Below are 228,734 nucleotides of genomic sequence, written 5' to 3' on the forward strand. Positions count from 1 at the left end.
TTGTGAGCGCCGCCTTCTGAGCGGGGTGGAAAGGTTTTAAGTGTTGCCCGTCCTATAAAATAAAAACTTCATATTTAATATTCTAGGGATAAGAATATTGTATCATATGAATGTTAGATCATCCCCCACCCCAAGAAAAAAAAATAGATTCGCGCATCATTACAAAGAAACGTTTTTCAGGATAGGAATTGGATATTTTCGATAGAGATTGTGCCAAAATTAGTTTTGTTACTTTGTATGTTACCAACCATTGATCAAAATTGATTCTGGGAGATGTTCTGTCATAGCATGATGGTGACCAGCAAATCGTGAGGCGCCCATTTCACCGATCCAGTCGTTGAGTAAAATGGTATGTTCCGGCAAATCATGATCATAGAGGGCAGAATGATAGTCACGTGATTTTGGCTGACGAATAACAAGAGCGCTAAACACGCCGTCTGCTCTTTGTAAACCAGCATGGGCGTGCCAAAAATGGGTACCCGGAGTCTCGGCTAAAAACCTAAAAAAAAATGTAAATGTCAAGCAATAGGAAAACATGTGTAACTACAAGTAAATGATATAAAAGACATACGTGTACATGCATGTCTACAATACAATTGTCATCTTTTTTGTTGTAAACGTTTTCATAAAAATAGGGAATCTTGTTCTCTCTGTGATTTAACTGACATGGTACTTAAAAGAAAGCTTTTTTAAGCGTAATATAGTTGATGTACGTACATTTCCGACTTTTGTTTTAAGTCATATTTAATCTATAATCGCTATTTCAGACGACGTATTTACATGTTAAGTTTATTTCTATCAAAACATTACACAACACTGTTAAATAACAACAAACCAATCAACCCAATAATGAAATATTGATATTAATAAAGATTATTATCAGACGAAGCATCAAATTAAGAACGCATTATCATGTGGAGATTCAAAAAGAAATGTTTATCTCTAAGATTTTTCAGATTTCAATGAATTTGACTGATGCCGGTCATTTGAGTTCCACAGCAGATTTCCTGTTTTGAAAAGCGAACATTTTTATACAATCTTTCCATCACAATTTATTTTAGAATACTAAAATCTCCAGATTTCGGAGAAGGATTAAAACAGGCTTTGAAGAAACCTTTTTATATATGTATGACTGCGTGCACCAACAGAAAGTGATCTTTCGATTGCGCCTTTTTCTTATTTTACGCGAGTACTTAACTCCGCGGTTTTGTTTCAAATTGCAATAATATTAAATTACGACTATCGAGGTTTTGTCATAGTTGCATGATTAAGCAACCGTCAGGAAAATGGATCTGCGATGGGTGCATCGTCTCAAAGCGCGGCCAATATAACAAGTACGATCCTCTTAGTTTCTGAATGGCTTCAATCTTAAATTCCTATTGTTTTGACGGTCGGGCGCCTCACTTACTTGTATTGGAATGTTTGGTGTCTGTTGATGGGACACTGAGTCAGCATCGCCACCCCGTCCATGTAGGGCGTCTTACTCTGAAGAATCCCGTGCCAGTGAATCGCAGTTCCCTCCCCTCCCTCCAGCTTGTTTTTGACATTTACAATGATTGTATCGCCTTCACACACCTGTCATCAAAGCAATGATAATCAGTTGAATACCGCAAATTAACAACAAATAACACTGGTGTAAATCTTTATACAATATTTAGTGAATTCGTACTTGTCAAAATCAGTCATCAAAACTTTTATTGCTACATGTAATTTCTCATCTTAGGTATGTGCATGACCTTTCAACATGTTAAATATTAAGGGAACTGGTACAGTATAGGAAATACATAATCATAATTATCGCAATTTCGCACTGTAGATGATATTAGATGTGGACGCCTTGCTGTTTTGATGATTGTAGTATCTAGGCAGATTCTTGAACCCACTCTGCCCTGACTAAAACGTTCAGCACAAACAAGATAAGTAGTGACTGTACTTTAATAACTAAGAGAGAGAGAGAGAGAGAGAGAGAGAGAGAGAGAGAGAGAGAGACTTTACAGTTTACTATTCTAATTATTACATGTTTCCAAAAAATATGTATTAACATATAATTATGCAGCCATACAGATATTTCTGCATATACTCTTCTCCTCACTTACACGTATCGCGGGGCCAGGCATCATTCTATTGACGGTCATTATCCCCCTTGACACCCCGTCAGCCGCCACGCAGTGAGGCCGGAAGCAGTCGGTGGTGTTATAGGGGCAGCCATAGCACGCCTGGGTCAGGGTGTAGTAGTATTCTAGGGTGAAGTCGTACTGGCAGGTCAAAGGGGCACCGTCCTCCTCGCACTCACGGGCGCATGCGTGGTCCCGGTAATCTAGAAATGCCAGATGTTAAATAATCTAAATCAAATATTGCTGCAACTATCTTGTTCGTTTTATTCCAAACCGGAAGAGACGAATGCGTCACTTTGGTTTCTATACTGACTTTTCATGATAGGTCAATAAACTTTATTTCTTTCTTTATTAAAATATTGACTTATTTATACATTTACAATTCTTGATTGATTGGCTCCTAAGTATTAAACGGAAATTAATTATATTTTATTAATGTTGTTTATTCTCATTCTTTGGTAAATCAAACACCGCAGTGTATTGTTTACGCTAGCGTCACAACTGTTTCTTATCGCGCACATTGTACATGTATAAAGTTCACCAACTATTTGTATTCTTTCTTTACAATAATATAGATTTCTGCAAATGGTACATGTACTTTGAATAATCATACAGTTTATTTCAAATTTATTGCTGACTCAACAATTTAAAAAACAATGTATTATATAGAATATTGTTTTACTTTGAATGTTGGGAGAAAAAATTATTAGAAATAACAACAACTTCGCTCCAAACAACATTAATTAAGAAATATAGCTGTTACAGTAGTAAAAATATGATTTCCCAAAACTTTTTAATATCCTGAATTACATGTATACTGAGAAACATGTAGATATGTTCATAAATCAAAGACCCGTTCACAATGAGATGATTCTTATCTATTAATACAATAACTGCTATCAGATGATAATAGTAATGTGATTTATTATAATAAAGCTCATATTGTATCAAATCACAATGAGACGACAATTGAAAGTGGGTTCATTACCCGACAAGTACTCGTGTACCAATCTTATGCGTGTTCATCAATTTCTGTTTACAAGTTATATACATGTAACTTTTAAATTCATTTTTTTTTTTTGCAAAAAATCAAAATAGCTAGAGACCAACAACTTTTAGAATTCCCAAAACTGCGCAATATGGATAAACTTATGTTTAAACATCAAGATAACATAATTTATTAATTTTTCGCTCATTTAAAAAAAAACGTTTTTGGTCTTGCGTGGCATTGGAAGATATTAATAATAGCGTTAAGTTTCTAATACAAGGTCAGGCCAATCAAATTCTCTTGAAAAATAATCTAAGCGATTCTCGTTAAAAAAAAAAATGTTTATTTTTTAATTCAATCTCAAACTCGATAAAGATGCATTTTTTCAACAGCGCATTTTAAGCATGATAACATATAATTTGCGTTTAAAAATAGTTTTAAGAATTACTACAGTACTCCGAAAAAAAACCAGCTGGATGAACTTAAAATTGTTCCTTGTTTTTTTTTTGTTTTTTTTTTTTTGTTTTTTTTTTTTTTTCTTTTGGTTTTGATCTTATGTCTAAAATTTTCCGGTAAAATCAAGACAAGTAATTGGCGGACTTACCCGGGAGACGGGACTTGAAGGAGGAGTCGGACAGGGCCACTCGGGAGACTAGATTCAGGACGGACAGAGCCAGGCTCCAGATGTGAGTTGGAACGATCATTTTACTCAACAACTGAAAATAAAAAAAACACGAATATTATCTACCATTCCATTAATATATACTCACTGAAAAACAGAACGAGAGTGTGCATATCATACGTACGTTGTAATACGCGTGTAGATAGTCTATAAGGCTGAACAATAGATATTAGTTAGGTCCCAAAGTATCAACATAATATAGAAACTCGCGTGTTTTTTCTTTAGAGTGCGGATGCAAGCAAACTCTGTTTACAGATGAAGGTCAAGGTCCTGCTCTAGTTACAACCACTGTTTTGGCTTAATTCACCGAACATGAATTAAAAAGAACAGCAATTATAGTATCTATTTGTACACAAAAACATATTGTGCTTATTATAGGTTATTGCTACTGTATGATGAATATGGATTAGGAGAGAGAGAGAGAGAGAGAGAGAGAGAGAGAGAGAGAGAGAGAGAGAGAGGGGGGGGGGGGAGGTGGTTGTTTGTAAATACTACATACATGTATCTAAATACTAGTATAGACGTTATGAAACATCTATAATTTTTCTCTTCAATTTTCAGAGAGATATATTGAATTTGAAAATCAATCAGTTGTTTGTTCTTAACTTGTTTCTAATTACTTGAAACAAGGAAGTTTATCGTATATTACGGCATTACAAACAATTAAGACTTACATTGTAGTAATATTTACGGTCAATGAATAAATATAATCGTTAGTTAACAGGTAAAACTCAAATGTTATTTATCAAGTAAGAAATAGCTAAATTTCATTTCTTTGCTTTACCGTGATTTACTCGACAACTTATTGAGTATAACAATTTCTTGATATATATGAGCTGAATAGAAGAAATGACTAATCGATAGTGGGCAAATGACGTCAAATGACCACGTGACTTGCATGCACATCAATATCTAAAAACCCATTGACAATATGTGATTGTAATGATTGATTTATCACTCTTTTTGGTCTAGAGCTAAAGAAAGAACCAAATCTGACCGGATATTCAACTCATGCCGGAATTATAGTGAAGTTATTGGTCCAAATGGAAGTCTCAATTACTTACTATATTATCAATGATATCCGTAAATTTTGTTTGCGGAAGGATAAATTATATGTGTTGAAAATGTTTTGCTCTTCTCAAAAGGAGGAAAATTTTCATTGTATTTACAACAGTGAAAAAAATGAACTATTTTATTACACGTACAATAAAAGAATTTGACTACTGGTAATTTATTTGTACGTTGAATACGATGTTTAGACTTACAAGAAACCCTGTAATTTATAACGCTTCTCGGTGCACCCGTTCCATGCCTACACTTAAGAACATATTTTGACATGTTTTGTTTTTTAAATTTCGTTCTTGAAGAAGTTTAAAAATACTTCCAAAATATAATTATCAAAAAAAATTGAAAGTTGTTATAACAAATTGTCTGACCTAAACGAAACTTACAAACAAAAAGGGTAAAAAAACCCAGGTAATTTTTGAATCGGTGTACAAAAGATTCAGCTAACAAGGAAATGAGTGCGTGATATATGTGTATACAAATAAACAACACTAAAATAGTTCGCGGTCAAGTCCTGTCCACAATGCGTGTCAATAAACAAAGGCTTCTGAGGACAAAATAGAAACAGTTCAGAGTCGACGCAGCGGGTTGCTTCCTGATTTAAACAAACGGAGTTCATGGGGGTATGAACCTTACCGTCACCGGCTTCTAATTGAAGTAGCTGACAGACGGTAAATTGTTGAGAGCAAAGGTGAAAACGCAAGCATCTGTCAAACAGCATAACTTGCAAGGACATTTATTTGGCGTACCAGTAAATTATTAATAAGTCATGCTTATGCAAGCCAACATGCAGAAAACCAATAAATTTCAGACAGAAGAGGACACATTTCATACAGTTTTATTCAGTGGATATTTGAAGCGGATTCATGCAAACCTATTAAGAAAGTCAGAATTACATTACTAAAAACTAAACAGTCTACTTAAAACGTAAAAATATACGTGTAAATCTATTGAAATGGGAGGAATACAGTTTTCCAACCATTCTTCAATATTTAACATTTAATAAAAAAAAAATTGTAAATATTTTGAATAGGACGTGTAGTATCAATTCGCGATGCGCTTTATGTCACAATGACATTGATCAACGATACAGGGGACTATCATGAACGGACAGTTCGCGACATCCACAAAAAAATTAGGAGCGATGCCTCGGCCTCTGTGCAACAAATCATACGACATACCTTACTTCATTTTTTTCCTGTTTATAAACTCCAAAATTCAAACAAATGGTGTCCGAACTGCCTTGTACGGAAAATCGGAGTGCATGTAAGTTAGAGCATGACTATGTAGCTCTCCCCGACACTGCATGTCATGCGCGTGCTCGCTGATAGATAAGTCTGCACTGCACCTCTAACGAGGAGCAAAAACACAAAACTATTACGTTCGGTACGTATGCATGTATAACAAGCTGTTGATTAACCAAATAAATGATCAACACAGCTGAATTATTTAAATGAGTACAATATTATATTTGTTTGCTGACAGAGTTTGCAAAATTGTTTTACAATTTGAACACTGCTTCGTTTAAGGATACTGCCAGCTAGGTGATAAGTTCATCTTACCTGCCTACTTCACAATAGCCTGGGGTCCCGCCCGTGCATTGCTTGCTGCCCAATATAACTGGGCTTTACTATGTCTCAGACAGTGACATTTTTAAAATTAGGAATTTACAAAAAAAACATTGGTTACACAATGCAGGAAATGTAAAACACGGACTGCTTTGACTTTTTGTCTTATATTTTAGGTGCATAACTCAAAAGAAGCACTATTTTCACAAAAAGGTTCGGGCATCTCGTTCGAGCACGGTGTTTTGAAAGTAAAAAAGTGCATTCTCCACCCTATAACCTCCCAGCGTCAAACAAGAATGGTCTGTTTGGACAATGTCAGGCTTGAAAACCTGTGTTTGAAGATGTTAATACACGCATGTGTTTGGTTAATTAGGAAAACTTTGCGGATGGTATTTCTTAACTGCATTTTAATGATGGAAGAGTTCGTCCTTCACGATCTGCGGCCGTGGTATATATTTAGAACTTCGTCTATTGTTTTATTCTATTAATATTTGCCCAGACGGTACACGACCTTGTCTTTAATTATGGCAAGAGGTCTTGTTGCTTTCGTAACGTCACTGGCGGTTACGCCTTCAAGACATTTTTACGTCTTAAAGAAATAAACTTGCGTTTTTTAGGTAAAGTAGAAATTTTTCTGTAACATTTTAGTTATCTCACTCCTCTGTGTGGTTATATCAAGTATTTCTCATTGGGAAGTGTATCACTAAAATCTGTAGACAAAACATACTTCAAATATCTATATACAAATTTTAAAATAGAGGTAGAGGGGTCAGTCAGTGTTTATCCATCTGAGCAAGGGCGCATTTAATTTGACCGTTTTGCACTTAAAAAAAGCTGCATTTTTAACTTAGCGAAACAATTACATCACAGATTGTTTTGAATTTTGCACAATGATTTAATATGATGATCAAGAAAAAAAGTTCAATATAGACCTGCATAAATTTTGGTGACCTGCACTTTGAAGAGGCAATTTCTTTCAACATCAACAATTTGATTTGAAATAAAATGTATTTGAGTATCGAGATATTAATGTCTGTGTCTTCAGAATTTCATTAATTAATACATTAATTAATATATGTATAATGAAACTTAAAGGTCAGTGATTTATAAATGGAGGGCTTTAAAATAAAAACTTTTGAATTATGGCTGAAAAAAATCCCGGCTCATCCTATTTTGCATGCTTTTACGCTAAAAGTCGATCAAACTTTTTAAATTGATTTCTTAATGTGAGACAGAGTCTACATATTATGTTCCAAGTATATCACAAGTTAAAAGTATGCATGCTTAAAACAGTTAGATTTTTAAATGTATAGTTTATATAAATTTTCTAAAATTGCATGACATATATATCATTTTTCTCTAGAAATTCTTCCGCATGAAATACAGATAACTTAAGTTTTCTGTTTATTAATTTAAAATGAATTTTCAATATAAGGTCGTCTAATAATGATATAATAATCTTCCATTGCTAAATAAATTGATACATTTATACGAATTTTAAGATATTGATCCTGTGCGCAATGAACTTAAACCGTGACGGGTAAAATAAATAATGCATACATTGCACTATTGAATCTAATTAACTTTGTTGTTTCTTTACATGTAATGAGAGAGAGAGAGAGAGAGAGAGAGAGAGAGAGAGAGAGAGAGAGAGAGAGAAATTCTACCAATTGGTACAACGATTTTTTTTACTTGGTAACTGATTGTAATGGACGATTTGGTATATCCAGAAAGTATTGACGGTCAGTATGTTAATATATATATTTTAGACTCTATACCACTCTCACAGTAGAACATTAAATATCTACAGATATAGGTACATATATAATCTACTTACACAGTATACAGACAACTTGCTGTTACTGTTACATATAAATCACCTTACTTGGCATTCAAACCAGAACGACCTACATTTCGTCCATTAGTTGTAACAACCCGCTATATCCTGATGCACTGGGCTGTCTTGTATTAGGTTTATTACACATTGTATCTGATGTTTGTCTACACGGGTTTTATAAGTTTTAAACAAGTACAGCTAAAACACAAAGCAAAAATAAAAAGCATTTTCACATGCATTATTTTCTACGCATTTATAGAAGACTTGGACTGAATGACCAACTGAAACAATTTAGTTGCATAACTGAAGTCAATGCTTTGTTGCAAGCAGTTTTCATATAATTTAGCATTTCACAGTTAAATTGTCAGGAAACCTTTAAAACAACATATTCTTTACAAAATTCTTACCAGTCTTTTTGAAAATCATATTCCCAATCTTTTTGCTATCGAGAATAAAAGCACAGGAGTTGAACTGTTTTGTTTTTGGAGGAAAAAAACTCAGAAAAAACATACGAAGAGATAAATCGGGCGCCTAGGGCCTGGTAAGGTTCAAATCTTACATCTATGCTAATCGAAAAATTAAAATAACAGGACACCAATATGTACTTGTCTGCATGGAAATCGGTTCATTAAAACGTCTATTTTTGATGCATTTTTTTCAACCAGATTTCGGAAAAAATTTCCGGGGCATGATACTATTGAAACATTTATTTTTTTTTCTAAGCCGATCGATATCGGCAAATTACATGTATATGTACTTAGCCTGGAGATAAAAGATTTGCAATTGCACTTACACTTTAAGACCTATTGTCCCACCTTATTATCCAGTTTGACGACATCGTCATCGGAGGTGTTGCACACAACCATTGCCCGTCCATAATAAAGAGAAATGTACTCATTGGGCTTACAGTCTAACGATTGGAAAAGAAACCCATCGAAAACACTACAGAACGTCACCAGAAACGCTAAGAAAGTCAACGTCCAGGGCATAGCTCTAACCTCTACCAAGAAAGAACTGTCTTCGCACAGCAGAAAATGGTCTGGCTGGGAAAAAGCTATAACGTGTTTGTACAATATACAAACAAGATAGACAATAAAGAAATTAACAAGGTCACTAAGAAGCGCGGACTTCAGGACACTTTGTGGGATGACCGACGCAGTCGACCTGTTGATTGCAATCTATATTTAGTAGCATAAGGTGCAATGCTTAGTATTAGTGTGCAATTGTCCGTAAACATACGTGGTGGCGGTGGTGGCTTGTGCAATAAAAAAGATGTTTAAAGGGGGAGAAGAATGTAGAAGAGAAAAGGTAAAATACGAACCAAACAATGGACAATTACCAGATTCTCGTCTATAGTTGTGACGTATCGTTAAACTCACGGAATAGAGATTTACCTATAGAATGCAACAACTAGCAATTAAAGTTATTGTGGCAATATGCATCCTCTTATCTACAATGTCAAGGTGTTCTATTCACAGTATTTAAACGTTGCATTGCTTTGCTGGCCGACTTATTGAAATCACACGTTGCTAAAGTGTAACAAAATAGATTTCGCACTTTCTTCTTGCAATCAAAATTTCGGAAAATTTAGAGTCCAGACACTCGACATCATGGTTCAAATAAAGTGGTATCATGTTAATTAAATTAATTAAGCATGACGTTGGTGACGTAATCCGTAACGTCGACTAGGGGGGGGGGGGTACATGCACTATAGTTTTAGTGCGTAACAACCAAGCTGCAAAGACTTTTCAGGAATAAAATGCAACTAATCGTACTTTCTATATGGGAAAAAAAAATGTAAACTGTAAGATATCTAGATTAGAACAAATTACACGTCTAGAATACTTGAGAAAGTAAAATTAATGCACCAGGAAGAAAATGTATGAATTCAAAACAAACTACGATTTATATGAATATTTTATGTACTGTATAGATAATAGACGCGTGTAACTTGTTCGATTCTCCAGCATCCTTTTGTTAAATTTTAAAAAAAAAGATCGAATGAGATACTTTACATGCATAGTTGCTCAATGAGGGAAACTACAAGACAATGGATATCTGATCGGGACAAGCACAAAACATTATTATCAATTTCGAATTGATCAACTCGGGCATATAGAATTTTTCAGCATTATCTATTCTGCACGACACTTACATATATCATAGTTTAGTTTAAGAAATATTTTATTCAAAAATATACATATAAGTATATAAATGAATCAGGATTGAACAGCAGGCAAAAATAGCCTATACATATATCATATATTTCTTATCAAGATAAAGCGAGTGTACAACTTTCAGCTCGAAAGAAAGTTTCTTAAATAACATAACTCGAAATAAAGTTTCTTATATAACATCACTTGAAGTTGGGTTTCTTAAATAACATGACTCGAAATTAAGTTTCTTATATAACATTCCTTGAAATAGGGTTTCTTAAATAACATGACTCGAAATAAAGTTTCTTAAATAACATCATCGAAATAAAAAATATAAAGTTTCTTTAACAACATCACTTGAAATAGAGTTTCTTAAAAATAACATTGAAATAAAGTTTCTTAAATAACATCACTTAAAATAGAGTCCTTAGATAATACCACTCGAAATAGAGTTGCTTGAACATCGCCTGAAATGAAGTTTTTTCAAGCAACAAGACAAGCGGGAGGAAACAATCCACAATAAAAAAAAAAATATCTTCAATTGATGCTCGTCAATCTTTTGACAAACGCGGTCGATGAGACAATTGCAATCGAATCTCCCGTGAAATATAGAAGAATTCAGATTTTTTGATTGATACTTAAAAAGCTTACCGTTAAATATTAGGTAAAGTTCCACTTTGCATTACATGTCCATATGACAACTGAAACACATTCAGTGTATATTTTATATTATTTGAGATAAACCTATAAATGTGGAAAATCCGGATATGACCTTTTCGTAATATTTTGTACTTTTTAATATTTTTAAGTATGTTAAAGTCGTTTTTATATCGTGTTCCTTTAATTTATTTTTTTTTTTTTTACGTTTTTTTGGTTGGATCAAAGACCGGCATTAATCGGCGAATCGGATCATCTTTTGATTAAGGGATTTATACTTTTCTTCAGATGACGTGCTTGTAAATATTCATTTGATTTCAACAGTTTGCCTGCATTGGTTCTTATATCTACATGTTTCGCAAAAAGATCATTGTTATTCGTCACTCAGGCAAGCACTTCCTACAGTATAAACAATATGTGTGACATTATGATCAGATTATTTACCTTATTAAGTGGGGCAAAATAATGGTAGAAAAATATTTAACACACTTTTCCTATTTTCCATGTGTGCTAGACAACGTGTCGCAAGACGCAAAAAAAATACCTTCTGAATTTTCAATTACACAACAACAAGGTTTGGTGGATTTTTTGGTTTTTGTTTTTGCCAATTGTGCCAATTTTAGTCCTGAAATTGTTATTTGAAGTCTGTTCTAGCATCAATATTTTTTTATGTCTATTTTAAGAATTGTTTCTACTTAAATTCAGATTTTTTCAACAAGTCATCATTTCTATATGGAATAGAAAATTAGAACATCTGATTAAGAAGTTGGTGATTTGCATAAACGTTTTGACATTATTTTTGTCTGTTCGTTACATAATTAAAAATCCCTCGGTTAATCAAATGCACCTATCTGCATTTTATGACAAAAATTAATTGTACGGTCTTTGAAGTTTGTTAAAAATAGAAAGAAAGAAAAAACGTTTCTAGTTTGTCCCTTAGTTGGATGCTTATTTTGCAATTTGATTTAATATACAGTAAAATCAAGAGTTGCCTTAGTCAAAACTGGCTATAATTGGATATACTACATAAATATTCATTTTATTTAATTTTCCAATGCGATAGTGTTCATTCATGTGCAGACTTTGGAGGCACTTGGGACTATAACAGCTATAAAAGTTGTAATTACTTGAGGCGTGATCAATCTTTTTCTAATTATGACAAAAATGTAAGAACTAAACCACAATACAAATAATCGCGCAATGTTAGCTGCCAACAAAATTGGCGGCAGTCAAGAGAAATAGATTACGTTTGCTTTGAAAAATCAAAACTGAACAAATATAAACATTTTAAAATGATATTAACATCGTAAATTACGATGATTTATATTCTTACAAATTTTATCACTTAAGAAAAGTACTTGAAAGACTTTTTTTATGAAGAGAGAAATACCGTTTTGAGAGTTTTTTTTACGTTTATTATTTGCCAATAATTCACATGTATAATAGATACATGTACATCTGGCTCTCCCGACCAACATTTGATTGAGACAGTCTAGTACCAGACGTCATCAGCGTGCCTGATCGGACCAGACATTTAAGATCAGCAAGACCATCGGGGCCAGCGGCCATTGGTTTAATGAATCGTTTATATCAGACACAATCTGGAGTGTATGGGATGGGGTCGGGGGCCCAGTCTAGATGTTGTACTTAGATCCTAACTCTACATCACATTTTTTGAAAAAGAACATTTAAAAAAAGGAAAAATCTGCGCGCTTAACTGTTACACTGCGCACATGTACCATACCGGCATAAGACCGTCCACGAGTCCATTGAAGCACCCTTAAACGATGTCGTCTGTTCTGTGTAGGGGACATCTCCATATTGGGACTCAATTTCTTTATAAACTAGCAATACATGTACATATAGAATTAACTATAACTCTTTATGATTTTTTATTTCATTTTAGATTTTGATGTCTAATATCGTAGAGTTTGAGCTTCATGATCAGCTACTGATCTGCAAGTTAAGAGTTCGAAACCCTTTGGGGATTTTATATAATCTACTGTCATGTTGTAAATTTTGAATTTACTTGGTGGGTGGAAATACAAAAATTACACCAGGACACTTAAAATGCAATTTTTAGTAAAATATTGTTTGAAATCTCAGAACGGCGATTACATCTTGAATATGATGTACTAACATCCAAATCGATGTCGCAAGGTGTGTCATACAACCTTAATCGTGAATTACAGAAAAAAGTTAAATGATTGTTACCGGCATTATTAAAATTTACCTACATGTCTATTAAGCTTTGAGGTGATTGATTAAATCAGCCTTCAATATTTTCTGCTGACAGGTTCCAGTAGACTAAGATCAAAAGGGGATGCGTAAAAAACTCTCGTACACTATATGTCACGTTCTTAATCAGAATTCAATGCTTAGAATAGAAATCAAATGATTAGAATAAATCATTCTTGAAGTGGTTAAAAGTCATTATTGATTGACGATGTATGGAGCTAATTCATACGTGAATGTGGATAGTTTAATTGGATTATAAGTAATAAATGTAAATATTACAATCATGAGCTGATTGATTTAAAACTGGGCGTGTAATATAAGATTGTCGGAGTTTAACGTTTTAAATATGTATATTTCGTAAATCCTTAAAAAATTACAGCATTCTCTCTCTCTCTCTCTCTCTCTCTCTCTCTCTCTCTCTCTCTCTCTCTCTCTCTCTCTCTCTCTCTCTCTCTCTACCAAAGTCAATAGAAGAACATCAAAAAGAAGAATTTTTTATAGAAATTTTGAAACACCTTAATATCATATCCAATTTTAAATATAAAATAATTTTTGGGTTTTTTAAAGGATTAAAGGCATATTGCAATTAAGTCAGTCAGAAATCCATGACTTACGCATTCATTTATGACACTTTATCAATTTTTGGGGCAAGTCCAGTTTTTAAGAATATCTTCTGTATAACTTATGATATAATTAACATGCAGAAATTAACTTAAGTACAGTCATTATTACTTACTCTTATTTTGCAAGAACGTTGCTAAAACGACAATCCAAAAATCAAAGTATATAAGCTTTCAGGATAAACCTTCCAAAACACATATCCCTTCTAATCACCGGAATGAACTGCGATTAAGTGACCAATAAATTTCAGGAATAATTTATGGCACTTGGTGATGAGACGATGGTAATGAGCATGCGCAGTGCTAACTTCCGTTGGTAGATCCGAAAGTACTGTCAGTAGTGAATGAGAGGAAAATCAATGATGCGGAACATGTGGAATTATTAGGAGCTATAAACGTTCGTTACAGTGATAGATATATTGTTCATAACGCACCGCGGGGCAGAGATTTGAGGGAGATAGAGTTTTTTAAGTGTTCCGCGACGGGTTGTGTCGGAAGGTGATGATTAGAACTTAACCGGTGATAACTGATGGTCACGGTTGGCCAATAACTTTATAATGGACGAATGATGACCGTTTTGTATGTACGGAACCTGGAAAACAATATACCTGTTTCGCAATCATAAAGAGTCAATTATTTAAACATGCATCACGTCAGCTGTCAAGTTTTGATAAAACCTGTCAATCAAATTTTAAATATTAATTTCCAAGCAGTGAATTGCATTAATCAAGAGACGTATCTTGTTCATGTGTTAGCCACTGCATTAAAAAACAAGATGTGAAAAATGTCATTGTCTTTATGTTCTCTAGTCGACTTAAAAGTAAAATCCGTGCTCAGATCCAAACATCACGTCCGCAGCGCAAACGTTAAAGGGGCGTGCGACGTTGATTTATGAAACAGACGATGTCGTCATAATCTCACTGCTCTAATTGATTGTCTTCCTAATTTAGAAAGATCCTAATTCTTTTTTTTCATATTAATTGCGACTTGAATTATAATTAATCGAAAACTTCATGCTTGTTATGCAAGTTTTTGAAGAGCGTTATACAGTCCTCATTCATGTTATCATATGTTAATGCTTTTATATCATCGTTTTTTTGACACTGACGAGCCTGTTTGCTTCTTTTTACGGAGACAGACAACAGTTTTTTTTAAGCGCTAGGCGCTTATTCTTATTTTGTAACTACTTAAACTAATGGTAAACTGTTATGTACATTTTTTACTTTTAAAAGGTAACAACTCCATCAGTTTACTTTTCATTTTCTCATACTGGGCCGACATCCAAAATGCTTATAAAAAATATCAGCTTCAAAGCAAGTATACGTGGTTTGATTTATCATATAAGCACGCATGAGTTAATTTCTTTTTGTTCATTGTTGATTTAGTTTATAAACCCCTTAACGGTCTTCTTAAATTAAATACCGAGTGTTTTTTTAAAAATAGCATTGATTTTGAAAAAAAAAACCAAAACGAGGTAAAATTTGATTGTGCATTTGCTATTGCACATTACAGAAAATCCACTTAACCCTCATCATTCTTGCAAAATAATTAAATTTATTATTACTTATGTTGAAATATATATAAAGACCGTAGATTTTTTTTTATATTTCTTTATTCAATGTAATTTTAAGTTTAGAACCATTTTCACAGGAGCTTGGACTCTGGGTAGTTGCGTCAAACAGAATTGTGCCGTTGGCCTGTCTATTTCATTTCTGGCCACTCAGCCATGGCTCTTTGAAATCAGCAAGATTTGTCTGGCATTTGAGCGAAGACTACGCAATCGGTGTATATTTCACTTGAAACCATCGTCATAATTAACTTGTTTTGACTCAAGAAAATAATAGCCAAATCCTACTGAAAGTCCAAGGTCTTGTTAAAATGGTTCTATTAGTCAATGTACAGGCTACATTTACATTTACTTGTTATACGCAGTACGGTATTGGTCATTTCTAAAATCTTTTTACGTATGCATGAAAATGCATAAATATAAACGTATTTTGGATTATTAAATACGTGTTATCTGTTAAACTGATGACGATATTATATTGAATTCATATTGCCTTCATGGCAAACAAGACCAAGAAATCAAAGGGAGGCGTTTCCTCGACCGCCAAGTTTCTAACAGTTTTAAATTAGCCGTGCGATGTCTATTCTAAGAAATGAATTATAATTATATAATGTGTACATTTGCATCTTGAAACGAAAACAAAATTATAAAATTCTCTGGAGACTCTTGCACTAACTTAACGCACCAGTATTTATAGAAGCGCTGCAGTTGTTTCATTAACCCATTTAACACTTATGAACATTTTATCACGATCTCCGGACTATAAAAGTAAAAAACATCAAAGAACTGTTAAATCGGCCTGGACTACATAGAACGGAATGGCACGACTTTTCTAATTAGAATTTAAGAGAGGAGACAGTTAAAAATTATCAAGAGTCTAATAGGACCGGACGCCCTTTTTTCTCCCCGAAAATTCCATGGTACTTTCAGAAATTTGGGCTATTATGGAAACTTATTACGCTGTGGTGAATTAGGGGACAACACATCGGTGGTTTCGTGTCGGTCAGGGTTTGAGATACAAGTTATTCCTCACTAGTACAGCCACGAACACGACAGAGGGGGCGACCTCAGACATCGACATAGAATTTTTTGTGTTCTGCAATGTCAGAGTTCAGATGTTGACGATCTATTCTTAGCTTTACAAACGCAATTACTGTAAAGTTTTAGAGAGAATTCAAGCGAATCACAAGAACGAAAAGTGACATTTCATAAAGCAGACTTTGTATAAAGTATATTGTTAAAAGACAAAAAAACACGATGTATCGTTTAAACGTTTATCATTTGCAAGTTACCAAGCCAGAATTATTTGATTATATGTTTTTAATATGCAAGTTGCCACTAAGACATTATATCACTTATTTTTGCATGGATTTGTTTTTTCGTAAATAACACAAAATCTGCAACAAAACAATTCAATTTTTGTATGTTGAATTCCTTTAATGAAATACTTTCAATGTCTGTTATGGTGTTTTTAGGGAACTGACAAGTACCGAAGGAGAGTTGGCGATTCACTGCCAAAAAAAAACCCAAAGAAACAAAAAAAAAAAAAAATACAAACAAACGAAAAAAACCAAACCCCATCCTCCCCCCCCCCAAATAAAACCCCAAAACAAAAACAAAAACCCAACAACCTGAGTTTGGAGAAAAGTTGGAAAATTAGACGTAAATTAGATTTCCGGTGCATCATTCATAACAAATACATGAACAAAGGCTTTAGCACCAATTGTACTTTGTTAATATATGTCAGAAATACATCTTGTGCTAATCTAGAGGGAGAAGAATCTGGTAGGTCCAGAACCCCCCCCCCCCCGGAAAAAAATCATTTTTTTCAAATTTACATAGTAAAACTACCAAAAATGCGCCTCGGACCCCGTGGCAATCTTTGATATCCCTCGGGGCCACCTACCCCCCCCCTGGATTTTTTTTTAATCCGCGCAAGGATATCACGTTTGTTGTAAAGAGTAGTACCTGGAGGCTTGTAATTGCTCGTTACGATTGATTAACTATAAAATTTATTTGAATATTGAATTTCGAATCTCCATTGATCCTCCTGGGAGGGCTTTTTTACAAACGACCTCAACACGGATCATCGCTGTCCTTCTTTATTGGCCTTCCTGTTCATGATAACCAAAGGGTTTCCGCAATAGATCACATCTTGTCACATTTGATACCAAATTAAAGCTCAATTTTATGCACGTACATCATGTGTTAGTATATATCTGAAGAATAATTGAATTAGGGCTGTCATGTTCCCATGTGTGACTTATGTCTCATTAAAGTTCAGCTTTTATTTATGTCCTTTGATTTCAATCATTTCACGTATGCATTTTATAGGGAGACTTTAGCCATTTGATTACGTCAAAGGAAAATACAATTGATGTAGCAGCACGACCATTGTGTCAATATGACATGTCACCTAAAAGAGCATTTATAATTTACATTCCGAATTCGAAGGAGACCATTTGTAATAATATGGTACATGTACATGTATAAATTTGTCCCTCTTCGTGAAACAAAGTAAGTTTAACATACAGAGTATTCAATTTCTCATTCGCAACTTCTCGTGCCTTTGAAAAGAGGTTTGGTTGAAAAATAACACGATAGTGCAAAGAAACTGAATTAAAAAAATAACAATTCTGTGAAGTTTGCTTGGTTTTTATTTCGAAAATACAATATTTTTCGAATAGTTTCCGATCGTCTGTGCATTGTATCCTGTTTAAATGATGTTAAGAAATGTTTATCCCTTTGACGTGATATGTTCTTTAAAAAATTTGGAAGATTTATTAATAATACTTTATATTTTAATGGGTTTTTTTGGTCATATATACAATATGCTTTATATCATTAATGTTAAAATTTCATTTAATTTCTGTTTATTATTAATTCAAACACTTTGCAAATAATATCTATGGAATTTAGTCTTTATTCGAACTTTAAAAATTGAAAATGGGACAATATTTTATCATTTGAGATGGAAGTTAGATAATTCCTAGGTCTGTTTGGGAGGATAACACCTGAAATTGACACCCCTAGAAAACCATTTTCAAACGACGCAAAGCGGAGGTTGACAATGGTTTTCTTGGGGTATCAATTTCAAATCTTTATTTTATTATACTGAATGTCTCTCTTTTAAAGAAACTTTACTGCTTTTATATAGGAATGACGTGAATTCTACGGCGAACCATTTAAACAATAAAATGTTTTCTTTGGGGATTCTATCGGGATATGAAGGTAAAGACATTGCAGAAAAAATTATACACCCGCTAACGCGGGTCATATAATTTTTTTCTGCAATGATCGCTACCCTCATGAATCATCAAAGAAAGCATTTTATTGTTTATATTAACATTTTTCTTTTAACTAATTAATGAATATATTATGAAAAGTTAGTAATATTCACTAAATTATTGTTAACGTACATAAGTACATAAGCTAAAAGAAAAGGCCAAATCGTCTCATGTGAGACTTTGAGTCTGACGTCATCATGGTTTTTTCGTTCAGTCCGTGATTTTTCTTAGGTCGCTGTAGGCTTCGACCAATCGATTAACACGGCGTGTCAATTTCAGTCCTGTCAGTTTCAGCCTCTGTAGATTCCGACCAATCGATAAACGGGGCATGTATATTTCAGTCTGGCTGTTTCTATAGTGCTAATATGTATAGACTATAATTTTCCGTAAGAAGTAGAGGGAATCATATTTGGTAGATGTAAATATATAGGATTGACATGAATTCTTCGGCGAACCATACACGCATAATTTACGCGCATGTAGCAATTCCTTGTGTTACCAGTTGCCAAGTGAGTTACTAAGGCTTAGGGCAATAGAACGGATTTAAACTGCGTCTAAACCAATCAGATTTCAGTATCATGAAAGTATTTTAAAATAATGTATAATTTTCTTGTTTGAAAGCCAAAAAATTGATTGGTAAAATTTTTATTTATCATAAGACACAATTTCCAAAATATTATCATAAACTTAAGAAATGGCAACGCATTATTGCTTCTTTAATTCTAAACTTATCATCTTTTGATCATCTTTTGTTATACATGTACTTGCAAATGAATTCCAGAAAATCAAATTAATGTCTGAATTACCGGTAACTGAAATTGTCATATAAATTCATAATTACAGAAAAGAGAGTTAACTCATGTCAAATTATCTCCCTTACAAGGCAAGAAAACGACCATTAATTTGAACGATATCGTGGAAGCCACCTAACCATCGATGTATTTAAAAACTGGACAATATCTGCAACATCCTGATGCTCTTTAAACTTAACTTTTCATGCAATTCTTAGCAAAAAAGCTTTTTTATAAAAAAAAAAAATATTAAAAATCAGCAATCTTCCTCAGATTGATTCGGTTAAATGAACACAATCACGCTATCAATGAATGAACATGTCAAGCTGGTCGAGTGCAGGCCGACAGGAGAGACGAACCAAAGGTACATGTATACAGAGTGGTCTTGACGGTACATCAAAGTTTGACGGGTTTAACACGATTTCTATGGACTACCGATCAGGATTGTCCATTTTGGAAGAAAAAATCCCTAACAATTTATTACTTTTTGTACTACATGTATTTCTCTATAGAGAGAGCCTCTGGTTTTGATATATTTTGATATATTCCACTTATAGTCTTATCATTCCGAAGAAATTTGAATTACGAGATATACCGTTCCTCTTTTACCACTGTCAATTTATCAGTATGAAAATTGTGACCTGTAGAGGAAGAGGGGAGGGGGGGGGGGGGTGAAAAGAAAAGAGAGGTTAAGGGAGATTCACTTATGAAGAGTTATATAACTTTGGTTTCAGTACATTTAGTTTTTAAAATCTTAGCTTGTGATAAGATATATATCTCAATGTCCTATTTTTGAATAATGATCAATTCAAGAAAAGGGGAAAATTCTCATATTTCGTGTTCACCAAGGCTTAATAAGGCTAACGATAGCTATCCCGCAGAAGACAAGAAAATGTGATATATAGCTATGGGTCTGAGAAATAAATAAATGAAATTAATGGAAAAAGAGAAAAAAAAAGTTTTCATACGTGACAAAAACAAGAATTGGATTTTTTTCAGGGAGACCGTTTATATCTATGATAATCAAATGATCTTGAATGTTTCTTGACACTAAGTTTATTTCAAATTATGAAGGTAAACATAATAAAATACACCTGGCTTCAAATTATCATAAGGGATTTAAAATCGGGAAAGAACAAAACATTTTGTGCACGGAAACGAAAATTCCAAATCGATCTTGTTATTTACTGTAGGTCAGAAATAAAACAGGGATTCTCTAAAATAAGTAAATGTCAGGAAATCGCCGACCGCGGCCGTAATAAGCGAATGAGACAGTAGAGTCTTAGACAAGGGGGTCACTAAGCCGTCCGGCAAAGATTCCAAGATCTAGGGCATACAGTCATCACAAGATTGATATTTATCTAGTATATGGATCCGTATGATTGTACAATTTATTTGTACGACGTCTATATAGTCTGTCATCGGGCATTATTTGGCCAGGTGTGATATTTCTATGAATAGATAGGTGAGGGAGTCTAATAACCTATTACCTGATGATCAGGTGATGACCATTTACATATAAATTATACATGTATACGAATATTATAATTTATATGTAGTCCAGAGACGTTCAATTTTTATATATAAGATTGTCTTTAAGGATTTTAGGATGACATTTCCTGAATTAATGAAATTAGATATATTCTATATTTCATATGTATTTTCTAATTTTGGTGTATTATTTATTCAACTGATTGGCGTTTTATGTCTGAATAACAGTAACTCGCCTGTATTGTGAAGGCGTAAAACAGTCGATTTATGATTTATTGCAATATTCCACACCAAATATTGTTTTTGTTAATACATGTATAAATGGGTTCGTCATACATTTATATGTACAGACATTTTTTGCTGACAAACAAATAGAAAATTAACATTATTATAAGATATTTAAAGTAACTTCTTGTAAAATCCTAACTTTAAAAGTTAAACGAAGAACTATATTTGATATTGACTTTTGATTAGTTTGCCATATTCATCAATATGTATCTCTTGTTGTTATTGATACTACTATGAATGAAATAAAAAAGAAATACATCAGCACTTCTGAAATTCTAAACTTACCGTTGAAAAAATATAGAGAGACGTGTTAAAAGAACCATTTTAAGAAAAGCTTGGACTTTGGATAGTTGTGTTAAACAGCAATGTGGCGTACGTAGGCGTGTCTATTTTATTGCTGGCAAATCAGCAATGGCTATATAAAATCTTAGCATCTATGCATATTTCACTCAAAAACAGCGTATTTTTAACTTGTTTTGATGCAAGAAATAGAAAGAAAAGTCCTACCGGAAGTCCAAGGTCTTGTTAAAATGGTTCTACCTTATCCAGGCGCTCAACCGGCGCACGGCCATATGGCAATGAGTGTTCTATAAAATTACAGATACCACTGTTTTACTGGACATTGATTGTTTTTGTCACAAAATACTCAGAACCATTTTAACAAGTCCTTGGACTTTCAGTGGGACGTTACTATCTATTTCTTGCGTCAAAACAAGTTAAAAATGACGCTGGTTTCGAGTGAAATATACATCGATTGCGTAGTCTTAGCTCAAAAGACAGACAATTCTTGTTGATTTCAAAGCAATGGCTGAGTGGCCTACAATGAAATAGACAGGCCTACGTCACATTGCTGTTTGACACCAACTACCCAAAGTCCAAGCTCTTGTTAAACTGCTTCTATTTTAAGTGTTGACGAGAAAAGAAGTTACAACCTGGCCCCGGGACCATAAAAGTTACACGAGCTCACATTTGATCCCAGTCTCACTTTTACAAAAGGAATATATAATGCAAAAGTGAGATAACTTTTATGGCCTCAGGGTCTGAATACATAAATTTTAGCTCTGTTGCAACCGGAGATCGAACCAATGACCTTCGACGCGCAGCTGACTATAGTACTAGGATATTTACTGATCAAGTATCGTCACTAAACCGGTCACTACCGGTACATTTACATGTACATTGAACATATTGTACCGAATTTATTCTGTCGATGACTTAATAAATTATTATCATGTTTTCCTACAGATTTAGATACTGTGCAGCAACTAACTGAATTTTTTTTTATATGAAATCATTTTAATACTGAGAAAATATTGATGGATAAACGTCAAATATGCCATGATGGCGTGCATTGGTTGATTGACTTAATTAATACTCAGTAAGTGAACGAATAGTCGAATAATCCAGTATTCGTGGAGACTATTGGATTGTTCGTCCTATTGACCGATGTTTTAACTACTGTGTGTACATTCGAATAGCAAAAGCGATATCTCGGCATGGCGAGAAAACTAACGGAAAAGAAACATTATTTATTGCACATGTATGAAGGAATTCAAATTGAATTTCCTCAACTCTCTCTCTCTCTCTCTCTCTCTCTCTCTCTCTCTCTCTCTCTCTCTCTCTCTCATCATATTTCAGTTCGGTCTTAAATCTGCATCCTACAAAAAGAGTTCTCGCAGGACGTTCAGAAAACCCTTAATTGGATAAAATATCACTTTAATTTAATTCGGGCAGATAGGTTTCTGGTAGGAGATTTAATTTCCTCACAGGATTTTAAAATCATTCAGAACTGTACAAGGTTACAAACGTTGGTAAAATTGTTTTAAAAGTTTTATATACGAAATATTGTGTAATTTTTTCCCACTGTAGGAATCTTTATAGGTTAAAACAATGTATGTTACGGACACACTTTTTAAACTATGATTTTTTTCCAATATAAGATTGAACAACTGTCTTCTGATAAAACACTTTGGAATGCATGTATCAAAGTGAAATTCTACTGTTTTTGTTTCCCTTTCATTCATTACGTCACTCTCTACCATCAGCTCATTCACTGGGAATAACAAAAGACAACTCTGCATTGGAGACTAGCAGTGCGTATTATCAGGTCCAGGTACGGTTTCCGTTTACTAATCGTACGACGCATCCTCATTAGATCTTGTTTTAGCAACATGTGACGTCATTACAGTTTACAGGGTCTGGGGCGGTTTCCGTTTATTAATCGTACGACTCATCTTCATTGGATCTGGGGTGTTGTTGGGTTGGTTTTTTTTGGCACCACCTGATGTCATTTCAGTTTTCAGGTTCTGTTGCTATTTTCGGCTACGACGCAGGTCTGCAATCACGTAATAGGAGAAGAAGCATTATTTCATAACTTAATTTAACTTAATCTATTATAAAGAATCCCATTGGTTGTTATTTTGATGACGTGATCAATGCGTCATTTTATAGTCTCGTTTGATTACGCATGTTTTGGAAATGGTACACATTAAATCCAGTGTGTCGGATGTTAGAGTCCTATTCATTTCTTACGTTATTCACATCGATTTCATTTGACAGATACCTACCAACGCAGGTAAAAAACCAGATGATCATGCCGACACTTTCATAAGGCATTATACACATGCATACGATGTGGTCAACAACCATATATTGACGGTGTCCTACGGAATTATGTCTCACCTGACCATAGGATTCCAGAACACCGACGAGTTTAATAATAACCTTCCCATCAGGAAATGACCTGAAAATTAATTACAGGTAAAAAATAATGATAGATTAACTTACACGTCAATGTAGAAGTTCATGGTTAAATCTTCTTCTTTTTTCTTTGTTTCACAGTATATTAAAGGATATCGAAGATAATTTACACAATGACTGATGGTAGAAGATTACAGAACATTTCTGGTGCCTTTGTTTGGTTTTAAAAACCGGTCTTTGAATATGTATATATCTGATTAAAAACACCTACGATTTAAAAATGGAAACAAAGAAAAGAAATTTTTTGAAATATTGATTAAATCATGTTACGTTTTCATCTATTGAAATGCAAAACTGAATAACTTCAAATGCGACATCAAGTTTTTGTTTTTTGTTTTTTTTTGGGGGGGGGGGGGTTACAAATACAAATTCGGTAATGTCCTCCCCCAATAAGCCATACCACCCTCATCCCCACAAAAAAACCCCATAAATAATCACATGGTTACGATATTACAGTTATTTAGCGATATACGTACATGGAATTCCAACGAATTCCGTTTAGTTGACCACTCCTCCCGGCCCTTTCTCCCTAGCTGTTGACGGCGGTCCCCTGACCCAGTTTTTTTTTTTATCTCCACCGATATCGACTGAATGTCAAAAGTGATCGATTTTGGCGCATATTTTTTTTTTATTCGATGTACTTTTTTGATATATTGCCTATCAATTTATCAGTATGTATTTATGCCGAATGGTGCGATAAAAACCCGCATTCATTTACGATGGGCAATATTCTTTCTTTTTTCCACACAATTTTTGCCCAATATGGTTATGCAGCAGAAGATGCATACAGAATTTAGTGCTATAAGGTTAATACATTTTTGGTGATGTAGCAAAATGGTTATCATTGAAATATATTTTATTTTATTTTTCATCACTTGGATTTATTTGAAAATCCTTGTTGATTACAATAGGAATTTAGTTTTGAGAAAAAATTGCCATATTTCAAAGTAAGCGATAAGACAAAATAGAAATTAAGTACTTAATTTATGATGCAGTTTGCGAAAAATGATAGAAAAATGGAGCAAAAATCTAAAAAAAAAAAAAAAAAAAAAAAAAGTTTGTCAATTAAACTTGACCATGTTTGAAAAAAAAAAAACACAACGTTGAAATACCCCATTAAAGGTCGAAATTCCTCGTCATATCATAAAGGGGAATAATCGATTTTTGAAGAGTTTTATTATTGCCAATTGCTATAACAATATTTTTGGATATTTAAAAAGATTAAAACATTATAAACATTTAAACATTATGAAATATCTTAAAATGTATGTTAGATATTAAATACGGATGTGAAACGGTGATTTTGTAAAAAAATGATGATGATGATGACAATGAAATATTAACACCAACCAGTGCTCAGCATGTTCATTTGAACATACCGGTATGTTGTGTATGTTGCATGAAGATTGGTGCATTTGTTGAATTTGTTTGGATTTGTCCAAAATTTGTGTGCTTACTGGTATCCCACAAAGTACTATGCCACGGCCAATGTTCGTCAAATAAAAGTAAAACCAAACAGCTTGTTCCCTTAATTTATAAAACAGGCACATAGCATCGTTTTTGAAAGTGGAGAGCCAGACTTATCCCAAAAAAATCTTGACAAGCACGTTTAACCCCCCCCCCCCCCCCATAAACAAGGGTGGGGGAACAAGTACACTTTTAACTTCAATTCAGCTGGGTTTTTTTTTATTACTTTCAATTCAATTTTTTTACATGGTCCCATAAAAGTGGGGGGGGGGGGGGGGGCAACTCCATGTTAATTTAATTTTTTGTATTTAAAATTAAGAACAATCTTTGCTGCGGAAAAATGGGGGGGGGGGGCAGGTCCCCTGCCCTTCCCCCCCCCCCCCCCCCGACGTGCCTGAAATAATAACACCAACCAGGATTGGGTTCAAGATCGTAGCTGCTACGTAGGGCTACGTAGTTGAACGGTATGCTAGCCTAGCTGCTAGGTAGATATTCGTAGCCTAAATATTTTATGCTAAGCATCGAATTCAAGATGGCCACCTTAGTTACTTGTTTGTAACAAACATGAAATTATTTTATTCTTCCTTTAAGTGAAAATGAATTTTAATATGTATATTTCCGCTTGAAATTAACAAATTATGTCGATGTAATTAGTCTTTAGTTGAATATTTCCAACTTCAAATCAGACACCTAGCGGCTAACCTAGCGGTCCGTTTATCTACGACCTAGCGGCTAGGCTAGCTGCTACGATCTTGAACGCAGCCCAGTGCTTTGCATTTGATAGTTATTCTCATGAGTAAGCATTTAATTCACTTTTTCAAAACTAGATTAATATGAGCATAGCATAGATAGAATGATGGACTTTAAATCCTCATATATCATGAATACTTATCAACATGTAGATATGTATAATATGGACAGGGTTATTGCTATAAATAGACGGGAAATTTACCTTCATAATTTAACTTGTGTACGTTAACATGTAGAAGGATTTATCAATGGACATGGTATAGTTAAATATCTAGGATGTCTCAACAGATGATTGCAATAATAACCGTTCTCCTGATTTGTCAAATCACACACCATGTGCATGGGGACAACAAACGACCCAGCAGTGATATATCCGGGGGTACGCAACAAAACCCCATCCCACGGAATGACACCCAGGAAACAAGACAACAGGTGCCCCCAAAGTCCGCCCCGACACTTCAAGTGCCTTACAATCTGATTGGATACATTCCTCTGATATTATTTGTGGTTCTAGGAGTGGCAGTTTGGGTGTGGCTGTGTCCTACTTATGGAAAGGAATACGTTCGATTTAAACACAGCGAGGTCTAAGCCGTTACGTATGTATGCGAAGCAGACCCCTTGCACGTACATGTACAAATGTAACTATGTACATACATGTATATGTGTAACACGGAAGTGTCATTTAGTCAATATAACACTGGTGCTAAGTTATTATTGTGATATCAATCATAATTTTTTGCACTTAAGCTTGGATTCAAATCCATGAGATTTTAACAATTGCAATTTTTCTTCATTGCTCCGAAAAAAGTGAAACACGAACATGTGTATATAGATGTGTGCAAGTGCTACAGTTTGAGGGTTTCAAAGATGAACATAGAACATGTGAGGATGAATTTCCGCTCTGAAATGTTTTTATGCCTAAGCACGTATACTTCAAGGTCGTTTTATGATACACATCAGACAGTATATTTTCATTTCTGTATACATGTACATGTATAAATTGTTTAAATGTTTTTATTGAAAGTAAATACTACTTATCACAATTAGAATAATTGTGTGAATTTCAAGGCATATAACGATATACCCGGCTCTTTGTAATATTTTTTTGTAAGTGAATATGTACATGTACTAAGTACTTTTGAAGTATATATATAAGAATAAGTCGTTTTATGTAATTTATCCCGGATAAACTACAAATTATATATATAATAGCATGATGTCAACAAACGTACGTGTACTTCGGTGTATTTCGGTGCAAGGGTTGTCGAACATTGCTAAGGAGCCAGTAAAACTTAAAATACATTAAATTAGTACTCGTCATCAGACACAATAAATAAATAAATAAATAAATAAATAAATAAAATTTCTATCAATTTTGATCCGGTCTTACTTAAAATAAACAATATTTTATTTAAGCATTTTCATTGCAATTTTTTAGAATCAAAATATGATTCACAGAACACGCAAACCTTCACGGTCTAAATACTCTTCTGATACATTCTAAAAGATATTTAAATCATATACACAGTGTTTAATAGCTAATATTTACACCAACCAAGCATGATTCCCTCTATTTCTCAGTGAAATTAATTGTAACTCATTATAGCAGAAACTGAAAGAACTGAAATTTACACGCCCCGTTTATCGATTGGTTGAAACCGTCAACAGCCTAGGAAATATCACGGACTGCATGAAATAATCACGCTGATGTCGAATTCCCATAGGAGACAATTTGACTATTTCTTTTATCTATCATACTTATGTACGTTAACAATAATTCATTTAATTTGTCTTACTTTTTAGGCACGTAGCAGACTCATCCCCCCCTCTCAGCCACCCCTGATGCTACGTGCCTGCTTTTTACAATCAATTTATTTATTTGTTAAAAGAAAGATGTAAGTATAAAGATTTAAATACTTTCTTTGATGATTCATGCGATATGAAGGTAATGATCTTAGCAGAAAATATTTACCTAACCCTCTAACGAGGGTTATTTATTTTTTCTGCAATGTTGCTACCTTCATATCCTGCATGAAAGAAAGCATTTCATTTATGAATTTAATAAAGCCCCGATATTGCTTAACTACAGCAACAGAATAATTATTCATCTAAAAACGCTAAAAATAATGTCATTCAAATTTCAAGTGATTTTTATTTTAATTGATATGTTATTTGAAACATTTAAATTTTGAAAAATGTTTAAGTGCAATGAGGCATTGCGACATTTAAGTCACTTTACATGTAATTGATGCCAAAATTAAATCAAGGAAATTAGCCCACTCAAAAGCAGTAGTACTGACTTCCGAACAGTTTTCTACATCTCTCGACACATTCATTGTCTGTGATGAGTGCCTATCATTACGCAAGTCTAAAAAAGTAATCTAAAGAGTTGGGGTTTTGTAAGAAAAGAATTAGGGTTTGTAATACATACATGTGAGGAGGCAAAGTCATGTACAAGATACAAGATATCATATTGGCCAATGATGGGCCCCGAAAGGCATTTTAACATATTTAAAATTTTAAAATATACAGTTTTAACATTATTTTACAATATAAGTTGTTTCAATTTTTTATATACGGTTATATGAAGAACTTTTTTAAAATTGTTAATTGTACATAGACAATACCAGTGTCAATTTTAGTGTCAAAATGAATGTCAATTATCATAAGATAATACAGATACAGGTAGGTTATGCGATAACATTTTCATACATGTACCTGTATTAATACATTTGAATGGCCTTTTCAACAATGTGATATACATTGCACATAATTTTGAAAAAGTATGCATTACATTTATACAATGGCAGACATATCTATACGTTGGTTCTTTTACCAAGTAAGCATAAACTTCTTTTTTTTTTTTTTTTTAATTAACATTTATTCATTGTATTTTCATAAACACTTTTAAGATATATACAGGTTTAACAATGAATTTTTTTTTCCTTTCACCACCCATTCATACATGCACACACATTCACATAAGTAAAGTAATATGCTTTAAAATTTACACAGGTAAATGAAATAAATTAATCAATTACTGCTCTTGATACTAAAAAAAATATATATAAAATATAACACAACTAGTTTTGTTCAAAAATATTTTTCCAGAGCAACCACTGGTTATCAAAAATTAATAATTTTGAATTGTGTATTGCTACACACCTTTCAATGTAATATTTCATTCTTAAATGACTAAGAAGGCCACACATATTTGGAATTCTACTTTGCAACAAGCATGAAAAAATATACTGTTTGCAACATAATATAATAAAATTTATTACTTTGTTATTTACATTTAATGGAGTCTCACCTAAAATAATATTAGTAATATTAAAACCGACTCTATTAGAGGTTGTTGTGTATATATGCATGCTAAAATTTCTCCACAGAGGTAATATTTTTTCACACATAACAAACATATGCAATATAGTTTCTATTTCATTGCCACAAAATCTACAACAGTCATCGGTTTTAATTTTGATTTTTTTAAGGTAGTAACATACAGGAAGAATCCTATGAAGGATTCTGTATTGTAACCATTGTAATGAGGAATCCATAGTAATTTTAAAACAAATTTTAAACACATCTTGTATACATATATTTTCAAGTCCATGTGGAGACAACTCTTCATTCCATTTGTATATTGAAGTGGGAACAATATTGTTCTTGTTTATACAATTATAAATCACCTTTGTACATTTCTCATTTAGTAAAATATTTTCAAAATAAAAAGGTAGATATGGACCATATCTACTTTCAACAACATTTTTGTTCAATGACATACATTTTAAAAAACTGGAAATAGCAGTAATAATACTATTGTATTGCATTATACATATTCTTGAGATATTGAACTTTTGCTGAAACATGTTTTTCGTTAAAAAATTACCTTCGTTTGATAAAAAATCACCAACATTTTTAACACCATTTTGATACCATTTTTTGTAGAAAACACTGTTGTTATTAATCCTTATATTGGAATTAAACCATACTGGAACATTTAAAAAATTGTTTTTTGCATACATTTCATTTTCAGTATTCTTCATGACATATAGCCATGAGGTAAAAACATCATTCCAAAAATCATTATTTTTAGGTATCAAAATATCTGAGATAAATGCATCACCAAAATCAAATAATTCATTTACAATGTCTCTACCATTAATTGTTAAGAATATATCTAACCATGGCTTGTTGTTTTTGGTTAATTTCTTAATCCAAGAACATTTTAATGACTTGATGAAAAAGTCTACATTAACCATTTTTAAGCCCCCAGATAAGTAATCTTGAGATACAACAACTCTTTTTACTTTATCACATTTTGATTTCCATATAAATTCAAATAAATCTTTACAAAGTAAAGTTATTTTTTCACATTTTGGTGAGGGAAGAGAAATAAATAAATGATTGAGTTTTGGCAAAATAAGAGTTTTAACAATTGTTACTCGGCCAATTGGCGTGAGTATTCGTCTATTCCATTGTTGTATCAGTGATTTAATTTTTGGTAAAGTAATATTATAATTTAATTCAGTGATGTTTTCTAAATCAACTGAAAAATGAATTCCAAGCAAAACAAAAGTTGTTGAACCCCAGTCTAGTTTCCATCTAGTATGATGGAAGACCTCTTTTGAGAATTTTTTAGAGCCAATCCAAATAATTTTAGTTTTTGAACAATTTACCTTTAAACCAGAAAATTTTGAGAAAAAATCTAGGTTATCAAGAGCAGCAAATAAAGAAGTTGGTGAGCCATCAAGAGTTAGCAAAGTATCATCTGCATATTGTGAAATTTTATGTTCTTTGTCATTAACAATAATGCCTTTAATATTATTGTTTTGTTTAATTAGAATAGATAGAATTTCTGCGCAGAGCAGGAAAAGATATGGGGCAATAGGATCACCCTGTCTACAACCTCTTTGTATATTGATTTGTTCAGACAGATGTCCGCATTGTAAAACAGATGCTTTAAATTTTGTATTTAAAATCTTAATCCAGTCTATATAGTTTTTCCCAAAACCAAAGTAATTTAAAACCTTGTATATAAAGGACCAAGAAATTGAATCAAAAGCTTTCTCAAAGTCGATTAAAACTAATAACCCAGGTATATGTTCTGATTCCGTGTATGCCATTAAGTCATAAACAAATCTTGTGTTTTCACCAATATATCTACCTTTCATGAATCCCGACTGTGTGTCAGAGATAATTAAATCAAGTATAGGTTTTAATCTATGACTCAAACAGCCAGATATAAGCTTATAGAAAACATTTAATAATGTAATTGGCCTCCAATTTTTTAGAAACTGCCTAGGTTTATCCCCTTTGGGTAAACAAGATATTATACCAAGTCTTTGGGTAATAGGTAATTGTTTTTTTGTAAAAATACAGTTGATTGCTTGTAAAATAAAACACTTTAAGTCATTCCAAAAAAATTTGAAAAACTCAGCAGTAAATCCGTCGCTTCCGGGAGACTTATTATTTTTCATGTTTTTTAACACATCGAGAATTTCACTTTCTGATATTTTTTTTTCAAGTAGTTTAGAAGTATGGTCATCTAATTTCTTTACATAAGTATTATCTATAATATCATTTAAGTCAATATCAATCAGATCTGTATCATAGTCAGTGTACAAAGTCTCATAGAAGGATTTTATTTGCTTGAGTATTTCAAATTGATCATATATAATCATATCGTTCCCGACATCAACCCTTTTTATTGTTTTATTAATAAAATTACGTGATTCTAGGTTACAAAAGTATTTAGTGGGTTTCTCCCCTTCTTCCACCCATCTTGTACGTGACCTTATTATGTGACCTTGCATTTTTGTTTTTCTTATTTTCTCTAAAGATAACCTTTTTTCCTCAAGCGTAGATGTATTTAAAGGCTGTTCCGATTCCAACTGTTCTATTTCTTCATATAATAATTTTTCTTCTTTTTCCCTTTCCTTTTTTTTGTAAGATGCATAAGAGATAGTTATTCCCCTTATTTCCATGAGAAGAACTTCAAGGAATGTGCTATCATCAATGGTATCAAAGTAATAAAGATTATCAGCATAATTTGTTGGATTTTTAAGAAAAGTTTCCTTTACTAGTTGTATAGTTTGTTTTACTTTTTCTACATATACTTCATCATGTAGTAAACTATTATTAAACTTCCAAAGACCATGCCCTTTAGTAAACGAATTAAATTTTATTTCCATAATCACAGCTGAGTGATCTGATCTATAACCTGGCTTTATAGAAATGTTGTTAATAACATTTGATAAACTTTCAGAAATTAGTATGTAGTCAAGGCGAGCTAGTCTCACTGGATTTTTTTTCTTCCAAGTATAAATTTTATTTTCTGGGTACAAGATTCTGTAGTAGTCAACCATTTGTAAATCTTCCATAATTTCTAGCACTTTGTCCCTTGCTTTGGGATTGTTAACATGTAAATAGTTGTACGTATCCATTGAAGCATTAAGTGCAATGTTCAAATCACCACAGAGAACAAAGTAATCATTATCAAATTCAAGAAAAGTCTCTCGGACTTTTTCATAAAAACCAGGAGTATCTGTGTTCGGTCCATAGACATTAATGAGAGTTATTTTATTTTCCTCAATAACAAGATCCAAAGCCAACATGTTTCCATCATTATCTTTTTTTTCTCTGAGAATCTTAAATTCAAAATTATTATTAAAAAGAATGCATACTCCTCTTGAATTTGAAGTAAAGGAATTAAAAACACACTTGTAACCCCATTGTGCTTCAACATATGGTTCAGTATCTAAAACAAAATGTGTATCTTGCAGACAGAGTATAGAATAATTTTTTGTTTTGTAAAAATTAAGGACATCTTGTCGTTTTGAAAGAGTTGCTAACCCTTGACAGTTCACCGTTGCGATTTTAATACCATCAGCCATCACCTGTGCTTTGTAAGTAAACTAAATATTTACATCCATACAGTTCTTTCATACACACACACATACTAACAAAATAAAGTGTAACTAAAAAGTTTTTAGACTTCATGACAGTCTGTGTTGGTCTTACCACAGTTTATGGGCAGGGATGGGAGTCCATGGGGATGGTTTACATGCTGCCTCTAAACCGGAAGTTTGATTGATCACAGTAAACATAGAACTTAAATGGAAGATATTTTTCCGGAGAACATTGTACGGTTTATCGCGCTGCTTTTTTCACTTTATTATCAATATCATCAGTGATGTCAAACTTCATTCTCTTGTCTCCGACTTTTCCGTAGACCGAACCATTAAAATACCAGGCACTTTCGATATTTTGGTGCTCTGAGAGACGCTTAATCAGACTCACGTTTGCTTTTGTGACATCGTCCACCAGTCGGAATCCGTTATCTTTGACCGCGGACCTTTTTCTCATTACCCTGGACTTGACATCGGTGTTGATCACTTTAACCAAGATCGGTCTACCTTTTCCTTTTTCCCCTGGAATTCTATGCGCTGCTACGATTTCTTGGTCGTTTAGAGCGACTCCCGCGTTTTCCTTTATAAACGTTTTCACCTTTTCCCTTGTGTTTTCCTTCTCTGTTTCCTTTAGATTCATAATTTTAAAATTGTATTTCCTTGAATACTGTTCATTATGGTTAGATCTCCGAAGGGCCTCGACTGCCGCTTCTTGAGTTTCAGTTAAATTTTCTTTGTATTCTCTTAATTCTTTTTTGCATTCCAGTAATTTTTCAGTTAAGGTTTCAGCTTTCTTCTCCAAAATATCTATGTTTCGAGTCATATTATCTAGTTTCTTCTCGTATTTCTCTTCAATTTGTTTACATCTTTTCTCTACCTTTTCGTCAATCAGTTTTCCGAGTTCTTTGTTGTTTTGTTGCAAGATTTTTTTGATAATCGATGTTACTAAGTTTTCTAAAGTATCCTCTTTTACAGTTTTTTTCAGTTCATCTTTTATTTCTAATAAATCTGCACGTAAATCATCAAGACTTACTTCAGTTGTCTGTTTTCCAGGTGACGCTACCTGAGGTTTCCTCGATCTACTCACATAAGCCATTTCTCGTGCTAGTAGTGAACACTGTTGACTCGCTTCGAAACAGGATCCAATACACAATTTAAACTCCAAACTCGTTTTTGAAAAAAACACTTACTCACGTAGAGACTCACGTAGAGACTTTCCTTAATTATTACTATTTTTGAAGGAAAGAGGGTTAAATATCAATGATACAATCAGAAAACTGCACACCCTGCCCCGAGACCACTCAAACACGTCCACTGTGGTCAACCGCCATTTTTAAAGTCGCATAAACTTCTTTATTTTCATTATTCAAAATTCATATCATTTTCTCAGCAGGTGTCAAAAAGAGAAATTTAGGCAAATTTTTGAAACCGTTTCTATTAATTGCAACCTTTCATTGTTTTTTTTTTTGGACAAATAATTAAAAATAATGCTATTAATCTTTAACCTCCAGCATAATACATTGACATATTCTAACTTTAGGGGAAGTCGTGTATATATCTTTCCCTTTCAATATTCAATTGATGAGCTGAAATACAGAGCTTAGTTATACTTTCATAAATGTACATGTATAATTTGTTTGATACAGTCATATAATTCCAAGCCATGGACAGTTGGATAAAGGGATGGAGGGAGGGATGGATGGATGGAAAAATGGAGGGGTGGAGGGAAGGAGGGAGAAATAAATGGATGGATGGATGGATAGATGGATAAATGAAGTGATGGAGGGAAGTAGGGAGAAATGGATGGATGGATGGATGAATAGATGGATGGATGGATAAATGGATGGATGGGGAAGTAGGGAGGATGGGACGGATGGACGGATAGAGGAGGAAGGGAGATAAGAAGGGAGGAGAAAATAATAAGCACATAAAATGATCTGTGATTAGTTATTGAAAGATCCTTGCATTTATTTCGTAAAACAATTGAGGGTAATACGTTTATCAAACGTATGCCAAGTAAGACTAACATTATAAAAATGACAAAGGTAAAACTTCTAAAAATTCTTTTGTAGATATAAATATTTATGCTTCTTAGCTCTCATAGATTCATTTTGTACATGTATTCCAGTATGTACAAAAATCTTTTTTTATACAAGGCAATCAAATAGTAAACTTTCATCGGTTCACTTATATGTTCATACCTGTGTAAGTACAATCATGTATGTCTATCACAATATAGTAAATGTGCATTGCTTTCAAGAACATTCAGCGTAGATTTTCCTAGTCAAGAGAAGAAACTTATGTAAAAAGTTTGTGAATACCTAGAATTAAATAGATGTTATGTCCCCATACTTATTGGTCCACTCAAATTTTGCAATTAAAGTTTAAGATAACGGCCAATAAATCCTGGAGTTTATTTTTTTCCTGGCTTTATCATTATTTCCTGCTGTTGTTCTGATTCCGGGAAATCCCCGTCAATTTCCACCAATTGGCGCCCAGAACTCGTCTCAATGTACTCAGTCAACATTCGTGATCAGCTTAAATTTCTACTCAGGCGGAAGTTACTGCGGAGGACCGCACTGACCTGGCTTCCAGTCTCACGACACCCCTCCCCACCCCACCCACCCCCCCCCCCCATCCCCAGCGACGTCCATGCTTCCGAATTAGTACATTTACATGCTCTAATAATAGAAAAGCGCGTGTTTTTTTGAAAATGGCACTTCTATAAGAAATCTATACAAAAACAAAAATAAAACACCCCCCAAAAAAACTCTTTTTGTGAGTCTGATAATCAGTTATTAATTACTGATCATCATCTCACATGACCATTGAAATCTTATAAATTTGTTTTCATAGTTGTATCAAAATCAAGATACCAGAGAATTTGTACACTTTGATTCTTAAAAAGAATGACGTGTAAATGGTGCCCCTTTTTAATAATAGGATTTTAATGTAACTTTTTATTTTCAGTTGAAAGTTTTGTCAAAGCTTTTCCGAAGATATTATAAAGTTCAACAAAGAGATAACAAAATTGCAAAATCATTCAAAGATATCGACTGGTCAGGAAAATTATAGGTAAATAAATTCGCTCGAGTTAGATTTTGATGCAGACTTTTTTCTATCTATTACATTTGCCAAGAAAATTATCAGTTGATTATTATTTAACTGGAATTAGATTCTTGCGCAAACTCTCTGCTAGATTTCAGAGAAAATTTCAATATTTTATGGTATTAGATACGAAAGATGAATTATGTTTTCAGATCATTCAATTTTGTCGTTCAGTTTAGGTAGTCTATTCACCATTGGACAATTACAGAATAAAAGTATACGAGTTCTCTCTCTCTCTCTCTCTCTCTCTCTCTCTCTCTCTCTCTCTCTCTCTCTCTCTCTCTCTCTCTCTCTCTCTCTCTCTCTCTCTCTACAGTTGATATATTTCAATACATGTTCAACGAAAAAAAGTACTTTGTTTAATGTCAAAAATAATGATTGTCCGTGCAGTTGTCGTGGGGCACAAAAAAACCCCGGTACGATTGCTTTGCAAGGGACATACGACTTAAATGGTTTTACTGCTGTTCTCAAGGCAAACATACGACTGGTGCACGATAATCGTAAAAGGAAGTACGGTTCATACAGCCATCGCAAGATGTGGACAACCCGTCTTTAAACAAAACTGTACGTTTCATCTACTACTTATGGTGGCATATCTCTGCCCCTTGTGTGCAAGTTATTTTTCTATCAATTGAAATATGGCGACATGCGAGATAAATATGTTGACATGCAACTTATAAGTTAAATGTCAGCATAACTAATTTGCGTGTCAACATAAATATGTTGCATGTCAACATATCTATCTTGCATGTTAACATAAAGAAGTTGCATGTCGACATAGAGAAGTTGCATGTTAACATAAAGACGTTGCATGTTGACATCATTAGGTATAGCGTATCTAGCATCTTGGATGTCACATATTTGCAATATTTGAGATTTTTTAACTCTTATTTGATTGCAATTTTCCTGCATGTCAACATAGTTATGTTGCATGTTGACATAACTATCTTGCATGTCAACATCTTTATCTTGCATGTCGACATAATTAATAGAAAAATAAATTGCACACAAGGGGCAGAGATATGCCACCATAACTACTTGTATGTCAACGTCTGTTTGTCGTACGATGCACTGTTAAAATGCACTTTGAAAAATTACGAACTTTGAAAAAACAATTCAAGATGCGTTGATTTTGTCCCAAATTTAACGCACTTTAAAAAAACGCTACGTTCAGCCATGGGAGCCAAAACTCGTGCACACTCAGGATAACCAAATACGTACGACCAGTTATGACTAACGCTTTAGCTGTTCTATGTGTATTTATATGTAATCAAAATTGTTATAACTTCAATAATTTTATCAACCAATTAAGGGCCCTAGGGCTTAACTTGACGTACATGTGATTGACTTATTCCTATTTGCTTATTTGGGAGAATACGACCAGTTTTTCAGGGGTTTTTTCAGTTTATTTTTTCACTCAACACCATATAATGGTACAAGAGGTACATAAAGAAGACCAAATATATTTACATAAATACATTATAGTTGTAAGGGTCAAGAAAGTAGGTGGGGTGAACAAGCAGTTTGATTAATTTTTGAAATAAAGAATCACAATTTTCTTTATGTAATATAGTCAATTGAAGACATGAATTCATAGAACTTTTTAGTGTTAGGAAAAGAACAGTAATATATGTATGTATCTAAAAACTTACTTCGTTATTTATTTAATGCCTTGCATTCTAATATACATGTAACATGAAATGCATCACCAATTACGTTTACTTCTTTCAAAAAGTACCCCACCTTCCTTTTTCAACAGGAAGATGATGATCTGTAAGTTCTATACTTAACTAATATTTTTCTTAATATACTGGGTAACAAGAGTAAGTAGCGTTCACATTCAAAATTTGTTTAAAAATTCTATATATAACACCCTTAGTTGATTCCTGAATATCCTTATGCCATTTTTGTAAAAATTGATCTCGTAACCTTTGGTTAATAGTTGTCTTAATCCAACTGGAGTTATAATGGTATGATTTATGATCACACCATACATTTGAAAGCCCGCATTTATCTAGCCACGGATTTTATATCTGTCCCTTATCAAAAAGCATACGTACATACAGACATGTATATGTAATTTGACTTAACTTATTTTCACTGCTAATGATAATGTTGGCCCAAAATGAAATCATTCTAGTAAAAATAGTTCTATACAGAGGAAATCGTCAAGTTTTACCTTGTACCATGTAAGAAGGTGTACAACTTCTCAGAACTGGTACAACATCCGCAACCACTCTTCTCCATGTGACGATGAGGAAAAGTAAAGGTTTTTAATTTCCTTATGCGGATCCGGAGTTATCGGAGTTATCGGAGTTATATATATGTCATTATCAGTTCTTCATAAACTGATGCGACGGCTCTTCGTGAGGACAAAAAAGTTGTGTTGTTTTTAAGGTAAGAATTGCAACTTGCGCTGATTTTCAAAATCTTTAATTTTTCATTTATCAATATTTGTGTCTTCATGTACAATAAAGCTAATGTTGTCCGAATCCCGGTCAACGACTGATTTGTTTTCTACATATGCAATATTAATTTGAAGTAATGATTTTTAAACCAAATTTTACTTCACGGAACACAATGGACTAAAATTTGATTTTAAAATGTTGATGTTTTGTAAAGCCTATTGACACAAAAACTTCAAGTTTATGTTGTTTGTACGCTTCTGTCTCTTTACTTGTATACGCCTGTTGCTGGAATTAAAAAAAGGAAATTATAGCACTCAAAGTATGTCGAGTACGGATTTCCGACCATTTGCCTACATCTTTTGATGCATTCTTTTTGGTGATATCTGCGTATTATTTCCCACGAAGCAAGACATTTTCGAAGAGTGCTTATTGTAATTTTAATTTGTAATTTTATACGTGAGGAAGCTTAAAACATACGTGCATGTGTATACTATGACAGATTAAATATGAGAAATGATTATTTTCGCTGTAGAGAAAAAGAAGAACGGGTCCACGTTCACATATTTCATTGTGTACAAAATATATTGACCTACTTGAAAACCTGGCTTGGCTTGGCCTCATTGGCTGAGCCTGACCTCGCATTTGGAATCAAATTTGACCTGACCCTAACTTTTGGGTTTGGCCTCAGAAAATGGACTGATATCAAAGTCGGCATCTACAAAAATTTTAAGCTTTAGCTTTTAATTTTTTCTTCATATTTTTATGACTTTAAATGATCTTTCACTGTGTGCTCCGCGAAGCACTAAACAAGAAAATAATACATGTAAGTAGTGCACATATGTTTTTGTTTTTACTGTAAATTAATAATTCAATGAAAAAAATATATACAAAATGTAACCTTACTTATTCGGAATAAAATTCGGAATAAATACTTATTTAGGGGTGGGTGGGTGTCCGGACCACCTCTTGAAAATGAAATATTTAAAAGTAGTACATGAAATAGTCTCTAGACACTCACCCCCAATACACAGTTCCTTATATATCACTGGGAGTTACTGGATCCGCATGTGTACAGTGCAAGCACATAGCATCGGGGGGGGGGGGGGGCTGCCCCTCCCCCAATTTTTTGCGCAGCAAAGATTTTAATTCATAATATTTACATACAAAAAATTTAAGTTCAATGTAAATTTCCTGCTCCCCTCCCTCCCCCACGGATTAGGATTTTCAGGATTTAGGAAAATAACCCTTTTTCCTTTTTTTTTTTGGCTCGTCAAGATATTTTTCGGATGATCCTGACCCCCCCCCCCCCCCAAAAAAAAAATGATGCTACGTGCCTGCAGTGCATCGTGCAGTTTAATGTCCATGGTCAGCTCTTTTGACATTTGCAAACATATATTTAACACTGTACATTTTTTTTTAATGTTGATAAATAATTGATGTACATGTATATGTATTCAAATGACAAAATTAAAACAAATAAATATAAAGGAAAAAAATCAACACAATTTATTAATTAAAACAAGAGGCCCATGGGCCACATCGCTCACCTGAGGAGCAATAGGTATGATAAAATCAGCCTAATGGAATCATAATACAAACTATCTGGACAATGTTGTATAATTCATGTAGATCCTTTATGAATGAAAGTCCCCGTTCTTCCCCTTGGATATTCTTATTTTTATTATTATTAGTCCCTTTTTTAACAGGATAATTTCATAGTCATAACATATGTTGAGCGTTGAAGTTCTCAAAAAGTTCCTAAAAACAATTGTTTATGTATATGGGAAATAAACCTACATCAAAATCTGAATCCCTTGTGACGCCCAAAAATTGTCCAGGGGCCAAAGTCTACACACTTTTAAAGAATCACGTGCACCCGGCTGATAGGTTTCTGAGAAGAAGATTTTTAAAGATTAACTCTATATAATCCAATGTAAAAATTCGGCCCCCCATTGTGGCTCCACCCTACCCCCAGGGGTCATGATTTTCACAATTTTTAATCTAAACATTACCTGAAAATGCTTCCACACAAGTTTCAGCTTTCCTGGCGAATTAGTTTCTGAGAAGAAAATTTTTAAAGATTTACTCTATATATTCCTGTGTAAAAATTTACCCCCCCCCCCCCCATTGTGGCCCCACCCTACGTCCAGGGGTCATACTACTTTATATCTACACTACTGGAGCATGATCCCACACAAGTTTCAGCTTTCCTGGCAAATTAGTTTCTGAGTAGAAGATTTATGTAATATTTACTCTATATATTCCTATGTAAAAAATTTGACCCCCCCCCTAATCGGGCTCCACCCTACCCCCGGGGGTCATGATTTTCACAACATTGAATCTACACTACCTGAGAATGCTTCCACACAAGTTTCAGATTTCCTGGCTAATTATTTTCTAAGAAGAAAAATTAATTCTATATATTCTAATATTATTACACATATATATATCCTATTATCCTATAGGAAAAGTACATGTCTGAATCAAATTCCTACAGGAAATACCATTCTCCTATAGGAAATATAATTCCTATAGGACTTTTTAAAAATCCTATAGGATTGTCAATATTTCCTGTAGGAGAATCAATTCTCCTATGGGAATTATCATTTTCCGATGGGATATTAATTTTTAAAGGTAAATTTTTCACCTATCAGGTGAAACACACTAAGAACAAAAGTGGTTATATACTCTCTAGACGAGGGTCTATCATTTGGTATATATGGATTTTTCCGAAACTGCATCTTAAGCGGGTGCAAAAATGCCACCTTGGCACTGGCATTATTATCCGGCACAGTGTTTTTTTGACCTTGGGCAACATCTGTGTCTTCTGGTCCAAAAAATCATATGTTTCCTGAATCCCAGTCAACAACTTTTAAGTTGAACTCTTCACTACATATGCAAATATATTTTCAAGTAGTAACCAGCTCTTCGGCTATTTCCGTTCCACCGATTTTGGAAGAATATTGATTAGCGGTGATGTCCTTGTAACGGTCAGCCAATTTTATGTTGGACTGGTAGATCGGTCAATATTTGTTAGATTGATTGCATTAAAATTAGTTTTGATAAACGTTTTTGTTAAGAATCGTGTAGAAGAATATTCACAAGGGTAGAATGAAGGAGAGGATTAATAACTGTATAGCATTATATAAATACTGCCTGTTTGGGCGGGTAATAGTCGAAATTGACACCTCCTAGAAAACCATTGTCAACCTCCCCATAATTTTGTCAAATTAGAATGATTATCTGCTACTGTAAACCAAAGATTAAAAGACCAATTTATGCAAATATGGTTCAATGATATAAATTGTTCTTCCAGAGGTCATGTGTATTAACTTTTAAAACCATATTTTGGCTTTGAGAAGTATTTTGATATTTTACCTGTAAAACTAAGAAAAAATTCATTACGAAAGCCGAGAAGGATCATTCGAGATTCGAGATTCGAAATACGAGATTCGAAATACGAGATTCGAGATTCGAAATTCGAGATTCAATATCTAAATTAACCAATCAAATCATGGATCTGAAACCTGTATCCTAGCAACATCAAACTGTTCTAAATAAAGATCATTCGTACATGCTCTTTCCTACAAATAAATGTCTTAATAGCTCTTATATAGTGGTTATAAAATGGTTAAATTAACATTGATGAATTAACCCCACACAGTATAAACAATTAAATTAGAAATAACACTGTTGGCTTTGCGAATCTAAGTGGTTTTGTTTGCCCTGTATGTATTTCCCCCCGAACAATTTTAACCCGAAGTGTATTCGCCCCAACTGTGTAAAAATCGGCTCGCGAAGAAAGATCTGTTTAATCTAAATGTTTTAGCTATGAAACGAAACTCAATGAAATAATCGACATGTCAAAATATAGGTTATGATAAAGTTTTAAACCATAGAAGATATAATGATTTACAACCTCAAAGACAAAAATCCAGATAAGAATAGTGTATTGTAGGGTATGGCAATGCCATTGTCGATATGAGAGAGAGAGAGAGAGAAAGAGAGAGAGAGAGAGAGAGAGACAGACAGACAGACAGACAGACAAACAGACAGAGAGTTTTGTAGTGTCAAATTCACTTTGATTTAGAATTTGAAATTGATTTGATTTGTTACAAGCATATATCGACAATAATTAAGCCTCTAAAACGAGAAAAGAGAGGAGGTAGCTAGGGTAGGGCAGACCAACTAGCAAGCTTTAATTTTAACGGTGTTAGCGCACCTGTGATTTACATCGACACTCTCTCTCTCTCTCTCTCTCTCTCTCTCTCTCTCTCTCTCTCTCTCTCTCTCTCTCTCTCTCTCTCTCTCCCATCACCTAGCATTTCCTTTTCCGTGAGGGGGTTTGGGGTATTTGTGATGTCTTACATTAGCTAGCGAAAATGATAAAAAACATGAAATTTTCTTTAAATTGTGTGCGGATGTTGTACGCCAATAATCTGTTTTCAGTATATACATTTCAAGAGGGGGGGGGGGGGCTATATAGTCCTAATTAATTTGTCAGTTATTCTGTCCCCACTTTGTTTTCTCTTCGTTTTCCAGGTTTTTTTTATTTGGCTCGGCAAATTAATATAAAACTTTCTGTGTAGCTCCATAACGATGCACTGTAGATAAATTATGAGTAGTTTTACTTTTGATAAACAGGTACATATCCGTACTTGATTTTTAATTTGACTCTTATAATCGGATTTAATATTCCAATAATTATAGGGTAGGAAAGAGTAGACGGGACTTTTTTGCGCTTATCCTACTGTACCATTTATTCAACACAGGTATTAGCACTCATCGAGTTCGACTTGCTTTCCTTTTCTTTCATCCACTGGATTTAAAGCTATTAATTTTTGAAAATATTTTGAATTTATGGCCTGATTATATATAAATTAGAGCTGCGCTGGTGCATATATTTACCCAAATGGACCAAAATATAACCAAATGAATCTAAAAATTTTGACAAAATAAGTTTTAAACGTACGACTCTTTTTCAATTCTAATCGGGTATGTCCTTTAGAAAAATCTTGAACCACACACATTTTAGCAAATAAAACGGCATTTTTTTAAGGGGAGGGAGGTGGTGCCGGTAAAGGACATGTATTGCTTGTGGCAGTTGTGCTATACTCTCATTTGTTATAATAGGTAATACTACATATTGATATAAAATGAAAGTTTCCAATTACACTGTACATAGCTTCTATCACGCATTTTGACCCGTGCGATAGTTTAAAACAATTTTCAAAGCATTTAATGTAATTCAACCGATCATTTTTTAAATTTAATTTTCTGGATCCCCGCCTGATACGTCCGCCTTCTTGTATATTAGAATTACATGTACGTTGACCATATGTACACATTAACTTAATCGGCTTTGTTATGGGACGATAACATTTTTTATCAATGTTTTTGCAGGATATGTAACAAATAACAGCCTATTTGTGGGTTTTTGCACTGATTATTTGAGATAATTTGCTGCCATCTTTTATGCATTCCACACACCACTCACAGTTTCTTTATTTGGTGTTCTGTGTGTATGGCGACAAATTGGTAAATTTGCACCACTCACCCCTTGTAGCTTCATCCTGATTACATTTTATCTGGCTAAGTGTAATGTAGTAGTATATTAAATACACACATCTTTGTTTGCAGTGCTTATTTACATCTTTAGAGATTTACTTACAAAAAAAGTAAACATTTGTATGACTTATATGTAATTATTGTCAATTTTGGTGGGGTGGGGGGTAGGGGGTAGGAAACTACAGAGAAACTTAACTTGGCTGTGAAACATATGCTTTAATTCTTTCTTGTTGATATATCAATGAATGAATTATAACAAAATATATGTACAACAATTAATTTTGAAATATTCATGCACAATCAAATAAAAGGTTTTACTGTTCTCTGCACAAGAAATCGGCAATGTGAACAAATTGGCACCCTATCATCCCTACCTTTAATTGTAGAGAGTAGGTATCCTTCTATATTGAAAACAATTCCAAAAGTAAGACTCATAATAAGTTGTTTACTGAGGAAAAGGAAAAAAAATTGTATTTATTAATAATTCCGTATGATGTAATAATATCTCAATGATTTGTTTATAATCATAGTACTAGTGTATCACTGTATGCATATATAAAAACGATAAGTAATGCTTATATTTATTAGTGAAACAGGACAAATTATTTATATTTAGAACTAATCTTCATGCGGGGATCTAGAAAGGAGGGGGTCAGGGGATCTGGACCCCCTCCTCGGGAAAATTGGAGCTTATTAAATTTACATAGTAAAATTTTTTAAAATTGGCCTAGGACCCCCTACAGAAAAAATTAGCTACGCTTATGAAGTTCTCTACCATAACCGCATTTTTACACAAAAGGGGTGAATAAACCCGGGTTTTAAACTATTACTGGTGGTGAAATACCTTAGGGTTCAAACGCATCAGGTGGAAATGCACCAGGGCAAACAAAATCACTTAGATCCGCGAAGCACACTGCATTATTACTAGTCTACTTAGATATTCTGTGTAAAAGTAAATACAAATAATTATTTAGTTAGGTAGGGAGAAGTGAACATAGCATTTACATGTATTTGTATATTAGAGCATGTACGTATGATTTTTATTTAGAACAGTTTGATGTCGCTAGGATACATATTTTCAGATCCTTGATTTGATTGGTTAATTTAGATATTGAATCTCGAATTTCGAATCTCGAATCTCGTATTTCGAATCTCGTATTTCGAATCTCGAATCTCGAATGATCCTTCTCGGCTTTCGTACATTGGTGATGAATTTCATTATATTTAGAGAATGTTCGGCCCTAGAAGAAATAAGGAAAATATACCTAAACACAAAACATTTGAAAAGACCAAATTTTTTTAAGGTCTCAGAACTCATGACTATTTGCAATTGTAAATCGCTAAGAAAATTGTACAATGTATGTATTTATTTCAAATATTTTGGATGCTGTCTGCTCCTCTTAGTTGTTTTCCTATCTTGATCCTTTATACCAAAATCTTACATAAGAAGTGTTTCTATAGTCTGTCCTTTTTTATTTATATTTTTTCCCTGTATGAAAATGTACCTGTTTGTATGTACCTCTGACGATTTGTATTAATGTGTATTATATATATGTTCCTCTTGTACCAGATAATTTGGTTTGAGCGAATAAATTGAAATTGAACTTGACATTGGTATCTCGAAGTGTCAGTTTCAACTGTTACCATCCGCAACAGGTACTATTTATTCTAATAAACTGAATATCCTAATTATAACATAATTAACGCGCATGTAGCAATTTGTTGTTATCCTTTGCCAAATGTGTTGCTAACGCTGATGGTAAAAGAAAAACCGAGTGGCATCCTACCGGGCTAACTTCACGGATAAAAATCTTTGTACCAAATAAAAATTTATATGATAAAGAAAATTAAAGAAGAAAAAACCACCTTTTATTTGCCAATATGGCTGTGGCCGATCACAAAACATCCAGCAAACACTGTTTGATCTAGTTCGAAATATCTGACGTTTTTCTGGCTTTTTTAACGATATTGATATTTACTTGCCAGCAAATTTTCTGGCAAGTAAATATCAAAATCGTTAAAAAAAGCCAGAAAAACGTCAGATATTTCGGACTATGTTTGATCCAAAAAAAATTTTCAGATCATATAAACAAAAAGGAATTACCGTATTATGAGATTTATTTTGTTTAAATATCAGGGTGAATTTTTTCTAACATGTACATTTGTAAAACTATTTCCTTATATCTCGACAGCGATCAGAAGATCTTACAGTTAAATTTCCGTAATAAGTTCTTTATAGACGGACATTCACCAAAATAGGAAAAATAACATTTGTGTAAATTATATGAAAAATATATATTAGGCGTGATGACTTTTTTTTTCTTTTGCGTACAGACATGGGTTAAATACACCACGTATTACTTTAACATTTTTCAAAGCGTTATTCGGATCATGCAAAGATATTCTCTTTTGTACATATACGATATGTATTAATTGAAATCGAAAGAAACTTGCCTATTATATTTTGGCATTTTACATAATTTCATTGAATGTTCACGCAGTTTCGTTGTAATGTAAAATTAATGTTCACGTATGGAATGAGGGCATATAAAAATACAAGTACATTTTCTTTCAAACCAGTTACTTGAAATTATTGTACAGTTGCAAACATGTATTTAACCCTCTTCAAAATTTCAACGAAATAATGAACAATTAAAGTATATGTATCAAAACAAAGTTATACCCCGAGAAAACAACAAAGGTATACTTTAATTGTTCATTATTTCGTTGTAATTTTGAAGAGGGTTAAATACATGTTGACAAAACTTTTAAATGACAAAATTAATACAAATTATTATAAAGGAATAAAGATCAACACAAAATGTTAGATGACAAAGCATGCGATATCCTCTTTATTGTGACAATGCTTAAACACCTGAATCATTGCGTATGACGTCACAAGTAGACACTTCAAAATGTGTTTCCTGCGATTCATATGACAATCTTTTTGGTAAGAACTATGTAGAAGAATATTCATAAGAGTATAATAAAGAAGAATATTAATAACAGTATAACATTATATAAATTCTGCCTGTTTACGAGGGTTACGGTTGAAATTGACACCCCCGAGAAAACCATTGTCAACCTCCCCTTTGACATTGGTATCTCGGGGGTTTCAGTTTCAACTGTTACCCTCCCAAACAGGCTCTATTTACTTTAATTTACTGAATACCCTAATTACAGCATAATTAACGCGCATGTAGCAATTTGTTGTTATCCTTTGCCAAATACGTTGCTAACGCTGAGGGTAATAGAAAAACCGAGTGGCATCCTACCGGGCTAACCGCAACTTCACGGGTTAAAATCTTTGTACTAATTGAAAATAATATGATAAACAAGATTAAAGAAGAAAAATCCCACTTTTTATTTGCCAGTTTTGAGGCAATATGGCTATGGCCGATCACAAGACATCCAGCAAACACTGTTTGATCACAAATTACTTTTTGCAATAACAGCCCATGATTCTGACAAATGATACCATATGACAACCATTCAACCATATATTCCGACATAAACTGACAACGATCAGTTGATCTTACAGTTAAATTTCCGTAATCAGCTCATTATAGACCGATGTATAAACATTCACCAAAACAAAAGGAAATTCAACATTTGTCTAATTATATGAAAAATATATAAAGCGTATCGCATTTGATGAATATTTTTTTCTGTGTACAGACATGGGGTATATAAAGCACGCATTTATTTAGTTAAACATTTTTCAAAGCGTTATTCGAATCATATATGGATGCATGCGAAGATATTCTCTTTTGTTCGTATAATGAATGTTCACCCAGTTTTCGTTGTATTGTAAATGTTCACGCATGGAATGAGGGACATATTCAAATACAAGTACATTTTCTTTCAAACCAGTTAATTACTGTACAGTACTGTACGTACTTAGCCCTCTTCAAAACTTCAACGAAATAATGTTGAAGAGCAATAGAAGTATATGTATTAAAATGATAGAATTAATACAAATTGTTATATAGGAATAAAAATCAACACAAATTTATTAGATGATAAAGCAGACATTATCCTCTTTGCGATGGTCAACACTTGACTCATCGCGTATATTGCGTAACTGAATGAAACAATTTTGCACACAAGCCCCTGTGATTGGCGTTTTAAGTACCTGAAGTATCCTGTTTTAAAAATAGTAAAGTAGGAATTTTTTGGTCTATATTTAGGATTTTATATATTAAACTATTCATACTTAAGATAACGTGTAATATATTGACAATTGTTTTAGATGAAGATGGATGTCGGAAAACTGTTCTTGCTTGTTGTAACACTTTTTGCTTGGTGCAACCTGTATGTTGATGCGGGGATTCCTTGTAAAAACTTTGATTCGGCCGTCAAATTGATCCAGGACTGTGATCAGCCAAATAGTACTCTACAAAACAGTACTTCACCAGCAAATGAGTCTACTACAGAGGCAAATAGTGCTACGCTATCCAGTACGCCATATTCTGTTGAGGAGCCTGACCGGGTGTCGCCGACTTCCCCTGGGTCACATGCCGACCCTCCCACCAATGGACTGACCCCACGACGTTGCAGTATCGGTACCATTCTGGCGGTACTGGGAGTGTCGATCTGTCTTCGACAGGCATGTAGTTTATGACCGAGGAAAGTAAACAAATTATTTTCAATACGGGTTGGGTGTAAAAATTAATCGACGATTTAAATTTTTTCTCAGTATCTTATTCAGTTTTAATTTACATTTTTAATGAGAACAAGTAGAGTATGGATAGCAATATGGTTATCACAATCAATCATTATAATATGGTACATGTATGTAATGTCATCCATTTTATAAAGAAACCAACATTTCTTGAAAAATTTTAAGCACATTACAAAAGGAGCTACTAGTATACATCTTTATATTTTCTATTTATTTTTTTCCAGGTTTGAACTCCTTCACCACCAACATTTTACAAAATAATGAAACTTATCACCAAGTAATTCAAGAAGCAGATGTTGTGCATGATCTTGGTTTTTACGTTTAGACACTTATGATCAGTAAAATACACTTTTAAAAGATTATACTGTTGTTTTAAAAACACAGAATTAATTGCCTTAATTGGTTTTTTTTTCAACTGTTTATTACTATATATATGTATATTAACTTAAGTTATGAAGTATTCTATTTACATGGTTTTTGCGTTTCTTGCAATTGTATTTACTAAAATGTTTTTGGTAAAGTTGCATTTATCATGTATTTAATTTTTGTTGGGTTTTTTCTTCGCTTAATTTATAAGTATACAGCATAAAGTAGTAGGTATTACAGATATTGTATGATCTATTTGTTTAAAGAATGAGTTTGTTTTGGATTTTTGTTTTGTTTGGGATATATATACATATGGGGAGTAGTTTGTGATAATGACATTAGCATGATTTGAATAATTCAAAAGTACATAATCAAATGCATACAAAATTGCAATGCTCTCCTAGATCCTTATCATGATTAATGACAAATATTACGATACTGTCCAAGAGATTATTAAAAAGTGCTTGAAATGTCTTATTTTAGACTTGTTATTGAATTAAGAAATCGGACATATCAAAACCCAACCAGACTCCTGATGATTAAGGTGGTATGGGACACCTCCATATTGTGACGTACTTCCGATATATATTTTTTGCAGCATTGGCATAACAATTATGGTGGCATATCTCTGCCCCATGTGTGCAAGTAACATAACTAAGTTGCATGTCGACATAAATAAGTTGCATGTCGACATAAATAAGTTTCATATCGATATAAAGAAGTTGCATGTTAAGATGTCACATGTTGGCGATATTTGAGATTTTTTATAACTCTTTTTTGATTGCAGTTTTCTTGCATGTCAACATAGTTATGTTGCATGTTGACATAACTATCTTGCATGTCAATATATTTATCTTGCATGTCGACATAATTAATAGAAAAATAACTTGCACACAAGGGGCAGAGATATGCCACCATAATAAACAGACGTATGCTAGTACAAATGAGAGGTAGTTCACAATACATGTGTAAGCTAGCCTACATGTAGACTCAACGACTATTATTAGATGAAAAGTTGCGTTTCTTTCACCTTCCAGTTTTACTTCCTTGATTGTTCAAGACAAAGGGCCTAGCCCATCTTGAACTTAATTTCAATGTGCATGTATAACCACGCATGACCTTTCATATTTATGATTCAATTCAAATTAAGGTCAAAACGGGCTTGGCTTGTGATCCAAGGGTTATATTTATGTATACCTTCATAGCTGACGTAACTGATCTACAGTATGCGCGGATTGAGGAGGGGTGTCAGGGGTCCGTACCCTTGAAAATTATTTTGTTTGTATATACATGTACCAAAATAGTCGTTGTAAATCTCTTAGTCATTTCCTGGATCTGCATATACATGTATGTACAAGTAAACATAGCAGAACTTAAATTGTACGCTCCTGTAGGTGTTTTATCGCGTGTTTCCACTTCACTATTGTTTTTGTTTTTTGTCCACAGAGGCAATACAATGACTAAACGGAAAAGGCGCTTGAAAAGTTTCCTTTACTGTCTGTAAGTATGACGTTTTCTGTCTGAACGTCGTGAAGTTTGTTTCCTTCACTGCCATTTTTTTTAATCATATATCTACACGTGTATTATCCTCATCTTTACAAAACATTTACTGATAATCAAGTTTTTGTGTGTTCGTGATATTTGTCATTTTCAATTTTGATTTACAAGAAGCTAGTACGTTTTTGTCATCGACACTGGGCAACCACAATCAACGGAATCTTGAACTCCTTGATATGTTATCCGATAGATAAATTTTGAAAAATGAAGTGAATGTCTGTGACTGGTAACAAAACCCTTTCACCAGAGGCAGTGGAGCATTATCATAATATTTATAATTTTAAAGGATGTTTGATTCTTTTAATCAATTAATGTAAATTGCAGTTCTCTTTTTGTCTCTATCTTCTGATAGACGAATGTCATGTTTAAAAGTTTTGAATTTAATGGATGGGTGTAAATACAAAATTTACAACATGACAACTTGTAAATACAAAATTTACAACATGACAACTTGTCATGTTGTAAATTTTGTATTTACACCCACCCAGTAAATTCAACACTTTTAAAGCTACTTGCATACAATTTTCACTGTTCATTTTATATCAAGTAATGTATTTCAAACATTTTATAAGTATTAGTATTTATTAGTAGTAGTACTTAGCAAGTAGTATACCTTTTCTTTTATAGAATTTGAGCTCGGTATAAAATGTTTAAAAAACATTACTTGATATAAAATGAACAGTTAAAATTGTATGCAAGTATGAGCATTTTGATTTCAATATTTTAGAATCAAAATATGATTCACAGAACACGCAAACCTTCACGATCTAAATACTCTTCTGATACATTCTAAAAGATATTTATATCATATACACAGTGTTTAATAGCTAATATTTAAATTAACTAAGTATGATTCCCTTTATTTCTTTGTGAATTAATTGTAACTCATTATAGCTCTGCAGAAACTGAAAGAACTGACATTTACACGCCCTGTTTCTCGATTGGTTGATACCTTTAGCAGCCTGGGAAATATCACGGACTGCACATAATAATTATGCTGATGTCGAATTCCCATAGGAGACAATTTGACTATTTCTTTTATCTATCATACTTATGTACGTTAACAATAATTCATTGAATTTGTCTTACTTTTCAGGCACGTTACATCGTTTTTTAAGCCCCCCCCCCCCCACCCGGCCACCACTGATGCTACGTGCCTGCTTTTTACAATCAATTTTTATTTATTTGTTAAAAGAAAGATGTAAGTATAAAGAATAAAACACTTTATTTGATAATTCATGCGACATGAAGGTAATGGTCTTTGCAGAAAAGATTTTCCTAACCCTAACCTTTTCTGCAATGTTGCTACCTACCTTCATATCCTGCATGAATCACCAAAGAAAGCATGTTATTTATGAATTTAATAAACCCCCGATATTGCTTAACATCTACAGCAACAGAATAATTATTCATTAAAAAAAAGCTAAAAATAATGCCATTCAAATTTCAAGTGATGCTTCTTTTTTAAATTGATATGTTATTTACATTTTGAAAAATGTTAAAGTGATATATATATATAATGAGGCATTGCGACATTTAAGTCACTTTACATGTAATTGATGCCAAAATTAAATCAAGGAAATTAGCCCACTCAAAAGCAGAAGTACGGGCTTCCGAGCAGTTGTCTACATCTTTTGACACATTTTTCGTCAATGATTTGTGCCTATTATTAAGTAAGTCTAAAAAAAGTAATCTAAAGAGTTGGGGTTTTGTAAGAAAAGAATAAGGGTTTGTAATACATACACGTGAGGAGGCAAAGTCATACAAGATACAAGATATTAATTTTTATTGGCCAATGATGGGCCCCGAAAGGCATTTCAATATACGTAGTATACGATTTGAACATTATTTTACAATATGAATTGTTTTAATTTTTTGATATACGGTTATATGAAGAACTTTGTATTGAGTGTCAATGATCATAAGACAATACAGAACTATATGTTATACGATAACTTTTTCATACATGTACCGGTATTAATACATCTGAATGGCTTTTTTCAACAATGTGATATACTTTGAGAAAGTATGCATTACATTAATACAATAACAGACATATCTATACATTGATTCATAATCCATATCAATTTTTCAGCAGGTAAAAAAAAGAAATGTAGATTAATTTTGAAATTGTTCCTATTAATTGCAACCTATTGTTATATTTTGGACAAATAATTAAAAAATGCTTCTCATCCTCAACCTCCTGTTTTGCATATTACATTTTACATATCACACTTTAAATTCAGGGGGAAGTACTGTATGTCTTCCCCTTTCAGTATTCAATTTATGTGCAGAATTGCGGAGTTTAGAAAACTTTATATTTTGCTACATTTTTAACATGCAGCAAAAGTAAGTCCTGCTCGATCAAATACTTTTCCATTGCCACAGAATAGTTATTCATTAAAAACAATTAAAACAATATTATTCAAATTCCAAGTAATAAGTTTTTTTTAATGAGGCGTTAGTTAAAACATTTACAATATGAAAATGTTGGGGTGTTTAACAGCATTGTTACACGTAGATCGACCTCAAGATCACTTTCGTATTGCACGCTTACGTCACTGTAACTAAAATTAAAACAAGTAAATTACTCACCCAGAGGACTTCCGAGAAGTATTGTCTACTTCCCTCAACACATTCTTTGTCAGTGATTTGTGCCTATCATTACGCAAGTCTAAAGAAATATCCTAAAGAGTGCGAATTTTGAAAGAAAAAAAATTGTTTTGTAATTTATATATGTGAGTAAGCTGAATTATACATTACATTGATTAATTTTAAGCGGTGGATGGATGGATGGATGGATGGATGGATATATTAACTGGTGGATGGATAAATGGATATATTAACTGGTGGATGGATGGATGGATGGATCGGTAGGTGGGTGGGTGGGTGGATTATGAATGGGTTGGTGGGTGGGTGGATGGAGGGATAGATTGACTGGTGAATGGGTGAATGGATGGATTGACTTTTGGATGGATGGGTGGATAGACGAATGGATAGGTGGAAAAATGAATAGGTAGATAGATTAACTTGTGGATGGATGAATGAATGGAATTGCTTTTGGATGGATGGATAGATTGACTGGTGAATTGATGGATAGATGTGTGGATTGATAAATAGATAGGTTTATAGATGGATGGATGGATTGACTTTTAGATGGACGAATTGTTGGGTTGATGGATTGACTGATGGATGCATGGAGAGATAGGTTGTTAGATGGATGGGTGGATGGATGGATGGATGGATGGATGGATGGGTGGATGGATGGATGGGTGGATGGATTTACTTTTGGATGAATGGATGGAAAGATGGATAGATGTATGGGTGGATGCATGGGTGGATTGACTGGTGGGTGGATAGATGAGTGGATGGGTACTGAGGACTGGATGGGAGGAGAGAGATAAGCACAAAAAACCGCCATAGCATAATGAAATAAGGATGATGCAGGATATTACTTACAAAATTTCGAGATAATAGCTGTGAAAACATTTTTATTATGTAATCTTTTGATCTTTTGGCTTTAATACACATTTAAATATTATAATTTTAAAAACAATCCAATTAATTATCTTTAGATATCCATTCTTAAAATATTGATAGAAAACTGTCCGTTTTTAAAAATAATGGACAAAGACAGATAAGACTTTTGATTTACTGGACGGCTACAGGCAAGCTAGAAACAAAAATAAAGACATCACATTTAAAATGAAGAAACAGATTTAATGTTTAACACCTTGGGATCGACACAACGGAGAAACACTAAAAACTACTATGTAATTTTTTCAGAATCACGAATCAAAATTAATCCACTTTATCATATTATTTCAATTTATTACTTGAAACCAAAAATCACATCAAATATGATTAAAACGTAGATTTAGAAAAAATTCACTGCACTGTTACAACGCCCTTTGAAAAATTACGCACTTTGAAAAAAATTTCAAAGTGGGTTAACTTGGTCCCAAAATTGCACTTTGAAATTTTTTTTCAAAGTGCGTTGATTTGGTCCAGAATTTAACGCACTTTGAAAAAAAAAATTTCAAGAATGCGTAATGTTTTCAAAGTGTATTGTCACACTGCACTACTAGTACATGTATATGAAAATCACATGCTTCACATATCCAAAAGTTAATTTTCAATCATCAGGACTACATCCTCCCTGGAATAATTTAAAATTCAAACTTGACCCTCAACCTCCTCCACACCCGTGGAAAATTTCTGCATCTGACTCTGTCGATGCCTTCTTTGTTTTAGTTGACATAATCTTTTTTAATGATTTTGTAAGTTATATCAACAGTTGGCACAGCATACCCACCATCTGTACCCTGAATACCATCCCTTCGTACCTCGGTCAGTTCTTTCTCTCACAGAATGGACAGTTTGAGGCTTTTATCATTTTCTTTAACCCAGTTTTCAAAAATAATATGAGTTTTAAGTGACCACCTCCATAAGGATGCACCACCACATAGAAAAAAGTGCTATCTTTATAAAATAAAGCACCATTTTCACTAGTAAAGCACCATCTTCACCTGGAATAACCACAGCATTATATAATAAAACACCATTCTTTCATGAAATAACCACCTGAGACATTTATGGCGTTTCATACAATCGATTTTCTTAAGAAATAGAGAAGAAAACACTCAGCGGATGTAAATATATAATTGTATATGTATCAAGCTGCATTGATTAAACAGTTAGTGTAGATGTTCCTAATCAAGAGAGTTAACTTGTGTAGAAATTGCATTTGGTAAGTTTGTGATATGCTTAGAATTGAAAACGTAAAATATCTTTAAATTTTACTTATCGACCCATCTTAAATTTTGTCGTAAAATTAAAATATTGGCAATGAAAGCCTTTAGTCTAGTCTTGACTCTTATTGCTTTTTTCCCCGTAAATCCCCGTCAATTTCCAGCCATTGGCGCTCATAACATGTCTCCACTAACGCACGAACGCAGCACTAGCTAACACTCGTGATCAGCTGACTACTCGGAGACAGAACTTCCGTCCTAGAGTCCCATGCACCACCTCTTATCGTATGCCCTGAGCAAAAAGGCAAACGTAATTTTTTTTCATGTGTGTGTTCATTTCTAAAGTCATTATAAATATACATGTAGCTATTAAAAATTGTTTGATTATAAAAAAAAGTGATAAATACAACGAAAGCGATTTGATTAAAGCGTGAGCTTGCTGGAAAAACCCAAACAAGCTCCAACTGTTTCCCATCGCATCGGGCGACATAAGTAAACCCACTTCATGGCTTTCCTGTCACATCGGGGGCAATTACCCTGCAATGTATGCAAAGCCATATAATATTAAATAAGTATAATATTTACATCAAATTAGTATTTTTCCGTTAGTTCTCATCGAATGTAATTTATACAGATCATGACAGAAATGACTGAAATCTAATGAGATCCAGTGAAACCTGTCGACGTAAATCTAAGATTATATATACGCATTCCTTCGACTTTTAAAAATTGCTGTTTTAGAGGCAATCTTAAGCTACTTAATTGCCAACTTTAATTCCAGTAGTCTGGTACCCGCCTCCGCCACTGCTTTTTTACTTCGTTTTAAAACGCAGTGAAAACGCAGTGGCGGGGGCGAGTACCAGACTATAAATCAAGTAGCTATGATAGTTATTTCTAACGTCGTTCATTGATGTCATCTCTGAGTTTTTGTTATTGACTCTTGTGTGAATTGTTTTTGGTGAATCAAAGTTAGAGATGCATACATCCTTACAACGTCGGGGGTCCTCAGTCAGCGAGTGGACCCCCGGCCTTGTCAGGATGAGATGCAATAGGAGCACGGACATTCACAAGCTGGCCTCAGACTTCCAAATAATTGTATAGATCAGTGTGACCTTCACATGCAAGGAGTATTGACTGGTCCTTCACTCATATCTGAATACATAAAATATTTCCACGGTGTGGGGGGGGGGGGGGGAGAACAATCTTTCCAAGTCAAGGGTTTCTTATCCGCTCCGCTTCAATCAAAGTAAATAGCGGTAAAAATCAGAAACCATTGACTTTGGAAGATGGACGGAGGGGGGGGGGGGGGGGTAGTCAGAGAATAATTTTGTTTGCTGGGGGAATAACTCTTCATATTCCCTGAACATTAAAATTGTTTGATTTCCTCTGTTATTGTCTCACTTTTCTTTCATAATTTCGAATCATAGATAGTTAAGTTGGTTTTGTGATATATAGAGAATCATAATGATTTGATATTTTTGAGTTAATCATACTTGTCTACATCATATGCTCCTATCGGCCTTTTCATTTCTATGAAATCGCCCTGTCGCGTGACTTTTTAGACCAATCAGATATAATAGAATAATCATATTGAGGTGTAATAATAAATGCTGCTGCATCTCTGTTTCTTCTTGGGCGTCATGTTCTCTCGCTTTCAACTATGTCTACTGAAGAGCGTCGGAAATGGGCGGTATATATACCCCCTCTGACTCGTACCATGGAACGCATGATCGCACGTCCAATCGCATTGGCGCACGTTCAATCGTCCGATCACCTGGTCTCTCGCGCGATCCAATCGCATTATCTTTCAACAGTCGCTTTCATTGTACAACAGTCGCATATATACGCAAGATATATCGCAAGATTTAATGCGTTTATATCGCACAACGCTCGCTTAGATCGTGCGAATTTCGTACGAATACTTTTTTCAAATGCGATTATTTCGGCAACAGTTTACGATTCATATCTAATTTTATCGGTCGCACGAATATTCAGTCGCTTCTGCTCGTGCGCCAATTGTGAAATTGGCTTAAACAGTAAAATGCTTTGTTTGTGATTAAATTAAATTTATTCTTTGATGTCTACATGTTTTCTATATAAGTATTTGCATTAAACAAAATTTCACTGCTGGAGATAGGGAAGTTTTTTTTAAGTGTACATCAATCGGGTAACGATCGGAAAGAATAAGGATTAATAAGGAAAAATTGAGAAGATTTCCGTTGAATGATGGTTTATTTCCTTATATCGTAGATCTGACACACTGAATTTGAAACTTCGACGTCATTCTCAATTTTTCATCAATGGACGGTTAGACTCTTCAGAAGGATAGAGAAATTGCGTTCTAATTTTAAGGTAAGGTCTGCGACTTGCGTTGAATTTTTTTTTCAGTTTTAGAAATCTTAGAAATTACACCATTAACCGTTATGCTGCTGTTGACTGGGCATGAGGCCAAAATGATTTGTTGAACCAAATAATTTCTTTCGGTGTTTGACCTTGGGCAACATTTGTGTCTTCTGGTCCAACAAATCGTACGTTTCCTGAATCCCAGTCAACAACTTTCCAGTTAAACTCTTCACTGCGTATGCAAATATAATTTCAAGTAGCAACCAACTCTTCAGCTATTTCCGCTCCGCCGAATTTGGACGATTATTAATTAGCTGTGATGTCTTTGTGACGGTCAACCAATTTTATGTTGGACTGGCAGACCGTTCAGTTTTTGATTTGTTAGGTTGATTGCATAAAAGTAAGTTTTGATAAACTTTTTTGGGTAGACTTAAGTAAAAGAATATTAATAAGGGTATTACAAAGAAGAACATTAATAGTATTACATAAATACTGCCTGTTTGGGAAGGTAATAGTTGAAATTTGCACCCCCGAGAAAACCATTGTCAACCTCCGCATTGACACTGGTATCTCGGGGGTGTCAGTTTCAATTGTTACCCTCCCAAACAGGCGGTATTTATTTTAATATACTGAGTATCCTGATTATAACATAATTAACGCGCATGTAGCAATTTATTGTTACCCGTTGCCAAATGTGTTGCTAACGCTGAGGGTAATAGAAAAGCCGAGTGGCATCCTACCGGGCTAAATCTTTGTACTAATTGAAAATTAAAGATATACAAAATTAGAGAAGAAAAAAATCCACTTTTTTGCCAATTTTGAGGCAATATGGCTGCGGCCGATCACAAGACATCCAGCAAACACTGTTTGATCACAAATTACTTTTTGCAACAACAGCCCATGTTTCTGACAAATGATACCATATGACAAACATTCACTGAAAATGAAAACTTACATGTCAAAATTTTGGACCGAGACAAATTCAGCAACAAAAACGAGAACACTTCTTTTTTTTTTTTTTTTAGATCATATAAATAAATAGGAAGTATCAAGAGATTTTTTTGTTTTAATATCAGGGTGAATTTTATCTAACATGCACAACTATTTCCTTATATCCAGACATTAACTGACCGCGATCAGAAGATCTTACAGTTAAATTTCCGTAATCAGTTCTTTATAGACTGATGTATAAACATTCACCAAATAGGAAACATAACATTCGTTTAATTTATATGAAAAATATATAATCGTATCGCATTTGATTAATATTTTTTATACGTGATACGACGTATTAGTTAAACATTTTTCAAAGCGTTATTCGGATCATGCAAAGAAATTTTCACGCAGTTTTGTTGTAATGTAAATGTTCACGTACATGTCTGGAATGAGGGACATATTCAAATACAAATACATTTTCTTTCAAACCAGTTAATTTCTATACAGTTGCAAACATGTATACTGTGGAATCATTAGAATTCGTGGTGGCTCAATTTTCGTGGTATTCGGGGGTAGCCCTCTCCCACGAATTTACATCGTCAACGAAAACTAATTATTAAAGATTTAGTTTACATACTGAAAACCGACGCATCCACGAAATTACATCCCCACGAATCAGCAAAAAACCCACAATCCACGAAAATTGGCCCCCATGAAATTAAATGATTCCACAGTATAGCCCTCTTCAAAATTTCAACGAAAAAATGTTGAAGGACAATTGAAGTATTTGTATTAAAATGACAAAACTAATACAAATTGTTATATAGGAATAAAAATCAACATTAATTTTTAGATGTCAAAGCAGGCATAATTTTTTAACTGTGACGATGGTCAACACTTGACTCATCGCGTATATTGCGTATTAAACTATGATGAAATTGCCTGCAAACAAGCCCTTGTGACTGATTGCCGTCATAAGTAGACAGTATCCTGCCATTCATAAATATTGTTTAGAAATAGTTAAGTGGGAATTTTCTGGTCTATATTTAGGATTTTATATATTGAAATATTTATACTTAAGATAACGTGTATAAATTGCCAATTTAATCAACGTTGTTTTAGATGAAAATGGATGTCGGGAAACTGTTCTTGCTTGTTGTAACACTTTTTGCTAGGTGCAACCTGTATGTTGATGCGGGGATTCTTTGTAAAAATTCTGATTCGGCCGTCAAATTCATCCAGGACTGTATTCAACCAATTAGTACTCTAGAAAATAGTACTTCACCAGCAACTGAGTCTACAACTACAGAGGGAAATAGTGCTACGCTATCCAGTACGCCATTTTCTGTTGAGGAGCCTGACCGGGTGTCGCCGACTTCCCCTGGGTCACATGCCGACCCTTCCACCAATGGACTGACCCCACGACGTTGCAGTATCGGTACCATTCTTGCGGTCCTGGGAGTATGGATATATCTTCGACAGGCGTGTAGTTTATGACCGAGGAAAGTAAACAGCTTATTTTCAATACGGGTAGGGTGTAAAAATTAATCGACGATTTAAAATTTTTCTCAGTATCTTATTTAGTTTTATTTTTTTTCATTTTTAATGAGAACAAGTAGAGTATGGAAAGCAATATGGTTATCACAATCAATCATTATAATATGGTACATGTATATAATGTCATCCATTTTATAAAGAAACCAACATTTCTCGAAACATTTTAAGCACATTTTTTTTTTCAGGTTTGATCTCCATCACCAACATTTTACAAAAAAATGAAAACTTATCACCAAGTAATTCAAGAAGCAGATGTTGTGCATGATCTTGGTTTTTACGTATAGACACTTATAATCAGTAAAATACACTTTTAAAAGATTATACTGTTGTTTTAAAAACACAGAATTAATTGCCTTAATTGTTTTTTTATGAAATGTTTATTACTATATATATGTATATTAACTTAAGTTATGACGTATTCTATTTACATGGCTTTGCGTTTCTTGCAATTGTATTTACTGAAATGTTTTTGGTGAAGTTGCATTTATCATGCATTTATCATGCATTTAATTTTTGTTGTTTTTTCTTCGCTTAATTTATAAGTATACAGCATAAAGTAGTATGCATTACTGATATTGTATGATCTATTTATTTAAAGAACGAGTTTGTTTTAAATTTTTTAGTTTGAGAAGAGGAGTAGTTTGTGATAATGACATTAGCATGATTTAAGTATTTCAAAAGTACATAATAAAATGCATACAAAATTGCAATGCTCTCCTAGATCATTATCATGATTAATGACAAATATTACGATACTGTCCAAGAGATTATTAAAAAAAGCTTGAAATGTCTTTTTTTAAGACTTGTTATTGAATCAAGAAATCGGACATCAGAAACTCAACCAGACTCCTGATAATTAAGGTGGTATGGGACATCTCCATATTGTGACTTCCGATTTTATTTCTTTTCCGATGCGGATCTTGGGGATCTTGTTCTTAGACTAGTGTGCTGGGGGAGGAGCTACGAAGTCTATTTTGGTATATACAATAACAAAATAATTTTCAAGGGTACGGACCCCTAACACATATCAAACCCAACCAGACTTCTGATGATTAAGGTGGTATGGAACACCTCCGTATTGTGACGTACTTCCGATATCTATTTTTGCAGCATTGGCATATAAACAGACGTATGCTAGTACAAATGAGAGGTTGTTCACAATACATGTGTAAGCTAGCCTACATGTAGGCTCAACGACTATTATTAGATAGAAAGTTGCGTTTCATTCATCTTCCGGTTTTATTTCCTTGATTGTTCAAGACAAAGGGCCTAGCCCATCTTGAACTTAATTTCAATGTGTATGTATAACCACGCATGACCTTTGATATTTATGATTTAATTGAAATTAAGGTCAAAACGGGCTTGGCTTGTGATCCAAGGGTTATATTTATGTATACCTTCATAGCTGACATAACTGATCTACAGTATGCACGGATTGAGGAGGGGTGTCAGGGGTGACCGTACCCTTGAAAATTATTTTGTTTGACTGTATATACCAAAATAGTCTTTGTAATTTCCTGGATCTGCATATAAATGTTTGTACAAGTAAACATAGCAGAACTTAAATTGTACTCTCCTGTAGGTGTTTATCGCGTGTTTCCACTTCACTATTGTTTTTGTTTTTTGTCCACAGAGGCAATACAATGACTAAACGGAAAAGGAGCTTGAAAAGTTTCCTTTATAATACTGTCTGTAAGTATGACGTTTTCTGTCTGAACGTCGTGAAGTACGTTTCCTTCAGTGCCATTTTTTTAATCATATATTTACACGTGTATTATCCTCATCTTTACAAAACATTTACTGATAATCAAGTTTTTGTGTGTTCATGATATTTGTCATTTTCAATTTTGATTTACAAGAAGCTAGTACGTTTTTGTCATCGACACTGGGCAACCACAATCAACGGAATCTTGAACTCCTTGATATTTTATCCGATAGATAAATTTTGAAAAATGAAGTGAATGTCTGTGACTGATAACAAAACCCTTTCACCAGAGGCAGTGGCACATTATCATTTTAATTTTAAAGGATTTTGATTCTTTTAATCAATTAATGTAAAGTGCAGTTCTCTTTTTGTCACTATCTTCTGATAGACGAATGCCATGTTTAAAAGTTTTGAATATGTTAAAACTTGTCATGTTGTAAATTTTGTATTTACACCCACCCAGTAAATGCTACTTGCATACAATTTTCACTGTTCATTTTATATAAAGTAATGTATTTCAAACATTTTATTAGTATTAGTATTTATTAGTAGTAGTACTTAGCAAGTAGTATACCTTTTCTTTTATAGAATTTGAGCTCGGTATAAAATGTTTAAAATATGCAAGTAGCTTAAAAAGTCACGAATACCAGGTATATACACACACTTTGTACAATTTTACATGTACATAAATGATGTAAGGAGAACTGATTAAACGGTTATAAAAACCAATTCGGAAATTATGCAAACTCTATTTATAGGCTGTAATCTATTTATTTCGATGAGTAATATTTTAGCAGCGAACATTCTAATCAACAATCGCGTGTCATGAGAGAAAACTTTTGCTTTTAATTTAGTATTTGTAGTTTTTGGAGTTGTCTTACTTGCATACATCATTACATGTACGCCTAAGCACGTATACATCAAGGTCATTTTATGATACACATCAGACAGTATATTTTCATTTCTGTATACATGTACATGTATAAATTATTTGAATGTTTTTATTGAAAGTGAATACTACTTATCACAATTAGAATAACTGTGTGAATTTCAAGGTATATAACGATATCGTCGGATCTTTGTAATATTTTTTGCAAGTGAATATGTACATGAACTACGTACTTTTGAAGTATATATATAGAGATAAGTCGTTTTATGGAATTTATTCGATATAAACTACAAATTATCTATACAATAGAACGATGTCAACATTTCGGTGTATTTCGGTGTAAGGGTTGTCGATCATTGCTAAGGAGCCAGTAAAACTTAAAGTTCTCGTCATCATATTCAGACACAATAAATAAACAAATTAATTAAATTTCCATCAATTTTGATCCGGTCTTACTTAAAATAAACAATATTTTCTTTGAGCATTTTCATTTCAATATTTTAGAATCAATATATGATTCACAGAACAGGCAAACCTTCACGATCTAAATACTCTTCTGATACATTCTAAAAGATATTTATATCATATACACAGTGTTTAATAGCTAATATTTAAATTAACTAAGTATGATTCCCTTTATTTCTTTGTGAATTAATTGTAACTCATTATAGCTCTGCAGAAACTGAAAGAACCGACATTTACACGCCCCGTTTATCGATTGGTTGATACCTTCAGCAGCCTAGGAAATATCACGGACTGCACGAAATAATCCTGCTGATGTCGAATTCCCATAGGAGACAATTTGACTATTTCTTTTATCTATCATACTTATGTACGTTAACAATTGTCTTACTTTTCAGGCACGTAGCATCGTTTTTTAAGGCGGGGGGGGGGGGGGGTAAACATCCAAAAAATCTAAAAAAAAAAATAAAAATAAAATAAATGGTGGGGGGGGGGGCAACTCCTCCATGATAATTCAATTTTTTATATGTAAATTTAAGAAAATTAGTCGCTGCGAGAAAAAGTGCCCCCCCCCCCCGGCCACCACTGTTGCTACGTGCCTGCTTTTTACAATCAATTTTTATTTATTTGTTAAAAGAAAGATGTACGTATAAAGAATAAAATACTTTATTTGATAATTCGTGCGATATGAAGGTAATGATCTTTGCAGAAAAGATTTACCTAACCCTCTAACGAGGGTTATATATTTTTTCTGCAATGTTGCTACCTACCTTCATATCCTGCATGAATCACCAAAGAAAGCATGTTATTTATGAATTTAATAAAGCCCCGATATTGCTTAACAACTACAGCAACCTAATGATTATTCATTTAAAAAAGGCTAAAAATAATGTCATTCAAATTTTAAGTGATGTTTCTTTTTTTAATTGATATGTTATTTGAAACATTTACATTTTGAAAAATGTTAAAGTGCTATGAGGCATTGCGACATTTAAGTCACTTTACATGTAATTGATGCCAAAATTAAATCAAGGAAATTAGCCCACTCAAAAGCAGTAGTACTGACTTCCGAACAGTTTTCTACATCTCTCGACACATTCATTGTCTGTGATGAGTGCCTATCATTACGCAAGTCTAAAAAAGTAATCTAAAGAGTTGGGGTTTTGTAAGAAAAGAATTAGGGTTTGTAATACATACATGTGATGAGGCAAAGTCATACAAGATACAAGATATCATATTGGCCAATGATGGGCCCCGAAAGGCATTTCAATATACGCAGTATACGATTTGAACATTATTTTACAATATGAGTTGTTTTAATACTTTAACATACGGTTATATGAAGAACTTTGTATTGAGTGTCAATGATCATAAGACAATACAGATCTATATGTTATGCGATAACTTTTTCATACATGTACCGGTATTAATACATTTGAATGGCTTTTTCAACAATGTGATATACTTTGAAAAAGTATGCATTACATAAATACAATAACAGACATATCTATACATTGATTCAAAATCCATATCAATTTTTCAGCAGGTATAAAAAAGAGAAATGTAGAATAATTTTGTTATCGTTTCTATTAATTGCAACCTTTTATTGTAATATTTTGGACAAGTAATTAAAAAATGCTTTTCATCCTCAACCTCCTGTTTTGCATATTACATTTAACATATTACACTTTAAATTAAAGGGGGAGTACTGTATATCTTCTCCTTTCAATATTCAATTTATGTGCAGAAATGCAAAGTTTAGTTTTTTTAACATGCAGCAAAAGTAAGTCCTGCTCGATCAAATACTTTTCCATTGCCACAGAATAGTTATTTATTAAAAACAATTAAAACAATATTATTCAAAATCCAAGTAATATTTTTTTTTAATGAGGCGTTAATTAAAACATTTACATTATGAAAATGTTGGGGTGTTTTACAGCATTGCCACACGTAGATCGACCTCAAGATCACTTTTGTATTGCACGCTTACGTCACTGTAACTAAAATTAAAACAAGTAAATTACTCACCCAGAGGACTTCCGAAGAGTATTGTCTACTTCTCTCAACACATTCTTTGTCAGTGATTTGTGCCTATCATTACGCAAGTCTAAAGAAATATCCTAAAGAGTGCGAATTTTGAAAGAACAAAAATTATTTTGTAATTTATATATGTGAGTAAGCTGAATTATACATTACATTGATTAATTTTAAGCGGTGGATGGATGGGTGGATGGATGGATATATTAACTGGTGGATGGATAAATGGATATATTAACTGATGGATGGATGGATGGATGGATGGATGGATGGATGGATGGATGGATGGATGGATCGGTGGAAGGGTGGATTATGAATGGGTTGGAGGGTGGGTGGATGGATGGATAGATTGACTGGTGAATGGGTGAATTGATGGATTGACTTTTGGATGGATGGGTGGATAGACGAATGGATGGGTGGAAAAATGAATAGGAAGATTAACTTGTGGATGGATGGATGAATGGAATTACTTTTGGATGGATGGATGGATAGATTGACTGGTGAATTGATGGATAGATGTGTGGATTGATAGATATGTTTATATATGGATGGATGGATTGACTTTTAGCGTGAATTCTACAGCGAACCGTACGTGCATACTTTTCGCGCATGTAACAATTTGTATTGTTATACTTTCATGTTAAATACTGAAATCTGATTGGTTAAGACGCAGTTAATAATATTTACTATTACCCTCAGCGTTAGCAACGCACTTGGCAACGGGTAACATTAAAAAATATTACATGCGCGAAAATTATGCGCGTACGGTTCGCTGTAGAATTCACGTTATTCCTATATAAAAGCAGTAAAATTTTCTTTAAAATTTTAAAAAAGACATTCAGTATAACAAAATAAATAGTGCCTGTTTGGGAGGATAACAGTTGAAATTGACACCCCTCGAAAACCATTGTCAACCTCCGCTTCGCGTCGGTTGACAATGGTTTTCTCGGGGTGTCAATTTCAACTGTTACCCTCCCAAACAGGCACTATTTATATAATGTTACCCGTTGCTAAGTGCGTTGCTAACGCTGAGGTAATAAATATATACTTGTAAATGTATCAATTTGCATTGCTTGAGAAGTTAGCGTAGATGTTCCTAATCAAGAGAGGTAACTTGCGTGGAAATTGCATTTGGTAAGTTTGTGACATGCTTAGAATTAAAAACGTAAAATATCTTTCAATTTTACTTATCGATCCATCTTAAATTTTGTCATAAAATTAAAATATTGGCAATGAAAGCCTTTAGTTTAGTCTTGACTCGTATTGCTTTTTCCCCCGTAAATCCCCGTCAATTACCAGCCATTGGCGCTCATTACATGTCTCCACTAACGCACGAACGCAGCACTAGCTAACACTCGTGATCAGCTGACTATTCGGAGACAGAATTTACTTCCTAGAGTCCCATGCACCACCTCTTATCGTATGCCCTGAGCAAAAATGCAAACTTAATTTTTTTTCATGTTTGTTCATTTCTAAAGTCATTATAAAGATACATGTAGCTATTAAAAAAATTGTATGATTATATAAAAAAAAGTATTAAATACAACGAAAGCGATTTAATTAAAGCGTGAGCTTGCCGGAAAAATCCAAACAAGCTCTAACTGTTTCCCATCGCATCGGGCGACATAAGTAAACCCACTTCAGGGCTTTCCTGTCACATCGAGGGCAATAACCCTGCTATGTCTGCAAAGCCATTTAGCATTAAATAAGTATAATATTTACATCAAATTAGTATTTTTCCGTTAGTTCTCATCGAATGTAATTCATACAGATCATGACAGACATGACTGAAATCTAATGAGATCCAGTGAAACCTGTCGACGTAAATGTAAGAATATACACATTCCTTCGACTTTTAAAAATTGCTGTTTTAGAGGCAATCTTAAGCTACTTAATTGCCAACTTTAATTCCAGTAGTCTGGTACCCGCCTCCGCCACTGCTTTTTTACTTCGTTTTAAAACGAAGTGAAAACGCAGTGGCGGGGGCGGGTATATATCAAATAGCTGTAAATGTAAATATAAATCAAATAGCTATGATAGTTATTTCTAACGTCGTTCATTGATGTCATCTTGATCTTTGTGTTTTTGTTATTGACTCTTGCGTGAATTGTCTTTTGATGAGCCAAAATTAGAGATGCATATATCCTCACAACGTCGGGGGTCCTGAGTCAGCGAGTGGACCCCCGGCCTTGTGAGGATGAAATGAATTAGGAGCACGGACATTCACAAGCTGGCCTCAGACTTCCTAGTAATTGTATAAACCATTGTGACCTCCACATGCAAGGAGTATTGACTGGTCCTTCACTCATATCTGAATACATAAAATATTTCCACGGGGTGGGGGTGGTGGAGAGAACAATCTTTCCAAGTCAAGTGTTTCTTATCCGCTCCGCTTCAATCTAAGTAAATAGCGGAAAAAATTAGAAACCATTGACTTTGGAAGATGGACGGGGGGGGGGGGGGCGCAGGGGGGGGGGGGGGGGTAGTCAGAGAATTATTTTGTTTGCCGGGGTAGGGGGAGTGGTCATATGCATATTTTCGGAATTATAACTATGTGAATTTAATGATATTGTCCCCGAATTTAATAACTTAATAATTTTCTTCCTTCCTTCTGCGTTCGCACATGTTCACTGTACGGTTTTTTTATTATTAAAATCGATAATGATGAAACATGTAATCAACGTAAATTAAGCAACTTGTTATGGATAAAAGTTAAAATGATTCAGAAGTAGATGTACATATAAAGCCCCTCTCACAATTGGCGCACGAGCACTTTACAACACCGGACCGGAATTTTTAGATTCGAACAAGTTCTCTCATACGTTGCACCAGCTCTCGCATACGTTGCACGAGCTCTCGCATTCGTTGCATCCGTTTTAGTGCTCGCATCAAGTCTCCTCAAAATAGTGGACATGCACACTATTCAGACGCGCCCAAATGCGATCAAAATCATCGCAGTGCAACGCACGAACATTAGTACGAACGTTTACAACGTTTTGTGTACTCGCAAGAGTGATGCACGATTTTTAAAGGTCGTAAGATGAATCGCAGTTGTTAATGCGCGTATTGTGCGACCATGAGACTGTTGCTCAACAAGTCTCATGTTATTTGGCAACGTTTCACTATCATTGCACGACTTATCAGTAATATGCCATGCTTTGCCACTTGTATAATTATATACCCTGTATAAGCATCTCTGTTTCAGACCACAATTCAACATTATACATTTATTGCATGAAGGTGAGTGAGGGAAATATGAAGATTTCTCCAAGAAAAAATCATATTTCCCAAGGGCATCGCCCGAGGGAAATTGGAATAAATCTTCATATTCCCTGAACATTAAAAGTTGTTTGACTTCCTCTGTTACTGTCTCACTTTTCTTTCATAATTTCGAATCATAGATAGTGAAGTTGGTTTTGTGATATATAGAGAATCATAATGATTTGATATTTTTGATTTAATCATACTTGTCTACATCATATGCTCATACCGGTTTTTTTCATTTTTATGAAATCATCCTGTCGCGTGACTTTCTAGACCAATCAAATATAAAAGAATAATCATATTGGGGTGAAATGATAAATGCTGCTGCATCTCTGTTTCTTCTTGGACGGCATGTTCTCTCGCTTTCAACTATGTCTACTGAAGAGCGTCGGAAATGGGCGGTATATATACCCCCTCTGACTCGTACCATGAAACACATGATCGCACGTCCAATCGCATTGGCGCACGTTCAATCGTCCGATCACCTGGTCTCTCGCGCGATCCTATCGCATTATCTTTCAACAGTCGCTTTCATTGTACAACAGTCGCATATATACGCAAGATATATCGCAAGATTTAATGCGTTTACATCGCACAACGCTCGCTTAGATCGTGCGAATTTCGTACGAATACTTTTTTCAAATGCGATTATTTCGGCAACAGTCTAATTTTATCGGTCGCACGAATATTCAGTCGCTTTTGCTCGTGCACCAATTGTGAAAGGGCCTTAAACAGTGAAATGCTTTGTTTGTGATTAAATTTAATTTATTCTTTGAAGTTTACATGTTTTTCTATATAAGTATTTGCATTAAACAAAATTTCACTGCTGGAGATAATGGAATTTTTTAAGTGTACATCAATCGTGTAACGATCGGAAAGAATAAGGAACAATAAGGAAAAATTGAGAGGTTTTCCGTTGGATGATGGTTTATTTCCTTATGTCGTAGATCCGTACACACTGTATTTGAAACTTCGTCATTCTCAAATCTTCATCAATGGACGGTTAGACTCTTCGCAAGGATAGAGGAATTGCGTTCTAATTTTAAGGTAAGGTCTGCGACTCGCGTTGATTTTTTCTTCAGTTTTAGAAATCTTAGAAATTACACCATTTACAGGTATGCTGCTGTTGACTGGGCATGAGGCCAACATGATTTGTTGAACCAAATAATTTCTTTCGGTGTTTGACCTTGGGCAACATTTGCGTCTTCTGGTCCAACAAATCGTACGTTTCCTGAATCCCAGTCAACAACTTTCCAGTTAAACTCTTCACTGCGTATGCAAATATGATTTCAAGTAGCAACCAGCTCTTCGGCTATTTCCGCTCCGCCGAATTTGGACGATTATTAATTAGCTGTGATGTCTGTGACGGTCAACCAATTTTATGTTGGAATGGCAGACCGTTCAGTATTTGATTTGTGATATTGTTTGCATAAAAATTAATTTTGATAAACCTTTTTGGTAAGAATTATGAAAAAGAATATTAATAGCATTATATAAATACTGCTCTTTGGGAGGGTAATAGTTGAAATTGGCACCCCCGAGAAAACAATTGTCAACCTCCGCATTGACATTGGTATCTCTGGGGTGTCAGTTTCAATTGTTACCCTCCCAAACAGGCAGTATTTATTCTAATATACTGAGTATCGTGATTATAACATAATTAACGCGCATGTAGCAATTTGTTGTTACCCGTTGCCAAATGTGTTGCTAACGCTGAGGGTAATAGAAAAGCCAAGTGGCATCCTACCGGGCTAACTTCACGGATAAAAATCTTTGTACTAATTGAAAATCAATATGATAAAAAAAAAATTAAAGAAGAAAAAACCCACTTTTTATTTGCCAGTTTTGAGGCAATATGGCTGTGGCCGATCACAAGACATCCAGTAAACACTGTTTGATCACAAATTACTTTTTGCAATAACAGTCCATGATTCTGACAAATGATACCATATGACAACCATTCACGGAAAATCAAAACTTGTAAAAGACTTGTCAAAATTTGGGACCGAGACAAATTCAGTAACAAAAACGAGAACACTTCTATTTCTTTCAGATCATATAAACAAATAGGAAGTATTAAGAGATTTTTTTTTCTTTTTCATATATATCAGGGTGAATTTTATCTAACATGTACACCCATTTCCATATATTCAGACATTATCTGACAACGATCAGTTGATCTTACAGTTAAATTTCCGTAATCAGCTCATTATAGACCGATGTATAAACATTCACCAAAACAAAAGGAAATTCAACATTTGTCTAATTATATAAAAAATATATAAAGCGTATCGCATTTGATGAATATTTTTTTCTGTGTACAGACATGGGGTATATAAACCACGTATTTATTTAGTTAAACATTTTTCAAAGCGTTATTCGAATCATATATGGATGCATGCGAAGATATTCTCTTTTGTTCGTACAATGAATGTTCACCCAGTTTTCGTTGTATTGTAAATGTTCACGCATGGAATGAGGGACATATTCAAATACAAGTACATTTCCATTCAAACCAGTTAATTACTGTACAGTACTGTACGTACTTAGCCCTCTTCAAAATTTCAACGAAATAATGTTGAAGAGCAATAGAAGTATATGTATTGAAATGACAGAATTAATACAAATTGTTATATAGGAATAAAAATCAACACAAATTTATTTGATGATAAAGCAGACATTATCCTCTTTGCGATGGTCAACACTTGACTCATCGCGTATATTGCGTAACTGAATGAAACAATTTTGGACACAAGCCCCTGTGATTGGCGTTTTAAATACCTGAAGTATCCTGTTTTAAAATTAGTAAAGTAGGAATTTTTTGGTCTATATTTAGGATTTTATATATTAAAATATTCATACTTAAGATAACGTGTATATATTGACAATTGTTTTAGATGAAGATGGATGTCGGGAAACTGTTCTTGCTTGTTGTAACACTTTTTACTTGGTGCAACCTGTATGTTGATGCGGGGATTCCTTGTAAAAACTTTGATTCGGCCGTCAAATTGATCCAGGACTGTGATCAGCCAAATAGTACTCTACAAAACAGTACTTCACCAGCAAATGAGTCTACTACAGAGGCAAATAGTGCTACGCTATCCAGTACGCCTTATTCTGTTGAGGAGCCTGACCGGGTGTCGCCGACTTCCCCTGGGTCACATGCCGACCCTACCACCAATGGACTGACCCCACGACGTTGCAGTATCGGTACCATTCTGGCGGTACTGGGAGTGTGGATCTGTCTTCGACAGGCGTGTAGTTTATGACCGAGGAAAGTAAACAGCTTATTTTCAATACGGGTAGGGTGTAAAAATTAATCGACGATTTAAATTTTTTCTCAGTATCTTATTCAATTTTATTTTACATTTTTAATGAGAACAGGTAGAGTATTGAAAGCAATATGGTTATCACAATCAATCATTATGATATGGTACATGTATATAATGTCATCCATTTTATAAAGAAACCAACATTTCTTGAAAATTTTAAGCACATTACAAAAGGAGCTACTAGTATACATGAATATATTTTCTATTTATTTTTTTCCAGGTTTGAACTCCTTCACCACCAACATTTTACAAAATGATGAAACTTATAACCAACTTATTCAAGAAGCAGATGTTGTGCATGATCTTGGTTTTTACGTTTAGACACTTATGATCAGTAAAATACACTTTTAAAAGATTATACTGTTGTTTTAAAAACACAGAATTAATTGCCTTAATTGTTTTTTTAACTGTTAATTACTATATATGTATATTAACTTAAGTTACGAAGTATTCTATTTACATGGTTTTTGCGTTTCTTGCAATTGTATTTCCTAAAATGTTTTTGGTAAAGTTGCATTTATCATGTATTTATCATGTATTTAATTTTTGTTGGGTTTTTTTTCTTCGCTTAATTTATAAGTATACAGCATAAAGTAGTATGTATTACAGATATTGTATGATCTATTTGTTTAAAGAATGAGTTTGTTTTGGATTTTTGTTTTGTTTGAGATATATATACATATGGGGAGTAGTTTGTGATAATGACATTAGCATGATTTGAATAATTCAAAAGTACATAATAAAATGCATACAAAATTGCAATGCTCTCCTAGATCCTTATCATGATTAATGACAAATATTACGATACTGTCCAAGAGATTATTAAAAAGTGCTTGAAATGTCTTTTTTAGACTTGTTATTGAATTAAGAAATCGGACATATCAAAACCCAACCAGACTCTTGATGATTAAGGTGGTATGGGACACCTCCATATTGTGACGTACTTCCGATATATATTTTTTGCAGCATTGGCATAAAAATTATGGTGGCATATCTCTGCCCCATGTGTGCAAGTAACATAACTAAGTTGCATGTCGACATAAATAAGTTGCATGTCGACATGAATAAGTTTCATGTCGATATAAAGAAGTTGCATGTTAAGATGTCACATGTTGGCGATATTTGAAATTTTTTATAACTCTTTTTTGATTGCAGTTTTCTTGCATGTCAACATAGTTATGTTGCATGTTGACATAACTATCTTGCATGTCAACATATTTATCTTGCATGTCGACATAATTAATAAAAAAATAACTTGCACAAAAGGGGCAGAGATATGCCACCATAATAAACAGACGTATGCTAGTACAAATGAGAGGTAGTTCACAATACATGTGTAAGCTAGCCTACATGTAGACTCAACGACTATCATTAGATAGAAAGTTGCGTTTCCTTCACCTTCCAGTTTTACTTCCTTGATTGTTCAAGACAAAGGGCCTAGCCCATCTTGAACTTAATTCAATGTGCATGTATAACCACGCATGACCTTTCATATTTATGATTCAATTCAAATTAAGGTCAAAACGGGCTTGGCTTGTGATCCAAGGGTTATATTTATGTATACCTTCATAGCTGACGCAACTGATCTACAGTATGCGCGGATTGAGGAGGGGTGTCAGGGGTCCGTACCCTTGAAAATTATTTTGTTTGTATATACCAAAATAGTCGTTGTAAATCTCTTAGTAATTTCCTGGATCTGCATATACATGTATGTACAAGTAAACATAGCAGAACTTAAATTGTACGCTCCTGTAGGTGTTTTATCGCGTGTTTCCACTTCACTATTGTTTTTGTTTTTTGTCCACAGAGGCAATACAATGACTAAACGGAAAAGGCGCTTGAAAAGTTTCCTTTATTGTCTGTAAGTATGACGTTTTCTGTCTGAACGTCGTGAAGTTTGTTTCCTTCACTGCCATTTTTTTTAATCATATATCTACACGTGTATTATCCTCATCTTTACAAAACATTTACTGATAATCAAGTTTTTGTGTGTTCGTGATATTTGTCATTTTCAATTTTGATTTACAAGAGGCTAGTACGTTTTTGTCATCGACACTGGGCAACCACACTCACGGAATCTTGAACTCCTTGATATTTTATCCGATAGATAAATTTTGAAAAATGAAGTGAATGTCTGTGACTGGTAACAAAACCCTTTCACCAGAGGCAGTGGAGCATTATCATAATATTTATAATTTTAAAGGATGTTTGATTCTTTTAATCAATTAATGTAAATTGCAGTTCTCTTTTTGTCTCTATCTTCTGATAGACGAATGTCATGTTTAAAAGTTTTGAATTTACTGGATGGGTGTAAATACAAAATTTACAGCACGACAACTTGTAAATACAAAATTTACAACATGACAACTTGTCATGTTTAAATTTGTATTTACACTCATCCAGTAAATTCAAAACTTTTAAAGCTACTTGCATACAATTTTCACTGTTCCTTTTATATCAAGTAATGTATTTCAAACATTATATTAGTATTAGTATCTATTAGTAGTAGTACTTAGCAAGAAGTATACCTTTTCTTTTATAGAATTTGAGCTCGGTATAAAATGTTTAAAATACATTACTTGATATAAAATGAACAGTTAAAATTGTATGCAAGTATGAGCATTTTAATTTCAATATTTTAGAATCAAAATATGATTCACAGAACACGCAAACCTTCACGATCTAAATACTCTTCTGATACATTCTAAAAGATATTTATATCATATACACAGTGTTTAATAGCTAATATTAAAATTAACTAAGTATGATTCCCTTTACTTCTTTGTGAATTAATTGTAACTCATTATAGCTCTGCAGAAACTGAAAGAACTGACATTTACACGCCCCGTTTATCGATTGGTTGATACCTTTAGCAGCCTAGGAAATATCACGGACTGCACATAATAATCATGCTGATGTCGAATTCCCATAGGAGACAATTTGACTATTTCTTTTATCTATCATACTTATGTACGTTAACAATAATTCATTTAATTTGTCTTACTTTTCAGGCACGTAACATCGTTTTTTAAGCCCCCCCCACCCCACCCGGCCACCACTGATGCTATGTGCCTGCTTTTTACAATCAATTTTTATTTATTGGTTAAAAGAAAGATGTAAGTATAAAGAATAAAACACTTTATTTGATAATTCATGCGACATGAAGGTAATGGTCTTTGCAAAAAAGATTTTCCTAACCCTAACCTTTTCTGCAATGTTGCTACCTACCTTCATATCCTGCATGAATCACCAAAGAAAGCACGTTATTTATGAATTTAATAAACCCCCGATAGTGCTTAACATCTACAGCAACAGAATAATTATTCGCAAAAAAAAAAGCTAAAAATAATGCCATTCAAATTTCAAGTGATGCTTCTTTTTTAAATTGATATGTTATTTACATTTTGAAAAATGTTAAAGTGCTATGAGGCATTGCGACATTTAAGTCACTTTACATGTAATTGATGCCAAAATTGAATCAAGGAAATTAGCCCACTGAAAAGCAGTAGTACTGACTTCCGAACAGTTTTCTACATCTCTCGACACATTCATTGTCTGTGATGAGTGCCTATCATTACGCGAGTCTAAAAAAGTAATCTAAAGAGTTGGGGTTTTGTAAGAAAAGAATTAGGGTTTGTAATACATACATGTGAGGAGGCAAAGTCATACAAGATACAAGATATCATATTGGCCAATGATGGGCCCCGAAAGGCATTTCAATATACGCAGTATACGATTTGAACATTATTTTACAATATGAGTTGTTTTAATACTTTAACATACGGTTATATGAAGAACTTTGTATTGAGTGTCAATGATCATAAGACAATACAGATCTATATGTTATGCGATAACTTTTTCATACATGTACCGGTATTAATACATTTGAATGGCTTTTTCAACAATGTGATATACTTTGAAAAAGTATGCATTACATAAATACAATAGCAGACATATCTATACATTGATTCAAAATCCATATCAATTTTTCAGCAGGTATAAAAAAGAGAAATGTAGATTAATTTTGTTATCGTTTCTATTAATTGCAACCTTTTATTGTAATATTTTGGACAAGTAATTAAAAAATGCTTTTCATCCTCAACCTCCTGTTTTGCATATTACATTTAACATATTACACTTTAAATTAAAGGGGGGGTACTGTATATCTTCTCCTTTCAATATTCAATTTATGTGCAGAAATGCGAAGTTTAGTTTTGTTAACATGCAGCAAAAGTAAGTCCTGCTCGATCAAATACTTTTCCATTGCCACAGAATAGTTATTTATTAAAAACAATTAAAACAATATTATTCAAAATCCAAGTAATATTTTTTTTAATGAGACGTTAATTAAATCATTTACATTATGAAAATGTTGGGGTGTTTTACAGCATTGCCACACGTAGATCGACCTCAAGATCACTTTTGTATTGCACGCTTACGTCACTGCAACTAAAATCAAAACAAGTAAATTACTCACCCAGAGGACTTCCGAAGAGTATTGTCTACTTCTCTCAACACATTCTTTCTCAGTGATTTGTGCCTATCATTATGCAAGTCTAAAGAAATATCCTAAAGAGTGCGAATTTTGAAAGAACAAAAATTATTTTGTAATTTATATATGTGAGTAAGCTGAATTATACATTACATTGATTAATTTTAAGCGGTGGATGGATGGATGGATGGATGGATATATTAACTGATGGATGGATGGATGGATGGATGGATGGATGGATGGATGGATGGATGGAAGGGTGGATTATGAATGGGTTGGAGGGTGGGTGGATGGATGGATAGATTGACTGGTGAATGGGTGAATGGATGGATTGACTTTTGGATGGATGGGTGGATATACGAATGGATGGGTGGAAAAATGAATAGGAAGATAGATTAACTTGTGGATGGATGGATGAATGGAATTACTTTTGGATGGATGGATGGATAGATTGACTGGTGAATTGATGGATAGATGTGTGGATTGATAGATATGTTTATATATGGATGGATGGATTGACTTTTAGCGTGAATTCTACGGCGAACCGTACGTGCATACTTTTCGCGCATGTAACAATTTGTAATGTTACCCGTTGCTAAGTGCGTTGCTAACGCTGAGGTAATAAATATATACTTGTAAATGTATCAATTTGCATTGCTTGAGAAGTTAGCGTAGATGTTCCTAATCAAGAGAGGTAACTTGCGTGGAAATTGCATTTGGTAAGTTTGTGACATGCTTAGAATTGAAAACGTAAATTATCTTTCAATTTTACTTATCGATCCATCTTAAATTTTGTCATAAAATTAAAATATTGGCAATGAAAGCCTTTAGTTTAGTCTTGACTCGTATTGCTTTTCCCCCCGTAAATCCCCGTCAATTTCCAGCCATTGGCGCTCATTACATGTCTCCACTAACGCACGAACGCAGCACTAGCTAACACTCGTGATCAGCTGACTATTCGGAGACAGAATTTACTTCCTAGAGTCCCATGCACCACCTCTTATCGTATGCCCTGAGCAAAAATGCAAACTTAATTTTTTTTCATGTTTGTTCATTTCTAAAGTCATTATAAAGATACATGTAGCTATTAAAAAAATTGTTTGATTATATAAAAAAAAGTATTAAATACAACGAAAGCGATTTAATTGCCGGAAAAATCCAAACAAGCTCCAACTGTTTCCCATCGCATCGGGCGACATAAGTAAACCCACTTCAGGGCTTTCCTGTCACATCGAGGGCAATAACCCTGCTATGTCTGCAAAGCCATTTAGCATTAAATAAGTATTTACATCAAATTAGTATTTTTCCGTTAGTTCTCATCGAATGTAATTCATACAGATCATGACAGACATGACTGAAATCTAATGAGATCCAGTGAAACCTGTCGACGTAAATGTAAGAATATACACATTCCTTCGACTTTTAAAAATTGCTGTTTTAGAGGCAATCTTAAGCTACTAAATTGCCAACTTTAATTCCAGTAGTCTGGTACCCGCCTCCACCACTGTTTTTTTTACTTCGTTTTAAAACGAAGTGAAAACGCAGTGGCGGGGGCGGGTACCAGACTTTAAATCAAATAGCTATGATAGTTATTTCTAACGTCGTTCATTGATGTCATCTTGATCTTTGTGTTTTTGTTATTGACCCTTGCGTGAATTGTTTTTTGATGAGCCAAAATTAGAGATGCATATATCCTCACAACGTCGGGGGTCCTGAGTCAGCGAGTGGACCCCCGGCCTTGTGAGGATGAAATGAATTAGGAGCACGGACATTCACAAGCTGGCCTCAGACTTCCTAGTAGTTGTATAAACCATTGTGACCTCCACATGCAAGGAGTATTGACTGGTCCTTCACTCATATCTGAATACATAAAATATTTCCACGGGGTGGGGGTGGTGGAGAGAACAATCTTTCCAAGTCAAGTGTTTCTTATCCGCTCCGCTTCAATCAAAGTAAATAGCGGAAAAAATTAGAAACCATTGACTTTGGAAGATGGACGGGGGGGGGGGCCGCAGGGGGGGGGGAGGTAGTCAGAGAATTATTTTGTTTGCCGGGGTAGGGGGGGTGGTCATATGCATATTTTCGGAATTATAACTATGTGAATTTAATGATATTGTCCCCGAATTTAATAACTTAATAATTTTCTTCCTTCCTTCTGCGTTCGCACATGTTCACTGTACGGTTTTTTTATTATTAAAATCGATAATGATGAAACATGTAATCAACGTAAATTAAGCAACTTGTTATGGATAAAAGTTAAAATGATTCAGAAGTAGATGTACATATAAAGCCCCTCTCACAATTGGCGCACGAGCACTTTACAACACCGGACCGGAATTTTTTAGATTCGAACAAGTTCTCTCATACGTTGCACCAGCTCTCGCATACGTTGCACGAGCTCTCACATTCGTTGCATCCGTTTTAGTGCTCGCATCAAGTCTCCTCAAAATAGTGAACATGCACACTATTCAGACGCGCCCAAATGCGATCAAAATCATCGCAGTGCAACGCACGAACATTAGCACGAACGTTTACAACGTTTTGTGTACTCGCAAGAGTGATGCACGATTTTTAAAGGTCGTAAGATGAATCGCAGTTGTTAATGCGCGTATTGTGCGACCATGAGACTGTTGCTCAACAAGTCTCATGTTATTTGGCAACGTTTCACTATCATTGCACGACTTATCAGTAATATGCCATGCTTTGCCACTTGTATATATACCCTGTATAAGCATCTCTGTTTCAGACCACAATTCAACATTATACATTTATTGCATGAAGGTGAGTGAGGGAAATATGAAGATTTCTCCAAGAAAAAATCATATTTCCCAAGGGCATCGCCCGAGGGAAATTGGAATAAATCTTCATATTCCCTGAACATTAAAAGTTGTTTGACTTCCTCTGTTACTGTCTCACTTTTCTTTCATAATTTCGAATCATAGATAGTGAAGTTGGTTTTGTGATATATAGAGAATCATAATGATTTGATATTTTTGATTTAATCATACTTGTCTACATCATATGCTCATACCGGTTTTTTCATTTTTATGAAATCATCCTGTCGCGTGACTTTCTAGACCAATCAAATATAATAGAATAATCATATTGGGATGAAATGATAAATGCTGCTGCATCTCTGTTTCTTCTTGGACGGCATGTTCTCTCGCTTCAACTATGTCTACTGAAGAGCGTCGGAAATGGGCGGTATATATACCCCCTCTGACTCGTGGAACACATGATCGCACGTCCAATCGCATTGGCGCACGTTCAATCGTCCGATCACCTGGTCTCTCGCGCGATCCTATCGCATTATCTTTCAACAGTCGCTTTCATTGTACAACAGTCGCATATATACGCAAGATATATCGCAAGATTTAATGCGTTTACATCGCACAACGCTCGCTTAAATCGTGCGAATTTCGTACGAATACTTTTTTCAAATGCGATTATTTCGGCAACAGTTTACGATTCATATCTAATTTTATCGGTCGCACGAATATTCAGTCGCGTTTGCTCGTGCACCAATTGTGAAAGAGCCTTAAACAGTGAAATGCTTTGTTTGTGATTAAATTTAATTTATTCTTTGAAGTCTACATGTTTTTCTATATAAGTATTTGCATTAAACAAAATTTCACTGCTGGAGATAATGGAATTTTTTAAGTGTACATCAATCGTGTAACGATCGGAAAGAATAAGGAACAATAAGGAAAAATTGAGAGGTTTTCCGTTGGATGATGGTTTATTTCCTTATGTCGTAGATCCGTATTTGAAACTTCGTCATTCTCAATTCTTCATCAATGGACGGTTAGACTCTTCGCAAGGATAGAGGAATTGCGTTCTAATTTTAAGGTAAGGTCTGCGACTCGCGTCGATTTTTTTTTCAGTTTTAGAAATCTTAGAAATTACACCATTTACAGGTATGCTGCTGTTGACTGGGCATGAGGCCAACATGATTTGTTGAACCAAATAATTTCTTTCGGTGTTTGACCTTGGGCAACATTTGCGTCTTCTGGTCCAACAAATCGTACGTTTCCTGAATCCCAGTCAACAACTTTCCAGTTAAACTCTTCACTGCGTATGCAAATATAATTTCAAGTAGCAACCAGCTCTTCGGCTATTTCCGCTCCGCCGAATTTGGACGATTATTAATTAGCTGTGATGTCTGTGACGGTCAACCAATTTTATGTTGGAATGGCAGACCGTTCAGTATTTGATTTGTGATATTGTTTGCATAAAAATTAATTTTGATAAACCTTTTTGGTAAGAATTATGAAAAAGAATATTAATAGCATTATATAAATACTGCTCTTTGGGAGGGTAATAGTTGAAATTGGCACCCCCGAGAAAACAATTGTCAACCTCCGCATTGACATTGGTATCTCTGGGGTGTCAGTTTCAATTGTTACCCTCCCAAACAGGCAGTATTTATTCTAATATACTGAGTATCGTGATTATAACATAATTAACGCGCATGTAGCAATTTGTTGTTACCCGTTGCCAAATGTGTTGCTAACGCTGAGGGTAATAGAAAAGCCAAGTGGCATCCTACCGGGCTAACTTCACGGATAAAAATCTTTGTACTAATTGAAAATCAATATGATAAAAAAAAAATTAAAGAAGAAAAAACCCACTTTTTATTTGCCAGTTTTGAGGCAATATGGCTGTGGCCGATCACAAGACATCCAGTAAACACTGTTTGATCACAAATTACTTTTTGCAATAACAGTCCATGATTCTGACAAATGATACCATATGACAACCATTCACGGAAAATCAAAACTTGTAAAAGACTTGTCAAAATTTGGGACCGAGACAAATTCAGTAACAAAAACGAGAACACTTCTATTTCTTTCAGATCATATAAACAAATAGGAAGTATTAAGAGATTTTTTTTTCTTTTTCATATATATCAGGGTGAATTTTATCTAACATGTACACCCATTTCCATATATTCAGACATTATCTGACAACGATCAGTTGATCTTACAGTTAAATTTCCGTAATCAGCTCATTATAGACCGATGTATAAACATTCACCAAAACAAAAGGAAATTCAACATTTGTCTAATTATATAAAAAATATATAAAGCGTATCGCATTTGATGAATATTTTTTTCTGTGTACAGACATGGGGTATATAAACCACGTATTTATTTAGTTAAACATTTTTCAAAGCGTTATTCGAATCATATATGGATGCATGCGAAGATATTCTCTTTTGTTCGTACAATGAATGTTCACCCAGTTTTCGTTGTATTGTAAATGTTCACGCATGGAATGAGGGACATATTCAAATACAAGTACATTTCCATTCAAACCAGTTAATTACTGTACAGTACTGTACGTACTTAGCCCTCTTCAAAATTTCAACGAAATAATGTTGAAGAGCAATAGAAGTATATGTATTGAAATGACAGAATTAATACAAATTGTTATATAGGAATAAAAATCAACACAAATTTATTTGATGATAAAGCAGACATTATCCTCTTTGCGATGGTCAACACTTGACTCATCGCGTATATTGCGTAACTGAATGAAACAATTTTGGACACAAGCCCCTGTGATTGGCGTTTTAAGTACCTGAAGTATCCTGTTTTAAAATTAGTAAAGTAGGAATTTTTTGGTCTATATTTAGGATTTTATATATTAAAATATTCATACTTAAGATAACGTGTATATATTGACAATTGTTTTAGATGAAGATGGATGTCGGGAAACTGTTCTTGCTTGTTGTAACACTTTTTACTTGGTGCAACCTGTATGTTGATGCGGGGATTCCTTGTAAAAACTTTGATTCGGCCGTCAAATTGATCCAGGACTGTGATCAGCCAAATAGTACTCTACAAAACAGTACTTCACCAGCAAATGAGTCTACTACAGAGGCAAATAGTGCTACGCTATCCAGTACGCCTTATTCTGTTGAGGAGCCTGACCGGGTGTCGCCGACTTCCCCTGGGTCACATGCCGACCCTACCACCAATGGACTGACCCCACGACGTTGCAGTATCGGTACCATTCTGGCGGTACTGGGAGTGTGGATCTGTCTTCGACAGGCGTGTAGTTTATGACCGAGGAAAGTAAACAGCTTATTTTCAATACGGGTAGGGTGTAAAAATTAATCGACGATTTAAATTTTTTCTCAGTATCTTATTCAATTTTATTTTACATTTTTAATGAGAACAAGTAGAGTATTGAAAGCAATATGGTTATCACAATCAATCATTATGATATGGTACATGTATATAATGTCATCCATTTTATAAAGAAACCACCATTTCTTGAAAATTTTAAGCACATTACAAAAGGAGCTACTAGTATACATGAATATATTTTCTATTTATTTTTTTCCAGGTTTGAACTCCTTCACCACCAACACTTTACAAAATGATGAAACTTATAACCAACTTATTCAAGAAGCAGATGTTGTGCATGATCTTGGTTTTTACGTTTAGACACTTATGATCAGTAAAATACACTTTTAAAAGATTATACTGTTGTTTTAAAAACACAGAATTAATTGCCTTAATTGTTTTTTTAACTGTTTATTACTATATATGTATATTAACTTAAGTTACGAAGTATTCTATTTACATGGTTTTTGCGTTTCTTGCAATTGTATTTACTAAAATGTTTTTGGTAAAGTTGCATTTATCATGTATTTATCATGTATTTAATTTTTGTTGGGTTTTTTTTCTTCGCTTAATTTATAAGTATACAGCATAAAGTAGTATGTATTACAGATATTGTATGATCTATTTGTTTAAAGAATGAGTTTGTTTTGGATTTTTGTTTTGTTTGAGATATATATACATATGGGGAGTAGTTTGTGATAATGACATTAGCATGATTTGAATAATTCAAAAGTACATAATAAAATGCATACAAAATTGCAATGCTCTCCTAGATCCTTATCATGATTAATGACAAATATTACGATACTGTCCAAGAGATTATTAAAAAGTGCTTGAAATGTCTTTTTTTAGACTTGTTATTGAATTAAGAAATCGGACATATCAAAACCCAACCAGACTCCTGATGATTAAGGTGGTATGGGACACCTCCATATTGTGACGTACTTCCGATATATATTTTTTGCAGCATTGGCATAAAAATTATGGTGGCATATCTCTGCCCCATGTGTGCAAGTAACATAACTAAGTTGCATGTCGACATAAATAAGTTGCTTGTCGACATAAATAAGTTTCATGTCGATATAAAGAAGTTGCATGTTAACATAAATAAGTTGCATGTTGACATCAATAGGTAGCGTATCTAGAATCTTGGATGTCACATGTTGGCGATATTTGAAATTTTTTATAACTCTTTGTTGATTGCAGTTTTCTTGCATGTCAACATAGTTATGTTGCATGTTGACATAACTATCTTGCATGTCAACATATTTATCTTGCATGTCGACATAATTAATAGAAAAATAACTTGCACACAAGGGGCAGAGATATGCCACCATAATAAACAGACTATGCTAGTACAAATGAGAGGTAGTTCACAATACATGTGTAAGCTAGCCTACATGTAGACTCAACGACTATCATTAGATGGAAAGTTGCGTTTCCTTCACCTTCCAGTTTTACTTCCTTGATTGTTCAAGACAAAGGGCCTAGCCCATCTTGAACTTAATTTCAATGTGTATGTATAACCACACATGACCTTTGATATTTATGATTTAATTGAAATTAAGGTCAAAACGGGCTTGGCTTGTGATCCAAGGGTTATGTTTATGTATACCTTAATAGCTGACGTAACTAATCTACAGTATGCACGGATTGAGGAGGGGTGTCAGGGGTCCGTACCCTTGAAAATTATTTTGTTTGTATGTACCAAATTAGTCGTTGTAAATCTCTTAGTAATTTCCTGGATCTGCATATACATGTATGTACAAGTAAACATAACAGAACTTAAATTGTATCATAATCCTGTAAGTGTTTATCGAGTAGTTCCACTTCACTATTGGTTTTTTAGTATGTTCACAGAGGAAATACAATGACTAAAACGGAAAAAGGCGCTTGAAACGTTTCCTTTATACTGTCTGTAGGTATGAAGTTTTCTGTCTGAACGTTGTGATGTTCGTTTCCTTCACTGCCATTTGTTGAATCATTTATCTACATGTGTATTTATATCCTCATCTTTACAAAACATTTACTCTCTTGATAATCAAGTTTTTGTGTGTTCTAATTATTTTTCATTTTCAATTTTGATTTACAAGACGCTAGTACGTTTTTGTCATCGACACTGGGCAACCACAATCAACGGAATCTTGAACTCCTTGATATGTTATCCGATAGATACATTTTGAAAAATGAAGTGAATGTATGTGACTGATAACAAAACCCTTTCACTAAAGGCAGTGGCACATTATCATTTAAATTTTAATTGATGTATGATTCTTTTAATCAGTCAATGTAAACTGCAGTTCTATTTTTGTCGCTATCTTCTGATAGAGGTATATACACAAACACTTTGTAAAATTTTACATGTACATAAATAAAGCGAGGAGAACTGATTAAATAGTTATCAAATTATGCAAACTCTATTTATAGGCTGTAATCTATTTATTTAGATGAGCAATATTTTAGCAGCGAACTTTCTACTCAATAATAGCGTGTCATGAGAGAAAACTTTTGTTTTGATTTTAGTAGTTGTAGTTTTTGGAGTTGTCTTACTTGCATGCATCATTTGATTACATGTACACCATAACAGTTTATGGAGCACATCTACAGTTGTACCGAAGCATTTATAGCACACATCATACTAGGGTATCCATTGCTACATTTACATGTGCATTGTGGTTATTTAAGGAGGACAGATGGACATCAAATCTAACTCAAATTTACTTATATAGAAGATTTAGCTAAAATAAACTATTATTTTGTGAAGAAAAATCTATATACTTTAGCTTTAACCATCGAACAATTTGCTCTTCTTTTTTTTTTTTTACATATAGAGCTCTTTTTATCAAGGAGATCAATACAGTCTTTAACAATGGCCACCTTCACCCAGCCAACTTTATATTATTTCTGAGGATAATTTCCTGTTTCCTTTAATTTGCTTTTGTATATTTAAGAAATATTATTATTCTACTATTAACCAATTGGTAGTTAATCATTGATTTGAATCGAACATGAAATGATATACATGTACATGTAGCTGTCACCGAGAGAGCTGTTTGATAAAGTTATGAAAAAAATAGTTCAAAAACCCCAATGTTTTCATTATCCCACTTAATTGAGTTAACGCTTCGGTTTGAGAAACATTAAGATTGCTGAGTGGTCGTGGCCAATTTTAGACTAAAACAATCTCCTTGAGGTAAAAGAGTTATCTGCACATGAATAAAAAAAGGAAAATATTCAAATTTTTGATTTTTTTGCACTAAATAATAGGTTATCGCTATTAAAATAAATTAAATCTTCGAAGGTTGGTTCAATGGGCAATTTGATGACCATCCAGTCCCCTTATGCCATAAACAGATTGGTTTTATATGGAATATCAAAAGAAAAACAGTATAAAAAATCAGGACATTTTATTAACATGTTGTATGAGTTAAGTTCTCGTTATTCGGACGAAGGACCGTTTGTTTCCTATCTGAATCCACATGGTAAACATTCAAAGTTCTCAGAAACATGATTCTTATACATCGCCCTGCATTCATTGCCATCACTTTCAAAACAATATACAACAGTATGCATACAAGATAATTCCTATATTATTTATGTTTCAAATAAGCAATAATTAAATTTAGATACCTATTACCTTGTAATATGGTGTCTGTAGATGAATTTGGCGTTCTAAATCCGATCATATAAATATTATTTTGCCTAAAAGGTGGATAAATGCCATTTCCGTTGATAATGTCGATCCGCATTCCTAATTCACCTTACTTATCACAATAGCACATATTTCAGCTTGTCTGTAAATATGTGCCGTTATCAAAGCAAGTTTTATTTACAATCCTAAAATTTACCTAGTACTTAAATATAATTAACTTTCCCAAAATCTATTTTTGTAATATTCAGAGCATTGTTGACTTTCCGGAAATATATTTTGTTTACGGTTGATAATCCGTTTTTACATGGTCCCTTCCTTTTCTATTTTGATCAGCTTCTGTGAGGTCGGTAAAAGTTGACGAAGTTGGGGTCGAGCCAGTTGTTCGGCAGTCCCACTGTTGTATATATGTTGCAATATTATGAGAACCACTGTAGCCAAATTACGCCATCACTTAATAAAATTTCAGTCCATTCTTACTTGTATATTGTACTTTATGTTATTTAGCAATTTCAGTAGTCTTGTGATAATGGTTCTCAATATATTGCCTTAGGAAAATTATTTCCTCGGCGTAAAGGATTACTCACCAAAGATTCCAAAACTCAAGAGAAGATTGAGTTCAAACCTTACACGATTATATCTGATAATCATTAAGTAATCCGTTGATTTAAAGGTTTTAAAAAATGGTTTTTCGATCGCCGATAAAACATGTTTTAGAAAAAGGATGTTCGTGAAAAAAGATTTGTTTTTATAAGGCCCAGCTCCATTTTGCAATTAACAATTGCTTCCTTCTGGGCATTTTAAGATAATAACGAGTAGATGAATGCAGATATCAGTCTTGCCGTGTTTTTTAACGCAGTACTAGTGCACGAAGGAGCATAAAAACTAAAGACTACTAGGCACTTTCCGGTGTGATGTGGAATTTGTTGCCATTTAGAAACATAGGTTTCGAAAACTTTTTTTTCATCCTTTTGGAATGGGGTGCAATTTGTTTTAAAACAGCGAGCGAGCAGTCGGAATGAAAAAAAAAATTACATAACCATATTAATAATATGCACTCGTTAACAAATAAAAATAACTCGCATATAGATATCCTCCATTCTCAAAAACATATTGAGTACACGATTTTAACAACGAAATATGGGGTTCATAAACACAACCAGTTGAAATACAATAAAAAAAACAATTTATACAAATATCACAGTTTGGCATCAAACGCGTTTTTGACGTCATTTTCGTTCATCACATGAACGATGATGTCATCGGTGGAGTAGTTTTCATCATCCAGCGACTGTTGACGTGATAACCGTGGTGACGTATTAGTGTCCTGACTATCTGAGCGAACTCTGACCTTCAGACGCCTGTCCTCTCTCTGTGACGTCGCTTCCTCTTCCGGAATGTCCTCCAAATACTGATTCCTGGACATTGATAATTGCTGCAAGAGTTCGTCCTCCAACGATGGTTCGTCTAATGAAGAATAAGCACTTTCTGTCAACAGAGGAGCTGCAGGGCCTGTATCATCCTCACTTTTATCTCTGCTTCTATGAACGTCATTAGCATGCCCGCCATTTTGATAAACGTCTGCGGTGTTTGTTTGACCTAGTTTATTAAGGAGCACAGTTTGTTGATGAATCAGGTGAGTCATTTTCTGCTCCATCTTGTTTATCTTTTCTCGACAATCTTGACTCTCGTCTTCTCGAGATTGTAAATGATTGAGGATCTCATAACGGAAGCTAGAAATATCTTGTTTGACTTCATCAAAGTCTGAAAAAACACATCGATAATAAAGGTTATACATGTATAATGGTTTCTATTACTGAGGTACAAGTTCATGTTCAATTTAAAACGTTTGTAGGCATTCCATTTTTAGTTTACAGACGATACATGAAATATAAGGCATAATTGCATTGTCATCATCTCGCAGGGAAATAGTATAAAAAATCGCTATACTCTATCCTTGTTTCTTTTTCTCTAACTTTCAAAGTTTTTGCTTAACATTTCGATAATCATATAATAATACATTTGCTAGATTCATTCACTAAAATCGAAAAATGTTGTATGTACACATTATCTGTTCATCTTCCAAAGGGGGGGGGGGGGGGGGGGGTAATTGGAAGTTGCATGTACTTTGTATATACTAATGTACTAAATATAAAAGAATTAAATTATTTATTTTCTAAACCACTTACCATCGTTGCTATCGTTTTCTCTCTGCATGTCAAATATGTATCGTTTAACAATTCTTTTCATTACTCTCTGTAATAAATGAAACGAAAAAAAAATTATTTTTTGGATACCTCAACGAATACTATTTTCCTTTATAATGATAGCAACCAGTATTCACTATACAAATACTGCCTGTTTGGGAGGGTAACAGTTGAAATTGACACTCCCAGACCTAGAAAACCATCGTCAACCGACGCGAAACAGAGGTAGACAAAAGTCTTCGAGGGGTGTCAATATTTTGTTTGATTCTCCCACACAGGCACTATTTATTATATTTTACTGAATGTTTTGATTTTAAAGAAAACTTAACTGACTTCTTTTGGAATGACGTGAATTCTACATCGAACAGTACGCGCACAATTTACGCGCATTTAACAATTCGTTGTGTTCCCCGAGGTGAGTTCAACAAAACGAGCGCTCGAGGTCGCTCGCCATTTGTGTTACGGGTATAGGGAATTTGCGCTCACCATGTTGAACTCGCCTCCGTTGTCAAGTATTTTGCTAAGCTGAGAGCAATAGAACGGATTATAAACTGCGTCTAAACCAATCAGAATTCATTATTTAACATGAAAGTATCATAAATACATGCATCTGGATCAAGATGAAATGAAAAATATAATGCTTCTAGCTAAAGCATGCATTGTGGAAGAAAAAAATATGCACTAAGTAACTCGTTGAAAAAAGTGATGTAAACACTATTGGTAGTCCTAAGCTTCATTGTTAATACAAAAACATTTAAATTATATTAAAATTAACTAAACTTAAAATTAAATGGAATTAAGAATGTGGTAAGGCCTGTCAGCCATCTAGAATGATGGATCAATATTATTAAGAAAAAAATATCAACAACAAAAATTTCAGGGCTTCAAACAGTTAAAGCATTATGAGCAGCATTTTTCATGTTGAATTTTTTTTTTTTTTACTAAAATGACAAAAATATCATGGTTTTTAAATTGCCATATTTTTGTGGAAAAGGCCGTTAAGAAGCCTTATTTGGAGCAAAATTGAATTATTGTCGTCCTGTACAAAAATGGATTTGCTATATATTCCTTAGAAGAGAAATATTTCCTTTGACAAAAATTAATGATTTTTTCAAACCTTATTTATCATAAAAGTTTAAGTTATATGTAGACTTATAAAATTTGCAGGTTTTTGCAGCAAAATAAAATTCTAAAAAATACAACCCATATTGCTTTAAAATACCATTTTATTTATAGGTGTGTTAATTCTGGGCAGGATTAATGCTTGAAAGTCTGGATCGAATCCTCAGTGTATTTACAAAAGGAAACGTGAGAAGCATTTACTTTATATGTTAATTTTTCTTCAAACAGATTGGGCTCGGAATCACTCCTGACAAAGCCATTTGTCGTCTGCATTCTCTCTCGGAATCTCTTGATGCCGTTTGCCTGATGTGCGGAGCGTCCATCATCCCACCCTGAATTCTAAACAAATAAGACAAAACCTTTACCAAAACTCAAAGAAAATAGGACCTTATTCTATAACTTTAACGTGTAACGAATGACAACGTATTTTTACTCAAGAACGCTACTTTTATCAATAAGTTTTAAAAATTGCACAAAACAAAATTGGCCAAAAACTAAAATAAACGGGTTTAATATTATTTCAAAACTGGACGAATTAATTTTAAAAAATTCAAAAAGTTTTTCATATTTTGTAAAATAAAATAAAATACACCTTAAAAATTCTGACCAACAGTGTGTGCTGTGCTTTTGTGATTCTTCTTTCGATAACATAGCTCAATGTTTGATAAAATGACCTAAAATTCTTTACATATCAGATATAGAAAATAGCGACCCCTATCGACTCCTGTGTGCTAGCCCTCTCTTACCGTTGTTGTGGGACTAGTGGCGTACAGCTCCACATCCTTAATCCTCCCGGGGTGGGGCCTCATCTCTCCTGCTTCCCCCTTACAAAAACATCGACTGAATTTTGAGCACAGCTTCCAGACTGACTTTGGAGTGGGAATCATGTTGAACGGAATGGGTAGGGTTGCTCCTGATTTAATGTAGTCCATGTATAACTTACTCCGAGCGAATTTCCACTCGGTGTCCGAGTCTTCCTGCGGACAGAAGTTCAAACATGTTCATTGTCATACAATAGGACCAAATAGATTTTTTTTCGCAATTTTACTATCAGCCAGGAGATAACGCCCTTTCAAATTTGTATACTTGTATACGTCCACAACCAACTCTTAAGAACTTTTTTTATTTTACAAAATATCGTGATAAGATTAGAATTTACCTTTAATGCCATAATATTTTTAAAACCAAAACAAAAGTCAAATCACCTGAATGAGTTCGAATGACCTGGACATCATGGCAATGAGCATGTTGAGTAGAACAATGACACTGCACCAGTTGTAGGCACCAAAGATCCAGTACCCCACGTACTGGGTGAAGATGTGTTCAAACTCGTCTAACTCTACTATAGTGGCATCCCCGCGCCCGAACAGTGACCAGAATACAGTCCGAACGGTCTTGTCTGGTCTGGAATAGAGGGATGTCAATGTAATCACATCACAATATTTGTTATTTGGTCCCTCTATCACCAACCTCTGTAATCTAATTCCCCAGCCTCAAACCAGAGGTTTTACCTCATATCTATGCTTTTTTTCTTATAAGAATTTGAGTTAAGAACAGCGTTAAGTTAAGTATAATTTCAAAATATTAGTGACGTCAGTCCTCTGTAATTTGCATTTTACTAAAAATGTGGCATTAGAAAAGCTTTAGTAAGACTACTTCTTATCATACGATTATTTCACCAAAATTAAAATGTTTTCATTGTTTTACGACTCAAAAAATTTCCGGATGAAATATTAATCAAAAGTTTCCCCTACATTCCAAAAGCTTCCTCCGCCCTGACTGTGATGTTGTTTTTCATGAATTCTACTTTTTCCCGGACTTGCTTAGGGTAGTACCAGTACAGATTGTGTAAACCGACCATAAAGGCGACCAGGATCACCAGAAAAATCGCTAAGAACTTGATGATGTCCTGCAAATTAATCAACAATTACCTTTATCAATGTGTACCAAAATATTTCTGTGCCATTAAGTCTAAGCGCCATACATGTATTTACACTTTGCACCGATATCAAATACATCAAATTCAACCAATATTTACATTAATATTTTTCATCCTTTTATTTTTGAAAATTTAGAAAATGGCATTGCCAAATCGAGAAATAAACATTAACGCCTCATAAAAAGTTGAGCAAGCAGTTTAGGATTTTATTTTATATAAGAAGTACTTAAAGCAAAAAGTTTTTCGTGTTATGATGCTGAGTCAAACCAATACATTTCAAACACCTTACCGTCATCATCCGGGCTATTGAGATTTGCATAGGACCGAACATTTCATTGGCTGGTAGGATGTAGGAGACCCTGGTGAAGCTGATGACATTGGCAATAGCAAACAGACCCTCGGCTATGTTGTGGGGGTCGAGTGAGTCCCAGTAAAACCTGTCTAAAGGGCATTAATTTTGATTTGTTGATTAAATACACATAAGACGTTCTTGGACTAAAATATTCAAAATGAGATATATCACTGCATTACATGTAATTTGTTTGATATTGACTGATATTTTATCATGCCCTTTAATATATTTTACCTGCGATTATCCAGTACATTTGCTTTGCTGCTGTCTGGTCACTAACAAGTAATTTCTCCCAGGGTTCTCGAGCCTCAAAATATCGTAATGCAACGTTTACCTATAATTCATACGGTAGCCATTTTATTTCAAGATTGTAAACGAAACATTTAAAATCGAATTTAAATACAAATGTACTTGTTAGCGGAAAAAATCATATGGAATTTTACATGATAAACTCTGTTACAATCTATACATGATAACATACATGTATTTATATAAAAAAAAAACGTATAAACTTATTGTTTATCCATAGCTTTGACATTGAAGCCTTTTTGCCCATTTTGCACTTTTTCATGTAATCGGATGAATTACATTGCTAGGTCGAAAGCAAAGAATTGATATTATGGTCTCTGTGTTATTCAATATTAAGCTTTTTTCCTATAGAAGCTGTTTTACCTTCCAGATGCAGACGTACTTTAAGGTGAATGAGGACAGGTATAAGGTGAGAACGGCCACGTCCAGGTAATTATACAGGGAGTCAAAGTAGTCGTACAGACCCTCGCTGAATACCTGCTTAATCTCCTGCCAGAGCATGCCTACAAAAAAGGGTCGGGCATTGAATTGCAATTGCGGCTACATGTAAGATGGAGGGACATCCCAGGATGCGATCATAAACACGAAGAAATGTAAAAATGTCATTAATAAGGACTCAAAGCGCCGAAAAGCTCTATTTAGGAACAAGAAATTCGCATACATGTACTAGCAACTAAATGAAAATGACTAGGTATCATTAATATACTGACTATTTCAATGGTTCCCGCTTAAAAAAAAAGTACATAAGGATAAAAAGCAATTTAGATACTTTTTTTAACTTTAACATCTTCCTAAGAAATTTATTAATTTTACAATTACCAAATAATTTATGGATGAAGGGGGATAAGGTCAAAGGGAAGAAAGTGGTGCTTGGACTAAAACTTTTCCCAGAAACAAATGACGTGAAATTTTGGTTTAACGTCACCGTCCGCGGCTACCTTTAGTTTAAGGGTGTACGTCTTGTTTTAAAGTCTGAGTTAGATTTGACCAAGAAAGATGAACATGTAGTAGTTTTGTCATGGATATTTTTCACAAGAGGTCTGCTATGACTTTGAAACCAACACAATTCTTTGGGTTTAATCAAGTCTTAGCAACATTGAGCAAATGAGGAGAGAGATGTGGCTCTAGGTGGATTTCAAAAAGATCTAATATGACCTTCACCTTGGCAATATATGATCTACGATCTATATTAAATGTATCTCCGTATTCTTTGTCAATCAATAATGAATAATAACCATGCTCCAACTTCTTAATCAATATGACATCTTGGATTGCTCTAACATCATTTTACTTGACCATGCATCGTAAATCATTGATCAAAATTGACACAAATAAGCTGTAGACTTGCCCATCTCATATTGCACCCATCAAAATTTGATACCATTAGACAGTTGTCTGGAGATCTCTAGACCTACTAACCAGATTGACCGGAGGGTCCCGCACATTTCTATTCATGACATCAACGATGCAAACAGCCAAGGGAATCGGAATTTTATTCAGAATTAGAGGCTCCGATTCAGAGATTACCGGCCATTAATAATAGGCTGTTTTGGTCCAACTCTGCAGAGAGTTACTATGGGTTCAAAGGAACTCGATGGAACATAAAAGATGTAAGAGTTTTTGACACGGAGTCATGAATTCAAACGCTACGGCTCTGGAATTAATCAGTGTCAACTCTGATCTAGCTTTCTAATAAATCTTATTAATTATATCGGAATGGTACATTATATCACTGGTAAATGCTAGTTAATAAAGACAAGACAAACTGATTGATCTTGCCATACATCGGAAGGAAATTACATACCAAATAAACAAAATTTAAAAATCTCAGGATCTTAAGGACGAACGCAGACGACAGAAGCTAGTCATTACCAATAATCCACAAGCTGAGTCCGATTTGTATAACTTCCGGTCGGCACGTTCGAACCACGAAGTCCTCAGGTAGCGTCAGTCTGCTATGGTTTTTGTACCAGAGGTAGTGTCTGTAAGGTCCCGGAAATGACGACATCCGACTGAGGTCCGTGGTGCCCTCCGCACTGGAGATCAGAATCATGATCAGGAAGGTCACAAAAGACATGGCGTGACCGATGAACTTGATACAGGGGTACTGGAGAAAGCGCCCGACCTACGAATGCAAACCGAAATACAAGTATGCTCTTTATATCAATGCTAAACAGAAGGATTCATTTTTTAGAACACATTTCCAAGCAGGAAGGGTTGGGGGACTATTGTTTATTAAGTTAACGTTTTAAAGGGCTAGGTACTTTTAAATCCTCGCCAAAATAACATATTTGATCAATGACATAGCAGTAAATTGCTATTCCTGCTGTCCTATTGATGAAGATATGAACTAATGAATTAACAAATAAAATAGAGATTTACGAAATTATAAATATTGGTGTACTGTATTTCTATAACCAAGCAATAATTATACAACGACCAACTGTATGATAAATAAAACTATATCATTATATATTTCATTCTTTTTTATAGCATTCTATAAGATTTTTTTATGTTTAAGCTAGATGTGTAAATTCTAACAAAAGATTGAGGACTCAAAAAAATTACCAGGTTCTTCCATTAGTTTCTAAACAAATAAATGAACATGTATTGAAAGGTGTATAGAGACTTATAGACCGCAAAACGCGGCGTAATAAAGCTTCATTAATGCTAGTCTAGCCATCAAGAAATTTCTGCATAAATACATGTTAAGATGGCCCTGAAAAGACAATAATTGATATGCAAAGAATATCTTAACTGTGTCATATGATATTGTTTTCTATCGGATTATTTACGTTCGCGAGTCTCATCTAATGAATATACCATGTAGCGAGCTATGATATCTTATTATAATACCAAAACGCAAAACAAAAATACAGCATGCGCATGGAAAAAGCAACACTTGTTTTGAAAGGCGTAAATGAAAAGTACACGTGAACCTGCTGCTTTTGAGGACCCAAAACAAAACAATCACAAGCTTGTTGTAAACTTGATTTTATTTTTATAAGAAATTGATACAAAGTACTACATGTACGTGCCAGTATTAGACTGTTTAAAAATCCATACAATTAACACTTAAAATACAGGTAATATGCGGGAATTTAACATTAACCCCCCCTCCCCCCTCTCCCCACAACATGAATCGTATACAGAGTCCAATTTCTTCTATTATGTTTGGTCAGTTTCCTCTCTAATTATGTTTATTTGTGAATGCTGCGCAAACATTGGACGAAAGCAAGAATCATTTCAACCTCTTATCTGAGTTTGATGTTTTTAACAGCAATATCCTTAAACTAGTTCAGTACTTTCTCTAAAATGTCAAGAAGTACGAGCTATTTTAAAACAAACTTATATTTTTACGCCCATTTTTTCGTTTAATGATTTCATTGTCTCAAACATTATACTGAGATCACACGGCGTTCTAAACACTTATCCCCAGGAAGATTGAATGAAATGAAAACTCAGTCGTGTTCGGTTCAAGTGTTAAATATTTGGAACAGAAATTGACCCTACCGCAAGAACAAAAAAATCTTTCTTGTGTAAAGATTTAGAACTCGGTAAACACCTGAACTTTCCTGGCTCAAAATATTGTCTATTTCCTGTCTAGAAAAGATTTACATCTTTGCGTCCTTGCTGAAGTGCTTCTAAATGGTTATTTATTTTTGTAATCGTTCGATAGAGCCGTGAACTACTTCTTACCGATATATCAGAGAGTTTTTCGAGTGTCTACAAATAAAATTGATTAACACAGTTCCTTCAAGGCATTCTTCTATAAGGAATAAGACGGTTTTTAGTGAGTGTAATTGAGAAGAACGGTTGCATAATATGTCCCCCGAGATTGCCAAAAATATGAAATAAAAAAAGCAGGAACGAGAAAAAGCAGTAACACTTCTATTGACATTTCCCAATTACTGATACAGAGATGTGCATTCTAACAAATGCTAATCTGACCACAAAATGAATAATAAACACTCCAGAACTGAATAAGCAGAGACTGTCCAACCTTGGGGGTCGATACTGAGTGAACTCAAGCTTACCTTAGAATGAGGGGCAAATATGTATAGAATGGCTAACAAGGGATAGACGGAGGTTACTCCAAACACCATCAGGGACCGGAAAAACCAGTTGGAACGCTCCATGGCCCTCAAATCGTTATACCATATACTGACCAGCTTTTGTTGGCAACTAGCGTGGGCCACAAACTGCAACATGCAACGAGTTAAGAGCACAGTTATTATACGGAATATTTTTATTCTTTATTATTAACTTTCTTTAAATGAACAAAAATTAATTGTCTATATCGGAAAAGACGAAGAAAAACTAGAAGAAAAATTTAATATATTTTCTATTATTTTCAGAGAGCTTTCTTCAAGTTTGTAATAAGTCTTAAAGGTCACACTTTTGGTCAAATTCTATTTTTTTTATTATTTACAATGCTTTTAATGGTAAAATAAAATTTGAGAGTCATTTGTAGAGTTATAAGTAAGATACAGGGCTCACAATTCTTTGTTATGTAAACAAGGCTCGTGCCCTGTGTTTACATAGGTTCAATATACCAGTAAAAAATCCTTTTCGAGCTTATTTGTCTATCTTTTTATTTCTTTTAAGCATAGGTAAACAGTTCCTAACGTTTAAACATTCGTTCTAGGATTAAAACTGAAATTTTTACTTCAACGTTCAAAATGTAAACAAACGCTTTGTTTACATAGCGAAGTATTTCAAGCTCTATAACTCACTTATAACTCAACAAATGACGATCAAATTTCGGCTGCCTATTAAAAATGCCTTTCTGAAGCATTGTAAAATTAATATCAAAATCGGAAAAATAATTTTTGACCAAAATCGTGACCATGCTCCTTTAAAATGAGATCAAATTATCATTTTTCATAACCTGACCCAGATTTAATTTCACAAAATTTAAACTTCTACCCAAGCTGAGAGAATGAAAGAAAAGTGAGCAAGTTCACATACCCTATGGTCCCATTACTTGAGAATGGTTCATATACGGAATGGCATAGTATGCATTAAATTCACATTAAAAAAAAACTCTACCTAAAAAAAATCACATCAAAACTTCCTGCACTTACAATTATTCACATCTATACATTTTTGTCTTTAACAAAACAAAAATCGAAATTCAAATGTGCCAAAATTCGCAAAAAAAATGAATTCGGAATTTCCTGGTAATATGCATCATCTACACGTTATGGCTTAAATACCTAGTACCTACCTAGTTTCTCAAACTTCAGTTTTCGCTTACAAACAGTTAACTATTATCAATTCATGGCCGAAATTCATATGGGCCAAAATTTCCAGAAAAGTAATGGAATCTAAATAATTTTATTCAAACCTACACATTGTGTAAATGCATGTACCTAAACAATTTTAAGAAATTCTCTGCGGCGGTTTAAGTTGTGCTTACAAAAGAACTCAGGACTGACAGACTGACTGGCTGACCAACGAACAGGTAAAAGAAACATTATATAATAATTAAATTCCAATCATTATAGTATAATAATATCATATTTTCTGATATGGTGGCTTCGTATCTTAGTCAGTGAGCTCCCAACTCTGCAATATCTTTTTACACCCCTTAGCAATGAAAATTTTCGGCAGAATAAACTGACAGGGGAATGCTAAATTCTTGGCTGGATAAGAGAGGAAGAGACGTTTGACCACAATCACTCACTTTTTTCTCACTGTAGTGGATTGCCAACTTCAGTCGAGACAGTTGTTCATACGTTTCGTCATCGGGTTCACGTTTCTTTTTGTTGAGAAGTTTTTCCAGTTCATCATGACCTCTAACCTTGTCCAATAACCGAACTACGTACTCACTTAATTGATCTGCTAATGCTAAATAATCACTCTGAAAAAATAAACAGATATACCATTATAACCGTAGAAATATTGAGTTCAGCCATAAATACGCTCATCATTTCTACGTTTGACGTCAATAGCTATGTGTTGTCATTCTATCCAATTTCCCTCAAACGAAAAATCAAACATTGTACTGACAAGCAAAACATTATATTCTCCTGCAAGATTGATGCGACTGATAACAATCTTAATGACTTTGTATTTTTGTTAGGGTTTCTTGTATATATCTCACCTTGTAATATTTTTCCACTTTTGCAACACATCTTAGTTCCCTAGCTAGTTCAAACGCAGTCAAAATAGGATCGTTACTGGATAAGGATATATAGGCGCTACTAGCTAGGCCTCTGTAGGCATTCAGCCTCGTTTTGGCTAATCGTAGCTGGTCAAAGACCAGTTTGTTGCTACACTCCTGACAATTACAGTAATAATGGTGAGGCTTCCTGATTGTCTCCCCACGTAATAACAAAAGCTGGACGATTTCAAATTGGTTCCTCTCAGCGGCCAGAATCAGAGGAGTAATGTCAGAGGAAAACGGTGAATCTTCGCTTGTTGTATTGAAAAAATAATCCGTCTCCCCGAAGCGTTTATTTTCACGTTTGACATCTTTATACTTTGGGTGTTTAAGTATGGTTTCTGCGATTTGTTCATGTCCAGCACTAATGGCTTGCAGAAGAGCTTCGTGAATACTGGCAGCATTAGAACGATCCAGCAGCAATTCAACAACCTACAAATGTCATCCAATTTCTCATATCACTATCATTACGCTTGTATACTACGAATGAAAGGAAAATACATGCATGTCTTATAAAATCAATGCAGCTGATTTCCGATCTTTTTCGTTATTATCAATAAAATATGTTCAAACCATCAATGCAGTTACATGTAGTATTCCATTCATGTACACAAATCGTGATCAGAAATCCTTTTATTCATATAATTCGTATAAACAACAGACCTGGAGGCCTTGACGGTCACCCGAGTACCAAAGCCACAAGACTGACCCGTCAGAGGGTGTCATTTTTTTCATTTAAGATACATTTTGGAATCTAACCCCTAATCCAAAGCTTCTCTGACTGGTATCCCTGCTATTTATTATCGTTTTCATTTTACATTATATTATATAATATTCATAAAGGGGAGGGGGTAGTAAGAGTAAGAAAATAAAGAATTATCTACATCCTTTCTCCAGAGGCCAAAAATTATAAACTTTTGGTAGGAGAGACCTGCAATCCTTTAAAGATCGTTCTTTTTTTTAATATTAAATTTACAGTTTCATTTTAAATGCACACAAGCACGCAATACACAAAAGATTAAAGAATATTTTCTAAAATAAAACACAAATTTAATTTAATAAGGCCAAGTGAATTTATCTTAAAATTATCAAGTTAAAAATGTAAAATTGTTCACAGAGAACGTTAGGCAAACGGCAAATGGTTGCTAAAATTTCTCAAGAAACGTAAAATTACATGTTCACAATATACCCATATTTGTCGCACACACCCCTTTCCAAAAAAAAATGAATTTTACAATTTATGAGCAGGCTTCATAACCATGCATTTAGTTTTTCTAAATATACATGTATGTCAGAGTAAAGATGACAATTTTTGAAGGTTAAATACTTTTTTACTTTATTGCGATACTGGCCCCGCCATAGGTCCTGAACCTCTGACCCAGGGCCCATGAATTTCACAATTTTGGCAGAGGGCTTCATGGACATTATCAATACATTTAGTTTTTTCAATTATATACAGAAGCAGAGAGAAAGATTTTTAAGATTTGATACATTTTTATTGTTTGGGTAAATTGGTCTTACCCTAATGCCTGAACCCCTGATCAAGGGGCTATGAAATTCAAAAATTTATAACAGGGCTTCGTGGACTTTATAACCATGCATTTAGTTTCTCTTAAATATATATGGAGTATACTAGTATATAGGAAATATTTTTTTTGATTCAATATATTTACGGAGGGGGGGGGGGGGGGGAGGACAGGAATTTCAAAGATTCCTTTTATCACAGAGATGCTTCTAACCAAAAATGGTAACAATTGGCCTTGTTGTTTCCTACAAAAAGAATCTAAATTCTTATTCTATTTATTAAAAAAATCATCGGTATTTGCCAAATTAAAGGTCTTTTTATTGTCAATTTACTGGTATATAAACGTTTGCCCATATTGTTGATGCCAACTCTGAACCCATTAATTCGTTTACATCTTTGTGTGTGATACTGAACAGATGATGAGCGCCTCTCAATTGGAGTAAATTACCTCCAAGTGTTCGTTGCCCACAGCCAAACGTAGAGGAGTGCGCCCAAGAATGTCGTTAAAATCAACGTTAAAGTTAGGGTGTTCTTCCAGCAGCCGTTTTACGGTCGGAATGTCCCCGAACTCCGCGGCAAAAATGAATTCCTCCTCAAGGTCTGAAAGCTAATAAGAACACGTTTTTTTTTTAAATACATAGTGAATGTGACATAATTTTCTTTGATCACATAACACATTTAGAATTTGTTTCAGTCTGACAAAAATAAAAAAATATGGGATTTGTCTTTTAGAAAACTTTTGAATTCGTGTACAATTGTTTCCGTTTCTCCCGAATCAGCCTTCATAAACACAAGATAAACTGATGAGTTACTGTAGGTAAATAAGGTACAATTGCAAAGGAAATGGTGCATTTAGTTCGAAACTGATTCACACCAGGTATATATATATAGAGAAGGCTTTTTTGTACTCCATCAAATTTGTCTGTCTAGCTCGCAATCAGGATAAGTCGATTTGCCTAGAATAATTATCAGTTCCTTTCAAATATGTACTTTACCCAACATAATTAAGTAAATTTCCTTGGAAAGTTATCACAGGTGCTTTACAATTGCCTCATACATCAAAAAAATTCGTAGAAATCTAACACTAGTTATTTTTTTTTTCCAAGCATTACAAACGCATATATACTGTATAAACGAAGCAAACAAATCCTGATGCTTTTATGCCAATCATCATTCAAAGGAGAACACAACTGCTTTTCAAATCGTAATTATCGGAGCACTCAGAGATTTATGGTTTGAGCCTCACTAACGCTCCAAAAATCTATTGTAATTGTGAAAAAAAACGTGTGCAGAAAACACGCCCGTGGCAATTTCCTCGGTCATAGATTACACTATATGACTTTTGACGTATGAATTTTTTGTATGTTTAACAAAGCAGTTAAAATTGATACAAGAGGATATTTCTAATTTTAAACTTTAAATACCCAGCATATTGCTTTGTCATTTTATTTATGGAAACTCCCAGAGCCATGCGTTATAAGAATACATATGTACTCACTTTGATAAAAAAAATTCCAATTTGCCAAATGGGATTCAATAAAATTCATAACTTTTATTCTATAAATTTTTAATCAAAACAATGTTCACTGTTATTGAATAAACGAAACATATTGTAATTGAACTTAAATATATTGACTTCTAAAAACTTGAATAACGTAATTTTGATGGGGATGGAGTTTTTGGGTACTTACAGGTCCTTTGCTGTTGCTAGACTTTTCACTGGACAACGTCAGCCGAGATAGCGACTTTTTATTCTGATGAGATTTGTACGGCATTCCGTCGTTCACTTCATTGTTTCGGGAGGCTAGAAATAAAACCAGTCACTCATTAAATATCTACGAAGTAACACAGTCTGGTGCAGCGGAATCCCAGAGTACCCATGACGTCACAAAGAAATGACAATGTTCAAGAATGCCTTCAACTTTTTGAAAACACACATTGTTCAACAAGTAAGCGTGTTATGACTTTCAGCCACAAAGCACGTGTGGGTAATGCTCAATTATCCCCTTGTTACTATGGAGACCAGGTAAAATAATGCGATTTGATTTGTCCACAGCGACAATTACAACGAATTACAATAAATAATGTTCCCAGCTGTTTTTCTTTCGTATTTGGTCAAATCACATATTCTACATGTATTTATCACGTGTGATTCCATACTCCCTCCTACTATTCCCAAGTGTAGGGTACCTTACATTAAGGATGTATCGTTGCACTTTCTTACACCTCATACATCTTGTTCCTTCGGGAAGTTCCCAGAATTCTGCGAGGTGGAAAAATTTGCTTATAAAAAAAAAATACGAGCTGATCTCCAGATAGCATCACCCAGAATCGTGTTTTCTGTCTTGCAAAACACAACCAACGGGGTCTGTCTGGTTAAATCTTACTTGTACTGGTACCAATTCCATTTACTTCAGGGTTTTTTTTAATGAAAAAGAAGATAAGTTTATCTTTAAAATCAACAGGTTCAAAATCGAGAATTGATGGTTGTGATTAAATGGAAGCAGGTGCTACATGCAACAGGTGGGACCATTTAAAGAACCCTGGAGCTAGAATAATTTATTTTGAACACAATACACGTCTACAGTATACATAGATTATTATTCATAATTTTGAAAATTAATATGGAATTTTGAAAATCATTATCAAACATTTTCATTTGGCTTGGGATCAAGATGCACAATCTGAAGATTTGAAGCAATTTTCACAACGTTTTTAAAACGCTAGTTATAGCTGCAGTGCTTTTTTTGTCGCCAGATTTCTAAACCTACTTTCATTTGTTTTCGCGTTTCCGAAACACTGCCACCTACTGGCAAAAAAAAAAATAGAGAAGAAGTCGTAACCTGCCGAACTCATAACCATGCAATAGAGAGAACTTTATATCTTCAAGTTATTCTGCATACAGATACATTTTTTAGCAGTATGAAATTGGCTTTTAGTGTCATTTTATGAATATCATTATTATATATTTATTATATTAATTTATAAATCGGACACGAGTGCTTCAAAAGATATCATGATGATTTCTTTCAAATTTGAATTTTAAAAAAGTGTGTCATGCACTGAGTTGTGTTTTAGATGTTATTTAACAATTGGAATGATTCTAATTATTTTATAGGTTTTGAGTGTCATTAAACAGTGTAGTCTTATAATTCCTGGCCCGCCGTCCAGTCCCCAAATGTTTCAAGTTCAAATAAACTTTTATTAGTGCCTCTTCTATATATCCGGACGGAAAAATTTAAGTGTCAGTAGACACTTAATTGCTTTCATTATCTTACCAAGTGTTAATTATTGTTAAAACTTCTAGCCTAGGCCCTTTCAAACAATGCAATCACCTGTTACTTGGTAATGATGATTTGATTTAAATTCATCATCGACATTGGGCACGAGACCCTCGTTTACCCATAATAGGTAGAGCTAATGTGTTACATCAACACCATGTTCTATATAAAAATGCAGACTCTTTTATACAAAATGTTTTGATAAACATCTTTTCCATGATGATTTGTGCTGCTTTACAATGTATATTGACCTAATTTTTAGGCATCGTTCTTGTATGAAAAATTTTCTTTCAATTTGCGTAGGTTGGTAATTTGATAATATTCCAAAACCAATTATTTGAATATAAATGTAATTTATAAAACTTATAACTGTCACGTTACTTGAAATGCTGCAGCAAATATATGTGCCATAACGTGATGCCTCGTTTAAAATCGCTTAGACGACATTTCGTGGTGTGCTAATATAATTTTATTAATTACTAGTATTTGATTTATCTGCTGCGGGCGAAACGCCCCAGATTTAAAGGAGAATTCGGAAATTATTGTGCCTCAGCTAATGCATGTTTTGACGCTTTCTCGAATTCCAAAAATTTAATTATGATCTTTTTAAACATACAGGCAGAACATTACGAGATGTTTAAGTTATTTAATCTCCGAGTTCATGGCTGCGCCGGGTACCCCGACCACCGACTTGTTTATCTATCGTCGTAAACAAAATATTAGATATTCTTTTAATATCACTCGTTTTATTTTTTGTTGGCGTAACTTCTGTGTCTATGCCAATTTTTACCAAAATTCGTCAATTAGGAAAGAAAATATTCGAGTTGTCTCAATAATTTCCGAACAACCCTCGTATATTGTAAAATGGAAATTTTGACTTTATAGTCAAATGGATAAAACAGTCTATGCTTAAAAAACAAAGATGCATATATATATATATATATATATATATATATATATATATATATATATATATATATATATATATATATATATATATATATATATATATATATATATATATATATATGTTGTTGAATGCTGTAATTGTGATACTTTTTTTGAAAAGTTCCCAGCATTTTGATTTCTCTGTAACATGACAGAATGCGTTAATCAATTAAAAGATTTAAGTATTCCATAACTAAGGCATAATTATCCAAAAACTACTTCATTTTAGATTTCTGAGTAAGTGCATTTCTACAAAACCGAACAAATTCTGATTCCAATATGATTCTTTACATACATATTCTTAACATTCAGTATATTTTTAACACTTTATTTAATAGTTTCTTCCAGGCTTAGCGATTTTCAGTACTTTAAGTACTTTGATTCATTGTTGGCTGCTTGCTGTGCAGTGGTCGTAGGAACGAGAAATGATTCTGTGAGGTCAAAGAGATATCTGATCAGATCAATGTGTGAAGCAATAAATTTTGCAGTCTGCTCTTTTATGTGAAACCTGAAGGTCAAGAGAAATGTGGAGAAATGGCCAATCTTTACGAAAGTAATAAAGTTATTCAGAATGCACAACAGCAAGTAATAAAAATTACACTTTTTATTACTTAATTTATATCAATTTATACTTGAACATTTGATTTGTTACGTTGTTTCCAGCTACACATGTATCTTATCTATTTAACTGACTGATGTGTGTGATTGTGACCTTTTGTGAACTATTCAATTGAATTCTGAAGTAATAGGTAAACTCTTTCAAAATACAGTACAACACGCTTATAACGAACTCCCAGGGACGGGCGATTTTACTTCATTATAAGCGTAATTCGTTATATCCGTCAAGTTTACAACATGTAATAAAGTCATGGGGAATGAAAATCACTTCGCTGTAAGCGTCAATTCATTATAAGCGTGTTCAATATAACCGTGTTTTACTGTACATGCAATGTTTCTAAGTCGGTTTTACTGAAATATATAAGAACTTAACAATTTGTAATCAGATAAGTTCAAACCACTTTAAAATACTTCTGATATTCATTAACGATGTGGATATCCTATAGAGATGTTAAACATGTGATAAAATCAATAAAATAAAATCGTTTTATCTATTTAAAGTTTCGTTAATTAATAGGAAATGCATCAAACGTAAATGATTTCTAATTCATGATTCATAGCGACAATGTCCAATGCTTATGTCAAACTTTTGCTTGTTACTAATTGAAGGAAATCAAAATAAACGCTTCAGTTCTGGTAGAATCGGGGTCTTTCGGAGGTAAAAAGACACCATCGAAATTAACAAAGGTTCTTTATTGCTATTATATTTGTGAAAACCATATCTAAAAGCAACTTTTTCTTGTTGTCTTGGGAGATCTAAACATGCAGTTCAGACGGTACAAAATGACCAAATGATATGAAATCCACACGCACGAGAGCATACTAGGATTGGCTTCCTGAATAAAGGCACTAGGACACAGGAATCTTCTCACAAAATCAGACAGCATTGTAGCATAAGCATTTTTTTCTTAAATACGATTCAATAGATTAAATTGCTTTCAGAAAACTGTTCTTTGGCAGAAAATTAATAAATAGAAACTTATAGACGTCAAAAACACAACGACTTTTTCATTAAAATGATAATATGGATAGTACGGGGTTTTTTTTCGCTCTCAAAGCAGGAACTCCTTGAATTGTAACCATGGTGAATTTAAAAAGATTTATTTGCGACCTTGACGAAAAGTATCAAGTATCCGTTCTGCATGTATATGACATTGGTATGAAAATATGGTTACAACTTGAGACAGAGAGACGGATTTACAACGTAGGATAAAGAGAGATGAACCATTGACTTTTATTACGAGTTACGAACAGATATGTCAAACTAAATAATATATTTTTTGATATACACACACCTTAAATGTCACTATGGTAAACTAAGTATATTGTTGAATAACCCCTTTTGATTCTCATTTTACAAAGTGACTAAAAGATCATTTAAAAAAATCATATGTGTAATGCATAAACTATTTTAAACCAGAAGAAGGTGAGAAAAAATAAACAGACAAGCAAAGATCATCGATGATCAGCTTAAGAGGGATATTTATTAAAATAGTTGAAAAGTCTTGACAATTTATAAGAATGCTTTACATACGAGCCAAATATTAACGTTTTTGCAGAGAGAGAGAGAGAGAGAGAGAGAGAGAGAGAGAGAGAGAGAGAGAGAGAGAGAGAGAGACTGTCCGAACATTACAGAAACGCTCTTTGGGTTTAACTTCAATTTTCCCAACATAATAAAGATCTGAGATATACATAAAGACAAATTCGTGTTTCAAAAATGTCAAAAATCCGTTTATGGCGGTGTTTCAATTGCTTACATATAAAAGAATGTACACGTGCTATAATTACACAATTATAAGAACTACCAGAACTTGTACCTTTCTACAACTGAATAAGGAAGTACTTACTTAAGGGGAAAGATGAGCAGCGCTTCAGGGCGCAGTACTTGTATTGTCGCCAGTCAGAATGCATTCTGCTCCTCAGTAGTTATTCAGAAATATAATGATTCGGCCTTATTTCAAAAAATGAAATATCACATGCAGAAGTATTCTTTCAGCAAAACGAAGTTAATCGAAGAAAAATCGTGACGCCAGGCATTAAGACCTCGACAGTTTTGCAAAAACTAGTCGAAAAGTCCGTTCTTGCAATTTTCCTCCCAGAAACCCGAACATCCCAGAGCACAAACTTATTTTAATATGTAACATAATAACTGATGTACAACTAGAGCTATAAGCTGTGTAACAAGGCGTAAGGAATGATCATAATCGATGGAGGAATTTTGTTCATTTACCAAGGGCTTAGTCACAGTCGTGGGCACTTGAAGCCAAAGACAATGACAGTGGTTCGGCGATGATTAACCTTAGTTTGACACCATGCTTGAAGAACAAAAAGAAGAAGCATAGAAACCAAGGAAAGAACAGATCTAGTCTTGTTTTCGTAGACATCATGCGCGGATCTAGAAGGAGGAGGTTAGGGGTTGTAAAATTCAGATTTCTTTCAATTACATTATAAAATTACTAAAAATCTGCCTCGGAACCCCCACCCCACCCCTGGCAAACTCAAATAACCGTCGGACCCCCCCCCCCCCCCCCCCCACGGAAAATTTTTCTGAGGCCGTGCATGGAGATTAATGGATATAGAGCATTTGTAAAGACATAGATGTACATATAGTTCACACTTGGCTACTTTTTAAAATGTTCATTTTTTATTCGTTTGCACGGCTTAATACAATTGTGTTAATAACAGACGCAATTATCTGAAAACATTAGCGCAAGGTTCCGAATTAAATGGGGGAAATCAAGAATGTTACATCTGGATAAACAACAAAAATCGACATCATGAAACCAAAGTTTACAGTTTTGTTTGACAAATCGATCATTGCTTTCTAATGTATGTCCCGCATTTACTTACCTAAACGTCAAAGATAATTACATGTACTTTGAAGCTTGAAAGGGGCAACACAAACTTATATAGCCGAACAAACAGAGATCATTTATCTTTACCGCTTTGGATGAATTCAGATTTAGAGAACAGAAGGGCAGCGATCTGGTAGCTTTGTTGGTCTCATTTTTCACCAATGCTCGTGCCAAAATGAATATCGCAAACTTCCGAAATCAAGCGATCGGGCGTTATTTTTTGCACACTGCATGTATGAGACGAAGAAGAAATATTGATTAATGGTATGATGGAATGGAATATTTTGAAAAAAAATGTAAAATATTTTGACAAAAAATTTCAAAATCATATTTGTGCCATGAATATTTATGTTAGCCAAGTAACATAGCGGGAAAATAAAAATACACAATTAAATTTTGTTTTTCTTTTTAATGACAATAAAATCAAAAGCGAGATATACACGATTAAATATAATGAGTAAGACTGTATTAAAGACCAAAGGTTTCAATGCTAGTACATGTGTATGTGGGATCTCAATCGTAAAGGTCTATATCAGATCTCAGTGCCTTATCTTTATCGGCATCTAACAAATTTATGTTCAAACTAAACTGGGTTTAGAGCTCAGTGTTTATTAGGAACAACTGAAACTAAGTACACATTTTACAAAAAAAAAGAAAACACTACTTCATGATTCAATCAACTCGGACATTAACCCCCTTGCCATCATTAGCTGGTCAGAGACTGGTGGGATGACATGTGATAAATGCTTCTACGCGTTTCGTACATGCACGATTATCGGCATATTAACCTTCAGTATTTATAGAAACAAAGCAAGGCCGATGCACTTACTCTTCCTATATAGAAAATACATGGTATATCCTTTGTCCTTTGGGGTCATAAATCTGCAACTATGTGAACTATTGAAGGAACAAAACGTACTTTTGATTAAGAGAAGGGGATAATGAAGGGCAATTGTTCTCAATTAAGTTGCTTAATAACAAAAATAACAGCAACAAATATAAGTGGTGGGGTTTGTGAGGGGTCGGTTGTACAATGCAGTTAATATTTCGTTTTAAGTTTGAACTGACATTCTACTCTAACTATTGACGCCGTTATGTCCATAGTATGAGGTCGACATTTAGTTGCGTGGAAATTGAAGTCAGAGCTTGTTTAACAGCAATCTATAGAGCAGTCATCAAGCCACCCCATCCTATTGGTCAATAACTCGCTTGCTCTAACAGAACATCGACTGTCTGATCCATCGGCTCTTGACAGTGCCGACTGAAGCGCTATGCGTATGTTAACTGACCTATTGATCATTAATTGTAGTTTATCATCTTGCGAAGGTAAAGGAAATATTTACCTCCGATCCCTTTTTAAAAAAAGATACATGTATATCCATAGAAAACGAAACAAAAATACGTCAAAGAGTTCAGACTTAAAGAAAACAACATTTACAGCATTTGATTCCAGACATTTACATATCAGAAAAAACGTTTTAGACGATGCAAATTGGTAACGAATTTCTCATCAATGTGGAATGTAATGAATTCCTGTTTTTAGCGAGAATAATGAAGTCTCTTATCACACCGGCCAATCGTTTAAAATTTTTGGCAATCGAAGGTCAACGTCGACAAATAAAATTAGCGAATGTTAAAAAAGGTTGGAGAGAGAGAGAGAGATGGTTTGCATGAACTATTAAGGGGGTTCGATAGTCATATCTATTATTACACTGTATTGGTCTCCTTTTGTAGAAGAGCTACATAAAAATACAGTATTGGAATATATCCTTAAGATTAAAAAAACATATTGTAGATATATATCTGATTGTTACTTGAGTGTTCTGATAATCGTGTATACGGTCATTTAATCTGCTAAAATCAATAGTGTAATTTGGAGAACAATGGTGAAAACAATATAATCATATTCAATATCTTCTCCTTCCTCATATATTGAAATTCATATCTTGGTAGAAACTGGATATCTTATTTTCATTTATCACTTAAAAGGAGTGTGCTGTAATTTCTTAGCAACTTAACCCACGTGGAATCTTGTAATTGAGTAACGAATCATCGGTTTTGACTTTCTCCGTGGGTACTTTTATTAGGAAGAAACGTCCAGGAGGACTTTGAATTCATGCGTAATCCTCAAAAAAAATCCATTACAAAACATATATTTTCTGATTGATTAAACGTTTTAAAATTTAAAAGTCAACTAGCTTTTCAGCGGGGAATTAACAAAGAAACCGATTTCATATTGTAAATCTCTTTCTGTCGTGTTTTCTCGGAAAAGCGGAATATTTATCTTTTGAAAGGCACCACGGGGATTTGTTAATAGTTATTTGTGATCTACATACGCAAATATTTCTTCCATTGTTGCGTAGATCAATATAACAGTATTCATGAAAAAAGATTAAATCTGTATAAAAAAAATCGATCGTTACTGCAATTTAAAAAAAAAAAAAGGAAATTGCCTATTTCTTTAAAATGAAATTAATAGAACCATTTTAACAAGAGCTTGGACTTTGGGTACTTGAGTCAAACGGCACTGTGACGTAGGCCTGTCTATTTTATTGTAGGCCACTCAGCTATGGCTTTTTGAAATTAACAGGATTTGTCTGGATTTTGAGCGAATACTACGCAATCGGTGTACATTTCGCTTGAAACCAGCGTCATTTTAATTTGTTTTGACGCAAGAAATAGATCGTAACACCCTACTTAAAGTCCAAGGTCTTATTAAAATTGTTCTAAAGTGTTAAACTAAACGGATCAAGAAAGTTGACAAAACGTGTTTCTCATCATTTGTAAAATTAAAATTTCTTATATAAGAGAAAATATGTAATCAATTCAGATAACACTGTATGTTGTATCTGACGAACAGTAACATATGATGAGTTATGGCTAAAGAAAAAAAAAAAGAAGAAGAAAAATCCCGAACAAAACAAAAAAAAAGCCAAAAATATATCCTCAAATGCCCCTTTGTTTGCCATAATGAATATTATTTCAGATCTTTTTTTTCTGAAGTTGCTCTTCGAAATCCCTCCATTAACACCAAGAATATCTGAATTCGGAACGATGTAAAATATCTGTGAATCAAAACAGTCATAGAAATCTCCTAGTCATCTGTTCAAACAGAAGATAGGGCAAGTGTGTACACTCCATAGAAAACGGCGCAAGCTGACAACGTGGAAATATCGGTATGAAAATCAATCCAACCTGAGAGAAACAACACGTGGTGCCATCAGCCACTCCAAAGATTTAAAGCAAAGCACAATCCTATTCTTTTCTCTTTTTTTGCACCCCCCCCCCCCTTCACCAACCCAGACAGTGCACCAACCAGATAACCTCAATCTAAAACTAATATCTAAAATCATATCATTTTTATTTTGGTACATTTTATTATCATTAAATCCGCCAATTGTACCAAAAAACGGAAATTGGTCGGGCAACAGAGCTTTTTATAGTAGCGGATTCCAAAATAGTTATTTGACAATCATGCTGTTTTAATAATTAATTTTCCACCAGTTAGTTTCATGGGATTTTCTTAGTGCATATTTCAATTGAGTAAATAGTGCAGTGAATTCTGGCGTTAATCAAAACAGTTTCATACATCAAACAATTTTTTTCTTGTTTTGTTTTTGGGTTGTGAATTCTAATACCTTAGTTGATTATATATATAATAATTAAATCAATCTGGCCATAAATTAATTAGTGTCTACAAAAATTGTTCTTGACATTTCACAAACGCTCCAAGCAGGAAAAAAAAATTGCCCACTTTATACTTCAAGTGAAACTGAAGTAGTGGTTCTTGAGAATGCATTTCGAATATACATGTATACTAATAAACAAGGAACAGCGTCCTTATATACGGAATTTTAACAGAAGTCTGTAATGTGGGAATTCCGTATACATGTATTAAAAACCAATATATATATATATTATTATAAAGGATTAAATATCATCAAATTTTAAATTTTTAAATGAATGTTTTCAATTCCTCTGGACACTTCAGTTATTGATCTTATCTAATTCAAAACAACCACGACAGATATGAAGTTGGTTTGAGAAAATAAAAATATCATCATCTAATTGATTTTTACTCCATACATCAGAAACCAGAAGCACAATTTTTTTTATTAAAATTGATTAGTTTTAGTTGAGAATTAAATGACTTTGGTTTGAAAATGTGACAAGTCTTGAATTTTTCTAAAGTGGTCATAAAAAGGGTTCAATCATTTTAAAGGTGGGTGGGGGCGAAGAAGAAAATTGAATTCATTCAAATGTTGAGCTATCATAGACCTACGTCGTAATATGTAGCACCCAATAAGGAGGTGTGAAATACTTACCCGATAAACGGTTGGCAATGATAAACCCTTTCCCTGCCCTATAGAAGTTTCTTGAACGCATTTTTGAATCCATCACCATTTCATTATAGCACCAAAATTATGTCAAATGTTCCCATTAACGCAAAAGACGTGAATTATTTGTTCCTTCCGGAAAAGGAACAAAAAGTTCCACTCGGAACAGTATGGAAAATCATCGCTGGTAAAAAATAAAATCCCGTGTGTAATCGGATTGTGTCACACAATTACGCAAAGATCATGCGGTGGCACGCGCGCTATTTTAGACCCTGATTTGAGACAGAGTTGGATATCAGAAGGTATTTCCCGTGCTAATGCTACTCACTACCCAGTAGTCTGAACAATTCACGTGTAGCAACCCGACCTTCTCAGTATGGCGGCTTGATATCCAATTCAACCCGTCAAGTCGTTTTAAATTAATTGAACTAAGTGAAGTATAGATTTTTGTATCATATTGACCAACATCACTGACACTGGCAACCTCAGAAGAGACAGCGCATATAGACGTACTGTTTATAATGCCGCGTTAACGCCCTATAGCAAAGACAAGCCTAAAATAATAAGCTGTGGAAAAATCTGCTGGAATCATACTCAGCTCTGTAAACCACGGCGGTAGTAGTGAGGTGTAAATGTTCATGACAGAGAATTCGTACAAATCAAAAATTAGGTTTCAAACACCTCAATGCAATACGGAATACGAATCATATTAAAGAAACAGTGAAATAATTCTATATCATCTATGCACTATGCACGTAGTTTCTACGGGTCAGCGTAGTATATGTCAACTTTGGCTGGATTATTTCTAATACTTAAATAGTACTATGCCCGTTTTTTTCAAAAGGAATTATATTTTCGTTGACATATTTTGCGAAAATCAATTCATAAAATGATATTGTACAGTAATGTAGTGAATCTCATTCATTCATTTAAATCTCTCTCTCTCTCTCTCTCTCTCTCCAGGCTTCTGAGCAATAATCACTGAGAGCACTTATTGGCTTCGTGCAAGTTTGTTCCCATTTTTTGCAATAAAGGGCAATCAAAATCAAAATTAAATCATGCATTTTCTATGTAGGTTCCTATCTACGCTGCGCTCCAATTTCAGGGAAATTTTGGGTAGTTAGAGTCAAATTTCATTTGATTTAAAACAGAAAAAAATGCATTATACATTATATGTCCTAATTTGTCATCAATTTAAGTATTCTGAACATTTGTCGGTTAGAGTAGCCGGAGAAAAAGTAATTAAAAGCTTGATTTGACTACTGTTTTTCCAGCTTAATTAACAGGACTGTATGTTTTCGTACATTAGTACGTTTTTAATTTTTTTCCTGAATTAAAATGGCATAATGCCAATTGACATTTATAACCTAAACATAAGTATAATATGCTATATAATTTCTCTCCGTTTTATACTCTAAAAAAATCTTGTTAATGAGTATATAAAAGTTCCTTATTTTTTAGACATTATCTATAAGATTTATAATTAGAACCATTTTAACAAAACCTTGGGCTTTCAGTAGGACGTACATGTAGCTATCTAATTCTTGCGTCAAAACAAGTTAAAAAGACGCGGTTTCAAGCGAAATATGCACCGATTGCGTAGTCTTAGCTCAAAAGCCAGACAAATCTTGTTGATTTCAGAGAGCCATGGCCGAGTGGCCAGCAATGAAATAGACAGGCCTACGTCACATTACTGTTTGACACAACTACCCAAAGTCCAAGCTCTTGTTAAAATGGTTCTATATCTATATACAATTTAAGTGTACTGTGGGTACCAATATATTTCAATTACATGTAGTTGATTCATTGGGTTCAAATATTGGGGAAAGGGCGGTTTATGAATTTGTGCCCGAATTCAGTAGTATATTGATAAAATTATGTACAAATCATACATGTAGTCTAATAGGCGGTCAAAATTGGTTAGTTTGTCACCCAACTAAAAGTAATTCATACATGTATGTAATAATTGTTTATACAGATGAAAAGGTAAATCTCTAACATATTCATAGCATTTAAATATACACATAACACGAAAAATGTCTAGTACGCATTTCACAAACACTTGTCGAGTTCTGTTTTTTCGACAATAAGGTTATTAGGAAATCGTTTTTTAAAATGCATCTCTCATCTACTTTAAGAATATTACGCTTATTTGTTTTACTTGGGTACAGTCTAAAATTGAGATTGAGCTAAATAGAATCAGAATATAAGACCTACAGAATTAATCATTCCTTTCTATGCTGTGTGAACATCGCAGATCGGTTAAGACCAAAAATAAAACCCCACAAAGTATTAATCCAAGTACCATTTGATACTCATTCTCCATAATTACTTTGTATATTCCATTCTACTGCTTTATCAGTTTAGGGAATGGAAAGAATAGAGAAAAAGAATTAAAGAGTCATCTCAGTTAGTAATTTATATCAATATTTTTCCTTGATAGAATAAAACATTTTTTTTATAAATGGAACTTCTCTCTTTCCCGACCCCACATTAAATAATTTACAATTCTCTTTCGTCCTTGTTTTCAAAAAAAAAAACGTTGATGTTCCGATCCTAATTCAAAAGCAACCGACCTATTTTTGAAATCTGGAAAAATCACAAAGGGATAACGAGTTTTATCTTGTCTTTAGCATTTACCTCTTTATTTGAATACCATTGGCTACATCAATAAATTTTTTTTGATAAGGAGGCTGGGTGGTTAACACATTACCCGTCAGACCTGCATTTAACTTTTAAAATGATATTTTGGCCATAAAATTAAATTTTTTAAAAACGAAAAAAAATCTAAATATTTTTGCTTTAAAATTTGGCCTTTTTTCTCTATCTTTAAATAGTGCTCTTCGTCTAAAAGATGTAGAACCATTTTAACAAGAGCTTGGACTTCGGATTGTTGTGTCAAACAGCAATGTGACATAGACATGTCGAATTCCTCAGCAATGGCTCTTTTAAGCAAAAAAAAATTGCTGGGCTTTTCAGCTAAGACTACGCAATCTATGCATATTTTACTCGAAACCAGCGTCATTTTTAACTTGTGCTGATGCAAGAAAATACATGGTAACGTCCTATCGAAAGTCCAAAGTCTTGTTAAAATGGATCTGAATAAGCTTAGAAATGACCATGACCATTAAGCCCACATAACAGAGACTCTTGTACTCGTTGTCACTGTTTGTTGACCCCACTGCAAAATAATATCATCTGATAAAAGACATCACAATGTCGGGGCATATTGTATCTTATTGTGCTCATGATTTATACATTCTGTGTTATTGGCATAACTTTTGTGCTCAATTCGAAATACGACCTCCAACTTCCAATAAATTCCCAATGTTTATATAACCAAAACAAAGGATTGGGCTAAAATCAAACAAGATTGTGGTTGTAATATCAGTTTTGTTGTTTTGGATAGGATCGTCTCATGTAGTTAGCAGCTGCGTTCGGATTATATTATTAACCTACACTTCGGTAACTTGGATAAAATCAAAGTACTGAAATCACTGAAAGCCATGTTTTTTTCAATGTATACGGTATTTATGTTTTCCATTTCCAATGTCCTTATTCGTGGTAAAATAATTAAACTAAATTTCGCTGTATGGTTCAATAAATCGATAATTGACACCTGATTCGAAATGACAGCATGACGTTATCAAATAGTTTTTTCGCACCGCTTTGTAATATATACATGTAGTTTTCAAGATAATAAAAATGTTTCATTATCATTATCATGACTAAATTCGTATATTGTATAATCGAGGATTGCATAGTAATATACAATGAAATGAAGTAAATAAATTCTATATTCACACAAAACTCGAAGAAATATCATTAAACAAGTGTGCATATTTTGTTCGATAAAGACAAGGTTATAGGTAAAGTAATGTAGGGGGTTTGATCCATTTGGCTGATGAATGAAGTTATGAGGAGATAATCTTTCTAGAGTTTGCTTGAATATAATAACTTTACCTTGAATTGAACATCTATACATAAATCTTTCCCCACAACTTGCACATGCAAAAATGTGGACGTGAAAAGCAGTCCTCCAAAAAGGAGTATCTAGACTCACATTTCATGCAACAGTGGCGTCGGAAGCAAGTATACCAATGCCTCTATCTTCTCATTAATCCCATCTTTTCAAGGTAAATTTATGAATAATTATCTTTGCTGCGAGAAAAAGTGTGTGTGTGGGGGGGGGGGGGGGGGGGGCTGAACCCTCTTTGATGCTATGTGCCTAATGGTAAGGTCTAACTTTGCAAAAAAAAGTGGGGGTGCTAATCCTCCCATAGCCCCCCCCCCCCGGTTCCGACGCCTATGAGCAAGCACAAGCATTTATTTACATTGTTGATAATATTAACTAATATCAATGTTTTATTACTAAATGCACTGATAAATGGTCTAGGTCTACATTGAATTGAATTTCATTTTTGAAAATGAGAAACATTATTAGATAGAGCATCAGACCCTTTTATTTGAACATTATTAAAACAGACCCTTTATTTGAACATTATGAAACCAAACAAGATAATTTGGTTTCAACACGGTCCAACATGCAATGTAGAATCATTTTAAAAAGACCATGAACTTTCTGTAGGGCGTAACTATCTATTTCTTGCGTCAAAACAAGTTAAATACGAGTATTACGATGGTTTCAAGCGAAATATACCCAGCTTGTGTTGTCTTAGCCCTAAAGCCAGACAAATCTTGTTGATTTCAAGGAACCATGGCTGAGTGACTAGCAATGAAATAGACAGGCCTGCGTCACATTGCCGTTTGACATACATGTAACTTCAATAAGTCATGGCCCTTGACAAAATGGTTCTTTAAATGATCGCGGGTCGATTTAATTTTTGTCAAATGCAATGCCAATCCCATGCAAGTTGTAGCATGAGTTCAAAGTACCAATAGCCTGGAAGACACGACCTCTGTAATTATAGAATGATCTTCATTTATCAAATAAGCTTCTGTCGCTCAACGACTGAAACAAATTATTAAGAGTGTAAATGAATACAAAATCACAAGACATGCTGTGATGTGTTATCATATGAGAAATTACAAAAAGACAAGGGAAGTCAGTATCTCAACATTTTTTGTGTGCTCATTCTATTTCAATCTATTTTCAATCAAACTTTCAGAAAACCGTGTATCGTAATAAAAAGAAGACTGCTAATAAGTTAACTCTTAAATAACCAGCGAAAATTCAAAGGCTTTAGAGAAAAGTTTATCTATATAGAACACATGCGCAAAATCAATGTGAAAAAAATTGGTATCTGTCATGAATAGGAAAATTGAGATATAAGTAATTGAGAAATTTATCTTCATGGATGAATTCAATCTACAATAAAAAAAAACCTAATGCCAGATTGTAACATTCATAAAAATGAGTTTTCATGAGTTATAGTTTTTGAATATATAACTTTTAAAATATTGTAGTTTAATTCTTAAATTCGTTTAGACGGCCAGATTATCTTTCATAGTGTTGATCAGTCTCTTTTGCTCTCAAGTCTAAATGAAGCAGCAGTAATCTTTCTATTGTTTTTTGATTTCGTTTTTTTTTATATAATACTTTGTATTTGAAAGAGTTGTCTGCAAAGATTTGAATTATATACACGTTATACATGTGTGAGGTACGACCAAATCCTTTTATTGTTCTATGTTTAATATTAACATCTCATGAACCATATGTAGTGAGCTACTAAAATGGGAAAAAAGAACCCAATACATTAGATAGAACCATTTTAACAAGAGCTTGGACTTTCAGTAGGACGTAATTACATGTATCTATTTCTCGCGTCAAAACAAGTTAAAAATGACGCTGGTTCAAGATTTACACCGACTGCGTAGTCATAGCTCAAAAGCCAGACAAATCTTCTTGATTTCAAAAGGCCATATCTGAGTAGCCAGCGATGATATAGACAGACCTACGTCTTTTTGCTGCTAACACAACTATCCAAAGTCTAAGCTCTTGTTAAAATGATTCTAATGTACATGTAGTCACTCTATAGATATATGTATAGCGGAAGCTTCAAATTTTAACTCTGGTCGTTTTGGGGGTTTCCCCCCAAAGCTCAGTGGTAGAACACAATAACTCGCTAGATAAAAATGAAATCCCATCCCAAAACATGAGATATCCTAATACTTAAGTATGTAATTTCATCCAGCGTAAGTTTCGTATAAACTAGCAAAATCGACACACACGGGGACACATAGTTTCGACATTACAAAAATCAAAAAATTTGCCTTTGTGGTCAGCAACTCCAAAACATTCATACAAGTATATGTGTCCACCAGGTTAAGATAAAATTCTGATGTTATTTACTATTTCGTTTTTATAAGCTTTATAAGCTTTCATTATAATTTACTTGATCATACAAACAATATAAAAATTATCTAGAGGTAAGACAAAGCACTGAAGATGACATACAAAATCCGGTTTCTTTGTGTCGTAAAACTCATGTGGACGCAGACTATAAATGTTCACATCTGTTCGATATAGGTACTAGGAAACTGATATAAAAATTAGAATAAGAGAGAAACGTTTACAAGAAAATGAAACCTCAACAGTTGTGTAGGTGTGTCATAGATGAATATCTTAGCACTAAAAAAATCGAGAATCAAATAGAAAAGCACGAGAGTCAAAAGGTTCAGCATTGAAAACGGGGGGCAGTTTCAAACTAATCAAGTATACGATCCTAAAAACCGAAATTCAATAACATAACATTAAGATTTTGTGATTTGGAAATATTATTTTAGCTTAGTTCGACGTTTCCAAGAAATACATGTAAATATAGGATATACCACACTCGGGTCACATTCGGATACAGGTATGTCTTGTTTGTTTGTTTGTTTAGTGTACTAATATCAGATAATTAGAATAACATTATTTCTCTCTGAAATTTCGACAGGGGCCCAGAAAGTAAACAACCATTAAACCCTGACTTTGGGTCTATTAAGTAAAGATTCAGACACGGTAATTCCTATAAACTACGAAAACAACGCAATGTTTGCTCTTTTTACAAAAGACAGGGAGAAACCGTTATGTGATTCATATTACAGTCTGTATTTACTGACGGTCACTGTCCATTTATTCTCATTGTTTACAACTGATTCTCTTTGACTTCTGTATGCCGCCATCATTATCATCGGTATCTCAACCAATTATGGCGGCGATTTATGAAAGCTCGGGACCCTAAAACTGTGTGGAACTAGGTTCAAAGAGAAGCAAGCATTTCATAATCCTTTCTATTACCCTCAGCATTAGCAACGCACTTAGCAACGGGTAACATAAAAAAATGTTACATGCGCGAAAATTATGCGCGTACGGTTCGCTGTAGAATTCACGTTATTCCTATATAAAAGCAGTAAAATTTTCTTAAAAATTAAGACATTCAGTATAACAAAATAAATAGTGCCTGTTTGAGACGATAACAGTTGAAATTGACACCCCTCGAAAACCATTGTCAACCCCCCCTTCCGTCGGTTGACAATGGTTTTCGAGGGGTGTCAATTTCAACTGTTACCCTCCCAAACAGGCACTATTTATATAATGTTACCCGTTGCTAAGTGTGTTGCTAACGCTGAGGGTAATAGAACGGATTATGAACTGCGTCTTAACCAATCAGAATTCAGTATTTAACATGAAAGTATAACAATGCAAAATGTTATTTTAGCAGATTACTTGTAGCAGTTCTTAAGACATAACACTCTGTCTCTTTGAAATCGCTTATAGAGTCCGAAAAGTGTCAATCACTAATTTGTACGAAATAAACTGGGAGAAAATATTACAAAACAGATGTTGAATTTTTAAAGTCCAAAATAAAGTTATAATTCAACAGTGAATTCTCCACGGTGATATTTTCCCACCGTTGCGGAGAAAACACGTCCTCGTGTTTTGAATGAACTATCACATTTCTTCCTCTGTTATTTGATTTTCTTGAGACATAACACTCTGTCTCTTTGAAATCACATATACATTTATAGAGTCCGAAAAGTGTCAATCACTAATAAAATAAGTAACTTTGTACGAAATAACATGGGAAAAAATATTACAAAACAGATGTTGAATTTTAAAAGTCCAAAATAAAGTTATAATTGAACAGTGAATTCTCCACGGTGATATTTTCCCACCGTTGCGGAGAAAACACGTCCTCGTGTTTTGAATGAACTATCACATTTCTTCATCTGTTATTTGATTTTCTTGAGACATAACACTCTGTCTCTAGAGTCCGAAAAGTGTCAATCACTAATTAAATAAGTAATTTTGTACGAAATAAACTGTGAGAAAATATTACAAAACAGATGTTGAAATTTAAAAGTTATAGAGTTATAATTGAACAGAGAAATTTGCACGGTGATATATAGTTGAGGCCTTCATTTTTTGATATCGCATGTATAATCAATACCTTTACATGATGTAAAGATTTCCCCATCGTGTTAAGGTAAAGGAGACTAGAAGGTCGACAAATTCCTTTTATTATATATTTTAGTTATGATTTGTTTTAGCAATCATTTTGTCCATATATTTCAGGTTTGAAATTTGAATATCATATAAAGCTCTACTTCTTATAGAAATTAATATAGTCTAAAAAAAAATGGCAACGACCATTCAGCCCTCTTGATATTCATATTCATTTACTAAACAAAGAGTTACTGCTCCTTGGCAAATGTACTCCTAAATAACGGGTCCAATGCTACGGTGATATCGAGGACATCGGAGAATCAGATGAATTATAAATAACACTGTCGAAATACTAATTGTTAAATGTAATTCTTAACTTCAACAAATCACATCTGTAATAAAGCATAGCGTTGGCAACTGTTCCTGCAGAAAGAGGCTACACTGGTATTTTTTAACAAAATCAGCCTAATAGCAAAGAGAGAGAGAGAGAGAGAGAGAGAGAGAGAGAGAGAGAGAGAGAGAGAGAGAGAGAGAGAGAGAGAGAGAGAGAGAGAGAGAGAGAGAGAGAGAGAGAGAGAGAGCGCTAAGACACGATTTTGCAATATTAAATGTACGATTCTCCGTTCATACGTACTGGCAGTGAAATTGTCTGGTTTTGTCAAATAACTATGACAACACGGATTATCGGGGTTGTTAGATTAATTTGAACATAAAAACTTCTCTCTGGTCTAAATGGCTATAGGTTTTATATATTGACAGTTTCGTTGATATAAACATAACTTTTTTCGGTTAACCGAATTATTAGCAATAAATCACGATGTCTTGCGTCATATTGCAATATCAAAGTCATATATAGTAAATTGATTTTTTTTTTACCTTACTTTCTTTTTTTTCATTTGATGATAATTTTGATGATGAATTTGATGATTCATTTTACATGATGAATGTACTGTTGTGGAAAACAATAAAAGGAATAAAGTATTAATTAATGAAAAAGTACTTGCCAAGTGTCTTTATCCCAAAAAATACTTATTGGGCGGATTGGTTTCTTAATAATTAATGTAATTTTTGAATTGTTCTGCTAGTCATAACAGCATAAAAAAAACACATAACTTTTATTGGAAATATTTAACATTTTTTTTATTTTCATCCAATTACAGTCAAAACAATACTAGTAAAAAATGTCATCGTAATACTGCCGATGCTGTTTTCCGTTTGCCAATACGGCCTGAGAACGCGTGGTCCCTTAAACTGGGGCATCCATACTTTGAAACCAGGAAGGAGGAAATCCGATCTCGATCGAAAACAGCGAAATTTGCATAAATGAACCCGATGCAATTAATACCTTTCAAATACACCCAACGTTACTCTCATTAACACTTAAACGCGATACTACATGGTCTATGTCCTCTAAATCATTTGCGATGGGGTCGTTACAAAGAACTATAATATCTTCAGCAATATTAATGGGATAATAATAAGACTGAATCCATGCGAGTTAATTCTGACTTTCGCAGCACTACGTATAATTTATTCCTTTTAACATAGTTACAATCAGCATTTTCCCATGCAGAACCAGTTAACCTGACACACCAATCAGATATGAATGAATCAGTATAGGCGAGGGACAAACAGATTGATCTTTAATTGCCGTTTGTTTAATCTCGTGATGCTTCAGCGTAACTAGTCTGTTAAGGAAGGACTTACTGTCAATTATTCATCCATTGTTAATAAGCCATCAGTCAAATTCTAAACTGATTAAAAATGATGAATGTGAATAACATTATTGCTGATGATAAATGAAACATTTCAAGATAATTATGAAAAAAATGTATCCTAGCGCTGGTAGTGTTGGATCTTTTTCATTAATATAATTTCTTTTAAGTGTAAATATACCCTTTAGTTTAATTTCATTATCTTTAAGTTACATGTATTAGGATATCTCATGATTCGACCTACTTCTTCGTAACGTTTTTTGACAGACATCAAGACATTAACAACACAACGTACACGTACTTTGAAAGATTTTAAATGGTTTCTAATAAAAGTTTTTTTTTATTTAATCTTCACTTCAATATAATTTATTTTACAATTCATTAGTTTAATCATAGGTAAACCTTTGCAAATGTAATAATGTAATTGTTTTTCTTTTCTCTTCTATCAACCGTTTTTTGAACGAGCTTAACAAACAGGCAGATGTGTTTTTCTCTAATTTCTACATTGGTCATTGTTGACTGTGGCATTCTAGTTGGCCCAGCCCCAAAGTCTAAAAGCCTGACCCAGAGACCATGAATTTTGCAATTTTGGTAGATGGCTTCATGAACATCACACCACCGTGATAAAAAAACACCATGCATTTAGTTTTCCTCAAATGTATATGAGAATGTAGCTTTAGAAGATTAATTTACACAGAATAATAACACATTTTCCCTATATGACCAACCTGGCCCAGCACTAGGTCCAGAACCCCTGACTCAGGGATCATTTTATATCGAATCACATGCACAGAACCAAAATCGGACTAGTTCAATTCTTAGAATATCTAATGACACCATAATGATATTAAAGAGCTTTCAACATCAAAATGTCATTAAAGTTGTCAATGTATTAGGAAAACAAGTTGATCTAGGATTTCGTTTCCAAAAGTTTCCATTTGTTACAATTTAAACAAGTAGACTAAAGGATAAAAAATCAGAGGAAATCACAAAAACATCACCAAAAATATATCATTAATAATAATCACGTGACCGCCAGAAAGATTGTACTCACGGCTTGGAAACTCGTATTCGTAAGGTCTGTATCTCTCCGCCCCTCCTCGGGATTTCTTGAATGTCGGAATCTCACCAAACGAAAACATGGCGCACTGTTGTCAAACAACAGTGGCTACCCCTGTAAAGAAACGAAGTATATGATGAAGCATTCAGTCCAACGTCTTCCATTTTTTTTTATGAGCCAAGAGACAGATATCGGTATTGATATCACTTTATTTATAGATCTTTTTTTCTTCTTCAACAATTAATCTCAGTATTAACGAAACAAGACATGATACGCATGCTTGTATGAATTATTTCATATCAAGTTCAAAAACATGAAAGAAGACCCATTTGTAGAGGGGAAAGGAGATTGGCAGCGAGAGCCTCAGAATCTGTTTCTAGAGGTCAAATGAAGATAACGTCTTCCGACAACAATCCAGATAATGCATAGACATGTAAACAAAACCAGTGGGAAAAAATGATTTCTAATTAATTGCAAACAAATCACTAGCTTGGAGGACAGTTTTTATCAAAAAACAATTTAATTAGAATTGTGTTGCGCCATGTGTTTTATCTTTAGTTCATCCTTACGTCTCAAGGACGACAACTGTCTTGCAACAAGGAAATATGATCCTTTATTTTTCGCATTCTGTTCTTGGTGTATTATGTAAATGTCCCATTACTAATCGAGCCATTATTACAAAAATAAAAACCATTAGGCGTATAAAAAAGCATAGGGTTACGAGATAATGTCTGAAATGATCTCATATATTCCGTAAAAAACAACACAGACAATACTTAAATGATGATATCTCTTCAGTAGTTGATATTATTCAAATAAAGTGAGTAAAAGTACACCATCATATTATTGATTAACGGCAATATTTGTACATGTTCATATGCATATACGAGAGAACAAGAGTTTATAGTATACTCTTTATTCTCTTTTTTTCTTTTTTCTTTTTTTTTTTTGGGGGGGGGGGCTATCTAAAGTCATCCTGCAACGCAACAATAGTTCACAAAAGGTTATTAAAATCTCAGAAGTTAATTAAAATGACATAATTTAATGGATGAAATTACTATAGATTTTAGTGGGTTTTTTTAAATAAACGTTGCACGATAACACGATGATAGGAATTATTTTTAGCATGTGGATTGTTATATTATAATTAAGTATTTACTGAAAAAAGGACAACGAATGAACATTTCCTAACGCCGTCCTTGTAGTGGCTTCATAAAGATACAAATTTAACAGCAGTGTAATATTAATATTACATGTATATGAAAAATTAGGTTTTGTTTAGAAATATAAGAGGATAAATTGTACTATTTACTGCATCAAAATATTTGGGTATACTGGTAGCAAACATAGGAGAACCAGCGTCTATGCGTTATTTACTTACCGGTAAAGCAAAGCGTATTATAATAACAATCAACGGTTTTTCGAACACTAACATGTGAGTAAATAGACGAATGGGCCAGTTCATACTTTTGAACTTTAACTCTTTTTAATTTTTCATTATTTAATGCAGTTGCCCATTGATATTAATCACTTGTTACTTGTTCTTTTAAGGTTACCCTTAAGCCTGTTTTAATATTAATTTCCATGTAACCATTGAAAATAAGGTCAAAATTGAAATTAAGGTGTCTCTCTCTCTCTCTCTCTCTCTCTCTCTCTCTCTCTCTCTCTCTCTCTCAAACAACGTACAAAAAAGTACAAAAGCACTAACTAGTATAGTCGGTATTTTGTGCTTTTTTTAACATAAAGAGGTTAAGCGCATTATAAAGAGCGCCATCGAATACGATTATATTCTACTCACAGGTGTCACACGTGACTATAATCCGATTAATAAAAATAAAATCCAGAAACCGCCGCTTGGAAAACACCTATATAGTAACAATGCTTATTTTTTTTAATATACCTTACCATTTCCCTCACTAGACACATCAACGTCTCTTTTTTATTACTTTTTTAAAACTTCTTTTTTATTATCGTTGCTGAATTTCTTTCCAAAGTTTCACCTGGTAAAGAATCATTTGGGGCAAATTGCATCAGCATTATATGCAAGCCTCTATTTCACTGTAGTTTTTCTTTTAAATCCTTGATTATCAAATTATCGGAAATCTACGACAAGAGAAAACAAGAGGCCCATGGGCCACATCGCTCACCTGAGGAACAATAGGTATGATAAAGTCAGCTTAATGGAGTCATAATACAAACAATCTGGACAATGTACAATAATACATGTAGATCCTGTATAAATAAAATCCATTTTTCCCCCTTGGAACTCGGATAGCCCTGATTGCTGCCAATATTTACAAGAGCAGACTTTAATCACCGCTCCTGCACATATATAGGGACTCAATGTTACGCAGGGAGGGATGACCGCACACCTACGCTACTCAACAGGTTCCAACGTTAACGCAAGCAGGGATGACCGCACACTTGCGCCAACAGCTCAACCTAACGCAAGCAGGGAGTGCCACACACTTGTGCTAGAAAGGCCTGAACACCAGCAGGGATGACCATACAAAGCACCACCGCCGCAACCACCACCAATACAAGCAGGTATGACTGCACACTTGTATTAATGCGATACAGGGCAGGAATGACCGCACACTCTGTATCGAACATTAGATAGAGCAGGGATGTCCACACACTCAATCTATTAGTACCTGTTCAAATTTAACCCCAAACAGTCGCGCATCATAATGCTATAGACACTGTCCCTATATATGTGCCGGCCTTAAATAATTCATAGTATCTAAAAATTGGAAATCAAAAATAAACAAACTAATCCGGCCTAACCCAAAACTTCTTATGCAGAACAACTTATATACATTAAAGGTTTATTATTGTATAAAAATAATCATCACAATAATTGGTTAACAGTGGATGCATTAATTAAAATAATCAAGAATCAATAAATCAAGGGCAATAACTCACTACAGTAATACAAAAAGATTCTAATGAAAAAATAGCTGCCTGCTTCAATTTTATAGTCATATCAAATGTTGAGTATTGCAGTTCTCAAAAAGATCCTTTACAATTGTTTATATATGAGATATTTAGCTACATCAAACTCTGAACCTTCTTGTGAGACCGAAGAATTGTCCTGGAGCCAAAGTCTTAACAATTATAAAGAATCATCTTGCTGATTAGTTTCTGAGAAGAAGATTTTTAAAGATTTACTCTATATATTTCTATGTAAAACTTTAACACCCCCCCCCCATGTGGCCTCACCCTACCCCCAGGGATCATGATTTTCACAACTTTGAATCTACACTACCTGAGGATACTTCCACATAAGTTTCAGCTTTCCTGGCTGATTAGTTTCTGAGAAGAAGATTTTTAAATATTTACTCTATATATTCCTATGTAAAACTTCGATCCCCCCCCCCATTGTGCCCCACCCTACCCCCAGGGATCATGATTTTCACAAATTTGAATCTACACTGCCTGAGGATGCTTCCACACAAGTTTCAGCTTTCCTGGCTGATTAGTTTCTGAGAAGAAGATTTTTAAAGATTTACTCTATATATTTCTATGTAAAATTTTAACACCCCCCCCCCTCCAATGTGGCCTCACCCTACCCCCAGGGATCATGATTTTCACAACTTTGAATCTACACTACCTGACGATGCTTCCACACAAGTTTCAGCTTTCCTGGCTGATTAGTTTCTGAGAAGAAGATTTTTAAAGATTTACTCTATATATTCCTATGTAAAATTTCGACCCCCCCATTGTGGCCCCACCCTACCCCCGGGGGTCATGATTTTCACAACTTTAAATCTACACTACCTGAGGATGCTTCCACACAAGTTTCAGCTTTCCTGGCTTTTTAGTTTCTGAGAAGAAGATTTTTAAAGATTTACTCTATATATTCCTATGTAAAATTTCGACCCCCCCCCATTGTGGCCCCACCCTACCCCCGGGGGTCATGATTTTCACAACTTTGAATCTACACTACCTGAGGATGCTTCCACACAAGTTTCAGCTTACCTGGCTGTTTAGTTTCTGAGAAGAAGATTTTTAAAGATTTACTCTTTATATTCCTATGTAAAACTTCAACCCCCCATTGTGGCCCCACCCTACCCCCGGGGGTCATGAATTTCACAACTTTGAATCTACACTACCTGAGGATGCTTCCACACAAGTTTCAGCTTTCCTGGCTCTCTGGTTCTTGAGAAGAAGATTTTTTAATATGTCTCGAAATTTTTCATTAATTTCTAATTATCTCCCCTTGAAACCGGGTGTGGTCCTTAATTTCCACAACTTTGAATCCCCTTTGCCTAAGGATGATTTGTGCCAAGTTTGGTTGAAATTGGCCTAGTAGTTCTTGAGAAGATGTTGAAAATGTGAAAAGTTTACGGACGGACAGACGGACGGACAGACGGACGACAGACAAAATGTGATCAGAATAGCTCACTTGAGCTTTCAGCTCAGGTGAGCTAAAAAGCATTACCATCGAGTAATATCTATTTGTAGGCATGGATTTCCCTAAAGCATCACGTACAATGTAACTAGACACGGCCTTTGCATGGTGTTATTGTTTCTGTATGACGAAGTGACTGAGGAACACCAGAAAAGTCAGTGGGCAGTGCACTCTTACGAATGCACTAACCCAAACAGTTCTGAGTTTCCGTGTTTTGTTTTGTTTTTCTTTTTATAATATATAACCCGACAGCATTTTCTTAGGGAGGTTGGATGATCAAACAATTTTATTTACATCTACATGTATATATTTGTTAGAAAAATCTCAGTATCTTAGGTTAAAAATTTGAATATTTTCCTACGTCTTTACACATAGTTCTTCATTTTAAGGAGATAAATACAGTCTACAAATGGCCACGACCATCCAGCTCTCCTTATAATGACAAGATGTGTTCGCTCTCCTTAATTATTTTATGAAACTGACTGAGAGTCTCTAAGTGATTTTCGGTCAGGAAAAATGGAAAGCAGCCGATCAAAGGTTTGGAAATGAAGAAAACTTTCATATTATTTTATAATTAAAGACTGTCTTGGCCTTTTCTATGTTTATGTGTCCAAAAAACACGAGGGACTTACAATAGGTTGAGGCTGTTTCCACCTGACTTATAACAGTCAATTCCTCTCCAAATCAACAGAGTTACAAAGCCAGCAAATTTAATGCAAAATAAAACTGCATGGTAAACAAATGGAGGTAGAAGACCGCGGTTGTTGTTTTTTTAGCATTATTATCACTATGAATGTTTCAGATATCATTTGTCATGAATATTCAGGTCGTCCTAACGTAATTTGAAACAAAGAAAATGTCTATATTTATAAAGGAGGCCACTAATTTGTATGATTGGACAATTAATGATGTCAAGTTGTACTGATAATCCAGAGACTCCTAATATCTAAGATTGATGAAGCGTAAAATCAATTTAGTGGCAGAAAGATCATATAGCATGAAAATTAATGTATTAATCCCCGAGCCATACATTGTCAATTGTTAATTGATATTTTATACATGTATGTGAAATTTCATCAATTGTAGAAAGAAATTGAATTGTTCCGGGGATTATGTCAAAGTAACATTATGTCAATGTCCCTCTTTTTACAGAATTTATTTGTACAAAAAACGGTTAAGATTGTTAATACATGTGTATGATATTTATTTTGATCCACTGTCGCTGATTTTGGGGTAAAAAGTCCACTGTCTCGAAAATGCAACCAAATCATACTTAGTTTTTCAGCTTCATGCACTTTTTATGCATACAACTACATGAAAACCAAAAACCTCTGCAAAGTCATGCGCACTCTAATCATGCTTGGCCAAAGTTGTAAAATAAAAAATAGATTTTGTAACAAAGGTGAATGATATTTTTTCCTAATAGAGAGGTTCACTATTTACTTTGGGTTGTTCAAAGTCCAAAGAAGGCAAGGAAAAAAAACCTTGAAAACTAGGTTTTCGTTTTGTCGAGAACGAAATCTATTGTCTGTAAATAAGAAAAAAATATACATGCATACATGTATATAGGCTCTGAATTAAAGAAACCCGTTCCGGCCAAATTGTTGTCGTCATTGGTCTACAAAAATATAAGACAAAAACTCAACTTTCTAGTCTGATAAAAAACAACAAAAAAGCCGAAAACAAGTGTACAGTGCAAGATGACAAACTTCGAATCAATTAAGACGCGAACTAATGTAAATTGCCAGAATTTATACGCATGCGTATTTACACCACAAAAAATCAATCGCAACTTCTCGGGCCTTTCCGGCAGGCTCGGAAAAACGTGTTTTTCCGAGCCTGCCGGAAAGGCCCGAGAAGTTGCGATTGCACAAAAAATGAGGATGAAACCAAATCGCAACTTCTCGGGCCTTTTTCAGAGCCTGCCGGAAAGGCCAGAGAAGTTGCGATTGGATGAAACCGGAATACAACAAAGATGCTAACGCTTGGGGGTGTTAGAAACAACACAGTTTGGTGCTTTGTTTATTAAATGTATCTCCTTCCAACTGTTCTAAATACAAAACACGTTGATAATGTTGTTTTATTGTGGTTTTGGAATAACTGGGTGTGTGGTACATGTAATGATATGAACTAAATACATTCTCCTGTAAAACTTCGTATAAATTGCATGCACAGTCACACACACCTTTGAATTCAAAAATCGGAATGTGACAATGATGTTTTTATTTGTATTTTTAATTGATCCACATTCATTTACTACTTCACTTGAAATAACAAGGACGTTACCTGAATACACATTTATTTCACATTGTTAAATTCTTAACACATAAATATATATGCCTGAAAGCTCAGTTCCATAGTTCATGAAAACAGATTTGAATCGATTTTTCGATGTTTTGTCATGAATCTGCTTAACCTTACTTACTATGTACTAATAATATTATTACCTTCGTATGCCCTCGCTGTGTATCGTATAAAAAGATACGTTTACTCAAAGAAACTGATTTGTTAATGAAATTCGTGCGTTATGGTTGGGGGAGGGGGTCTTAATTTTTCTAGTTTGTTTATCGATTTGCTAAAATCGAGGGTGGGGGTTCAACTTATTAAGTATTCAGATCAACCTAATTTTTAGATGTCTTTATACCGAACTTTACTTTCAAGGAAGATTAAAAGGGTCTTTTAACAAACCAATGACAATCGAGCCTTTTTTAGAGGAAAAAGTGAGTTAAGTAATGAACAATCAGCAATTTAGATAACTTAATAAGATAATGGGGTTAATGAATCAGTAATTTCGATACAATCGGCCAGTAAGTCATAATGAAAAAATAAAACCTTTGGTCGATCGATTTCTGAACTATAATAATAACTTTTCATTAGATAAAAAGCGACGAGATAGAGTGTTGCTCCGGGTTTGGCTGTGATTTGACTTTTGTTATTGGAAGTGAACAAAGAAATCAAATCATACTCACGTGTCTCCCAATGCGAAGACAAATCAAAGACGTCACTCCGGTATATATTTATCTTAATAAACAATCCGCACTGAGAAATGACATGATAGTCGAGGCTTCTGTTATTAGTTTACCGTCATGATAAATGAAACAAGGTGGTGAATACCTTTATATTACTACATTTTGTTATATCAATTAAGTATGGGGCATGCAATAGAGGAAAAAGTGTTTTGTTCTCCATTTGGTTAAGCTTGTTAACACATAGCACCCATAATATACAAAGCAGCTCCATTTTGTTTTTACTTTAATATTTTTCTTTTGTATTTTGGTTAAAGTTAACACATTGTAGATATAAATATACAATGTTGCATCGCTGTTTTAACTTCAAGCATTGGCAAGTTACAAATAAATACACACTTACCTTGCTACAGCAAGATATGATACTTATATTTTTCAAATTCCAAATTCACAGGAATTAAGTCACCCTTGAATATCTATTATTTGATGACTGAAATGTCACACTTGGAGAAATAGAAATCAACAGCCCGCCAATTGCAAGTAATCTAAGTACACGAGCCGAGCGGAAACTGCAGTACTATGTCACAATAAAACCCAGCTAGCCAGCGGTCTATTTTAAGAGCCTACTTTCCGTATCGATGTCTTTGGCACAGGTATTTCATCTCTTCACAATTCACACACATGCTAGATTGCGTAAACATCGTAGTTTCCCATTCAGACACATGATGAGATGGATCAATGATCTAACCCTCGTGGGGACACACTCATGGTTACCTACATGTATATAAGCGATTTAATTTTGATGCTGGGGTTTGATCTGTCAAAATTTTTATTAATTGATATCTTCATTACTAGCTCGATCCCAAGAGTCACTGTGACTTACTCGTCTGCGCAGTACCCATATTCACGGTTAAATTTTGATGCTGTGGTTTGATCTATCAAAATTTTCATTTATTGATATCTTCATTACTAGCTCCCGAGAGATGTCGTGACTTACTCTTCTGCAGATTACCATATACATGTATATACACGATTTAATTTCTTGATGTTTATGATTTAATCTATCTGAATTTTCTTTGATACTTTTATTGTTGGCTCCCAAGAGTCGCAGTGGCATACTTTTTTGTGGATTGTGTTTTAAACTTACGACGAGCTTTCTCGTCATCCTTTTGTGAATTTGAATACATAATATTATTTCAAAATGTTATTTACGATTTATTTAAAGTAAACATCAGACCAATGTCAACCCCGAACAAATGTACCCAAATTATGATCTTTTAAAGCATTAATTTTTCAAAACTAAATGGAATGGTCACTGAATAGTCCCAAGTTGCCCAGTGCTCTTAGCTACGTAGCTACTCATAAAACTGCTTTTGACGTCATCAGTTTCGGGGTCATAAATTTTTATGTGACCTGGGAGTTGTTCATTATTTACTATCCCTCCATCACTTTGTGAATGACAAACCCTGGATTAGATATCGTAGATTAAAAAATTATTTAGCGATGGGTTTGTTTATGCAACAATAAGTTATACAATAGCAATTACGATTTCATCTTTAACAAAAAATGTAGTTAAAAATTTGGTAGAGTTAACAATTGGTGTTGAAAGAAAACCTTAATTAACGAATTTCGTGTTTGTACTATTGTATCATAAAATAATGGTGTTATTAATGAAATAGCAATAATCTTTTATAGTATTTTTGAAATACTTTAAAATACCCGAGAGTTTCATTCCCTCCCACGTTGCACTGAGAATATATAGTGCAAGGAATGTTCTAATCCAGACAATCAAAATCATTTCATTGATTACCTAATTCAATAGAATGAACAAGAAACAACCATCATAATAAACAATCTTGATGTATTTCGATAAAATTAGTTATGATGCCGGCATTTTTAATCTCTTTATTGCAAAATTCGGTACATGTAAGCTGTAATTGCAATCATTTGGGAATCAAACCTCACTTAAATTAACTGTGTCCCAATCCACAATAATCATTTAACATAGTCTGGACAGGATTTGTTTTTAGGAGATATGGGAGACCTGTCAGTATTAACATGGATAAAATTACATTAGAATCGAAATACTTTCATTGTTTTAGATTTTTTCAAATTTTACAATATTGGACCAGAAATATGTTTTAAAATTTAATTTTTTACGAAAGGTACAAAGCCCAGCGGGATTCGAAGCCATGACTTATAGATTCGAAGTTAACGCTCCAACCCATTGCTCTACGCTGTTAGGTACCAATTTTGGTAAAGAAAAAATATAAAAATTATACTTGATTTTATGGTATATTTTTATAGGAATTACGTCACAAAATGGAGGTGTCCCATTCTACTATGGGACACCTATCGATATGAATGTTGATAAAAATATATCATAATCAATTTGAAAATACTTTCACCGATTTAGAATTTTCAAATTTTACAATATTAGGCCAAAAAATTAGATTAAAAAAATTTTGGTAAGGTCAAAATAATTAAAGCCTCAGCGGGATTCGGACTTACAGATTCGTAGTTTACCAGTTTTGATTTTTTTAATAATAAAATTATACATGTACTTATTTTATTGTTTCTCTCGATATGTACGAGTAGTATGTCCCATACCACTTACTGTAATTAAAGGGGCATGGTCACGATTTTGGTCTAAAATTATTTTTTCGATTTTAATGTTTACAATGCTTCAGTAAGGCATTTTTAATAGGCAACCAAAATTTGAGTGTTATTTGATGAGTTATAAGCGTGTTACAAAGCTTATAATTCTTCGCTATGTAAACAAAGCGTTTGTTTACATTTTGAATGTTGAAGTGAAAATTCCAGTTTTAGACCTAAAATAAATGTATTAATCGTTAGGAACTGTTTATTTATGCTTTAAATGAATAATAAGATAGACAAACCAGCTTTAAAAAGATTTTTACTGGTATATTGAAGCTATGTATACAAAAACAGGGCACGAGCCTTGTTTACATGACGAAGAATTGTGAGTCCTGTATCTTGCTTAAAACTCAATGACTGGCACCCAAATTTCATTCGATCATTAGAAATGCTTTCCTAAAGCATTGCAAATAATAAAAACAGAAAAATAAAATTTGACCAAAATCGTGACCATGCCCCTTTAAAATTAAAAAATCGGGTTGGGGGGGGGGGGGTGGGGGGTTGGGGGGGGTGGTGGGGGGGGGGGGGGTGGGGGGGTGGTGTGTTAATTAAGAACTACAAGAAGTTTTCACTTTAAAAAAATTCTAATACCAGTATCATTATTTTTAAAAATGTTTGAATTTCACTATATTTACAAAGAGTTTCCTCGACATCCCTTCGTGGCTTTGGACAAAATATATCGTGTTTTGTTGAAAGAAATTGAAACCCACTGGTTTTAGTAACAGAAATTTAATGTGATAGTATAGACCATATCAATCCATTTATTTTTCTTTATTACCTCTCTAATCCTCTAATAAGATTATCTTTCAAATTAAAGCCTTTTACCAATATCGAGAATCGAAATGTTCAACATTAACCTTTCGATTCGTGAAGTGTTTCCTAACAACTAGACTTGTATTCCGAAGAGCAAACTATGCTTGCTTAAATTTCCTTATCCCTATATTACAAAATATTTACGTTCATGAGTGCTTGAGAGCGCCTGAGAAGCTGAAAAGACCCCAGGAATATTTGAAGCGCCGAGAGTCATGTGAACAAAGACGAAGGCGATGACTTCTTAATCTTGATAATCCTTTAACCAGGGAAAACCATTAGATCGATGAAAAAAGTATTTAAACCTACACTGCATTACAAGACTAGAAGTTTTGTAATGTTGTCCTTTTCACATCATAAGATATCAAGTTTATAGAACATTTCATCGGTGCAATAACAAAAGGGTCAGAGCGTAAAAGATAAACTTTCAGGAGCAATGGAATAATTCAAATGGTTTCGAATTTTCTTTGTGCTCAATAAATAAAGTCAAATTATTTTACATATAATAAAGGAAGCCGATTTTGTTGATTACATAATCTTATAAAATATGTAATGATGCCATTTAAGTTAAACATGATATTTGATGATCAATGATATTACCGTATTTAAAATGCCAAATTGGGATATTTTTCCTTAGAATGACAACTAAAAAAGATCTGATTGCATGTTGTAAGTTATTAAAAGTTAAGCTTGATTTTTTTTAAACAATGATACATGATCAATTTCGTTCCTTTCGTTTGTATTATAAATTTGAGGTAAACCAGAATGTCTACTTAGTATTACCCACATGTATATTTGTCGGTTGAGAAGTTCCATAGGAAGAAGCATGTTTGCAATGTTATATCTTCATTCTGATGGCCAATGCCATTTAAGGCTAGATGCCATGCATTTAAGGCTATATTTTTCTTCTTCGGTAGAATGGCTCCGTATAGAAAAAATATCGGGAACATATTCAAATTATAAAACCAGGCTGAAGCTAGCAGCCACTAACAGCAGCCACTAAGCACGTAGAAGCTACATATAGCAGCCAATAAGGAAATTCATCAATGTACAGAGAGTACTCGAACATAAATTTATACTTTACTTTATTGTTTTTTGTAAAAAAAAAAAACTTAAATATTAAATAATATCATATCTTTTTTAATGTAATCTGATGATTTGTGGACCACACAGCCTCCTTAAATAACGCCATGTAGATAAACAAAGAAATCATAGTTTACGTCAAACATTTTTTTCAAAGTAGATTTTCCATTTGATAATGCTGTATAAAATACAGAGTACTTGTACTACAAAATATTTCCTTCTTCAGCTCAAATCAAATTATGAAAATATATTAAAATACCTTTCTCTGAATTTGTAATATTAATATAATATTTGAATAGTCACATCATAGTATACATGTGTACATCATATTTTATAAGCATACCAGTAAACGCTTATATTTGATTTCTAAAAGAAAAATATTAAGATACCAAAAGGTAGCCAATTTTCCTTTTAAGGTATAATATTCCTAAAAACAATTTCCAGAGTTTCATTTCAATTGCACATATCTATGTTACTTGTTCTTTTATACCAAATCTACCTCTACATAGCTTCAGCTATCATTATCACGCATACACAATGGTGTTCATGTACCGAGCATATGAAAAAAAAGCGTCATTTAAAAACAAATTCTCTTCTTTAATCCTTAGAAATTTTATCTATTATTTGTTGGGTGAGTTTAATTCGATAATTGAATGAATTTTTAAATATGTAGTTCTAAGAACGCTGTACTAGACTATGATGCGCAAAAATAATGCGCATTGAAACCCAAGTCGGCCATCTGAAACTTTGAAGCACCATTATGCCACTAGATCTTTAAACGGGCATGGTCACAATTTTGGTCAAAAATTATTTTTTTTTAGCCCTTTATCTTGCTTAAAACTCATCGACTGGCACCCAAATTTCATTTGATCATTAGAAATGAAATCCTAAAACATTGTAAATAATAAAAACAGAAAAATAAAACTTGACTTTGACCAAAATCGTAACCATGCCCCTTTAAACGACGAGATAACAATTCATTAATAAAAGAATTTTATACATTAAAAATTCGAGACAAGGTTAGCACTTATCATCTATATGAAATATCTATATATAGTATGTTTCAATCTTAAATAGGTCCATATCCTTTAACGTAGCAATACTATTATCCAAATCGAGTTTTCTTATTAAAATCGAATGCTCATTAATTAAAACTTCTCACCTTACTGTAACGCTTGGGTTCGGTCAGCCCTAGTTGAATGTATACTAGTCAAGCCAGATTGATCTCGCAAACAATCGGTGCAGAAGAAAACCCTTCTGTTTTCCCCTTTGCGTTGTTGTTTGCTAATTTGTCTGATAATGTCTCTTTGTCCTCTTTATTGGTCCTCTATCTAATAAATCTACTGTCCTCTAAAATAGGTCTAGTTAAAGCAGGGAACTCTGTGGATGTTGTGGATTGATATTTCCGTTAAGATTGGCCTTTCCAAAGCATCCCCATTGGAACTTCTACAAAGAGAAATACTGTACATTCTTGACCTTTGATTTAATTAATATGTTTATAGTCTCGGCATGCCAAGGAATATCTAATTTAACCAAGAAAATTGACGTCTCAAGTTCCGTTTAGATATTTGGTCAGCTACATTATTTCTCAAATTCCAGTAGATCTTTTGACAAAAACGACGAATTCACTTTGGAGTTTAATAAATCATCGTAGAAAAAGTATTTCATGAACGGCAGAAAAATCTCTTAAAAATAATAATATACCAAACAGTTAGAGTTAATATAATTGAGGTTTTTTTAAGTCATGTGTTTATTTGAACTAATCCTAGGCTTTTTCGTTTTCACGATGACAATATAAGATTCTGACGTTCATCTCAGAATATATAAATCAATATTTATAAGTTGAGTTAGAGTGAAAAAGCTATGGAATCATATTATTTTCAATATATGGATTCATATCATATCATTTTCCATATAATTCCTTTCCGGCAGTTTCCGCAATTATTTTTCAATTCAGATACACTCTAAAGGCATGTGCAAATATTTGCGACGAAATGTTGCAATTAGCATTAGTGATTTCTGCATGGTTAACGATAATCGGAATAAATTTCTCTTTTCCAACTGTAGTCTGTACATAATATACATAAAATTCATTAACAGTCCATAATATCCTCCACATTGATGATTTTTTTTTTGTTAGTAAATGTTTATTACTGGCAATTTATAGTTGATAAATCTAGGGACAATTGCTAGTCTCAGGGCAACGTATTTAATCTCCATCTATCATGCATGGACAGAATCGATACAACAGCTTTGCAAGATTTAACCCTTTTTTGTTCATTCCAATGACTGTCCCTGGTGGGTGTTCTTCAATGTCCGTGTACTTTTAATCACAATGAAATACAAATTTATATAGAAGAATCGAGAATAGGGGGAAACTAGTAAGTTAATTGAACCCCATACTAGGCCAGTTTTTATGAGAGAGGCTTTCAAAGTTGAAGAGTACCAATAAGCATGTACATGTATTTCAGTGGCGTCTGCATGTCTTTGATTCAAAATACGCATCAAATGATTCCATATGACTGACATGGATAGGTTCCATTCAAAAAAATGTCGAGATTTTTTTAATTAACGCGCGACACGTTTTCCTGCGAAAAATTGACCACGGTCATTTTCTGACGGAAATTATTAGTTATTGTTTCAATGTTCATCGAAAAATCCTTTTTACGCTCGACTCTGAGACCCCAGTCCTGAAATAAGCCACGGCATTAAGATGACGTCACAGACATGGAGTCGCGGACTGTAACATCAGCTGCTTCCGGTTCAAATGTCATTCATTACTTTTACTGTAATGTCGTTGATAAATAAATACCTAATGATGATTTAACAATATCACTTGCGAGCAATGACTTCTAATTCAGTTTCCTGTCAAAGAGTGTATAATATTAAACCAAAGAAAGCATAGGTTAAAAACAATCATTTTCATTGTTGTCTCTGGTCATATTAACGCATTATAGATCGAAGACATCACATCACATAAACCCTCCTCTAGCAATAAGCAATTAAAATCTATATGCTTTGTTAACAAGAGACCTCGTGACCTTGACGGTCACCTGGGTATCATAGCCCGTAGATTGGACTGTCCGGGAGTCTGCATTTTAAGCTTCATTTTGGAATTTAAATCTTAATCCGAGACTCTTCTTACTGTTACCTTTGCTTTCATTATTTGATGTTTGCAAACATCAATTCATAGATTAAGGGATGGGGGTTAAAAGTCCAAGGAATCTCGGATTATCTATACCCTAGCTCCATGGACCATAAATTGTAAACTTCGATAAAAAGAGACCTCTAGACCTTTAATGGTCACTTGTCAATGAGTAAAGTGAAAGATTGTACCAGAGAATGTAGTGCAACTAAATAGGTTTTACGCACCAATTGTGACTAATGTTTCACTTTCTAATCCTCTTCAGCTGTCAACGTATTTTATAGGCTAAGAAATTTAATTCACTTACTATAAGCCACCGTTGCAAAAATCACAATTTATGTACAGGACATTATGGGCATACATGTAATAACAAAGCATATAGTTTATCTCTCAGGATTATAAAAGTACAGGAGAATATATTATAGGATTTCATACATGTTAAATATATAGCCGCATTAGACCTACCTAAGGGCCTAAACTCATGAAATATGGATCATGGACTTTACAATCAATTTAAGTAGAGGGCTTCATGGACATCATGTGGTGCCCATTTGTTGATAATTATCTTTCATCAACATCGCCATTTTGAATAGATATTAGCCACTTTTCAAAACACAACTTTCGGTAATATGACATGACCTATTCGAATAAGTGATATCATCCTTTTGCTCTGAATTGGTGATACATGTATCACCTATTCAAGTAGATGATTTCAATCTAATAATGAATTATCTCTAGTTCAAACTTATAAATAATTAACTGTATACATGTACATGTAGTCTGTCAAAACAAAGAATGTTGTTTTAAATACCTGGTATTCAACAAACAATTTTTCCTTTTTAGCAGATTTTTCAAAGTGATGGTATAGATTGTCACACTTTTGTCACTTTTAATTTCATAAAGGTTCACTGAACTTGTTTTAGCTATATATTATTCTAGCATTATCACACATGTTGAGAAATGTGTACAATTTAATGTATAATGATATGAAAACATTTTATAATCGGCGTCTATTGAGAATAAGGTTATGGTTAGTTTTGCACAAACTTTATTAAAGGGTTTCAAAAGCACTATAAGGTCTTTTTATGTATTTATGCAAGGTAATTAAAAATCATCAAGATTAATTGTCTTTAACTAAAGCTTAATATGTAATAACAATAATTATCTCATTTGCGTTTTCTTGCAATCCATTATGAGACAAGATGAAACTCTGGTCTAACTTAGCCAGAAAGTAAAACCGTTATGTAAAACATACATGTACATGTATACAACTCAAACTTGCAAAGCGCAGAAATAAATATATGCAAAATTTTCTCTGCATAAAATAATACTTATATACATGTACATATATAGACAAATTATACTTAATCCTTAATGACACTATATATAAGACAGTTTTAAAAATGTTTAAATTGATTTTCCAGACTTTTTATGTAACATGAGTAAATTGTTACCTTAGGTCTGCTGCGCGGGTTGTTGACTGGTTTATGTGGTCTCACAATGAAATCGCTAATAACAAAACTTGAACTGTGATTATTGCATGAAATGCCATGATAATTATGTCTCATATATTTCATATTTACATTAATGTCTACCGCAATATTAAAAGATCAGGAAATGCAAATCTGGATGGCAGTCACATATTACATGTAGTATTAAATGTATTAAATAATCTAAAGATGTTTCTGCAGTATATACAGCTGTTGCCGATGTCGATACGATGTCCTTGTACTCTATATAACAAATTGTGATTATGATCACAGCCTCTGGAGCGGACGTCTACGCCAAATCCTTGTTACATACACGCTTAAACGGTTTTATTGACTCGATCGAAACAGTAAATACAACATGTTCAGCATAAAATGTGCATTGTCAATTTCAATATATTGGCTTTAATGTAGATACTGATGTCAAAGACACTGTGGATCATCTTTAGTACATGTACAGCAACAAGCTTTTGTCTTGATTCAATGATGTTTTGCACCATTTACTTATTGAAAAACTAGTATTTATTTAAGACTCTTGAATAAATCCTAGTTTTCGATAAGTATTGGTGCAAGTCTACAATACATCTATAGGTTTTAAATGAAGATCAATAGCAAAGCAAAGCATTCATATTTTGCTATTAAGGTAACTCCGTACCTATAAAATCATGGGTTTAAAGTTAAAAACTTAACTTTTTTTTAACTTATTGGACTTGAATTTCATCAAAAAATAAATAAAATATATATGTATCCATACTATTTAAGATGTAAGGTAATAAAAACCAAAGGCTAAAATTATCATCTGAAAATCCCGCTTTTATTGTTTAAAAATTAAATATAAGTGGATGGATACTTGTTTGTCTATTTAAATCTTATTGCTTACTTTGTTAGAAAACTAAAATTAATTAAAAAAAAGAAAAAAATTGTTTACATTTGAAAAATTATAGCATTTAGATATATCACTTAGAGAAATGTAGAAAAGAGTTATTTCCCTTTGTCATTATTGAATTATGTCGAATATAAGGATGAAAAACGCTTATTAAATATCTCCAAGTAAACAATGATTTGAGTTTTTGATGTGCACCTATGATAACATAGAAATTACAAATCTACTTGCAAGAATTTTATTGAATTCATGGTTTATGTAAAATGTATGACGTCACAGGAGGGTGGATTTACTTTAAATATTGAATCAATATTTATAAATATTGAATATTTTAACAAACGATAAGAAAAAAAATAAATTCTAAAGTTTTGGTAGGATCGAACCCACAACCTTAAAACCCTAGCTCTATAATGTTACCTCATGTCTGGTGCTCTAACCACTGATTTTCAGTCACAACAAACATATGGGACTTCAACCACGAATTTACGGACTTTTATTATTTTTCTAAAACGTTCAATTGTTGCGATACAAAATGACATTTTTAAAGTATAGTGTGTCATCTCTCCATGTTTTCGTTGATTGAAATTGGTTTTATTAGTAGGCTAGTGCCTACAGCATTGCAACTTATCAGCCAAAATGCCTTGTCCATGAAAAGACCATACTGGTTTTCTTACCCGATTTTTTAATAACCATTAACGAATAGAGTAATTTTTCAGGTAGGGCCAGTTCGCCAAAAAAAATCAAAGTACTGAAGTACTGAAAGCTGGGCTCTTTTGGTGTGTCTTTATGCATATTGTGTAGTAAAGACTGAACATCTCTCTCTCTCTCTCTCTCTCTCTCTCTCTCTCTCTCTCTCTCTCTCTCTCTCTCTCTCTCTTATGCTTTTAATGTCGACAAAGCATCAGAGAGCGACCAAATTTTGTAAGCGGCTATAAACAAAAAATATGTCTGTCCAGTAGAATTAAAAAGTTCAACAGTTGCTGCCTTGAATTTTCAACAAGCATTATATATTCAATCCCCGTTTCTTCATCGCGCAGCAAAGTAGTTCGTGGAAATTCATGCGCATTGTATGTGTCCAAAATGCATAGTAATGTTTTAAAAACACGTTATTAATAAGAAAACTAAAAAGGATAGACAATTTATTCGAAATTTAAAAAAAAGAAACAAAATGCAAACACTTTTGACAAAACGTGGCTCTTTGTGTAACTATTTGGTATAGCGGAAGCTTTACTTTGACGCTGTTTGGTTTTTTGTTTATTTGTGCTATTTATAGTAACATTGGCGATTTGCCTGCCTATAGCCAGGACTCTGCTTTAGCAGAGCCCGGCCAAAAATACAAACTTTCACTATATTACCTCAAAATTAGTGTTTTTGTCAATGATATAAGTGTTCTCTTCTTTTCTTCTTTGTCATCCAATAAGTGGGTCGTGCAAGTGAAAAGGGAACTGTAAATTAAACTTAAAGGTTAAAAAATCTCAGCAAATGTACTCAGCTGTCAACTGATCCTTGTGTCCGACAGGTATTGAAGGACTTGGATCATGTGGATGACGGTGCTTTGAATTTACGGCATGCGTGGAACCAGATCCCCTTCCCTGGAAAATTTAAACTTATTAAATTCACATATATGTACTTTAGTTGCCTAAAACGGGAAAACAATTCTGGATCAGCAAGTACAGATGTGTTTACAATAGATGGTTTACCAAGTTTGATCGATGTCTGTTTAGAAGTCAAACATTGTGATGGAATAGAAGTACAGACAATTTCAGCAAAATATTGAAGTAACGGTTTCTCTCGCTCAGCTGTGGCACGTTCATAGTTTTTAATGAAACAAACATCACGATCAATAAAAAAAAAAGCAGTGCCGCCATGCAGATGAATGATATTAGATTCTTAAATTTGAACAAAACACCACAAAAATAGCATCGTTGGAAAACCCAAGGCAAATAAAGCGCCAATATACCAAAAGCATTGATTTTTGTGGGATAGCGTTGTTGTAAAAATAACTTTCGCGCTTCTTATATACAGAAATGGCAGCTAAAAAAGTATGGAACATGGCGGGAAGAACTAATACTCAGTCTGAATATAAATTCCTTGTGGGTTACAGTCATTTCTATCACTAAATAATAAGTAAACGGGCAAATGTCATGCTGGGATCAACGTACATTGTTTCGCAGAAGTGATATTAAACCATAGAAACATAAATTGTTAGAAACGATGTACATGTAAGTTGCCAATGTTGTTTTTTATTTTAATTACCGCTTCTACCTTTTAAGAGTTTAATACATGAAATATGTAATTTTTGTTATTTCTTTATTCTTTCTGGAAAAGATTGACCAATCCGAATCTCATCAAAAAGGTGTGTATAAGTTGATTTTAAAATAAAAGAGCGTTAACATTTTACTTTTAAATTGTAAATATGTTTCCTGAACAAAGAGAAATGTTACAAGTTTATTTGTATTTATATTTTCCAGTGTCTTTGTCCGTGATAACACTGTGAATCGGTTTCAGTTATAATTATATAGTCCATTTCTATTTCTATATTAAATTGTATTGAATAAAATTATATAGATACATCATTTCGTGAATGTTATGAGGTGATTAAATACGGTTGGGCGTGATAAAATCAATGGATTTTTAACCCGACCGTATATTTGATCACCTCATAATATTCAAAGAATGATTCTTTGTTACTAATATTTTTTTTAAAATTCAAGTCCTCTTCTTTAATATACTTTAGATGGCGTCAATGAATATTCGAAGGTGAATTTACATGTATATAGTTACAGAATAACTTATTTATTATATTAAAAATTTATTTTAATAACACCATAATTATGGGTGCTTCGTTTGAGGGGCAACGCTTTCAAGTTATACTTTGTATCATTCATGGTCCCTTGGGTCTCAGTTTTAAAGTCGTCGTTCTGGTTTAGTCCCGTACGTGTCCTGTTGGATCTTTTTGGTAGTCTTTGTTCATTTATAAGTCCTGTGGTCCTCTGCCGGTCCTTTTTTTTTTTTATATTTCCTTTGGTCCATTTTGTATTCTTGGTTAGTTTTAAATAGACCTGTCATTGAAAATGTTGTTTCCTTTGAACAGAGACATAATGATAATATTAATGTCCCTGCTTTGAAGTTCTTTTTTCTTTCATGTTTCTCAGTGGAAAATTGAACCTTCTCTGACCTTTGCGACAGAGCCCGAAAACATTTCTTGCTTGGCTGAAAGGCCCGAAAATTAGTCTACTTCTAGGTCATTTTCGGTAAACTGACGAACCCAGACAAAAACATCGGGCTCGGGATACACTAACCAAATTATGATTATTTGAAAAGTACTGTCAGATTTAATTAACTAATCATGTTAACATGGTGAACTAACAATGGATATAATTTCATTTCTGTTTTTAATCACATATTTCACTGAATCTAACCTTTAATTGTAAAGCAAATCGCTCCATTGCACTATAGATTAACACATTAACGCATTTTCGGGTGATTAGTTCATCCCAACTTGTCTGCGTGGAGAGACACTTTGGAACTCGGTTTTAGTTTAATCACTGAAGGTAAATATGCGACTGGGCTTTTATTTACGTTTATATGATAAGTAGGTAGTCCCTCAAAACATTCTTTAGATGTTTATTCCCCTCTATTTTAAGTGATGTGGCCATATTGTATGAAAATTTAACGTGTTATCGTTTTGAATATTTACAGAAAAATTAGATGACATGGCAGACGTGAAACAAGCAATAGACGACTGGGTTTTAGAATATTCAGTGAAGAACCGCCTAAATACAGTTACTGAGGGTACTGTATCACTTGTTTAACTCTAACCTAACTTCATCTATTCAAGTTATTATTATCAGCTGTTACTGCATTTTTGTTGGTTCGAACATTGATGTAAATAAAAAATGGCTGCAGAAGATACAGAAGTACGCTCATGTCTTCAAGATATAGTGAAACTTGACTTAGAAATTAAAGCTCTCATCCAAGACATTCGTGAATGTGCTCTGACAGAGGACATTTTGGAAGATTTAAATAAAGATGCCAGGCTCAAAATTGGAAAACTGCAGAAGAAAATTGAAGAGTTGGAGGTTTTTGGAATTGAAGCAGACTTAGAAGAGGACAGACAAGTTATTATGAGAGATGTTGATAATCATAAAGATAGGCTGTCTAACATTGTGACGTCACTCAGGCAGTCCAACTTAAAAGCAAAATTTGCGATGGAGAAAGCAAATACGGAAAAGTTGCTCACATCTAGAAATTCAGGCATGCGGCAACGGGCAAGAAATAAAGATGGTTTAGCCAAGCAAGCTTCAGCCATTACTGAGAGTTTGGTCAGCATTAACAAGAAATTAACAGAGCAAGTGAGTCATAGTGAAAACACAAAATCAACATTATTAAGAAGTTCAAACACAGTCACTGGTACAATGGAGGAATTCAAGAATATGGGAGCTCATATAGGAACTTCCCAGAAACTGTTGTCCAAGTACAACCGCAGACAATTGACAGACAAGTTTCTGATATTCCTGGCTCTAGTCTTCTTCACTGCAACTGTGTTGTATATTATTAAAAAGAGATTGTGGTAAAAGCATGTGCAATATGAAAAGTTATTAGACATTTTTTCCAAATATTTGCTTATCATAATGTATTGTTTAAAATGGACGAAAGGGATATGAACTATACATAAACAATTGATATATCAGAATGAATATTATATAATATAAATAGAATTTTAAAACAAATTTGTGCACTTAGCAATGTTAGGAAATATCCATGTAATTTATTGGAAAATGTACGTGTTAAGAGAAAGATATGTGCATGCATGCCTTTAATTTAAATGAATACGGTCTACATGTATTTATTACTAGAATTCGCCAAAAAAACTATTTATTTCTTATTTATGATGAACATTGATTCTGCTTTGACTTTGGGATTGTGAGATGTATGAAGACAAATTTTGTTGACAATTGACATATATATTAGAGTACAAATGTCACATGTACATGTTTGTTGGTAAGGTGAGACTTTAAATTGTTTAAAATGAAGCTTTGAAAATGAATATTAAGAATAAAGCTTTCGAAAATGAAGCCTATGACTTTATGCTTTGTACCAATGTTGCACAAAGGTATGCTCCCTTTAAAACATATCATATTCTTCTTCATGTGATTTATCATTAATTTTGATTCATCATTGCAATTTGCAAACTATTGATCAAATGATCATCTCCTAATTGGAGGTTAAGAAAGGTGAGAAAATATAGCAATTTTAGATACTGACCAATACAAGTAAAGCAGAGAGATAACTGTAACCGGTGGTGCAGTCTATGAATTGATAGCGCATGGTTTAGCTGACTGACAATGGTCTGAGACAATGTGTATCCACAACATTTCTGCACCTTTAGAAAGACTTTGCTACTTATGGCAATAACTGTAAAATTTAAAACAGTTTTCTTTTTTTTCAATGGAAGTCAGAAAAAGTTTCTCCTAAAAAACAGTGTGATATTTCTTCACACAATTGCTTTTACAGTATGCAGTGTAATAGAACTGACTTAAAAACTGGGTAATTTTGGGCTTGTTAGATTTCTATTAAACTGTAAAGGATTTATTAATAACTGCTGTGTAATTTGCTTAAATCATCATGCATTTCAATTGGAAAAAAAAATCTTTAAATATCTTTGTTTTAAACTTCATGTGAACATCCAAAATTAATTGATGCATGATAATGAACTATAAGTAACTGTTACCGTTACTTAAGTAATTATGATTTTAAAGTTAAATTTAATCAGAAAGCAACAATCCACAATTTATTTTTTATATTATTTTCAACAGCAGCACTTTCCAGGTACAATGCCAGGTTATCTGCCCTTGAATTACCAGACGTCCAGCTGGCTTGCAGTACAGTACATGACATCATTGATACAGCATTGTCAGATCCAACCAAGCTAGAACTAGCTGTAGAACTGTTGGACTTCATTTATGTGTCTTGTCCTGAAGCTGTTGTGTTCAAACTTTATTCAAAACTGGTGGTGGGCCTTAAAATGCTGGTAGGTTTACAGATATTAACATATTTTTCTGTGTCAATCAATTTTGCATGTGACTGATTCAGTGTATTTCTTAATGACTATTCAATCCAAAGTAATTCTGAAATTTACCAATAGTAAAGCCAATTTATAAAAGAGAAGAAAGAGGTTAACTGAAATGGATCATATTGATAGGAAATCTCATTTAATTGCTTTATTTTTCCGTTGTGAATGAAGAATGAAAAACATTCCATAACAGGGGTAAGTTAATATTTTCTTGGTACAAAACCATGTAATTGGGGATTTTTAATAAATAATAGAATTTTGTTGATTTGATTTATCATAGATTTTACTGCAAATGTTGAAGAACAAAGAAAAGGACTGTCTAGCAATGCTTATGAAGTATTTTCCTCGCAGTAAGCCAGATTATCCAGGAGTGGTAAGTTTACTGTCTATTACTGAAGTGTTGAATATGTAGCAAAACTTAATAGGGCCTGATGGTCATGGCCATTTTTAGACTGTATTAATCTCCTTTCAAAGGAGAGCTTTGTATAAAATACCATCTTCTCAAGCCACAGGTTTTGTGTCCATTCTATTTCCACAAACCCAGGTTTGTGGAAATGGAATGGACACAAACTATTTCCACAAACCCAGGTTTGTGGAAATGGAATGGACACAAAACCTTGGCTTGAGACGATGTATAAAATATAGGAAAATATCAAAATGTTAACTCTAAAATATGAGAAGTTTTTCTTTACTACATGTAGATAATAATATATGGCTAAAGAAATCATGTTTAAAATTTTAAGGTATAGATCTGATGATTACCAAGTAATCTATTTCACATTCAGCTTCCTTAAATTATTAATATATAGCAAACAGAAAGATAGAGAATTTTATGAAAAATACTTGAATATTAATTGAGCTACATGTGCATTGTATGCCCTAACGTCATGTTAGGGCCATGAATAATTATGATATGAAAGGAATATTAACATACATGTATATATATTTACTTAATTTTTGGCTATAACAAAGTAATAATTCACCCTCTCTGCAAAATTCAAACAAACATGTTTATGGTTACATAAAATGTCATTTAAATCATCCCAGAGTAATTTTATTTTGAACCTTTAAAATGGGATTTATTGTATTTTTACAGTGTCCACTAGAATTGTCCCGTCTTCACATGGTTCACAACAATTTTCGGAAGTTTTACCTCCCTTTGTTGGCAAACTGTAAACAAGCAGAAGCATATTTCCGTGAGGAATTTTCAGACGAATATGGAAATGAGTTCCATGAGGCACTGAAGAAAATGTGCACTTGGTTTGTTGACAGAATTCAAAGTAAATTTCCAAAGCCCATGTTAAGTAAGGTAAGTAATTTTTGACATGTAGATTCATTTTATTCAGTATTGAAGATTCAATTTTTTTTTAAATGAACTTTTTTATTAATAAAATTAATTCCCTCGGTACATGTACCAGAAATCTTTGTCGCCTAAAAATTGTTCTAACTAAGGTTCAGCCTCTTTGATTAAGAAAAGATAATTATTTGTTTCTAATTCTTTGTTTTAAGATAATGGAAAATCCAGGCTTTCTGAGCGAGTTCCAAAATTCTCCCGACATTCAGATTTTACTGGACATGATTCATGGCAAGACCAGTTTGACCTCTGATGACCTTCTGGAAATGTTGACCATGGTGGACCCTGTGAATACACAGGACAGGATTCAGGTTCCTGATACATTATCTCTATCACCAAGGAGGTGACTCGGCTTACTTGTATCTGCTTCGACGTGTTTTCATTTTTGCTTTTTTATGACATGTTTTTGCTTTCTGTGTTTTCTTTTTAAATCCATCGTCAGAAACCTATGATCAGTCTCACTTCTTTTTACTTCAGAAACGAGACTGACCATGGGTTTCCAACAATGTTTTACCCCATGTTTTGCTTATTTCCCTAAGGGTACAATGTATATCACTTTTATTTTTTGAAATCTTATTTTCACATTTTCATGCTGTGATATATTTTTTAAATCAATTTTCTAAACATGATTATCACTGAACTGCTGATTAGAGTATACATGTTGATGTGTTCATTGATTCATGAAAAAAAAATTGGGGACAAGTTGTTACATTTGAATTAAGTGCAAATAAAGTTTTTGTCATGAAAGTGATCTACATGTACATATATACAGATGGACTTGTGTAATTTGGACTTAATTAATACTGTAAACTGTATATGACAATCCCAATTAGACAAGTTCCAAAGTATTAGAAATAAAGAGTTAGTTGAAATTTATTGTTGGTTATTTTGCATTTTCTTAATTCTTTTTTGTTTTGTGTGTGTAAATATGTGTTGGGGAGGAGAGTTACTTTGTCATTTAGCAAATAATCTTAAGGTTTCTACAGTGTATGTGATTAATGAATTCATCCCTCTTTTGTTTTGTTTTTAATTTTCAGAATTAGATGTGATTGTGAGGAGAAAGATGTACATACAAGTGTAAATTACCCATCCAAAAATCAAAACAATCATTGTTACAGACAAGAGCAGAAGAATTCTGCCAGGATTTTGTCACAAGAGAGTGACACTAACCATAGAAGCTCTAATCAATCTTTGTGTAGTTCATCATTAGGAAATGATGTTTTTGGAAATGATTATGTCACAATTGCCAAATCTCAGAAATCACCAGATTCAACCGCCTCACCTTCAAATTCTAGCAAAGAGACAAATCATAAGAAATCGAAAAAGAAATTACATGAAGATGGAGAGTTGCCTCTAAAGTCTAATGAGGGATACTCCTCAAGTGGGACAGTGTTGTATGAGGACTCTTTGAACTGTGGGGTCACCCCATCACCTTTGGAGTATGATTGTTCAGTGGAACGGAGAGACAGATCTGGGACTAGGTAAACTTTAAATGTAACTGTATGGTGTTCACCAGTTCCCTTTTTTAACACCTTATGCAATCAAAAGTTCATTTTGAATATTTATTTTAAGATAGTTTCAATAAATATTGTATTAAGATCTTTCTTGACATGAATTATCTTTCTTGACATGAATAATTTTTCTTGACATGAATAATCTTTCTTGACATGAATAATCTTTCTTGACATAAATAATTTTGCTTTGTGATTCCACCCCACCATATACCTGGTACATACTATTTTGATACCTGGTGTTTGCATTTTACAGTGACACAAGAAATGTACTTGGAGTATTTAGGGAAGGTGAGAAGTTATATTTTCTTACTTGGGCTCTTAAAAAGTAACTAGATGGGTATTCCAGTTAAATCTTTGTGGATGAGAAAGTGACAGAATTTGGTTCAGAAATTAGTAGAGATATGTTCTTTTCAGTACTAGTAATATGGAGGCAATGTTTTTGTATTATCATGAAAGAAATCTTGTAGCAAAGCAAAAATTTAGAATAATAATTTTATACTTTAACCAATATTGGTCACAAAGTTACTATTATGGGGGATTCAAAGGTTTTATATACTGGTAGTTTATAAACAAAACTTTCTGATAAGAATTGTTGACAGACCAATTCTTAAATCAATATTGAATCAGTCACTGTGTACACCAATTTATTTTGATATTTTTTTTTTTAAAAAGCTAAAATTCATGTCCCCAAGGCTTCTTTGCAAACAAGCTTAATTTTCAGGCTTTGGATGTGAATGATAAAGGGATTACAATATGGTCCATATTTACCGGTATACATTGAATATCATAGAAAATATTTCTTCTGCAGAATATGATGACTTTGTTATTTGGTGATCATTTTTTAAAAAGTAATATTTAAAAAAAGTGAAATGCTGTTGTAATTGATATCTATATCTATTCAAGCTTAGGTCAGATTCTAACATTGTTGCTCAGTGAGTGAGGTGGCTGATGGGCCACTTGAACAACTTGCTGCTACAATTTTAATTTGCTTTTTTTTGTCAGAAAAAAACCTACCTGTTGTGTCTCTGGAAGATCTGAGTGATGAAGGAATGTCTGTGTCTGACATCGACCAGTTCTCAGATGAAGAGAAGCAGGTAAAGTACAACATACAATACTGTACTCTTATTGTTATTATTTTAACGATACATTGTATTGGACTCTATGTAGTGTTTTTTCAGCATTTTAACCACATTGTACTATTATACATTGTTATTCCATCATTTCAACACTATGCATAGGTTCATTATTGATAATTTCCAAAATATGAATATATCCCTAGAATATATTTAAAAATCATTGATCAGCTTTTTAGATTGTGTACTAAGAGTAGACTAGTCCTAGTTTCCACCTTTTACAGCAATAGAATTTTGTTTTTTGGCAGGGGTGGTTTTTAGACTAACTGTAAACCAACTTTTATTTGCGTGCGAGAAATTTTCGCGAGCTTCGCGACAGTACCGTCATCACGAATATTTCTTACTGCAAACCAGTCCATGTCACATGTTTGTTACAATGTATAACAAGACAGGTCTAGAGAATGCTTGGTCGTGAACATTAACGGGTAGTTGTCACAAACCAGTTATTAGGAAGTAAATCGCGAAATAAAGTCGTCGCGAATAAAAGTTGGTTAACAGAAGGTTTACAGCCTGTCTCTTATAACTTTAGTCAAATGTTACTGAAAGAACCATAGTTTACTATGACCCGTCCCTAGTTTCCTTATCCCCAGATTTGCTATAATAGCTGTAATACAGTGTTAGTGTATATCAATTATAACCTACTTGATATGTTATTTCTGTATAATTATGTTAAATCCATAGCATCTGTATTTTCAGTGTTTTTACAAAGTTTTTCAAATCTTTAGTTTTACCCACATTGATGATTTCTAATATCACTTCTCCCCCCATCTCTGTTAACGCTGTAGGTGGATATAGAAGAGTTGACAATTGACTCCTCTGGCAATGATACCAGCACACATCATTACCAGGTGCCAGATATCTGCCGCCATCACAGACAAAGAGTCACCCCTCTGTGTGTTGTCAAGTTGTATAAATCTCAGGTCAGTATATTAAAATGTCTAAAAATCTCTGCCCCCCCCCCCCCCCAAAAAAAAATACAGAAGCTTACATGAGGCCAGCAATAGCATTCATCAGTTTGCTCCAAATCTTAATTGCATTTATGTTTATTATAATCTAAAGTCATGATGGCACATTGATGAGGAAATAAAGTTACATATTTTTTAATTCAGATTCACACAAATATTTTTCTTGATTCCAATGCAGAATAATACTATGCAAAAAAAAAGCAAACAATAAACAAAATAAAAACAATAAACAAACCCCAAACCCTCTTGTCTGCAGGTTGATTTTAATGTTTATTAATAAGAAAAAATTTAATTCCTTTGAATAAAGAAGAGTACTTGGTCTAGGCCTTCTTCAGTAATTCATATATTTTTTTAAAGATATATTCCTTTTTCTTGTACCATATTGATTTGAAGTTCTTTCTCTTCAGGTCTTCCAGAAACACAATATATACTGTTGAAGTAGAGGGAATGTAGTTCTGATGACCGAAAGACTTATCTGTTGGTCTCTGTAGGAGTCTGGTGATTTTCTGTTGTAAAAAGTTTTAGTGATTAAATGAATATTTATTTATCGCAATCAATATTGTGTTTTTATTCATTACTACTAGTATATTGTACATTGCACAGTATTTTATTTTAATTTTAAAAATATTAACTTCTTGAAAATCTCCTTTCTGTGCCATTAAAAAAAAGGACAATTCTACACGTCAAAAAACTTTCCAGAGAGTATTCTCCTGTATATTTCTTATGAGCATCTAATTGCTTGCATTCAACCATAACATCAGTAAGTTGTGTCTAATTAGATAGATTCAGTAAAATTGGCTAAAACCAATAAGTTGCTACATGATACGACCAAATGTGATGATATGTACTGGTTCATCATTTTTTGTAACTTTACTGGACTGACCGATAAAATGATCTTGTATGCATTTTCACATAATGAATTAGAAAAGTGACAGATGTCAAATATTTAGGACCCCGCTATCACTTGTCTCCAGCACATCTTCTCTCCCTTTGGCCCAATGGACTCAAACTTCACCCACAGAGTGCCTTTGGGTAAAGGGATATGCAGTGACATTGAACCAAGTTTCTACGTTTCAACTTTATAAGGTCATAGTAGAATAATGTGAAAAATCCTTGTCCGCATCATATATCCCCCTCCCCATGGTCTATTCTGGCTCATACTTCACCCACAGAGTGCCATAAGTCAAAGGGTGTGCTGTGAGCTTATATGAAGGTTCTAGGTCAAAGTCATATCAGATCACGCAAAAAATCCTTTTTTCAGAGCATATATACTCTCCCCTTCGCCATCATTTTTATTTTATATAAACAGCCTTTAGGTACAGGACTTGCAGTGACCTTAAACCAAGTTTCAAAGTTGTCAATGTTAAATGTGAAGGTCATAACAGACCCCTTTGAAAATCCATTTTAGACCATAATTTCCCATTGGCTCTATTTTGAACCATTGATCATATTAAACAAAAAAGAATACCTTTAAGTAAGGGGTAATGGCCTTGAATTTAAGTTCAAAGCCAAATGAAGTCAAAGCCAAATCCTCTGAAATGCTTTTCATCCTCTTGTCTATTATTTAAGCGGGGCCCTTTGAGGTGGTAACTACCTCAATTATGTCCACTTTCTTTGTTGCATACGAAATATTACGATTGCATATTTCTCAGTTTAATAGTTTCAGTTATATGATTAGGTAATATAAAGGTAATATATCTCCCTCTAACTAACGGGAATTTCTCGTTTTGCATACATTTGAATCCAAGTATCGGATGCTAACTGCGTATGCGTAAGCATTAATGTTAAGCATATTTTTCAAAAGCATACCCCTTTTTCTCTCGAATTTTATCATTTATAAGTTTTTACAATACAATAAATTCATAATACAACCGCTAGTATTTCACACGACATCATTAACCGTGGGTAAATTAATCAATAAATGAAACTTGCTGAAGTTTTCTCGGTTTTTTATGACGAATTCATGCCATATTTTGATTTACACTTTCGATATGGCTTAGGCACCTATCTGTAAACAACTGCATGTTTTCACTACACTATCTTCTTTTTCATCCCTTTAAAAATCGTAGAGTTTTGCTTTAATTCCCATAGTTTCCGTCAATGAGCTTAGATTTAACATTGTAAAGTGATGTTGCATTGTCAAAAGCAAAAATGCCTTTTATGGTATTTGACATTTCACCAATTAAACGTACGGAACATATTTTCAAAAAAAATGTAAAACTTTGATTAATGGTTCAATATTCTACCCCTTAACAAACGCAGCGACCTTTTATTATAAAGGAACGATCATTTCTCAAATCCCATGCACCTAGCTATATAAATGATGTTCAGTTGTCACGTGTTATGAAATACACATATGATTTACATGGTCTTGGATATACTTCTTGTACAAGCGGGATGGTCCTATCTCTATCTGCGCTCAGCTGTCTACTCCCAGGCGCTATTGTTCTACAATGTGAACTTTACCTCAGAATTAACACTGTGAACCTGCCCAGAGCTCCAGATTTTGGCAGCAGTCTTTGTAAATGCCGACTTCGTATGTCAGGTCCCTCCATTGCAAAGCGCACACGCCTGCTCTATATTCAGCCTGGTTTACAAAACACTACGACGTGTTGATACACAGTAAGGCTGCAATGCGGCCAAAGAATGGCGAAAATCGTGAAATTCTCCTGTAACACATCCAGTGACGACTTTACTACGACGGTCAAACTGTTTAACTTGGGGAATGCGTTTGTGGTTATATGTATACACGGATGCGCATCTTTCGCAGTTGGCCAAAAAATGCAGTCAAAATTAAATTTTTTATTTATTTTTTTTTTTTGACTGAAGAACTTGTGATTTAACTGAATAAGTTCTAGCAACATTATGGTAAAAATTGCTTGCAATTATGCCCCTTTCCGCCTCATAATCACGAAGTTCGCTCTATGCCAAATACACAACACAGTCACACATTGGACTGATACAGGTGCGCTCTTATTACCTTGCATGTAAATAAAATAGAATACTTATATGATAATGCAATACATGTAATATGATGGAAACGAAGGACGAAGGGATTCAATGATGCATGTATCAGTGCATTACAATGCCCATTCCATGTGTTCAATAAAATATTCTGTCCACTTTAATTATGATAAAAAAATATGATTAAAAATATTATGATTAAAGTAATTTCAGTGTCTTTCAGAAATCAGTTTGAAAATTTACATGTACTTACGATTCCAAAAGAAACCTACCTTTTAATAGCCACAGATACGGAGCCAACTTTTTCATTGAAAACAAGTACATGTAACTTTAAAATTGAAAGACAAGCATTTCTAATACATTTCTATTAACTCTATATTACAACTTTGAATAAATTGCATTAAGTGGGGGATGCTGGCATAACTAATGCGAATTAATGTGAATGAAAAAAGTATGAATCGGTGCATTAACATTCATAAACACTCTTGAAACCGACGATTAAAAAAAAAAGGCGATGGAGGGGGAGGAGGGGGAGGGGTGGAACGGGGTGCAAAAATAGGTGGACGTAAAAACTCTATTCCCTGTCAATTATTTCTTGAACTGTACAGCTCATTAACCGTTACCAACTGTTTGGTACAAAGTGGAAGGTGGATCGAGAGAGAATTACGTATCTTTACTGTAAACGTTATCACCAATATTTGACCTTGGCACTTAAAACGTTATCATACGACTTTCGTACACCTTAAGCATTTATCATTATTAAAAGAAAACGCACAAAGAACAGATGTATGCATCTGTTCAGATCCCCAAAACTGGGTACAATCTGCCTTAAATCAGGCCATGCAGTTATTAGTTTATGTATGAACCCAGGTCAAAGGTCAAACGCTGCACTGAGTCAAGGCCAATTTCTTGGCTGGGGGAAAACCACATCCCTGTGATGAAACTCAGATGCGTGTAGACTTTGCGATTTACACATTATTTAATGTAACTTGCTTTTTTGTTTGACTGGAAGTATACCATTTGTGTCGAGTTTCTGAACATTATCACATGGGAATCAAAGTAATTGTTACAATATGGGAAAGTGTGGGTTAGATAATTCATTGATTCAGCAAAGCAGCACAATCCGGAAATCAAAAGCTCATATTGCGTTTTGCATTTCTTATAATTATAAAAAAAAATAATAAAAAACTTTTTATTTTTTTCTTACATAACTCCTACGTCACAGTCCCCCTACGATTATCACGTGGTTGCAATTCAAATAAATCAGATCATTGTCTTTTAATATCACTCCCTTTCAACGATTGATGTCGGAAATAAATTTAGATCCTTGGCTTATAAATACAACATGAACTCCTCATAAATATCCACAAATCATACATAACGCATCTATTTATATGATTTTGGAATGTCTAGACCAGGTGCCAGGCAATTAAGAGATTTTGTACTTTCTTTTAACTGATTTAGCATCGGGATCCACTCTTAACTTATCTCCATTTGCAACCCAATCAAGGCTAATAATTTCAAAAAACAATATTGTGATATCAAAGAAAAACATTTTTTTTATTTTTTGGCCTTTCGAAGAGTTGCAAGTTAAACACAAACCATTAAGTTTAGACTGACATTATTTGAGTTTACATTCATAGACGGAATTTTGCACTGAAGGATACTTAAAGTTTAATCATAAATTTGGATTATATCTCAAAACGATCACTTTATTGAAATAATTGTTTAAATCCAGGCTTTTTTAAACGTAAATATCATAGAATCTGACACCTGGAAATATTCCAAGAATGCATGATCTTTGAACCTCGACCTTTAGTGAATGATTTTGTCAATGCAAGTATATAAGAAATTCTATACCATGCAAATAAATAAAACTTTATCTAAAAATCTTTTTTTTCTCCTCTCTTTCATTGACCTTGTCCAGGAACTGGGCAAGTTTATAGATACGTTTAAAGTAGAAGACAACATTTATGGCGTTAATTTGAACTACAACCAGAATGATTAAAAATTAGATTTTGATCTAGAATAAACTGCAAAATAGCATTTTCCCTTTTTTCAATAGTATAGAGAAATGTCAACTGCTTGGAGAGTACCTCTGTTTATTTCGTAAGCTAGACAATTAAGGCCCAAGATGCCGTTTGCTTTGGGTGTCCCGTCTATATATACATGTACTTGTATATATGTGTAAATGGCCAACATGTATAATAAGAAAGAGGTTTCGATGCCAACGTGATGTAATTAAATGAATCTATTATTATATTAACACTGTGTCAAGCAACATATGTATGACTTGCATTCAAACAACCTAACAAAAGTGCAGATCTCTCTGCCTCTGTGCTGAAGATAAGATCTGTCAAACAATTTACCAATTAGGTCTTACAAATGCCCAGTAGAAATGCAGCACGTTAATTACACAAAAGCAAGAACTGAATGATTCTGTTCATATGCCAACGATTACTTTTACAATAACTAAAACACTAATTAATCGTGAATTGCTTTATTACAGGGGGATAATTTGATTTTCCGGGGGGGGGGGCTCTTATTCCAATTTTTAAGGTGGCTCACTACACCTTGAAAAAGTTTCTCTTATCAGCAGAAAAAATTACTTGATTGTGATAGAAAGCATGATGAATAAGATTGATACAAGTCAAATAGTATATAGTCGAACAAATTGCAATTTTAGATTTAACAAAAATCTCTTTAATTTCAAAAATTTGTTTCAGTCAATGTGAACAAATGGCCCAGGAGGATTCGAACACATGATTTACGGTTCACAAGCACAGTGCATTAACCACTTAGCTATGACGATATACTACCACATTGATCGATACGAACAAATGTTCACAAAACATTTTTAAAAATCGCCATCTTGTAACGTAGTGTCATAAAAAGTATATACGTCTAGTGAGATGCCTAGTGTAGTGAGGTAACTTAATCATTCAATTTAGTTATTAAATTTATTTTGTAAATTTCATGAGTTTGAATTTTGCAGGTGGGGTCCAGGCACCCCCTCCCCCTAGATCCGCGCATGATTGCGGTGTTGTTTATTTGAGGGTTACAATAGAGGAACGTAATAAGTTTACAATCACAAAGTTTCAACATTACATTATATAATATAGGTAACAAATGGGAGTGTCTGAAGACAATATCTTAAAATGTAAATTAGTTTCAATTTAGCTTAATTCGATCAAATTCTCACAAACTAATGTTCACAAATAACTTACAGGTGTGGCGATGGGACTTTCAATCTAACACATGCAGTGACAGACATGAAACCAGGTGCAATAAAAACATTATCCTTAAGTTTGACATCATACCAAAGTTACAAGAAATCCAAGGTTAACCCCCCCCCCCCCCCCCCTTTTCCAAAAGAAAAAAATAGGCGAGAGATATAAAAACAAGCCTATTGTCTTATTTCTGCTGTCGTTTCGAACGAAACACACAGAGCCGAAAGTTCCATTATCAGGTCTTACGATGCTACACTGCTGATAAAGGGGAAAATCTCCATCCCGTGGAGGCAGAGATATACAGAAAGGTCATTCCCCTACAGGGGTGTTGGACCGTGATCCCCAGTAATTGTGATGTTACATGTATTACAGAAGTTGTGATATTCAAATTGGCGTAATATCTGTTTAAGTGGTATTTTACACTATATGAAAAGAAGATTATTATATTTTTCCCTATTGATTGATATAAAGCCAGCTAAATACCATCGATAGTATTTAAATATGACATTTATTTAAATACACTTGACAATAGTTTCCACGATTAAAAAGCCAATGCGAGTGAATTAAATTTATTATGTCGGATGTACATATAAAAGCATGGTAAATATGACCATCATGTTTCTTGCATGTTTGGGTAATATGAAGTTCATAAAGGTTAATTTTATCTATTTAATCTATGACATCCTACAAAAGTGTCGTTTATGCGCAGTATTATAATATATTTTTTATAATATCCGACCCTTGTCATCTTGGGAGGTGGTTCGAAGCAGAATGAAAGCAAATAAAACCCGAAGCGTAAAATACCTATCGGAAACTGGTTGAGATTCTGATGGCGGAGTAATTTTGCCAACGAGATACAGCGTGAGTTAAAAGCTCCGTGATTGGTGAACCGCGGGGAATGCGCTGCAAGAGCGATTTTCACCGGATCAAAGTCAGATTAAGTATCGAAAAGTTAACATAATATTCACATAGAGATAAAGAACATTTTCAGTTTGATACAACCGAAACTACAGGCAACTGCTGCCGATATCAAGCGGGAAAAAATGGCCAGAAATTGAAATTTAACCTGCGTATATTGTTTGGACTTTTAAAATTCCCTCGTGCATTTAACAGATGGAGTAATTGTTAGTATTTTAAAACAATCATATGACGGAAAATTCTGATTACAAATATTGTGTATCTGTAGAAATTGATGTCCCAGATTCGCGAGATCAAAATGAAATTGAAAGTCACGCGGGAGATCTGGCCTCACTACACCTAGAGGACAGTGATTCCGCGGCGCAAAACAATCCCCAGGTGACGGACGAAGAGAGACACGAATCTCATGCGATATTTTATATAGAAAATGAGTTATGTAACGATGATAACGATGACAACCCTTCCCCCGAAAAATCAGGAGATGATATTCTGTTCATCCCCGACCACGAATCGTCATATCCAAACGAGACTTTTAACAATGACCACCAAGAAACAAAAGAGGCTGATGAAAATATATGCTCTGATGAAAACGACGAAGTTCCACAATTCCAGGTAGTGTATTCAGATGAAGAGAAATATTCCGACAACGAACTGCCCGATAGCCTATCTCCATGTCTCCCCGGAGAGCGACGGGGGTCCAAGTGGAGCGCGACAATTTTGTTTGTGGCCTCGGAAGTTCAGTTGATTATTGATCTGGCTGAGTTCTGTCCTCCAGAAGGATATCTCACAGGGCCATCAAAGGTTTGACAATTTTTCTTCCTTTTCTTGAAAAATGATGAATGTTAAATTTTGAATTAAAAAAAAAACCAAACAATTTCTAGTTTGTTTTACAGTTAATTTTTATCATTTCATTAAATTTCTGAAAATTGTGTAAAACTAAAATATATTTCTATTGGGACAAAAGGTGATGTGTTTTGTTAAGTTTTACATGTAATATCTAACCCACTGTTGTCTTAAAGTCAAAGTGCAATTACTTCGTTCAATGCAATTTTGCGCACTTGCCTTCTTTTTCCTTCAACAGCTGGAGTGAATCTGGAATGCATTGTATCTATTGTAGCTAAATACACTCTCTGAGAGTTTACTCTCTTAAAATCTTATTTTCATCCTATATCAGTGATAAGCATCAGATATGTAAATTTATTACGACCAAGATAAAATCATAATGGGGTTCCCTGTGCAGACTGAAATGAAAATGTTCACGCCGTCTCACATTTGGCCCTATATAAAGTAATGAAGGCATTTAGCTTGAAAGGAAAATTATTCGCACCGGAAAACAAAATTTCAAGCGTGGTTGCATTGTTTGAAACTCTTCAAGACCGGGGACAATTTCTTGTGAATCAGGCGAAGAAGGTTTCAGAAAATCCGATAATTATGAAAAAGTTTTATAGACAAGTTGGCAATGACTGAAGCTGAAAATACCTTTTGGTCAATATCTCTTTATCGTTATGTATATCTAATTAATATCAATTTGTTCTGATGAAAACGACGAACATGGAAAACTCTAAAAAGCTATTGAATCTTGAATAGTTGTAAATTCTGCAGTTTAGTTTGTTAAATTCAGAAAATAAGTTTATTTTATTCATGTGATTGATTAATATGTTACAGTATATTACCTGTATTTATTTGCACCTTATAACCCCCATCCTCCCCAACTTATGGTAAAAATAACTTAAAAGGCATTTATTGGAGTTAAATTTACGTTATGGTGAAATTTTGAAGCTTATTCTTATTATAACGCCTGCAATGAAAAACCTTTTGGATGCAATACATAACACACATATGATTATAATAGTTTCCAGATTTGTCGCTACCAAATGTGGTGTTGTACATGAAAGTAAGTAAGCAGTGGCATTGAATGTAAAAGCACAAATTGAATACGTCATCAAAGACTGAACTGGCGTTTCATAGCATTTACGCTTAAAATGAATTCGTGATAATGTAAATTGTATCGGGATCATGGCAGCAGTGCTACGAATTTTCCATGATCATCAATGAAAAGTTTAGCTTTTCGAGGTATATTGTTAGAAAACCGATTTGGTTTGCGTGAAGTTCATAAGGCCGAGTCATGATAATTTATTTAAGAAAAAAACAAGCTACAAAATGTATCTCAAAATACTTCAGACGTAGATTCTTTTTTTCATCTCAGCCAAAGGCCAAAAATACTTCTTCAAAAAAGTCAAACGTGACATCAGAAATACACTTTTTTCAAATAAAAAGACTTAAGAAAATATATGTCCATCTGTTCAAACCATGCAATGGAATGATCTAGTAAAAAGATTGAAGTATGCTTTTCAATTTGAAAGAACATGTATTGGTAGCTGCATACTGAATCCACGTCTTAGATTAGTAATCAAAATTCAATATTCTTCTTGTAAAAGACAGAAAAAAATAAGCCTCACAATTTTTTACAGCAATAAGTTTATTGGCGACTTTTGCACTTAAAACCTTTTTCTAAGGTTTTGGATCTGAGTAGACGTTGAATTAGAAACAGGAAATTGTGGTGTAAGACACAATAGCGCTAATCTGCAGAGAGGATGTTACAAACCAAGGAACGATACAGCTTTGGTTCTAACGATTGCATAATATTGATAAATGCTCGCTTCGGCTTGTGTACATCAAGGAATTGTCTGGGAAATGTTGTATTCAGTAAACAGAATCAACGAACCGGTGATTTGGGCTAAGAGAAATGTTTTCCTTTCCTATCATTCAATTCATGGTCTTTATCAAAATGTAGTTTTACCTGCCACTTTTCAAGACCAAATTCATATATATAACTGAATGGGAAATACGTCATGTTAATATTTAAATCAATATATGAATGATTAATTGGCAGCTAGGTTCGTTTAAAGCTGCTTGGTCCGATTTTTTTGTAATTACAGTATCAAAATTTTTTTCATACAAATCATTTATCTTAGAAAGTTATGGACTTTCTCCTATTTACACTAGCAGATTCAGTCTCCTTTCAAAGTTAGAAATATTCAAAGTAAATAAAAAAAATTTCTCTTAGGGCAAACGAAAAAACAAACCAAAATGCATCACGGGAATGTTTTAAAAAGGAAACCGCATGGTTTCGTCTACCGAATGATTGGGGTTATTCAACCCGCATGCTATGCATCGATTGTAAAGAAAGTCGACTTTAGAAATATTGGCTAACAAAACGTACACATGTTTATTTGTAATTTTTCTGATCATTTCGACCTTTCTTTAAAGCGATGTCAAATTCCTAATACAACCATATTCGTCTCGTCGTCAGGGGTGAAATTTAACATGAGGCGAAATAACGCGGTACCTTTTAATGTCGTTTTGTTTTGTTAGCAAATTTTGAACGTATTTTTCTTCATTGAAATTTGGCATAATTGACGGGTAAAACTACTGCAATGTCTATTGTTATACATATACTAAGCATAGCCATCGTTTAAAAACGTGCATAAAATTTGATATAAAATCGGACCAAGCAGCTTTAATAAACAGATGTGATATATGGAAACCCAACAATAAAAAGCAACTCATCATTTGACCCTTTACAGATATATATTTACATTTTTAGTGTCTTTGTGATAGAACAACGAATCAAATTTGTAACTTATAATTCAATACATTTCATTCCGTAGTGTTGGGCCGCAAGCGGGGTTTGCATAATTATAGAAAATGAAAAAAATTGTAAAAATTACTATGATTTAAATAAATGTTTAATCGTACGATTGTTGAAGACTATTTAAACATAAGTAATAAGGATTCATTCTTTGGACATTATAAGGTAATCAAATACAGTAGGGCGAAATCAACTATGGGCTTTATGACAGATTTGATCACACCTCGACCGTATTTGATCACCTCATAATACTCAAAAGAAAATTTTTAAACTCCTCTTAAGAGGGCTCTATGATCGTGGCCATTTTGAGACTTTGTCAATCTCCTTTAGAAGAAGAGTTTAACATAAAATGTAAAAAAAATAACCCACATTGATATAAAATGTTAGTTTTATGAATTTTTCTTTACTAAATAACAGTTTATAGCCAAACCTATCAAATCTTAAGATTCAGGCTAGATCTGATGGTAAATTTGTTGACCACACGGTCTCCATAAGATATGCAATGAAACGATTAATTCTAGTGATTGCTAAATTTCTGTGAATTTCGCAGGAACCCCTCAACCGTGAATTCCAATCTTAAAACATATAAACTTGAATGTTCTTTTTTATAAAGTAAGTCGGAATCCACATTTTATTCAATGGAAAAGTAACTGCATTGGTATACATGTACCTTCTTAACTGTGTCATTCCTGTACATGACAGCGCACGCAACAACCTTTGCAGCTTTGAGATACAAATACAATGGCATGTTACTAAAGAAAACATTGGTTTCATTTTGACATGCAATTATATGGAATAACAATCTGTTTTACTGTTTCAACACCTGCCACTAATCAATTGCTTTTATCCGGAATGTAAATTTCCGTTCTTGAGCGTGAAATATATATGCAAGTTTCTATTTTCTTTAGGTGCAATGATATCCAAAAATCTAAATTGAAGGGTAATTTACAAGAGGCCGTTTGTCTATTTCATTGTTATTTGCCACCTTTATTGTCTATTTTAATGTAAATAATTGTTTGCTTTCTGGAATCCGACTTGCCGTATGAAGTGGGCAACTACTCTTCAATGAAAATAAAATGCAAGTGCTTAGTGAAAAGGCAAGGGATAAAACAGGGACATGAATACTACAACAAAACGTTGCATAATAAAACAGCGTAATAACAATTTGACATTTGAATTTAAGAAGAAATGGTGTTCTATAAATGGCCCAGTTTAAGAGTTATAGACACTAGTAAGTCTATAACATTAGGTATAATTATATAAAATGCCACCGATCTGCACTGGAACATTGTCATAAAAAAAAATTTGCAATTATTTGTTTATTTTCATGCTGTAGAATTCGAGAGGTTTGTCGGTGGATGGGCCATTTTGCAGAGAGTTGAATAAATAGAATATACGTATTGATAGCAATGGTTTTTTTTTAATATGCAGATAGAAGTTAAGAAAAGAAATAGATTTATTATCAATTTGTGGGTGAAAAACATGAGCTATTATACTCAGTATGTTGATCATCATATGTAAGTCTCAAATGTACATGAAATTTGAACCAACTACATGTATATATGACTTTGGGGATGGGGTTAATTTTTCCCCCTATCTAGATACTGTGTATAGGGAAATATTCGCCGTCGTTTTATTTTCGCCATGTTTACCCTCGTTAAGACTCGTGAAAATTCAAAATAATATTTAAATTACTATGTTAATTAAGAAGAAAATATAAATGATATATTTGTTTTTCTGAGCGAATTCAAGACGCCGCATAACTTTACAAGTGTAGATTGGCGAAAATATAAGCCACGGGGAAAATTAGCCTATACATGTATACAGTGCATGATCCCACATTGCAACAACCAGTGCAAGCTGGGTGGGAAAAGAGGCAGTGTAATCTTAAATAGCGAACTGGGCGATAACCGTTCAATAATTTTACATACATAATCTACATTACCTGCGCTCAGGTTGCAAAAATGCTGACATAGAACTTCAATAATAAGCGTTAAAGACATTTTTTCTCGAGAATATTGCGCATGTATTTAGTTCTTAAAATAGTAGAAAATATGCTTTGAAAGTGAATAATTAACTATGAAAATATTAAAACAGTTATGTGTGTGTTCCTTTTAGATTTTATGTATCTGTGATATTTAATTAGTAATGTTCTCTTGTAATACATGTATACATGAGGGTGAATGAATGGATAAGAAACCTTGGTTCAAGACCGTTGAACTTTACTCTGTCCATTTCACGTTTATCAACCAGTACTAGTGTATGTGAATTTATAGATTTTTTTTTAAAGAAATATTTCAAAATTTTAGATTAACCACAGATATTGGCCTTTTTTTAAAAAAGCGAAAATCACTGAATGTTTTCGCTTCCGCAATATAGCGCTGGTTGGCATGGGAGCGAAAAACGTTCATGATGCGAGAAAGTTTATCTCCGTTGAACCAATCCATCATTCTTTTAACGTGTACGTTTTATTCTAGTTAAGCATGAAAAAATATAAAGTTCCAATAAGTCAGACACTTAGATACTTGGACAGGTGGAGAGAGGGGGGGGGGTGACTTTTTTTCGCTCATTTTATCCGAAATAAATCATATTCGTTATGACCAGGTCAAATGGGAGATGTTTTAAATATACCTGCTGGTTTTTTGTCAGGTGATGTACACAGACCCTCAAGAAATATTAATCTATTTATCTTTGACCTGACATTATCCTATCGGAGTCTATGATTTTTCGAGATAATTTTACAAGGAGAAAAATGAGGGGAATGATAATGGGTAATAAATAATTTACATTATATTGCAGAAAATTATGATTTATATATAAATATTAAATATATAAATATTAATTATCCGATATGTTTTTTAAAACTCTGTTTATTATACACTGATATCTGAATGGATATCTCATTGCAGAACTTTACCAATGGCGATATTTCTGTGGTCATTTTAATTAATAAAATCACCACTTTTTAAATGTAAAAACCGCGTGTACAATAAATAACTTTTGTGAAATTTGCGACAAGTTTCGATACTCATAACTGAACTGATGAATTACAATAGGTCGACGTAGTTGCAATAGGTTTTAATTCCAGCATAAAAATGGGGGGAACATCGTTTCATTAAGAACCTTTAAAAAAGGAGGTACCAAGCCACAGTAGACGATGACCACCCCCCCCCCACCACCACCACCACCACCCCCAACAATTAACTTTTTTTTGTCCTTGGCACGGGTATTTGTATCGGTCATTGACTTAATGCTTACGTTCTTCCGATCTTAAAGTCAAGGTAATTATACGGGGACATTTAACTTCTTGAAATACCACAAGAATGCTTCGGTCCAAAAAGTTTGTGCATGAATACATTCATTCGAAATCGTAGTCTGGCAGACGATGGAAGCAGCCATGATCTATGAGAAATCGCGAGACATTTTGGTGATCTATTTTACAAGGGTTAAAATATGATCAATAAATTTGGTGTGTATTGTCTGATCTAGCCAACGATTTTCTTAAAGACGAGGCAGTAAAAACATAAAGCACAATTTGATATCGTTGAGGCGAAAATTTTCCGCCATTTGGTGAAGAACCATTAAGTGAACTATACGAGCACCGCCGAAAAATCTTTCTTTATCGATTTCTGATTGTTTGGTTGAGAAATTGATGAAATGTTTAAAAAAGCACCAATATATTACGTTTCCAAGGAAATATATTGTTTTCTTTTGATAAAGACTGGGAATATTTGCTTGAAAATAGTTTGCACGAGTACCGGTTTTGTTTTTCAAAGTTAGTTGTAGTTCAATGTTGTCGTAAAGAAAACAATCTAATGGCCGCCACAGATTTGATGCTATTTTGAGAATGTTCATCCTGAATACCCTTGGATCGTTTCATAGGGTTCCAAATTTATGTTTCATTTCTTTAAAAAAAGAAAAGAAAGGAATACAAAATGCTACAGAAGATAAAATTCTACGGCGTAAGAATTCCAAACAAAAATATCAACAAACTTTCTTTTAACCAGAATTACCAACATTTCTGAGTGAATTAAATTTTGAAGAAAATAATACTTTATCGGTACTATGCAATGATGTTACATTTAAAAAGAATGGTGTAAAAATTTTACTACATTTGCACCCCTATACTCTCTATATACTGTATTTCATATATTTCAAATAAAATTAAAAAAAATTGTTCAAAATTTTCTATCTACCAATGTGAAGTTATCGATAGTTTTGACAAAGTAAGTGAGGGGAAAAAATCGAAATAACAAGAATACACCAATTGGCTTCAAAGCTATTAGAACTGCGCGATCATGCGATTCCAGGAAAGAAAAAATGCTATAGTGAAAAAAAAAACTGTTGACAAGCTCTAGGTTTAATCTTGCATTTTCTTCTAAAAATATTCAAAATAGGCCCATTATTCAATCAAAGCAAAAGAGTAAGTTGATTACTATATCTCGAGCCAACAAAATATACCCAAAAAATCACGAGGTACCGTGTTGAAATCCTTCCGGAAGAAGATAAATAATCGTAATTTTTTTCTTTTTACTATAGACTAGAGATCGTTAGGAGATTGAATTCTAAAATCACACTCAGTGAAGTGAAAACAAGGTAAAAATCACCTTTCCTATACATGCTGTTGGGTACTGTGTGGTATTTGACAGGTTATGCATTTGGTTTCAAGATTTACACGTTTCATTGATAGGTAGACCTGCTAGTATCATGCACAATTTTCAAATTATTTCGTTTTCCGAAATATAGACAGGTCTTTAATTAGATTTGAAGGAAAGAACGCGAAAAACGAGGAAATTTTAAAGTAACAGCTTATATTCTCCGTTTTAATTATATTGATTCGATAAAAAGTCTCAGTAAGTCTTATACGAAACATGTCCTTTGAATCTAACGCTCTTTCCAAATTAAGAAGAATCAACACAGGATAAAAATGAACGAAAAGAAAAATGTTTTTTATTTTTTTTATTTTGAGGGAGGGGTAGTGGATTGCAGGTTGTCCTGCGCAAAAACATTCTAGCCAATTTCACATTCTTGGAGGGTTAAGAAGAAACCTGTTTTTGCACTACTGATTTTTTCCTCTCATTGTTTTCTCAAAATCATAGTTATCTCCAGATGGTATAGGATAAAAAACAAACCGTGTTGTTTTAATACTGTTATTTTAATCCAGGGGAAGCCGCATATGAGTAGGGTGGAACGTGTGAAATAAGTACCAAATTGTGTTAAAGGATGACCACCTAGTGATGAAAGGTTTCAAAATCCGTGCTTCTTGGCACGCTTGAAATTGGCTGTACAAAAGGAGAGCCCCAATTACCGAAAACATATGAATACATACTTAACACTGTTTCGGGCTACTTCCTCAATTTATCGGTAACAATTCTAATTATGACTTGTTTCTTGTTCATTTGTGTGTATGTTTACCCCCTTTGATTCCTGAAACTACAAAGCAACGGTTAGTGTTGAAAGATGCGGAACTTGTGAACGTTAAGCAGACGCTCGCGTGCCCTACAATGGACGAATCATTACGACGGTTTAGTTTTTAAGATATATACAAAATTAATGTACTTGTAATCCATAAGATATGGGGAAACAGAAATAGTGTTAAACATCGCCTAGTATTGCTCAAGACAAAAAAAAATCTTGAAAGAATACATATAATATGCATATCGTGTATTTGATGGGCTGTGCACGTACTGTCATTGCTTTAATACATGTATTTCAGGTGGTAATCGTATGAAGCGATTTGATCATAACATTAAATGATTATTGCACAAAACATGCAAACGATACAAAATTTTATCAAACGTTAACGTCAATTTAATTTATGGCGCGAACTCTCAAATGTATTTGTCCTAGTAATAGTCTTATTGTAAGAAAAAGGGTTTAGAACCATTTTAATAAGGCCTTGGACTTAAGGTAGGACGTTACTCTCTATTTCTTGCGTCAAAACAAGTTTAAAATGACGCTGGGTTTGAGTGTAATATACACCGATTGCATAGTCTTAGCTCAAAAGCCAGACAAATCTTGTTGATTTCAAAAAGCAATGGCTGAGTGGCCAAAAATGAAATAGACAAGCCTACGTCACTTTGCTGTTTGACACCAAATGGCAAATGGTACTAAAGCATTTATACTGAGTTGGTGTTCTTCATACATTTTTTAAAATTTTTCTTTTTTCCATTTTTTGTGCATAATGATTATCTATTACAATCAAGTGCTAAATAAATTTATACGTTTTCTTTCAGTTAACTATAAACTATAAATTATTCAAGAAGTAAATTTATTATATCGGTTATAAGTCACATTTTCCCTCTTAAATGACAAAAACAAGAAAGCAACCATCAGTGCCATAGTCAACTTTTTTCTTTCTTTCTTTTTATAAAATTGACTTAATATTTGACGAACTAGCTGTAGACATAAAAACACCGGATGACTTACAATGAAAACAAAACAAAAATTTTGTAGAGGTAGTGAAGCATAAAACTTTAATTAATTTGGTGTCGTCTTCGACTTCAGTTTGTTTTATTTTACACACTTCATCTGTGATTTTTGACTTTCCACTTTTGCGTTGTTCACGGTAATTGGCCCTAACTAACGTTATCGCGAGATCTCGCGCGAAAAGACAGGCTCGTTAATATCCGAAAGTGTTGGTATGTCAAACGCTGAATTCCGCGCAAACTAGCATTTGTCACAACACCATAGAAAACAAATTTGCTTCCCTAGCTAATGGTGTCACATAGGTCGACCCCTGTCCATTAACCTTATGACATTACAAACATACAGTATTATAAGATACTTGGACTCTACACAAAGTGTTTTCCCTCAAAATTGTTTCAGAATAAAGGCCAGACAGAACCAGACTGCAATTCCAACAACATGGATAACGGGATAGCTCCTACTCCGTGTAGTCCTTCAGAGGACGTCACATTTGACGATGTTGGGCCTTTGATAAAGATGGACAACCTTAAGAATGGATGTGAGCAGAGCCCCGAAGATTCCAAGGATAAAATGCTGCCTGAAAATAATAATGTTAAGGACAAACATGCGCACGATCACTTTGTGGCCCCTCCCAAGGAGACCTGGAGCGGGGGTGCGGATTACCTACTAGCGGCCATCGGATACTCCGTGGATTTGTCAAACGTCTGGAGGTTTCCGTACCTGGCCTACAAAAATGGCGGAGGTGGGTTACACAACATGGCAACTGTTTTCTGAAAAGAACTAAGTAAGGCAACAAAACGTCTAAACATACCAAATTTGATGAAATCAATACGACGTTGAAAAAGAAAATGGTGCAAGAAATAAGTTCAAATCGTTTTTATCCGGAAGTTTTATTTCATTTAATAATTAACGAAATGAATATATGATAAAGATTTTGTAGAGTCTTCTTGTTATTCATGCTATTCTGCGATATTTATGCCAAGTTTCGTTTTGATAGGAGCATTTATCATTCCATATTTTACGGTTCTCGTGCTTGGAGCAGTTCCCGTCTTTTTCATGGAACTAAGCATGGGTCAGTTCAGCAAGGAGGGTCCCATCAACGTCTGGAACAATCTGGCCCCCATGTTCAGGGGTAAAATAATTTGTAAAAGTATCATGCTTTGTAGGAAAACTTGATAGGGGTAACGGGATTTTCCAAAATCGTGTTTGATTATAGGACAAACATAACAAAATCAGTATTTTTTCTTTATTTGAAAAGTTTAATCCTGAGCGTATTTTAGCTTGGTCATTGGCACCTATCATATCATGGCTTTAATTTTCTTGTGTTAGAGCAGTGCATGTGTCATGACTATTTGAGAGGCCTTGGGGAAGTCCCACGGGACATGTACACATATTTATTTATTTATTTAAAGGTATTTATTTATTTTATCATTTATTTATTTATTTATATTTTGGTCACAACCAGGTATCGGGTTTGCCTCTTGTTGGATGGCCTACATCGTCGCTTTCTATTACAACATGGTCATCGCTTGGGCGTTCTATTACCTCTTCTCTTCCTTTACATGGACGGTCCCATGGTCAAAATGCGATCATGACTTTAACACCCCAGACTGTTGGCAGACCGACTGGGACGCCAATCAAACACACTCAAACAGGACCTATAACTCCAGCTCTGCAGTGTCATCATCATTCGAATACTTTGAGTATGTATCTTCTTACCAATAGGCAATACCGTGTTATTTTTTTTTTAATTTTAAATGCAAAGAGCAAAATTTACTTCAATTTATTTAATTAACTATTCTAGTACGACTCTTAGACTTTTTTATAGTCCAATGTATTTTTTACGTAAATAGGCTAAACAAAAAAAAAATGGAGGGGCCAATGGACTTCTATAATAGCCATTAGAAAAGGGTACATTTATATTTAAAAAGGGGCAGGTCCAATGCACCCCTCTCCCATTTCTACGTGCATGCAATGTATACGTTTATTAAGGTATTTCTGGATTTTATGTCTCCGGAAAGGGTCGACAGTACTTTGATATTGGTTACTTTGTACAGGCGCGGCGTGCTCAGTCTACATAAGAGTTCCGGGATAGATGACATTGGAGGAATCAAATGGCAGATAGCGGGCTGTGGGGTCCTCACGTTCACCATTCTGTACCTCAGCTTGTGGAAAAGTGTCAAAAGTGCCGGAAAGGTGTTTGTCACTAAACAACAAAATGTTTCAATTTAAGGGATTCTCATTCTGATACAAAAGTTTAGAAATCGAAAGGCCAAACAAAAAAATGAATATTTTACCATGTGCTATAGGATGTTATCAAAACGAGCATCAATTACGTTTGGTTTTAATTGAAATGGATCGATCCTTTGAATCGCTTAATTCTATAGATCCACATGAAAACTTTAAAATTCACTACATCATTTGCTAATGTGTTGTAATGCTACATTCACTTGTAGGTTGTTTGGTTCACGGCAACTGTTCCGTATCTTATTCTAACCGTTCTTTTGATCCGGGGTTCCATGCTTCCCGGAGCAGAGGAAGGGATCAAATTCTTCATTGTGCCAAATATGAGTAGACTTGGGGAAGTACAGGCAAGTCTCTCTCTCTCTCTCTCTCTCTCTCTCTCTCTCTCTCTCTCTCTCTCTGTTAATTACACTATTAACATCTCTCTCTCTCTCTCTCTCTCTCTCTCTCTCTCTCTCTCTCTCTCTCTCTCTCTCTCTCTCTCTCTCATGTAGATGTAAATCTATCTCTAAAAAGTTCAGATTACTTTCAATAGGTTTGGATAGATGCAGCGGTACAGATTTTCTTTTCCATTGGAGCTGGATTTGGCACACACATTGCCTATGCTAGCTACAACAAGTTTAATAACAATTGCTACAGGTATCTAAACTTGCCAAAAATAACATAAACATTTGTGTTTGTAGTTTAAAGAAGTTTTTTTTTCGTGCGTGTTTTTTTTTCTTTTTTAATTGAAAAAATATTACATAACCATGCAATCTGGATGAATGAAAATCAAAATTTTGAAGGCAACATACATGTAGATATACAAACTTCACTTCCTTGGAATTGAGAAGGTCTACTGAGTGATAAATTAAGTTAGTGGGATAAAGAATGTTACAACTTTTAAGATATTGAATAAACTTTTCTGGGGACATTTGCAGGGATTGTCTCATTACAGCTTCAGTCAACTGCATCACAAGTATCTTCTCTGGTTTCGTTGTCTTTACTTACCTCGGATACATGGCTCAAAAACAGCAGAAACACATCAGGGATGTTGCACAAGATGGTAACCATGTAATTAACTTGGATTTTGATCAAATGCAGTCATCAAATATCTATTCAGAATTAGTACCAGGTTAAATTCTTGATATTCAAAGGTCCTGGCCTCGTTTTCATCGTCTACCCAGAAGCAATTTCTACACTTCCGGGATCGTCCATATGGGGGATTCTGTTCTTTTTCATGTTAATCACACTTGGATTGGATAGTGCGGTACGTAGGATCTAGCTCTGCTAATAACTTGATATCAAATCATTATGAACAAATGTTAAATATAGATTAAAGCCTTAAACCACGACCACGATGGATGCCACAGTAGATTAAAAATCTTAGACGAAAATAATAATAGACGATAAAACGTAATTAAGTCAACTGCTTTGTCCTTTTTGTATTTTTTTTTTCATTTTCTGAGTGATTCAGTGTCGGCCTAATTATAATGGTAAACCGTTAGATACTCTTGTGTATTTTTTTTAAAATTTATCTCACCAGCCAAGTATTTCTTCTACTTAGAAACACGTTGTCCTGTACTGGATTTGTGTGTGTACTGGTATTTCAGTTTGGCGGGCTGGAGTCCCCGTTGACGGGACTGAGGGACGAGTTTTACAGGGTGTTCAGACACCGGTGGGCCCGGGAAGTGTTGACCCTGATCATAGTCGTCAGTGCCTTCCTATTCTCCATTCCATGTATGACTGTTGTAAGTATTTAATATTTCTATTTAGTTACGGGTTGAGAGGAGCGAATATGTCTGCAACATACATGTACTCATGTTATTACTTTTACTTTCCTTTAAAAAATAAGTACCTAAAATGCGTACTTTTACTTTCCTTTAAAATATAAGTACCTAAAATGCGTATTTGGATAAGTAAATAAGTAATTGAAAACAAAAGAAAAAATTTATTAGAAATGGAAAGTAGCTGAAATATACATTGGGGTTGTTACAGAAAGTGTATCATTGTTGAGTTCTCTGATCTGCTTAAATCAGTAAATATTATTAATATATGTAAATAAATAAAAAACATATACAGTGTTAAATTAAAAGCATGAAATATAAGAAAGCGCAGATTGTTATTTTAAACGATATGCTAGAAATTCTTGGGATAATGAAGAAAGCACGGGCCAGGCGTATGTTTTGTGAAGAGTAACAAAAACAGGGGTTGCTTGCTTTTAGATAAAAGCAGGAATTCACCTTGTGGTACAGATCATACATGATATGGAGAATAAATACGCATATGCAACTTTCTTTTTATCCTGCATTTTGAACTTTCTGGTGTGTATTTTTTCCTCTCTCTCCTCGAAGTTGAAGATAACGCAAAATTTTTGAAAATTGATTTTTTAAAAAACGAAAGAGATGAAAGTGGGGTTTTTTTTTTATTAAATGCATCTTTGCTTCTCACTCTTAATTTTATGGATATTGCCAATGTATTAAATGACATAAGTTTGATAACGCTGACTTCAAGTTGCGCATGTTTTAAGTTACGCGCATACATTTATTGAAGAATGTAAAATGTGGTTGATAATGCACAAAGACAAAAATCTAAAAGCCATTAGGTCCTCAACGGCCACCAGAGTACTATTCAACGCTGTTATGGATTCAAAGAAAGACAATTACATGATAACATGTATATGATAAGTGCAAAATAAAAAAGAAAAAGAGAAAATAAATTCATAGGTTGGCGAAGGCTTATTTTATAACACTCTACAAGTTTTTAAATACTTTCAAACTTCTCTTAACACATGTTTGTCGTAGAAAACATTTGCAATAAAAATTTAACCTACATGTATGCATAAAAATATTAAAGTCAAATCAAAATCCATCACTTATCATGTACTCGTTTTGCCAGCAACATGTCCAGTAGTAAGTTCCTGTTGCGTATACTTTTTCATTTCATAAAATATGCAAGGGTGAGGTACGGATAATTGACCAGTTGTGATTTCTGTGTGTAGGGAGGGATGTACGTGTTTAAGATACTGGACACCTTCGCCGCCGGAACTTCCATCGTGTTCGCCATTCTCATGCAGGTCGTGGCCGTGTCGTGGTTTTATGGTGAGCAGAACGTATAATATTTTAAAGAAAATTCTGACAGTGCATGCACGACAATAATGTGTATCATGATATGTACATTTCTGTAGTCATTTTAAAGTTTCTATCATATTAACTGATTCGAACCCTCTTAATACTTGAATTTGGTTTTGTATCAGCATTCACAATGCATATTCAACTGTGAAATGAAAGCGATATTAAACATTGCTTCATAAGAAGAATTTTGTACTTATAATAGATAAATGAATCTCTCTTTCTCTCTCTCTCTCTCTCTCTCTCTCTCTCTCTCTCTCAGATAAAGTTTTAATTCTAACCAATAAGTTTCTCGTTCCCTCAGGAGTAGACCAGTTTTGCTCCGACATCTATCAGATGACTGGACACAGACCCGGGCTATACTGGAGGGTGTGCTGGAAGATTTTGAGTCCTACATTCCTACTGGTAAAATTTAAAAGCTGCATCCTCCTACATTCAGACTAAAAAAGCAGAATAAAATATAACACCACCCCCCCCCACCCCACCCCCCCCCCCGTAAAATTTACGTTAAAACATATTACATGTAGCATAGTAACAGCCTTTCCCCATTTAATTTTTTTAATGCTATATATCTTTTAATAAGATGCTGCAACAGCCAATTTGACATCATTCATTTTCACTACATGACAAAGTTGACATCCTCATCAGTGGCGTCGGAAGCAAATTGAAGGGGGGGGGCTCTCGACTTATCAAAAATATTGACAAGAAAAAAAAGAGATTATGGTTATGGTTGTGTCTAACTTTGCAAAAAAAGGGGCAAATTCAACCTACCCCCCCCCCCCCGGTTCCGACGCCCTATGCTCATTAAATAAGTACATGCACAATTATATGGAAATTCCATTTCCAATACAATGCATTTCCAACCAATTTTTTAGAATATAATTATTTACACCACTGTGAAGTTTCATACAACGATTCTATATATACTTTTGCAGATTATTGTGATATCAAGCTTTCTTCATTACCGACCTTTGACGTATAAGGGCAGTATGGGATTGTACACCTATCCCACGTTTGCTAACGTCATCGGATGGGGCGTGGCCCTCTCGTCCATGCTAATGATTCCGGGGTACGCCATATACTACCTCCTAACCAGAAAAGGGACACTGAAACAGGTACACGAGTTCACTTTCTTGTGCGCGATAATTTTTATAGTATTGAGCCGGGCACTTAATTTTTAAAATTTTTAAAAAATTCAAACGAAAAACACCAGGCCAACTCACATTTTTTGGTTTAGATTTTAATATACATAATATCTTATTGATAATGCAACCAGTTTTTCTTGAACTTGTGTTAAAAATAGCGCGGTTTTTGACTGACACTTAATTAAAAGAGGGTTTCATGACGGTGGATGTTATACATGTAATTACTTTGGTAATCATATCTGCACTGAAGAAAGGCAGTGTAAATAGAAACCATTGATGAATTAATTATAATGTTCTATATCTTACGTGGTCTGATTTCACAGAGATTGGCAAAGGGCATAACCCCAAAGCGAGATCACGAAGACATTGCGAGAACCGATGACGTCAAAAGATTCAGGGTGAGTCCCAACCGCGTCCTTGGCAACCGATAAAATTGTCAGTTGTTCTTGGTCGCTATCACAAAAACAATGTCAATTTCTGATAAGTACCCAAGGGCTTGTGCTAGCGTGTATGTAGTTTGAGAATGATATAAAACAGAAATGAAAGGAGTTTCAAAATCGCAGAGAAAATTTTTCCTATGGTATTTTTCTCGTTTTAGCTGAAGCACTGGATGACCGTTTGATGAATATATGTGGAAGAAACTTATGGGAGAATTTCCAGATTAGAGAACCGATGTTATCAACTTTATCATAAATAAATGACGCGACCGATTGTGAAAAATATGAGTTTGTGCAATATCAGCGATGTAACAACTTTTATTTATTTTAGCGGGTATTAATTTTCAAATCAGGTTTCAATATTGTTAATTTTGTGTACCATGTTTATTTGTGCGTTTAAAAAAAATCATGTAAAATAGCCTATGGTATGTCTTTATATTGTATTAATTATCATTAAATAAATACAAGCGTAGAGTTGGTGTTTTTCTGTTTTCTCCCAGATTTTCGGATACCTCCATTTTTAGTCCATGTTTTTTTTTCTGCAAGAACCACTATGTCTGCATCTTCTATACACATATGGAAAACACACAATATTTTTTAAACTTTGAATTAAGACTGAAATCAAATATGCAGCATCGTTTTACTGCAGATCTGTCTGCGGTAAAAAAACGGATGGACCTTCTCCAACATCTTGATGCAATTTTAAATTAGCCCGAAAAGGTTGTGATAGTTTCGCTTTAAATTGGTTTTTCGATGTGATTAAAATGACCGTTGACAAAAATGATGAAGGGACATCCATCTTCTTTTCTACGTGCCTAGAATTGGTTTATAGTTGATATGGTTTGAATTATTGCGCTTCAGCGGAGTCGCTAGTGGCAATATTGCATGAGTATCTAAGATAGCGCATCTAATCATGATAATTCTCGATCTAACACGTTTCACTAAATGAATTATATCTTTAAGTTGTTTTAGACCAGACACCCCTACCCACATATTCACCTTTCATTTATGATTGTCTCTACATTGTTTGATATAAAACAGCTGCTAATCATTGCACATAAAATATGTTTTCTCCCGCTGTGTCACTCCAGGACCCCCCCCCCCCCCCCCCCCCTTCATGGTGAATTGTGCCGATTGTCATGTTGTAAATTTTGAATTTACCGGGTGGCAGTAAATACAAAATTTACAACATGACACGATGTTTTATTATTACTCTGTCCTGGTAATTCACAATCAATCAATATTCAATAAGAATGTCAGTCATAATATGTAAAAGGATTATCTCTCAATTGAGATACATGTACATGTGGGGTTTGTATTTGGAAATCGCAACAAATAAACGTATATTTCTTTGAAAATAAAAGCTAGAGATGTGGGCATTTTTAATCTTAAAAAAGGTACATGTACATGTAGATACTCAAGAACATCAATGAAAAATGTCATTTTCAAGTAAATTATTTTCAAATCGATGAAAATCATATGTAGATCATTAATGTTATGGAAAAGCCTGTGAGGAGTTTTAAATGAATTAAGTCGACGTGACAATTTGATTGGCCGGTTTCATTTTATACCTTTAAAATGTATCAAATATTCTAAATCCAGTGATCCGTTTCGTTTGACATTGAGATTTAAAAAAAAAAAATCAGCTGATTCACGAAGCGGCTGCAGGTAGACGACTCGGTAAGGAATCCACTTCACAGGTTGGTGACCGTTAAGTTTATTGTCTAAGAACTTTAAAAATTAACTTTGTCTAATTCTAATTATGCATGTATAGTAGTAAGTGCTGTTATAATGATACACCAATACAATAAAGATAAAATATCTTCCAGTTTCGTATACCGGTATTTGCTGTAATACCATACTCTCTCTCTCTCTCTCTCTCTCTCTCTCTCTCTCTCTCTCTCTCTCTCTCTCTCTCTCTCTCTCTCTCTCTCGTGTAATGGAGAGGAATCGGGATTGTATCAGTATCAAATACACCGAAATTTAGAAAGCAAAAAAATGAAAAGTTAAGAAAGTCCTGTTTTCGACAAACAATTTACATTTGGACAACAAGTCTTGAAAAGAGGTTTTCCCTTTATCCACTTAGCATTCTTTTTAAGCAATCCATTATGGGATGATCGGTTCTAAATCTAATACATCCGACAGAATCCGATTACAAGCCATTACGGCATTACGTATACTCGGGACGGAAGATGGGAAAAACTTTAATATACATGTACACTCAAATGTTGTTCACACAATTCAAGCCTTTTGATAAGATATTTACTATTATCGAATTGATGTAAATGATTATTGTTTGATATATCGTGTAGATGGGAAGATTATGTGGTATTTGGGAGTCCCGGGTAATTATCGGGAGAGGAGAGGGGAGGGGCGTGTCACCGGTTTGGCTTTTAAAAAAATATTGAGTAAAACACATTGTTTGATTTATAGCTGTAATGTATTTAAAAATACTCCAAGAGACTTTGCTCTTAATAAAATACAACTACACAGTTTTTACAGAAATCTAACAAGTCCAAAGTTTCAAACGAATGTCTTTCCAAAAATGATAGGTGTACCAGATAATGCATGGATATAATTACTTCATATCAGTTTTCGTATACCAGGAAAGTATAAACTTTTAAATAGAAAAAATGACTATCTATAAATTGGAAGCATTTATAGTGGCTGCCATATTTAGTAGGGTACAGATCTATAGATTAAAAAAAATCATTTACGTACAGAGAAAACAAGCTAAGAAATTATACTAGATCATGTACTTCATAACTTAAGATATATGCTTCCCCGCATCAATTCTTACACATAAGTGTGACCCTGTCAACATAGTTTTTAACAAAGTGTTCGATCAAACAGTTTACTGATAAGTTGTTAAAGCAAACACTCTGGCTGAAAGTTAACTTCCGGAAACCATTTGAATGGAATCACTTGGTTACGTAATCGAACAATTATCTTTGCTTTTGGCCAGCCTTAGCAGATGTGTTTCTGTGACGTAATTTGTTTGTTTATTAATTAACAGAGACCTGTTTTGTGTCCAGCCCCCCGACTGGGTTTCACAAGCCAATCAAATATGTACCACGGGAAAGCAAGGTCACGTGACCACGACCCCCCGAGGCGTCAGATGGGTCGACGAAACCAGTACTCTTATGATAATCCCGCACTGTCCGAATCGAACTCCACCCCTAGCATCTTTACGGTAGAGAGTTCAAGCTCACTCGTTCACAACAACGGCTTTTCTCCCGATTTGTTCCCACCAATTCGAAGAGACTCATTCGAATCCGCCGTAGAAACGGGAAGTCGGAAAAGTTGGCGGGAATCTACGGAAAGAATGTCGGAGGACCCTGCAAAAGTTGCCGGAACATCCAAAGATGCTCTTATTGGCGTCGAGAAAGGAGGGAGTTCGCAGGAATCGCTGGAAGAGCGGGACAGCTGGGACAATAAAGTACAGTACCTCTTGGCAGTGGTTGGGTAAGTTATAATTTTTACAGTAACCATACGTTATTATATAATTAATTAAAAACAGTCAAAGGTTGTAACAGCGTTGAAAAAATTGACGTGAAACATTTTCAGTGTTCTTAAGTCTTGTAAGTTCAATTCTTTGATACTATTTTTTACCAATATCTCACGTTAGAATTCTTGAATTTTAATGATTTTAATATATAAGTCTCTTGTAATGAATGAGAGAGATTTCACATTTGTTTTTGAACGTGTGTGGTTTTGATAATATTATATTAATATACTCTATGTATATGTGCATATAGAAATGGATACAGATAAAGAGTTCATGTATTTCTCGGTCGAGACTTTACAGCTCCTTTATGGGTCTTGGATAGGGGTGGGGGCGGGGGGGGGGTGTCGTATATTGGTTCAAAAACCAGACAGTACTGCATATAGTACACTTATCGGCTGACATTTGTAATAACGACAATTGCAGGATTTGTCTTATACACATTTGTAACGCGGTCGGGGTATGGATTTTTCAAATAAGATTTATGAATTTAAATTAAATATTAATATAAATTATAGCAGGCAAACTGTTTGATAAAGAAATCGGATGGTACTTGTAATTAGCGGTGTGGCGCGCCAGGTTGTTAATTTCGAATTTACCGCGTGTCAGGAATATGGCAGCTTTGTTAATTCCGTGTGTATTTATCATGCCACGTATGTGAATTCACATATTAACATATTATACAAGTTGTATATTCAAATGACACTAGTATTATTCATGAAATTAACCTGATTGTTTTATCAATCTAAAGGACATTAATTTTTTTCTCCATGCAGTAGATACAAATGCTAGTATATATTCTAAATGGTTGCCTACATGTTGTCTAAACCGGTTGAAACCGATTTTCTACAGAAAATTAATTAAAAACTGTCAAGGTATTCAATTGGGCGAGTGGGTAGAAATTTTGGTATGAAGTTTCGTTTTATAACGGCACGTAGTACATAATTATCATAACTTGTCTAAAGTCATAAATTTAAATCAATTAAACATTTTCAAAATATTCATATACAATGTAGATACACATTTGATTACAGGTACGCCGTTGGATTAGGAAATGTATGGCGCTTTCCATACTTAGCCCAGAAAAATGGAGGAGGTATGGCTTTAAACTGTACTCATCATATTCATTGCTTTCGCTTGTTGTATCACACAATGTGACATATAAAGAAAACTAGTTTATGTACCTATATGTAAATATACAAATATGCCAGTGTACATCGCCAGACCGGACCGTCACGGAGAGAAATCCTTGTGACCTTGAGTAGAGGACACAATATTCTTTTTAAATGTCAAACTCTAATCTAAAATATTCTCAATTTCTTTAAAAAAGAAACCCTACACGCTCAAGTCACATGTAGAAAAAGTGTTTTTTTTCATGAAATAAATAATTTTACTTCGTGAACTTTACTTTCAGTTTGAATCCCTATATCAACGCGATAATTTTCTTTATGTAGCAATGAAATTTATATGCATATATATGCATTCAAATCAAAACTTTATATATGTATATTAAAATCAACAGGGGCTTTCCTCATTCCTTACACAATAATGCTGGCGGTGGAGGGGATTCCCATCTTTTACCTGGAACTAGCTGTGGGACAGCGCCTTCGTAAGGGGGCTATTGGTGCATGGAATCAAATATCCCCTTTCCTCGGGGGCATCGGAATCGCCAGTGCAATGGTGTCCTTCTGGGTGGGGCTGTACTATAATACCATTATATCGTGGTGTCTCTACTACCTAGTCTACAGTTTCCGGTCCACGTTGCCATGGTCTGAATGCCCTGGCAACGTCACAGAGTGCACGGTAAGGGGGTTATATAATAAGCATTTTGATAAATCACATACCTAATTTATTCAATATTTTGGATACAATACACATATGTAGATATCAAAGTCAACCAAGTATTGAAAACTCTTGTCATACCTCATGCAGCAGTAAAACGTCTTATAAACAGATAAATATATCATCATTCCTGCATTTCACACTGAATATTAAAAATTTGACAAGTATTTTAAAGACAATCGCTGTGTTTACTATAATTACAGATGAGCAGCCCGACTACGTATTTCTGGTACCGAGAGACCCTCAACATCTCGCCGTCTGTGGATGAGCGGGGGAGCCTGAACTGGTGGGTGGTGGTCAGTCTGCTGGCGGCCTGGATCATCGTGTTCCTCTGTATGGTCAAAGGCATCGCCTCCTCCGGCAAAGTACGTCATCAGAATATGTCTTCTTCAGTACACCCCCTCCCCTATACTCTTCTCTGCTGCCACATCCTGGTGTTCGTCTCTTAGTCAAAGAAATCCTTCTGAAGTAAAGAGAATATAATACATATGAAATAAGTTCAATTTGTAAGAGATACATGTAACAATTTATGATACATGTAATCATTACATGCAGTGCCCCCTTCCTTTCTTTTAACCTCTTGCTGTTCGTGTAAATCTTATACATGTAGAAGGACTTGCATGTAATATGCATGTATACATGTATATGTATATATTGTAAAAAATATGAATATAAATCAGTTTAATTTCATTAAGCATATTAATCATTTTAACCATTGATTAATAATAGCTAGCGACACGTTTATTTTTATTTTTTTTTGTTGATGCATAAAATGGCATGTAAATGATATATATTACATGTTTATTGGTCTTTTTCTTTTTTTTTAATAAAAGGTGGTTTACGTCACAGCAACATTTCCCTATTTGGTTCTCGTCATTTTCTTCTTCCGCGGAGTGACGCTGGAGGGGTTTGAAGAAGGACTAAAGCATTTCTTCATTCCAGACGTATGTATATACATAAAATAGTTCTATATTGTAAAAATATAACTCAAATTGAAAATCGCGAAAAATGATCCTCACTACCAAATACTTGTAGTATCCGATGCCAACTCATTTCAATTGATAGCAGATTCTTTTAAAAAGTCATATTTATTGGTTTCTAACAGATTTAAAATAGATTTTTTTTCTTGTATAATTACAATACATGTAGGCATAAAGAAATATCATTTACACAGTCTGAATTAACGCATCTATGTTATAAAACTTTGCCGTTTAACTTCAAGTACACGTACGATTCAATACATACATTTTTGTCTTTTTACATCTTCCAGTTCACGCGTTTGGGAGACCCACAAGTTTGGCTCGAGGCAGCTACACAGATTTTCTTCTCTCTTGGTGTGGCTTTTGGAGGGTTGATAGCCTTTTCATCATATATGCCTGTCAGAAATAACTGCTACAAGGACGCCATCTTGGTTTCAGTTATCAACTGCGGCACTTCCGTTTTTGCGGGAGTTGTCATTTTCTCTATATTAGGTATAACTTAATACTATACCAAAATGTAGTGATTTTGAATGGATAATTTATTTACATATAATATTTTACTGTTTTATACACTAATTTCACACTTTTTGAAGTATGAGATCTAAATTTACGCAAATCATTATGCAGATAATTGTTAATTCCAATGATATTTTTTCTTTGCTTTAGGATTCAAAGCCACTCAGAGTTTCAAGGCCTGCAACGCTCACAATGATTTGTTATGGAGTCAGAATAAGACTGTAGGATTCCTTACCTGTGACATCAAAACAGAAATCGAAAAGGTAATATATAATTATAGATACTGACGATTGTTGCAATCTATGATATGAAACATACGCTTACGGCGTGTTTAAACCCTTTAAAATGCTTGAATTTCTACCATGTGAAATAACCATTTCACTTAACCAATGCTACAAGTACTTTCTTTATTTTTAAAATTTTGGAACTAACACAAGAATATTTTAAAATCCAGAGCGGATCCGGAACTGGACTTGCCTTCATCGCCTTCACGGAGGCCATTAACCAGCTTCCGGCGGCTCCAGTGTGGTCTGTGTTGTTTTTCCTGATGTTGTTGACCCTGGGGCTTGACAGTATGTTCGGCATGCTGGAGGGCGTGGTCACGTCTATCATTGATATGAACCTCATCAAAAATCTACGGAAGGACGTTGTTGCAGGTAAAACATAACTGATATCATTTCCATATACAAAATGTATTTGTTTATTTTAGTACTGCTAGGAGCATCTGGACTCATTTATTTTTCTCTATATTGCCCTTGTATTCTTGTCTGAAATCTTTGTTGTCTGAAGTGCCATTAAATTTATAAATTTTATATTACATTAAAATGGTCAAGAAAGTATATCAGTGAATTAACGTTTGGAATTCTAATTAAATATCCCTAGACTGTTGAAAATCGTTAAAAAAAGAATATATTTTTTAACAGGAAAAGAACATTACCGGTATGAATTTTCGAAATCTTTAAGTCTTAAAAGTTTAATTCATTGGGTTTATTCGGTTTCCAACGATGGGGATTTATTTGACCGGGTAGTCAAGTGTATTGCAACATTAATGTAAAAAAAAAAAATCATGACCTGCTGATTAATCACTACCTATTTTGTGTTGCAGCTGTCCTGTGTTTGGTGTCGCTGCTTCTCTCGTTCTGTTTCGCGGATTCAGCTGGTCCCTACATCTTTGTGCTGTTTGACGAGTACAGCGGCAATATTCCACTACTGATTATCGCCCTTGGTGAACTTCTTGGACTTACCTACATGTATGGACTCAAAAGGTGAGTTAATGAGAGAGAGAGAGAGAGAGAGAGAGAGAGAGAGAGAGAGAGAGAGAGAGAGAGCTTAATGTATTTCGCTTTCTGTTCATACTGTTTTGAAATTGTAGCTGTTTATGCAATGTAATTGGCAATTTATAATAAATAGTTCTATTCTTATTCCAGATTTAGTGACGATATCGAGTTGATGACTGGCCAGAGACCTAACTATTACTGGTTGATTATGTGGAAATACGTCTCTCCCATCGTCATCATCATCATCTTCTTCGCCAGTCTCATCAAATCTATGATGAGCGCCGCTACATACGAAGCATGGAACCCCTCAATCGTAAGTGAAACGTTACCGTATTTTTACATGTAGTCTTATACAACTAAACAATACCTTTGTTTTGAATTCCAAAGAAAAAATTTATACTTTGCAAAAATACTGCAAAACCGTTTTTTTTCTTTAAAAATTATTATTTTTTGTGCTAAAAAAATTATCATTTTTGTGCTAAAAAAAATATGATTTTTTGCTAAAACACAAAAAATGAGTGCGGATGATTTTTATCTTATGCAGTCATTTTCTAACGAGACCATAGCAGATCTTATATAGAAGCTTGAAATTCTTGTGAATCATGTTTTGATTGCTAGTACATGTACATATACGTATTATCCGTTTTCTTTTTACAGGCTGATAATATTACACTTGAATGGCCTGCGTGGTGCAAGTTTATAGCCTCCTTACTGATAATTACTTCCATGGGTTGGATCCCCCTGGTGGCGATTGTGAAAAAATTCAACATCATAAAATGGAAACCCGAAACGCCCGCCGAGTTTCCGGAAGAGGAATTAAAGGCAGAAAATGGAATAAAACCATATATTCCGTCGGACAGAGAAAGGAAGTGGTTATATTGGTTAGAAAAGCTATGAACATTGTGCGATGCAATGGGGACTGTCTCAAAATGTGTTCTGTCATTTTAAACTTCGATTTTATGATAATCATTTTACACTGTACTTAGACTTTTGTACTTTTTTTTATACCAATATGTTTTAACTCATTTCATATGTAACTATAGCAATGCTCTATTTAACAGTATACTTCTATAAAATACTCGGTTCAGAATTATAAGTTGAAAAAAAGTATTAGTTTTTACTTATAGTTTACTTACGTTTTTACCCGGCCGCTTCTAATATATTTTATTTAATGTAAAGTAAAGTACATAGATTTTTAACAATATTTTAGATTTGTATTATTTTTTTTTTTGCTTGTTAGTAATGAACTACATGCAACATAAGATATGCTGTTTGCAAAATGCTGATGAGAATCATTTTTGTTAAGTATACATGTATAATTATGACAACGGAACGAAGTAAACTGGTGATTATTTTGAATCAATAAAAGTATCATTAACAGCCGACATCATTTTATCTTGTCATCTATGGACCTTCTGTTCGCTGCAGACAGACTGTAATAACGGTGTACCTATTTTAGTAGAGTATTTTGCTATTCGATGTAAAAATAAAAACACAATGTTTGCCATAATTCGGAATCAATTTTAAAAGTGGTCTAAACACTAATGGATAAGACCAAGAACTATATTTACTTGCAATCATTCCTTATAAGTGTCGGATGCGATTTTATCCGTACTTATTGTCTTAGTGGTTTTTTTAACCTGAGTTGAAAATGACAAGAACTAATTTTGAAGAGGACATAGATAAACTTCATTAGATATACTCTAAGGATGCTTGACACCCCGTGTTCGATTTCGAATACTGCAGGAACTTTTATTTTCATGAATAGCGGAAAATTTTAAATGTTGATTCCCCCGAATCGAATTTTTTCCTGTCATTTTCAATTCGAACACATGCTAGAAATCCATATCTGTAAGTACAGTAAAATAGGAGAATGGACTTTTATGCAGAACTTTTCCAAATGTGTGGAGGACCCTTAAATGTTAGGAGAAATAAAGTTTTTAAAAAATTGCAATATGTGTGTAAATGATTATCCTAAAAAGGTTAGATGGTCATAGCAGTTTTTAATCTATTTAAACCTCCTGGAAAAGATAGCAAAAGTACACTTGGCACAGTTAAGGTGTGAAACAAACCAACCTACAGTACTATACTGTAGGAGTGACAAAGTCATCTGTAAATCAAGAGTGCACACGTTAACGTTTTGGATATATCACGAATTCTTGCATCCCTAGATTTTCATCCTCGCTAGCTAAGTGTCCGATTCGTAGATTCGAGGATGAAAACTAATCGGACACTTGCTAGCGAAGATGTAGATTTTAGATTTAACGAAAAAGTTGTGCATTGATGCCTGTCGATCATATCGTATCCAAAGTTACATAGCGTTAAATACATAGTTATACGGCACCCAATTTAATTTCATGATACTTTACATTTGATTGCAATGTTACTACATGTATTTATATAACATTTTTGAATAAGTTTTCTCGTTATGTCACAAATAGATAATTTTATTTCTTTGCCCTGTAAATTGCTGAATCACACCGGAAATAGTTATATTGCCCTACCGGAAAAAGTTATATTTCACAGGAAATGGTTATATCGCCTTCCCGAAACTGTTATATCACCCTTTGCTTGCAATAATTCTTCATATTAAATACGTCGGGTTCGAAATTTAGCTAAACAAATAAACTGTTCCTCAAAAATAAAAATGTCATGAAAGTGTCTGTTATTTAGAGAAACTTCCTTTAATTGTTTGACTTGAAAAAAGGTCTTCTTTTTGAAAGGATCGATCGGTATTTTACAAGAAAATTTATTTGTAAGATATGAAGATGCATTAATAATTAAAATACACCTGTTAATGAGGTAAATATATTCTAAAACAGTTTTTTATTTTTAAAAATGTTATATAACATATATTACATTTCTTGTCGGGCGACAATACCAGAATATTTGTCCCTCGGTGACAGGAAAGCCCTAGAGTGTTATGTCGCCCGATGCCGAAGGCAGAGGGCGACATGACACTCTAGGGCTTTCCTGTCATCTCGGGGCAAATATTCTGGTATGTCGCCCTCGAAGCCATGTAATATATGTATAATATTCCACAACCCCGTGACTTTTTACTTTTTTATAGACTTGAACATAACTGAATGAAAATCATTTTATAGCTTAACTCTGCCACTTGACCGAATATGACACAGGTCGATCCCCAATACATCAGATAATCAACTGTCAAAAACACTAGTAATGGAGATTTCATTTGTCATTTCCAATGTTTTTTTTCTCTGTAATTATGTAAGTAAAAATAAAAACTCTTATGATATACCAATATAAATGAAAATGACTTTTAAAATGATAAAGAGGAAATTACATTTAATTTAAAGTTATTTTAAAAGTTAGTACGTTTTATCTTGAACATTGTTCGATTGCCCTTTTCAATAAGATATTATATATATTTTCACTTTATTTGTGAAAATAAGCAGTCTACTGAATATTTCTAATGTGACTACAATGTACTAATAATGATTTCGCTGTGCTGTTTAGATTTCACCGATAAGACTGTTAGGACATGAACTGTTCGGGAACAAAAAAAAATCATATCTACATAGATCAGCAACGTTCATTTCACGTTACTCGTGATAATTGATAATACCATTATAAGAATTTTTAAAAATATATCTTTACTTTTAAAAACTTATGCAACTAACCCTACTGGTAGATATACTCTTTAACTATTATTATTCCACAACGATGTGGGTTTCTACTGGATAAAAAAAACCCTAGGTTCAACTGTTTGTACTTTAAACAAAGGACTACTCTTAACTAGATCAAGTATGTCGAAATTTACATTACAGCACTAAGAAGGTCCCAATGAGTTATCTAACCTACATGACCCCTGACGCATGATTTTAGATGAATCCCCGAGAGATATAGAACCTTGGCCAGAATTTCTCGAGAACTCTGTGAACAAAGAAGCAAAATCGGCGCCATGCTTCGCGTTTTCGGTTTAGTTTTGTTGTCAATTTCCAGCTGTTTTTGCCAATCCACCCCGGCAGCAGATCCGTATGGATACCGGATCCACCAATTTGATGGCCACTGCAAACCAGATGGTACCTGTACCTACACACTGACCATTCCAGTCAAGGATTCGCTCGTGAATCCCCATGTAATGGACAACTCTACCGCTGCGGCCATGATCCAACATTTGGCCAACCACGATCAGCAGATTGACCAAATTCTGGGTCTTTTTGGACATAACGCAACCGGCAGTTCTAACATCATACAAGAGGTCAACCAGCTGAAGCAAGCAGAGCAGAACCTGCAGCATTTGGTTAATATCTTGACGGATGAGGTCCACAACCTTTTGACCGAAAACGGACTTTTAAAAAATCAACTTTCAGTCGTTAATTCTACTGTATTGGGCAGACTTGCTGGTAAGGAAATACACACTTCTTGAACGTTTTAGCGTCGTTTAGGGAAAAATCTTTACAGCATATGCAAATCAGTAAATTAATATTTTTAAAGAAGTTGAATCTTTGACGTTAATTATAAATCAAGATGCCATATAATTTTCATTACTTTTTAATAATTGTCTTATAAAATGTGAACATACAAATACAAGCATTGATTTTATACGAGAAAAAATATTGAAAAGTAACAGCAGAACAAATGTTCGTTTCTAATATAGATCCATGTATGATCAGACCATGTGAGCATGGCGCCAAGTGCACGCCCCTACCGAATGGAAACTATACCTGTGATTGTCCACTTGGATTTGTGGGACAAGACTGTGATGAAGGTATTTTCTTTTTCGTTTAAATGTCATATTTCACATTTAAAGGAATTTTTAACTTGCCAACAATTAAAAAAAATAGAATATGCCTTGAAATATTCAAAGTTGGTAATTGCAAATTTCCAATGTTACGGAGGCTTGGTAGTCAACAAAATTAATTAGATCTAACAATCAGGTCTAGCTACAATTTTATGATATGGTTTGATTATCTTTAACAAATCAATCAGTAAAGAAAAAGTCAATAGATTTTTCTTATTAAATTTGGGTATTCACCTATATTTTTATATAGAGGAGATCAATACAGTCTAAAATTGACCACGACCATCGATCTCTCTTAAAATTAATACAATAGCAAGATTTGAGAACTGCTGTTATGATTTTTGAATATAATAAAATCCAGGGTTTTTGTCCGTGATTGCTGATTTCTCACATGAGGCTTACAAAATTATGACGAAAAGATATTGATTTAATTAGAGAGGCTTGGGAGAAGATGCGTATATAAAAAACAAATCCTAAATTGATTGTAAAAGAGCAGGTAAACATCATATACACAAATAGCATTTTTTTACAGACGTTAACGAGTGTAAGCAGGCTGGTATCTGCAACCATGGCACCTGTAGCAATATCTATGGTGACTACGTCTGCAACTGTAATTCCGGCTTTACTGGTCCTAACTGTTTACAAGGTGAGTACCGTGGTAAACCTACTAGACCCCTTCAAGGGGCATGGTCACGATTTTGGTAAAAATTATTTGTCCGATTTTAATGATTACAATGCTTCAGTAACTTAAAGGCATTTTTATAGGCAACCAGAATTCGAGTAATATCATCTGTTGAGTTATAAGCGAGTTACATAGCTTACAATTCTCTGCTATGTAAACATTATGATAGCTTTTGTTTACAAATTGAATGCTGAAGTGAAAATTCCAGTTTTCGACCTACAATGAATGTGTTAAACGTTAGGAACTGTTTATTTATGCTTAAAATGAATAAACAGATAGGCAAATCAGCTTGAAAAAGATTTTTTACTGGCATATTGAACCTACGTAAACAGAAACGGGACACGAGCCTTGTTTACATTACAAAGAATCTTGCTCATCACTCTACGTCTGACTCTAAAATTTCACGTGATCATTAGAAATACATTCCTAAAGCATTGTGAGTAATAAAAACAGTAAAATTGAATTTGACCAAAATCGTGACCATGCCCATTTAACGGGGAATATTGCATTGGCTTAAAGAGTCATATTTGCATGAACGTCTCGACCCAACTTCCATTCTGGTTAATTAACGTGGTATTTTTTTTTCAGATAAACGCAATATTCCGCGTACTATAGGCGCCACACAAATCTAAAATAGAGATAAATGCATGTGTATGTACACTGATTTGGGTGGAATTTTTTCAAATGGAAACTCATCATTTATCAGTTAAAAACTGCCCGATGTTATAAAGATTCCTTTGCCTTTTTTTTTTTTGATAAAAATGTCTTTTGCAACCAAATGTTGATCGCTGTATTTATTTTCTACGAAACAGATTATAGTTTGACTTTCACAGGTTTCGTTGAAATGAATTTAAGTGTTTAGTCTGTTTTGAAGTGGTATTAAAAAATGAAAAATTTTAACATTCAAGACGTTGATGAGTGTTTGTCCAATCCCTGTGACAATGGTGCCAGCTGCGAGAACTTGGTCAATGAGTACCGCTGTCACTGCGCCCCCGGATTCTCAGGAACACATTGTGAAATGAGTAAGAGCACCATTTAAACTTAATTAAAATATGAATATAGTGTTAAGGATGTATGAAAAACTGCCATATCATTGTGATGTGGTAAATTTTGAATTTGCAGGGTGGCAGTTGTCATGTTATAAATTTACTGCCACCCGGTAAATTCAATATTTACAACATTACAGTACATAATTGTAATTCTTTCGAAATAAACAATTATTGAAACATGATAATATCATACTTTTTGTCATATACCACGTTTATAGATATTTTTTTTTGTTTATCATTATACGAAAGAAGTATACATTAAACTATAACCATCACGTTCTTTCCTTTTGTGCTATAAACACAACCGTATGTACATATAATTTTTATTGATACAGAAGATAATTTCCTCTGTGCACTTTCAGTACCTTGATTCTGATTTCGGGTGCCTTGTTTTACAGACGACGACGAGTGTGTAAGCGACCCTTGCTTAAATGGTGGATTTTGTTTGGATGACATTAATGATTATTTCTGCGTGTGCGCGCCAGGTTGGAATGGAAAAGATTGTGAAAATGGTGAGTCTTTGGTAGCTTTGAAGACACTATCATTTATTAACCTGAGTTATCGTTTATTTGAAAAGTATGGTTTGTGTGTTTTGCAATTAATTAAATACCACAAGTAATCGTAACATATTTGTTTCCTTTTTATGCTTTTAAATTCAATTAGATCATTGGTTCTATTATTAGATAACCAATAATAATACAGCTTTGTTAAGACAAAATGACTTTGAGGAAGAATGCCGTTTTTTTCTCGTCAAAAACGTCGTAAAAATCTATTTCAAAAGGTTTTTCCAAAGATTTCATTGACAAAATAGAAACGTTAATCAATTTTTAAGAGTTCACAACGACAATGAACTACTAGATAAGCACATTATGTTTTATGTGCAACACATTTCATATTTCGCGACACAGTCTATTAATTATCCGATGCTTTGTTATGCTGCTATACAATATCATATATGCACTCTTAAGTTATATATGCCGTGAAAAGACAAATTTTTAAAACAATAACGACACTACATGTATTATTATCAATATATTTCCAGACGTCGACGAGTGTTCTGAGAATCCTTGCGTACATGGTAAATGTATAAACGACAATGGAACGTTCCACTGCGAGTGTGACTCCACTCTTATCACAGGCGACCTCTGTGACAAAGGTATGAGAACAACTACACTATGCCGGCAATCAAATAGAGAGCAAAAACACTATGTCAGCAATAAAATACAGAACAGCTAAACTATGTCGGCAATAAAATAGAGAACAACTACACTATGTCGGCAATAAAATAGAGAACAACTAAGCTATGTCGGCAATAAAATTGAACAAAACACTATATCGGCAATAAACAAGAGAACATTTACACTATGTCGGCAATAAAATAGAGAACAACTACACTATGTCGGCAATAAAATAGAGAACAACTAAGCTATGTCGGCAATAAAATTGAACAAAACACTATATCGGCAATAAACAAGAGAACATTTACACTATGTCGGCAATAAAATAGAGAACAACTAAACTATGTCAGCAATAAAATAGAGAACAACTAAAGTATGTCGGGAATAAAATAGAAACAAATACACTATGTCGGCAATAAAATGGAGAACAATTACACTATGTCGGCAATGAAATAGAGAACAACTACACTATGTCGGCAATAAAGTAGAGAACAATTACACTATGTCGGCAATAAAATAGAGAACACCTACACAAGTCGGCAATAGAATAGAGAACAAATACACTATGTCGGCAATAAGATAGAGAACACCTACACAAGTCGGAAATAAAATAGAGAACAAATACACTATGTCGGCAATAAAAAAGAGAAGAAAAACAATTTGTCAGCAATAAAATAGAGAGCAAGAACACTTTGTCGGCGATAAAAATGAGAAGAAGTACAATTTTTAGGCAATAAAATAGAGAACAGCTACACTATGCCGGCAATTAGATAGACAAGAAAAACACTACTAGTATATTGGTAATAAAACTGAGAACGAATTCACTATGTTGGCAATAAAATAGTGAACAACTACACATTAATCGGCAATAGAAAAGAGAACAATTACATTACGTCGGCAGTAAAAATGAGAAGAAGTACAATTTTTCGGCAACATAGAGAACAACTACACTATGTCAGCAATAAAACTAAGAACAAATTCGCTATGTCGGCAATTAAAAAGAGAAGAACAATTTGTAGGCAATACAATAGAGAACATCTACATTTTCTCGGTAATAAAATAGAGAACATCTACACAATGTAGGTAATAAAAATGAGAGGAAGTACAATTTGTCGGCAATCAAATAGAGAACGAATGAATCATTGAATGATGTAAACCTTGTTTACAGCCCCAAACAGAGACTGCACCGATCTGAAGGCTTTCTGGAACATGAACCGTGACGCCGTTTACACCGTGAGAGAGCCCAACAAAATGCTTACACTGGCCGTTTGCGACATGAATACTGATAATGGAGGATGGACCGTTTTCCAAAGGTAAGTAAAGAATGACATGAGAGTCGGGTTCGGGGTCACAAGAAAGCTTTCTATTTAGAGACTTTAAATGTTTCAAAGCGTACAAGTCGGGACCATAGCGAAACGAGGTGATCCATGGTTCGATCACCCTATGAAACACTTTATTGGTCTTTTATTATGCGATACTTTCTAAGTATTTTAAGCCATTTTATTAAAAATATGATAGAATTTGAAATTGAAAAGTCGCTAAACGTTTCGATTATAGAACTATTTTAACAAGAGCTTGGACTTTGGGTAGTTAGGTCAAACGGCAATGTGGCGTCGGCTTGTCTATTTCATTGTGGGCCACTAAGCTAGGGCTCTTTGAAATCAACAGGATTTGTCTGGATTTTGAGCGAAGACTACGCAATCGGTGTATATTTTGCTTGAAACCAGCGTCATTTGAACTTGTCTTGACGCAAGAAATAGATCGTTACACCCTACTTAAAGTCCAAGGGCTTGTTTAAATGCTTCTTAGAGTTCATTTAAACAATGTTCGTTTATTTCAAATCGTATGTAAATCAAACAAATAATGAATGTGCTGGATTGCAAAGAACAGACACCTGCTTATTATATTAATACCTTTGATTCAGAGAAGAAGACTTATAGTTCTAAAATAATTGTTTGCTTGATTTGCAGACGTGTGGGAAGTGTCGTAAACTTCAATCGTAACTGGAACGATTATAAGGTCGGGTTCGGAAACCTCGCCGGCAGCTACTGGTGGGGAACGGAAAGGTTATACAATGTAACTGCCAACAGGACAAATCTGGTGCTCAGAATTGATATGATGGACTGGGATAACAAAACAGCCTATGCTGAATACGACAATTTTCAGATCGGCTCCGAAGCCGAACAGTTTAAGCTGACAGTTGGTGGATACAGAGGAAATGCTGGAGACGCCCTTAACTTTTACTGGTGTGAATCTATTCCGAATACTTTCCTTATTTCATATTTTGCAGTCATTTAATGTTCTATCACTCAGCATGATATGGAAGTTTTCCGTCAAAATGATTTTAATTATATGTCGTGTCATATTCACCTGTTTGGTTTAAAATGCCCAATATGGTTTAAAAGTGCATAAACTTAATTGATGATGCGTACTTATTACAGGAAAGTATTTTCACATAATGGGATGAAGTTTTCCACCAAGGACCGTGACAATGACAACTTCCGTACAAACTGCGCAGAGGTCTACCACGGGGGATTCTGGTACAATGGGTGCTGGGCGGCAAATTTGAACGGAGTATACTATCATACTCCTGATTACAATAGCACAGTACGTATACTATTATTTTTAATTAAAGTGAAATTTAGATCGTAAGAAACATTTTCTTTTGCTTAACAACATTTCATTAATACTTCATTAGGCCTACTTTTATCACTTTTTGGCCATATTTGTATGAATTTAAATCAAATCTAGATTTAAATTTCTTCAATATGTCCAATCTATATACCCGGGGAAATTAAACAGATTAAAGGCCATTTCCTTATTGAAAGTTAAAACAGAAATTCTGACAGTCTTGGTCTAATCGGAACTTTTCAGAACAATGCACGAAAAATATTCTCGATACGTTTTTGTATAGTTTGTTATGGAAAATCAACGTAAACAGTTTGGTTTTCAACCAATTATAAGTGACCAAGTCATCTTATGTCACTACTTTGTATCTATTGTGATCTTAAACTTTTTCCAAAATCTTTTTGTTGGTATTTGTATGGGGTTTTTTTTCACAAAACCTTTGTGGTGTACAGTAGATGTCCTCTATCTGAAAATAATCTTTTGTTTCAATTCATTGAAAATTAAAACATGGTTTCGTTTACTATAATAAGAATGTGGGGACAGTTTACGTATAATGCAAGTACATTAAAACTCAGAAATTAATGCAGAAAAGCAAAATACGCCCAAATTATGAACTACTTCAATTTTATCGAAGCTACAACCAAACTAAAATTGATGATTTGTATGCTGTTATAAATAGTGTGATTCTTTTCAAATTGAAATTGTAAACGTGCGATTCTCTGAATAAATTAAACGTTTAGATTAATGATGGCGGGGGGAAAATGATGTAAATAAGTAACAAAAAGGACGAGTTTCAAATAAGAGATATTATGGTGGCATAGATATGACACCACTTGTCAGATAATTATGTCGACTTGTCAGATCTTGATGTCGACTTGTCAGATAATTATGTTGACTTGTCAGTTCTTTAAGTCAACTTGTCACTTATCCATGTGTTTAAAAATTTAACATTATAACCTTTCCACGCCCAGTTTGTGACATCCAGTTCAAATAATAGTTTCTGACAATTGACATAAGGATCTGACAAATCAACCTAAGCATCTTTTAAGTCGACATAAATATTTGACAAGTCGACATAATTATCTGACAAGTCAACATAGATATTTGACGTCTGACAAAACGACATAACATCTGACAAGTCATCATCTATGTTATCAGACTTGCCACCATATCAGACACCTCGACTTATAATATGAATGATAATTTTCTTTAAACTAGTGGCCATATTATTTTTTCTGTCAGAAAATTATGTTCACTTGTCAAATCTTTATGTCGATTTGTCAGATATTATGATGACAAGTAAATGGCAGTTAGTGGCACTAACAAGTTTTAATAACAAAATATTGAGTTTCTGGTCAATATGGTTATTTTCTGACAAGTCAACATAAAGATCTGACAAGTTGACATAAATATCTGACAAGTCGACATAATCATCTGACAAGTCGACATAATTATCTGACAAGTGGTGGCAGATCTATGCCACCATAAGATATCTTGGATTCATTGATGCTTGTGAACAAGACCCCCCCCCCCCCCCCCACACACACACACACACTTTTTTCCAAACTTTTTTTTTATTTAATTTTTTTCCATTCATTTTTGTTAACAAACCCTTGTATATGTCGAAAATAACACAAGGATCACGATGCCATTTTCTACTCAAACCCGTTTCCCGTATATATAAAGTGTGTGTGGTGGGGGGAGGGTTAGTGCACGGTCCTGTCTACAAGTATCTGTGCTTGAATTATATTTATTTACATTGTATCTTCATACTCTAGCTAACGTGCATATTTTTGGCATACACATATAATGCTTGTTTTCGGACTTGTTTCAGATTCACGATGGATTAGAATATTTTACATGGAAGAGAACGAAATACTCCCTGAAGATGGTGGAAATGAAGTTCCGTGACGCATCAGTGGTCCACTCCAATAGCACTGCTTCTTATTCATAAAGCATCCTAACATTTTGTATACAATCTTATATCCATTAAAATACATATCTATTCTTCTTTTCAATATTTTTTATCCTATTATCCAAACATTCAAACAAAGTAATTAAATTAAATTAATTGATGTTCCTAAACACAGACACCTTATTTGGATGTATCAAAAGCGGGGCGAAATCCTAAAGCGTAAAATTGCATTTTTAAAAACAATAAAATACCTTCTTTGTTGATTTATGCGGGATGTGATGGTGGCGACATAGAAGAAAAAAATACATAACCCGCGTTAGCACGTTAAGGACACACAAGACGTTCCTTAATTTTATATAATTTTCCTATTTTATTTCTTATTTATTAGCATTTAAACCTGTTAATTCCCAAAAATTCAGGGTACATTACCAGGCTCTTTTCGGAGCTAGAATTTTTCGGATTTTCCTAAAATAGCATGCAAAATGCATTTGAATGCTTATAAATAATGCCATACTATACATTTTCAGTTGAACGCTTTATATCTAAATAAAAAAGGAATCATATAACATAAAAATACAATTATAAAATTACTAAGTGGAAATCTTCACATTGTGGAGATTGGAAAAAATGGAAGATATGTCGCGTCTGACCTTAAATAATTTTTTTTGTCTGCAATGATCGTTTATTAATTTAATTCATAACCCACATGAATCATCAAAGAAAGCATTTTATTGTTTTTATTTAAATCTTTCTTTTAATAAATTAATAATTTGATTGAAAAAGTAAGTAAAATTAACTTAATTACTGTTAATGTACATCAATATGTTAGCTAAAAGAAACAGTCAAATCGTCTCCTATGGAAATTTGAGTCTGACATTATCATGATTATTTCGTGCAGTCCGTGATTTTACTTAGGTTTCGACCAATCGATAAACATGGCGTGTCAATTCCAGTCATGTGTTCAGCCGTTGTAGATTTCGACAAATCGATAAATGGTGGGTGTAGATTTCAGTCTGGCTGTTTCTATAGAGCTATGAATTAACAATAAGTTTGCGTAAGAAATAGAGGAAATTATACTTGGTAGATGTAAATATTTTTCTTTGAACAAATATCTGATATGCTGATATATCTATATAATAAATGGTTCCTTACTTTTTGAAATACTGTAACAGTTTTTTTGGCCGACGTTCAGTTTTTTAACAGCGCAGGTATATAGAAACGACTTACTTACAATAAATGAAATTCGTTCTTATACCCCCCCCCCCCAAATTGTTTATCACAAAAAAGCAAAAAAAAAAAAAATTCTCTTTTCCAATATTATTTAGTATATATGACTTTTGTCGACGGAAGTGTAAAAGGGTTGTGAAGGATTTTTTATGCCTCCGCCATAAAATGGATTGAGTATATAGTTTTACCCCGTTTCGTCATTCCGTCCTTCTGTCATTCCATCATCATATTTGATACATGGATGTCTTTAATATGAACTAGATGCTGTCATTAGACAGTAATACCCGCACCATGTGTTTGCCCCTAAATAACACTGTTTTATACCAGTTTAATTAAAAATGAAGGCTACATGCAAACTCCGGTAATACATTTAAAAATTATAATTTTCATAACTGAAGGATGAGATCCCTGCCCATATGATAATACACATCGTGACATGAGCAGCACTTTATGTGCAATTTGGGGTAGAACTGTTTGCAGTGAATTTTCAGTTAATCAATAATCTTAACATTTTATGTCATAGGAAGTATAATGGTCTTTATAATTATTACAAACAAAATTAAAAATTAAATTATGCCCCCTCCCCGTGGCGGTTGCCGGTTTTAGATTTGCTTCTGTGTGCCTACATGAACATCATCGTGTGCACAGATTTAGAGAAGGGGTGGGAGTGAGGGGTCCAGACCCCCCCTCCCCATGAAAATTACCAAAAATACACCTTGGACCCCAATGCTCTTACAGACATGTAAACGCTCTAAACCATTGCGCTGCTATGTTAGGTAACATTATTTGGGGGGTAAATATTTAATCAATAGTCAACATACTTTATTGTTTATCTCAATAGGAAGTATACATGTACATCACAATATGCAGGTGTCCTGCACCACCTTAAAGCTGTTATTTACCTAATAAAATAGTGCAAGTGGATTTGAAGAATAGGTCATAAAAATACATGCATGTTACAAATGACTGATCTTTGTCTGAAGTTACGTACACAACACAGGTTTGCATGTCTCATTAGCGGGTACTAGTTTTACCCAGCTCTTCGATTAGATGGGTTCACGTGTATACATACATGGGTGTTGCTAAAACGCGGAACGGAAAACGGAACGGAAGGAAAACGGAAAATCTTATCTAATGTTATTTACCTCATAGATTTGTTAAGTATGCTAAAACGATATACTTTATGTACCTTTTTAATTTTTTTTGAAAGATTAGCAATATTAGATTATTTATTCAAGAATATTTATTTCCTCAAAATTAACAGTACATGCGTTGACCACTATATTCTGTCCCAAAATATCCTCGATTCACTTTTTGCTGTATATTTATATATACCTCAGGGTTCAAGCGATTCTCTTTTAGAAGCATTAAACATTCTCATTATTCTTTCTTTAAAACGTCCTCTCTAGCTTATCAGCTGGTATAAATACACGGCTAAAAATAAAGAAGTCTACGGGGTTTTGCATTTTAACAGACCCAGATGATGGTGTTGAAAAATTGTGCAAGGTCTTCTGAGTGACTTCCAAATGGAGAAAAGATGTCAACATTTTCCATTATAAATCGTCCAAATGTGCTGCATGAATATTTTAGGATCGACAGACTATAGTCCCAATATATAATCGGAAAATCAAACCAGGCAACGTCTAGAGCTCTCTATTCGGATCATATGTATATAGCTGCTGGAATAAACAACTGCATGCTTTGTAATGCAAACGTAAACAAAATTGCATTGCTAAAAATACTAGTTTCACAAATTACTAGTTTCACAAATTACCGGGTAATTTAATGTCTACTGTATTTTAATTTTTTAATGTCGTCAGTCGATCCTACAGTTTTTTTCTTCCATCTCAATGATACTGTATCGTCTGTATGATAAAAGATCGTCTAGAACACCGAAAATTCAATTTTGATGTAAGTATATACATGTACATCATATTTGAAAATAATATAAAAATACTCAAAACACGCATAAAACGCTTTCACTAACTGCGTACGTTACGCTAATATGCCAGCAATACCATATAAGAGAAATAAGTAAAAAGTTATAGCTAATTTGCTCGTTTAATCATGTTAATGTTTCACAATTCGTATACATTTGATTTTTCCGTTTCGTACTCAACTAAAGCCGAATGAATACAATGCTATAATTGATAGACATTCATATGAATATTAATAAGATAGCAACATGTTGATAATCATTCATTAGATATAAATAAAAGATACAAAGTAAATCGTTTCTGGCCAGTCTATACCCTTTTTAAGCGATAAACGTGATGATATTTTCCATTCCGTTCCGTTTTCCGTTCCGCGTTCTAGCAACACCCATACATACATGTCTGCATGTGTTTTCCGTATGCAGAAAAGGATTACGGTAGTTAAGATCAGCTAAAGGAATTCATTATTGTGTTTTAATTGGATTATCATTATGATGTTGACCAATTTAGGTAAGCATAATACATGTAGTAGCAGTAGCACAATATAATAAGATGCCAGCATGGGATTCCTGCCAGCATACATACACATGTATATAAGTTCTACTTTCACTTTCTAAATGTAATCTCCCTTTGACAGCATACTGTATCATCATCTTTTAATATTTAAATAAGCTTATCATCGTTACCTATCCTATCGCATTTGTAAATGCACTGTTGAGTTGACCCCATATTGACCCTGTATAAACAATTTCTTATTAAATTTGTGTATTTCATAGGTAAGTAAGTGTAGACACTTATATTTTTTATATGAGTAATAATAGGAAGCAGTGGCGTAGCGCCCTTTACGCAAAAACGCAAATGAATACACAAAATTTTGCAAAGCATAGGTCTTATGATTTGAGTTTCCTATTGTTTGCACGTAAACAAATCGTATTGAGACTCCACTGAATTATAATCTGCATATTTAGTATTCAGTTCTCATCGTAAACCATGCAATTACTACGATTCCGGAAAATACCGTCATTCCATACTTTACTTAAGCATGGAATCATTATTTTTTTTAAAGATGTGGTCTCATAACTGCGACGGTGTGTGCATACAAATTGAAAAACGCGCGCTAGCGCGTTATGAAAGTTTGTTTGCACACACCGTTGCAGTTATGAGACAACATCTTTCAAAAAATAATGATTCAATGCTCATATTTACGTTTTTTAACATTTTTTCTCCTTCTGCAAATATGATTTATTTTTAATAATCTCGACATTATTCAATGAGTAATGCACAATTAACGGAAGAGCCATTGGAACAGCCGAATTATGCTGACAAATATAGTGCACAGTGTTTTTAATTCTAATAACACAATTTTATTTATCTGGTATTTAGTATACCAAATTTATTTTCGGTATTCTAAGGAATTAATCAATTGAATAATCAGCCCAAGTATAATATCAGGTCGTGATCCGGTTTGAAGTCGGGAGGAGAGTCGGTCATGCTCTGAAGGAAGACTGAATGTATTCATACGCACCAGATTTTGTGATTGGGTCTTCTGTGTTATGCGTAAATATCGCTCAAATCTATCAATGCATTTTAATAGGAGGAAAAAAGGTGAATGTAAATATATTAAAATTAATTGGAAGTTTGTCTGAATCATAAATTAATATGGACGAGCTATACCTTTGACTTTCATGTTATTGGCTTAAAGAATGATATTCAATAAACTTATTAAAATGAGATGAACAACTTTTAACTCCTTTCAAGTTTAAATATTCATACTAAAATCTGAAAACATATCAAGCTTTGAGTGTTTGTCCGTAATTGTATTCTGTCAGTCTATACTTACATGTAATTTAAAGTCGGCGGTCGGGTGATTAAAATTTTGACAAAGTCACAATACATTGTGATAAACTTGATCAAAAATTTGTCATTTAGGTAAGTATGTTACGGTTTGAATAATAGACCTGTTTCAAAACGCCTATTATCTTTAGTCATATGCAGTTGATTTCCGCTGGGGTATCAGTGTTTCATATATAATTGCACATTCTTTTAAAATTCGTCATTTCCCTTACACATACAGTATGTAAAATTGTACCATTTTGAGACAATATCTCATCATCAAAAGCCTGTAAATCTAAAAGCTAAAACCTAAAATCCAAGAGCATCGGGGGTCTTAAAATTTTAAAGAAAATATTCGAAGAGTACCAGGTAAATAATGTTTGTCTCGGAATTCAGCAACTTTTGTTCATATTTATTGGAATCATAATACAAGTACTTAAAACATGCCATATTTTTAAAGCTGTTTTGTCATTCAAATAACATAAAATCCAGGAGCTTCCGGGGGCTTCGCCCCCCCCCTCGGGCCCCCACCAGGGCTCTGCCCTGGACCCGCTGGAGGCCTCAAGGCGGCTCCCAGACCCCCTACTCTTTTTTGAATACAGTAAATTTAAAGGTAGCTACGCCACTGGGAAGGAAGGAGTATTTCTTTCTTAATGTATTATAATGCATCAAATACAATGTAGGTCATGACCTTATGGGACTGTTCTGACCCCACGAAACAGGAAAATACAAAATATCTTCTAAAGTCATTATGATGCATCAACTGGTGTAAAGTACATTAATGACCCCCAGGTGTTGTCTTTAACCCCCCCCCCCCCCCCCCCCCCCCCCCCCGCCTTTATGAAATAGGAAATGATATGATACACTGTATATTTTGTTAACTTCTGAGATCTGAGATCCTCATCCCTAAACCGTTTAATTTATTTTTGCTCTTTGTGTCATTGCGCGTAAAATTGTATTGTAAGATTATGCCCCCTTGGAGACACCCTGACATTTTAGAACTAGAAATAATAATGTATTTTATCTTATTCATATGTTATACAGTAGTGTTTGATCCATGTGGGTAATTCCTAGCCTAATGATGTCACTGCTTTGTTTAGGAGACTTTACAATTGCCCCAAATAGGTGAATACACATGGCAGTGATGCATATAACATTTTGTTTATAAATCTTAAAAATTGAATTAAGCAATTTCCAAAATGTTAATGTGAATCACGAGAGAAAAAGCAATCAAGAATTAATGATTTAAAATTTGCTACTGTACACATGTAAGAATGTATTAAGAAGACTGAATCTTTATAAGCAGGTTAGATTGGGGGGGGGGGGGGATGAATGTGGAGTATAAACATTTATAATTTGAATCATTTATTGTTATTAATTAATTTTAACTTGTCAATGAATACTACTTATTGATCCCAAGGTAGAAATATGACCTCTGATCGTATCTCAATAGATCATTTGTCAATTATGCAAGGTGTAATGTAATTTTTTTTAAGAATAACATTTTTTACCAGTTTATAAAAGTTTTTAGACACCCAAATTATATTTTGATTTTAATAGATTTTTCGACAAGGAAGGGGGGGGGGGAGAGAGAGAGAACAGTTTATATTTGAGTTTGTTTGGGAGTGGGGGTTCCAAGTCATATATTTGACAATTTTTTAATGTAATTTAAAATAAGACTAAGCCATACTACAGTCATGAACATGAATAGTATAGAACAAAACACAAACTAATACATGTACATGTATATATACATAGGACGTATTACAAAACAGATGATTGATCTATATCTGGGTTCTTAAATTGAATCATATATCATGTACATATTATATTATTGTTTCTTTGTTCAAGGCATTTAAGATGGTATGTAGGTCATGATCCCAAGTGCTCTTCCTGAAATTATCAAATATCATAAAAACCATTGAGATCCCCACCTTAATCCAAAGATATTATTCCTCCTTAGGTCATGCAGGCGCATCAGATCATTATGGCATGTAAGTCATGACCCTAAGGGGTCATCCTGACCCCCTTAGAATCAGAAATTGTCAATTATCTTTAAATTATTGATGTTTGATGATCCTATCTCTATTTAATCTTTATTAATTATTAAGTCTCCTGAATGAAGTTTGGAGACTTATTGTTTTTGTACGGTTCTTAATACATGTATATATTCTTCATCTTCTTTTTCTTCTTTCCCGCTCTGAACTTGTTTCTCAGAGATGGCTGAACATAATTGTACAAAACTCTAGGATATGATAGGCCTGCAAATCTAGTTGTGCACCCTGGTTTGATTTTTCTCATTTTGGGTTAGACAACCACTTTTCGGGGGAGGGGGGGGGGGGGGTGTCAAAAGGGTGTGGGGTCTAACATTGAACCTTGTAGAAAGAATCATAGACTCTATTGTAAATGGTAACTTGAAAACGGACAAAGATAATAATATAGGGTTTTCATAATCATATATTGGCTGTTACTGGCAATATATAGGGTTTATTAGATCTGACCCCTGGGGTCATCCCCACCCCCCAGGAATTTGAAATTACCATATATCTCAGAAACTGTTATAATCATGACCCCTAAACCATATATATTCATGTTTCTGATGTCAAGGGGCATCAAATGTTATGTAGGTCATGGGCCCTGTGGGTGGTCCTGACGCCCTCAAACAGCAAGTCCCTTAATATCTTCAAAACAGTTGAGATCCCCACCCTTAAACCATATATATTCTTGTACCTTGTGTCAAGGGGCATCAAACGGTATGTAGGTCATGGGCCCCGGGGGTTGTCATGACCCCCCTTGAACAGGAAGTGCACGAATATCTCGAAAACGGTTGAGATCCCCACCCCTTAACCATATATATTCTTGATCCTTAAAGGGCATCAAAAGGTATGTACCGGTAGGTAATGGGCCTCAGGGTTAAATTTAATTTTTCAAAACCGTAATGCACATCTATGGAACAGTTCCTTTCTTTTCCTATCCCAAGATATGATGTGTCTATCCATTAAATCATAAAAGGAGTTCTAGGATCTATGTTTTTTTTTAAGTGATAAACGTCAATTTTCTGCTACATTTTGACTCCCTGGATGAAATTTAAATTTTGAAAACCTTACTGCACATCTATAGAACAGTCCCTATCATATCCCAAGATATGATTGTCTATCCATTAAATCATAAGAGGTCAGCTCTTGGATCAATTAATGTTTGATTTTTTAGTGATAAACATAAATTTTTTTCTACTATTTGACTCCCAGGATGAAATTTAAATTTTTGAAACCTTATTGCACATCTATAGGACAGCCCCAATTATATCCCAAGAGATGATGTAGCTACTCCAAAAGTTGTAAGAGGAGTTCTGGGAACCATATTTTTTTGGCCAAAAAACGTCATTTTTTGTTGCCCACTGATCCCCTTAATTAAAAAAAAAATTCTGGAACCTGATCATGCCTCAATATGACACCCCCAATCATATTCTAGAAGATCATTTGGCTACTGCTTAAAAAAAAATGACGTTTTTTAAACCAGTTTTTTTGTAAAAAAACGTCATTTTTTAGCCATTAAATGACCCCCAGGACAAAATTGAAAATTCCGAAACCTTATTGCGCATCTACAGGATACCCTAAAACATATTCCAAAAGATGATTTGTCTACTTTTGAAAATGTAGGAGGAGTTCGAGGAAGAAGGTTTTTTGTGAAAAAACGTCATTTTTTACCAATTATTTGACCCCCAGGACTAACAGAGAATTTTTGAAACTTTTTTACAAAACAACATGATACCCCAAATCAAACTCCAAGAGTTCAGTTTGCTGGTTTATAAGATGTAAGAGCAGTTTGAGAAAGTAAAACGTGACAGACGGACGGACGGACGGACGGACACACATTAGGCTATTTATTGGGTTCGTCAAGTCCAAGTTCTGTTGGATATTGCTTATTGGATATGAAAAAACCGTACATACGAGAGTGTAGTTTTTGGGTTGTAACTGTTTTAATCTAATTGGGTAAATATATTTAAGTGTCCACATTTATTGAATTTATTTTTTATTTTTCTTTATTTATTCCAAATTTATGCTTGTTTTATTGTTTGTAGGTATATTGTGACAAAACTGCAAATGTTTTGTGTGAGGCAAACTATTATTTTGTGAAGTTGTTTTGCTAAGATAAAACTAGATGCTGTCATTAGACAGTAATACCCGCACCATGTGTTTGCCCCTAAATAACACTGTTTTATACCAGTTTCATTAAAAATGAAGGCTACATGCAAACTCCGGTAATACATTTAAAAATTATAATTTTCATAACTGAAGGATGAGATCCCTGCCCATATGATAATACACATCGTGACATGAGCAGCACTTTATGTGCAATTTGGGGTAGAACTGTTTGCAGTGAATTTTCAGTTAATCAATAATCTTAACATTTTATGTCATAGGAAGTATAATGGTCTATATAATTATTACAAACAAAATTAAAAATTAAATTATGCCCCCTCCCCGTGGCGGTTGCCGGTTTTAGATTTGCTTCTGTGTGCCTACATGAACATCATCGTGTGCACAGATTTAGAGAAGGGGTGGGAGTGAGGGGTCCAGACCCCCCCCCCCTCCCCATGAAAATTCGTAAATTACCAAAAATACACCTTGGACCCCAATGCTCTTACAGACATGTAAACGCTCTCACCCATTGCGCTTCAATGTTAGGTAACATTATTTGGGGGGTAAATATTTAATCAATAGTCAACATACTTTATTGTTTATCTCAATAGGAAGTATACATGTACATCACAATATGCAGTTGTCCTGCACCACCTTAAAGCTGTTATTTACCTAATAAAATAGTGCAAGCGGATTTGAAGAATAGGTCATAAAAATACATGCATGTTACAAATGACTGATCTTTGTCTGAAGTTACGTACACAACACAGGTTTGCATGTCTCATTAGCGGGTACTAGTTTTACCCAGCTCTTCGATTAGATGGGTTCACGTGTATACATACATGGGTGTTGCTAAAACGCGGAACGGAAAACGGAACGGAAGGAAAACGGAAAATCTTATCTAATGTTATTTACCTCATAGATTTGTTAAGTATGCTAAAACGATATACTTTATGTACCTTTTTAATTTTTTTTGAAAGATTAGCAATATTAGATTATTTATTCAAGAATATTTATTTCCTCAAAATTAACAGTACATGCATTGACCACTATATTCTGTCCCAAAATATCCTCGATTCACTTTTTGCTGTATATTTATATATACCTCAGGGTTCAAGCGATTCTCTTTTAGAAGCATTAAACATTCTCATTATTCTTTCTTTAAAACGTCCTCTCTAGCTTATCAGCTGGTATAAATACACGGCTAAAAATAAAGAAGTCTACGGGGTTTTGCATTTTAACAGACCCGGATGATGGTGTTGAAAAATTGTGCAAGGTCTTCTGAGTGACTTCCAAATGGAGAAAAGATGTCAACATTTTCCATTATAAATCGTCCAAATGTGCTGCATGAATATTTTGGGATCGACAGACTATAGTCCCAATATATAATCGGAAAATCAAACCAGGCAACGTCTAGAGCTCTCTATTCGGATCATATGTATATAGCTGCTGGAATAAACAACTGCATGCTTTGTAATGCAAACGTAAACAAAATTGCATTGCTAAAAATACTAGTTTCACAAATTACTAGTTTCACAAATTACCGGGTATTTTAATGTTTACTGTATTTTAATTTTTTAATGTCGTCAGTCCTACAGTTTTTTTCTTCCATCTCAATGATACTGTATCGTCTGTATGATAAAAGATCGTCTAGAACACCGAAAATTCAATTTTGATGTAAATATATACATGTACATCATATTTGAAAATAATATAAAAATACTCAAAACACGCATAAAACGCTTTCACTAACTGCGTACGTTACGCTAATATGCCAGCAATACCATATAAGAGAAATAAGTAAAAAGTTATAGCTAATTTGCTCGTTTAATCATGTTAATGTTTCACAATTCGTATACATTTGATTTTTCCGTTTCGTACTCAACTAAAGCCGAATGAATACAATCAGGAACGTATATACTAATATATAGTATATACGTCCCTGATACAATGCTATAATTGATAGACATTCATATGAATATTAATAAGATAGCAACATGTTGATAATCATTCATTAGATATAAATAAAAGATACAAAGTAAATCGTTTCTGGCCAGTCTATACCCTTTTTAAGGGATAAACGTGATGATATTTTTCATTCCGTTCCGTTTTCCGTTCCGCGTTTTAGCAACACCCATACATACATGTCTGTGTTTTCCGTATGCAGAAAAGGATTACGGTAGTTAAGATCAGCTAAAGGAATTCATTATTGTGTTTTAATTGGATTATCATTATGATGTTGACCAATTTAGGTAAGCATAATACATGTAGTAGCAGTAGCACAATATAATAAGATGCCAGCATGGGATTCCTGCCAGCATACATACACATGTATATAAGTTCTACTTTCACTTTCTAAATGTAATCTCCCTTTGACAGCATACTGTATCACCATCTTTTAATATTTAAATAAGCTTATCATCGTTACCTATCCTATCGCATTTGTAAAGTTTCTGTCATTTTAGTTGCAAAAGTTATTTTTTTCATTTGTCAGACTGCATGCACTGTTGAGTTGACCCCATATTGACCCTGTATAAACAATTTCTTATTAAATTTGTGTATTTCATATGTAAGTAAGTGTAGAAACTTATATTTTTTATATGAGTAATAATAGGAAGGAAGGAGTATTTCTTTCTTAATGTATTATAATGCATCAAATACAATTCATGTAGGTCATGACCTTATGGGACTGTTCTGACCCCACGAAACAAGAAAATACAAAATATCTTCTAAAGTCATTATGATGCATCAACTGGTGTAAAGTACATTAATGACCCCCAGGTGTTGTCTTTAACCCCCCCCCCCCCCCCCCCCCCCCCGCCTTTATGAAATAGGAAATGATATGATACACTGTATATTTTGTTAACTTCTGAGATCTGAGATCCTCATCCCTAAACCGTTTAATTTATTTTTGCTCTTTGTGTCATTGCGCGTAAAATTGTATTGTAAGATTATGCCCCCTTGGAGACACCCTGACATTTTAGAACTAGAAATAATAATGTATTTTATCTTATTCATATGTTATACAGTAGTGTTTGATCCATGTGGGTAATTCCTAGCCTAATGATGTCACTGCTTTGTTTAGAAGACTTTACAATTGCCCCAAATAGGTGAATACACATGGCAGTGATGCATATAACATTTTGTTTATAAATCTTAAAAATTGAATTAAGCAATTTCCAAAATGTTAATGTGAATCACAAGAGAAAAAGCAATCAAGAAATGATTTAAAATTTGCTACTGTACACATGTAAGAATGTATTAAGAAGACTGAATCTTTATAAGCAGGTTAGATTGGGGGGGGGATGAATGTGGAGTATAAACATTTATAATTTGAATCATTTATTGTTATTAATTAATTTTAACTTGTCAATGAATACTACTTATAGATCCCAAGGTAGAAATATGACCTCTGATCGTATCTCAATAGATCATTTGTCAATTATGCAAGGTGTAATGTAATTTTTTTTAAGAATAACATTTTTTACCAGTTTATAAAAGTTTTTAGACACCCAAATTATATTTTGATTTTAATAGATTATTCGACAAGGAAGGGGGGGAGGGGGGGGGAGAGAGAACAGTTTATATTTGAGTTTGTTTGGGAGTGGGGGTTCCAAGTCATATATTTGACAATTTTTTAATGTAATTTAAAATAAGACTAAGCCATACTACAGTCATGAACATGAATAGTATAGAACAAAACACAAACTAATACTTGTACATGTATATATACATAGGAAGTATTACAAAACAGATGATTGATCTATATCTGGGTTCTTAAATTGAATCATATATCATGTACATATTATATTATTGTTTCTTTGTTCAAGGCATTTAAGATTGTATGTAGGTCATGATCCCAAGTGCTCTTCCTGAAATTATCAAATATCATAAAAACCATTGAGATCCCCACCTTAATCCAAAGATATTATTCCTCCTTAGGTCATGCAGGCGCATCAGATCATTATGGCATGTAAGTCATGACCCTAAGGGGTCATCCTGACCCCCTTAGAATCAGAAATTGTCAATTATCTTTAAATTATTGATGTTTGATGATCCTATCTCTATTTAATCTTTATTAATTATTAAGTCTCCTGAATGAAGTTTGGAGACTTATTGTTTTTGTACGGTTCTTAATACATGTATATATTCTTCATCTTCTTTTTCTTCTTTCCCGCTCTGAACTTGTTTCTTAGAGATGGCTGAACATAATTGTACAAAACTCTAGGATATGATAGGCCTGCAAATCTAGTTGTGCACCCTTGTTTGATTTTTCTCATTTTGGGTTAGGCAACCACTTTTCGGGGGAGGGGGGGGGAGGGGGGTGTCAAAAGGGTGTGGGGTCTAACATTGAACCTTGTAGAAAGAATCATAGACTCTATTGTAAATGGTAACTTGAAAACGGACAAAGATAATAATATAGGGTTTTCATAATCATATATTGGCTGTTACTGGCAATATATAGGGTTTATTAGATCTGACCCCTGGGGTCATCCCCACCCCCCAGGAATTTGAAATTACCATATATCTCAGAAACTGTTATAATCATGACCCCTAAACCATATATATTCATGTTTCTGATGTCAAGTGGCATCAAATGTTATGTAGGTCATGGGCCCTGTGGGTGGTCCTGACGCCCTCAAACAGCAAGTCCCTTAATATCTTCAAAACAGTTGAGATCCCCACCCTTAAACCATATATATTCTTGCACCTTGTGTCAAGGGGCATCAAACGGTATGTAGGTCATGGGCCCCGGGGGTTGTCATGACCCCCCTTGAACAGGAAGTGCACAAATATCTCGAAAACGGTTGAGATCCCCACCCCTTGACCATATATATTCTTGATCCTTAAAGGGCATCAAAAGGTATGTACCGGTAGGTAATGGGCCTCAGGGTTAAATTTAATTTTTCAAAACCGTAATGCACATCTATGGAACAGTTCCTTTCATATCCCAAGATATGATGTGTCTATCCATTAAATCATAAAAGGAGTTCTAGGATCTATGGTTTTTTTTTAAGTGATAAACGTCAATTTTCTGCTACATTTTGACTCCCTGGATGAAATTTAAATTTTGAAAACCTTACTGCACATCTATAGAACAGTCCCTATCATATCCCAAGATATGATTGTCTATCCATTAAATCATAAGAGGAGCTCTTGGATCAATGTTTGATTTTTTAGTGATAAACGTCAATTTTCTGCTACTATTTGACTCCCAGGATGAAATTTAAATTTTTAAAACCTTATTGCACATCTATAGGACAGCCCCAATTATATCCCAAGAGATGATGTAGCTACTCCAAAAGTTGTAAGAGGAGTTCTGGGAACCATATTTTTTTGCCAAAAAACGTCATTTTTTGTTGCCCACTGATCCCCTTAATTAAAAAAAAAATTCTGGAACCTGATCATGCCTCAATATGACACCCCCAATCATATACTAGAAGATCATTTGGCTACTGCTTAAAAAAAATGACGTTTTTTAAACCAGTTTTTTTGTAAAAAAACGTCATTTTTTAGCCATTAAATGACCCCCAGGACAAAATTGAAAATTCCGAAACCTTATTGCGCATCTATAGGATACCCTAAAACATATTCCAAAAGATGATTTGTCTACTTTTGAAAATGTAGGAGGAGTTCGAGGAAGAAGGTTTTTTGTGAAAAAACGTCATTTTTTACCAATTATTTGACCCCCAGGACTAACAGAGAATTTTTGAAACTTTTTTACAAAACAACATGATACCCCAAATCAAACTCCAAGAGTTCAGTTTGCTGGTTTATAAGATGTAAGAGCAGTTTGAGAAAGTAAAACGTGACAGAGGGACGGACGGACGGACGGACAGACGGACGGACGGACGGACGGAACAGGGTAACAACAATATACCCGAACTTTCTTTAGAAAGTGCGGGTATAAAAATATTATTTCCTTCTACAATTTACCTTAAAGTGCTTCCTACTGAAAAGCATGTTATTCATTACAAGAAAACTAAGCAAGTCTTATGATAAAGTCCCATTCATATTTGATACAAACAAGTAGCCAACAGGTATTCTACTCCTGTCCAGCTTCTCTTGGTTACCTGTATCCTATCAATGTAAATACAACCCAACAAGAATTAGAAACCTGTCCAAATCTTCTTGATTACTTATTTTCCTTAAATGGAATGCAACCTAATAAATATTGGACACCTGTCCAAATCCTCCTGGCTATCTTTCTTTCTTAACTGGAATACGACCCAATGAAAATCGGACACCTGTCCAAATCCTCTTGGTTACCTGTCTTCCTTCAATGGAATACAACCCAATAGAAATAAGAAACCTGTACAAATCCTCCTGGCTACCTTTCTTCTCCAATTGGCATACAACCCAACAATAATTGGGCACCTGTACAAATGTTCTTGGCCACCTTTCTTCCTTAACTGGCATACAACTCAAAAAGAATCGGACACCTGTCCAAATCCTCCTGGCTATCTTTCTTCCTTTACTGGAATACAACCCAACAAAAGTCGGACACTTGTCCAAATCCTCTTGGTTACTTTTTCTTCCTTTACTGGAATACAACCCAATAAAAGTTGGACACCTGTCTAAATCTTCTTGGTTACCTTTCTTCCTTTACTAGAATACAACCCACTAAAAGTTGGACACTTGTCCAAATCCTCTTGGTTACCTTTATTCCTTTACTGGAATATAACCCAATAAAAGTTGGACACTTGTCCAAATCCTCTTGCTTACCTTTCTTCCTTTACTAGAATACAACCCAATAAAAGTTGGACACTTGTCCAAATCTTCTTGGTTACCTTTCTTCCTTTACTGGAATATAACCCACTAAAAGTTGGACACCTGTCCAAATCCTCTTGGTTACCTTCCTTCCTTAACTATAATACAACTCAACAAGAATTGGACACGGTCCAAATCCTGTAGGTAACCTATTTTTCTCTAATTGAAATACAACCCAACAAGATCTGGACACCTGGCTCTCCAAATCCTCTTTGTTACCTATCTTCCTTAACTGGTATATAACTTAACAGATATTTGGAACATCTGTCGGCATTTTTCTTCAATATCTGTTCTCCTGCATTAGAATACAACCCAATCAGTAGAGGGCATTTATATAGCCCTTGTTTTGTACTGAAGATTCCTAATTAAATACGAGGAATGTATAACCACATTGAATCACAAGAAGCAAATCTCACGAGATTTTAACATTTCGTTTTTATTTTTCAAAAAACAATTGGCATTCATAAGCATTATAAGCATTAAATAGTTCAAATATTTTTTGAACACTACATATCTGGTCTAGAAACCTTTACAAATATCAATTTATGATAGGTCAAGGTACATGTACCATCATTTTGCAACTACCTGGCTGTTATGCAAATGACAATTTAGCAATTAACAATTTTTCTAAGCATGGATCTCAAATAATTGCATCATGGCCACAGTTCAAGAAAATTCAAGCAATATAATGAAAATATTTTGTCCACAAACCTTCAATTCATCTACCACAAAGTATATGTAATTACCAAACTAAGAGGTGTCAACTGTCTTTTGTTTTTATCTTCAAAACACAGAAAGATAATAATCTAGGCTTTGATACAAAGATATATTTATGACAAAGGGCAAACGGTGTCTTAAATAAATCAAGTGCTTAGTTACAAAAATTGGCAATCAGTTCCTTTAATAAAAGAAGTTCTCATCAAATGAAGAAAATCCATGAAAATACTACAAATAATTTTATACTACCATACTGCTAAATAAATTGCAATCTTGCAATAATTTGACTTGATCAAACAAAATTCTCATCAAATGTCCAATTAAATGAAAATGTACTTTTGAATGATAACATTCTCAAACTGATTACATCCTTTCTAAAAAGATACAATGCATGTCTTTCTCACAATAAAAGAAATTACCATTGATTCAATTTCAGTGAAAAGTATGGTAAACGGTGATGAAAATGAAAATAAATTGTCTCAAAACTAAAAAAAAAAAATTCACTGTAATAAGAGCAAGGAGGAAGATGAAAACAAACATCATTACATAATTAAGTTTTGCTGTAGATTTTATATCCAAAAACTGTCAAGGTGGTTTTATTTTTTATTTTTTTTTGGGGGGGGGGGGCAGACTCCACACTTTCTTCTTTAGAGTTTCCCATAGCTTATTATATTAACTCTGCTTTCCTCTATCCACATATTGCAAGTTATTCTTCCTGGAGTGGTGTTCAAGATCAGACATTCTCTGAAATATTCCTTAACCTCCTCCAGTTCAGCCTCCGTCCATTTCATTCATGCTGCAATGAAACAAATTTGTACGTCACATAAAATATGTTAATTAAATAAAGATAGAAAATAAAATAACTCAAATCATATCTTAACAAGGGCTGAAACACACACTTGGCCTCATTTACAATTAATTACTTTGCACACAAAGTTTGACTGATAATATCCTGTTTGGATGGAGTTTGAAATTAGAAAAGTTAATTGAATTAATAGATTAACTCAAATCAGTCATGTGGTATGATATGAAGAAAAAATATTTACTAGATGAGGAGGTTTTCTTTCCTCGAAGTGATGTACCCTCTTATTCATCTTCCTGTATGTCTTCTTCTTCTATCACTACAAGAAAGTTTTATTCAATTAATTGCAACTGAAAAGTGCTTTTTTCCCAATTTATCAAGTTCCAGAAACCAAATTTTCAAACACCTTTACAACAAACGGTTTACATCTAACTGTTCATCAAAGGAATATAATTATGATGGTGTAAACAAGCAAGCAGTAAAAAAATGTTCATTACAATTTTTTTTCCTTTGTCTGCATTCACACTGAAATCTTAAGAAAATTAAATACAGGAATCCATTTCTCAAAACTTTTGAAATAGCAAATTAATGTGCTTTTCACTTGAAGATAACATGCATTAAGATGTTTCTAAGAAAAGAAAAAAAGCACAAAAAATATTACATACACTTACTTTTTTCCGTCAAGGAACATGCTCCTGGCCACCAAACACCCCCATCCAGGAGAAGAGCTACAGCATCTCCTGAAATACAAGGAAATCGATTAAAAAAAATTTCATAAGGCTTGATCATTGTGTCATGCTTTTGCTTAAATTCAAGCCAAGGTTACATTCACTATTTATTTGATGTACACCTGTCAGTGTTCTAACCATAGAAACCAAACTTCTTGTTTCTTTATGGCCATTTAATCTAGAGTTTAAAATGCAAACACACAAATACACATGAATTTACAAGTGTAAGATACCAACAATCATAGCAGCTTGGTCCTCACAACACACTACCGCCATGTTCTTTACCTTCAATTTACTACAGAAAGTAAAATATTTAATGTGGCACGTATCATTATATGCTCTTACCTTAAAATTAGCACATCTTTTGTTCTCTTGGTAGTTGATCCACCTGTGCATAATAAAAATGCAAATATATCTCTATATTTATACTTATAATGGACTTACTGATTCACGATATCCAACAAAAAAATTGGACAAGCGATTTATTAATATTATTTTACCCAACAATGTATTCATCGTCAAAAATATACAAGATGTTAGCATAGTATAAAAATTCATAATCCACATTTACGATTTCTCACTTTCATAAATAATATAGTTTTTAATATATAGCCTGGTATAGTGTTAAATCTAGGATTTGAAAAGGGCATGTTAAATAATGGTGAAAAGGGCACTTTTCTCTGCGGTAAATATTATAAAACCGTGAAAGAGGCACCTTTTTTTGCGGTAATATTATAAATCATTAATCCTTGGAAACAAGCGTATTTTAAGGAAAATTTTGCATCGTAATCAAATGTGACCTCAAGATCTGTAATGAAACAATATTATTGTACAAAAAATGATTTGCTTTTGCATTCACATATTAATTGTTAATTCAATATTTTATTTTCATTTTTTTTTCTCTCTTAAATTGATTTACATTTATTTTCATCCCTAAGAACAGTCTGACTAGTTTTAAAGTATCTGTATCCAGGAATGAATCATAGGACATGTATAATGTAGACAATATCCTCTTTTGAGAAGTAGACAGGCATAGCATGAATGTAGACTATGCCTGTCCACTTCTCAATCAAAAGAAAATAAGTAGACAACTGATAGCAAAATTATTAAACCCTTTTTACCACAGAAATTTGGATATTGAAATTGTTATTTTAGGCTTTTTAAAAATCAAGTGGCATTCAAATCTGCAAAACAATATTGCAATCTTTTATTATGAATTAATTAAGTTTCTGCATTCTTCAAGAAGTGTAGTTACGTTTTTTGGGAAACAGAGAAAATTCTGGTTAATCTGACGATAGCTTAAAAGCTTAGAAAAGAATAGGAAAACTTCACATCTAGTTTTTTATTAAAATGTTTCTTTAGTCAAATCATGGTTTTAGATGCCTCGGTGTTGAAATTTCAAATTATCTCCATAAAATATATTCTTTTGTGTTAATTCTATTTTTTAGATAACCTTACGATGTCTCAGTGTTAATCTAGCTTGTACAATTAGCCAACTAATTTCAAGGAGATAATACAGTTGTTATTTATCAAATTATTGCACCAGTAATTAGGTGTCAAATCACCCATTTAACAGGACAGCTGTGTATACCCCCTCAGCTTGGGCCTCTCTATAGTGTTTAACTGTATTGTCTATTGTCTCAGGTCACTCGTCCGTGAAGTCCAGCAAGTTCGGGTTTAACTTTGCAAAAAACAGAGGCTAGGACAATGGTGTTTTTGAATTGAATTTACTTTCAATAAAAAGGGCATCCGCTATTCAATGTATGTTAAGACGATCAAGACAGAGGAAATTCGAAATACACATAAGTCCTTTTATTACTATAATTATCCGAATGTAGTTCAAAATTGATTAATAAAGTAAAATATCCTTATGTTTGACAAAATGTATCAAAGCAAGACTTATTTTTAAAGTGTGAATAAATCAAGAAACTTACTTTTTGGATCTTGACCTCGTGCTCACTATGCCTTGCAGACGCCATTGTTGTTGTGTGTGATATCAAACGCTTGAAAGAACAAGATTAACGGAGGTTGCTTTTCGGAACTCTCGGGAGTTACTATGACCGCAGCTTAGCTAAATTTAGTGTTCCGAAAGTATGATATAGAAGCGAATACATGGTGCGTCCATAGAAGCAACTTTTTCAGACACTTTATTGGACAAGTCGCAGTGTCTAAGTTTTGTTGGGTACTAAGTTTCATGTACCCAATTAAGGCATTTTAAGTAGATTAAGCGACACTTCCTCTTGGGTATACCCAATAAGAAAAAAGTACCCAATTAGTACCAATTAAGTATAAAAAGAACCCAATACATGCACTCTCGTAAACACGGACGGACAGACAGACGGACGGACGGAACAGGGTAACAACAATATACCCGAACTTTCTTTAGAAAGTGCGGGTATAATAAAACATGTTGAGTTCGAAATTCGTTTCGGTTCGATGATTTTGACAGAGTTATGCCTCTTGAACTAAAAAATTTGGAAATCTACTTTTCGATCATTATCTCAACAACCGTTTCACATATTCAACTCAAATTTTATGTATGGATGTGTCATAGGAATTTACACTGGCACCTCTGCAAATTTATTGACAAAATTCTTGGCTATGATTGGTTTATGTCCGTCACATGAGGGGAAAATGATTCTTATACCCGGTTACCAATACACGGTCAGTGCACAGGGGCTCGTCACGAAGTTTTTTCAACCTTTTATATATACCACCTCTATACTATAAAATACACAAGGGAGGAATCAAAACTCGGAAAAATCGCTACCTCCCGATTTCGGTCGCCTCGTATTAATTCTTCTCGGACGTTAAACCCTGCACTCTAGGTATCATTAGATCGGGAAAGGACCATAGTTTTTAGGAATGCATGCAAAATTTAAACATCGGCAACAATTTTAGAAGTTTTCACGCATTTTCTTCCAGTTTACTCTCCGGTGACACTTTCTTCGATCAGATGTTGCGCTCTCATTGGTCAATTCAATGTTGCTCAAGATAACTCGTACGCGGACTTGTATTTTAGAGGGATTTTCAAACGATATTCAAACTTGCTTTGATGCAAAAAATACATAGTCACGTCCTACCGAATGTCCGATGTATGGTTAAAATATTTCTACATAAATATGAAAATTAATACATATACTCACCACGTAATAAGAACTTCTTCACTCACCATTTGAATATCCCTCTAAAATACGAGTCAACGTACGATTTATCTTGATCAACAAAATTAACCAATGAGAGCGCATGAATAAATTTGGTGCGCAACATCTGATCGAAGAAAGTGTCACCGGAGAGTAAACTGGAAGAAAATGCGTGAAAACTTCTGAAATTGTTGCCGATGTTTAAATTTTGCATGTATTCCTAAAAACTATGGTCCTTTCCCGATCTAATGATACCTAAAGTGCAGGGTTTAACATCCGAGAAGAATTAATACGAGGCGACCGAAATCGGGAGGTAGCGATTTTTCCGAGTTTTGATTCCTCCCTTGTGTATTTTATAGTATAGAGGTGGTATATATAAAAGGTTGAAAAAACTTCGTGACGAGCCCCTGTGGTCAGTGTTGATTTGTTTGTGATATATGGATGCAGTAATGTTTAAAATGTTACGACTTACGAAAATTCAGGAAAACTGGAGTCGAAATATGGGTCGAAGCGTAGACCGACATTGATTCGGTTCCGACATTTACACGTCTACCAAAATCGTGGAAAAGAAGTGGATGTGTACTATATGCCTGTCCACTTCTCCAAAGAGAATAGGTTATTTACAAGAAAATACATATAAAATTTTAATTTCGGTACGATGATGTTTGACTAAGTTATGTCACTTAAATTTAGGAACAAAAGGGAAATCCATAGTTTCCGTCCTTTAACTTTAATTTTGAAGTGACGAATATGTAAAGTTGATGTTCATGTAAGGTTAATTTATTATATAGAAAATAAAGGCCAAGTTTGAACTTGCCTCCAGTCTGATGATTTTTGACAGAGTTATGCCTCTTGAACTTGAAAATGCGCAATTTTATGGGATTTTTAATTCATTCTGCAATCAAGCATTTGTTATACTAAAGGATTAATTACCGTCTTCCTTGGAAGACGGTATAAAGAGTTGAAATAATTTACAGACTTCGGGCTGTGCACTTCCTCTCCTTTGTGATTGGTAGAAAATACATGATGTGAAAATTTACATTTATTTCATTGGTTGATATACTGTTCGGCACAAGGGAGATAATTTTCTGATGATTGATTTTACGTACGACTTAAAAATTTTCGTAGATTTCAAATCTTAAAAAGTGAGAAAACGAAAGAACAATAAAAATGGCTCTTAGTGAAATTCAGGCTTTCGTTTTTCTGTTAACTAGCTGAAAGCAATATTCTGTATCATCTCTTGAAATAATTTGTTCTTTTCTTTTTGTTTTGATTATACAAATACCAATAAAATTTGATACGGTATGGCTAATATCAGTAAACAAGTTTGTATATTAGATACGGTGAAACTAATATCAGTAAAAATGAATGATACTAAATGCAGTTGTATTAACTTTGATTTTACTACAGTGATACAACCCTTCCTAAGATCTCTCTTTACCTACTACAGTCGATTTCAAATAAATAACACGCTGTAAATAATTTTCAATTTTAAGCACGCACGCTTAAAAGGCACATGTTTTTTTTTTTAAATTTCGGCACGCTATTGCATGGAGAAGAAGGCGACATTTATATAAAAAAAATAATTAAATTGTCTTTGATATCTTATTGCTGTTAAGAGTTTGCTCTAAAGACGGTAAGTTTTTTTAAAAAAGCTAAACTTGTTGTCCATTACAATTGAATTGACCTAAAAGGGTCGGTATTGGTTTCTGTCTTTACAAAAAGCATATCTATTTCCGTTCCACTTCTTGATTTTAGGCCATACACAGTAATCTCCTTGGTTCTAGTTCTCATATGCACACGTTTAGCTTTTTTAAAAAGCTTACCGTCTTTAGAACAAACCCTAAACAGCAATTAGTTATCAAAGACAGTTTAATTCTTTTTTATATAAATGTCACCTTCCTCTATATAGCATGGCGAGTGGAACATTTTTATGTCTTGTGTCGTTTAAGCATGCGTGTCTAAAATTGAGAACTGCGTACCCGAGGTTGTAAGTTGAGATCCACTATAGGGTGAAAGAGATCTTTGGTAGGGTCGTAGACTCGTATTATTTTGATAAAATCAAAGTTATACTACTGCATTTATCTAAGGTGCAAATAACTTTACCGAGATTAGTCATACCGCATCATTTTTTTTATTTTTTGAACAAACAATGCTAAAAGAAAAACAAATAATTTCAATAGATATTATAGAATGTTACTTTTAACTAGTTGGACCTGAAAACCAAAGGCTGAATTTCATTCATAGCAATTTGTATTGCTTTTTCGTTTTCTCACTTTTTAAGATTTGAAATCTACGAAATTTGTTATGTCGTACATGAAAAAGATCATCAGAAAATTATCTCCCTTGCGCCGAACAGTATTTCAACCAATGAAAAAAAATGTAAATTTTCACATCATGTATTTTCTACCAATCACATAGGAAAGGAAGTGCACAACCCGGTGACTGTAAATTATTTCAACTCTTTATACCGTCTTCCAAGGAAGACGGTAATAATGTATAGTGATTGAAAAAAAGTTTCACAGTCGCTGTCCAAGCAGTATGAGAAATGGACGCTTTTACTTTTTACTTTATCATATTTAAATTTCATTTTTAGTTTACTTTCTAGAATACGATACGTGTACGTTATATGCGTTTATTTACAACCAGGGACAAATTAGCAATTATCGAAAGTCTCGCGTGACGCGATTTTAAAGATCGTTTTATGCAATTTTTTTCTTATTCTATTAAAACATTAACACAATATTCTTTAAAAAATAATGAATATTTTATTTTAATTCATTCCCGTATAGGATCATACATGTAAATACGATGATGTAATTCTAACATATATGCCGTGTCCACAATGACGGTAAAATCTGGTATTTATTTTCATATCTCATTCATTTTTTTACATTTAAATTCAAAATTTATGTAACAGATACGTATCGGCAAGAAGAACACATTCATTTGATTTAAAGGGGCATGGTCACGATTTGGGTCAAAAATCATTTTTCCGATTGTAATATTAACAATGCTTCAGATAGGCATTTTTAATAGGCAACTGAAATTTGAGTGTCGTTTGTTGAGTTATATGCGAGTTACAGAGCTTGAAATTCTTCGCTATGTAAACAAGGCGTTTGTTTACATTTTGAACGTTGAAGTAAAAATTTCAGTTTTAAACCTAAAACGAATGTGTAAAACGTTAGGAATTGTTTATCTTACTTAAAATAAATAGAAAGATAGTCAAGTAAGCTGGAAAAAGATTTTTTACTGGTATTTTGAACCTATGTTAACAAAAACAGGACACGAGCCTTGTTTACATGACAAAGAATTGTGAGCCCTGTATCTTGCTTATAACTCTACAAATGAATTTTATTTGATCATTAGAAATGCATTTCTAAAGTATTGTAAATAATAAAAACATGAAAATAGAATTTGACCAAAATCGTGACCATGCCCCTTTAATCAGTAGCAATGTTTTCACAAGATTTTTGGGTATTTGAACTTAGTTATTAGAATACAACAACTGACAAGTAAGTTCTTATTTTAATGTATCTCGTTGGTACAGATGCTTTACGCGATGTGACCCTTAATGTGGTAGGATAACACTAAATTTGCATATTTTTTTTTTCAAAACGTGCATGATATTTTCTGAAGTAAATGTAAACATGGCGGCAAAGAAGTTGCTAATCCCGTTAGTGTACGTACGTCCTTTTTACAACTGATTTATTGGGAGATGATACATTTAATTTCGAAAAATGTCATTCGTGTAAGAAACGCAAGTTATAAAAAAAGAAATTTAAAAAGTTGTATCGATACTGAAATGTAGCCCTACAGCTTAAACAGAACAGATTACAGAATATTGTCAGTTAAATTATTCATTAAAAAAATAGCAATGCTTGTTGTCAATTGTCTAAATCACCCATCCAAATATCTCTAACCTTCCTACTGCATTTTTGGCTTAGAATGTCACCAATGCACGCGTTCTTTGCAAAGAACGAACTGCATCTACTTTGCAATACTCCTCCCACAATTTACCATTTCCTATAGATGATCTTTCTGGAAAGGCAAACGCAAAATCTTTGTTGGGCATGATTTATTTTACGTGGCACCTGTTTCGAGTAACACAGAGTGAATGATTCTTGTCCTCAAACAAAGCGTGCTTGCACTATAATGTATAGTTACGGTTGAGTGCTCTCAGTTCAGTACATACTTTGTTATAAATGTCTTCAACTGGAAGAGCAAACGTGCATTAAAGGAAGGAAATCGAAGTAAAATACAAAATGCACAATCCTGTATAAAAATGAAAATAAAAAGGTGTTTATACAAACCGATGATTTTAAAAAAGAAAAACTATAATATGCCCACAGATGGAATCGAACCAGTACAAATAAAGTATACCATAGTCAGCGGTTTAACCTACTGGGCTATCCTCAAGCTGCTCATGCTGACGTAAATATAAACCACTATGATCGAAATCAGTAAATTTTTGTCGGGTTTTTTTTTTTTCTTTTTTTTTGCAAAATTCAACCCCGGGTCGGGGTGCCCCTAAAACATTCTATCTTAATTTATTCCTTTGAACAAAACTTCTCTAAATTTCTCAGATTTTTTTTTAGGGACAGGCCGGGCCTGAAGGATATCTAGACCCAAAGACCACGCAGAAATATACCATTTTACTGAGAAAATGCTTTTTTAGCCAGCTTTAAAGACTTATAATAAAATTACAAGAGCAGTATGATGTGTACTAAATGCAAATTAAAAAAAAATAGAAATATGTACGATAGAAAATAACCAAAAAGCTTTGATTTTCCAAAAGTGATTTTTTTCCGGGAAATCCATCTCCCCATTACATGTACATATAGGTCAATTTAATTGTTATTCGCGATAGATCCTTTGGTTCATGTATTTGAAATGTTGGTTACCTGCGGGGGCATGCGTGGCATTACGGCACATCTAGTTTTTCCAGATTTTTAATTTTTTTTTTCTGTACGATGCATTAACAAAATACCTTGATATAATCGATAATAATCAATTCAGAAACAGTGGGATTTATCACATACCCATAGATCCTTTTTAGTTTACCAGTGTACATGTATAACTATATATTGATAAGAAAGAGGTAACTAATAATGAAACATTTAGTTAAATTAACAAACTAATCAAAATTCACGCAGGCCAAAAAAGTTGCATTAACCTAACTGACATATGCCATAAGAGATTTCAATTAAACCAAAATTAAATTCAAGGCAACCTGAGTCGGAATATAATTCCTTTCCTACAAGACCCTATACTTGTATCACCGAACTCAATCCGAAATGACTAGAAAATGGAGGGGGAGTAACATACAAATGTATATGATAAGGTCAACTGATATTTATCTACTTATGGCTCTGTGTGGCTGCTATAAATAAGTAATTATATCTAGAAAATGTCGTTATCAAACATGCGATAATGCCTACACCTTAGTAGCGGCCAAGCCTGGACAGTTTTATTTTTGCTAAATAATCAGAATGCTTATTGTTATCAATAATAGAAAATTCTCGAGTCTATCGGGTTTCAAATTACAACTCTCAAAACTAATATGAACTTTGATTGATTGACTGGTCTTGAGTTAATAAAGAATTGAATTGAATGGATTTGAATTGATTATATTCACAATTTCGGTTAATAATATTTAATTTTGGTATGTTTTGTCATCGCAAACTAATAAGACAGACAACCGAGCCTCTGTGAAACCTTTAATCTGGGATTATTGGTTTTACAACACAATCTGAACATACTGGTGAGAATTAGAAGTACTAAGTTAAGAACATTGACAGTTCTTCAAACGCTCATGCAAATTGTGACTTATGTTGTAATTTTTCTAGGTTTTATAAAATAGAACTACAATACAATACAATATTTAACGCAACAGTACTTTCCAGTAAATATACATGTAGCATTCAAAAGATCCAGAATATTCAATACAAAAATTTACACATACATGTAATGTCATGTATAACAACACCTGGATAAGAAGATTTTGTTTTCTGCAAAGTCCTAAAATAATTTTATTTTGATGAAGGACATCTGGAGTTAGACAAATGTCACTCAAAATGAGGATCAGTTAGTGTCTTCTCGATAAAAAAAAGTAGCTTATTAAATCCCTTAACAGCTTTCAGAACATCTTGATGGTCGTCTTACTTGCACTTATAAGACACAGACACATTTTAGGCAAGCCCCCCCCCCCCGAGAGAGAGAGAGAGAAAGAGAGAGAGAAAGAGAGAGAGAGAGAGAGAGAGGTAGGTGGGGGTGCCCCAAGTGCCTGTGTTAAATACTGAATTTAAACTCAAAGCTTTTTAATGACATGGTAACACTGACTATTGCGTCTAATTGTTTCCAATGGAGAACCCTAAATTGCTATCTCATCAATATACGCAAAATGTGTAGTTGTCAATGATATAATGAGACCATTTTGTAGGTGTATAAATGGTGAATATGATTTATCTTTCGTGACCTTTCAAGGGCAATAGGTCTCAAGGGTTTGTTTATACACCAAACTCTTGGAAGCACTCGCAATTGACTGATAGTGTATTTTTTTAAGCATTCCGTTTCCGTTACAAGTTTTTACTATGTTTTAGCAAAATCATAAAACTTGTCTATAAAATGTTTAGTTTAAAATTGTAAACAATTTTTTAAAAAATAAATAACATAAACAAAACGGGAAACGAAAAATTCGGATATAGAGTTTGGAGTAAAAATAATCTGGTCCGGAGCAAAAATTTGTATTTACCATAAATATTCATTGTCCGTTGTTTTTTTTTAAATCCCAGATATATTAGACATCGCTTTAAATTCAATGAGTATTTTCTACTCTATCAAAAATCAAAAAAGCAGTGAGTAGTCTACGAACAAACAAATTACGAAACTTATTCAAAATTCACAGTAATGACAATTTGAAGCGCCTATGAATTAACAATATGCCGAGTTAGTAAAAACAGGGTTAAGTGCATATGTATGATACAGACCAAATCACTTATACTGGCAAAACAAACCTCCAATAAATTGTTGAAACCCGTTTGAGAAATTTACTGTTTGATTAGGATTTACTCTTTATTCAAATATTGTTTTATTGGTTTTTTTGGGGGGTTTGCATTTTGAGGTTGGTTCTACTCGGAATATCATTAAGATTCAAGCGCAATCGACAGTGTTATTGTATCATATTTTAAACAATAAATTGCTTTCTTTGGTGATTCGTGCTTGGTATTGAGCTTTGAATTAACGATAAGTTTCTGTAAGAAATAGAGGGCACCATGTTTGGTAGATGTAAATAAATAATTGTAAATAAAATCAAATGATTGATTGATTCAGCAGTGAGCGTTTGGAAATTGATCCAACGAACTTTTAACAAGTATAAATACAAAAAAGTGTCGATTTTACATTCGGAAACTGTTGTTCTGCGGAAAGACTGTGAACATTTTCTTGTTAAAGTTGCGCTCTTGCTATGTTTTTTCCACAAATTTATATTTGTCTTCTCAAAGGACAATAACAGTTTGTTCTTTAGACGTTCCACAGTTTGAAGCTGAAATGTAGGTTTTTACTGTATATCGCATTGAATGATCTGTTACAGGCATGTTTCTAAACGTTGATGTGTTTTCAATATCTTTAAAAATAAATATGTCCGTTGTTATATAATTAAACCTTTTGTACAATATTTCTTGGTTTAAAATATAATAAATAATGCTTAATATTATTGAGCATGCTTGGAAAAAAATATGTGAGGCATCGACATTTTTGCAGTGACATATATATTAAATACGCAGTTATATAACGTTGTTCTTCTTTTTTTTCAATATACTTTTGAATATGGGCAGACATAAATTTATTTCCTATACTTATAAGCACTGATGCGTAACAATTCTTACAGAAAACAAACACCGTGTTAGCGTTTGTATGTGCGATGAAAAGTTATCATCGGTAAGTAGGTGTAGGAAGTGCTTGCTGACAAACTTATCTGCTTTGACCTTTTCCTAAATTTTCGATCCTTCAAGACAGTTAAGACATTACATGTAGAAGCGAATTGGCAACTAGTTCAAGAATGCAAACAGAAAAAAGCACTGGTGCCTTTATAATAAATGAAGCAATTGATTTGTCCCCCCCCCCCCAAAAAAAAAAAAAAAAAACAACATTTTGTTTAGACTGTTTCTGAAGAAATGAAACGTTGTAAAAAAAATCATATAACCTGTGAATTTGAATTTTGTACCTTTTTTCCTTTATGAAGTTGATAGCCCCAAATGAGCCACCAAAGAAGCAATGTACTGTTTACTATAGTATATTTACATCTTTCTTTAGAATTCTGTACTTCGGAATACTCTTCGTAGAAGAGTTGGACGCGACATTAGCGAAACAGCCAAACAAATATGTTTGCAGTCCACAAAGTTTGTTCTTTCAAAACAGGCATTATCTATCAATATTAATGTTTATGGAAGTTTGACTAAATAATGAACAATAGCAAACACGTCTTATTGGTTTCTAATTTATGCATGCGATGATATTTCCTAAATTTCAGCCCATGCTGACAAGAAGAAAACTCGTTTTTATTGTACTACACGATCATTTTTGTGATTTTTTATCTAAAAAAAACCCCGGGCTTTATTAGATTTGATCACACCGTATTTAATCACCTTATAATACTCAAAGAATGATTCCTTATTCTTTAATTATTTATTCTTACTATTGCGTATTATCCCTTCTATTTCTGATAAATATCATTTATTTGATTTATACAGAAATGTACAAGACTGAAATTTACACGATCCAGTTCTAACATGTTTAGATTATGCTCATTCTTTTAACTTTTGATAATTGGTTTTAAATGCATTTTTAAGCATATAATAAGGTATTACTCAAATACCTATAAAATACAACATTTATAACGTTTATTGATATTTTTTTACAATGCCGATGATGACTTTGGCATGGATAGTTACTCAGGCAATCAAAACTTAAGGTACATGCATTGAAAACATCAACTCCACGGACGGAACGGGTTGGCGCGTACACATTTTAAAATTTTGCATATATATATGGAAAAAATGGCTGTTCCCTCTATGAAACGAGCTGATCGATAATAACGAAAATTTACGTATACCCCTACTCCTTTTTTTAAGAACAACTGAAAAAAAAACAGATTTAGAGAGTTGTGTAAATATAAACATTAAAACGTGGTGTTTTTATGGGCTATGATGGTAACAATCTTTACTGGAAAAAATATTTATTAATTTGTGTGGGTTGCGTACAGCTAGTATTTATTTTCTGCAATACTCTCTACCTTCATAGCAACATGAAACAGAATGCATTTTATTTGAATATTTGAATTTTATTTGAATAATGGTTTGCTACGCAGAATACATGTATATCAATCAATAAACGTTAATTAAGCTATGTATTGCGCTATTTATTTATTTATTTATTTATTTACATGCATTTATTTTTTTTTTAATTAGTCACACATTCAAAATGGCTAGTCATTATAGGAAAGTTTACATTTTAATTTTGATTTTTTTCTATAGTCCTTGCTAGTTATTATTTACAAAACAATGTGAGTTTGCATAGCTTTAAAGATCATGATAAAAAATTCTCTACCTCTGAATATAACGGAGCTTATTCAATTCAATACCTTCACTCATGCCATCACCTCTAACGATACTATTTCAATCGCAAAAAAAACCATCACTACAATATTTTTCTTTGAGACAGGATTCAAAATTTAATTCACACTAAACTTCGCCATAATTGCATGCGTTCTTTGTATAAAAATTTATATACATATGTATGAGGTTTTATTTGCATGTGAAACATTTGTTTGTCATGCAGTTAGTGTATAAGGAGAGGGCTACTGAAGTTTGAGAACTTGTGTCCAATCTGATTTTAATTGTATTACAATTAATTAGTTTAAATCAACCAAACCAATCAAAATATTTTATCCAGCTTTAGAACAATTTTCTGCCTTTCCTTTATTTATCTGTTAATTAAACGTTTTCACGGGTTTAAACTTATGTATTGAATAAGATTTGGAAACGGTAACATGTCGTATGCACGAGTTTATATCTATATAATACTTATTAAAAAAGTATCGAAATATTTTAAAATATTCATCTCTAAAGTTTACTTTTAAAAAAATGGCAGATGCTGGGGCATAATAAGGAGCCGCAATGACTGACTCTGTAGAGGTACATGTACAAGGCCTTATGGTTCAAAATTACTGAAAGTATCATTCAATTTAATATATTTATGTATCACATGTCAAACGATAACTAGATTACTAGTAATTACTAATATGTATTACGGTGCGACCGTTGGGGCGAGCGCAGCATGTGATAAAATAATTAATTATGATAAAACAATAAAAATAAAAGTAGCGACGTAAAGTAAATGAATTTGAATGCAGAATAAAATAAGCATGCCTATTTTTTCCAGTAAATTTTCATCATTCATAATTCATAAGATTTTGTTATCTATTTATATATAGAATTTATCTTGGATAAATTTAAATGTTGTTGAATAATAAAGATTTTAACATAATGTACATTACAGTTTATTTCCTCTTTTCTTGCAGCAGACATTTTTCTTAAACTTACATGAAAAATTGACTTATCACAGAGTCCCCCCCCCCCCTCCCCCGTTTAAAAAAAAATCAAATTTACGTATAAAAAAACTTGCTGATCATATAATGAAAATGGATCCCCCGGGAGCATGTAATAAATGGAAGTGAAAATAAAGATACTATTGTCTGAGTATTGAGCAGCTAAAGAGCTAAAGGCATACTACGCACTCCCAATTCTTCACCCGGATTAGAATTTTCCTGAATTTGAGAATTTTTTTCTTTTTGCTTGCGAAGAATTCTTGAATGATGTTGCCACGCTCCCTTTTAAAAAAAACATTCCTGGAAAATATAGTTGTTTCCTATCTTTGAAGAAATGTCCCTATTCGTTAGGTCTGCAAGATTTTGAGAAGATTTTGGTATTTATATTTTAGCAGTTTTACAATAACTACTTAGAGTAATTTCCCCTTATTGTGACGTCAAAGTTCACGTCGGTCAAGTGTTCGTTTGTCTCTTTGAAAACATCCTAAAAAAAAAATAACTCCGCGAAATATACTGTTTTGTTTACTTAAAAGCATTATGTTCTTGAAATTACATAATTTATC

The 228,734-nt window shown here is 33.8% G+C and overlaps 6 protein-coding genes and 4 long non-coding RNA genes across 26 annotated transcripts in view; 7 read left to right on the forward strand and 3 right to left on the reverse strand.

The window, feature by feature from the left end:
* The window catches only part of LOC105317119 (uncharacterized), a 19,980-nt gene extending 5,778 nt beyond the window's left edge, over positions 1-14,202 (reverse strand). Inside the window, exons 1-6 of one of the 6 annotated variants that reach the window (XR_010711892.1) lie at positions 9,070-9,324; positions 3,707-3,818; positions 2,097-2,317; positions 1,409-1,575; positions 249-499; positions 1-52 (exon numbers count right to left, since the gene is read on the reverse strand). The exon at positions 1-52 is cut by the window's left edge and continues 1,198 nt beyond it. Coding sequence is in view for 5 of the 6 variants with exons in the window: in XM_066078770.1 (XP_065934842.1) it covers positions 1-52; positions 249-499; positions 1,409-1,575; positions 2,097-2,317; positions 3,707-3,818; positions 9,070-9,243 (977 nt within the window). In the remaining variant the exon portion in view is untranslated. Of the gene's footprint in view, positions 53-248; positions 500-1,408; positions 1,576-2,096; positions 2,318-3,706; positions 3,819-3,908; positions 4,051-6,030; positions 6,192-9,069; positions 9,325-14,041 lie in introns of those variants that run through there. The other 5 variants (XM_011413657.4, XM_066078770.1, XM_011413658.4 and 2 more) reach the window with 5 other exon arrangements.
* A 43,816-nt stretch (positions 14,203-58,018) lies between these two features.
* On the forward strand, positions 58,019-63,954 carry LOC117686645 (uncharacterized). Of its 3 annotated transcripts, none has more exons than XR_010711897.1 (3): positions 58,019-58,034; positions 60,084-60,491; positions 60,704-61,309. It is a non-coding gene; the product is annotated as an uncharacterized lncRNA (long non-coding RNA). The 3 variants fall into 3 exon arrangements; XR_010711896.1 differs by lacking the exon at positions 58,019-58,034 and adding an exon at positions 62,378-63,954 and having other exon boundaries at positions 58,561-60,491; positions 60,704-62,210; XR_004599750.2 differs by lacking the exon at positions 58,019-58,034 and having other exon boundaries at positions 58,047-60,491.
* A 3,357-nt stretch (positions 63,955-67,311) lies between these two features.
* LOC105320868 (uncharacterized) lies at positions 67,312-73,050 on the forward strand. Of its 2 annotated transcripts, XR_010711894.1 has the most exons (4): positions 67,415-67,439; positions 69,823-69,922; positions 71,773-72,177; positions 72,428-73,050. It is a non-coding gene; the product is annotated as an uncharacterized lncRNA (long non-coding RNA). The 2 variants fall into 2 exon arrangements; XR_010711895.1 differs by lacking the exon at positions 69,823-69,922 and having other exon boundaries at positions 67,312-67,439.
* Positions 73,051-77,983: 4,933 nt separating this feature from the next.
* Positions 77,984-83,676, forward strand: LOC136273679 (uncharacterized). 2 transcript variants are annotated; one of them, XR_010711899.1, is made up of 3 exons: positions 77,984-78,094; positions 82,399-82,803; positions 83,054-83,676. It is a non-coding gene; the product is annotated as an uncharacterized lncRNA (long non-coding RNA). The 2 variants fall into 2 exon arrangements; XR_010711898.1 differs by lacking the exon at positions 77,984-78,094 and adding an exon at positions 80,401-80,548.
* A 2,549-nt stretch (positions 83,677-86,225) lies between these two features.
* Positions 86,226-139,920, reverse strand: LOC105320869 (short transient receptor potential channel 7). Of its 5 annotated transcripts, none has more exons than XM_020064349.3 (18): positions 139,842-139,920; positions 136,405-136,688; positions 123,306-123,425; positions 101,797-101,909; positions 100,554-100,712; positions 98,521-99,012; positions 98,101-98,277; positions 96,449-96,613; positions 94,284-94,536; positions 92,775-92,914; positions 92,337-92,409; positions 92,040-92,191; positions 91,566-91,720; positions 91,017-91,215; positions 90,558-90,788; positions 90,013-90,150; positions 88,672-88,738; positions 86,226-88,246 (listed from the first exon to the last, which is right to left on the reverse strand). In XM_020064349.3, the coding sequence occupies exons 3-18, from the start codon at positions 123,391-123,393 to the stop codon at positions 87,681-87,683; spliced, it is 3,168 nt and encodes a 1,055-aa protein (XP_019919908.3). In that variant the 5' UTR covers positions 123,394-123,425; positions 136,405-136,688; positions 139,842-139,920; the 3' UTR covers positions 86,226-87,680. The 5 variants fall into 5 exon arrangements, with proteins under 5 accessions (XP_019919908.3, XP_011417297.3, XP_034317970.2 ...); XM_011418995.4 differs by having other exon boundaries at positions 92,337-92,436; positions 139,842-139,919; XM_034462079.2 differs by lacking the exons at positions 136,405-136,688; positions 139,842-139,920 and adding an exon at positions 131,095-131,248 and having other exon boundaries at positions 92,337-92,436.
* Positions 139,921-144,169: 4,249 nt separating this feature from the next.
* LOC105320871 (uncharacterized) lies at positions 144,170-152,301 on the forward strand. 2 transcript variants are annotated; one of them, XM_034462078.2, is made up of 11 exons: positions 144,170-144,311; positions 144,460-144,552; positions 146,580-146,791; positions 147,114-147,206; positions 147,930-148,142; positions 148,343-148,530; positions 149,225-149,668; positions 149,955-149,989; positions 150,704-150,795; positions 151,620-151,754; positions 152,207-152,301. In XM_034462078.2, the coding sequence occupies exons 2-11, from the start codon at positions 144,474-144,476 to the stop codon at positions 152,234-152,236; spliced, it is 1,521 nt and encodes a 506-aa protein (XP_034317969.2). In that variant the 5' UTR covers positions 144,170-144,311; positions 144,460-144,473; the 3' UTR covers positions 152,237-152,301. The 2 variants fall into 2 exon arrangements, with proteins under 2 accessions (XP_034317969.2, XP_011417301.3); XM_011418999.4 differs by having other exon boundaries at positions 144,171-144,311; positions 146,577-146,791.
* Positions 152,302-158,805: 6,504 nt separating this feature from the next.
* Positions 158,806-176,402, forward strand: LOC105320872 (sodium-dependent noradrenaline transporter). Of its 2 annotated transcripts, XM_034462091.2 has the most exons (15): positions 158,839-159,712; positions 169,392-169,734; positions 169,990-170,124; positions 170,458-170,695; positions 171,050-171,188; positions 171,449-171,583; positions 171,772-171,875; positions 172,157-172,281; positions 172,373-172,485; positions 172,829-172,966; positions 174,217-174,316; positions 174,651-174,751; positions 175,282-175,461; positions 175,815-175,889; positions 176,090-176,402. In XM_034462091.2, the coding sequence occupies exons 1-15, from the start codon at positions 159,140-159,142 to the stop codon at positions 176,111-176,113; spliced, it is 2,523 nt and encodes an 840-aa protein (XP_034317982.2). In that variant the 5' UTR covers positions 158,839-159,139; the 3' UTR covers positions 176,114-176,402. The 2 variants fall into 2 exon arrangements, 1 of the variants encoding a protein (XP_034317982.2); XR_010711904.1 differs by lacking the exons at positions 175,282-175,461; positions 175,815-175,889; positions 176,090-176,402 and having other exon boundaries at positions 158,806-159,712; positions 172,783-172,966.
* A 1,134-nt stretch (positions 176,403-177,536) lies between these two features.
* Positions 177,537-185,433, forward strand: LOC105320873 (sodium-dependent neutral amino acid transporter B(0)AT3). Its single transcript, XM_011419001.4, has 12 exons — positions 177,537-177,628; positions 178,945-179,393; positions 180,468-180,529; positions 180,956-181,236; positions 181,479-181,640; positions 182,109-182,219; positions 182,546-182,747; positions 182,922-183,034; positions 183,226-183,427; positions 183,877-184,036; positions 184,199-184,361; positions 184,706-185,433. Exons 2-12 carry the CDS (start codon positions 178,996-178,998, stop codon positions 184,943-184,945), a joined length of 2,094 nt encoding a protein of 697 aa, XP_011417303.3. The 5' UTR covers positions 177,537-177,628; positions 178,945-178,995; the 3' UTR covers positions 184,946-185,433.
* A 2,485-nt stretch (positions 185,434-187,918) lies between these two features.
* On the forward strand, positions 187,919-196,371 carry LOC105320875 (uncharacterized). Its single transcript, XM_011419002.4, has 10 exons — positions 187,919-188,418; positions 188,673-188,783; positions 189,349-189,462; positions 190,407-190,520; positions 190,946-191,059; positions 191,590-191,703; positions 192,894-193,038; positions 193,696-193,971; positions 194,167-194,332; positions 196,188-196,371. Exons 1-10 carry the CDS (start codon positions 187,974-187,976, stop codon positions 196,305-196,307), a joined length of 1,719 nt encoding a protein of 572 aa, XP_011417304.3. The 5' UTR covers positions 187,919-187,973; the 3' UTR covers positions 196,308-196,371.
* Positions 196,372-212,592: 16,221 nt separating this feature from the next.
* Positions 212,593-216,754, reverse strand: LOC105323711 (uncharacterized). Of its 2 annotated transcripts, none has more exons than XR_004603887.2 (5): positions 216,357-216,754; positions 214,768-214,810; positions 214,360-214,434; positions 213,939-214,013; positions 212,593-213,688 (listed from the first exon to the last, which is right to left on the reverse strand). It is a non-coding gene; the product is annotated as an uncharacterized lncRNA (long non-coding RNA). The 2 variants fall into 2 exon arrangements; XR_004603886.2 differs by having other exon boundaries at positions 214,366-214,434; positions 216,357-216,746.
* Positions 216,755-228,734: the final 11,980 nt, after the last annotated feature.

Source organism: Magallana gigas, chromosome 3, assembly GCF_963853765.1.
Source record: "Magallana gigas chromosome 3, xbMagGiga1.1, whole genome shotgun sequence".
Taxonomy (NCBI): Eukaryota; Metazoa; Mollusca; class Bivalvia; order Ostreida; family Ostreidae; genus Magallana; species Magallana gigas.

What these genes read in the sequence shown, in the direction of transcription:
- LOC105320869 (XM_011418995.4), bottom strand. Translation starts at nt 123,393, where the DNA reads ATGTTTTCGTTTGGTGAGATTCCGACATTCAAGAAATCCCGAGGAGGG. An exon ending in GGTCATTCGAACTCATTCAG is followed by an intron (nt 90,789 to 91,016) that starts GTGATTTGACTT and finishes TTCTGTCCGCAG; the next exon opens with GAAGACTCGGACACCGAGTG. An exon ending in AAGAAAAATTAACATATAAA is followed by an intron (nt 88,739 to 90,012) that starts GTAAATGCTTCT and finishes CATTTATTACAG; the next exon opens with AGAGTAATGAAAAGAATTGT.
- LOC105320875 (XM_011419002.4), top strand. Translation starts at nt 187,974, where the DNA reads ATGCTTCGCGTTTTCGGTTTAGTTTTGTTGTCAATTTCCAGCTGTTTT. An exon ending in AGGAACACATTGTGAAATGA is followed by an intron (nt 190,521 to 190,945) that starts GTAAGAGCACCA and finishes CTTGTTTTACAG; the next exon opens with ACGACGACGAGTGTGTAAGC. An exon ending in TGGAAAAGATTGTGAAAATG is followed by an intron (nt 191,060 to 191,589) that starts GTGAGTCTTTGG and finishes ATATATTTCCAG; the next exon opens with ACGTCGACGAGTGTTCTGAG.
- LOC105320871 (XM_011418999.4), top strand. Translation starts at nt 144,474, where the DNA reads ATGGCAGACGTGAAACAAGCAATAGACGACTGGGTTTTAGAATATTCA. An exon ending in TGGTGGGCCTTAAAATGCTG is followed by an intron (nt 146,792 to 147,113) that starts GTAGGTTTACAG and finishes GATTTATCATAG; the next exon opens with ATTTTACTGCAAATGTTGAA. An exon ending in AGCCAGATTATCCAGGAGTG is followed by an intron (nt 147,207 to 147,929) that starts GTAAGTTTACTG and finishes GTATTTTTACAG; the next exon opens with TGTCCACTAGAATTGTCCCG.
- LOC105320873 (XM_011419001.4), top strand. Translation starts at nt 178,996, where the DNA reads ATGTACCACGGGAAAGCAAGGTCACGTGACCACGACCCCCCGAGGCGT. An exon ending in TGTCATTTTCTCTATATTAG is followed by an intron (nt 182,748 to 182,921) that starts GTATAACTTAAT and finishes TCTTTGCTTTAG; the next exon opens with GATTCAAAGCCACTCAGAGT. An exon ending in ACGGAAGGACGTTGTTGCAG is followed by an intron (nt 183,428 to 183,876) that starts GTAAAACATAAC and finishes TTTGTGTTGCAG; the next exon opens with CTGTCCTGTGTTTGGTGTCG.
- LOC105320872 (XM_034462091.2), top strand. Translation starts at nt 159,140, where the DNA reads ATGACGGAAAATTCTGATTACAAATATTGTGTATCTGTAGAAATTGAT. An exon ending in TCATCATTCGAATACTTTGA is followed by an intron (nt 170,696 to 171,049) that starts GTATGTATCTTC and finishes TACTTTGTACAG; the next exon opens with GCGCGGCGTGCTCAGTCTAC. An exon ending in CAGGGATGTTGCACAAGATG is followed by an intron (nt 172,282 to 172,372) that starts GTAACCATGTAA and finishes TGATATTCAAAG; the next exon opens with GTCCTGGCCTCGTTTTCATC.